Here is a 288,358-nt window from a genome sequence, read left to right as displayed (position 1 = left end):
ATCACACACACATTGGAAAGAATGATACTTTTAAACATAACACTAAACCGCCATTAAGTGTCACCAGGCGACCGTCTTAATGAGCGAGTCATTGATTCATTCGTTCAAACGATTCGTTTGAATGACTGAGTCATTCATGATTAAGACATATGTTTATGGATTGATCATTCAATCTTTGAGTCAACCGATTCGTTCAAAATGCTGAATCATTCAGAAATGAGAAAACACATTGCTGAGAGATGTGCGTGATGGTTCTGCTGTGATCTTTTTGTTTAACTATTTTCGCTGCTGAAACAGAACAAAAACAGTCAATATTGCATCTAAAATGTAAGTGACTTGATTGTAACTGTTTTTTAACCTGTTGTATGAAATCAATGTCACAGTTTCAATCGTGATTGTATTCAGGAAACAGCCTCCTCATCAAGTGAGGTTGCTTAACTGTTATAAAATATATCAAAACTCCATATTTATAATTTTTATAGTCAGTAAGTTGTTAACTGAGTTTGTTTTTTGTGTGCTGATCTCATTTGTTTACATTTCTCCTGGAGAAGCTGCATGAGCCTCAGCAGCGCAACCTTGTTACCATTGATCAACTGGTACTGGTAATACATTTATTAACAACTGTTGATTGCAACTTAAAATGAATGTAATAAAATTAGAATAATCTCTCGTTTTAGTGATTCCCAAGTTATTTTTTTGTCATTGACGTTCTAATCAGGCTACTCTGGTCGGGCAAGTAAAATTCTCTTTCAGGTTGGCCTATTGTATTTATATATAAATATATTAGGGATGTGACTCTGGGAAAATTTTCCCACCGGTTAATCGATGTGTGACACCGCTGGGGGCTTTTGAATCGGACGAAAGTAAAATATGTTCGTCCGCACGGACATTGATAATGGTGCAGAGCGAGCGCATTGCAATCTTGATATCGCAGTCTGTTCATTATAGCCTTAATAAAATATAAAAATAAAATAGTCAACCTAACATATAAAAATTACACTGCTCTGAATAGTATGAATTGTACTGACTATTTAAACACAGTAATCACCGCTAAACTGTGATGTTTCCAAGCACATATTTGCGCATGTGAAGAGGATAATTTTTCCCTTCAATAGTGGAACGTGAGTGAAGTACAAAGCCTATAATAAACAAATGTTTAGCATCCAAAAAATGTAATATATATATATATATTTTTTTGTTACATTTATATAATATATATATATATATATATATATATATATATATATATATATATATATATATATATATAGCTGCGAGCAGCGATGAAGGGCCAAAGGCATTGGGGTTGCGGTGCCACCGGCTTGGGCCCGTAATCGCTGCTCGCAGCTATATTTATTATTATTCTTCTCCGCATTTAATCGCATTTTTGAGGGCCTAAACATGCTCGAAAACTCACGAAACTTTGCACACGCGTCAGAACTGGCGAAAGTTTACATCTGATATAGGTTTCAGAATTGGGCGGGGCAAAATGGCTCGATAGCGCCACCTATAAAAGTTCAACGGAGTGCGCCTCCCGCTATGTTCCACGTACGTGTACGAAATTCGGTACATACATGTAAGGGCCTAATACCTACAAAAAAGTCTCTTGGAGCGTAGCCCTAAACACAACAGGAAGTCAGCCATTTTCAACTTCCTCTCAGATGTTTGTGCAGTTTTTGCCATTTTCATGCCTCTTACTTTAACGAACTCCTCCTACAGTTTTAATCTGATCATCTTCAAATTTGGTGAGTGTAATCTTAAGGCCTTTGCGACGTTAAATTGCGAAGATCTTGAATTTTCGTCGAAGGGCGGGTCCTCGGCAGCCTGACAAATTTCGATGTTTCGCCATGAAACAGGAAGTTGCTATAACTCAGGCATGGAATGTCCAATCTGCCCCAAACTTCACACGTTTGATAAGCATTCTGTCCTGAACACATGACCATGCTCATATTCATTTATAGTCATAGCGCCACCTGCTGGCAACAGGAAGTGACATGTTTAACACTGTTGTGGACCCCTAATAACATAAAAAAGTGCCAGCAAGTGCTAAACATGCTAACAACATACTAGAAACATGCTAAAACATGCTAGCAAACACTTAGCTAAGTGTTAAAGCATGCTATTACTGCAATTAAATAGGAATTTGCTGTAACTCAGGCATGGAATGTCCAATCTGCCCCAAACTTCACACGTTTGATAAGAATCATGGCCTGAACACATGTCCATGCTCAAATTCAGTTATAGTAATAGCGCCACCTACTGGCAACAGGAAGTGACATGTTTAACACGTTGATGCTGTTCTAGCAACATGTTAAAAATGCCATTGACTTCTAAACATGCTAGAAACATGTTAAAACATGCTAGCAATACTTAGCTAAGTGCTAAAGCATGCTAATTCAATGAAACAGGATGTTGTTGTTACTCAAGAAGGCAATGTCTAATCTGCGCCAAACTTCACACTTTTGATAAACGTTCTGTCCTGAACACATGACCATGCTCATATTCAGTTACAGTCATAGTGCCGCCTGCTGGCAACAGGAAGTGGCATGTTTAACACTGTTGTGAACTCCTGATAACATATAAAAAAGTGCCAGCAAGTGCTAAACATGCTAACAACATACTAGAAACATGCTAAAACATGCTAGCAAACACTTAGATAAGTGCTAAAGCATGCTATTACTGCAATTAAATAGGAATTTGCTGTAACTCAGGCACGGAATGTCCAATCTGCCCCAAACTTCATACGTTTGATAAGAGTCATGGCCTGAACACATCTACATGAAAATATTCAGTTATAGTAATAGCGCCCCCTACTGGTAACAGGAAGTGTCATGTTTAACACGTTGATGCCGTTCTAGCAACAGGTTAAAAATGCCATTGACTTCTAAACATGCTAGAAACATGTTAAAACATGCTAGCAATACTTAGCTAAGTGTTAAAGCATGCTAATTCAATGAAACAGGATGTTGTTGTTACTCAAGAAGGCAATGTCCAATCTGCGCCAAACTTCACACTTTTGATAAGCGTTCTGTACTGAACACATGACCATGCTCATATTCAGTTACAGTCTTAGTGCCACCTGCTGGCAACAGGAAGTGACATGTTAAACACTGTTGTGGACTCCTGATAACATATAAAAAAGTGCCAGCAAGTGCTAAACATGCTAACAACATACTAGAAACATGCTAAAACATGCTAGCAAACACTTAGCTAAGTGCTAAAGCATGCTATTGCTGTAATTAAATAGGAATTTGCTGTAACACAGGCATGGAATGTCCAATCTGCCCCAAACTTAATATGTAACATGCAAGAAACATGCTAGCAACACATAGCTAAGTTCTAAAGCATGCTAGAAATGCTAAAGGAAGTTGTTGTAACTTAAGCATACAATGTCCAATCTACCCCAAACTTCACACGTTTGATAAGAGTTATCTCCTGAACACAAGTCCATGCTCATATTCAGATACAGTCATAGCGCCGTCTGCTGGCAACAGGAAGTGACGTTTAACACTGTTCTGGACTCCTAATAACATATAAAAAAGTGCCACCAACTGCTAAACATGTTAGCAACATACTAGAAACATGCTATCAAATACTTAGCTAAGTGTTAAAGCATGCTATTACTGCAATTAAATATGAATTTGCTGTAACTCAGGCATGCAATGTCCAATCTACCCCAAAATTAATATGTAATATGCTAGAAACATCATAAAACATGCTAGAAATGCTAAAGGAAGTTGTTGTAACTCAAGCATACAATGTCCAATCTGCCCCAAACTTCACATGTTTGATAAAAGTCCTGCAATGAACACATCTACATAGCGATATTCAGATATAGACATAGCCCCACCTACTGGCAACAGAAACTGACATGGTTAACACAGTAATGCAGTACTAACCACATAACTATTGTGTACTAAGCATGCTAGAAACATACTAATCATGCTAGCAACTACTATATATACCTCCTTAAATGCACATTGCCCAACCATGCTCTGTCTTCCTAAAGCCACCGAGTGACGATGGCACGAGTGCGAGGGCCCTTTCATCGCTGCTTGCAGCTTTAATTAGGGCCCAAGCCCTGAAAGGGCGAAGGCCCTATTGTTTTCGGTAGGATTATTTATTATTATTATTTTTTTGTCAACCTTTCGGGCACTTTTGGGGCCCTTAACATGCTCGAAAACTCTTGAAACTTTGCACACGGGTCAGAATCTTAAGGCCTTTGCGACGTTAAATTGCGAAGATCTTGAGTTTTCGTCGAAGGGCGGGTCCTCGGCGGCCTGACAAATTTTGATGTTTCGCCATGAAACAGGAAGTTGCTGTAACTCAGGCATGGAATGTCCAATCTGCCCCAAACTTCACACTTTTGATAAGCGTTCTGTCCTGAACACATGACCATGCTCATATTCAGTTACAGTCATAGCGCCACCTGCTGGCAACAGGAAGTGGCATGTTTAACACTATTGTGAACTCCTGATAACATATAAAAAAGTGCCAGCAAGTGCTAAACATGCTAACAACATACTAGAAACATGTTAAAACATGCTAGCAAACACTTAGCTAAGTGCTAAAGCATGCTATTACTGCAATTAAATAGGAATTTGCTGTAACTCAGGCACGGAATGTCCAATCTGCCCCAAACTTCACACGTTTGATAAGAGTCATGGCCTGAACACATCTACATGAGAATATTCAGTTATAGTAATAGCGCCACCTACTGGTAACAGGAAGTGTCATGTCTAACACGTTGATGCCGTTCTAGCAACATGTTAAAAATGCCATTGACTTCTAAACATGCTAGAAACATGTTAAAACATGCTAGCAATACTTAGCTAAGTGTGCTAAAGCATGCTAATTCAATGAAACAGGATGTTGTTGTTACTCAAGAAGGCAATGTCCAATCTGCGCCAAACTTCACACTTTTGATAAGCGTTCTGTACTGAACACATGACCATGCTCATATTCAGTTACAGTCTTAGCGCCACCTGCTGGCAACAGGAAGTGACATGTTAAACACTGTTGTGGACTCCTGATAACATATAAAAAAGTGCCAGCAAGTGCTAAACATGCTAACAACATACTAGAAACATGCTAAAACATGCTAGCAAACACTTAGCTAAGTGCTAAAGCATGCTATTGCTGCAATTAAATAGGAATTTGCTGTAACACAGGCATGGAATGTCCAATCTGCCCCAAACTTAATATGTAACATGCAAGAAACATGCTAGCAACACATAGCTAAGTTCTAAAGCATGCTAGAAATGCTAAAGGAAGTTGTTGTAACTTAAGCATACAATGTCCAATCTACCCCAAACTTCACACGTTTGATAAGAGTTATCTCCTGAACACAAGTCCATGCTCATATTCAGATACAGTCATAGCGCCGTCTGCTGGCAACAGGAAGTGACGTTTAACACTGTTCTGGACTCCTAATAACATATAAAAAAGTGCCACCAACTGCTAAACATGTTAGCAACATACTAGAAACATGCTATCAAATACTTAGCTAAGTGTTAAAGCATGCTATTACTGCAATTAAATATGAATTTGCTGTAACTCAGGCATGCAATGTCCAATCTACCCCAAAATTAATATGTAATATGCTAGAAACATCATAAAACATGCTAGAAATGCTAAAGGAAGTTGTTGTAACTCAAGCATACAATGTCCAATCTGCCCCAAACTTCACATGTTTGATAAAAGTCCTGCACTGAACACATCTACATAGCGATATTCAGATATAGACATAGCCCCACCTACTGGCAACAGAAACTGACATGGTTAACACAGTAATGCAGTACTAACCACATAACTATTGTGTACTAAGCATGCTAGAAACATACTAAACATGCTAGCAACTACTATATATACCTCCTTAAATGCACATTGCCCAACCATGCTCTGTCTTCGTAAAGTCACCGAGTGACGATGGCACGAGTGCGAGGGCCCTTTCATCGCTGCTTGCAGCTTTAATGTAAGTTATATTTTTGTTGTTGTCCGTCAATGCTCTTCGAATGACATTTTGACAATGTGTGCATAGCTTGACGCCACACTTGCCACAAAAGAACTAAGTAGACTTTCTTTTTAAGGGGGCACAGTGCACTGAGACTGTACTCCGGGATTAAGGCCCTGATATACTCACAGTAAAGTTATTTTTAGTTCTTCGCTTAGGGGTAAAAAGAAGTTCAAAATACTTGACCAGCGTTATAGGCTACTGTTAGCGAACATTCCGGGGCTGCCCACACTTTAGATCAGTGGTTCTCAATTCCAGTCCTCGTGACCCACTGCTCTGCACATTTTGTATGTCTCTCTTATCTGACACGCTCAGTTCAGTTCATGGAGTCTCTCCTAATGAGCTGATGATCTGGTTCAGGTGTGTTAAATACGGGAGATATACAAAATGTGCAGAGCAGTGGGTCACGAGGACTGGAATTGAGAACCACTGCTTTAGATGAATATGTACAGTTGTAATCAAAATTATTCAACCCCTATTGCAAATCTGGTTTATTTGCAAAATGTACAGACTTTCAGCTGTTTGCAATGAACAAATCAAACAAAAGTAATTGAAATAGCTCAAGTTATTGTAATTGAAATGTGGATTTCGCAAATTCAACTGAAAATGTTTTAATTACTTTTAATGACTTTAATGACTCCTCTCAAAATTGTTCAACCCCTGAATAGAATCCCTCACTACAGCAAAACTGCAAAACAGGTGTTGTCTCAAGCACACCTCATGCAACTAATCAAGGGCTTCATCAGTTGCATCAGGTGTGTTTGAGCTAGAACACATGAAATATCTGAACTGGCTAGGTTTGTTGAGTGTCACGTTTGACTGCATGTTTGAAATATGGCTAAGCCGGTCACTTTATAAAAATTGTTTAAAAGCAAGCTGCTTTATAGTATAAAACATAAAAACAATGTTAGTCTCAGTTAGAGTTACAACTAAACGGTTTTTACTATAAAGCGCCTCTGTAGTGTGTTCATGTTCTGACTCGCGGATGTCTGACCTTGACGGACTGAACAGAAGAAATTAAATAGAGAAGATTTCCACATCAAAGAAGGCGGGGCCTCAGAGCACACATACCTATTTTATGTAATCACCACGGCAAGCTGTTTCGAACTCCCGAAACAAACACCGAACAAACTTTCTTTTGCCCTAATTTTGTTGAAATGACGTCACACCACTTTGTCCTTAAGTTTAGCTTGAAGTATATCAGGGCCTTTATTCTTTTTTATATGACTTATTGATGCTCTGGCCCACATATTTATTTAGTGGGGACACTGAGTGTTCTGAGGTCTGGATGAAAATCTCCAGAATGATAACAGTAAAAAAATGTATTAGTATGCTGTTCTCTGTGTCTTTGTGAACTTGTTTCTTGAGAAAGTAGAGTAACAGAGGCTGCATTGTCTTCGATTGATGACTCATTTACTGTTGACTTTCGTTTACAATCTAAAGCCAAACGCGCTACAAGACTGAAGATCTCAGTCCTGTGTACGCTTAGGTTTCTTAGTTGTGTCAATTGCTGAATTTGAATTTAAATCTGAATCTAGCTATGATCCCGGAATACATTCTCGCACAAACTCATGTGATGAGTATGTGGCAGTTGGAAAGTATTTTTGACAACGTGCCATCAAATAACATGAATGCTCAGTGCTCACACATGAATATGTCAGATGTTACACAGTCCAATATCACAACGTGCCCTTTTATTAGGTCACTTTGGCACTGCATCATTTGCTGATGCTATGGGAACCCCACCCAGAAGTGATTATCTCTAAAGCACGGACAGTATTCACACCAATTCATAGACAAATGGAGCTCTACAGTAGCTCTTTTTCTCAGTTGTACATCCCGACCAATATAACTGAAGCCCAGCACCATTTTATCCATATTTTTTGTCTTCATGGTTACAATAACAGTTTCTCTTAGCCCAACATGACATTTCCTCATCTTTTCAGTGAAAAAACTGGATTAGTTTCCCTGTTGATCTACGTGTATTCCAAAATGGAATCAGCGATACAGCTAAATAAATTATATTTTACTTTGTTGAGTTGTGAATATGAATTTGCAGTCTGTATTGAATGTGATGCAATACAAACAAAATAATAGCAAAAAAACATCTTTATATTGAAGATAGAAAGCCCTCGTGGGCTGAACGCAAATCGACATACAATGCAACCAGTTACGTGTTTAGGAAAAATGACCATGAACCGGTTCTTAAATCGGTCAAAAAGACAAATCACTAGTTTTAATCTGTCTGACGAATGCTTCGCTGAAATGAATCCGTCAGAGCAGCTAATCAATCAACATCTGATTCACTTAGTGAACTGCAAGGACTTTCAGTGATGGGCATTTTGAAATGTTTCAATATCATTACTGGTTAATAAACGGGGATCTACACACCCATTCTGACTCAGAAACACTGACAGTTTGGTCTGCTTAGTCTTTAAAAGCATGTAGTTTGGCTCTAAGATTGGGTCCATTACACAGATCCCCACCCATCAAATCAAATAATGTGATTCAAGTTGGACTGTGCTGAGACAAGCTTTTAGGCGAATTGCTAATTGCCCCTATTAGATTCATCAGAAAGACAGGCATGTGAAAAAAAGTCCAAAGACAACCTTTGGGGAAATCAATTTATTTTATGTACAGTATAGACACACAGTACAGAACAATACATAATATTCACACAGAATGTGTTTTATGGTTAAAAACATGAGACACAAGACAGTGGAATAAAGAAGAAAAAATGTAAGGTCTAAAGACGTGTTTTTTAAAAGTTGAACAACTTTTAACTTGAGTTTATTGCAGTGAATTCAAAAACACGTTCTTCATATGCAGCCCCTTAGAATAGCTGTTGTGGCCTGTAACTGGTTTCTTTTGTCTAAAGCTATCCAAATGAAATAAGTGTTATCCGAAGGAGGACTTGAGGTTTAAGCTGAGAATAAGCTGATATCCCTGCCCTCTCTACAGTTCCTGAGGCATCCAGCAGTTATCAGGCAGTCAACCTTTCCAACAACATGTTTCCATGTTTGCCTCCACTCATGTAACACACCATTACCTTGTAAAACCCACTGTTTATTAACTCCATAACTATTCAGAAATAAAAGCTGTAAGAAAACAGAAAAGGGGGGTGGTTGGAACATACATACTGCAAGTACTACATAAGACGTCATAAGAACATAATCACAATTTAATCACACCTTTAATTAAAATTTGTAATCATAAATATATTTTCAGTTGAAGCTTTACATTTTAATTATTTGACATTTTAAACATTTGTTTAATGGCGTCTTTTAACTAAGTACTATGTATGAAGGTCAGTATCATCCATACCGATAGTGATGCCTCTGTTAAATTAATAGCAATAAAATGAGTAATTATAGCTATTGAACATTACAGTATTACATTACAGTATTACAGTATATTCACATAGTTACTTCAGGAGATGCATTCATTAATTTTAATGTGTTAAACAGCAAACATTAATCACATAATTGATATATTGCTGAAATTACTAAAATTGGACTAAGAGCTGTCAAGCGCATTATTAAAACCTGGAAGGATAGTGATGAACCATCATCACAGCGAAGAAAAATTTGGTCTGAAAACAATCTTGAATGGCCATGATCGGAGATCATTTAAATGTTTGGTTGAGTCGAATTGTAGAAAATCGACAGTAGAACTCACAGCAATGTAATAGTGAAAGTAAGAGCATTTCCACACGCTCTATGAAACGAGAGCTCAAGAGATTGGGAATGAACAGCTGTGTGGCCTTAAGAAAGATATATATATATATATATATATATATATATATATATATATATACAGTGAGGAAAATAGATGATTTCCAAGTGGGAGAACTTGCAAAATAGCAGGGTGTTCAAATACTTATTTTCCTCACTGTATATATATACAGTGCAATGCATAAGTTAATACACCCATGCTAAAGTTGACTAAAAAGAGGAATAAAAAATCATATTTTGGAAATTGAACTTAATGCCTTAATTTAAAAAATTAGGAAAAATCCAACCTTTTAGGACACCAATTTTCTTTGTGAATGAATAATGTATCGTAAATAAATAAATGTTCTTCCTTAAAATACATGGTGCATAAGTGTGTACACCCCTATGTTAAATTCCCATAGAGGCAGGCAGATTTTTATTTTTAAGTATTTTTTTTATTATTAATTTTTAGGATACTATGCATCCTGATAAAGTTCCCTTGGCCTTTGGAATTAAAATAGCCCCACATCATCACATAGCATTCACCATACCTAGAGATTGGCATGGTTTTATTTCAGTTAGCCTAAAAGCTAGTTTGATTTGCATTGAGAGATGATCTTATGGAAAGTACCCCATGCCAATCTCTAGGTATGGTGAATGCTATGTGATGATGTGGGGCTATTTTAATTCCAAAGGCCAAGGGAACTTTATCAGGATGCATAGTATCCTAAAAATTAATAATAAAAAAAATACTTAAAAATAAAAATCTGCCTGCCTCTATGGGAATTTAACATAGGGGTGTACACACTTATGCACCATGTATTTTAAGGAAGAACATTTATTTATTTACGATACATTATTCATTCACAAAGAAAATTGGTGTCCTAAAAGGTTGGATTTTTCCTAATTTTTTAAATTAAGGCATTAAGTTCAATTTCCAAAATATGATTTTTTATTCCTCTTTTTAGTCAACTTTAGCATGGGTGTATTAACTTATGCATTGCACTGTATGTATATATATATATATATATATATATATATATATATATATACAGGTCAAAAGTTTGGAAACATTACGATTTTTTTATATTTTTGAAAGAAGTCTCTAATGCTTATCAAGACTGCGTTTATTTGATCAAAAATACAGAAAAAAAACAGTAATATTGTGAAATATTATTACAACTTAAAATAATAGTTTTCTATTTGAATATACTTTAAAAAATAATTTATTCCTGTGATGCAAAGCTGAATTTTCAGCATCATTACTCCAGTCTTCAGTGTCACATGTGACATCCAGTCTATCACATGATCCTTTAGAAATCATTATAATATTCTGATTTATTATGAGTGTTGGAAACAGTTCTGCTGCCTAATATATTTGATGAATAAAAGGTTAAAAAGAACTGCATTTATTCAAAATAAAAAAATGTTTTCTAATAATATAAATCTTCTTTACTATCACTTTTTATCAATTTAACACATCCTTGCTGAATAAAACTATTGATTTATTTCAAAAAAAGAAAGAAAAAAATTACTGACCCCAAATTACTGACCAGTAGTGTATATTGTTACAACATATTTCTATTTTTAAAAAATTTGCTTTTTTTTTTATTTTAATTTTATTTTAATTTTTTACTTTTTATTCATCAAAGTATCCTAAAAAAGTATCACAGGTTATTAAAAAATATTAAGCAGCAGAACTGTTTCCAACTTTGATAATGAATCATCATATTAGAATGATTTCTAAAGGATCATGTGATAGACTGGAGTAATGATCTTGAAAATTCAGCTTTGCATCACAGAAATAAATGATAATTTAAAGTATAATAAATTGAAAACCAATTATTTTAAATTGTAATAATATATCACAATATTACTTTTTTTTCTGTATTTTTGATCAGATAAATGCAGGCTTGATGAGCAGAAGAAACTTCTTTCAAAAACTTAAAAATAGTTTGACCTGTACTGTATGGTATGTATGTATGTATGTATGTATGTATGTATGTATATATATATATATATATATATATATATATATATATATATATATATATATATATCTCATGTCCTTACAATATCAATTTTGTATCAGCACTCTTTGTATTGTTGGTCAAAGGTTACAGCATAAGCAGTTGGTAAGTAATTCATTCTTTTTAAGGCCTTTAAACGACTTTGACTGAAATCATCAAACAAATCAACAAATTATATTTTCAGTCTTTTTTTTTTCTTTTTTTTTTTTATCAAAATGTTGGTGCTCCTATAATTTCTGCTTGCAGCTTTATTTTACCATGAAGTTGGTTTACTGACACTATTTTTTTTTTCACATGTGCCTCACTTTTGATTTCAAAGTGCGTTCAACCTATTATAAGATAAAGTATTTAATTATGCAAAATTATTTAATTAAATTTAATTAAGCAATTATGTGAACATAATGTGATAAAAGCTATTTTAAACACTGACTCTTTCATTTTGAGTTTAGAGTGTGTGAAGAAATTTTGCAGATATTCTTCCTAACTACAGCACTTTTTTTCATGCAGAAATTGCAAGGGAATTGGCCCCAAAGTCCGACAGCAAGCTGAAGGGAATCTCTACCACCCGGCTCAACCCACAGCACCACCTCTGGTATGCAGTGCAAACAGGCAGGCATTTTTTGCTCTCCAACTCCTTCTCTTTTTATCTCTGCCTCAGGCGTTTAATTTTTTGTGTCTGCCTATCCTACCCAAAGCCCAGCATTTATGCACAATGGCAATCAAGAAGACCCTCTCAATTGCACACGGTTGAATTATTATTATTTATTTGTTATTGTTAATTGCCACAAGGTATGCATATTATCCCATTAATCATTTGTTAACAGATTTTAAATCCTGATCTGTCTGTCCTTTAGGCATCTAGTCTGTGAGGACGCCCTGCCATGTGATAAAGAAGACAGCCATCCTCCTTTCCGGTACCTCTTGGCATTTCTTCAGCAAGGTGAGTGTTTATGTTCTCCAAGATGGAGAAATGCAAGCTTTTACCTGCTTCACCCAAAAATGTTTGTGTTGCTAGAGCCAGCAACAAGAAAAGTATGACGAATGAGATAAGGAATTATATGGTGACTACGGCATGTGATAACTTGCCCGTAACAGGAAAGAGCTACAAATGGTCAGGGTAGCTGAACATGTTGTTGTCAAGTCAAGTCAAGTCACCTTCATTTATATAGCGCTTTTAACAATAAAGATTGTTTCAAAGTAGCTTTACAGTGATAATAGGAAATTAAAGTAACAGAGATTGTTTTGGCTTTACTGCAGCTCTAGAATAAAGTTATTGTCCAGCTAAAGTTAGTTTTTGATTGATTCACTTCAGTTGTAAAGATCATTATTTATTAACTTACTATTTATTAATATAAATATAAACTTACTATTTATATTTATTAACTTACCTTTGTCGCTTACACGACACCATTTTAAATGAAAACAGAAAACTTTTAATGCGTTCTGGCCGTTCATTTGCACGACAACGTTGTTTGAGTTGTAGACTCAAAGAATGATTTATATCTAATACATTAATACAGAATTAGAGATGATTAGACTAAATAAAGCTTGAGATGGGTGTGATGTTCACCTTCAGGAAATTTATAGTCTGTTTGTTGCACGTGCCCCTTCAGTTCCATTTAAAATGTGATTCACACATGACAGTTACAGTTCTTTAATGATTCATAGTACACACTTTCATCAGATCACTGTGGGAAATAGTGCTGCCCAGGTTAACACTAGGACACAAAGGTATTTGTATCAGCACTTGCTTTTGTTAGGGTCCTGCTGTTATCCTTGGAACTAAACTCTGAGGTCTTGATGGAAAAAGGGAGAGTCACAGAAAACAGATTTATCTCATTCTTCTTGAGAGAGTGATCCAACTGTGAGCGGCTGGTTCAGCTTTCAAGAGCCCCAGCCCCCTGCTGGCAGCCTGACTCTCCTCCAGAACCCCCCTATCGGAAGGGCTCGCAGCAGGCTTGACTTGTGGTGTGATAAGCATTCAGCTGTTGTGACCAAACCCACCCAACAATCTGACAGTGATTTTAAAAAGACAGGAACATAAAGTAACATCACTCATGCCCTCTTTTTCTCCAACACACAGATTGTTTCACATAGTCATTTGTGATTTAAGTTGTGTGCACATGCCAAAATGCTCATTAACACTAACATACACGGAACATTTGAATGAATAAACGTACAGCTGATATCATAAACAGACTTTTTGTTTCCTTCCCTGCAAGATATTCTTATTTTATCTGTGTAGGTGGTCAGTGAATGGAATTGTGCTGTCTTTTGTGCCTGTACTGTTGTTTGTGAAATGCATCTGATATGCATGTATTTATCTTAAAAATGATTTCTCACTGTTTCTTGAAGATTGCCATTACAGTATATCTATATTTAAAGTTGCAATATGGAAGATTTTTTTGTTAAAAAATTCATGGAACTGAGCAAGTACAATTATTATTATTATTTTTTTTGATTGATTCACTTCCGTTGCAAAGATCATTATTTATTAACTTAGGGGCCACTTACATGACACCGTTTTAACTGAAAACAGAAAACTTTTAATGCGTTCTGGCCGTTCATTTGCACGTTGCAATGTTGTTTGAGTTGTAGACTCAAAGAATGATTTATATCTAATACATTAATATAAAATTAGAGATTATTAGACTTAATAAAGCTTGAGATGGGTGTTATGTTCACCTTCAGGGAATTTATTGTCTGTTTGTTGCTCATGCCCCTTCAGTTCCATTTCAAATGTGATTCACATATGACAGTTACAGTTCTTTAAAAATCAAAAATTCATGGAACTGAGCAAGTACAAAAAAAATCCTTAGAATTGTGCACAAGTACACAAATTGGTACTATGTCATTTAGTAGTATAGTTTGAGTAGTGTGTTCACACAAAAAATGTCATATTGGACAACGCATGCACTCAAATGTTACAGCTTTAATTACATAGCGGATGGGCTGGGGCTATTAGAATCCAATGTTGAATGACAAAATAACCTTATAAAATTCATACACTATATGGTTGAGTACATGGTGCAGAGGAAAAGTGTATAGTGTATAGTGCGTCATTTGGAACACAACTCTTGCATTGCCCTGATTCACAATGGTGAGCTTTGTTATAATAATGATTTATTATTTGAGCTATCAGGAAATGTCAGTTTCACGTCATTCGTCATTGCTTGGTAATGTTACATCCGTGAAAAAAGAGAAGAAGGTCCAGCTATTACAGTGCCACCTGTTAAGGCCCTGATGATATACTATACAAACAAAATCTCGAACATAATTTCAAACAAAATTAGGCCAAAAGAAAGTCCGTTTGGAGTTCAGGTCAGTCGAGGTCAGATGTACGCACGTAAAACCTGAAAACACCTGAGACCTGCTTTATAGTAGAAACTGAAGTTGTAATTCTGACTGAAAGAGACTGACTTTTTTTCATGTTTAAGCGTGTACAGCTGCTTGCTTTAAAGCTTGTTATATAAAGTGCTGTATAAATAAATGTGAAATGACTTGACTAGAGTGCCAAATTGCAGAGCTCATGCAAAGATTTCTTTATTAAGGCCGTGTGTCCACCAAAGTGTTTTTAGCCAGCTGAAAACGCTAGGTGCTCTGCTGAAAACGCATTGCTGTGGGCGCTTGAGAGCGTTTTGGCAGCGTTGCGTTTTTTTCAGTTGAGACACTTTGCTTATTATGATACGGAATATCTGCAAAAGTGTTACTAGTATCTCATTTAACACATATTTTGTTCTGTTATTATGCTTTGTTGTTGTCATCTGTTGACGTTGTACAAGCAGAATGTGGTGGTTGGTCGGTGTGCTATTAGTACCGCCCCTCCTCCACTGTGATTGAACGGTTGGGTAAAAAGTGACAGTGATGAGCGCTGCGTTTTACCCAAAGTTGAACATTCTTCAACTCTCGGCTCCCATTGAAAACAATTGGAAAAATACGCAATTGAAAACAATTGGAAAAATAATTCAGATTTACACAGAAACTGACAACTAAAACCAACTCTGACGCCATCTTTATTTTTTAGTTTAACTGACACAGAATGGAATGCACAGGATTGTCTGATATCAAAGGCAGCAACGCTGGCTTCAAAAATGTATCTAGATGAAGGTATCTCAGGAGACAAGAAGTGAAGCTAACATTGGATTCAGATATGCCTTGTTGCCTTCCTACCTTGGAATGCATCCTCTGAAGTCAGCATTTTTAAGCTGTTAACTGCATTACAGTATTGCTCTGCCACACTGGTCAAACTGCGTTATTGCAGGCCTTTACAATAAGTCTAAGAGATTCAACGATTTTTTTTAATTTTATTTTTGTCGATAATATCAACTAATCGTTTCATCCCTAGCAACAACTAAGAGACTATACAAGATTTAAAAGCGATCCAGAGTTTGCTTTTTTTTCTGGCACGAAAGGTAAGATATCCAACAATCTTTTTGCTGAATGTCATTGTCCACTGGTGGTGGTTGAGGAAAGACCTCGACATGATTGTAAAGTGCTTTGGGTGTACAGTAGTACATATGAAAAGCGCTATATAAATGCCTCATTCACTCATTCATTCATTCATTCATTGTTGCCTAACTTTTGTAATGTTATTCATTTTACATCAGTTATTTTCAATGATTTAAAACAACAAAGGCAGGTACCTACTCATTTTAAGTTGTCTTTTCTCTTTGGAGGCCATGAATTTTTACGTCATTAATGACATTCGCTCTGATAAAATCATCGCCTGTAACCAAGATACACCAGTACACCTCAAATCATTATATTCATCCACACTGAAAATCTAAGGCGAAGCCCAGCTCACATAATAACCAAAACAGTGTTCTTCCATGAATACATTTTTAAGACAACACTACATTGTTATGTCTCAACCACTAGTGGGCCAAATCTTCCATACTCCAGCTTTAAATAACTGTTGGTGTCTCAAAAAGGGGGGGAAAGGGTTTCTTGTTGGGACAAAAGTATTTTACAAGGTTGGTCTTTCTGTTTTCTTAGATGGCTCTTTGGACTCTGTGAGTGTACTTGCCACCAAAGAAATGCTTTTTCTCCTTGATGAAGACCACCAATGGAGCAAGAGTCAACCTGAGGGCCAAATGAGCAGTGGGAAGGTGACTGTTCAGGAAACTCAGCCAATCAGTTGCCTTAGTTCCGTTCATCTGTTCTCATCCAATCCATGCCAGGTGGACCTAAAACTTTATGATGAGGTGTGTGTGTGCATCTTTACATGTTCTCACTTAAACCACAGAGAACTTAAGAGCAATTCTCTAAAGTATGAAACCATTAAACAATATGGCTACTATATGGATAGAATAAATGGAGGTTTTTGTTGCTTGTTTTATTTATTTTTTCACAGATGGCCAAGAAAGAAAAGACATGGTCTTTACATGCTGAAGATGAAGAGCTGGTACAAGACCTGGTGGACTGGATCACAAAGCAGTGGGAAAAAATGTTTGGCGTCAAACTGGCTACTATCAAGCAGTAACCTCTAGCCACAGTGTTAAAGAAAAGCACATACCTTACAAAATGAAGATTCCTGCCTCAATCTACCTGCTTTTAATCTGTATTACTGTCTTTGTGTAAATGTTGACTGTTTGTCTTTTTGTCTCCAAATTACCCCCACAAATTCCCTTTTTAACTTCTTTTGGTTGTTCTAATGTCTTTGTGCAAATTGTGCAGTAACAATGCTGCAGTTCTGAGTGTCTTTTTGACTTTGTACAACAAAACACCAACATACTATAATACATAACTATGCATGCATTAAGTTGATTTGTTTTGAATTTTGTAGATGTTTGAATATGGAATTGAAGGGGTGTTTGTTTCTCAGGGTGAAAAGCCTTTCATTGTGCTCTCAGAAAGGTTCATAATTGGGTTATGCAGGTCACAGGATAATAACAGCTTTACTTGAGTGTTCGTGGTGTTAATTCAATGGTAGTTGTTAAGACATGTTGCTGAACTAAATACCATCTTACTCTTAGAAACTTTCTGTTGAAGAAGTTTCTCAACTGTAAATGTGTACACATTCATTTTCTGTGAACTAGCACTTGCAGTATTTTTTGTGTTGATTTGTTTTATAAGGAAACCGGCATACATGTATCTCATAAATGTAAAGTTTAACAATTGTTGTTGTTTTTTTTCGCCAAGTTACAAAATATTATATTCCAGCACTTCTATAGAGTATGTAAAAAGAGAGCTAGTGACTACACTTTAAAACGTAATGGTCACGGGAAAGGAAACCTCAAATGGCTGTGAAGAGCCTGAAGAAAATATTTAATATAACCACATGCAGTTTTGTACTTTTGTGTCATTCAGATGTTCTTATTTCTTTATAATTGGTCTATAATAATAGTGAAATGGCACATTGTTGTTAACTAAGTTGAAAGCATACTGTCAGTCAATTTAAAATGTATTTAATGTGTATTTATTTATCTTTGTACTGGTCTCCAATAAGGAAACATGATAACTTTTATTTTTGTAAACATAATAAAATATTCAAATCTTATACATCTTATCATTATGTCCTATCAATGGCAGAGAAATAAAGAAATGAAAATTGATTGTTGCACATTAGTTGGTCTTTTTTTTTTTTTGCCAACTTCACGTTCCTAGGTTAAGTATTGTACATATTTTATTATATAGGTAAGTATTTTATGTTATGACGCATACATTAGTTGTACAGTAATTATTGCACTCCCTTACCCACCATCTTTCTTTAGTCCTTTATGACAAAAGTTTTTTTTTTGTTTTTTTTTCAGCAGACAAATTTTATGTAGAAACGGCTGCACAGAAATAATTGAGTTTGTTCTCTGGTTCATATAAGAACATGCAAACATTTAGTGTAAATCTTGCATAGACATGTCAAGCCCATGTGTTTAATGTTAAGCAATTGTTTGTGATGTACTACATTTGCAGGAAAAGGAATGTCTCTACCTGCGTCTTTTGAAATAATGTATTTAGGTGAAATGAAAGGGACAAAAATCGTGAATATTATAGCCTATGTAAGTTACATCTGGCTATTATATTTTGGTATTGCTTTTACTGGATGCTGATATATGACAAGGTTGTGTGCCCTAAATGAGAATGTCTTTTAAATTCCAGTGAAATTCTGAAATTTGAATTGAGGTAGCAAACAAGATACAGAATTGCATTGTGAATTTGAATTAAAGGAAGTAGAATTAAACGTATAATTTTAACTAGAAAAAGAATGTTCATCAAGACAAACTGTTCAAGTTATAGTCAGAGAGACAAAGGCAAATAGCTACATCAGACAGAAATGATGCTACATAATTTATTATGTATTTCATACATTTAATTATTTTTAATAACTTTATTTTATAGTGACAACACTTTAATAAATTCCCCTTCCTCTCATTTCAATTCAACTTCCATGTGGCCAATTCAGTTAATTTTCCTCAAAAAGTGAATTTTTAAATTTTAAATACTACATTTTGCCCAAATCCTTACGAATTGTATGTTTATTATAATTATTATTTTACAGTGGAGACTGGAGGGGGTTTTGTCTGGAAACAAATAAGTTTAGGTTTCAGATTTAAAGGCCTAATTAAGTGTGGGTGTAGTCAGAGGAGGTGAAAACTGCTTTGGATGGATGTTCACGTGATGTGGGTTCCAAACAGTGTTTGGGTTAAAGTGAAAAAAAAGTGGGTGGAAGTTAATTGAGAGACAAGTGAGTGACACGCTTTGTCGGGTTTTGGTCAAACGCACAAGCATTGTCCAACAGCTGAGGACAGGATAGCCTACTAATCACTTGATAGACGAAGGTATGTTAATGTTTTTGTTGTTTCTTACCTTGTTTAAAGTTTAATGAAGCTGCGCATTTACGGGGGCAGCATGTGACTTGAGCGTTTAGAATTCATTTCATTGATACAAAGTTGCCGCGTTTAAAACTTAAAAGAAAGTTTGACCATGTCAGGTTGATTATACGCGGTAAATTCCGATTGTGGATTTTTTAAATATTATTATTATTATTATTATAACCATTGGCACATGAAACAGCGAATTTAATGACTAGGTGTTTATTATATTAATTATAACATTCTTGTAGTTTAGACATGAACAATGTTCTGAATGCATGGCTAGGTAAACTCCAACAAACGATAAAATGTGTATTATTATTATTATTATTATTATTATTATTATTATGCAATAATCTGTAGTTACAGTATTTACTAGTAACTTAGTTTTTCATTGTTTTTATCAATTAGCTATATATTTTTTGCGTTTTTTAAATATCTGGTCTGTATATCTGAATATTGCTTATACGTAATGTTATAATTTTAGCCTCCTTTAGAAATTAAGTCACCATGTGCAATAGGCTATTACTTGTCACTTTATACATTTTGGAAGTGTTTTCCAATACCCTTTCACATGTGTTAGAGTGTCAGTAGGCTACTCTATTATTAATTCACACATTTTACTTCAAGTTAGAATAGCCAGACATCTATCAATGATCATACCTCAGCTGAGATTAAAGTCTTCATATTTTGGGGGGTGTTATGATAGTCTTTTCCGAAAAGTCTGCCATGAGCGATAGTCGGTTATGAGAGTACTGCAGCAATGTAGCTGCTGTTTTTTTAATGGCCTATCTGTGCCACAAGTCTACAGAAAAACTAATTCATCATTGATCATGGAAACACACCTTTATATCAGCGACACTCAGTGACTTCACTGGTTAAATAGTGGGTTTAAAATTGGAATTGTCTGAGTACATAACTTTCACAACACATTATTCTAGCTATCTCTTGACCACAGAACCTCAGTCTTGGTTCTTTATGTCAGATAGTGACCTGCCATGACTTGTCCTTTGCTTTGAAGCTCCAATAGGGTGAGGTCGCTGATGTTGGCAGGCAAGAGAAGCTATTCAGCCCATTTACATTTACAGGACATGACTAACATGAATTTAATGATTTTCCCATGTTTGAAATACTGTCATATTATTATTATTATTATTATTATTATTATATGTCATTTTCATTTCATTTCTTTGGCAATATTTCATATTCAATTAATATCATATGTAAAATCTTAACCTGAGGCTCACTTGTAATGCAGTGAAACGCATGTAATGTTTATGTACATCAAGCTGCGTGTTATTACAATCTGGTGAGAAAACTTAGGTTCACAACAAGTTATTCAGTCTGTTCCTGTTATGCCGTCTGTTGGCAGTTAAATTTAGTTAAATAGAATCTAATATTTTTACCTGTATATTTTTTAAGAAATGTCTTTTATTATGACATCTTATCTTCTCCTGTTTGTACTGTATGTGACATAGATCAAAAACACTTTTAGCCATTAATAGCTTTTTATGAGTTAGCCTTGATTTATAACTTTTTTTAGGGCTGTCATTAAAATATTTATTCACAATCAAATTTTCTGGCTAGTGTATTTGTAATCCTTTTTATGGAAAGAAAAAAAATATGCACAAATGTGTTTTTTTTTTAGAAATGACGTTCGTATTAATATATATGCACTGAATATGTATAAACTTGACACCGGACAGAGGTAGATTTTTTTTTGCAAGCGTGCTCTTGTTTCACTCAGGCAAAGTTCTATATTCATAATAATCTTTATCTATAACTCCAAAATGCTTGGGAAATGCAAACATTTTACGTGGTTACACCACCTGACATTTTCAGAGTCATTACATTTTCAAAACTTTTCTGAATACAAATAGTGCTTTTATAAGAACTTGATGTGTTTTAAACTTTTTTTTTTTTTTTTGGGCACTTATACAGTAGTCAACATTTAAAGTGGATCAAAAAAGTTAATCAAAGTTGTCCTAAGGCAAGAACGGGTTTTGTTCAAAATTCAGGTATAACTTGGATGAAAGGTTTTGATCCACTTCAAATGATGACTGCTGTATTTCCCTTAGGCTGAACATGAACCCATTAAGAGTGTGTGAGTGTGAGTGTGTGTGTGAACTTGTATCAGTTTGTCTTTTAGACCATCCTAGTGAGGACAGAGTAAATTGATGACCTTTTGGCCTTTCATTTTATTAAGAATAAGTTAAGGTTAGGGGTTAGGGATTGCATTATATAAATTAATGTCCTCTCAAAGATAGTCATACAAACATGTGTGTGCATGCATATGTATTGAACACTGACACCTGCTGGTGCTGTGACTTGTATTTCATCAACAAGTATAACATAATGAAGCACTTCATTATGTCCAATAATGTAGCCTAATGTGTTACAGTGTTAAACAAATGCAATTAATAACATGCATTGGTTATTGCATTAAATCTCAAAGGGTTTTTTTTACTCAAACATGTTCACCATATTGTGCTGGACTTTTATTTCATGTCATCTGCAAAACATTGTTTCTGATACTTCTGTTAGCCACAACTGAGGCCATTTACTGTAATGGTTGTCCCAATTTAAATGCCTCTATGATTCTACTACCTCCTCCTATCTTCTGCAGATCTGACAGGTCTGCTGTGTTGGTGGCAACATGAGTTGGAGCTTCTTGACGCGCTTGCTTGATGAGATCTCCAACCATTCCACTTTTGTGGGAAAGATCTGGCTCACTCTCCTCATCATCTTTCGAATTGTCCTGACAGTGGTGGGCGGTGAGACCATCTATCATGATGAACAGAGCAAGTTTGTGTGCAACACTTTACAGCCCGGTTGTGATAATGTATGCTATGATGCTTTTGCGCCTCTATCACACGTTCGATTCTGGGTTTTTCAAATTATCATGATCACCACACCATCCATTATGTACCTCGGCTTTGCCATGCACAAAATTGCTCGAATGGCTGATGACGAATACCGACCACATAAACGCAAACTGCTGTCTATGGTTCATCGTGGAGTGAGCCATGACTATGAAGAGGCTGACCAGATGGGTGAGGAAGTTCCCATGATCTTGGAGGAGATTGAGCCATCTGAGAAGGATAGTAAAGCGGTATCTACAGCCAAGTCTGCTGCTGAATCCGACATTCCAGCTACGAAGCATGATGGTCGTCGTCGCATCAAGAGAGACGGTCTTATGAAAGTATATGTGTTACAATTAGTCTCTCGTGTTGCCTTTGAGATCGCCTTCCTTTTTGGCCAGTATGTTCTGTATGGTTTTGAAGTGGCACCATCATACATTTGCACTCGGAGCCCTTGCCCACACACGGTGGACTGCTTTGTCTCACGTCCCACTGAAAAGACAATCTTCCTGATCATCATGTATGTTGTCAGTATACTCTGCCTTGTGCTGACTGTGCTGGAAATCCTTCATCTGGGAATTGGTGGCATAAGGGATGGTCTCCGCAGTCGATCGACTCGGAGGTTCCCCGTACATAGGCCATCAACATCCACCATCTGTCATCGCCTTACCAATGCCCCACCGGGATATCAGGCTGCCCTGAAAAAGGATTCTTCTGGCAAGCTTAAGGCTGAGTTCCTGGGAGACTCAGGACGGGAGTCACTGGGTGATGACAACACTAGTCGTGATCTAGACCGTCTACGGAGACACCTGAAAATGGCACAGCAACATCTGGACAAGGCATACCACTCTGAGGAAGTAGGGCCTTCACATAGCAGCGGTCCAGACTCTAACAGCATTGCAGTTGAGCAAAACCGACTTAACCAAGCACAGGAGGGCTATGTCAGCGCTGAGGAGAAAGGTTTGTATTGTGCTACACTTCATTCTTCCACATCAAATTTTTTTTTTAAATGAACTCCAACTAACTCGCCAAATGTGGGTAAAAATCAACCATGGTGTGCAATGCTTTGAACTCATTACGGTGGGGTCACATTTACCGTTGCTCTGTGAAATCTTGTGAGCAAAATCCATTAATTTCAAAAGGAATCTTTTTTTCTTTTTTTTTGTTGTTGTTTTTTTTGCATGAGGGCAAAAAGGTTTCCCACATAGATTTAGCTTATTTTCAATTTAGAATCATGTTGCAAATTTGCTTCACCTATTTTATTTTCTGTGCGAGTTCATGACACTATTGACAGTGGACCTTTTCTTGCCCACAAATGTATGCTGAAATATCGCTAATGTATCTACACCATTAAGGCGGTCGCTCACCGGAGGAGAAGCGCAGCGTAGCGTTGCATGTAGGACGAGGTATCGCAAAGTGGACGTGCACATTCTATTGTCCGTTTGTGGTCAACAATATTGTTATGTTTAAGGACATTATGATAACACCCAGTTCTTGTATGAAACTCTTGATTGCGCAGTCTGATAGGTCCTTAACTCATTTGGTAGCTTTGCATCGTCATCTACATAGCACAGCTTATTGGTTGCTGTTGCATCAGTGGCCAAAGAGCTGTTGAGTCAATGTTTTCATTAGCTATGCTGACGTGTGTAGTTGATTTGATGCAGCATCAGAGCACGCTGTCTTTCTATATCATCTCAACAGCTTTTCACTTATCAATTAGATTATGTCAGTGATACATCAAATGATTTAATTATGATACTTGCTCAGGTGGTTGTTGGGTTTTTATCAGAGGTGGACAAAGTACACAACTTCCTTACTTGAGTGAAAGTACAGATACTACTGGTCAAATATTACTCCGTTACAAGTAAAAGTTACAAAGGCTGATTTTTACTTAAGTAAAAGTACAGAAGAACTTGTTTTTAAAAGTACTTAAGTACCAAAAGTAAAAAGTAAATGTCAATGCATTGTTTTATTATTGTTGCATTGTTGTATGTAATACTTACAGTACCTTATGCCTCTTAATCTATGCCTGCCTACCCTCATATCAATATCAAATTTATTTATAGAGCACAGTTCCAGTAGTGGGATTGAATGTGAGATTAAATATGTTCACTCAATAATGTCCACAATAGTTTCGGACACCCAAATGGCTGTTCCCTCAAATATTGCCCTATTTAAAGTTTTTTGGCCTTTAGTATTATGTTCGCCTTACTGTTATCTATAAGCTAGTGTGCTCCAAAACAAAATTCACATTTAGAAGACCAAACCCAGAGCTGAAAATGAAAATGAGGTCGATGTCAGAATCCAACGCCAGATTGACATTTTTCTCCAACGTTGGACAGACGTATTGTGGTTAAAAAATGAAAATTGGGTTGATGTCAGAAACCAACATCAGTCGGGTTCTGACGTCAAACCGACTTTCATTTCCGACCAAAATGCAACCCCAAAATCATCCCCTGACTGGCATTACTACTTTCTACTCAAGGATCTTGACAGAATTGTAGTGGAGTAAAAAGTATGATATTTGTCTTTCAAATGTAGTGAAGTTAAAGTAAAAAGTTTCCAGAAAGAATTATACTCAAGTTAAGTACAGATACTCAAAAAGTGTACTTAAGTACAGTACTCAAGTAAATGTACTTTGTAACTGTCCAGCTCTGGTTTTTATCTCTATCAGCTTGCAATGTATATCTATTGTTAATGAGAACATACAAGGGCGCGTTTCTAGAGTTAAGCCATTCGGCATGGTAGCCCAAGCACACATAGTCATAGGCCACTACTGTGAAGACATTCGGCAAGGTAGCCCAGGCACACATGGATATTAAAAACATGCAGTCTCATGGCTCTTAAAAGAAATACAAAAATTAATATGTCTTGGCATAGCAGATCTATTCTGCCAAGACCAAATACATTAACATTGTCATATCCATTACCATTACCATGCCAGTCTCTCCGAGAGTTGTCGACAGAATTAAGGTAATGTCTGTACTGTATGTTATGTTAGGGTTATGATTGTTATGATTGTAGGCTAGTTGCAATTAAATACAATCGTTGCTAACCTCAGTCACTGAACATTATACTGAATTACTGAATTAATTGGTAATCTCACCTAAAAATCCGGTAACAACAGCAATCTTCCTCCGCGCAGCTGATTTCCATATTTTGTCTTTAAAGAATCTGTGGTTCGTGGCATATAATTCAGGGTATTTCCTAACTTCTTTGAGTTTTTCATTGTCCTTTTTTTTTTATCGTTATGCTACTCTAGGGATGGGCAATGTCAGTCCTGGAGTACCTCTGTCCTGCAGAGTTCAGCTCCAACCTTAATCAAACACGCCTGAACAAGCTAATCAATGTATTTAGGATTACTAAGGCTACAGGCAGGTGAGTTTTTTTTTTTTTTTTTTTTTTTTATATATCAGGGTTGGAGCTAAACTCTGCAGGACAGCGACACTCCAGGACCGACTTTGCCCATCCCTGAGGTACTCTATTGAGGTCAACTGAAGTGTCTTATGACCTGGTACCTCCAGTAGGTGGCAGCACACGACAGTGAATGTTACCACGACAGGCAAAAGTTATATATGCTTTCGCACTGTTAGTATAATAAAAAAGGGCAAAATGAAAGATTATAAAGGCCTACGTTTATTAGGCTATACTTTTTCCCCCTATTGTATGTTTAGACTTTATTCAAGCTGTATGAATGTAAAACTAAATGTGTCTTGCAGTACAGAGTGAAGTCAGTAGACTATGTACATTAATGGTGGTTTGGGACAAATATATAATGTAATTGAATGAAAAAATATTAGTGGTGCTCTGTGTCGTGGCAGGATTTTGAACAGACTCCCAAGTCGTAGCGCTGCACGCGGACACGTGTAGCACTGCCGGTGTGCGTGCATTCATAGAAAACAATGTGTTGGAATTTTAAACGTGGTGCTAAGCGGCGCTTCGCTTCCCCCCCCACCCCCCACCCCACTCATTATCAGACACCTTGGGAGTGAGGTGTTTCTTTAAATGGATGTCAATAATGGAGAGGCTTCAATACACTGAATTCAGTAAGCTTACTTTTGTGAGGAAACGTTTGATCACTTTATGAATTTGCACACTGTGGCTAATTTTTAACATGTTTGCCATTAAATATTCACTTTGAAATTTGCTATATTTGGAGTTTAAAACTAAATAAATGTTTTATAATAGAAGTTGCAGAATTTTTCAACGGGTTGAATTCACTCTTTCATTTGTATGCAAAAACAGTCATTGACTGTCATAAAACTGAATGTGATTCAGTAATTCATAATCAGATTTTATAATAAAAATATTTAAATCTGTGATTTCTGATATTTTTGTTTTGGATAGAAGTTCTGAATGTGCAATAACTCAATTTAGTAGCCAAAAAGGTCATTTCAAACCCTGTACATAAGATATGGATAATTATTTCTAGTCAAATATGGAGTGTATGTCACATGTGCATGTCAGAAATTGCTTCAGAAAATGTTCTAATGTGTTTTTTATATATATATATATATATATATAATTGGTGGATATTTAATAATATGTATATTTTTATTTTTTCTGTTTTTAAAGAGGCTCGTGCTTGAAGCATGTTTTCCTATTCAGCTGGCTCTCCATCAAAAACAAATCAACTCCATGCTCAGATGCACATTTTGGAGGGCAGTCGTTGACCAGATTTTGTGTTTTTCCTGTTCTTCTGACTCCATCGCATGGACTAATTCAAGAATGAGATGCAACTAATGGAGAGCAGTTATTGACAACATTTTGTGTGTTCTCCTCTAATTGCATATTAGGAAAAGTGTTATTTACAGTATTAAAACATAGCTGCCATATATAATGACAAGAAAAACACCAGTTCATAAAATGCACACTACTGTACCATTATCTTCCAAGCATTATTTGCTCCCATGGTTTTATAACAACAACACGATAAAAATAAACATTCCCTGACTGTAATGTTGAAAATATTTTTATGATTGTTAATTATTGTCCATTTTAGCAAATCGGTATAAATTGAAGCCAAAAACTTCCTGTTTTGAAAAGTCTTCCTGTTCAGATCATTACAATGAAAGAAAGATATATCCTTGTCTTAAAAAAAAAAAAAAATGAAGCGTTTGTGTTTGGTTATGTTGCTTTTGGTTAAAGTCTGCCTGTGTGTTCTGATATTTTTGTAACATTGTCCAGTATGTAAATGTCTTAAGTTATGGGAGGGTGTTTTTCAAACAGCACTGACATTGTATTTAGAACACATGAATAACATGATTGCAATACATGTGCATTTGACCAGATTTCAAAACTACAAAGACCCTGGAAAATGCTTGAATTGTTTATTAAAAGGTTTCATTCTCTGTATTATTATAGAAATTAAAATTTGTGGTGCAAGTATGCAACATGGTGTTACTTTACTTTTGGTACAGTGTCTGTGTTTTACATTGGATTTTATTTTTTAAACTGGACTTCAGATTTTGCAATGACATGATATAGATGCACACTATTTGTGGATTTGTTGGTGATCCAAGTAATTTTTAAAGGGATAGTTTAACCCTAAATGAAAATTATATAATTTACTCACCCTCAAGTTGTTACAAACCTGTTTGAATTTCTTTTTTTTTTGCTGAACATGAAGGATGATTATTTTAAAGAATGTATTTATTTTATTTTTTTTATATACTATGGAAAACCCCACTGGAAGTCAACCCCATTGACTTAAATGGGGCCCATCAAGTGTTTGGTTAGCCATATTCTTCTAAATATATTTTGTGTTCAGCAGAAAAAAGAAATTAGTTTAATGTTTGGGACAACATGAGCAAATGATAACAGGATTTTCATTTTTGGGTAACTCCCTTTAACTGAAAGTTTTAGACCTTTTATTTAGTTTTACAATACTAAATGAATAGTATTTTGACAAAATGTTTGAAATTATGTGCACAAATGAGATGAAGGCTCCTTTTTACTGTTTGATCAATTCTGTTTTCCTTAATTTGTAAGTCACTTTGCACTTCTGCTAAATTAATAAATATCAGAGGCTTAGAAATACCCGTTATTCTGTATTAATTGATCTGCATTTTGCATTTTGGCTGCCAGGTTGAGATTATAGCCATAAAATCAAAATCAGTGACACATGACACTGTTTAATGCCTCTATAAAATGAATGTGTCCTTAGTTTCTTAACTTCACCAGTTATCATTTTTATTATAATCAAAATGTTACAATTGTATGCAAAAAATCTGGCCTGGTAGGTCAAAGGTCTTACTCTATTGAATTATTGTAGAGCCATTCTTTTTCACTGTGCCCTTGAACAAACCTAAAATGCTTTATGGGACTATTCAAGTAGTTTGTAGCTCGTTTTAAAGCATCTGCTATATAACCCATTGTGCTTTAATGCAGCGTTTCTCACCCTGGTCCTGGAGAACCCCCAACACACCACGTTTTAGTTAGGAGATATCATTAGGAAACATGGAATTAGCTTCCACTGTTATGCCGACGATACTCAGCTGTATATTTCTTCAAAACCTAACGAAACTTACCAATTCACAAAATAAACGGAATGCATAGCTGATATAAAAAATTGGATGACTCATAATTTCCTACTTCTAAATTCTGAAAAAACAGATTCTAATTATTGGACAAAAAACTTCCTCACTTAATAACCTAGAATACTGTCTAATGGCTTGATGGCTGCTCTGTTAAGTCTTCGTCGTCGGTTAGGAACCTGGGAGTGCTCTTTGATACCAACCTTTCATTTGAAAGTCACGTGTCTAGTATCTGTAAAACCGCATTTTTCCATCTTAAAAATATATCTAAATTACACCATATGCTCTCATTGACAAATGCGGAACAATTAGTTAATGCGTTCATGACCTCAAAGCTAGATTATTGTAATGCTCTACTGGGTGGTTGCACTGCACGCTTAATAAACAAACTACAGCTAGTTCAAAACGCAGCAGCTCAAGTTCTTACCAGAACCAGGAAGTATGACCATATTAGCCCAGTTCTGTCAACACTGCATTGGCTCCCTATTAAACATCGTATAAATTTTAAAATATTGCTGATTACTTACAAAGCACTAAATGGTTTAGCTCCGCAGTACTTGAGCGAGCTCTTAACGCATTATAGTCCTTCACGTCTATTGCAATCTCAAAATTCCGGCCAGTTGATAATATCTAGAATATCAAAATCAACTGCTGGCGGTAGATCCTTTTCCTATTTAGCACCAAAACTTTGGAACAGTCTTCCTAACATTGTCCAGGAAGCAGACACACACTGTCAGTTCAAAGCAAGATTAAAGACACATCTCTTTGACCTAGCATTCACATAATACATTATAGACTTCTATAATTCAATGTCAGGCTGCATAGATTAGGTCTGCATAGATTAGCTCTACAGATAAAGTGTTTTCGGAAAATTAGTTTCGCGTACCTACCCCGCAGTGATAAAATAAAATAAAATTCTGTATCAAAATTTATAAGGAAAGACCATACACTGTAAAAAATGTCCGTAAAATTAACTTTGAAATGCTGTAAAATAGCTACATGGAAATACTGTAAATGAGAATACAATTGAACATTGTTAACTTAACAATAATATGTTGTAAATTAAATGAAACATTGTTAACTTAACAGTAATATTTTGTAAACAAGTAAATCAAATATATCTGTTAATTTTACAGTAAAACTATGATTATAAAAACATATATTTTTGTAGAAATTATCTATTTCTGTAAATTGTACAGACTAAAATTGTATATTCAATTACAGCACAGTACAGTTTAAAAGACAAGAGCATAATGTTAAAATGACATTTTAATTGTTTTTAACTTAACAATATTATGTTGTAAATTAAATGAAACATTGTTAACTTAACAGTAATATTTTGTAAACAAGTAAATCAATTATATCTGTTAATTTTACAGTAAAACTATGATTATAAAACTATATATTTTTGTAGAAATTATCTATTAAACCATCTAGCGGGCCGCATCCGGCCCGCGGGCCGTATGTTTGACACCCCTGAAAAAATATTTTCATTCATCCAATTAAAAAAAATTAGGGTAATGGTTCACATCTATATTTTATAACTTGAACCAATGAAAAATAAATAACTTACCCTAACCAATATTTTCTATGTCTATGAAAACTATTTTATAAAACTTGGTACAAAGTAAATTTTTCATGTTGAATAAAGTCAATTAATTTAAATTCTATTTTTGATCTAAACAAAAATATATAGATTTAATCAAAACAAAACTTCTCGTTTAAGAAATATGTATTAGAAATTATTTGTTTTCTCCAATCAAATATATATAGATTTAACTGAACAATTATGTATCATTTTTAAAAATAAAAGTTAATAGAAATTATTAATTTTAAACAAACAAAAATATATGGATTTAATAAAACATGTTTCCCATCAAGAAACATTGCTTAATATTTGATCTGATCCAAAATCTAATAAATAAAAAAGACAAATAATTTACATTGCATAAAGATTTATTAACTTATTTCCACATCCACAATTTCAGTGCTCAAGTGTCATATTTTAACTTCAAGGGCTGGCAAACATTGACCTTGGAAAACAACAGCCTTTTCAAGTATTTCACTATCTCTGCTACAAATGATATCCAAGATTGCCATGGTTTCTTGCTGAAGAATTTGTTCAGCCTCTTCCTTTTCTGACACCTGGAAAAGAATTTAGGAAGAAAAAAAAAGAGAAAGAATAAGGAATCATACAGGTTTTTTTTTTTTTTTACCTCCAGATTAAAGGTTAACAGAGCCCAAACTATTAGACTACATTCAGATGCTATTTTTTATTTAGATAACAAATAACTCAAAACAAATTGAATGCAAACACATCTACTTCTAACTTTGTTTTAGCTTACTTTAACTTTAACTTTTACTTCTAACTTAAATTTGTTTTTGAAATATAAATATAACAGTCGCATAAACTTACCAGCGCATGGGACTCTTGATTTTAGTGGAAAGGTATTGTATCTCTATTTGAAATTTGCTTACAGACTGTTTTCAGACATATATTTGGACATAGTCTGATGGCTAATTCAACACAATCTCATGAAAGTGCGTATCTATAGCACGAATGATATTTCTCGTATCATTTATACGCCAAAATGAGTTTTTGCGTTCAAATGATACGCACTGTAAACCACTTGGGTAGGATTAGGGGTGAGGAGGGCGTGCGCGAAATCATATATCATATGCACGCGAAAACTGCGTATCATATGTACGCAAAAACTAATTTTGGTGTATAAATGATACGAGAAATATCATTCGTGCTATAGATACGCACTTTCATGAGATCAGGCTCGCTAATTTTTAAGCTGACAGCCTTAGCTAGAATTTCCACATCGCTAAATTAATCTTGCCTTACCAGGAAATCCTTGATGAGGTCCTCCACTGCCTCAAGACTTTTTAGTGCAATCTCCCTCTTTACAGCAATGTCAGTATCCTGCATCAAGATAGTAAAAAATATAAAATTAAACTGGTTAAGTCGATCCATGCATTTACTGTGAGTCTGTGAAGGTTTGTTAAAGGTGCTCTAAGTGATGTTGGGTGACGTCACTTCTTGTTAATATCCGTCTGTTAACCAAAAACCCTCATCCCCCACCAAATAAACAAACATAAAATTTGGACTCTGCAAAAATACCTGCACTTCTAGAGGGTTTCTCCCACCACAACAGCAGCTATGGTTGAGGCCGATGAGATGTTTCCACCTGAGAACTTCAATATCCTGCATAAGAGAGAGAAGGGAGAGGCCCAGACAGATAGTCTTGGCAATAGTCAAAAGTAGAAAGTGCTATAAATTAATTTATCATCGCAACAGGTTTGAATCGTCACACATTAATTCATTAACTGTTTTTTAAAGCAACATTGAAACTACATTATAAAAAGAGCTGCATCATTTTTATCATTTTAAGATGTTCAGATCAAAGCGGACCTATCACATCAGTTTAGCCAGAAATTGGGAGGGAATGGAGGGTCTTTTTTTTTTTTTTTTTAACCAACCGACATCGCCCGATTGGCGCCAATGCAGCATTTTTATTTATTTTTTGCCAATGGAGCAATATTACACATAAATAAATTGTGTATTTCGTCAGTCATAACTATGTTAGCTAACCATTAAGCCAGTCCCTTAACATGTAGCTTATTCACAGCTGATCAGGTTAACGGTTTTAACGTTATTCTTATGGCTGACTCGAGATAACGTTCCGTTCAATGCTTAACAGTTAGCCGCTAAACATTCACGTTAATTAACGTTACCATTGTAAAATCAAAATATCTCTCTCCCCCTTCTGTCACAGACACACTGCACACTTTCTCCCCCCTTTCCCTTGCTCTTTTTCCCTCTCTTCTCACTTGTTCCCCCTCATACCCCCCCACCACCACACACACTTTCTCTCCCTCCTTTCCTCCCCTCTGTTGTGCTCACTGTATCCCTCACTCCTATCCTCTTACTCTCTCCCTTTCTCAGACATACTTTGTCCCTTCTCGTTCCTCACTCTATCTCCCTCCCTCTCACTCTCCATCCTCTCCCTTTCTCTCACTCCTTTGCTCACCCTCTCTTTCCTTCTCTCTTACACACCCATCCCATCTCTCTTTGTAGACCCCTCCCTGTCCCTTACCCCATAATTTCATGTTAAATGTTAACAATATTGTTTTTGTGTGTTCTTGTAGGACAGTCCAGTTTTTCTGCCAGAAGAATGATGCTTAGTATTGACCAAGTCATTGTAAATGACAACCTTCATCCAGTCATTATGCACGATGTTTGGAAGTTATTACTCCTATAACATTCATTACCCATCAAAGCTCGCATCCACCCTGGAGTTTCTTCAGAGGTACTTCCTGTTTGTTTTTTTTAAAAGTGGATACCCAACAGTTTTGCTTTATTGAATAACTAACTCCTCCTGACTTTGGTCTGAGGGAAATATTTATATTTTGTTTTCTTTTATGATGTGAATGATTTTATGATTATATTACTCTGTTAAATCTGTTTCTCTCTTTCCTCTAACCCTCTTCCCCTCGATGTTTCTTCTCCATTAACCCTGATAAGGGTACAAAAGTGGAGAAGACCAGTACAGCCCACATGCAGGTCAACCCTCGCGTACTCACTCTGATCCAAGACCTGGCAGACTACGAGTGGCGGGACGTTTAACAATGTAAGAGTTCTAGTTCAACTTTTAAAAAAGTATGGAATTTTGAAATGGAAAACGTGTAGGAACCCTGAAATTAGTACATTATTAGAGATAATGCCCAATTTACATATTTTAAAGGCCCCCTGTGTAAGAATTTCTCCCATCTAGTGGTTAGGTGTTGTATTGCAACCAACCTCTCAAGCGCGGCCTCTTTTAGAACTACGGTAACTGTCGCATATCAAAAACTGGCACTAGTTCCGGATTCCTAGGCACGTCAAAACATAAACTTTTCTCTGAATAAGAAATAACAAAATATTAATATAATGTTGTGTACTATTTTATTGCCATTGCTTGTGTGCCTGTGTGTGAAGCCAATGAAACACTCTTTCGGACAATAGTTTCATTTTTCCTGTTAACCGTTAGCACAGTAAACGGAAAGTGAATGGGAATGGCTAACGTTAATGATGTTCGCTAGCTAGGTAGCAGCTAAGGACTTTGAACTTATATTATAGAATGTATATTGTTGTAAACTAACCTAAAATAACACATGTTCAGCAACTTTGTGGTATTCTACTAATTCTAGCAAAACTATGTTAGTTTATCAACTATCTCTGGGTCTAGAGACTAGAGATCAAATGAGACAGTGACGGATCACATACAAAGTTATTTTTCTCTTTATTTATTTAGTTGGAAAATACAATTCAATGTCGGAATGTTAGGAAGATATGTGGCTTGTAGAAAATGAGTTCATAACTTACCTTTGCTGAATGTAGGGAAATTCTGCAGACACCAAAGACCGAGCTGTATTTCGCATTGGCGCACGTACATCGAGAGTCGCCCCTGCGCTATGTAGATGTAAATGAGGATTTCTAAGCCAATAGGTATGCTTCAAATTAGTGGTGGTGGTAATTAAACATGAATGGGGTCACATTTATGAATGGGAAATGTTGATTTTGTTAACAAACAACTGAAAACGTTACACAGGGGACCTTAACATAAAATAAAATAACATAAAACATAAAATAACATAAAACATAAAATAACATAAAACATAAAATTTCACATCTTGTAATAAAAAAAAACATTACTTAATGTCGGCTAGGCAAGTTTCATGGAGATATCGCAGGGCTGTTAGAGTCAACGCATCAGTACGCAGCTAAGTTTCAGCTACCCAAAAATATTGACAGTACTTAGCTGGTTTAGCGAATTTGTTCTAAGGGCTACGATGATGATGAGTCCAGGGAGATCAGGCACCATCAGGCACCATCTACCCCCAACCCTGCCTCAAGGAGCTCCCATCCAAATAATGTTTGTTTTAACATTTACTATGTTAATGTTATTTTCAAGGGGTGCTATATTTTCAACCTAACTTGCTGATCTTAATAATGCTTGATGTATCTCAAACACCAAAAGCAAAAGTTTGTAAAGGTTCAACATATAAGCCATTGCTTCAAATTTTCTAAACTACTCATTTTAAAGGGTTAGTTCACCCAAAAATGAAAATTCTGTCAGTAATTACTCACCCTCATGTTGTTCCAACCATGTAAGTCTTTCGTTCATCTTCGGATCACAAATTAAGCACGTCTGTGTTGCCACTGTAGTCACTTGGACTATTTTAACGATGTTTTAATAACTATTCTGGGCTGGCGAGTTTCGGTCCCTTCATCAAAAATATCTTAATTTGTGATCCGAAGATGAACGAAAGACTTGCATGGTTGGAACAACATGAGGCTGAGTAATTACTGACAGAATTTTCATTTTTGGGTGAACTAACCCTTTAAATATATTGCTGATTTCAACGGTTTGTTTTTCTTCTGTCCAATTGTAAACTGTTTCTGTGAATTGTGCCGTTGGTCGTGAAAGGCATTTGTTCAACCACCTGTTCCTCTTGAGCAAGTTACATGCTTGATATGTTAATTAAAGGGTTAGTTCACCCAAAAATGAAAATGATGTCATTAATGACTCACCCTCATGTCGTTCCAAGCCCGTAAGACCTCCGTTCATCTTCAGAACACAGTTTAAGATATTTTAGATTTAGTCCGAGAGCTTTCTGTTTCTCCATTGAAAGTCAATGGACGGCATACTGTTCACGTCCAGAAAGGCAATAAAGACATCAAAGTAGTCCATGTGACATCAGTGGCTCAATGTTAAGTTTATCAAGCGACGAGAATATTTGTTGTGCGCAAAAAGTAAACAAAAATAGCGACTTTATTCCACTATTCATTTCCTTCTCTCTGTGGCTCGAGCTATTTCACGTAGTGTAATAGCGTAGCGCGTCTGTGTTGTACGTCACACGCATCACACATGACCAGCGTCGGCCGTGAGCCTACGTGTGACGTACAACACAGGCATTAAAGGGTCACGACACCCCCCTCTTTCAGCTCAAGTCTAGCTCACAATCTTTTTGAAAAATGCAACTTAATTGGGCGTGGTGGCTGTGAGAAGAAAGGAGGGGAGTGGGTGTGGTATGGCACGGCAGGGGAGAGGGGGGACTGTCATCGCCAGTGGCCCATGCATGCATATCGACTGTCACTAAAAATCAGTGGTAAAACGTGAGGAAATGCTAGATTTTTTTTATAGCTGGCAAAGTTATAGTCTAATGAAATACACTGACACCTTATAATTGTATTTAAAACATAAATGCACATGTATATAATTGTCATTATAAAATATATATATATTTGTTTATATACACATTATAAATGCATATATTTGAAATTCGCTTAAAAAAAAAACGTTCCGTACATAGCCATCTACGCGCCCCCTAAACCAACATAAAAAAGATGGACAGTGACATAGAAATTTGCACAAATTAAGCATACGTTCCATACAATTTTGAGGTATTATCGACATATCTAAATTTTAATAACGAGTGATTATTTAACAAAAGGCAAGTAAAACGGTCAGGGTTACATTTTAGACACACACACACACACACACACACATCTGAAGCGATAGAAAAGTCCTCAGGACCGCATATCACTCGCAAGACGAAACCTGCATTGGTGTACAAGGCCGAAGTCCAGCATTCTCCAGTTGTATGGTTGCTACATAGTTTAGATGTGTCCGTGGTTGATGGCCAACCACCCAGCTGGCATTTTAACGTAGAGTCAGCGTTGAATCAACGTCAGGTGTCAGTGTTGGATAACCGTTGGATTTTGTTTAGATTTTACAAATCTAATCAACGTTGAAATAGCAACGTCATTCCAACGTCAATCTAATCAACGTTGAAATAGCAACGTCATTCCAATGTCACGTTTCTCAACATAGGTGAATTTGCCAACATTGAATCAATATTGATTTTGGTTTAGATTTTGCAAATCTAATCAACGTTGAAATAGCAACGTCATTCCAACGTCAATCTAATCAACGTTGAAATAGCAACGTCATTCCAACGTCACGTTTCTCAACATAGGTGAATTCGCCAACATTGAATCAATATTGATTTTGGTTTAGATTTTGCAAATCCAATCAACGTTGAAATTTCAACGTCACTATAAAGTCTGCTTTTCAACATAGTTTATTTTGTTAAACTGTTTTCACTAAAGTATTGATGTGTTCAACAATAACACCAAACACCTTGAAATGGATACATAAACACTAAGTTTGCAGACACGCGCAGTCAGCTAGGAAGAAGCCAATTGGTCAAAGCAAGACCAGGAAGAAGATTAATAAAGACATTTCACTGACGTAAGAAACATGCTTTATTGCATGGCTGCAAGTGTGCCAACATTTCACACATCATTTTACACATGTGTCGAACTTTAACCTTTAGAAAAACGGCCCAAACATTGGGCAACATTGAACACGGCTGGTTAAATCTTCCCTTCTTGTTACTTCTTTCTGCCACCACCACCTATCCTCTCTGGTGCATATTTCAAGTATTTGGCCATGTATTCGTCTACTTTTGTTGTAGTTGTATCAAATGAGCTCAAGACAGCGTCTGATGAGGTGGGAAAAAACAGATCAGTATTAGCAAACGTTAACCTCTCAAATTAAAATATTTTGCAAATATCAACTTTTGTGGAATTGCCAATGTTTCAAGTATATCAATTAGTATTTATCAATGTGCAAGGTCATTGATAATCATGTGCTTGGGCAAGCAACAAAAGGCAGTTGGTAGTAACCAGTGCTGCTGGTAGAGAAGTTAGTCTAGAGCCCAGAATGGAGTATTATATATAATATTAGAGCATGCTCTGTAGAGTCCTCCAACTAAAATGATTTCTTCATTTCTTATTAATTATTATTCTGCTTACTATATTCAATTATTTAAAACACTGTTACAAAACTACTATGTTAAAGCAAACTCACCACAGATTATCTTGTAGAGACGGGTCTTCATGAAGGCAACCTTCCCACTTCTTCCTCTGAGGCTCATCATAGCCATCATTTTATTTGTCATAGTTCTGCCATGGTAAAACAGATTTATATTAGAATATTATATTGCAATCAAGTTCATTATGAAAATGTAGCAGAGAGCGAGTAAATGGGTGTGTGGGGGGAGTGCATGACAGTATATGACAGGGAACATCACTGTAAACTAATGCAAAAAAGGAACATAAAGTTACTTACACACTACGCAGCCATTGACTTCTTCACATGGTCTGCAGCATCAACGCCTCCCAACGTCTTCAGATGTTTACTCTGAAAAGAACAAGAAACAAGAAATTAAAAATATAACCAGAAAGTGGTCAGTAGAGTCCAGACCTCCACAAAGCAGGCACATGATGAGGACGAGGAGTTTGTAGTGGTCACCGAAGTGAACAAGCCAATTGTCATAATGAAACTTTTCCAGCACTTTACAAGATTAATTATTTAAAACTTACCAGTTCTGCTCCCTCATTCTTGTCCTCCAAGCGATTCTCTAAAGCTTCAAGCTCTTCTTCAGTGTTTGCCGGCTTCACTTAATAACTTGTTCCAGCAGATGAGGTGGCAACGTGAATTGTATCCTTGATTTCGACAAGGAGCTGAAGAACTCTCTTCTGGAATTCTAGCCAAAAAAAGAAGCGATTGATTATTATTTTTTATAATGTGTTGAGTACGCTCTACACCACAAAATCCAAGTTTTTTCATTTGCCCAATAAAAATGCACTGCAAAAACTCAATCTCATACACTTAAAATAAGACACCTAAAAAGTAACTTGTATTTAGACAATTTTCACTTGTTTCTTGCAAATTTTCACAAAATAAATAGAAAAATCTGCCAGTGGAGCAATTTTTATTTTGCTTGTAATAATAATTAAAAAAAAAAACTTACATGTGTTACATGTGCTCATGTGAAAAATCAGGTTAGTTTGAAGAATCAGCAAAGTGTCATATTGAACTGCTGAGTTCTGGATTCTCATCTGAGTCACTAGACTCCACCAATGCGCGTAATTGTGCATTTTGTCGTCTCCATTTTTTGTGATACATCTGGGAGTGTAAAATATAAAAACTAAATATTTTTAAGCCTAAATTTTTTATAAAAAAAATCATTCAATTTGAAAATAAGTCATAAAAACATTCAATCAAATGGGCTGTGCTCATCATTTTTTAAATAATATCTTCCACATCAACTTGTATTTCAATTTTACAAAAATGTAAATGATTTTTGTTTTAAGGGTTAAATTACTTTCAGGTTGGGTTAGGTAACGTTATGGGGACAACTCACCGTTGAAGGAGACTTTCAAGTCGTGTTCTTCCAAATCTCTGGAAAAGCACTTATTTTGCAGAACTGTCTCTCTAACATTACTTGGCCTTCTGCGCGGGGCCTGTAACATTAAGAAATATATAATATATTTCTGTGCCCTATGCAGTGAGCAGCCACAAATATTATTGTGCAGTAAAAACATAGACAATTTACATGTAACTTTATGCAATTTGTCATATGAATTGTAGAGAGGGAGGATTGTTTTCTCTATATTTTGTGTTTCTTAAGTTGATGGCGCTCTTGCAAGGGCTCTCATACCAGGTAATTATTAAACGGAATAATTATTTGATGAAGCAAAACAATCATATTTCAGTGACTGACAACTTTGTTCTTTTTTACAGAATGTACCATATCAGACGAACGTAAAATAATGGTTGAGAAACAATTCTCAGCCCCTCAGCCAGATAGAGACCTACATGCAGAACACGCAGTCTACAGGGCCAAGTGGATTAGGGACTACAATTGGACCATCGATCAGATCCTCGAAGAGTTCCCTCGCCTGATGACCAAAGGCATGGTAGGTATAGGGAAATATGATCTTGAATATGAGGATGCATTGTTTAAAACGTTTTATTAGTGTGCTACATTGAATTGGTTTTAAAAATGTGTTTTCCATTTTATAGATTGCACAGAACTTTCTTGTCCTGCATTGGGATGCTGCATCAAAGTTGTTTGAAACATGGCTACCCATCTATGCTGAGAAGATCCTGTACCTGGCAAGACAGAGCTGACATTGCCCCTGGATGGATTAACACTAATATATTCGTAATATAATATATTAATATATTAGCATTCCTCTTTCCAACATTTTTGAAGTTTTTTGACCAAAAACTTTTCACATAATTTTGGCCAGATTAGTGACTTAGTGAATAGAGAATAGTGAGTGATATCATCATAGGAATAGTTAAATAAATCCGTCAGCCTCTTTATGCTAATTGGGTACAAAAAATGCCAAGTTTTCACAGCAGAGTCAACACAGCGGTACCGGTGTAACTAATAACATTAACCAGTCCCTCCAGAAAAACGCAGTTTTTTTTGTGATTGTTGCGGGCAAAAATCCTTGATTATGTGGCACGTTTTCTTAAAAAATGCGATGGAATATGCAGGATATTTATGCGACGATATTGCGGGGATTGTGAAATCACAGGTATGCCATTCCACATTGTATTGACACCTATGTCTTACAGATGGTGTTGGGGAACTCGCCCTGAGGCAGATGCCAGCCTTGCTTCCACCTACAACTTGGAGAATTGGCCATGGCCGCGGTGCGAAAGTGGTTTGCCACACCATTCAGGAATGCAGCTTGGCCTTCATCGACCATAAGCCTGTAAGTCCTCAAGCACATCTAAAGGGGGAAACTTTATTCATTTTATCAACATATCTGAGCTCAAGACTGTGCACGCACACATGCATATCCAGGTGTTTTTTTACTATACTTTTGGGGACAGGCATCAAATATAGCCTGACAGTATTCGGAAAATGGCTGTTCTATAAGCTTAAGTTGGTCACTATCAAAGCATCCTGGGCTTCTAGAACACCTCAGCAGTGCCACAGGCTGGTAACCTCTGTACCACACCGCACTGATGCAGTAATTTGTTCTAAAACAGGCACCAACAAAGTATTGAGTGCAGAAATTAACATAATTATCAGAAAGTTGACACTTTTGTATTTTAACCCATTTGGATCTGACTCTATGAGGTTGACTCTAAAGAAGTCTTCTAAATCTACAAAGCATTTGCGGCCCATCTATCTGACCACCTAACCCCGCTGCCCATCGGCCAGATAGGATAGTCAGATAGGTGGGCCACATTCGTTTTCTGAGCATGTTTATTGTAATGATATATCATCAATCAATTTATGGCTTTTTAGGTCAATTGAGGTCTGAATCGTTTTTTTAAATTGTTTTCTGTAATGTGAGCTATATGCTCTAAGACTTAATCAAAAAATATTTTGTTATGTGCAATGAGATGTAGACTATTACAGTTCAACTTTTTGAATTATAAATGCACCGAATCTTTTCCAAATTGTAAAGCTAACTAGACTTTATCATAAAACAATTTCTCTTGTGAGGACCAGGAAAATGGTCCTCACAATGTCTATATTTTAATTATACTATTGTAGTCGGTAGACATTTGGTCCTTACTCACTTGCACTCTCTAACTCTCGCTCTCTTGTATTCTTTCTTTTTTAGCCTGGAATAAACATGGTGGAGTACCTTCATGAGGCCAAGGCATGCAAATCTCTACTGCATCAGTTTGTAGCAAATTAGCTCTATATGAAATATTAATAATCAATAATAACTGGTTATAATTGATTATGAATATTTGGATTAGTTAATATAATTAATTTACTGTCGTAAATTAATATTACAATCAATGAACCTATTTGTCCCATGAACACTCAGGATCAATTGTTTATTAACTCTAAGAAATGTACATTTCCGGGGCATGGGAAATGTCTTTCTTAATTTACAATACTACTAAGAGCAGTAACCAAGATCTAAATGATTAGTGACTCCAGTTATGAGCTTGAGACACGGACAACTTTACATGTGACATGAACAAGATTTTATTAACTAGTCTAAACACTTAAACTACTCTAACATACACACACATACATGCATACAGTTTACCAAGGGAAAAAGAGCTGAAGCAGAATACAGGAAAGCAAGAAATTATAGCATTGTTTGAAATTCAGCAGATCAACAGCCTTGAGCAAACCATCAGTTTAGTTCTAAAACACCCTTCTTTAAAGGGGTAAGGATACTTAATGTATCAAATAATGAGACTAAGTTTGATACTTGCATGTCTCGCCCATTTGAATTAAACTGTCCTGATGCAATTTGTTGAGGCTCCAGTTGATCTTTGCTGATGTGGTCTTGATGAGAGAGAACCAGTGGTAGTCAGAGTATCTTTGGTGAGTGGAAAGACAAGGCCGCAGCCTGGCACAAGCTTGGTGGGTCCTTGGAGGCTTCTAGTTCAGCAACATCTTCACGTCAGCATTTCAGAAAGGGAGTAAGAGGGAGCTAAAAGCTGATCAGTGACTTTAAAGCGTGAAGATGGCCCAACCTCTGGAGGTGCAAGAGCCAATGAGAAGATTTCCCTTTGGGGGGAAATTTTATGACCCTTTGTGTTCTAGCAGGGCATTTGAATATGTACTTTCATTGGGTGTTTAAGAAAAGAATCTTTAAGATTCTTATAATACTAATGCATCACAAAGTTAGCAACATGTAATGTAAATTAACAAATCGGAGACGAAGATTGGATTTTTTAGAGACCAAACATGCCGCACATATAATGTTGGTTAACCATAATATGCAAAGTCTGAAAGATTAACCCAATTGAGTTTACAAGAATACAAACGCCACATAAAAGGGAAAATCATGAGATGGGAAAATTAGATACATGTTTACACATTTATCAAGTCGTTATATATAGAATATATATAGGATTAACAGGGTTTTTATTTCTCTTCCTCTGCAAGAATTTAAGTGAGAGTCACAGCTCTCAGGACATTCTTTTACGTCGTAAAACCCCCGTCTCAGTGTGTGTCCTGTAACAAGACACTGCGTCCGTTTCACAGGCCTTATTTGGGAGAGTGAGTTTGCTGGATTATTCAATAAATAAATGAATAATATGTGTGTGTCTGATTGATCCAGACGCTACAAGTTCCACTATATTTTTTATATGAACTGCACCAGTTCCACTATATTGTTGCAATTAATTAATGTTATATAATAAAAAAAAATTCAGAGATTCCATTGTTGTTTTGTTTTTGTATTGTTTAAGTGTTTATTGCATAATATATGCATAAATCTAGCATGTATTCTGTTCTAAGTTTGTAGTTTAACAGTTTTATAGCTATGGGTAGTCTATTGCAATTTATTTTCTTAAATTGTACTGTAATGTGTTAGAATTAATCTGGCATTTGGGTTAATTTTACCCAGAATTTGGGTACACTTTATAACAAGTACGTAGTTGAATCAACCCAGAATTGTAATTAATTTGACCCAGCATTTGGGTACACTATATAACTAATATGTAGTTAAATCAACTCATAATTGTAATTAATTTGACCCAGCATTTGGGTACACTATATAACTAATATGTAGTTAAATCAACCCATAATTGTAATTAGTTTGACCCAGCATTTGGTTAGAATATTTAACTCATCTGTTGGGTTAAATATGACCGACCCATCTTGCTGGGTCAAAATAACTACTGCTGGGCTGGTGCAATATTGATCCAGCGGTTGGGTTACAAAACAACCCAAGTTGGGTTATTTTTAACCCATCATTTTTAAGAGTGTATAACAGATGCTAACTTTGTCTTCAATGGTGTTCAACACACATACCTCTGTTAAAATCTCAGAAATTTTGGTTTAGGGTGTCATGACCCTTTAACCATTAACCATTAATTCAATAACCATTAATTCATATTTCACATAAATTCAGTGAAATTAAATGGGTTTTTATGTTAAAAAAAACAGCAGCTGAATGTAATTCTTACTGAAGGAATGTGTTCATTAACTTTATGGCCATGTCAATGTTGCTGAAATCCATTGTTAAATATACCAGTTTAAAATGTAAAACTTACACGCTGCTCTGTAAAGGTGATTACAGTTTTAATGTATTTTTTACAGAATTGTTCTGGCAACCAAAGTTGCCAGCATTATTCCGTAAAAACTACGGGATTTTTTTTTACAGTGTAGGCTACTTTGTTTAGGCTTGGTCTGTAGGGAATTACAAACCTGCGCACATATATTCAAACGCACATAAATAGAACCATTTCTTAATGGGCATGTGAACGCCATCAGCATTTCTCACAGGTTCGCGTTTAAAGTCTGTGTGGAGAGAATGGTGTCGTATTAGCGGCCCCTAATTTAATAACAAATGATCGTTGCGACGGAAGCGAATCAATCAAAACTAACCTTAGCTGGAAAATAACTTTATTAAAGAACCGCTATAAAGCCAAAACAATCTCTGTTACCTTAAATTATACGTTTATCTCTGTAAAGCTGCTTTGAAACAATCTACATTGTTAAAAGCGCTATATAAATGAAGATGACTTGACTTGAAACAGTGCTGCGCAGACCCATCGGTGTATGACATCAAAGTACCGTGAGAACGATTGGAGAGCAGACGGCTCTGTATGATTTCGAACTGGATAAATATTCTGAATGTTCCGATTCGATCCAATCTGACTTCTGACGTGTAATGCTGCTGAATCATAATCATACACTGTTCATTCATTGGCCAGAGGAGAACTCTATTTTCTATTTTGTTCTTCGGGTAAAAATGAATAAAAAGAACTATAATAATGACACGTCTCTTTTTCAAAAATTTATTCTTTGACATATGTAAGGTGCATTTTTTTAATTAGTGTACAAGGTTAAGATTTATTTACTTTGCAAATGGTGGTTTAATTCAAGTAGCCTATAGGTTTCTGCAGGACAGTAATAGGAGTTACCAGATCACGGGGCGAGGCCATAAACATAGGGGCGTTTTCACCACGTTACCTGATTTGCCCACGTCACAGTGAGGGTAGGGTTTAGGGGTGGGGTCGGTTGAAGGGCATAATTTTCATTGAATGATTTATAAACACCCACCAGTTTGAAAACATTCACAAATTTAGAAACGCCCACTTTTGTTCCGCAGAGACCCCATACTCGTTTAATTTAGTACAAGCTGTCTTATTTGCATAAAGAAATTTAAACAAGTTATAGAGCAATATTTTTACTAATTTTTGTATCAACAGTTGTCATGTTAATGAAGGTTAAAGTTTGATAAAGTTAAAGTTACAAGTAGAGGTTATCTATCTACAGTATCTTAATCCACACAGCATTTAAAATAGCTGACTTGTGTTTAAAAAAAAAAAAAAACATTCTCACCCCTTACAGATAATCTTAAAGCTAAACAACTCTAGAGTGTTAGATGCAGTTGCACTCTTCTGGTATGATGTTAGGTAGGGTCTCGTACTTGAATGAGTATCCCCCGTCTGAGGTGGTGGTGAAACGGAGGGACTTCATGCTCTCTGGAACAGGGGCGCAGCACTGGTTGATCCCAAGTAGGGTGGTAGTGCGCTCAGTGCTGGAACAGTTGCCATGGCAGTAGTAAAATGTGAAAGCTTTAGGATGAACAATCCAGTTGTTCCAGCCAAGGTCCTCGAAGGAGATTTCGATCTGTTTTTTTCTGCAATCTGCGTCCTCAGAAGCAGGTCTCCTGAGATTTTCGATTGCAGCCGGTGACCAAGGGATTTTGGGTGCCCTGCGGGAGCGGTCAGGGCCGCTTGAGCGTGTGTGGAGGTGCAGAAAGGGTGTTTTATCTTCTGAATCATAGCAATTGCAGGATGGGCAACGGACCTGCAGCATGAAAGGGCCATCAGCCATGGCAATGTGGAGATGGGGAGCTAACTTATAGGTGGTCCAGCCATCAGGGCAGCGTTTGATTGGACTGTTAGATGCTTGGAGCAGCTCCTGGTAATGAGTGAGAATGAAAAGGGGTGCCGAGATGTTACTAGAAGCGATGGTCTCTCCAGCATAGAACCAGAAGTGGGCAGAGGTGATGACGGAGTCCTGGCTGTCCATAGAGGGCTGAAAGTAATAAGTAAAGTGACGGGATGCAGCGTCTGAGGAGTGATCAGGCATATCCTTGCATGTAGACTCTGAAAGTTAATAAGAAAGGTCCGAATGTGTATCAAATGAAACAATGTCAGCATGGCAAGATAACCTTGGCTTTAAAATGTGATTTAATAATTAAGGCGGATCAATGTGTCCACGATAAAGAAAATTATAATTTTTTCAATTAATGTTGGTTTCATATGTTTTTTGTTTATCTTTTATACAATTTTTAACAAGCATTTAGATTGTATGACTCTAAAAATGTCATGTGGTGTAGGCTAACTATCAAGTAAAAAGTTAAACATATTTTCCTTCCACGTAGTGAGCACCTCTTAACCATTAAAAAAAAGTCCTATATTTCATTAGGTTTCGCACTTGTATGAACCTTGCATTGTCTTTAAAAGAGTACACATTTCTGTGTTGCTTCACACCACAAGATGATTTGACTGACAGAGTATTTAAAATATTTATATTTTAAATATTTATGATATGATTATAATAATATTTATAATATGTAGTTATGTTATTCATGTTGAAGCTGCAATATTTCTCTAAGAAAGCTATTGGAGCTTACCTGAGTTTGGGAACAGAATAACCTGTGAAGACTCCTGATGGTGTCTTATTCCAACTCTTGTCTCCCTAGTCATTCGCGAAGCAACATGCTGAGCACCTCTGTTCACTGCTTGCCTTGTTGGTAGCTGCAGCACTGGCAGAGGAGGCTCATCCATCTCCAAACCTTCTAGGATCCGTCTTTTCAGCCAGCCAAGCACCATGTCACGCGGCAATTCATCTCCTTGACAGGCCTGGACCAGTGGAGGTGAAAACAAAGCCCACAGCATCAGGGCACAAGCAAATGAAGACAAACAGCTGGTCCAGGTCAACATCCTCAAAACTCAACAGAGGATAAAGCAGACTAAATATGACAATTTAAAAAATAAAAAAAATAAAAAACTATTTCAGGTAAAAGAGAGAGAGAGCTGGAATCAAGTTCAGCTAGGTTTAGTGTCTTCTCTCTTACAGATCTATGTTGTAGAAGAAGTCTGTAATATCTGTTTTTTTTTTTTTTTTTTTTTTTTACACTTTAGCAAATGGCAACTATTTGTTTGGGTTCATGCTATCAGTGTCTGGACAGGATAAAACAGCTTTTGAGATTACAATTCTTGGATACAGTTCCCTGTGATTTCCCTGTTCCCTTGTCCTTGGAGGAAATTGACACAGTATAACATAAGATTTATTTTTCTTTCTTTTTTTTCCTTTTTTTTCACAAAAGTGGATCGTGCTTTTATTCTTCCTGCTTGAAATGTTTAACCCATGTTTCTGATCTTAAATACAGAAGCCTACAATATTTAGTATGTGAATGAGATGTTATTGAATTGTGCCTTATAAGTCAGAAGTGTCCAATCCTGCTCTTGGAGGGACAACTTAATGTAGAGTTTAGCCCCAACACACTTGATTGGATGGAAGGAAAGTGTCATTGTTTAGTCAATGTCATGCTATTCTAAACCTTTATGTCTTCATTTCTTGTATGGACTTGTGGACAAAATAATATATCTGAAGAATGTTGGTAACCAAACCATTTTGGTGAACACTGAAAAAAAAACCAAACATTTTATGTTTCACAGAAGCAAGTTTACAACATTGTAAAAAGTGCTATATAAATTAAGGTGACTTGACTTGAGAACATGAGGGTGAGTAAATAATTTCAGAATTTTTTGGGTGAATTATGTCTTTAAGGAACTCATAAGTGCTCACCTATGGAGAGAGAATTGTGTCTTTATTACATGCGAGAAAATAAATGATCTGAGAGAGAAAAAAAAGTTTGAGAGAAAAAGTTATCACACTGATAGCAAAAAAGCATTTCATGAGAGAAAAAAAAATATTTGAGAGAAAAAGTTTTCATACCAATAGCAAAAAATAATATTTGAGACTAAAAAAAGTTTTGAGAGAAAGTATTTTCTCATAGAACAAAAAAAAAAAAAAAAAAAACAGAGAAAAAAAAATCTCTCTCAAAATACTTTGAAAAAAACTCTCAAATATATATATTTTGCTATCAGTGTGAAAACATTTTCTCAAAAAAAAAAAGTGTTTCTCTCAAAACGCTTTTCTTTGCTCTCAATGCAATTTCTTGCTCTCATGTCAGGATTTTGCTTTCACTGTGAAAATTGTGTCATGGGCGGGGCCACGTTCCTATTGGCCAGTCGGGTGAGCATCGGTTTGTCTTGAGTCGAACTGAATCATTACACCATTGTTCGGTTCACCGGCATAGATGCCGCCTCTGCCTTAGTTGGGCACGGACACTCCAATGTTTGGGTAAGATGATTCCAACCCGATCTCACGGGAAAACGTACAAATTCTACGAGGTGGCTAATTCGTACGAATTCATACGACCTCACTCGTACGAATTCGTACGATTTTTGCAAAATCGTACATATTTTACGAATTGCCCAATTCGTATGAATTCATACGAATGACCTACCCCTGACCCCGCCCCTAAACCTACCCATCACGTGGGTTTAGACAAATCGTACAAATTCGTACGAGTGAGGTCGTACGAATTCGTACGAATTAGCCATCTTTTTATCATTCGTACGAATTCGTACGAATTGGTCGTGAGATAGCGTTGGATGATTCACGGTGATCATATGCCTGGTTCAGATTACAAGATTTTTGTGTCTGTTACGATAGTCACGGTGTCAGATTACACGATTTTGACTCCTAAAAATCTTGCCGTGGATGGACAATAAATATGTCAGACACGACTTCTTTTTTTTTTACAGTGTAGCCTACTTTGTTTAGGCTTGGTCTGTTGGGAATTACAAACCTGCGCACATATATTCAAACGCACATAACTATAGAACCATTTCTTAATGCGCATGTGAACGCCATCAGCGTTTATCACAGGTTCGCGTTTAAAGTCTGTGTGGAGAGAATGGTGTCGTTTTAGCGGCCCCTAATTTAATAACAAATGATCGTTGCGACGGAAGCGAATCAATCAAAACTAACCTTAGCTGGAAAATAACTTTATTAAAGAACTGCTATAAAGCCAAAACAATCTCTGTTACCTTAAATTATACGTTTATCTCTGTAAAGCTGCTTTGAAACAATCTACATTGTTAAAAGCGCTATATAAATTAATGGAGTGTTGATGCCGGTTCGGGAGTGATGCCCTGACAAAACATGTTTATATTGCACTTGATTGTTATCTGATTTGCACTTCATGCACTTTTATTTATTATTATTAACTGTTGGCAAATTAAAATTGTTTGTAGAAGTTGTTTTCTGTAACTTTCTTAAAAATGAGTGAACACGGAGCAGTTTTTCCGTGAGCGGGACTGGAAAACCCGGAGTGGATCAGGAGCGGAGTGATAACAGAACGCTTAGAGTGGAGAGAGGAACATGCTTTTGCTCCACTCCAGGCTTTGACCACATCCCCCTAAGCTGGGTGAATAGCCTACACCTCGTCTTTCCCATTCAAACTAAAATTAAGACATTTATTACACTATTTGAGAAATGTAAGCATATTTACAGCATTAAAATTCTGAACAGTGAATTTAAGATATAAGGACAGGGGGAACCCTGATATTGACGGAAATCCGTCGTATACTCTCGTAGCGACTGAGAACTTCAATCCCTGTATATATTATGAAGCGTATTACTGAATATAAAATTACATACATTGATATATTAGTAAATATATGTCTCACATTTTTAAATATATGAAAATTCTTTATGTATTATTCAATATATTGTAATATTAACACAATATATTATTCTGTATATTTTCAAATATACTGTTAAACCATTCAATGTATTGATCATTCATATATAGGGAAATATATTTTCTTTTCATAAGGGGACCTGACAGTAAAATGTGATTTTGTAACATCATGATTTTTTAAAAACATGTAGGCCTAATATCACTCACTTCATTCATGTTTTTAGTCTAACCATTTTTTAATTATTTGCCTTAATTTCATTATTAGACCCTACTAGCAACGTTAGGTCAAATTCACTGTAAAGATGTACAATTCTTAGTTTAATTCATGGTGGTAACATGAAAAATGAGCCATAATCTAGTCACTAGTGGAATATTGCTGCAATCTCCGGGACAAACTAACACTTAATAACATGAAATTTTAACAAAAGCCACTAGATTTCAAACATAGCCTACAATCAGACATAATTTCAATTTATTTATTTATTTTGTTTAGCTATATTGTAAGTGTGAGCTTAGTCATCAAGTGCCATGCCAAAATGAATGGAACTTTTTTTTTTATGTAAGCAAACGTCAAGAATAATTTGTAACCTTTGTCCAATTTCGATCTTGTCACAGCTCCCTGAAAACTACCAACAAAACGGACAACATCTGCTATTCTTACGTTTGTAAGATATAGCCTATTAATGATAGAGAAAACAAGCTGTTCACAGTCCATTTTGAGAATGAACAAAGGTACTTCTATACTCTTTGGAATGAATGGCGATTGTAGCGGGCGGCTGCGCGACCGGAAGTATCGCTACCCTACTTCCGGTCTCGGTCGCCATTTTGTGAAATAGGCCTATGGCGTAATGATTCAGTTCGACTCCCAAGACAAGATGATGCTCACCCGACTGGCCAATAGGAATGTGGCCCCGCCCATGACACAATTTTCACAGTGAAAGCAAAATCCTGACATGAGAGCAAGAAATTGCATCAAGAGCAAAGAAAAGCGTTTTGAGAGAAACACTTTTTTTTTAGAGAAAATGTTTTCACACCGATAGCAAAATATATAATATATTAGAGTTTTTTTTTTTTCAAAGTATTTTGAGAGAGATTTTTTTTCTCAGAAATATTTTTTTAAAATTCAAATTTATATTTTTTTATGTTCTATGAGAAAATACTTTCTCTCAAAACTTTTTTTAGTCTCAAATATTATTATATTTTGCTATTGGTATGAAAACTTTTTCTCTCAAATATTTTTTTTTTCTCTCATGAAATGCTTTTTTGCTATCAGTGTGATAACTTTTTCTCTCAAACTTTTTTTTTTCTCTCAGATCATTTATTTTCTCGCATGTAATAAAGACACAATTCTCTCTCCATACTCACAAGGGTTTTAGATTTGAACTATATATTATTTTGTGGTTGTATAGTGGCTCTACAATAGCTCAAATATTTTTATAGAATATATTTTTATAGAGTTATATTTTTGAGAATTCTATTGTTGCCTGTCATCAAAACTCATTATTGGCAAAATCGTATTACTCTATGTTCTTTGTAAGATTTTCTCAGAGAGTTTGGATACTATGACACCTGCTTTCCCATGTGAGCTTGAAAAGTACAAACAAGATATTACATTATCAAACGCTTGTGGCTTGACCTTGCTGTGCAAATATCTCTGTCTGGTGTTTGCCAGTTTTTGGCAGAACTGTTTTGCAATAGAGAAGATCAGTTCAGCCACTTCACATACATTACCAAAATGTATAAGAAAAAAAAAAGAAGAAGTTCTTTGAAATTCTTATGTTTGAACTTTTGTAAGTTATGTTAACAGAAGCAAATATATAATTATGTTGGTAACACTATACAATAAGGTTTCATTAGTTAACTACATTATTTAGCATGAACTAATAATGAACTGCACTTCAACAGCATTTATTAATCTGTGTTATGTTAATTTCAACATTTACTAATACATTATTAAAATCAAAAGTTACATGAACAAACAACGAACAGTTGTATAAAGTTAACAAAGATTAACAAATACAGTAACAAATGTATTGCTCATGGTTAGTTCATGTTAGTTAACCTATTTGTGGCCAAATTTTTCTGAATGGTTTCATGCATATAGTCGTGTTAATAGTATCCTATGTAAACATGTTCTGCATTTATTTTCCACAGTTTTTTTTTTTTTTTTTTTTTTTTTTTTAAATCGTATTTGAATGTGGGGCAACTATAGCTGCCGATGGGCAAATACAGTGGTGGACAGAATTAATGGAACCCCTGGTAAATATGATCAAAAATGGCTGTAAAAAAATAAACCTGCATTGTTTATCCTTTTGATCTTTCATTAAAAAAAATCGCAAAAATCTAACCTTTCATTGAAGTAAAAGAATTGAAAGTGGGGAGGAAATCAAATTATGAAATAAATGTTTTTCTCCAAAACACGTCGGCCAAGTTTTTCCAGTTGTGTTCATATCTACATTACGGGGGTTGGAGGTAACGGAACAAAAAAAAAATTACACTGCCTACTCGAATGTTATCACTCGATTGAATGGGCGTTATCAGTGGTTATCAGCTTATAGGTATGGGCCAGAAGGTGGCCTCCTGCGTCTACTGGTAGGCTGTTATCATCCATCCACATGGTTAATCGGGAAATCTACTGGATGACGCGGGCGGCAACGTTGCGATATTTCTAGCTTGATATTTTCAGGTAAGACCATTAAAATGATAAAACTGAGCATTTAAACTGCAATTAATTAGCCAATAGATTCTGTCACTTTTATTACGAAATGCCGTTTTGGCGCTTGTAAATGTGACGCGACAGATCCCTAGCGGCACCTGAACCGATCATCTCTAGCTAATATTAAATAACGTTAAACACGAATGAACACTGTTGAAAGATACAGTAACAGTTACAACTTACCGAAATGTATATTCCTCATACATAATATCGACCAATCAATCAAAGGGGTCAATAAAACAGCTGGAGAACAATTAGCCTATGTCACATAACATTTACCTCAGGAAAGCCAGCACATAACATATTTCTAGCTTGATATTTTCAGGTAAGACCATTAAAATGATTTAAGTTATTTAAATGAGCATTTAAACTGCAATTAATTAGCCAATAAGGGAAAACAATACATAAAATCGTATTGCGTGTAAGTTATTATATGGTATGCTGTGAAGTACTGTTGTCAGATTTACAGTAATTTTACCGTGGAATGAAATACTGAAGCTTGCTGGATATTTGTTGCCAGTAAGTTACTGTTGATTTTACGTTAATTTTTTTACAGTGTGATTGTGACATGATTGTTGACATGAGATAACCGTATTGCTATGTGTCTGCAGACATTACAGGCTAGGCCCTATTACGTTATTAGCCTGTTGTTACGTTACATGCTTTAAGTGAACATTCGTTGCTAATAAGCAGGTTTTTATGTCTGAAGCTAATGGGGGAATTTAGTTTCTAGTTAAACGCAAAGTTAAACTGTAAAAATTACTTTTTACACATTGACAGTAAGGCTTATTGCATATTGTGTATGCTCGATAACGCTTCACTGAAGCCATATCATAGGCCTAACGCTACCCATATTGACTTGAGTGAAGTATTCAAGCCCAAGACGTATTTTATGGCTGTTTGGAAACCTTGGGATCTTGATCTTGACTTGACTAGAATGTAAAATAAAGTTCTGTGGGTTTGAACAAAGCTTGGCTGGATTTGATCCCACACGAGGAAGCTTACAATTACATTAATGCAAAAGATGAACACTGGCAATCTATTAGAAGTAACGTTAACGTTAAATATACTGTGGTGTCTGTTTGTGTCACATTTATTGCTGTCCTCGACATTGAACTTGAAAAATAAAACCCAAAGGCACAGGTCTGCCTGTCTGTCTGTTTAGCTGTCTATCTATTTGTCTGCCTGTCTGTGTTACATTAATATCTCTTTACCTAACTTTTTTTTGGCTCCCTTTACAGCATACATTCCCAGCAGGTTGCAAGGACTTCTGTGGCAAGTTTGTTTTATTACTTCCATGCTCTATGTCTTTGTTGAACAATCCAAAATTTGGTTTTGGGCTGTTTAGAATTCATTGTTCAAAAATCGAATGAATGGACAACCACAGTGTTATTAGTCATATTATACATTTTATAACGTTAGTACAATGCACACTTAAATTGAATACACAGGCAGTGAAAGTCCCGCCGAATGAATTCCCGCGTCTCGGCATCCACAAGTCCTTCAGTTCGATTTTGCTCATTCCTTTTCATTCACTAGCCTAATTCAAGTGAACTGTATTAGTTTATTAATGTCTGGATACAACCACTGCCAACGGACTGCGGTTAATTTAGTTGTATATTTGATATTAGTTTGATATTCACGAAAATGACCATTATAATCCCCGCGGGGCAGCGCCAGAGAATTCTTAACGCAGCCACTCAGGTGCTAGCTGCTAAGGGGGTGCTAGATCATTAACGGGGGAGCTGCGTAAATTGAACAAGCACAACATTCAGCATTCAATAAAATTTCAACACCCAATTTCGAGGGAAGACGCAGTTTCGGGGTGAAGGACGGAGTGAGAAAATAAGGATGCATCAATTTGTGTATTGGGAAGCACTCATGTTCTAGTTTGCACGGTACAAATCGACATTTTAAAGATCAGATTTTTTATTAGCTCTATATATCAATAAAAAGGCTAACCTTTTCTAATTTTTAGATCACATTAAATACAAAATGTTGCTAAAAAATACTCCTTTCATGAGTCATGACACAAATCTCACCTTGGGAAACTTACATTCTATTTTAAAAAAAGGAAATATACTAGTGTAAATGTATGTAATATTCAAATTTATTACTTCCATGCTCTATGTCTTTGTTGAACAATCCAAAATTTGGTTTTGGGCTGTTTAGAATTCATTGTTCAAAAATCTGTCTTGTACAAGTTTCTCTCTGTTTATGTTTTAGATTGAAGATGGCCCAGAGAGGTAAGCCTTACAGTTGCTAATCCAGAAGCAACGATGGTATGATCTGCAACGCTGTCTTTTTTTATTAAAAATTTATTATTTTTCCAGCGCAGGGTGTTGCAAAAACCCTCAACAGAAACCTGACACTCCAGTGACAGACAAACAAAAAGCTATAGCAGAGGGATGGAGAAGGCTGTCTGGGGCTTGTCAGCTGTTGCTGGCCAGATACCTTAGCAGAGTGCAGGTTTCTGGTTCACATGCACACATATTGACTGTGACGGTGCAGAGCCGTCCTGCCAAATATAAAGAGAGAAATAACATAAAAACATAACCTAGTACTACTATAGAGAAGTAGTATTAACATATACCATGTGTCACTTTTGGGTTGATATTTGATTGATTTATGGCCCATTGGCACTCATGATTGACAGGGAATCCATGTGTCACTTTTGGGTTGATATTTGATTGATTTATGACCCTAGTGATTGACAGGGAATCCATGTGTCAAAAACAGGGTCTCTGATTTACAGTGTCAAGCTTGGTGAGATTTGCTTCCTGGTTGACATGTGAATACTCACACCTCGCCATATGCCAATGAAGTTTTATGATATGGTCCTCCCTGGTCTGCCTTTTCACACCTACGTCACTACCTACACCATGGATTAAATAAGGTTAGGGGCTGCAGTGTTAGACACAGAATACTTTCTGCATCTTTTCCTGTTACAATGTTTGCTCCGGGAACTCCTAAAACCCCTAGAAAGGTCATGTGTATTTTGCCAACAAGAGGACCTGTTGAAATGAGAGAGGAACTAACTTTTGCACCTAGGAAAAAGCAAAATGTTAGCTTGACAAAGTTTCTTCATGAAGACATAGCTAATGTGAAATGTGATTTCCCAGTGTCTGGTAAACGCGTGCTGAGATATGCGTTTGACAAGGTGTTGCGTATTGTGAAACTCTACACTGCAGATGAATTTACATGGCATACTCCATGTCTGATTTTTCAAGACAAAGACTGGTTTCTGTTTTTCAACTACGTTTGGAGAGATTTGAACGACTGTGGTGATGATCCGTTATACATCGCCGAGTGGGATGGCTTAACTCCTAACACAAGATTTCGTGTGGTCGGGGACCACAGTAAAAAGCTACCAGACGACTGTGTTTATATTTTTTGCTGCAACGACAAGACAAAGCTCAATGTACATGTGTGGCCTATTTGAGAATCTGAGCATCACACGTGCTCATCTTCATTTATATAGCGCTTTTAACAATGTAGATTGTTTCAAAGCAGCTTTACAGAGATAAGCGTATAATTTAAGGTAACAGAGATTGTTTTGGCTTTATAGCGGTTCTTTAATAAAGTTATTTTCCAGCTAAAGTTAGTTTTGATTGATTCGCTTCCGTCGCAACGATCATTTGTTATTAAATTAGGGGCCGCTAAGACGACACCATTCTCTCTACACAGACTTTAAACGCGAACCTGTGAGAAATGCTGATGGCGTTCACATGCGCATTAAGAATTGGTTCTATAGTTATGTGCGTTTGAATATATGTGCACAGGTTTTTAATTCCCTACAAACCAAGCCTAAACAAAGTACTGGTCTTTCCTTATACATTTTGATACAGAATTTTATTTTATCACTTCGGGGTAGGTACACGAAACGAATTTTCCCGACAACGCCTTATCTGTAGAGTGATAAATGTTCTTTTAAGAACAACTGTGTGTGTGTGTGTGTGTGTGTGTGTGTACCTCAGTAGTACCTGAACTTTAGGTTTTATGTTAATGCCTAAGACAAAGAATCAGACACGTTCATCAAGCCAAAGAGGCCTATAATTACCCACACATCCCGTGCTATATTCTTCTCAACAAGAAAAGGTGTCGTTTTTTCTAGAACATCTGTATCTGTTTCCCAACGCCAATAGGATCAGTGTTAAAAAGACAAAGAATCAAAACATTTATCTAACTCACAGTGAAGGTGTTTGCGAGTGGAACTGGCGGGGGAAGAGTGCATCCTAAATGGGTTTGTAAATGGTTTTACGACAGTTGCTTAGGCTAGATGTTTAAAGAATGACACTTCATCAAAAGCTTTCTGGTGATTCTCTGGGCTCGCACACAAAAACATCTTTTTAGTGTATATAAATTTGGTTGTTACTTTTGTTATTTTAGTATTTTTTAAAGAAAATGTTTTAGTTTTTAACCCCACCCATAGTGTGTGTGTGTGTGTGTGTGTGTGTGTGTGTGTGTGTGTGTGTGTGTGTGTGTGAGTGAAACAACAAATTTACATATTTTACTTACTAGTAAAATAAGACACACAGGGATTTTAAATGTTCAAACATTTTATACATTTGTTTGCCATACAAAAAGCAAGAAAAGTTGTCTATTTCCTTTAAATAAAACGTTTACTTTATTTTATTCTTTAAAACAGACTGATGACCAGCATCTTTTATTAGTACTGTAGCCGAGCAGTTTCCTCACATGAGTAACCTTGTACTGTAAAGTAATGTACCTTTTTTTTCTTTTGACAAGCCTACATTTCAAATTATACCTGTGTGTGTGTGTGTGTGTGTGTAACAACCACAAGGGATACATGTTGACGCTTAAGTTTCGGGTACAGTGCAAACATGCAATACTCAAGAAATCTAATCTTAGTGTAATCTTCGTGTGGTCAGAACACAAAACTTTGTGTTGAGTGATCCAGACCAAGCTTCATGCTAGAAAATATCATGGAAGTCACTAGCCCTTCAACATCCAGCACAAAATTAAAGAGATGAGCTTAGGATGTTTAGACTATTACCATCTTCTTTGAACCTTGATATCACCCGTTTTTGGGGGTCAATCAAAGCGACACAATATATAGTTAGATATTTGTGTGTGTGTGTGTGCGTGTGAATAGTTGTGCTAAACTCTTTGTGTGTATTTTTACACGCCAACATATTCTGGCAGGGGTGTGTCACACCACTCTGGTGCAAAGTGTTCACACTCTTGAATAACTTTCAAACATATTTATACAGGAGTTACTGTATGTGTGTCCAAAACACCTGTAAATTTAAAAAGACCAAATCAGCAAGAAAAGAGGGCACAGCATACATTGAAAAGTAACATTTATAATAAATACACAAAATCCATTCGTGAGCAATGAGCAAAGTTTGTTAATTTTGTCTTGTAAGTGTTGTTTTATCAGATAGCACTATTTTGTTTGTGGGACTCTCCTTTGAGGTGTTTATAGGAATAAATGTAAATTAAGAATTTGAGTGATAGTCTTTCTGCTTGAGAGTGTTTGACTAAGTTGATATTTTTAAGTGTAACTTTACAGCTATCTGATGTGGGGTCACATGAAGCATCAGCACAAAAAGTAAGTTATTCTGTTTTACACTTAATCTGTTACAACTGAATCACATCTGACTATTGCACTGAGAGCTGCACATTCATTAACGTTTGTGGCTGGTAAACAAAGTGCCACACTCTGGTAAAACCTGCAGATAAAATAAAAAAAATGATGTGTGAAGAAATCACCATGTAAATTAAGACCCCAAATCACTAAGAAAATAAGTTAGGCCATACAAAAAATGTTTATGATGCATACAGAATATAGAAAACTCAAATGATGAGCAATTTGTAAGTTTGTTACACGTTTGTAAGTATGGTTTTGCAAATGACTTTTTATTACACCTCTAGATTAGTCATCTTGTTGAGATGACACTGTTCACATTTCTTTGTTTGTTGGTCTGTGTTTTGTTTTAGGCGAAGACAAACCGATGTAAGTTCATGCTATTCCGCACATGGGAAAACGTGTGTGATAAACGCAGGCCTTTCATTTAAGAGGCTTTTTAAATATATGACTGAACTTTCTCTTTTTGACAAACCAGTATTTCATATTATATTACATTATACTTAATATTATATTAAGTTGTTTAACGTCCACAGAATTGTTAACGCCCCGCTTAACATTAAAGATTATAGTTTGTTTTCAATTGTTATCACCATCTTCTTTGACTCAAATAAAGGTACTATATGTGCTTAAAATCTTTGTACATTTTGTGCTCTTCTGTCAGATTTGTTAGAGGAACTATGCCACACAGTTGTAATGCAAACTCATTAAGAACTATAAAGTTACATGTCCTTGTAAAGACTATGAATAAAATTCAAACATATTCGTTATACAGGATTTATGTGTGCACAAAAGTAAATTCAAGAGGTCAATGTATTACAAAAGAGTGTAAGGCATATAGGAAAAAAAGACAATTAGCCATAAAGAATACAGAAATCCTCTCTCCTGGTCTATTGTGAAAGTTTATGTCGATCCAGTATGTAAAATGATATTTTTTCCCCTAATCGATGACCCGCTTTACATTTAGTTTCTCGGTTTTGTTCAGTTTGTAAAGACTACTCTCTGAGCGTGGTCAAACATGTTCATATGAAAACATGAACAACTACTACATTTTGAGAATTAAATGACAGTCCTTCTACATGACACTGCTTGAGACTAAACAAATGAAATTTATTTTAGAACATCTTTCTGGTCTATCTACGCTGTGGGATCGCAAGACACAATTAACCAACATGAAAAGTGAGTTATGCTGTTTTTCTGTTACCTATTCAACCATTACACTTCAAACTTTTCCAACTATTACACTTAAAACTTTGCGTTTCACCGCACAGTCATAGATACACAGTTCTTTTGTGTTTGTCTCTAACTAACTGTTAAGTAAATGAACTAAGTTGATAAGTAGTAATTTTAAGTGAAAGGTGCAATGTTTCTGTCCATGCCAATACTTTGACACCAGTGTTTTAGCCGTCTGTCTTTTAGGTTTGATCCAGAAAACAGATGGTGTGTTTTATGTCTTAATATATTGTTATCCTTATTTTAATGAAAACCTGCAGTTTTTGTTCACAGAAGAGTACCAAAATGTTTAGTATATCGTAAATTTCAATAGTTAGCTAGCAAATGCAAGTGAACTGTTTATTACTGTGATAATTTACAGTTATATGTGAAACAAGCTCAGTCACATCAGAGTTGAATTGGAGCAGTTATTGTCACGCATGTTTAACAGTGCTAGTGTTCTTGGCCTCATCAAAGTTCACACAAGGCACAACGTTTTTCACTGTGGTGAGTTTCATTCTTCCAAAGTTCCATTGCTTCAAAGTTTAATTGTAGCATGTAACAGTTTGGAGACATTTTTATTATTATTATTATTATTATTTTTATGGTACTTTGATTTTGTGTGCACTTTTCCTGAAACAAACTGTTAACCGTGTGTGTGTGTGTGTGTGTGTGTGTGTGTGTGTGTGTGTGTGTGTGTGTCTTCCTTACACTTTGAAAAACAACTGTTTCCTCTAATCTGCTGTAATTTTAGTGAGCTCTAGGTGTTCTCGACTTCTCTTTGTTCAAATAAGACAGTGCTCCCATGAATTTTGGGGTGGTATGTGGATATAGAATGCAGCACAAGGAACTCTTAAATATTTAATCTAATAAAACATCTATGTAGTGTTTTTAAAAACACCGTAAAACAAAGGTATGAAGACATCTGTCTATCAGAGACCTTCACAAACTATGGTGTAAAACAAAATACAGTGCATCAGAGTACAACGATTTACCTGCAAATTACTGTAATCACTTTTGTTTGAAGAAAAAACTGGTTAATCTCACTAAGTGTGATGTTTTATGACTACTGAAGGTGTCACATCCTTAGAGCATTACAACCCTGGTTGTTTCTCACCTACAGCTCCTGAATTTGGTATTTAAATAAGATTTAGGATAGTAAGTAAAACTCTAGTGTTACAATGGCTACTCCAAAAACTCCTGAAAACATCTAGAGTGATGTGTGTAACACCAACAAGAACAGCAACAGATGAACAGTTAACAAGCTTCAACAGATGAAGACCTTCACTATCCACTCCAGAAAATTAGTTTGACAAAGTTTCTACGTGAAGATGAAGATTTGGTGAAACAGGACTTTCTGATACTGTATCTGATGAGCGCGTAGGAAGATTTGTGTTTGACAAGGGGTCACACACACAGTCAAACTCTACGCTATGGAACCTTACGAAGATTATACATCGAATGTGGTTATCTGCTTTTGACTGCCATAGACTTGCCATTTTTTTCATTTTCTTTACTACTTCAATGTATGAATATATAATAAATATTGTGCATGAAATAAAAGGTTGAGTCACTTAACTTGTTATTCTTTTGTGACCATGTCTGAGCTCAAAAAAAAAAAAAAAAAAAAAAATAGTAGCTATTGCACAACTTGCGACCCTGATTCTTTAGGAGGTGAAAAAAACAACACAAATTAACAGATGCACTGGTGAATTGTTCGCAAAAAGATCCATAACATGCATTTATAAAGTATATGGGATGGAATTTCATTCTGTGGAGACTTTGTTAACTTCTATACCAATGATAATGTTAAGATGCTATGTCAAGTTAAAGACTTTTAGGTGACATTGTCATATTAAAATTGTCTTGAGTAAAATTAAAACTCAATGTTGTATATAACAGCACAGATCAATAATAATTTAAATGTTTTTCAAAATATATAAACACTTTTAAACAGTATTCCACAATCTGAATAAAACATGATCAAGTCTGTATCATAGAAATGCTTAGAAGTAATGGAAATTGGATCCAATCACAGTTTTAATAAACAAGAAACAATTAAACATATAGCAAAGAACACAGAGATGGGGACAAGTAATAGAAACAGAAGCAACTCAATATACATTACAATATCATAGAGTACAATGAACAAATCTTCAGGTTTGCTGTAACATGGCCCTATTCAATACATATTCACACCCATCACCATGATTAAATGCCAATATACCATTTAGCAATGCTCAAAATAAATGAAACTCAACTTTAACAGCTTTGTCTATTGTTGAGAAAACTGTCGCTCCACTGAAAATATAGACTCATTTTGCAGCATTCTGGTGTGTATGAACGTGACCAGAGTCAGACTTAACGCTGGTTTGACACGTACCACACATCGGGTGCCATCCCAGTTGAAAAAAGTACCAATTTTATTTTTCACTAATACCAATACGTAGAGTTTGACTGTGTGTGTGACCCCTTGTCAAACACAAATCTTCCTACGCGCTCATCAGATACAGTATCAGAAAGTCCTGTTTCACCAAATCTTCATCTTCACGTAGAAACTTTGTCAAACTAATTTTCTGGAGTGGATAGTGAAGGTCTTCATCTGTTGAAGCTTGTTAACTGTTCATCTGTTGCTGTTCTTGTTGGTGTTACACACATCACTCTAGATGTTTTCAGGAGTTTTTGGAGTAGCCATTGTAACACTAGAGTTTTACTTACTATCCTAAATCTTATTTAAATACCAAATTCAGGAGCTGTAGGTGAGAAACAACCAGGGTTGTAATGCTCTAAGGATGTGACACCTTCAGTAGTCATAAAACATCACACTTAGTGAGATTAACCAGTTTTTTCTTCAAACAAAAGTGATTACAGTAATTTGCAGGTAAATCGTTGTACTCTGATGCACTGTATTTTGTTTTACACCATAGTTTGTGAAGGTCTCTGATAGACAGATGTCTTCATACCTTTGTTTTACGGTGTTTTTAAAAACACTACATAGATGTTTTATTAGATTAAATATTTAAGAGTTCCTTGTGCTGCATTCTATATCCACATACCACCCCAAAATTCATGGGAGCACTGTCTTATTTGAACAAAGAGAAGTCGAGAACACCTAGAGCTCACTAAAATTACAGCAGATTAGAGGAAACAGTTGTTTTTCAAAGTGTAAGGAAGACACACACACACACACACACACGGTTAACAGTTTGTTTCAGGAAAAGTGCACACAAAATCAAAGTACCATAAAAATAATAATAATAATAATAATAAAAATGTCTCCAAACTGTTACATGCTACAATTAAACTTTGAAGCAATGGAACTTTGGAAGAATGAAACTCACCACAGTGAAAAACGTTGTGCCTTGTGTGAACTTTGATGAGGCCAAGAACACTAGCACTGTTAAACATGCGTGACAATAACTGCTCCAATTCAACTCTGATGTGACTGAGCTTGTTTCACATATAACTGTAAATTATCACAGTAATAAACAGTTCACTTGCATTTGCTAGCTAACTATTGAAATTTACGATATACTAAACATTTTGGTACTCTTCTGTGAACAAAAACTGCAGGTTTTCATTAAAATAAGGATAACAATATATTAAGACATAAAACACACCATCTGTTTTCTGGATCAAACCTAAAAGACAGACGGCTAAAACACTGGTGTCAAAGTATTGGCATGGACAGAAACATTGCACCTTTCACTTAAAATTACTACTTATCAACTTAGTTCATTTACTTAACAGTTAGTTAGAGACAAACACAAAAGAACTGTGTATCTATGACTGTGCGGTGAAACGCAAAGTTTTAAGTGTAATAGTTGGAAAAGTTTGAAGTGTAATGGTTGAATAGGTAACAGAAAAACAGCATAACTCACTTTTCATGTTGGTTAATTGTGTCTTGCGATCCCACAGCGTAGATAGACCAGAAAGATGTTCTAAAATAAATTTCATTTGTTTAGTCTCAAGCAGTGTCATGTAGAAGGACTGTCATTTAATTCTCAAAATGTAGTAGTTGTTCATGTTTTCATATGAACATGTTTGACCACGCTCAGAGAGTAGTCTTTACAAACTGAACAAAACCGAGAAACTAAATGTAAAGCGGGTCATCGATTAGGGGAAAAAATATCATTTTACATACTGGATCGACATAAACTTTCACAATAGACCAGGAGAGAGGATTTCTGTATTCTTTATGGCTAATTGTCTTTTTTTCCTATATGCCTTACACTCTTTTGTAATACATTGACCTCTTGAATTTACTTTTGTGCACACATAAATCCTGTATAACGAATATGTTTGAATTTTATTCATAGTCTTTACAAGGACATGTAACTTTATAGTTCTTAATGAGTTTGCATTACAACTGTGTGGCATAGTTCCTCTAACAAATCTGACAGAAGAGCACAAAATGTACAAAGATTTTAAGCACATATAGTACCTTTATTTGAGTCAAAGAAGATGGTGATAACAATTGAAAACAAACTATAATCTTTAATGTTAAGCGGGGCGTTAACAATTCTGTGGACGTTAAACAACTTAATATAATATTAAGTATAATGTAATATAATATGAAATACTGGTTTGTCAAAAAGAGAAAGTTCAGTCATATATTTAAAAAGCCTCTTAAATGAAAGGCCTGCGTTTATCACACACGTTTTCCCATGTGCGGAATAGCATGAACTTACATCGGTTTGTCTTCGCCTAAAACAAAACACAGACCAACAAACAAAGAAATGTGAACAGTGTCATCTCAACAAGATGACTAATCTAGAGGTGTAATAAAAAGTCATTTGCAAAACCATACTTACAAACGTGTAACAAACTTACAAATTGCTCATCATTTGAGTTTTCTATATTCTGTATGCATCATAAACATTTTTTGTATGGCCTAACTTATTTTCTTAGTGATTTGGGGTCTTAATTTACATGGTGATTTCTTCACACATCATTTTTTTTATTTTATCTGCAGGTTTTACCAGAGTGTGGCACTTTGTTTACCAGCCACAAACGTTAATGAATGTGCAGCTCTCAGTGCAATAGTCAGATGTGATTCAGTTGTAACAGATTAAGTGTAAAACAGAATAACTTACTTTTTGTGCTGATGCTTCATGTGACCCCACATCAGATAGCTGTAAAGTTACACTTAAAAATATCAACTTAGTCAAACACTCTCAAGCAGAAAGACTATCACTCAAATTCTTAATTTACATTTATTCCTATAAACACCTCAAAGGAGAGTCCCACAAACAAAATAGTGCTATCTGATAAAACAACACTTACAAGACAAAATTAACAAACTTTGCTCATTGCTCACGAATGGATTTTGTGTATTTATTATAAATGTTACTTTTCAATGTATGCTGTGCCCTCTTTTCTTGCTGATTTGGTCTTTTTAAATTTACAGGTGTTTTGGACACACATACAATAACTCCTGTATAAATATGTTTGAAAGTTATTCAAGAGTGTGAACACTTTGCACCAGAGTGGTGTGACACACCCCTGCCAGAATATGTTGGCGTGTAAAAATACACACAAAGAGTTTAGCACAACTATTCACACACACACACACACACACAAATATCTAACTATATATTGTGTCGCTTTGATTGACCCCCAAAAACGGGTGATATCAAGGTTCAAAGAAGATGGTAATAGTCTAAACATCCTAAGCTCATCTCTTTAATTTTGTGCTGGATGTTGAAGGGCTAGTGACTTCCATGATATTTTCTAGCATGAAGCTTGGTCTGGATCACTCAACACAAAGTTTTGTGTTCTGACCACACGAAGATTACACTAAGATTAGATTTCTTGAGTATTGCATGTTTGCACTGTACCCGAAACTTAAGCGTCAACATGTATCCCTTGTGGTTGTTACACACACACACACACACACACACACACAGGTATAATTTGAAATGTAGGCTTGTCAAAAGAAAAAAAGGTACATTACTTTACAGTACAAGGTTACTCATGTGAGGAAACTGCTCGGCTACAGTACTAATAAAAGATGCTGGTCATCAGTCTGTTTTAAAGAATAAAATAAAGTAAACGTTTTATTTAAAGGAAATAGACAACTTTTCTTGCTTTTTGTATGGCAAACAAATGTATAAAATGTTTGAACATTTAAAATCCCTGTGTGTCTTATTTTACTCAGAATTTTGTAGTAAAATATGTAAATTTGTTGTTTCACACACACACACACACACACACACACACACACACACACACACACACACACACACACACACACACTATGGGTCGGGTTAAAAACTAAAACATTTTCTTTAAAAAATACTAAAATAACAAAAGTAACAACCAAATTTATATACACTAAAAATATGTTTTTGTGTGCGAGCCCAGAGAATCACCAGAAAGCTTTTGATGAAGTGTCATTCTTTAAACATCTAGCCTAAGCAACTGTCGTAAAACCATTTACAAACCCATTTAGGATGCACTCTTCCCCCGCCAGTTCCACTCGCAAACACCTTCACTGTGAGTTAGATAAATGTTTTGATTCTTTGTCTTTTTAACACTGATCCTATTGGCGTTGGGAAACAGATACAGATGTTCTAGAAAAAACGACACCTTTTCTTGTTGAGAAGAATATAGCACGGGATGTGTGGGTAATTATAGGCCTCTTTGGCTTGATGAACGTGTCTGATTCTTTGTCTTAGGCATTAACATAAAACCTAAAGTTCAGGTACTACTGAGGTACACACACACACACACACACACACACAGTTGTTCTTAAAAGAACATTTATCACTCTACAGATAAGGCGTTGTCGGGAAAATTCGTTTCGTGTACCTACCCCGAAGTGATAAAATAAAATTCTGTATCAAAATGTATAAGGAAAGACCAGTACTTTGTTTAGGCTTGGTTTGTAGGGAATTAAAAACCTGTGCACATATATTCAAACGCACATAACTATAGAACCAATTCTTAATGCGCATGTGAACGCCATCAGCATTTCTCACAGGTTCGCGTTTAAAGTCTGTGTAGAGAGAATGGTGTCGTCTTAGCGGCCCCTAATTTAATAACAAATGATCGTTGCGACGGAAGCGAATCAATCAAAACTAACTTTAGCTGGAAAATAACTTTATTAAAGAACCGCTATAAAGCCAAAACAATCTCTGTTACCTTAAATTATACGCTTATCTCTGTAAAGCTGCTTTGAAACAATCTACATTGTTAAAAGCGCTATATAAATGAAGATGAGCACGTGTGATGCTCAGATTCTCAAATAGGCCACACATGTACATTGAGCTTTGTCTTGTCGTTGCAGCAAAAAATATAAACACAGTCGTCTGGTAGCTTTTTACTGTGGTCCCCGACCACACGAAATCGTGTTAGGAGTTAAGCCATCCCACTCGGCGATGTATAACGGATCATCACCACAGTCGTTCAAATCTCTCCAAACGTAGTTGAAAAACAGAAACCAGTCTTTGTCTTGAAAAATCAGACATGGAGTATGCCATGTAAATTCGTCTCCATCATCTGCAGTGTAGAGTTTCACAATACGCAACACCTTGTCAAACGCATATCTCAGCACGCGTTTACCAGACACTGGGAAATCACATTTCACATTAGCTATGTCTTCATGAAGAAACTTTGTCAAGCTAACATTTTGCTTTTTCCTAGGTGCAAAAGTTAGTTCCTCTCTCATTTCAACAGGTCCTCTTGTTGGCAAAATACACATGACCTTTCTAGGGGTTTTAGGAGTTCCCGGAGCAAACATTGTAACAGGAAAAGATGCAGAAAGTATTCTGTGTCTAACACTGCAGCCCCTAACCTTATTTAATCCATGGTGTAGGTAGTGACGTAGGTGTGAAAAGGCAGACCAGGTAGGACCATATCATAAAACTTCATTGGCATATGGCGAGGTGTGAGTATTCACATGTCAACCAGGAAGCAAATCTCACCAAGCTTGACACTGTAAATCAGAGACCCTGTTTTTGACACATGGATTCCCTGTCAATCACTAGGGTCATAAATCAATCAAATATCAACCCAAAAGTGCCACATGGATTCCCTGTCAATCATGAGTGCCAAGGGGTCATAAATCAATCAAATATCAACCCAAAAGTGACACATGGTATATGTTAATACTACTTAGAGACTATATCAGCATAGACTAAATCACTTGAGTGTGTCACCTATAACTTAATGTTTGTAATTATTGGAATCAGCAAACAATTTTTTTTTCAAAATTGTATCACAAATTTGATGCAATGTATTGCATCACAATAAGTGTATTGTAATTGTCAAACCATTTTAGTAACTAAACTGAATTTTATTAGGTAGATATTAGGTAGGCTGCAAGATAGGCATTAATTTTTCTCAAGAAAAAAAAACAACTCACCTAATGCTGTAAACATACAGAGAGCCCTATTAGCTGGCAGTATTATTTAAGGTTAAAAATAACTCAAATTAAATATAATGTGTTTTTTTATTATAATAACAACTTTATTTAATGATATAAGTAAAAATATTATAAATATGTAATATAGTACTACACATATTAAGCAAAATACTCTCTATAGCTCTTTTTTTCTAGCCAACTAACGTTCTGGCTTTCCTGAGGTAAATGTTATGTGACATATAGGCTAATTGTTCTCCAGCTGTTTTATTGACCCCTTTGTTTGATTGATTGGTCGATATTATGTATGAGGAATATACATTTCGGTAAGTTGTAACTGTTACTGTATCTTTCAACAGTGTTCATTCGTGTTTAACGTTATTTACTATTAGCTAGAGATGATCGGTTCACGTTCCGCTAGAGATCTGTCGCGTCACAATTTACAAGCGCCAAAACGGTATTTCGTAATAAAAGTGACAGAATCTGAGAGCTGAGATTTTTTTTATATCATAAGTAACCTGCTCTGTCTAGTCTGTCGGTCTCCGTGTCCTCTTTGCTTCGCGATTTTTCTGTGAAAATGGATGTGGTGTGAGAGCGTGTGAAAAGTGTCAATTGCGTGTGTCTCACAATGAATGCGTGAGAGTTGGCAGCTCTGTTTTATGTATTGTTTTCCCTTATTGGCTAATTAATTGCAGTTTAAATGCTCAGTTTTATCATTTTAATGGTCTTACCTGAAAATATAAAGCTAGAAATATCGCAACGTTGCCGCCCGCGTCATCCAGTAGATTTCCCGATTACCGTCGAGCTGGATTCCTGTGGGACTGGATCTGGAGTCTTCTGTATTTGTCGGTTAACCATGTGGATGGATTATAACAGCCTTCTGCGCAGGAGGCCACCTTCTGGCCCATACCTATAAGCTGATAACCACTGATAACGCCCATTCAATCGAGTGATAACGTTCGAATCGGGTGTCTCTGAGAGCAGGGGCGGCACCAGAGAATTTTTAACGCATGTGCTGAGGGGGTGCTAGATTATTGACGGGGGAGCTGCGCAAAACTTGGCCACTAAATATTTAATATATGTTAATGATCACAATTAAAGTTTTAATTTTATTAAATTGTACAAGCGCAACATTCAGCATTCAATCAAATATTCTGTGTATATGTGTACGTGCAACAAGTATAATATGTGTACGTGCAACAAGCAAGATGTGCATTTGTAAATCCGGTGACGCGTGCACTGATTTTTATTAATAAACAAGTGTTTTCTCTGACAGTGTAGACTCGGCTGCAAAGATGAAGTTGACGATCGCCATCTCCGTGTGAACGCGCCATAGAGAGAAATGCAAATAATAAATAGGCCTAATGGATAATCAGAGAGTAGCCTTTTTCTTTTTTCATTTTGAATTATTTCGTTTAAAGACATTTCAAGCTTTGTGTATTTGATGTATTTCTCATGTCTGTGTGAGGCATACACTGAGTTTCGTTAATTTAGGATGAGATGCGCTCCAGTTCACGTGCAATGCAAGTGACCGCGCGGGCGCCTCCATGATTGTCTGTTATATTTGATTTTTATTAATTAAATCCAGACAATTGGTTGATGAAAAATTGATTACAATTAAGATACAATTTATACAAAACGAAATTCACTTTAAAGAAATGTTTTCTACAAAACAAAACTTGATGAAGTGGTCAAAATCCATGTCCATGTCTCATATTGCGCATCCTATCTTAGGATAGGATACTTTTCACTTTTCATAAATCAACATAAATGGAAAAAAATAAAATAAATAACATTATAATATTTTAACAAATATGAAACTAAATGCGCTTTTTAATGGCTACAACAGTATAGTAGGCCTACATACTCTCTATTTGTACAAATTGCTGCACATTCATTTAATTCTGAATTTTGCACACACAAGTTGAAAGGCATTTGTTCAAATCAAGTTCACGGATAATTGTGCGTGCTTTTATTAATCATTATGATACTAAAATCATAACAAAGTAGGCTATGCTATGTACAAAAAATCAGATGAGCCCAGAATATGAACGCAATTACACGTTAAGCATTTTCCTCCCATAGAAAACCATTATAAGAACGCTTTATGTGGCTTAATGCAGATTAGAATGTCCCCTTATTTTGTCGAAATAACGAGATATTATGTCGATACTACTGCTGTGTCCACCGTGGTCTCCACATTCTTGATCAGCGGAAACGATTTTTGCTTGTTTGGGATCTGACTGGCCAGCGTATTTGAAAAAGTTAAGCAAACTGTTCTGTCTTTTTGACATTTTTCCCCTGAGTGAAACGATCGAGGCTATCGAACAGCAATCTCAACTAGTACAACAAGCGCGCAAGTCATGTGTCACAAACATTGAACTCTACACAAACAGTAGTCTAATTTTATTTTTTTCATTTAGGCAATTCATTTTCCATAGTGACACAGGAGGTGCCGGATCCAATAAAAAAGGTTCCGGATCCAATGTCGGAGGTGACGGAACATGTTCCGGCGTGTTCCGGCTCAAATTAAGCCCTGCATATTATGAAATCACAATTATAACAATAAAAGTTACTTTTTGTCAAAGTTTAGGCAGTTTTTGTACTGAATAAATAAATAAATAAATTTTTCAATAATGTTATATTATTAGAATCAAATGAATTTTGTCAATGGACAAAGTTCATCCTCAAAATCAGAAACAACACAGAACACACATAGACAGAAATAAAGTGGCACACTTTAAATTTGTAGAATTATATGAAAAACAGATGTTTGAAATAAATGATAAACTCTAAAGACTCCTGATCAGCTTTGATTCTAATCCTAATGTAACATTATTGAAAAACTGTTTTTTTTTGTTTTGTTTTTTTTCAGTACAAAAACTTTGACAAAAAGTAACTTATTTTTATAATTGTGATTTCATAATATGTAGATATGAATCTAACTGGGAAAAGGTCAGTGTACTTTTTCGTTCATTCATTATTCTATTTCGGAATGAAAGATGAAATTTAAAAAAGGGTGCAGCTTGGTGTTTTGTTTAAAAGAAAAAAAGCAGAAATGGCTGTATTTTGTTTTCCAAATATTGTTGTCATCAAATAATAGTAGCCTAGCCTATTAGAAAAATTGACGACATTTCCGATCGTTTTTTAATTTGTAATATTTATTTGTACGTTTATTGTATTTCATTTGACTGATCCTTACCCGGAAGTAAATTACACTGTCATGCGAAGTCTTAACGTGTAATTAAACGTTGCATTCATATTCTGTGCTCATCTGATTTTTTGTACATAGCATAGCCTACTTTGTTATGATTTTAGTATCATAATGACTAATAAATGCACGCACAATTATTCATGAACTTGATTTGAACAAATGCCTTTCAACTTGTGTGTGCAAAATTCTGAATTAAATGAATGTGCAGCAATTTGTACAAATAGAGAGTCTGTAGGCCTACTATACTGTTGTAGCCATTAAATAGGTAAGCGCATTTAGTTTCATATTTGTTTAAATATTAATGTTATTTTTTTTCCATTTATGTTGATTTATGAAAAGTGAACAGCACGAGTAAGATAGGATGTGCAATATATATCGAGAGACATGGAGCGAGTCAGACATGATTTTGACCACTTCATTACGTTTTGTTTTGTAGAAAGCCTTTCTTTAAAGTGAATTTCGTTTTGTATAAATTGTATCTTAATTTTAATACATTTTTCATCAACCAATTTCCTGGATTTAATAAATAAGAAGCAAATATAACAGACAATAATAATCATGGAGGCGCCCGCGCGGTCAATTGCATTGCAAGTGAACCGGAGCGCATCTCATCATACATCCTGAGCGAAACTCAGTGTATGCCTCACACAGACATGAGAAATACATCACATAGCCTACACAAAGCTTGAAATGTCTTTAAAGGTAAACGAAATAATTCAAAACGAAAAGAAAAAGGCTACTCTCTGATTATGTAATCCATTATGTGCATTTCTCTCTAGGCTATAGGCGCGTTCACTACGAATATGGCGATCGTCAACTTCATCTTTGCAGCCGAGTCGACACTGTCAGAGAAAACACTTGTTTATTAATAAAAATCAATACACGCGTCACCGGATTTACAAATGCACATCTGGCTTGTTGCACGCACACATAGGCTATTATGTCGAAATAACGAGATATTATGTTGAAATAACATTATTAATAATAATACATCTTTTAGATTATTTGATTGAATGCTGAGTGTTGCGCTTGTTCAATTTAATAAAATTAAAACTTTAATTGTGATCATTAAAATTATATAATTTATTAAATATTAAATATTTAGTGGCCAAGTTTTGCTCATTTATATATATATATATATACACTAGTAGCGATAGTTCATTCTAAGTTTACTCAAGTGGAAGAATGTGACTAATAAACTTAGGCCTACTAGCACTATGCATTATATTTTGAAAAATAATTAGATTAACTTAATATCAAAACCTTAAATTTTCTCTGGACTCAATGATAAATACATGTCTGACCGTTGGAACGAACCAAAAAAACTAGGTGATATTATTTCCGTTAGACCTTAGCCTACATTGACGCTGATGCATTAAAGAGGAGGGGCTCCCCTGTTCCAAGATGGCGGCTCTATTGACGCATTCGTTCCAATGAACTGCCGTAGCCAAGGCGACATCTAGTGTATATATCCAGAGAATGTCTAATATGGCGAGAAGTTTCACTCTCACTTCACTTCCGGCTTCTGAACTGGTTGCAGTTCCACTCTGATTCCATATGAGGGCGCTCACAGGACGAGTGCAGAATGAATGGAGGTCAATGGCGGTATACCCCTCAAAATCCACTTTTCTCAGGATATAATTTTTTGTCTAGTAATTTGAATGTTGTATTCGAAAGGAGATGCAAATAAATTACACATTGCTGGGTGTTAGATTTTTTAGAGTCACTTATTTGCTTTAAAAAGTCTTTCAAAACGTCAATGACGTCAGAATGCAGACGTCATTAGCAGAATGCTAGCGTGTTATGGGCAACAACAACTCAACCTGTAAGAAATCAAAACAACATAAGTACTCGTTCATTCAACTTTCGACCTAAAATCCATGTTGAACTTGCAAAATCTACAATCAAACCTGAGATTTCTCAACGGCAATCGGGTGAAAGAGACAAATTTAGCCGTCTAGCCCCATTGACTCCCATTCATTCTGCACTCATGGCGATCGCCCCCAGTGGAACTCTGGTGGTACTACAACCAAAATTCGGTACAATAGGACTTAATAGGGAGTGGGCAGGCTCTCCGTAGACGGGCTCTGATATATCTATGACTTCGCACGACGGTGTAATTTACTTCCGGGTAAAGATAGGATCAGTCAAATGAAATACAATAAACGTACAAATAAATCTTACAAATTAAAAAACGATCGGAAATGTCGTCCAATTTTCTAATATTTGATGATAACAATACATCTGGAAAACAAAATACAGCCATTTCTTATTTTTTTTCTTTTAAACAAAAAACCAAGCTGCACCCTTTTTTAAATTTCATCTTCATTCCGAAAAAGAATAATGAATGAATGAAAAAGTACACGGACCGGAAAACTTGTGAAAAGATGTCGTTTAGTTTTAAACTTTTAGTACTTTTAGAGCTCTGCAGCCATCTACTCGTTAAAGTGATGTATATATATATATATATATATATATATATATATATATATATTATTATTATTATTATTATTATTTTACTTTTAAAACTGCATTTTCCAAAATATGGGCAAAAAATCTTAGACAAAACCATGTCAAATTATCCATGTTATCCCCATTAATGAAATTTAGAAATGTGGATATTTTATAAGGTGAATTTTACATTAAAAACTGTTTTTGTGTGTGTGTTTTTTTTTTTGTTTTTTTTTTATAAAAACCTTTTTTATATATATTTTTTTTATTTATTATTTATATACATTTTGTGGAGTCAAAATGTCCAAATGTGGAGTAAAAACATTAATAAACTGAGTAAAATTACATTTGTTTAAAAAAGTATTATTTTGTTACAAGATTACATTTTGTTGCCTGGGGTCTATGAGATATGTACTTACAAGGCATTTGCCCACCGGCAACTATAGTTGCCATTTGGACTTTTGATTAAGTACACAAAAAACTTCTTGTAAGATTTGTTTTGTTTGGATGATTCTAGAGACCTTCGTGATTATGTAGATATATATACTGTATATATATATGTCAACAAAAATACTTATTAGTAACATGAAAATCACCTTTCTTTGGGAGGATTTTTCTTCGCCATGCTTCCTGGAAGTAGGGGTAGGAAGTTGACAGCCTCATGTGACAGGAAGGAAGTGAATACCTTTTTTTTCTTTTTTTTTTTTTCTTGAAATCCTTTAATTGGTTGTTTGTATGTAATTTAGACATAAAACATGGATAACATCTAGAAAAATACTTACAAAAGGAAAATGACAACTATACACTGCTTAAATATTAACTAATGTTAACAAATGAAACCTTGTTTTATCTCATTATATATAAAGTGCTGTCTTTGAGCTAAAATTATCTGAGCCCCCATTTTAAAAGTATAGTCTTTTTCATGGCAAACACTTTGACTCCTTAGTTTTGTTAGTCACATGTCTCATTTAGGTTTAGACCAGTGTACCTAAAGGGTGGTGTGTGGCTTATGCATGGATTGCTTTTGCTTCTTTAGTCAACATAATGGAATATGCATGACCATGGAAATATGTCTAAGCTTTCTGCACTGTGCCAGCAGGTGGGGAAAACCTACTATAAGATTGCAGTTTGCTAATTAATTAATTATTTAGTTAAATTAATTAGTTTGCTTTTCCAGATTTGCTGTCTGTAAAATGTAGGAAACATCATATAGTAGCCTATAATTGTATAGATATTAGTATTATTATTATTAATTCAATAGAAAACTGGTCATTTTCTTCAGTATAAGCACATCTGCATACTTTTCTCTGTTTCAACACAATAAAAGGCCCATGTTCCATTATATTATTCCAAACTCTCCAGTAATCATATCATGTGGCTCATGCTGTCTTTAACAAATGAATCAGTCAACATTCATTCAATTTCTTGTCTTCACACACACAAAACAATGGTGGTGGATGGTAACAAAGTGTCTGGTAAGTTTCAGGGGAGTGGAGGAGGAATGTCACATGTGTGTCAGTGTCACAGAGTGTGGTCACATTTATACTTGTCTGTACTATGCCTTTAAGAGCAAGGGGTCAGGTTTTGTCTAGTTAGCTTAGACAGTTAGTCTCTGCTGGTAGATGCCATAACTACATCATTATGTGTGCAGCCATCTTTCTCAGTTGATTACCACTGAAAATGTATTCTGCCATAAATAACATTTATGTAATGTTACAAAGCTCATTACAAGAGGCTTTGGGATGAACTAAAAAGTTCTGCCTACCCTTGCTTCAGCTGTCACTTGAAAGCTGGTCATACTCGCCTGTCACCTCTACAGGGAGTCAGTGAAGTATAAAGGGCATGGAAGAAAAGATAGGGGGAGAAGAGAGAATGGAACGTGTTAGATCTTTAAATGACTTGAGCTCTAACATGCGCTACCCCGCCATCTAGTCAGCAAGGGGCCATGTGACGTGCTGGTAGATTGCTGGGAGAGAGGGTCACAATCCAAAAGAGGGAAGGAACACTCAATTACCCTCTCTTGTGTAAACAGACACTGGAACTGGACTAATACGACATGATCCTGAGAAGGCTTAAAGATTAAGCTGCAGTTAATGGAGATATTCAGAGGCAATGTGTTGAGGTAAAATGTTACATGTAAAATGTTGAAAAAAAAAAAAAATAATAATTTGTATAAAGAGGTATGAGGTAAGGCAAAATTGTCCTTGTGATTTACTGTTCCACATTGTAATATATCTATTTTTTATTTATTTTTTAAATTTGGAGAAAATACTATTTCAGTCTTTCTACTTTAAATGTCATGTTAAATTCAATGTTACTTGCTGTTTCTTTGTAATTGATTGTGAAATTTACTAGCAATTTCTGAGTGAATATTTTTACACAATTTTTTTCGGTGCACATTGTGTACATGAAATCTATTTTATTTAATTTTGAAAAAAATCGTATTGCTAATTATTACTATATTAAATAAATGGTAATAAATTCTAGACATATTTTGATGTTATGTACACATATTCATTTTGTGTTTATTTATACAAGGTTCTGTTTATTATGGAAGCTTGTTTCCGCCACAGAATAAAAATATAAAAAAGGTAATTGCAATTTTTTTATCTCACAAATCTGACTTTTTTTAAAATGTAAAAAAAATTTTTTCTCAGAATTGCGTAATTTAAACTCACAATTGTGAGTTATAAAATCAGAATTGTGAGAAATAAACTTACAATTCTGAGGGGAAAAAAAGTATCTTTTTTCCCCCCCATAACTGGACTTTATAACTCGCAATTGTGAGATAAAAAGTCACAATTGTCTTTTAAATTGTTTTATGGTGTGGCGGAAACAAGCTTTCGTAGCTTTAGATATTCTGCAAAAGAGAAATATTTTTTCTTTCTTTTTTTAATTGCTAAATTTTTAATTATTTTTGCAGATTACAGATTTCATCATGATAGCCTCTGAAAAATTGGAGAACATAATATCTAAAGTCAATGGCCACAAAAGGAGTTATCTCACTACAACAGGGTTAAAAACTTATTAACAGTATTGCTCAAGATAATAATCACAATGAGAAAAGCTGAACTGCTGAAGACAAACTCTAGTTCAATGATTTACTCGAACAATGAAACACTCCCGGATCAATACCCCGTCGAAGCTCCACCTGTATTCCTCCGAAAGCTGAAGTGGGCTGCTGTTGCGGGAGGTTGTGATGTCCGCCTGAGGGTGTCTGTAGGAGGCAACCCGAGACCGACACTGCATTGGTACCATAATGATGACCCTCTGATAAATGATCATGAGGATTATGATGGCTTGTGGATACGAGATTGTAAACAAGTTGATGGAGGCCTCTACACCTGTGTGGCTGTTAATCACCTGGGTGAAGCTAGAACCAGCGCTGTTCTTGCTGTGCTGGACCTTGGAGAAGGTAAGATGTTTGCTGCAAGTATGTCCCTGAGAGTAAAAGCAGCACCTCCCAGAAACAACAAAGATTGATAATTGAGTTTCGGGTTGAAGAGTCCTGAATTAGTAGAACTATAGTGGAACAATGTAAGCTTTAACAATGCATAAAGTTTGTTTGAAGCCAGCTTGACTGATTGGGCTATGTGATCTGAATTAATATGATGGGAGAGAGTTGTTTTGTCCTGACTGTCTTGGTATGATGCATGGCATAGACTGACTTTATTTCCTTCAGTGGTAATAAAGTCCTTAGACCTACTCTACCAGAAAGAAATAACATGTGCAAAAATTGTACAACAATCACTGGGGCGGTGAATGTGATTCCACCAAGTACAACGCAGAACCTGATTTCACCAAGTGCAACATGTTTCTGGATCAACATCTTTGCTGATCCTGGAACAACATTCTAATCAACCAATCGGATTTGAGGGACAAGTTTACAGTTTATGTCAAGTCTGGGCTTACAACCAGGGTTTGGTGTTTCTACATAAGTGTTATTCACAGGGCCGGCACTAGCCATTTGGGTGCCCTAAGCACAAATGCTTGGCGGTGCCCCAACCCCCCCCCCCCCCACACACACACACCCACCCACCCACCCACACACCCACCAAAGGAATAACAACCATTCAGAATTTCTTAGTTAGGTTCTCTTTACTTCCAAAATAACTGCTGCAAATAAATAATTTTACATTAACAATGGCACCAAACATGAAAATAAATAAATAATATAAAGGTTAAAATTATAAATACCAAATACCACCACAATTACTAAAAACACAGATTTGGAACTGAACAATGTAAACAAAGAAAGTTAAAAGTGCAAAGGTCTGATGAGGCACAATATAATAATTCTGTACATAATTTGACAACTCTGTGAATATGAAAATTCACGGGGGGGGGGGGTTTGCAGTTTCAAAGTTTTTTTTTTTTTAAAAAGACTCAACATGCAGGGCTAAAGCCCCGGACCTTTTGCACTACTAGCGACGCCCCTGGACATGCATACACGCATAGGCGTAATTTGCGGGTAGGACATGTCCCCACCACTATTTTCTAAGGTCGATATTGTCCCCACCACTTTTGAAACATCTCGCGACACGAATGTACCAATACAAATAAACAAAACATCTCCAGTTAACCAGCAGAGCATTCATTTCATTCGTTTTTTAAATAAGAGGCGATCTAGCGCTGAAATGTGTTGTTTTTTTAAATCAACTGATCAAAGTGCTCGTTGCCGCTGCGATCAGTGGCGCGGATACTATGTTTGTTTCTGGCTCGCGCACAGCCTTCACTCAGACGCGCGCTTCAATCCGTTGTGGAGAGACTCTCTATTCGTTCCGGTGCAATTAGAAAACAAAAAGCACAAAAAAGTGTCCCTGCCTGATATACAACCACTGAAAAACATAATCGGTTTTGATGAGAAAAAAAAAAAAAAAAAAAACTATATGAGTGCGGATTAGAACTCAGAACCTCTGACACGCTTGGCAAAAATTCTACCCCTGGACCACTTAAGTACACACTTCATATTGTCGGATCAACATATAATAGGCCTCATTGAACTACCACTTAAACTCAATATTAACATGCTTTAGACATATTTTATTTGTTATTTATACTAGTAGCCTATTGTGATGATTTTTCACGACCCAGATTTTCTGGTGCCCCCCCAAGCACTTGGTGCCCTACGCGCAGTGCGTGATGTGCGTGTGCGGAGCGCCGGCCCTGGTTATTCATCATTTCCCTCTGATTTTAGGGATAAGTTATGGGTAGGGTTAGGAGTAGGGATAGCGTTATGACAAAATTTTCAGACAGGAATGTTGTTCCAGGATCAACAAAACACATTGATCCTGGAACATCCTCGAACATTGATCCTGGTCTTACTTGGAAAAATCACGGTGACCCACTGGCCCAGTACCCTTATAGGGGACCTGTTTTGCACCTTTTTATAAGATGCAACAGACCAAACTCTCAGGTGTCCTTTAGAATGTGTCTGTGAATTTTGGCTCAAAATAACCCATAGATAATTTATTATACCATGTTGTAAATGCCTATTTTTGAGTGGAAGGAAAAACATGCTCTTTTCGTGCATGTATCTTTAATTACAAATGAGCTGTTTCTCCCCACCCCGCTTTCCAGAAGACTGTGGAGCCTTTACAGCTCTTGCCTCAGAATACTCATGTGTGTGGTAGATTTTTCCCTAAACCTAACTACATACCTGGGTCTCATGTACAATCGACGTCCCCGGACGTCTACAGTCGACATTAGTCTATCCTGGTCTCGTCTACAATCGACATCCCCGTTCAATAATATTTATACTCTAACTAGCGCGTCTACCGTCAACGTCGGTCGAGTCACCTAACTAACTTGTTCCCCTAACTAGCTTACTTCCTGCGCAGGAATAATCAACAAACAGACAAACAGGCAAATGTCCTTTGAATGCTTTAATCACGGCCGGAAGAGTTCCCGAGCAGTTCTCAGGGAATCTCTCCCAAGAAGAAGCAAGGCCGGAGGATCTCAGACAAATTCCATTGAGAATCCCACCAGTAAACCCGGATACAACAGTTTTTATAGAATAAGGGGTATGGGCGAAAATGACATGAAACATTACATAATTTGATTGGTCCTTCATAGACAAACCCTTCTGTTACTAGGTAGGAGCAAATTCTGTTGTTCCAAATCACAAGGTTTCAAACCTAGTCATCTGTCTAGTTTCATTTCCCCTATTTGTTATTTATACACACACAAACTCAAAGTCACAAGTTTTCTGAAAGGGGAAACATACATCATTCAAAAACATACTGCAAACAAACTGCAAGAAAAAAAAATGTTAGTTATGATTAATTAAAAAATCCATCACAGGTGACATTGTAGTTCTTCATCATTATAAAAGTTTATTATCTACATGCGTTTTAAAGCCATATCAGTCTAAACTTCTTATATTTTCTGAGTGCACACCCGAAGCATGTGCACAGAAAGCTGGATGTCAGACAGTGCGTCCCGTGAGTATTAAACTAATTTCTCTTTCACGTTAATGCACAAAACTGTCAAATACACGCAATGTTATGTCAAAAACACACAAAGTTCACATAAACACAGTCGGTTATGTCTGTGAACATAAACAGCAGGGAAAGAAATCGAATGTGTATATTAGATCTGTGTGGCAGCAGCGTAATATACAGTAAAACGTGAAAAAGTATATTATGTGAAATATACAGAACCTACTGCTTCATTTACTGTTAATAGTTATGCTAATTGGGCAGAGTCCATCAGCAGTTGTGGGTGGTGTCTAAGCATTTGTGAAGTCGCCTAAGCATTTGTGAAGTTGTGAAGGCTTGTACTGAGAGACTGCTTATTATAAATCGGGATTAAAAAAGAGGAGTGGGTGGATTTTTACCATTATAGGGTGGTTGTGAACACACTGCCGACACAAATTTATGTCCAAACACCATGTAAAAGTGAATTTTACATAATAGGCCTCCTTTAAAGGGACAACTTTCTACCTTATCTACCCCTAAAAGGTGCACAATAGTGCCTTAGAGTAAAATGTTCCCTTAAATTACTGTTATAATTTTTTTAGGGTTAAATAAGTTACAAAAATGTCCCATTAAGCATACTACCCCAATGACAAGCTGTTCTATCTCTACACTCTTAAAATTAAAGGTGTATTGGTTTTATAAAAAAATCTTCAACCTCCATAGAACCTTTCCAAACCACAAAAGGTTCTTTATAGGCTCTTTATATTATTAAAATTAGCAAAAAAAAAAAAAAAAACTTTTCACTTAAAGGTTATTTTGGGAACCCAAAATTCAAGGTTCTTCTATATGGCATTTCTGGTAAAATCCTATTTTAGAAACTTTCTCTTGTAAGAGTGTAATAGTAAATATTATTTTGCACATTTTTTTTCTAAGAGTGTAAATATGATTATCCATAGACCTTAAAGTAGATTCTTTTTTTGAATTATAGAGGTATACTGTGTAAACTTCAATGCTTCCAAACCAATTAAAGTCCCAGTTCTGTGAGTTATTGCTGTTCTCTATCTAAAATACTACCACACCAACTACAACACAATAAATGGCTATGACTGCAGGGTCATCAGCTGTCAAAACACTCAGGGTCTCTTGCTCTTTCTCTTTTAGGGACTGTGTGTATCTCGTCCTGTTCTCTTCTCTCCACAGTCTCTCTCTCGGTCTATCTCAGGGTATTTACAGCCTGGAATGTGCCAGAGATCCAGTTACAGATTTACTGTTACTCTGCTACACATCATCCTCAATTATAGATGTGGCTATGTTGGACTGCTGCCTGTGTTTTTATTTAGACCCACAATGATAACAAGTAAAGAGTTTAGGAATTACTTAGCATCATTTATGCAGTGATACATTTATTACCCATTAAGTGAATGAAAGGTTGCTTAATGAAAAACACAGTTGGATAATTATTGTCTTGACTAATAAAATACATTTTGACTTTGTATGAAAACTAATAAAGGGGAGCACAGAATGTCTTAATGGCTGTGGAAGCACACCTGAAGCACAAGCAATGGAATTGAAAAAATATGAATATGGAGATTTTTTGTTGTGATTTTGTTGTGAAATTCACAGATAGAAAGAAGAGCTATGATGAAGAGCTGTGCCAAAAACTTAATATGCCTTCATGATAATCTGGTGGTATTAGTGAAAGGCAGAGTGTGAGAGGGGTCCACTAAGGGTTCATTATACCACTCAAAATAGACCACTGGACTCTCCCAACAACATCAGTGCATTCTGACTTATAATCCAGTAAGAGAAACATACATGGACAAAAGGGTGAAATTTCCACACTTTTAGGGAGGAAAACATAAGCTTTACTTTTGTGGTCTAGGGATAAGTCAGGAATGACATCATCAGACTGGAGGACATGATAAGGCAAAAGCTGTTTGATCAGAGGGATGCTTCGAGTAGTGTGAGGAGGGGAACTGTTTGTTCTAGGAAGGAGAAAGAACAAGGTGAGTTTGGTTTGTGCAATTTAAATTCTGAATTCAGACCTATATCTCTGTGTGGCAGAGCCAACAGGTGAGTGCTATAAGTATCCAGTTTGCTATGATTAGGTTTGTAAAATCAAAATATGTTGACTGACTAATTGTTTTGACCACACTACATAAAATGGTTTTGGCATATTCAACATAATTATAATCTTTTTTTTTTTTTTTTTTTGTCTGACTGCAAACAATGTTTATAGAAAAGGGTTATAGTTGGGTTATATTCCCCACTGATGTCACAAAATAGTGAAGGCTTATGAATATAAATTCAGTTATGCAATGTATTTATTTGTGTATTTGGTGGTGTGGGTTTGGGTTCAGGGGGCACACAAAGCCTACACAGAGTCTTTGTCTGCCTCCCTATTTGATCCTGCCAGTAATAATATTCCACCCTGTGCATGGATAACTGCGGTAATTCCATTTTCTGAATTTCCATGTCAAGACAGAAATGTAAACAATATCATTATGTCTAATGATCACAGAGCTTATTTTTTGACATTAGCAATACATTATTGGACAGTGATTTGAAGGAGCAATACTTTCTTTTTTGGTCCATTCAAATAACCGAGTGAACTTGTGACATTTAATTTGGTAACTTCATCCTTGCATCTGTCACTGTCAGTCCCAAAATTTTGTAGGTCAGTGGATAAATCAAAGGATCAAAAACGAAATATTAAAGTCCAGTTTTCTTCATTGTGCAGACATATTTCGATTTAAACAGGAAGTTAGGGTCAGACATCTTAAGGGTTAGTTCACCCAAAAATGGAATTGTCATTTTGGTCGTTCCAAACCCGTAAGACCTTCGTTCATCTTCGGAACACAAATGAATATATTTTTGATGAAATCCGAGAGCTTTCTGACCCTCCCCATAGACAACAACATTATCACCCTTTTCAAGGCCCTGATAGGTAGTAAAGACATCGTTAAAATAGTCCATGTGACTACAGTGGTTACACCTTAATGTTATGATAAAAATAACAACGCTGTTCACGTTGTAAACACAGTGCAGAGCTTCCGGGTTCTACCTCAGAACGACGGCTCAGTATTGACATGCGTTGTGGTGCTCACGTGAACAGAGACTGACACGGAAGAGAAGAGATTATTGAATAAAGTGTTTTCTTTTTTTTTTGGCGCACAAATGTATTCTCGTTGCTTCATAACATTAAGATTGAACCACTGTAGTCACATGGACTATTTTAACGATGTTGGTCTTGAGATGAACTGTTGCTTGAGTAGGTCGAATGCTTGTGTTGTGTTCATAAGTGAATTATATTGTTGACTGCTATTTCGAAAAGTCATGTAATGATGAAATGTGTGTGAGAAGGAAGTAAATAAGTAACAAGATGGATGAAGTTCGCTACTCCTCCCTTGTGCACTTCATTTTTTATATCTCCTGATAGAAAAAGGCATTTGGTCTCGAAGATGACTAAATTGAAATGGCTGTTGACAAGTTGCCTTGCCTGAGATTTTTCCTGCCTTGCCCAAGCGAGCCTGCTATGCCGTTCAGCACATGGCTGTGGATATTTCAAAATTATCTACGAGTTATTGATGCTACAGGTGATACCTGGCTGGATGAAAGATGGAGACCTGTACTGCTTCACTGCCTTGGCACAGTGGATTTTCTACTCATTGCCTAACATGGGTACAATGTACAAGGATGCAGAGGATGCATTGAAAGCCTTCGTAAACGCTGTCAGGCACCTCACAAGACAGTTTTACAGTGCATTTTGGCTTTGTGAGAGCTTGATGTTTTCCCACTAGTATGTGAGAGACTTTTACTACAAACCCCATTTCCAGAAAAGTTGGGACATTTTGTAAAATGTAATAAAATCGAGAATCTGTGATTTGTCAGTTCTCTTGAACCTTTATTCAACTGACAAAAGTACAAAGAAAAGATTTCCAATGTTTTCACTGAACAACTTTATTGTACAATATATTTTGATTTTCATGTCTACAACACACTCCAAAAAAGTTGGGACGGAGGCATGTTTACCACTTTGTCAAATCACCTTTTCTTTTAAGTACACTTTTAAATCATTTGGGAATTGATACTAATTGTAGTTTTGCAAGTGGAATTTTTACCCAATCTCGCCAGTTATAAGACATCTGCTCAACAGTCTGTGGTCGCCGTTGTCTGATTCATGGTGGGCCAAACATTTTCAATAAGAGACAGATCTTGTCTGCAGGCAGGCAGTCAGGTACATCCACTCTGTTGTAGCATCTTGATGGCAGTTTATGTCTCTGTACAATCCACAGTTGTGGTCAGAATTATTGCCACCCCTTTGTGTGAGCGTGCAGTCTCGATTGTGCTCGAGCTGTGTGCTCTCTTGTCTGTGTGCCTTGTTTCATGTTCAGAGCATGGTCCCAGCTAACAGGGAACGTTCCCATAACTTTCACTAACGTTATGTAAAAGTTATGTAAATGTTAGTAATAAACTTTCCTGAAATAATGTTTCTGGAACGGTCTTATAATGTTTATATAGGCTAATTAAAATACATTCTCGTAACGTTGAGAGAAAATGATTTTAGAAAGTCCCTGTGATGTTATTTGTTCTTGACTGATGTTCTCATAATGTTGAGTGAAAACGTTATTATAACAACGTTCATGGAACGTCCTTGTGATGTTCTCATAATATTGAGTGAAAACATTCTTATAACAACGTTCATGGAACGTCCTTGTGATGTTATTTGTACTTGACTGATGTTCTCATAATGTTGAGTGAAAAAGTTCTTATAACAACATTCATGGAACGTCCTTGTGATGTTTTTTGTACTTGACTGATGTTTAATGTTGAGAGAAAACGTTCTTAGAACAACATTCCCAGATAGCAAAAATATGTTCTTAGAATGTTTTGCTAACATTCCCATTAAGTTATAAAAACTTTATTTCTAATTGTTTTCTGAACGTTCAAGACATCAGTGTTTTTTTTAAAGTATTAATAACGCTTTTTTCTTTGTTTATGTGAATTTAGAGGAACAATCAATTCTATCATTTTAGAAATGTTATGAAAACGTTATTTCTGAATGTTTTCTGAACGTTCAAAACATCCATTTTTAAAGTATTAAGAACGTTTTTTTTTCTTGGTTTATGTGAACGTTAGAGAAACATTCCATTCTATCATTTTGGAAATGTTATGAAATCGTTATTTCTGAACGTTTTCTGAATGTTCAAAACATCTGTTTTTTTTTTAAGTATTAAGAATGTTTTTTTCTTGGTTTATGTGAACGTTAGTGGAACATTCAATTCTATCATTTTGGAAACGTTATGAAAACGTTTTTTTTTTTTTTTATGTTTTAATGTTTTTCCCGGTTCGAGTCCCAGCTGAGCCAGGAGTTAGCAGGTTCCCTTTCAGTCAGTCACTACGAGTTACGTCAGAGACTGACGAATGGGGGTTTCGCTAAAGAGCCCTATCACCTTCGAGTTATTAGAAAATGAGCCAATGGTATGAAAATACCATGGGTCTGTGAAATTTGCATCGCAAACTTTGTGCTTCTATTTCGACCTTCTTCAAGCAAAAAAGACAGAACACTCTTCAGTCAGTGTTGGTGTGATGGCGCGTTTCAGCGGATTCACGATCCTGCTGCTGGTCTGTGCAGTGGCTTGCACTTGTGTTTCTCCCCTGGGCGCTTCAGCACTGCTGAAAGTGTTTTTTTTTTTGTTTTTTTTAAGAGCTGCACGGGTACGTCTTTTTAAAGATGTCTCGCCTGTGTGTTTCTGGATGTGGGCGCATGGGTCCATCCACCTGACGGTCACGAGCGCTGCCTAGCGTGTCTGGGCTTTAATCACGCTCAGGCAGCGTGCTTGGATGAGTTATGTTCTCATTGCGGGAACATGCCCATTGCGGAGTTAAGATCAAGACTCAATGACCTCCATGGACGTAGAGTCCCCTCTGCCACACCCCAATTTATCTTTGGCTGGTGACCAGGGTGATCTGAGGGTTACGGTGTGGAACAACCCGACGAATCTTCCCCGGTTCACACCCCCCTGCACATCGCAAGCTGTGTAGTTTCCAGGTGAGCCTGGTTCCTCTCGGGGACCCAGTGTTTAATTCGGGGCTCTGGTAGATGACTCCCGCCCCTCCTGCTCGGCCTAAGCAACAGCCTTCACCCGGGCCTGGAGCAAGGAGGTGGTCGCTGGAAGGTGGCACAGCCCGTCTCTGCCCCTAAGCCTGCCAAACGCCAGGTAATCAGCGCTCCTGAGACGGGCAGCTCGGAGCAAGGGCACAGTTCTTCCCAGGAGCTGGTAGCAGGACCACTCCTTCCCCCGGTGGAGGGCCAGGAAAGAATATTTTGTTATCCTTCCCCTGCTGTTGGCCTCACGGTCGGCGGCAACCTAAAATTGTTTAAGAAAGAACTCGCTCCCCTTCCTCCGAGCCCCAAGAGGCCGCGGATGGCAGTGTGCGATGCTATGCCTCACCACTCTCGTCCCCCTCTGTCGCCAGACCCCTGTCAGAGCAGGCCGCTGCGGAACGCTCATCCTTCCCTGGCCTCCTCTGCAAGGATGCGGAACTTGACCACACCCCCACACCAGGATGCTACACCTCCCATTTCTGGGCCGGTCGTTCCGCATCACTGCCCCATCGTGGGTACGCCTGTGCTTCCAATGACCCCCCTGGTTCAGTTTTTGGGAGCCTGGCTAGAGCTTCCCAATCTGTCCCGCTGGCTTGCGCGAACAATCAGGCTCGGCTATGCGATTCAGTTCGCACGGTCTCCTCCCGGCTTCCGGGGAGTCCGCTATACCATGGTGGGTGGCAATGCCCCTGTCATGCGTGCCCCTACCAGCGAAGGGTGCGATCGAGACCGTCCCTCCAGCCGAGATGAAGTCCGGTTTCTACAGCCCCTACTTCATTGTACCCAAGAAGGTACAATGTTCATTTGAATCCTGGACCTAATATGGGCAAAAATATAAGCATAAGCGCAGCTCCAATTGAATCTACGAGCTCTGTGAATAATCACTTTTTTCCGGGCGTGCAAGATCTCACTGAAGGGGCTCCTGCTGCAGCGAGAGCCGGTGTGGCTGGGGACCTTGATCTGCGGAGTTTGCTACAGGTGGATGTGCTTTTGGAGCGGGATTGTGTCGCCGATGGGCTTGTTGTGTCTTGCAGCGAGGACGTGGGATTGATCCGGCGTGATCTGCGACTGCAAGGGGCGATGGCGGGAGGAGTTCGAAGTGAGAACTGTGAGATGGTTGTCGGAGTGGATAACGGCTCCGATGAGCTAGGCGGGTGTGGTGTGAAAAAAGGTAAACACGCGGGACCGACGAAGGAAGAAAGGAGTCCACACGAGATATCAGCTGCTTGACGACACTTACCAGGAGCTGAGGTCAGTTACGGATGAATGTAGATCGACGCTGAAACAGAAAGATCACAGTTTTTTTCAAACTGTAAATCATGCCAAAATTGTATGGAACACTAAATCTAAGCTAAGAGGAATTCTAGGTGGACACTTAAACATCCAGAGTCTGATGCCAAAGTTGGATCAAGTTCATATTCTTTTGACTGAATCAAATTTAGATTACATTTGTTTGAGTGAAACATGGCTTCAAGGTAATATCCCTACAAACATGGTAGATGTCCCTGGCTATGTCTGTTTTAGAAAAGACAGATCATCTGGTAAGGGTGGTGGGGTGTTGATCTATATTAGAGAAACGTTTAAATGTATAAGAGTTGATCTAAATACAAAAATTGAATGTTTAGCCTTAAAAGTGCCTTTCTCCTCGAATGCAATTTAATATTGTTGTTTTATATAATCCTCCATCACACACTCTTTCTTTTTATGATGATATGAAGGAACTATTGGAAATGTTTGATAATTCTATTGAAACAATATTTTATGGTGATTTTAATATAAATTGGGCAGATAAAAGTGGAAGACAAAAGTTAAAAATAATGATGTCCAAATTTAATTATGATCAGTTGATAAAAAAGCCAACAAAAGTGACCAGAACTAGTAAGACTTTGATAGATCTTATTTTTACTAATAGGGAAGAGCGTATTATAAAAAATTATAATCTACTGACAGGTCTATCAGATCATAATATGGTATTAACAGTAAGGAAATTAACTAAACAACGACTAAAGCAATTCAAAAACCAGAGACCAGATAGAATTAAGTTTTTGATACTGAAATCTAAAGTAGGTCAATTTGAAATAGATATCAACAATGCTGATTGGGATAATATATTACAGATAAATGAGGGGAACTTGTGTTGCACTTCCTTAACTGAAACTGTAACTAATTTGGTAAACAAATATTATATTCCTTTGAAATGCTCAAGGAAAAATGTATCATTACGATGGTTAAACAGTGATATTCGTAATCTTATGAAAAAAAGAGACCAAGCTTTAAAAACGCCATTATCTTCTAAATTAAATACAGATAATTTAATCTATAAAGGTCTCAGAAACAAAGTAGTACAAGAATTACAGAAGTCAAAAGTATCACATTATACACAAATAATAGAGAGTGCCAAAGGTCAAAGTACAACCCTATGGAAACAATTAAATAATTTAACAAATAAAACTCAAAAGCAGCAAACAATCAAAGAGTTACAAATAGATGGAAAAGTAATTGATGATAAAGCTAAATGATAAACAATATCATTAAATAATAAGGTGGAGGATGAGCTACCAAATTCATTTTTTATTAAGGAGATTGAAGAAAATAGAATAACTGAAATTGTAAAGCTTCTACCGAATTCAACAGCATAAGATGTTTACAATTTAGATATTAATTTGATAAAAAAAATATAGCTCCGTGATGATAGCTCTGTTAACTCATTTGACAAATGTATCAATTAGAGAGTGTGTTTTCCCTAACACATGGAAAAAGGCTGTAGTTACACCACTCTTTAAATCAGGGGATCCAAGCCTGATTTCAAATTATCGACCAATATCAATCTTGCCGGTTATGTCAAAGGTTTTGGAGAAGGTTGTAGCTGAACAATTAATAAACTATCTAGAGAGTAATAACTTCCTACATAAACATCAATTTGGTTTTAGAGCCCAGCATTCCACAGAAACAGCTATATGTTATTTCTTGGAAAAAGCTAAACATTCTTTGGATCAGGGACATGTGATGGGAGCAGTATTCATTGACCTAAAAAAGACATGTGATACAGTTAACCACACTATTCTTTTATCTAAATTAAGTGCATTTAATTTTAGTAAACGTTCAATTGAGTGGTTTACCTCTTATCTAAATCTAAGAGATCAGTGTGTTAAAATTGAGGATACAAAATCATTGTTTACGAGAAACAAAATGGGCTTACCACAAGGCTCAATCTTAGGCCCCTTGCTTTTTAGTTTGTTTATAAATGATCTACCATGTTGTTGTCCAGATGTTGAATGTCAGCTTTATGCTGATGACATAGTAATTTATACATCGGCTAAGTCATCTGCCAAGGTTGCTGCAGTTTTAAATGAACAAATGGAAAGGATATCTATATGGCTCCAGGAAAATATGTGCTTTTCTAATAGAAAGCAAAAAGAAAAAGTAATAATTTGAGTAAATAATAAAGAAATAGAGGAGGTAGATGAGTTTAATTTTTTAGGTATTGTTTTAGACTCACAACTTAAATTTGATAAACATATAAAAAAGCTCTCAAAAATGGTAAGGATTAACCTAAATTGTTTCAGACTTATTAGAAAATATATCTCAATTGAGGCAGCACATCTTTTTATGCATGCAATGATTTTGTCCTGCATTTCATACTGTATTACAGTTTGGACTCAAACAAGTGATTCCTTAATTTAAAAAATTGAAATGTTGTATAATCGAGTTCTAAAAATAATGGATAAAAAGCAAAATCGATGGCATCACTGCAACATTTAAAAAAAAATTAATATGCTAAGTTTTACAAATTTTAAAAATCTGTCATATATAAAATTGATTTTTAAATGTTTGCACAATAAGGCACCATTTGTTCTATGTAAATTGATAAAGAGACAGGATGATACAAGTAGAATCACTAGGAGTTCGGCAGTTGTAGGATTAATTTTCGTAGAACTACACAAGGGCAAAGAGCCTTTTCTGTTGAGGGCTCCAGACTCTGGAACCTGTTGCCAAATGAGTTTAAGGTAATACTTGAAATAAAGTCATTTACATTGAAGGTAAAGCGGTGGTTTAAAATAAACCAGAACTTCACGCATATTTCAATGTAATAATTTTTGTATGTAAAAGTGTAATGTAATGTAAAGTTTTTTTTTTTTTTATGCTAGAGTTGAAAACTCCATTCTAATATGTATAATTTAGGTAGGTATTTGAATGTCTATAAGTGACATATTGTGGTACCTATAGTTTTATTCTATAAGTAGTAGTTTTATTTTTTGTTTTTATTTTTTATTTTGTTTAGAAAAGCCTTTCTAGGGACCTGAGATACAAATTAGCTTTTGCTATACTCTCTATGTGCAATATATATTTTCCAGTTTTGACTGGGATCATGTTTTTTTTGTACTGTCCCTATACAAATAAACTTATAAATAAATAAATAGAAAGAGCGGTGGGTTACGATCAATCCTGGACCTGCGCGTCTTGAACCGAACCCTTCACAGGCTTCCATTCAAGATGTTGACAGCCAAACGCATTTTCGAATGCGTTCGTCCGTTGGATTGGTTTGCAGCGATCGACCTGAAGGACGCGTACTTTCATGTCTCCATTCTTCCTCGACACAGACCGTTTCTACTTTTTGTTTTCAAGGGGCAGGCATATCAGTACACAGTACTCCCATTCGGGTTAGCCCTGTCTCCTCGCGTCTTCACGAAGGTCGTCGCGGCAGCCATTGTACCACTCAGGCAACACGGGGTTCGCATCCTGAACTATATCAATGACTGGCTGATTCCAGCACACTCTCGAGAGCAGGTTTGCGAACATAGGGACCTGGTGCTCTGGCACCTCGCCCGTCTTGACTTTCGGGTCAACTGGGAAAAGAGCAAACTCTCCCCCGTGCAGAGGATCTCTTTTCTTGGTATGGAAATCGACTCAGTCACCATGTACGCAGTCACTGCTGAATTGCCTGAGTCAATTTGAGAGCAAGAGTGCGGTTCCACTGAAGTTATTTCAGAGGCTCCTGGGGCATATGGCATCCGCAGCGGCAGTCACGCCGCTCGGACTGCTTCATATGAGACTGCTTTAGCACAGGCTTTGCGAGTCCCGAGATGGGCATGGCAGCAGGGCACGTTCCGGGTGCTAGTCACTCGGGCCTGCCGTCAAACCTTCACCCCGTGGTCGAACCTCTCTTTTCTATGGGCCGGAGTTCCCTTAGACTGAGTTTCCAGGCATGCTGTTGTGTCAACAGATGCCTCCACTACGGGTTGGGGTGCCATGTGCAATAGGCATGCTGCCGTAGGCTCCTGGATAGGACCCCAGTGTGCAGGGCAAGCACATACTGGTCCGTTCAGGAAACATGGCGACAGTAGCGTACATCAACCATCAGGGTGGTCTGTGCTCCCGCCACATGTCGCAACTCGCAAGCCATTCACATCCCTGGACAGCTGAATCGTGCAGCCGACAAGCTCTCACAACTTCGGCCTTATCCCAGGGAATGGAGACTACATCCCCGGATGGTTCAGCTGATTTGCAAACAGTTCGGCGACACACAGGTAGATCTGTTTGCCTCCCCAGACACTTCCCACTGCCGCTGGTTTTACTCCCTGACCGAGGGGACCCTCGGCTCAGATGCATTAGCGTACAGCTTGCCGCGGGGCCTCCGCAAGTATGCGTTTCCCCCAAAGAGCCTTGGGGAAGATCAGGGAGGACGAGGAGCAGGTCCCTTTGGGTTGCGCCTCATTGGCCCACCCGGACTTGGTTCTCCGAACTGGTGCCCCTCGCGACAGCCCCTCCCTGGCCAATTTCTAGGACCTCCTTTCTCAGAGACGGGGCACCCTCTGGCACCCGCGTCCCGATCTCTGGAACCTGCACGTGTGGGTCCTGGACAGGATGCGGAAGGTTTGAGTAGCCTATCACTTCAGCTAGAGCCTTGTCCACGAGACACGTCTATGCGCTGAAGTGGAACCTCTTAGTCACCTGGTGTTCTTCTCGCCGAGAAGATCCCAGAAAATGCCCGATCAGGTCTGTGCTCTCCTTCCTCCAAGAAGGATTGGAACGAAGACTGCCTCCTTCCACCCTGAAGGTTTATGTGGTTGCGACCTCTGCGGACCACAACCTTGTGGAGTCTAAGATGGTAGGACAGCATGACCTGGTCATCAGGTTCCTTAGGTGGGCCAGGAGGTTAAATCCTCCCTGGCCTGGATATGTGCCCAAGGTTCCCACCACTCCTTTCAGGGATCAGTTGGTGAACCTGCAAGTGCTGCCCTCGGAGGAGGCAGACCCAGCCTTGGCACTGCTCTGTCCAGTACGCGCCCTTCATGCTTACGTAGACAGAACGCAGGATCAGGATCTCAGACCAGCTCTTTGTCTGTTTTGGTGGGAAGCTGAAGGGAAAAGCTCTCTCCAAGCAGAGGCTGTCTCACTGGATAGTGGACGCCATTGTCTTGACTTACCAGGCACAGGGCCTGTCATGCCCCTTAGGGGTGAAGGCACACTCGACCAGGAGTGTGGCTTCCTCCTGGGCTCTAGCGCATGGCGCCTCGCTAACAGACATCTGTAGAGCTGCAGGCTGGGCGACACCTAACACTTTTGCGAGATTCTACAATCTCTGTGTAGAGCCAGTGTCCTCTCGTGTACTCACTCCCAGTAGCCAGTAAGTAGGACCTGTTCGGTGTCATCACTTGCTGCGCCATTTCACTCCACGGACTGGATACGTGCTCTATTTTACTCAGATGAGTTCTCCATAGACCGTGAATTCCTCCTGCACTGTTGATGCCATCATCAGAGTGCATGCCCGGTTGGTCAGCCCTCGTGATCGGTTAGGTGCCTCCATGTACATGGTTCCCCGGTTGGGCAAGCCCCACATGTGTATATTCCTCGGCAAGACTCCTCTTGCCATCTCGAGGTTGAAACATTCCACCCTGCGGGCTGGATTCCATATGCATCCCATACTCGGGTCATATGTGTATTCTAAGTCCTCCCTGTGGGTAGGCGCTATGTCACATATTCCATCTGGGATATGCTACCCAGTGTACCTTGGTATTCTTGCGTTAGCCTGGCCCTTCACTCGTGCTAGCCTAATGACAAGGAGCTGGGACTTGCGCAGGACACTGGAAGACAGCCACATTGGCAAGATTAGATTGGGACCCCCATTCGTCAGTCTCTGACGTAACTCGTAGTGATTGACTGAAAGGGAACGTCTCGGTTACGTATGTTACCCTCGTTCCCTGAATGTTCCTCTAACTTGAAGGTGATAGGGCTCTCTAGCGAAACCCCCATTTTTCAATCTCTGACATAACGTCTCCGTTCCCTCCTTCAGGGAAAGAGGGTTATATATACGTAACTGAGGTTCCAGGTACTCCAGTTTCCACCACAGTTCAAACACATGCAGTAAAGGTAAATTAGCGATACTCAAGTGTCTGTGTGTGAGCCCAGTGATGGACGGGCCATCTGTTCAGGGTGATGTGAACGTCCAGAAAACATTCAGAAATAACATTTCCAAAATGATAGACTGGAATGTTCCTGTAACTTTCACATAAACCAAGAAAAAAACGTTCTTAATATGTTAAAAAACTGGACATTTTCAACGATTAAAAAACTTTCAGAAATAAAGTTTTCATAACATTCTCAAAATGATTGAATGGAATGTTCCTTTAACGTTCACATTAACCAAGAAAAAAACGTTCTTAATACATAAAAAAAAAAAAAAACGGAAGTTTGGAAGTTCTCTTACGAGAGTACTCTCGTGTTGCGTAAGCTAGCTTACGCTACGGGGAAAATCCCTTTTCTCGAGAATACTGAAGCCAAAAAATTATCCTTAATTTTGCATTAATTTAAAACGCATTGCTGCACAGAGCAGACCTAAGCGAGGCGGCTCGCACGCCTATTGGTTGCTCTGCGGCAACTGCTGCAGCCTATCGAGGGACTACTCGTGACGTAAGCGCCAATGAGGGCGCGGGCACCCTAGCATGTCACGTCCCGCCAGAATGGGCGTGGCTTATGTCTATATAAGCCCAGTCCAGATAGGGTGTTCTTTGATTTTTCATCTCTTCTGCGAATTACTCACATTGCTGGATCTCCGGAAGAAGCCTGCATCATTGAAGAGGCACTGCAGCGGGACGAGCCATCTGCATCGCAGAACGAGTCTGAGGAAGCCGGCCGTCTTCACGCCGCCTTCAGCCGCTGTTCCTGCTGCGCCATCTGGCGCTCATATCCTTTTACAATCACTCACGTGTGTGTTCACCGTCGCGACACTCATGTGTTTTCTTCCTAAAAGAGCCGAGGCGTTGTTCCAAATGCCTTGTGTTTCCAATGCGGCTCGTGTCGAGCCCCTCTCAGCGACGGGGACCGCCACATCCTGTGCACTCCCTGCCTGGGACGAAACCACGCGGACCACGCGCTTTCCCAGGGCGGCTGCCCGGAATGTGACATCATGGGCCCTATCTTGCACCCAGCGCAATTGACTTTGTACACCGACGCATGTATCATTCCTATTTTGCACCCGCGCAAAGCGCGCTTTTCCCTCCACAAAAGCACGTCGCTAAACTAGGGAATGAACTTGCGCTCCCTGGGCGGTTCAGCGCAAAAAAGGAGGCGTGTTCCGGCGCAAACGTTCCTTCATGCTATTTTGCAGGTTTAGAAAACAATTGCGCCACTAACCAGGAAAAAATAGTTTAAAGTCAGTGACGGGTTGCGCATGTTATTCATATGCTATTTTAAGGGCGCATGCTTGGCCATAATCAATGTAGCGTGTGCACAACGCGCATACACTTTGATTCTCTCATCTACACAGAAGCAGCAGTTTTCATTTTTGCAAATCATATATTATTACGATAGATAGATAGATAGATAGATAGATAGATAGACAATTTATTATAAAAGCATACATCTAGCTTACACATTTACCCAAATTATCATACGCCTTTTTAACCGAAGTTAATTTGGGTGGGTTTCTCCATCCCCAACGTCCCTGACGAGAGCGTTGCTCTCCTTGGCTGTGAACCGCTCCTGGCGCGCGCCTGGCAAATACGCCGTTATAATAGGAATCCGCTTTAGAACAAAGCACGCCTGCTCTTAAAGGGAATGTGAGATGTCGCTCTGATTGGTTTATTTCACGATACGCCCAAACCACACCTATGAATAATGAAGCTACTTCAGACCAACCCATTTTAGATTTGCGCCTGGCGCAAGAGTCATTTATCCCGCTGGGAAAATAGCAACAGCGCCAAGACCCGCCCACAAAGTTACTTGCGCTTTGCGCTTTGACACTTGCGTTTCAGATCGTTAAAATAGGGCCCCATGACTGTGTCAACCCTGCGGGCTTGACTAGTCATCTTCAACGTGTACCCCGCTCCTCCGCTTCTCTCTGCTGGGCCGCGCCGCAAAAGCGCCGCTCACAGAGACTACCGGAGTGTGATCCTGCTATGCAGAAGAGGATAGCGCGAATGCACGCCGGTGGTATACCCGCGTGCATCGCTTCCTGAGTCTCCCGCCTCACTCGCGGCTGGCCAGCGCCCGGCTTCCGCCACCGTGCTCGACGAGTTCGACGGGAACAATGCAGAAGAGGATAGTCCCGCCGAGGCCGGACAAACCTCCATTTCTCACACATTTCTCAGTTCCCTCTCAGTTCAGGCGACTGGAAATATCAATATTGCTGCATATGAGTCTGTTATAATACATGCATATCTGCTCACGCGGACCGAAACCTTTTGTCATTTCCCCCTGTGGCTCAGTGGCAAAATCTAAGGCTTTCGCGCCAGAGACCCGTGTTTGAATCCCGGCTCTGGTGACAGATAAAAAATTATGCTGCTGTCGTCTCTGAGCTCGCGTCCAGCTTTCTTACGTACAGAAAGCGAACCCGCCCCTCGCGCCCTCCCGTTCAAATGGCGGGGCTCGAGTACTATGAGCTTTTAACACAGAGCTCGCGGCCAGCTTTCTTACGTACAGAAAGTGACGCGCCCCTCATGCCCTCCCGTTCAAATGGCAGGGCTCGAGTATATAAAGCATTTTTAAACACATGAGCCCACGCCGGCCCTGCCGCGTGACTCACATGACGCTCTCTTATCTGCTCACGCTAAAGAAAAGCTTTTGTCATTTCCCCCCTGTCTTTCGCGCCAGAGACCCGTGTTTGAATCCCGGCTCTGGCGGCAGATATAAATGATACTGCGCTCTTCTCTGGGCTTGCACCCTCCCGTTCAAAAGGCGGGGCTCGAGTACTATGAGTGTTTAAACACAGAGCTCAGGCGTTTGAACAAAGCTCTTATGAAAAGATCGTTCAAAACGCTCACAACCAGAAAAATCCTCACGCAAATTCGCCCAAGGGACTGGTTTATTTCAGTGGATCTGAAGGATGCATATTTCCAGATTCAAATAACACCCCGTCACAGGTTTTTCTTGAGATTCGCCTTCGACGGCCAGGCTTATCAGTACACCGTCCTGCCGTTCGGCCTGTCTTTAGCACCTCGTACATTTACAAAGTGCATGGACGCGGCGCTCGCTCCCCCGAGACAACGGGGTATGCGAGTGCTAAACTATTTGGATGACTGGCTAATCCTAACCCAGTCAAAGGCAGAACTGATAACGCACAGGGCTTTACTACTCAGTCATCTAGAGAACCTGGGTCTCAAAGTCAATTGGACCAAGAGTTTGCTGTCTCCCAGCCAGAAAATCTCTTTCCTGGGAACAGAACTGGACTCAGTGTCGATGACAGCGCGGCTTACGTCACAGCGAGCGCTGAGTATACAACGCCTGGCAGTGTCTTTCAAAGCCGGCAGCGTCACCCCTCTCAAAAGATTTCAGAGGATGCTGGGTCTTATGGCCTCAGCCTCAGCAGTGCTTCGACTGGGCTCGCTTCACATGCGCCCACTTCAGTACTGGCTGAAGATGCGAGTTCCGCGTTGTGCGTGGGCCACTGGTCACGCACGCCTCAAGATAACCCAGAACTGTGTTACAGCTCTTGGGCCCTGGAAGGCGATCGACTGGTATCAGTCAGGTGTGGATCTGGGAGCGATCTCGAAGCTGAAAGTAGTCTCAACAGATGCCTCCAACTCAGGTTGGGGCGCCCTATAAGAGGGCAGGCTGACGTTTGGCCTGTGGTCAGGCCAAGAACAGCGCCTACACATAAACTGTCTGGAGATGAAAGCGGTCGAGAACGCTTTGGAATTTTTCCTTCCCCTGTTAAAGGGCCATCACATCTTAGTCCGCATGGACAATATGTCGGTGGTGTCTTACATAAACCGCCAGGGCGGTCTCAGATCACGGAACCTACACTCTTTGGCGGAACGCCTCCTTGTGTGGTCCCAGCAAAATCTGCGCTCGCTGAGAGCAGCGCACGTGCCAGGCTGTCTGAACATGGGTCCAGACATGCTGTCCAGGGACAACGTTCCCCCGGGGGAGTGGTCCCTTCACCCTCAGGCAGTCCAGCTGCTATGGGACAGCTTCGGCAGAGTGGAAGTCGACCTCTTCGCGTCATCAGACAACGCTCACTGTCCAATATTCTTTACAAAGAAGCTGGCCCAGCTGCCCGCTTTATGCTTTTCCCCCAGTCGCACTGTTACCACAGGTAATCAAGTGAATCAGGGAGAACAAATGCTCTGTGCTCCTAGTAGCCCCGCTCTGGAGGAATCAAGTGTGGTTCCCGGAGTTGATGCAGCTATCGAACACAGCCCCGTGGCCGATTCCATTGAGGTAAGATCTCCTCTCTCAGGCCAAGGGCACGATTTGGCATCCTCGCCCCAAGCTTTGGGCCCTACATGTATGGGCCATCAACGGATACCCGTTGACCTCCCAGTAGGAGTGTTAAACACAATAACACAGGCTAGAGCTCCCTCTACTAGATGGCTCTACGCTTCTAAGTGGTCAGTGTTCTCCAGCTGATGCTCAGCTCGAAACTTGGATCCACAATGCTGTGGGGTGATGGAGATTATCTTCTTCCTACAAGAGCTTTTGGAGCAGGGTAGATCCCCCTCCATGCTCAAAGTGTATGTTTCGGCCATAGCTGTGTTTAGGAAAGCTATGCATGGTCAGTCACTGGGTAGGAACAATCTTATCATCCGCTTCCTAGAGGGGAGAGGAGGTTGAACCCCCCTCGAACCCCTTTGGTTCCTGTGTGGGACCTTTCCACGGTCCTGGAGGCCATGAAAGGCGACCCCTTCAAACCACTACAGTCAGTAGATTGTGGTATCGTCCGCTTAAAACCGTTTTTCTGACAGCTCTCGCCTCGGTTAAACGAGTGGGTGACCTGCACACGCTCTCCGTGAGTACGCACTGTTGCTGAGTCAACTGAGTTTGGATGTGCTAAAAACTTTATACACTACGTTAAACTGTATGAAACGTTACACCTGTGTGCCGAAAACTTTGCCATCTCTGTCCACTCTCTGTTTGTAGTGCTGTGTCAGAGGAATTAAATGGCTCGTAAGCAGTTGGGGTGATATATAGAACGCTTTGATGCCTTTGCATGGGTTTCACCATTTGTTGTTACGCAGAAAAAGTCAGGTAAAATTAAGATGTGGTTTGACCTCAGAGAGTCAGTGATTTGAAGCAGTGATTGTGGAATCCTTTCCACTGCCACACATGGATGAACTACTCTCTGCTCTACAAGGTTCTACTGTTTTCTCTATCATCGACCTGACTAAGGATTACTATCAAGTGCTGCTGCATGAGGACAGTTGTGACATCACAGCCTTTATTACTCATGACGGACTGTTCCATTTTTGGCGTGTTCCTTAGTTATTGGCTTCAGAGTCTTCAGCATTTGAGAAGACGGAAATTACGTCTATACATGACAAAGCACTTAAAATGGTCTAACAATGACTAGAAGCTGCTGGCTTGCAGCTCAATAAATACAAGTGCCGCTCATGGCAAACCAGCCTGCTGTTCCAATGTTTCCACTACATTCATTCTGCGGTGGCGGGCCGCCACACCAAAAATCCTCCCCGCCACTGCAGCTTCTTAGTGATGTCCAATATTAGTGCATACTATTCTGTGTTATTGTTTGGCCCCACTAAAGGCATAAAACATTGTAAAGCACCATAAGGTTTTCGTGCACTATATTCCAAGACTTCTGAAGCCATTTGATAGCTTAATGTGAGGTACTAATGACTATTTGAATCGTTAAGTTAAAGTTAATGGAAACTCATCTCTCCTTAGTCATTCTCCATTCAGACAGCGTGTCGGATCAGCGTTCCCATTATTATAATTTATTTGTAGATAAAGGTCTATGGTTTTGCATAAAAGGACTTTATTTTGTTTGAGTTTATAGCCGTTTCTAAATCATGTCATCTTTTACCAGGTGTCTAGATCCCAACACTGGAGTAGAGAGCACTAGTGTCACAGATCTATGAGAGACAACTCAAGCACAGACAGTTGACAAGATGAGATGGTGGGTGAGGAGGTGATAACGGTCAAAACAGTTGGCAGGGAATAAAGCACAATGACAGGCAAGCTGAGAGGGTGGCCGCTGAGACCAGCCCAAGGTGAACAGACTGTTGTTCTGTGGTAGATGTGCAGCACAAGGCCAATGGATGCAGCAAGAGCCAGACAGGATCATACAGCACATGTCGATGGACTCACAGGGCACGATCAGTCACTGCACTGGTCTAGCTGCTTGGTAGAGAGTAGTGATGTTACATATGACACTGTAGCTTCAAAGCACATATCGAATACGCAACAAAATTTCTCATGAAGCTCCGTGCTGTAGCGCGTATTGTTTTCCGAGAAACACGTGATCAATGAAAAACGAAGCCTCACTTTCTTTCCAGTCACGTGAATACTTCACTTTGCAAACAAACAGGGAACACAACAGACACAAGACAAGGTATGCAGGCAATATCAACAAATGGAAACATGAGCAATAAGTAGCAGGTAGCACAACACACTCAATGGCAACGAACTGGCAAAATATGAGGGAAAGAGAACAGAATATAAAGGGAGCAGAAAACATGAGGAACAGGTGACAATACTCAGACAAGGAACAGGTAAACACACTCACACAAACGAGAAGCTGAGAACATGAGGAAAGGGTGAGCACATTCAGAGAAACGAAGACTAATCAATGACTAAACAGGAGGGTGTGGTAATTGGAAACAAGGAGGCATGAACAGAGGAGCACATGGCCAAAACAAACAAAGACAGAGCCATGTGTTCAAGCACAACACAAACAAAGACACATTAAACAAAGACAAGACCCTGACATAGAGTATGAATTGTTCTTCACGGACACAGTAACTAAAATTGTTAAAAGAAAAGGCTCAATAAACTGTTGCATAGATACGCATCTATATTTCTTCCCTTTATGCTTTGAATTTATCAATGTGAAGCGCTGCGCGCTGTGACTCCATTTTTGCAGCTCTGTATTGGAGCCTTTCATATTATAATCCTAAACTATGTTGCTGTCTTATTAAAACGCTGCACTATACATTTAAAATAAATGTATTTTCATATATATATATATGAAGAGTTCAGATGCAAAAGCCTCTATGTGCCATCTGAAATTTTCTTCTGGAATGATCATTTTTATCAAGCTTGTATATTTAAGTTCAGTAATTTCACTTCATTTCAATTCATAGGTAATTTTCATTGTCATTTAAGTGAAATTACTGAAATTAAATATATGAGCTTGATAAAAATGATCATTCTATAAGAAAATTTCAGATGGCACTTAGAGGCTTTTGTATCTGAACTCTCTCTCTCTCTCTCTCTCTCTCTCTCTCTCTCTCTCTCTCTCTATATATATATATATATATATATATATATTTAAATTATATAAATTCTCCACTAAATGTTTTTTTTCCTCTAAATGTTCAGATTTTATTTTTGTATTATTTTTATTATTGTGCACTCATGATTTTTCTAAAACAACTTTTGCTGCTTATCCTCTAACCTAATTTAGAATAATATTTAAATCTTTGCAAATAAATGGGGGTGTGGTCAATGGGAATCACCCATGGCCACGCTTTTGGATTGGCCACGCATTTATTAATTTCCACTTTTATTTCCACTTGTATTTATTTTCACATTTATTTATGTATATATGTGTTTATGTCTACATTTATTTATTTATACATGTATTTATTTATACATTTATTTCTCTGTATGCTAATGAGGGGGGCGTGTTTTACCTCAGAGAACTTGTTTTTGGAAGATACATTAAAAATGCAGTTAGCTTCTGTGTACGGATCTACAATGCATGGCATAAAATGTGGTTAATAGTGGATAATTTGACGCGCTTCCGTGTCAAAGTGTCTGTTATCAGTGGATTCTGTTCATGTGTGCCCAAACATTTTAGAAATGGAATGGAATGGAAATGGAAATTGTTTTATTTGAAACAGGGACAATGCACAAATAAACATTAAACTTGTTAAACAAGAGAATATGTCTTGGGCCAGGTTATAGCAACAATTGCTAATTTCCACCTGGGCAGGTATGACAAAAATAAATAAATAATAATAACGATTTTAAAATAGAAATTTCACAGGATTATGGATAAAGTGATGTCCATTGTAATTACAAACAAACAGGTTTGCAAAAACAGAAACAGGGAGGCCATCAGCCCATTTTCTCTCTGTCTCCCCCCTCCCCAGCAAACACACTTAAACAGTTCAGCAGCATCTTAGGCACATTAGAGTACAATCCAACACTCATTCACACACGCACACACACACACACACACACACAGATACATTATCCCAAAGATGTGTGCAAACTTGCTTACTTAGCAACCAACTCTTTGTTAGGCATGAGAAAGTGTGAGAATCTGTACATAAGATATGTTCCGTGGGAAGGGTATTCCACTGCTTCATGGCCACACATGAGAAGGAGGAACTCACAAATTTATGGAGCTTAAAATATGACAATATGATTTGAATTTGAATTGTGTAAATTTGAATTATTTACAAGTGAAATCTAACAAAACTGAATTTTAGGTGGTAGTTTAAATAGTTCTGAATTTGATTTTTTTAAACGAATATTGAACATTTGAAATTTAACAAATTGAAATGTTTTTATGGCTGAATTTTATAGACCTGTATTTTCAAACAGCTAGTTTTTTTTGTTCTGAATTCGTATACTGCAAATATTCAGTTTAAAAAAATACAGATTCAAGTTTTCAAGATGAAGAAATTCGGAACTTCAAATTCAGTTTTCTAAAATTCAAGTTCAAAAATTCAAGTTCAAAAATTCAGATCTTACAGAAAGTAGGTCACAGGTCATCCACAGGGAAGAGTAAAGGATCTCAGATAAGTCAAACAGAGCATTTTGGCTGCACTGTTTTCTGCCGCAAACGCGGTGGTGGTTCAAGATAATCCATGTATCTTTCGTTCAGTCGTTTTTTTATTTAATATTAAGAGACAGCTTGAGTATTAGATTTCTAATATAATAATAGTCCGCTGCAGCAGTTGCACGGAGCTTACAAAACGCGTGTATTGCAACTATAGGCTACATTTAATTTTCTCATCAAACAACTAGACTAACGAATGGCTCGGTACAACAGAAGAGCCTAGAAAGGGCTTTTTCTCTGTGTAGACCAGCAGTTGGTCTGAATTTGCTATAACCTATAGCCTATTTTCTGGACTGTATAGGCTAAGTCACGTTTTATCATGAAACGCTGTGATTTATTCCAAAGTGACTCAGGCATTTAACGTTAAATAATCTAAATGTTGACTTTCAAAAGTAGGCGCGCCAAGAAGGCTATTCTCTGTATTTTGGTTCATTTTTGGTGTGCGCCAGAAAGATCTAAAGAGACCGAGACACATAAGCAGCGCATCATGTTGTTTTATTTATTTCTGGCGTTACTGCTCATTATCAAAATGAAACACAGTCAACCAAACATATAAAAAGTTATTCTGCCTAATTTAATTGGTCTGCTGTACAATATAAAGGGCAAGCTGTGCCGCACAGTCCTACTTGTTATTCCAAACATTTCCCTTGCTGTAAATACGCTGATAGGCCTACGTGTATTTTGGGACTCGACTGAAGTATGACGCCTTTTTATTTGTATTATAATATAATATATTAAAATACATAATCTTCTGAGTTTTATGATGTAGGCCTTGTGTGTTTTATTCAAATGTATTATAATTTACATCTGAAAATGCGCTTTGTGCATTCTCTGACATTATATTTATTTATTTAATTAATATTGAGTATCAATTGATGTTAAACAAAACGGTGTGTTATTTTCTGTGGCAACTAAACTTCCCCCCCCCCCAAAAAAAAAAAAAAAACTTCCAAAGCAAAGCCATTGTGCGTTCTCTCCGCGCTCCGCAGCTTTTCCACACAGATTTTGAGAACTGGCCAGCTAAAAAAAATAGGCCAAAGAAGTAGTCTAACGGCTCGTGTCCGGGAGATGCGTAGGCTACGTTCATATTTATAAATAAACATAACTGATTTTGTCTACACCTAAATACATTTCCTAATAATAACAGTGATTAAGCCCAAATGTGTGTGGGGGTAATGAACACAATATGTTTGTTTGCTTGTTTTTTTTGCCCGAATGGTCTCCACTCTATGCATTTTGTAATAATACAGCAAAAAAATTTAACTGACCGTATTTGCCAGAAAATAAGTCGCATGCACATGAGTGCAAGTCACACCGGATCATGTTGAGAGAAAGGCGTCATAAAATTTTTTTTTTTTTAATATTAGCCTATTCCGCAATAGTGTAAAAGACCTGTAAATAAACAACATTTACATGATAAACACTATTAACATGTAGGCTATGTGTTGCCTATTTTACTTTCCCTTACTGTATGACAAATGAATGCAGAAAACAACAAGAATGAAAAATAAGTAGCCATGTATAATAAAATAATATAGGCTACATAGACTATAAAAATAGCCTATAGGCCTACTGTGCCCTTTATTACAAACAACATTTAGCCTATTTTAAACGCCAAGCCTAAACAAATTTATTTAAATCGAAACGGTCGCGCATCTCTCATTCAGTCAAAAGTTTTCATATTTGCAATGTAACATGTGCTAACTATTAATATAAAGAAGGCTTCATACTTCAGTCGAGTCCCAAAATACACGTATTCACAGCAAGGGACATGTTTGGAATAACAAGTACTGTGTGCGGCACAACTTGCCCTTTATATTGTACGCAGACCAATTACATTAGGCAGAATAACTTTTTATATGTTTGGTTGACTGTGTTTCATTTTGATAATGAGCAGTCTGCGATATGAAGTAACGCCAGAACTGATAGCCTACTATGTTGTGTGAGAGCGCGATGCACGAGCGCCATCTCTTGGATTTGTTCCACTGCTGGGAAATAACTTAATACTCTGTTATTTATAGTCATACAGATAATATGACATCATTCGAAACAGTAAAATGTATATTTTTATTTGTGTATTCAAAATGACTACAAAATATCATGTCATTGAAAAATAAATAAAACAACATGATGCGCTGCTTTAGTGTGTCTCGGTCTCTTTAGATCTTTCTGGCACACACCAAAAATGAACCAAAATACAGAGAATAGCCTTCTTGGCGCGCCTACTTTTGAAAGTCAACATTTAGATTATTTAACGTTAAATGCCTGAGACACTTTGGAATAAATCACAGCGTTTCATGATAAAACGTGACTTAGCCTATACAGTCCAGAAAATAGGCTATAGGTTATAGCAAATTCAAAACCAACTGCTGGTCTACACAGAGAAAAAGCCCTTTCTAGGCTCTTCTGTTGTACCGAGCCATTCGTTAGTCTAGTTGTTTGATGAGAAAATTAAATGTAGCCTATAGTTGCAATACACGCGTTTTGTAAGCTCCGTGCAACTGCTGCAGCGGACTATTATTATATTAGAAATCTAATACTCAAGCTGTTTTCTCATTTTTCTACTCTTAATATTAAATAAAAAAAAAACGACTGAACGAAAGATACATGGATTATCTTGAACCACCACCGCGTTTGCGGCAGAAAACAGTGCAGCCAAAATGCTCTGTTTGACTTATCTGAGATCCTTTACTCTTCCCTGTGGATGACCTGTGACCTACTTTCTGTAAGATCTGAATTTTTGAACTTGAATTTTTGAACTTGAATTTTAGAAAACTGAATTTGAAGTTCCGAATTTCTTCATCTTGAAAACTTGAATCTGTATTTTTTTAAACTGAATATTTGCAGTATACGAATTCAGAACAAAAAAAACTAGCTGTTTGAAAATACAGGTCTATAAAATTCAGCCATAAAAACATTTCAATTTTTTAAATTTCAAATGTTCAATATTCGTTTAAAAAAATCAAATTCAGAACTATTTAAACTACCACCTAAAATTCAGTTTTGTTAGATTTCACTTGTAAATAATTCAAATTTACACAATTCAAATTCAAATCATATTGTCATATTTTAAGCTCCATACAAATTGGGTTTTACATTGTGGGAAGCTACACTCCCCCTTGTGACACTTCTAGTTGCTCGCACTGTATTTTCGGAGCAGAGTGTTACAAACTTTTTCAGAGGGGGAGCAGTAGCACTACTATATATGATTTTATGTAGCAAAGACACATTTGAGTGTTTTATTAGATTATCATAACTAAGTATATCATATTTGACGAGTATTTGACAGTGGTGATAATGACGTGTTTTTTTTGTCATGGATCTTGAGGCAGTTTTTATACAAAGATTCTAAGGGCCCTATTTTAACGGTCTGAAACGCAAGTATCAAGCGCGAAACGCAAGTAACTTTGTGGGCGGGTCTTGGGCGCTGTTGCTATTATACCGGCGGGATAAATGACTCTTGCGCCCGACGCAAATCTAAAATGGGTTGGTCTGAAGTAGCTTCATTATTCATAGGTGTGGTTTGGGCGTAACGTGAAATAAACCAATCAGAGCGTCATCTCACATTCACTTTAAGAGCAGGCGCGCTTGTTCTAAAGCGGATTCCTATTATAACGGCGGATTTGCCAGGCGCGCGCCAGGAGCGGTTCACAGCCGAGGAGACCGACGTTCTCGTCAGGGCCGTAAAACACAGAGAAGTGACGTTGGGGATGGAGAAACACACCCAAATTAGCTTCGGTTAAACAGGCGTATGATAATTTGGGTAAATGTATAAGCTAGATGTATGCTTTTATAATAAACTATCTATCTATCTATCTATCTATCTATCTATCTATCTATCTATCTATCGTAATAATGTATGATTTGCAAAAATGAAAACTGCTGCTTCTGTGTAGATGAGAGAATCAAAGTGCATGCGCGTTGTGCACGCTACATTGATTATGGCCAAGCATGCGCTCTTAAAATAGCATATGAATAACATGCGCAACGCGCCACTGACTTTAAACTAGTTTTTTTTGGTTAGTGGCGGAATTGTTTTCTAAACCTGCAAAATAGCATGAGGGAACGTTTGCACCGGAACACGCCTCCTCTTTGTGCTGAACCGCCCCCGGGAGCGCAAGTGTATTTCTTAGTTAACCGACGTGCGTCTGTGGAGGGAAAAGTCCGCTGTGCGCGGGTGCAAAATAGGAATGATACATGCGTCGGTGTACAAAGTCAATTGCGCTGGGTGCAAGATAGGGCCCTAAAGGTTTTACCCTTAAAGGTTGACTGTTTTACATGCCTGAGACCAGGATGTAATGCAGTACAGGTGGGGGATGATCATTGCATTTAAATATGTACTGGATGCTTCAGTGGTGAGAGAGATTCTTATGTATCTAAAATGTACTAAATTAAATTTCAATATGTTGCACAATTTTTTAACATGACCTTTAAAGCTAAGTGTCGAATCTAGAGTTACCCCCAAATATTTAAATTTATCTACATGTTTTATATATTGGCCATTTACTAAAATTTCCGGATAAGTTTTAAGTATAGACCGGTTTGTAAAGAACATAGTTACAGTTTTTTCAACATTTAATGTGAGGCATGAGTCATGTAACCAGTCACTGACCTTGCTCATGACACTTGATCATTTTTTGGCTACGTCTGTTGCACTTCTCCCATGGGTATATAATACTGTGTCATCAGCATACATAACAATATTTATGCCCTTGCAGACCAAAGGCAGGTCATTAATATATAAGCAAAACAGCAGTGGCCCTAGAATTGGCCCCTGTGATACTCCCACAGTAGAGACAAGAGACGTAGACAATGTGCTATTTATTTGCACACATTGTTTTTGATTTATCAAGTAGGATTTTATCCAATTTTGGACATTTGTGGAGATATCGTATTTGGCCAGTTTGTGTATCAGTACCTCATGGTTAACTGTATCAAAGGCTTTGCGTAAATCTAAGAAGACTGCTCCCACCTCTCCTCCTTGATCTAAGCTAGTTTTAATCTCCTCAAGGAAGTAGCAGCATGCAGTTTCAGTGGAATGTTTTTTCCTGAAACCAAATTGCATAGGATGGAAAAAGGACTTAGAGTCCAGATGTGCTATTAGTTGTTCTGCCACAACCTTTTCGATAACCTTTGATGTAGCTGGGAGAATACTGATGGGTCGGTAATTAGAGAACACGTGAGTATCCCCAGATTTATGCACAGGAGTGACAATGGCAGGCTTAAGTACACTGGGAAAGATGTTTTCCTTAAAAGACTTGTTTATAATCATCACTAGAGGTATCATAATAGATGTCTTGTGTTGTTTAAGAAAAGCTGTATCACAACCATATATATCTTTAGCTTTACTATTAGATAGAAGTGAAATTACATTTTCCACTTTCTCTGTGTTGATTAAAGAAAACTTGAAAGCAGAATCATCACAGGTTAAAGCTTGTGTGAGTTGAATTTTTGGTAAACTTACTCAATTCTCATACCTAATTTATAAAATAATCATTAAAACATTCCATCCACCATGAGTTTTAAATGTTTGCTGATTTTTCCCTTCCAAGTAATTTGTCAATACTCTTTCATAACTTTTTAGAGTTTCCTTTTGCCTCACTAATAACATTGAGGAAGAAATTTGCTCTAGCCTTTCTAAGTTGTTGTGTGACTTTATTTCTTAAACTTTTAAAAATCAGATGATCAGTATTTAATTTTGATTTTAAAAACTTTTTCAAAGAAGCATCCCTTTTTTTCATTAATTCCCAGAGATTTGTGTTAAACCAGGGTAGATTATATTTTTAATTTGTTTTCTTGCCCCTTTTCCTGGTGTATTTTAATATAATGCCTTTAATGGTCGACATTAAATCAGCACAGGCTGGCTCACAGGGCATACTACCAATGGTGTCATGCCAGTTTATTTGCTTTATTTCATTTTCAATGAAGGCCATGTCCTTTGGAGCGATAAAAGGCATGGATTTCCCCTTCATTGAGTTCTGATTTTTAAAGCGTGTTTTTGACAATTTTCTGGAGACCAGAGTAAGATTATGATCTGATAACCCAGCGATGAGGTTATAAATCTTTCTAATTCTGTCTGGTTTATTTGTGAAAATTAAGTCTAAAAGCATTTGGGAAGACTTTGTTATTCTTGTGGGCTTATGGATCATCTGAAAAGTTTCAGCGTCATCTGAAAAGTTTTGGCAATATCTTTAAGCTTTTTCCTATGTGTTTTATCTTGCCAGTTTAAGTTAAAATCACCCATAAGAATGACTTCTATTTTTCCATGTTGTTTAAGTGTAACATTTAGATAATCATAAAATTCATTTGTGGCAGTAGGAGGGCGGTAGACTGCAAAGACAGCAAAATACATTTGGGGGGATAGTGTAAGTTTTACCCCCACGCATTCCAAATTATTTTCCGGAAAGACTATTTGCTGACTTTGAATGCTGTCTTTCACATATATCAGGACTTTCACATATATCCCCCTTTCCCTTTCCTTCTGCCCCGTCTATACACATTATAACCTGGAATATTAAAAACAGATAAAGGGGTTGTTGGGGTTAACCAAGTCTCTGTGAGGCATAAGTAATCGATGTTTGAGTCCGTCAGTAAATGTTCAAGTTGTTCGGTCTTTGAGATAATGCTACGTATATTCAGATCAGCTGATGTTTTACGGCCATGTCCGGAATAAAGAGTAGGCCTATGTATGGTAAACCTATACATACAGTTAGGGTGATATTAAAGGACATAAACCGTGAAATAAGATTTTGGTCATATTGCCCATCTCTAAGTCATTTATTCCCTGCGTGACCTGTAAAGTCATGTCCACAAACCTCTTGCGTATTGTTTGGTCACACCACAAGGTGTCACTGTGGACTCAAAGCTTCAGCACTGCCACTCTGAGCTCAACTGCTATGTCTGAGGTAAAACAAGCCCCCCTCATTAGCATACAGATCAATAAATGTATAAATAAATACATGCATTCATTTTTAATTTCTGCAGGTTTGGTTCTCCATAGTGAACCTCCATTTCTTCGCTCGTCTGCTCTTCCCTCAAGGAATTATAGAGTGTAACATTGAAAACTAACTAGCCCCTCATGCTCAGAATCAGCATCATAGACAGAAAAGTTGCAAGTCCTGGTCCATTCCAACTATTACAATGATAACCATTAAACCACTTGAGGGTTCTTGCCATCTGTTTCAGGTCATCACAGATAGCTGCAAATTAGAATTGTGCAGTGCAAAGTGATTGAACTCTTACCAGGCTTGGTGGGCTTTATTCTTCACCAGATTACTTTTATTTTTTTCATCACACATTTCTCAGGGTCCAAAAATACAACAGCAGAGGCCCTCTCTTGCCTTTATTCTACTGATCCTCTGACCTCAGCCCTAGAATCCATTCTTTCTCCTTCCACCATCATCAGTCCTAGTGGACCCTAGAAGAATAAATAACCCATGCCAACCGGAAGCCCTGTCGACAGTACATTAATTTCTGTCAGCCTGCAGAATTCACTCCTGGACTCCTTTCATTCCTCTCCATCCAGGGATAACCCAAATCCTTTCACTCATCTGCACTCATGTCCTCAATGTCCTGGTGGCTTTTGACTGTTTCTTCAAGGCTTGCTGTCTGGTTCTACTAAAGGTGTTACCAATAGCCTTTGAGACCGTGGAGACACTATTACAACATGTCTTCTGAAATTTCGGCATCTCAGAAGGCGTAGTGTCTGCCCATAGTCCACAATTCATATCCCAAGTGTAGATGGCTTTTTTTCAAGATGCTGGGCACCACTGCCAGTCTTTCTTCAGGCTATCATCTCCAATCCAGCGGCCAGTCTGAGCACAAGATCTAGGAAATCTCTTGATTTCTCCTAACTTACTGTCATTAACACCAGCAAAATTGGAGCCACTTCCTGCACTTGGCTGAATATGGCCAAAATTCTCTCTACCAACCATGTCACGCCTCCGCCCAAACTCTCAGCCTCCTTTCACTTTCTGCTCTCTTTTCCCGGCCTATATACCACAGACGGCTGTTCATTTTTAACTTGCTCATTAAGAACACTTCAGATACCTACCCCATTCTTGCCTCTGTTTTCTAGTCTTGCAAACAGGACTCTCCGGCTGCACTACCCTTTCGCAGTGTTCTCCTTATGACTCCATTGTGGATCCTCTTCATCTTAATTGTGAGACATATCGTTATCATTGATTTACCTGCATTAACATTGTACCATCTTCTACATGTCTACTGTATGTCAGTTTGCTCTATATGTTCTGCTTACTCATGTGTTCAGTAAATCTCCCAGCACTTGGGTTCACACAGCCATCTGGCTCAGTCTGCTTGTTACAATTGCATTGAAAATATAATAAAATATAGCAAAATAACTTAAATTTAAAGCTACAGAATTACTTTGCAATATAAACTACAAATATGAATTAACTGCAGTTGCAAACTAAATTGGAAATAATAAGGCCATTGCTTCAATGTATGAATTGTTCTGTCTTGAGGTAGACTTTGGTTTTACTGATGCATGTGTGCCAGTTGAAGATTGAATATCATTCTCCATGCTTAACACTAAATTTTATTTATGTATAGAAAAAATACATAAACAATTTTCATTGTGTATGTTAAATAAATATAGCAAAGAGGTCATTGTAGCAAGAGAAGTGAAAGCTAATTCTCTGTGTCAGCTTTCCTCCTTTCTCATTCCAGCAGCAGCACCATCCACATGGGAGTAGTGTGACGTAATCACTGCCTGACAGAATATATAATTGATGCTTTATGCTGAGACCAATAGTCTCTCTCTTCACACCAGCACCAGAGACAAAGGAAGAGATGAGAGAGAAAGAGAGAGTGCACGCTAAGGCTGCTGAAAATGTTTTGCATTGATTGCACTGAGCTCTGCCTCTATTATTGGCTGCTGCTTGTTCTTTGTTTCTCCCTTCAGTCTCTCTCCTCTACCACTCCCCTATTTATATATTTATCTCCAAAGGGGATTTGGAGAATGCAAGTGGGTATCTGTTAAAGACAGTTTTCTCATCCCTTCTGTTGTGACTAGGACCGATCTGACCTCCACCTCCTGCTGTGCCTTGGAATATCCTGTCACTTGGATTTCTGTTTGTCATTCAAGAGCTTCTGGGGGATCCAATAGAGCTTGGATGTTGTTGTTTACTTGAGGAATTTGTTTATCTTCATTTGTCACATGAGGATCATGATTGGATGTTTGTACTATTTTTAGTGCTTTTTGCATAATTGTGGATTCTGGTACATTCTTCCTGAGGTAAAAGCTCTGGGAAGGACATACAGTAATTGAGACTATTAGGAGTGTACACAGGAGTCAGAAATAACCAGGAGTCAGATTAGAAATAAACAGTGATATTCTCTGCAGAAACACTGACAGGTGTCTCTGTTGTTTAGTCTGAAAGGGAGATTAAGTTCATCTGAGGCCATGAAGAAAATCTGGTCAAAGAAAAGATTCCAGGTGAGTCGAAGCATTCTATCCAGAGTAATACACTTCAGAAACTATACAAATTGACTTTTCGAGATTTTTCTTACATTTGGCAAATCAAACTCATAATGTAGCAATGTAAGTTGTATAGGTCTGTTATAGTTCCTTTTTTATGTACAGCCAGTACAATGACTTTAAAACAACAGAACTGATGGCACAGAGAACATTGTTGTTGTTGTTGTTTTTTTCATGTCAGACATTATTTTTAGTTATTTGCCTTTATTATGAATAATAAACAATGTCTTAGGCACTGAAAAGACTATGCCCATAGGAACATCCTAGTTACCTTGGTAGCAACGTAGGAGTGCATTTGAAAAGCTGCAAGCCAGCATGATAATTGACAAAGGAGGAAAAAAGCATAGGAATTCTGTTTAATATACTAGTTATCAGCCCTGTGTCATCATCACATATTTATGTATGTACTGTTGAATGAAAGCCAAATTAATTACACGACTGGCATAACCCTATAGATGCAACAAGCAGGCTAAGAAAAAATCTTTACTAATTAGCACTTCTCAAAATTAACAGACAGCCTTTTGTTTATTTTATTTTTTGTCTTTCCAGAGAGCTGGGCATTCTAGCTGGACGTTTGGGAGATTCACTCATGGTGTGTTTTGCTTACGAGAAAACTGTAGAAAGTCCAAAATCACAAGCTTTTTTGTAACAAATGTAACAATTAAAGGGTGCGCACAATCTTGCCGTAGATGGTTTAACAGGCTTTAAAATAGCTGCCAAGACAATATTTCTGTAGGTAAATTTGTATATCACAAATTGTTGGGTGTCGCTATAAGTAATTGACTGCAACACAGAGTAAGGCTGAACGATTATATAATTTAGAAATGTACCCTGTGTGTGTGTATGTGTGTGTGTGTGAGAGAGAGAGAGAGTGTGTGTTATGTTTATGCTCCCACACAAGTACATGTCTGCAGACATTGGTTTCTATAGTAACAGTCTTCTCTTGTCCACCTCTGCTTGCTGCCGTTATGGAAGTGAAGTTTTTCGCTTGTGTAGGAAGCAAAGCAATGGTAATTGTTGTTATACATTTCTAAAGTCCTCATATTTCATTACTGGGCTCTTGGATTGGTTTGAGATTGCAGCCATGCAATATTATACACAGAACTGTTAAAATATACTGTAGGTTTTCATTTGGAGCTCTAATTTCAGTTTGATTTAGATCATTAAACTTAAATTCTACATTATTTATTTTGCAAAAAGTAAAGCTTGCTCTGCAGAATAATTTCTTTCTTTCTTTCTTTCTTTCTTTCTTTCTTTCTTTCTTTCTTTCTTTCTTTCTTTCTTTCTTTCTTTCTTTCTTTCTTTCTTTCTTTCTTTCTTTTTCTTTCTTCTTTAAAAAAAACAAACAAAAAAAAACTCCCAGTAATGTGAATTCCTAGAATTTCAACCTAGATATTGTATAAGATTTCCACATTATACATTCAAGTCACAGCACAACTTCAATACCACAAACTTTCAACTAAATTTCAAAGATTTCTTGCAGCTACACTCTCAGAAAAAAAGGTGCAAAAGCTGTCACTGTGGTGGTACCTTTTGTCACTGAGGTGGTATCTTTTCAAAAGGTACACCTTTGTACCTAAAGAGTACATATTAGTCCCTCAAAGGTACATATTGGTACCGAAAGTGTACATATTAGTACCTAAATGGTACATATTAGAACCCCTTTGAAGGGTACTGTCCCAGTGACAGCTTTTGTACCTTTTTTTCTGAAAGTGTAGTCCATTATGAAAGCCTCTGTGCTACTGTATGTATGTTTTGTTTGTAAAAAATCCCATTTCAACATGCCTCACCCATTCCTGTAGACTCAAACAGTACAGAAGATGAAAGTGCAGAGCCTCAGGTCTCCATGGAGATGAAGGAACAGTTCATGCCTCCTCAGAGAGAAGCAATCAACAGTCAACCGACTGGTAAGAACATACTGAGTGATTTTTTCTCTTCAGCAATATTCAGTTTGTAGCATCAATTTCCACATTTGGCCACAAATCATGACAAGGTGTTTTAACAATCACTATATTCTAACAATAGGGATGCTGTTTCAGATTCATTTACTGCATGAAAAACTAAAATTGTGATGGGTAAACCATGGAAGCTTGTTTCCGTCACGGAATAAAAAAAAAAAAAAAAAAAAAAAAATATATATATATATATATATATATATATATATATATAATTGTGACCTTTTATTTCAAAATGTCAAAATTTATATGAACATATGAATATTATATTACTTTTTCCTCATTTGTGAATTATGTCAGAATTGCATGATATAAATTCGCAATTCTGACTTTTTTTCTCACAATTGCTAGTTTAGCTATATCTCGCCATTCTGACTTATTTTCTCAGAATTGTGAGATATAAACTAACAATTGTGAGTTATAAAGTCCAGTTCTGAGGAAAAAAAATACTGTTTATATCTCACAATTCTGACTTTATAACACGCAATTGTGTGTTATAAAATCAAAATTGTGAGATGTAAAGTCAGAATTGCGAGAGATAAAGCAATTGCGACTTTATTTCACGCAATTCTAGGGGGAAAAAAGTAAGAATTACTTTTTTAATTTTTATTCCATGGCAGAAACAAGCTTCCAAAGTAAAGCTTAGAATTCATAAATGTTTTTGAATTAATCAATTCATCTATTTAACCGATTGATAAAAAAAAAGAAAAAAAGATTTAATATTATTATAATATAACAGGTAATTATGTATTTTCAGGCAGGGGGAGAGCAATGCTTTCCCAAATCCCAAGTGATGGTCTAGTAGTGGAGAGGGAAATGCGAACCTTGGGCTCTAGAGCTCCTGGTCTTGAGGATCCCTTGTCACCTGGAAGGCAAGCAAATGCTGGGTGTGTTGAGAGCCCTCCGGTCAGACACCTGGGGATTGAAGCTCTTGTGCGGGCCTCACAAATTAGTGTGTACTACGTTGCAGTGGGGTCAGAGGAGAGTATGTCTTTAGCCAGTGACTACTATGGCAGTGTTTTGAGCCTCTATCGAAGAAGGACCTTTTCCATTTACAGTGTTCAAGAATGAGTGGCATGCTGGATATGAAAAGGCACAAAATAACTTGAATTAGGGGGTTACAATTTTTTTTTTTTTTTTTTTAGTTTACAACAGGTCTAAAGGAACATTTTAAAAATAATTTCCATTACATTATTTTTCATTTATTGCAGCCATTTATTTATGTTTTCTTGATTTCCACTTTCCTCAGACTCCACTTGCATCATGTTTTGATATGCTGTGAAAATGTTTGCCATGGCTTTTTTGTACAAACCTTTTTGCATGCCTTTGTTTTATTTTGGATTTATTCATCTTCCACAATGTTTTACATGTTTCAACATGTTTTTCTGTGTGCATGCTGTGTTTGACCATTTTTTTCACTTTGCCATTTTATTATTTTTACTTTCCGTCATAACACAACATTTTCCACAATTACCCTCATTTCAGGGGCCAATTGGACTTTAAAACAAGGGAAGCTTCTTTATTTGTCCAAACCCAGCCATTCCAAAAAGCTCAAAGCCCCATTACCTTAAGTGGTGTAGATCGAGCAACTGCCCACAAGGGCACCAAAACAGCCATGAATGGATCTGAACTCCCTGTTAAGATATCGAAAATCTCCGCTTCATCTCAAAGCAGTAGTTCCCAAGAAGCATCCTCTATCGAAACTCCCAAAGTGACACAGCCAAGTTCCAAAATATTAGACAAAGTGAGAGCTTTTGAAGAACAAAGACACAGCAGTAACATTCCAATGGTGTCTTCATCAAGACTTTCACGGGGTTTCAATCAAACATCATTCTGCAGTTCTGAGGATGGAAGGAGTAAAGCAGGGAAGCCCCAAGACAACATCAAGAGTGATGTAGCACTTAAGAGGTCTTTCTTCAAGCAGAAAGCATCCTCTCTGGAGGAACAGTCAACCTATGTAGAGAAAGGTTTTCAGAGTAAACTCTCAGAAGAGCTTCACCGAATAAAGAAACTTGTCAGAAAGTCCAACATCAAGAAAGCCTTTTCAATGGATCAGCTCACCCAGACTGACAAACAGTCTACTGGAAACATTGAGTCAGTTCAAGCCCAGATAATTCAGAAGGTGGAAGATACAAGAGAGAAAAAATATACTAATTCAAATAATTTACCAGAGGCAAAAAAACAATGCCCGGCCTTGCCAAACGAAGAATCATCAGAACTACCGAAAAAGAAAGTGCCAGAGGACTCAACACAACATGAATGGAAAGCACCCCCTGATATTACAGAAAACCAGTGCAGGATTAATTCTAACCCCAGGCGATTATTAGACAGAAAAGCCATCAATGAAAAGGTTGCTTTCAGTAACATACCAGGACAGTGTTCACCAAGGGTACCAAGGATAAATGTATCCTGCAAATTACCAAAGTCACCTGTAGAAATACCACCTTCCCAACCCATAATGCAAGTGGGTTTGTTGCAAGCACCCCTAAAACCTCCAAGGTTGTTTGGTTCAGTTTCCACGCTCCCAAAATCATTTAAGGAGAGAGAGGAGAAAAAAGACTCATCACTTGCACCTAAAGTAACCATACCTACTATTGTGGTTGAAAATAAGCCTGTGGATGAAGAGGCAGATAAAGCAGAGTTTGGTCAAAAGGAAGCTAACAAAAAGGAAAAAGGAAAAACAGCCAAAAGAAACAGAGGTAAAACTTCTTCCATAAACATTAAGTTAACCAGGTACAGTAGGTTAAAATATAGCGTGCAAATGCTGTTAAATGTCAAGCATTGCAGTTAACTGGATGAATGTTCATAAATAAATCTGATTAAAGGACATGTTTAAAGGAATATTCTGGGTTCAATATAGGTTAAGCTCAATCAACATAATTTGTGGCATAATGTTGTTTACCACAAAAAATTACTTTGGCTTGTTCCTAATTTTCTTTAAAAAAAAAAGAAAAAGAAAAGAAAAGTAAACATTTAGGTTATGCTGAAGTGCTTACAATGTAAAACGAATGGGGACCATTTTTAGAGGATTTAACTGCAGGCGTGTGTGCAGCTTATAATTTTATAAAGGCACTCAGATTACTTCTTGTTAAAAGTTGTTTGTGATTTGTGCTGTTAATCTGTGTAAATCACTGTTAGAGCCGTTTTAAGGTTTTAGCTATATGTTGTCAAAGCTAGTTGTAAAATTCAATATAGTTTTCCACAGAAAAGGTTAGTGAGCAAATTTTCCACATTAAAATCATGTTAACATATTATTTATGTCTTGTGGCTATATTGTTGAAACATTGAGTATTTTAATGATTATTAATTGGTACCATTCATTTCCATTGCAAATGGCCTACTTTAATTTAGATTTTTTTTTTTTTAAAGAAAAGGAGGGACTGATGGAAATAATTTTTTGTGGTAATAAACATGCCGCCAAATGCTGGGTATTGATCTTAACTTGAACTGAATGCGGAATACTCCTATAAAACTCAAAGATCAGACACATCATATTTTACTGCATTGCAGGAACAGAATAAAATTGTGTTTTGAGCATAATGTTTAAATTTAGATTACTACAGTAATTTGTAACCAGAGACAGATGACTAGACATTGTGAGGTTGTAATGACTTCATGATAGGTTACCTTATCATCACTTGATCTTTGTGTAACAACTGTTGCCCGATCCTCCCAGAAGACCCACCAGATGACTTCTGTATGTCTGTGGAGGAGAACCCCGCAGAGGCCCCCATATCGGAACTTAATCGTAAGGATGTTATGGGAGCTTCTGGATCAGAGGTGATGCTTCAGAGCATCATCAAGGGAAACCCTGGCCCCAGAGGTAAGATATCTCAGACCTAAGCTACAGTATTATTTAAATGCTAATCATCTGGGTCTTTAAAATTATCTTAATAATCTCTTTGCATCAACATCTTCATGATCTTCTCATTTAGGACTAATACCATAACAAGTTACAGTGGAGACACTCAGTAATTAAATCATATAACATGGTTTGAAATGAGCACCCACCAAATGAAAATCACCCAGAAATATACTTAAAATTGCACTTAAGTATACTTGACTTATACTGACAGAAGTATGTTTAGCCTATAATTGTACGCAATCTTTTGATCGAGTATTAAGCATTCTAAGCATAGGCCTACTTGGCTTGTAGTTGTGCTTACTCTTTTGTTTGAGTAGCCTATTAAATAGGGGAGAGTGGGGCACAACCTAACACTTTTTGACTTTCTCAGTTTGTGTATATCCACTTAGGGTTCAGAGTATTTATTTTCCCCCATATTAATTTCACATATGTCTAGTACAATTATGTGGTTTTGTTTCATTAAGACAGTGTATACTTTTTTCTTTATTTACCCCGAAAGAATGGAAGTGAACATTCCCCATTTGTGGGGTACATTGTAACATTTGAGGGGCATATTGTAACATGACCATTTGACAGCTTAAAATGTTATCTGATGTCTTGTGCCCCGCTCACCCCTACTTTTTTTCACATAGTTTTACATACTTTCTTAATACATACATACTGATAAACTTATATTGTTTGAAAATACTTTTTTTTTCGATTGTGGCAAAGGAAACAAAGGATGAATGTAGGATGAAATAAAAAAAATAAATTAATGGAAAGAGTACAGTTAAAGTTATTTCAAGTAGTCTATAAAAAAATAATACCCAAATATGAACATAGTAGTATACTAAAACTGCAAAAATAAAATATAAATAGTAAACTGTAAGTATGATGGTATGTTCACTTACAGAAAACTTACAAGTATACTTGCAGTATAAAACTACTAAACTAGTAGTTCTGTCATGACAACTCTCGGGAGATTGGTATGGTAATAGAGATTGGCATGGTAATGATAATGGATATGACAATGTTATTGTATTTGGTCTTGGCGGAATAGATCTGCTACGCTGCTGCAGAGCAAGTACCGAGACTTGCTACTGCCAATACATTCACAGACACTGCTGTGAGCATGTAATACATGCTGCTGCAAATTTAACATGCATGATTTAACCCCCCAACAAAGCAGGAGACAAGAGAAAAGACACTAGTGACCTAAGGCTGTGTGCTCCTTGGCTACCTTACTGACCAGCTTAACACTAGAAATACATGCTGTGCGGGGCTGGTTCTAGGCATGAGCAGGGGTGGGCCCACCCAGACGTCTGCCTTGCCCACCCAATCATAATTAGGAACAGATAGTATTAATCTGTTTTTACAATTTGTGCACTGACAATCACGCGAAGTCGGGCAGAAATGTTTGTGTGCAATCAAGGTGTGAATTACGAGGAATTGTACCTTCGTGAATATGTATCTTCATATTTACTTGTAGCCTAAATATTAATATACAGCCCTGATTGATTTTTGATTCATACCAAAGATGAAATTAGCTAGAAAACCTTGCTCATTTAAGAATGTGCATTTATTGGATGGACAGAGCAAGAACATAATTTAAAATGCATATGTATAACCTAGTTCAGTTGAAACCTTCTTTAGCTTGCTGTTAATCCTGTTAAACTGAATGTACGAGGCAGACTGTCTGCTTAAATAAAAGCACTGAAATAGGCTAAGCATGTGCGGTTTACCTTTTAATCAGTTAGGGGCCATTTACATAGGACGCGTTTTTGCGGGACGCAGTTCAGTGTTTTTAAAAAAAAGGTATTTTAACTGGAGTGCCGCGTTTTAGAAAGCCGCATCATGCACGATATTAGTGAGATGAGAGCGCAACAGTCAATTACGTCTAGGGTGATGTTTACATTAAAAAACGATAGAAAAGTAGCACAATGGAATGTAAAAAACACATTCTGTGTGCCATTTAATTGCCCCTTTCCACACAATTAAAGTAAGCTTCCATCGCGTTTTCTTTCCAAATTATCACTGGACAGTAGAAAAGTGAAAATGTTAGCATTATACTTAATGTGAAAATAAGACAAAAATGGTCATGTCATGTTATAAAATGTTAATATATAAATGAAAATAGATGAATTTATTATATTTTTATTAAATTTATAATTTTAAATATATTATTTATTATTTATTATTAAATATATAAATGCAGCTATAAATGCTAACAGTGTATAAAACAGCAAAGACATACAATAGACCGCTGCTGCTGCATGCATTAAGCACTGCTGCTATATGCTTCAGTGATTCACTTGTGCACTGTTGACATGACACTATTTAAAAAACATTTCTAACATGAAACTAGTTTAAATTTGTAAAGATAATAATAATAATAATAATAATAATAATTCATTATATTTATACAACGCTTTTCTCAGCACTCAAAGCGCTTTACTCCTCAACCATCACCTGGATGATGCGACGGCAGCCATATTGCGCCAGAACGCCCACCACTCACCAGCTTATTGGTGGAGAGGAGACAGAATTATGAAGCCAATGAGTATATATGGATGATTAGGAGGCCATGATGGACAGAGGCCACTGGGCAAATTTGGCCAGGATGCAGTGGTTAACTTACACCCCTTACTCTTTCGAAAGACATCCCGGAATTTTTTGTGACCACAGAGAGTCAGGACCTCGGTTTAACGTCTTATCCGAAAGACGGTGCTTTTTGACAGTATAGTGTCCCCATCACTATACTGGGGCGTTAGCACCCACACAGACCACAGGGTGAGCACCCCCTGCTGGCCTCACTAACACCTCTTCCAGCAGCAACCTAGTTTTCCCAGGAGGTCTCCCATCCAGGTCCTGACCAGGCTCAACCCTGCTTAGCTTCAGTGGGCAGCCAGTCTTGGGCTACAGGGTGATTTGGCTGCTACAAAGATTGCTCCGTTTAGGAATTAATAACCGGACCACACAATATGCGGAATAAAACATCAATCACTTATCTTAGATGTTGATTCCAGGTGCGTTCTGAAAGCGTTTCTGAAGCTCACTGCATACTGCTACCAGCAACATCCCGGTATTTGTTTGAAAGTTGAGTCGCAGCTCATTGGACGCTGATGCAACAGCAACCAATCAGCTGTGCCATGTAGATAATGTGATCGCTACCAAATGACTCAAAGACTTATCAGCCTGCGCCATCTAGAGTTTCATGCCAGAACTGAGAGTATACTTCAAAGTGTACTTTCATAAACTAAACAATGTGCTGCAAGTATTTGACTAGTAAACTACCAGTATACCTATAAGTTCACTTGTAGACCTAGTATAGTTTCAGTAGAAACGAAAAACTTAGTTCTAAACAGTAAACTAGTAGTATACTCAAAGTTTACTAGTTACAATTAAAATACTTTTATACACTAAAAAGTGGGCCCATTTAGTCCCAAGTATATTGAAACAGTACACTTACAAGTATGCTTCTAGTACATTGAAATGAGTATATTTACTAAATAAAGTATACTAAAAATATACTTAAACATTAATTCAGTATACTTAAAATGAACTTGAAGTATACTTCTTTTTTAAGGGTATAGCTATAAGTGTTTGTCCTCATTTTGCACAGAGTATGTTTCAAGCTTAGAGTGACAGAAAAACACCTCACTTTCATTTCTCATGTTCCACAAAGAAATTAATCAGCGTCTTTCAGTTTGTTATTGAAAATGCATTTCATGTGGGCATTTTAACTGTAGAAAATGCGGAACAACAACAAGCACGTAAAGTTATTATGTCAAACCATACAAACTACAGTGAAAGTACCAGCAAATCAACTTATAATGGCACAGAAGCAACTTTCTTCTCTGCAAAAAAACCCCAGAGACAATAACTTTATAACACTGCAAAGGAAATTGAGGATTTAAAAAAAAAAGAAAGAAAGAAAAGAAAAAGCAGTGAGCTTAACATTCAAACCAGGACATATTTAAATTTTTTAGAGAACTGTCAGGACAAGTTTACTACTGCTTAAATGCTGTGACACCTTTCAACAAAGCAGTGTTCCTGGAATTTTCCATGAAGCCGCAGTGTCTGTTCCGTGCTGAAGCCACTGCCTTTTCATCAGTGGAAACAAATTTATTGGATCAGGGACCACATGGTAAATCTATTATCTCCCCAGCTGTGGTCAGTTATCTCACTCTGAGCCATCTGCTTTTGTTCACTGGCCAAGATCCTCTGCAGTTTTTCTCTTCTGTTGCCAACCATTGCACTGTCATTACAACATTAATGGTAGGAAATAAAAACCCAAGTGCAGTAATGAACTGTGAAAGTAAGAGTGGGTGGAATTAAATTACTAACATTAAGTACAACAATGCATTTTATTGTGATGATGTTGATAGCAAATTAGTAATAATGTCAGCATCAAGTTTTTTAATATAATTTTTTTCAATAATAGGATTAAAAATAATGAATTATTTTTTAATATTATCTGCATAATAAGTAGAGTAAAAAGTTCAATCACACTATACACCTACAAATTTGGTATACATAAAACTATACATCTCATTGTATTTAGAAGCCCTTAATCATAAAGTAAAAAAACAATATATTTTTAAAATATATATATTTTTTGATAAAAACTACTATTTGATAAATATTTTTAAATTTTTCAGTTTTTTTCGCTACATTTTCCTTCTGTAAAAAACTTTTTTCTCCATAAAAAAATAATTTATCCACTTAAAAAAAAAGTGCCATCTGAAATTTTCTTCTAGAATGATCATTTTTATCAAGCTTGTATATTTAAGTTCAGTAATTTCACTTAAATGACAATTTATAGGTAATTTTCATTGCCATTTAAGTGAAATTACTGAACTTAAATATACGAGCTTAATAAAAAAGATCATTCTAGAAGAAAGTTTCAGATGGCACTTAGAGGCTTTTGCATCTGAGCTCTTCAAATAATTCTCAAGTCAACAAATGTTTGCTAGCTAACAATAAGCATGTCATACCAACACCAAGCACAAGGTGTCACTATCAATATGCACAATAACTAATAGCTAACACTCACAAGGTGACAGAATGTCTGTTACTGCATCTGTTGATGTGTAGTTGTATAAATTTTCAAGCCATAATCAAAATACTTAATGGCTTTTATTTTATTTATTTGTATTTTATTTATTTATTTATTTTTTTTGCATTTGATTCAAGGACCAGAACTAACTGTTCTCTTGGATATATCCAAATATTTATTGTCTAGTTTCATTACGGAATGCCATACCAATGAGTCTTCTAATGAACATGCCTTAGGTTTCAGTGGTAATCCTTGACGTGTGACAACAGGAGTAATAATAATAAGGAAGACCAAGAATTTATAAAAGCGCAAGAGGGAGGAGGGAGAAAGCATTTAGGATTTTTTTTTTTTTTTATTTTTTTTTTTTACCTTGTGTTTCAGAGTTATGTTCCCTTTTTGCTTTACAACAAGCAATTGTGCTGGTATGGACTGATGAAAAAACTGATGATTTACAGTATGTTATGTACGGAGCCCCTATAAGGACGTGGTGGAACATTTTTAGGATGGGTGAATTATTATTATTATTTTTTTATTTTTTTGCGTTCCCTCGCAAAGCTTTTGCGTTCCCCCGAGAAACTTTGCGTTCCCTCTCAAAGTTATTTGCGTTCCCACGCAAAACCTGGGCTGCGTTCAGCACCGACAAAACGTTGCACAACGTTTTTTAAAAAGAAACGGTGATGCGTTGAACACACTGTTCTGATGACGCAAGAGTTGCAACTATGGCAGCTGAGAAGGCCATTCTTTGTGTTCTTTGTGAAGAAATTTCGGAGCCTGATGAAGTCGGTATAAATATGTGTGTATTATATATATAATACTACAAAATATGCCCGATGTTACAGTTACTGCACTTGCATGCCGCCCAGAACAAAAGAGAACATCCCAATCGAGTGAAGGGATTGCTGAAACTGAAATGGAAGCACACATCTTACCTAATTCAGACTAAAACACATCTATTTAGCCTCACATACTGACTTTATTTGTAGTTCATACTGTTTTAATACCCTGTATTTTCTTTCTCATTTTTAGGAAAAACACTTAATTACCATTGTTTATTTCTATACCAAATGTCAAACACTTAAGTGTTGTTGCAATGAAGCTAAAAATATAAACAACTACATCATTATGTTGATATCCTATATTTTACAATAAAACTTACGACAAACATGTCTTCTAATATCCTCAGTTGTTGCGTATACCGAACTGCATCGAACACATTTGTAAATTACTTTCCTTGAACCCATTGTGCGAGTTCACTTTAATACCGCGTGCTTTACATGTTGCTGCTGATTGGACTGCAGTTCTGACACACCCACCAAACAAGAGAAAACGTATCTCAAACCCCGTTGCACACCGGTGCACGCCGTTTCCAGGAAAAATGACGTTCAACCCGGAAACCGTAGCAAAACGTTGCGCACCGTTTTGAACTTGAACGTGCCCCTGTTGTGAGCTCGGACAGACACTTCCTGTTTAATATCCTGCTGGCAGTGTTTCAGAGCTCCGTACGTTAATGGAGCGTTTCATAGTGTTTGAACTTGGACTCAAATATAAAGAAATGCGGTCAGTGCTTAACTCAAGGAGTACAGTGAAGTTGGCAATATATTCACATTTATTAGAACTTCTTAATTTTTATGATTATTTATGAAATAAAAAATAATATTAAATATATAATTATAATATTAAAAAAAATATATTAAATAACTTCACACATACAGTGTGATGCCATCAAATTCAGTAAGCAAATATAATGCAAAAGCTATGGTTGTAACTATTATGTTAGCTGCGTACAGTACCAATTTAATTTGTGTAAAGAATAGGCCTACTTATTTTTTATGTGCAATTACTTCCCAAACTAAGTGTTGTATAACCAACATTAGAGCAGTGATGTGTGAACTAAATTTGGTGTGTTTCAGTGAAGTTATTGAATATTTTTCATAATATAAAATGTGCAAAAGCAGTGTAGTATGACCAGTGGTCATTGATGTGTAAACTGAATTGGGTGGTACTACAGTTTGTAACATTGAAGTTAATGACTATTTTTGTATTTTTGACTATGAGTTGATGCTGTAGGTTATATTGCACTTTGCAGATGGTCTCTTCGAACTTGTCTCTCAGCCGCCTGCTCATAGAGATCAATTTAGCCTATATTATAAAAGCTCGTTTTGAGGAGAATTGGGTTGTAGCTCTTTGTCTAGGTTACTGTGATTGTAAAGGTGTCGTTTGCGTTTTAATAACGTTTAGCTCAAGAATATTGATCCGGGAAGTTCGAATAGCCATGTGAATATATTGCCAACTTCACTGAACTCCTTGAGTTAAGCACTGACCACATTTCTTTATATTTGAGTCCAAGTTCAAACACTATGAAACGCTCCATTACCGTACAGAGCTCTGAAACACTGCCAGCGGGACATTAAACAGGAAGTGTCTGTCCGAGCTCACAACAGGTTTTGCGTGGTAATGCAAATATCTTTGCGAGGGAACGCAAAAGTTTTGCGTGGGAACGCAAATAACTTTTCGAGGGAACGCAAAAGTTTTGCGAGGGAACGCAAAGTTTCTCGGGGGAACACAAAAGTTTTGCGAGGGAACGCAAAGTTTCTCGGGGGAACGCAAAAGTTTTGCGAGGGAACGCAAAAGATTTGAAAAAATAAAAAATAAATTCTCCCATCCTAAAATTTTTTCCACCACCACGTCCCTTTAGGGGCTCCGTAGTTATGCCTTTAATATTAAGTTTTGCAATTTAAAAACATTTCTAGAAATACATTATTGCAATTAATTAGCATTTTAGAGGCTTTTATTTTGAATGCTGCAAAGACAGTCCTATGTTCTATTTAAAACAACAGACATGCATGGAGACAGAACCACACAACATACTGTAGTACATGATCATATTTTGCTCCTGTTGTTGAAAGTTCTAGAATGTAAATCAGATACATGACTTGTAACTGTTCTTTTCTGCCAAGCAGCTACTTCTGAGTCATCTCTGACCATTGCCAGACCAATGCAGGATGTGAAAGTCAAGGCAGGAGATATAGCCTTGTTTGAATGTTTCATAACTGGGCCACAGGCTTTGGATGTTGATTGGCTAGTCAATGGGAAGTTGATACAGCCAGCACTATTTGATTGTAAGATGCAGTTTGATGGACATCGATGCCATCTTCTGTTTAAATCTGCACATGAAGACTACAGTGGAAGCTATACTTGCAAAGTCAGTTCAGCAAAAGGTAGGAGTCATACCAACTGTGAAAAGTGAGCATAGCTGTGTTACATCATATATGCATCAGTAATAGGCCATCTATAATATAATATAATTAATATTGTTTTGCAGTAATGCTTATTTGCTTGTATAACTTCTGAATATTAACTGTGCTTATTTTTCTTACTTGTATGGTACAGAAAAACTCACTCGTACAGCTAATCTTCTGGTGATTCCATCTAAGGAGCCACTCTTTACACGGAAACTGGAGGTACTGGAGGCTACTGAGGGCTGGTCTGCACAATTTGATTGCAAAGTCAGTGGATTTCCCCCTCCTGAAGTCACCTGGACTCATCGTGGTAAAATAAAAGAGTCAGCTGCAGAAGATTTTTTCTGAAATAACTCTGCTTGGAACAAAAGCAACAAAGACATTTGTCAACACTGATTAAAAATACCTATTTTATGTCCTAGAACAACCTGTGGTGGAGACTGATAATATTCACATTCTCCAAGTAAATGGGCATCACTCTTTGCTCATCACTCATGTTAACAAGGAGAGTGAGGGATTTTACACAGTAATTGCTCGAAATGTTCATGGAGAAGCAGAGAGCTCAGCTGAACTCTATGTACAGGAACCTCGACCGGCCATATCTACTCACATGTAAGAAGACCAACTTTTCTTATCAATGTATAATTAACATTCTTTATTCTTTTTCTGTCTCATTTGTCTGTTCATTTTGCACTCAGGTCCAGGTTAGAAAAGATGCCATCAATCCCTGAGGAGCCTGAGGTGTCTGAGGGAGAGGTGGAACATAAGACAATGCCAGACTTCATAAAACCTCTCAGTGACCTGGAAGTAGTAGAAGGGAAAGAAGCAGTATTGAAGTGCAGGGTAACAGGCCTGCCATACCCCAAAATCATTTGGTTCCACAATGGCAAGATGATAGAGAGCACTGATGACGGAAAGATGATACAGTGTAAGTCCACAAAAATATTGTCAAAAGCATTTAAAGGATATTAGTGGCCATCTATAGTCTAACAATGCCTTGAATTCTAACTGGGAGGTTCTTATACGTTTACTACATTTATTGTCTCCCGATACATGTCGGCTTTAATCATATCCTATAATGTACCTCTTCTAGACAGGGATGTTCACAGTCTGGTCATTAATTCTGTGTGTCATGGCCACAGTGGTGTATATAAATGTGTCATCTCCAATAAAGTGGGGAAGGCTGCCTGTTATGCTCATCTATACGTTGTAGGTAAGATGGAACTTCCTCTCATATATAGTAGTATTGTAACATTATGTGTCTGCCTCACTAACATTGTAGCTTCTTGACAGTTAGACTTCCTGAGCCACCTGATGGTCCTCCAGTAATTGGATCTGTAACTGGGAGAATGGTCTCATTGAGCTGGAAAGGACCAAAAAACCTGGACCCATCCATTGGTAAATTTGTCTTTTCTTAAACTATCCTGGCATGATAGTTCCTGATATTTTTTTTGTTTAAAGTTAGTTTATCATGTTCTATAATCTGTGATAATTAATTGACAACCAGGGGAGAGTGTGATAAGATGTGACAGTGGGTAAATTCTGCCACCACCTAAATCTTTCAGTGTGTTTATTTTTTTATTTTTAAAGGGGCTATCGGATGCCCATTTTCCACAAGTTGGTATGATTCTTTAGGGTCTTCATGTAAAGTTTGTGTTTAGTGTGTTTAGGCTTTTTGAGGATTAAAAAAAAAGGAGTGAATGGATTTTTTTCATTGTAGGGTGCTTGTCCACACACTGCAAAGACACATTTATATGCAAACACCATGTAAAAAGGAATTTTGCATCCGATGACCCCTTTAAGTTGCCAGCCACCGCCAGCATTTTTGATTATTTCCACAAAACTTTCATGGGCCCCCAGAATATTTTGTTGTATGAATATCTGAACATGCAATATACTGTAAAGGCTGCCCTTCGAATTGGTGATATCATGGGGCAAGTTCAGCATGGAAGAGGGAGTCTTGGTCTCAGTTTAGCTCCTCCTACATGGCACAAGGCAGCCCCAGCTCAAAGGAGGAAGCTGGTAGTCAACGAGGTGCAAAAGCAGGAGGAGAGGATGAGGTGTATAAAGGCCATTTCTCAGGCCAAGCAGGGAGAATGGATGAGATGGGAGAGTGTGGAACAATGCAAGATTGGCTGGCAAGACCTGTGGTCAATGGAACAGAGTAGAATCAGTTTCCTCATCAGGTCAACATATAATGTTCTCCCATCACCACAGAACCTAAACCTCTGGGTAGGAGAGGATCCCTCATGTCCTTTGTGTTCATCACCTGCAACATTAAGGCACATTTTGATAGGGTGTAAGGTGGCTCTTAGCCAAGGACGGTTTACTTAGCGCCATGACCAGGTGCTGCGATGTTTGGCCTTAGCACTGGAAGACAAGCATAACATGACCAATAAGTTGCCACCTTTTCTATCAAAACTTTACACACAAAAGACAACATTCCTCCGCCCAGGAGAGCAACCACCAAGAAAAGGTGTTAAAACCAATCCTCGCCCAGGACAACTGGAAGCAGCTAGAGACTGGAAAATGCTGGCAGATGTTGATCAACGGCTTATTTTTCCACCTGAGATTGCCACCACTAACCTTCGACCAGATATTGTTTTGTGGTCTGGATCAGCACGCCTTGTTCACCTAATAGAGTTAACAGTGCCATGGAAGGATGCTGTAGATGAGGCGTATGAGAGGAAGAAACTGCGGTATGCTCAGCTAGCCACTGAAGCGGAACAGCGAGGATGGAGAGTCCGGGTTTACCCAGTGGAAGTGGGTTGTCGAGGATTTGTGGCACACTCTACAACCCGGTTTCTCAGAGACGTCGGATTCAGTGGCCAAGAGTTGCGTCGCACAGTGAAGAACTTATTTGAAGCAGCAGAGAGGAGCAGCAACTGGCTGTGATTGACACGGAAAGATTATGGCTGGGGATCTCAAGCACAATAGAAAGAAAGAAACGCTGATGTACAGATAAGTAAGCTGGGCTGAGTTGAGTGGGGGACGGAGGGGGGTGATGCTGGGACGCCAGAATCACCGTCGAGCCTTCTTGAGGTGTAATGGGCTAGTCGACGAAACACTGAGGACGGAAGGTGCCCACTTGAAGACCCCAGAGATGTACCCTACCTGCTCAATGCAGACGGTTGTCATGCTGATGCACTGGGGAGGTTGCACTGTGGTTGATCCCCAGAGCCAGCATCACAACCGTTGTGTGTGCTGATGCGCCAGGGAGAAAATAAGGTGATCCCTGGAGCCAGCAGTATACTTCAGCCATTGACACCAGAAAGAAGGATATTTACATCATCATATGGAAGTAAACGTAAATGGATGGAGACACATATGGATCACATTAGTTTACCGTAAAGCTACGTTTTAGTTGGTGCTTATCTTGGCGAGAGCAGAGTGCAAATCAGCATGAAGTTTTAACATCTACTCTCGTGTAATGGAAAGCCTCTGCTTTTAATGCGGGATTAGTGAGGAGATGAGTTTACCTGTTCAGTGTGATGACGTTTAATGTCCCTAATGTCCCTAAAAATCTCTGTTGTTCCATTTGGCCACTTATTAGTAACCACCTTTTTCAAATAAAAGCTTTACAAAATCACAATTACTGATGGACATGATTGGGGGGCATTACTGATGTATGTTATGTCATAGAATAAAACATGATAATATCTTGAACTTAATCACAGATGTCATTTCAGTCATTTAAACAAAAATCCATTAAAAAAATCCAATGATTTCTCAGTCATCTCAGTCAAAGTATACCTGTTAATCCTAGCCTCCCCTATAGCATTTTCCTTGTCCTTCATTCATTTCAGATCCTGCTTCACTCATGTACGTTGTTCAACAACAAGCTCTGGGCTCCACCCAATGGACAACCATTGCCTCCAGCCTCAGAGACACCTCTTATACGGTTCCCTCACTTTCTAAGGGAGTGTGTTATTCCTTCAGAGTCCTTAGTGCCATCGGAAAAGCATTCAGCAAACCCTCACAACCCACTGACCTGGTCCAGCTCATTGACAGAGGTATAGAAAAAAATTTTGCTCAAGTTCTCTGTACTCACAGTAGATACATTTGTAGATATCCTTTACTTTTTGATGACATATTTTCAAGCTGTTCCTGATGATTCATACAGCACCTTCTGGTATGCTGCACTGTAAATTAATGCAATTGTCATAGCCTTTTTTGCCTGGGAAATCATGAATGTGTGTAGACTTGTTGAAATCATGTTTTCATTATTTTTCCATACCTTAGGACAGTATTTACACAAAGCTCCAGTCTTCCTGGACAAACCTGATATTGTGTATGTAGTTGAGAACCATCCTGTCACCATCACAATAACCCTTAATCATGTCCAAGCAACATGCATATGGAAAAGGTTAGTGACAAATGCAAACCAAACATTCAAACTACAATATAAATTGTGAATATTAAGAATGACATTGTTTACCAGAATGGGAGTGGTGCTTGTCAACAAACCTGGTGCATTAGAGATGACCATGCCTGATGATGACCAGCATGCCCTCCACATTGCCAAAGTGAAAAGCACAGATGTAGGGCAGCTTATCTTCATGGCAAACAACCAGTATGGCAGTGACCTCTGCACTCTGCAGCTGGTCATGGCAGGTGAAGGCTCACTCATTTTTTTTTAGCTCCACATCAGCAGCAATGCATGGCAGAGCAGTAAAATAAATGTTACACTTATAGCACATGTACATCACGCAGGCAACTATTCAATGTGCAATTTGAAGGATTTGTAACATTTTAAGTGTTTTGCTAATCTTTAATATGCCTCAAACTAAAATGTTTCCTGTCGGATATCATAATGGCATTAAGCAGATATTTTCATGTTTATGTAATATTGTGTAAATCCTTTTTTTCTGAGATGTTATTTGAGAAGGGTCTCAGCATCTCGCATTACTACAAGCCATTCCCCTTCAAGTTATGCCTCAAAGAAACAACCCTTTTAGTTTATTCAAGTGTGCATACTATCAGTCTACTTTTTATGTACTTCTCAGAAATATACTTAAAATTACACTTAAGTATACTTGAGTTATACTGCGTTTACACTTTTGAGTAGCCTATTAAATACATTTTTCACATGTGTGCTGCACACACATTCAAAGCGCATGCACAGAAATGAAATGAAGATACCAAAATAAATGTTTGTTAAAAACCAAAATCTAAAAAAAGGATTTTAAGATATACTTCTTGAGTTACAGGCATGTAAACTTGGGGCAAAAAAACAAAATACAAGAAGTGCTTTTTCCCATTTCTGAACTGTCACCTTTGGCATATAATGCAACAAAGATTGCTAAAGTACACAGATGTAACTAATAGACATAAGTACTAAGGCTGTCGCGGTGAAGGAATTTCCCTTGCAGTAATTTTGAGTGGCTCAGGGTGATATGCGGTATTATTGCCATTTTTTAATTAATTTATTTATATTTATTTGTTGCTGTATAAATAAGTGTTACGATGTGGTCAGCATGCACAAAAACAAAGACATTTTCAGTAACCAATGTAACCAAAACTAAACTGCATCTCTGCGCATTGAAAGGCTGTCACTCAGCGCACATTGTTACGGCAACGGACTGTCTTTGAGTGAGTCATTAAACCGTTCATTCAACGAACACGTTCAAAAACATTGATTCATTAAAAGATAAATGTAATGAAACAAGGTGTTAATTATTTTTAACTTTGAGCTCCACTTTTCAAGGCTCATATGCCATTCATGGAAAATACCCTTAAACGTTAAAAGGATGATACGACAAATATTTTACTTTCCTTGGACACGGCAACCTTTTCACGAATATACTGTATATGACTTGACCTCAAATTGTCATGATTCCTGTCCTGTGTTTCCCTTGTCTGGTGTGCATTTTTGTTATTTCCTGTTCTGTGCCATGTTTTGTAGTCCTTTGTAGTCTTTCTTGTTTATTAGTCTCCCCAGGTGTTTCAGATTAACCACGCCCCCTTGTTATCTTGTTTAGCTTGTTAGTCTCTGTATTTAAACCCTGTATCTTGTTTCAGTGTTTGTGGGTTCTTGTTTGTGTATGTTGGCTGTTTGGTTCCTGTGTCCTGTTTCCCGAGTCTGAGTTTGTCTAGGTTTTGGTTTATTAAATAAAGTTTGCTGCATGTGGATCCTGCTTCCTCCTATCATTCAGCCAGCAGCGTTACAGAAGAACCCACCACTTAATGGATCCAGCAGCAGCTTTGGGGAGTCTCCAGCCAAGATGGCGGCCATGTCTGATTCTGGTTCCCAGGATGGCCGCCACCACGTTGTCTGAGAATCTCCAGCCAAGAAGGCGGCCACGCCTGATTTTGGTTCCAAGGATGGCCGCCGCCACGCTTCCTGAGCCTCTGTCTGTTCCTGAGACCGCATCTGTTCCTGACTCTGAGCCTGTTCCTGAACCTGAGCTTCTTCACGTCGCTTCTGCTGATCCAGAGACTGTTCACGTCGCTTCTGCTGATCCAGAGACTGTTCACGTCGCTTCTGCTGATCCAGAGACTGTTCACGTCGCTTCTGCTGATCCAGAGACTGTTCACGTCGCTTCTGCTGATCCAGAGACTGTTCACGTCGCTTCTGCTGATCCAGAGACTGTTCACGTCGCTTCTGCTGATCCAGAGACTGTTCACGTCGCTTCTGCTGATCCAGAGACTGTTCACGTCACTTCTGCTGATCCAGAGACTGTTCACATTGTTTCTGCTGATCTAGAGACTGTTCTCAGCTCAGAGCCCTCTTCGCCGCTGGTCCTGCCCAGCTCAGAGCCCTCTTCGCCGCTGGTCCTGCCCAGCTCAGAGCCCTCTTTGCCGCTGGTCCTGCCCAGTTCAGAGCCCTCTTCGCCGCTGGTCCTGCCCAGCTCAGAGCCCTCTTCGCCGCTGGTCCTGCCCAGCTCAGAGCCCTCTTTGCCGCTGGTCCTGCCCAGTTCAGAGCCCTCTTCGCCGCTGGTCCTGACCAGTTCAGTGCCCTCTACGCCGCTGGTCCTGCCCAGCTCAGTGCCCTCTTCGCCGCTGGTCCTGCCCAGCTCAGTGCCCTCTTCGCCGCTGGTCCTGCCCAGCTCAAAGCCCTCTTCATCGCTGGTCCAGGACTCTTTACCGGGGAGCCTCCCCATGAAAATTTTGGGGGGGGGCAATACACCTCCGGACCAGCCCGATCCGCCAGGACCGCCAGAGGGGTGGTCTCCTGTTCCGCCCTGGCCGCCCGAAGTGTCGTCTCCGCCGTGGCCGCCCGAAGGGTCGTCTCCGCCCTGGCCGCCCGAAGGGTCGTCTCCGCCGTGGCCGCCCGAAGGGTCGTCTCCGCCCTGGCCGCCCGAAGGGTCGTCTCCGCCCTGGCCGCCCGAAGGGTCGTCTCCGCCGTGGCCGCCCGAAGGGTCGTCTCCGCCGTGGCCGCCCGAAGGGTCGTCTCCGCCGTGGCCGCCCGAAGGGTCGTCACCGCCGTGGCCGTCTCCTCAGCCTGCACTGCCCTGGCTGCCAGCACTGCCCTGGCCGCCTGCACAGCCTGCTCCGCCCTGGTCGCCTGCACAGCCTGATCCGCCCTGGTCTCCCGTTCTGCCACAGTCTCCAGGCCCTCTGCCGTTCCACGGGCCTGGCCCTCCATCCCGCCCCCGGGTCCGCCTCCGCTCCACCACCCTCCTGAACTATTTCCTGAGGAGCATCTGGAATCTGCTCCTTAAGTGGGGGGCTATGTCATGATTCCTGTCCTGTGTTTCCCTTGTCTGGTGTGCATTTTTGTTATTTCCTGTTCTGTGCCATGTTTTGTAGTCCTTTGTAGTCTTTCTTGTTTATTAGTCTCCCCAGGTGTTTCAGATTAACCACGCCCCCTTGTTATCTTGTTTAGCTTGTTAGTCTCTGTATTTAAACCCTGTATCTTGTTTCAGTGTTTGTGGGTTCTTGTTTGTGTATGTTGGCTGTTTGGTTCCTGTGTCCTGTTTCCCGAGTCTGAGTTTGTCTAGGTTTTGGTTTATTAAATAAAGTTTGCTGCATGTGGATCCTGCTTCCTCCTATCATTCAGCCAGCAGCGTTACACAAATACAGACGCAGGTAATTGCACGCACTCAGTCGATCTCTCTCTTTGAATTTCAATCCTACTAAACACTTTCTTTATTCAACTCTGCTCATGTTAATATTGAAATATTCACCAAGTTCACTAAGCTGAACAGCCAATCAGAGTTATCTCGCTCACCGACGGCCTGACGCCAATTCAACATGTTGAATCGGCCGAAAAAAAGCAGATGAGGACCAATTTCAGCCAACGGTGCGGAACCGTGCTAGCCTGGATGCCAGCCGAACTTAGCCCCGCACACAACATTTGAGATTGGGAAGTTCGGTCTGGACTTGATCCGTTGTGGATCAACTATGCTTGAACCAGGGCTGTTCGGACTAATCAAATTGTCAGGGCGGGCTTTAAACGATGATGGACAGATGATCAACAGTAACATAATCATCCACGTCACCAAAGAGTACTTGGGTTGAATTTGTTTACAACAAAGAAGGCTGCCGCTGGAGAATTGAGATGTGTAGATTCCGCCATCGCATCTGTTATAGAAGATATCGACAGCGCATTCATTTTAAAAGAGGAACAGAGAACCGTGATCAAGGCATTTGTCGATCGGAAATATGAATGAAGAACAACGTCACTTACTCTGTTGCTCTGATTGGTTGTAGGTCTATTCAATTGAGTGCAGAGGAATTTTCTTTCCTGGTTTGGTTAAAACACGCCCCATAATCACAGCCCAATGGAGCAGTATCAGACTCAGACTCATATTCTGACTAGAATCTACTCGTTCCCTACTCTCAGGGAACCGAGGTTACGTTAGTAACCGAGTACGTTACCTTTCGAGAATGGTCACTTCATATTGCGTAGCTAATATGCAGTGGGGACTCCAATGTAAGACACCGCACTATTAGCAACTGGCTGAATACACTGGAGCCTAGGGAAGCACCCCGAGGCTCACAGAAACAAGCCATAATAAAAACCCCAACATAAGTGACAGGAACCGGACCTGAGTCGGGTTTCATGAATAAGGGGGCTGGAGCACCTGAACCAGGCAAGCTCTATAACCTAAGTCCCAGGACAATTGTGCTTATGGACAGTAATATGTTAGACTGATAAGATGACACTGTCGGGTCTAATTATCATATTGAGAGGACTCGAGCCTGCAGGCAAGGAACCTCCATGTTATAAAATCTCACAAATGTGGACAGCGAGGACCAGCCAGCCGCCGCACATATGTCTTGAATTGGTACACCAGTAGACCAGGCCCGCAAAGAGGTCATGCCTCTTGTAGAATGGGCTCTAGCGCCTATGGGGCAAACCTGACCCACCAAGGCGAGAGATGGCGTCCACTATCCATCTAGACAGTCTCTGCTTCGTGACCGGAGACCCTTTGGTGCGGCCACCGAACCATTGTTCTGATTGCCTGAAAGGCGCAGAACGCTCCAGATAAATTTTTAGAGCTCTGACAGGGCAGAGCAAATTAGCCTCCCCATCGTTCTCCGAGGGTGGAGGAGCTGATAATGTAATAACCTGCGCTCTGAACGGAGTTGAGAGCACTTTAAGTACATATCCATGCCTTGGCTTGAGTGTGACTCTGGAGTCACCAACCCCAAACTCCAAGCAGGAAGGGCTCACAGAGAGCGCCTGCAGATCTCCCACTTGCTTGACTGATGCCAGAGCCAGCAGGAGAGCAGTTTTCAGCGAAAGTGGCTTAAGATGAGCCAACTGCAGCGGCTCAAACGGGGGACCCTTCAGGGCCCCAAGGACCATGGAGAGGTCCTAAGCCGGTATAGAAGGGGGCGGGGGCGGGGGCGGGGGCGGGGGCGGGGGCGGGGGGGGGGGGGGGGGGGGGGGGGGTTGGGTTCATCCTCCTGGCTCCTTTGAGTAAACGAATGACAAGGTCATTTCTCCCCAGTGATTGGCCAGCTACAGGAGCATGATAGGCTGCTATGGCTGCCACGGACACTTTGAGCATGGATGGGGAGCAACCCACATCCAACAGCTCTTGTAGGAAGGAGAGTACCACTGGTACTTTTCATGACTGGGGTTCGAAGTCCCTTGCTGTGCACCAGCAGGTGAACACTGACCACTTTAGGGCATAGAGGCGTCTAGTAGACGGAGCTCTAGCCTCAGTGATAGTATTCAAGACCTTCTCAGGGAGGTCCCTGGATACCCGTTGAGGGGCCACACATGAAGGGCCCACAAGTCGGGGCGAGGGTGCCAAATCGTCCCATTTCACATATGCAGTACTGACGATGCTGCGGCCAGAGACTGAGAAGCCTCTGAAACTTCCTGAGGGGTGTGTGCGTGCCTACCTTGAAGGAGGCTATCAGCTGTTGAATAGAGAGAACGCGCTCTGGTGTGAGCCAAGCTCTCATCTGTTTTGAGTCGATAACTGTGCCCAGAAAGGTTACATTCTGGCTGGGTAACAGTTTGCTCTTAGGAAAATTTATCCTGAGCCCCAGGCATTCCAAATGGCTGAGGAGCAAAGATCTGTGTGCCAATAATTCGGTCTTCGACTGAGCCAAAATGAACCAGTCATCGAGATAATTCAGCATGCACACTCCCTGTTGCCTCAGGGGAGAAAGCGCTGCGTCCATGCACTTTGTAAATGTATGGGGTGCCAGTGACAGACCAAACGGTAGGACCGTGAATTGATAAGCCTGCCCCTCGAAGGTGAATCTCAAGAATGACCTGTGATGGGGCGTTATCTGAATATGAAAGCAAGCGTCTTTCAGATCCACCATAAAAAAACAATCCCCCGGCCGAATCTGCACGAGGATTTGTTTGGTAGTTAGTATTCTGAATGGCCGTCTCATGAAGGCTTTGTTCAGATGTCTCAAGTCTAAAATGGGCCTGGTGCCGCCATCCTTTTTTGGCACAAGGAAGTAGCGACTGTAAAACCCAGATTGAGCACGGGGGGGACAAACTCTATCGGCCCTTTTGCTTGTAGATTTTGTATTTCGGTGCGAAGCACGTGAGCCACACTGCTTCTCACCGAAGTCTCGACGACCGCCTGAAACCGCGGGGATCTGCGAGCGAATTGGAGCGAATAACCTCGCTTTATAGTGTTCATAACCCAACTCAACACATCGGGGATGGCTTGCCAGACCTGGGCCCTTGCGTCGCAGCGGCGAGCACACAGTAGCAAAAAGGATATGCATAGTTCACCGGATGACCACAGGAGAACGGCTTCTATGTGTCTAAATGACTAAACAACACCATACAACAAACAAACGCATCTCGCTCAGAAATAAACACACAAAACAGCCTGTCAAGGGGGTACTAAACAAAATTAAAATCTCCACACCATGAGGAGAAGTTGCTCTTCCCTCTGCTACAACGCTGTGTTGCGTGAACATTTTTAAAAGTGACCCACATATATGTAGGCAGTCATTTACACAGTATATAGCAACCAGTTCTGGGTAGATTACTTACAAATTGTAAACAGTTACTGATTCCAAATTACATGACAATGATTGTAGTTAGTAATGTAATCTAGATTACTAATTTTAAGTAACGTATTTTGAAATACTTTTTAATAACTTTTTAGATCATTTTTGACATATCTCATTTATCACATTGATTTGAATAGGATAATCTTGTACCATGAATAATTAATGAATAATTTACGCCTATTGTGAGAATAACGTGATAATGTAATCAATAGAAAAGTAACTGTTGTTTGATTACAAGTATTTTAAAATGTAATATAATCTAATTACTTTTTTTTTTTTTTTTATCTGATTATGTAATCCAGTTACTACCCAGCAGTACCCCTATGAATGAGCGTTTTGGATTGTGTTTCCGTGAGCTCAACGAGTCTGCTGTTTCGAGACCTCTTGGTGTTGGTGTTACGGCGCGGCAGTGATCTTCGCAATCTCCCGGGTATCAACTGTCACTTCACGCGATCTGCTTTTTCAAAAGAGCTGTTCAAAAGACCTTTTAAGGATGACATTTCACCCGTGTGTTTCTGGATGTGGTCAATATCTGCCACCGGTTGATGGTCACGATCGCTGCCTCACGTGTTTGGGCTTCGCGCACGCTGAGGCAGCGTTAGTGAATGAGTCATGTTCTCATTGCGGGAACATGACCATCGCGACATTGAGATCAAGACTGAGATCCCTCAAACGAGGGGGAGTCCCTTTGGCGATTCCCCGATCTAGTTATTCTTCTGGTTCAGTTCAGAAGAAGCCTACTTCGGCTAATCCCTTTGGTGGTCTGAGGATTACTGTGAGGAATAACCCGCCGGGTGAAAGATCCCCACGGGCTCCTCAATCCTCTGTGTCGCAGCCATCGGAGCCTTCGATTGAGACAGCCGGGCCATCTCGTGTGGCTCCGGTTGTTTCTTTCGGAGCTCCACCAGAGGACCAGATGTCGATCCCTGCATCGGAGGGAGAGCTGTCATCTTCTGGGGATGACGACTCGGCTGCGTTGCCCCCTTCGGGTGTGGTAACCCGGAAATGGCCGCTATGCTTGCCCGGGCGGCCGTGAGTGTTGGGCTCGTGTGGAATCCTCCACCGTGTCCCGAAACCTCGCGGCTCGACGATTGGTATCTCGGGGCGGGCCGTGCTGGTTCTCAGCGCGCCGCCCCAGTGCCATTCTTTCCGGAGGTGCATGAGGAGGTGACGAGATTGTGGACGGCCCCTCTGGTGGCCCGACACAGGTCGACTCCCTCCTCCTCCCTCACCACTCTCGATGGCCGGGCAGTGAAGGGATACGAGGGCATCCCCCCAGTGGAACGGTCTGTGGCGATGCATCTGTGTCCCAAGACCGCGTCCACCTGGCGGGGTAACCCCACGCTCCCCTTCCGCGCCTGTAGGTTCTCTTCCAGTCTGACTGGAAAGGCCTATAATGCATGTGGAGAAGCTGCTTCTGCCCTGCATGCCATGGTGCTTCTCCAGGTTCACCAGGTGAAAGCGTTCAGTGACATGCAGGAGGGTGGTACCGACCCAGGGGTGCTACAAGAGCTGCGTACGGTGACGGACCTCGCCCTCCGGGCGACGAAAGTCACCGCACGTTCCCTGGGTCGGGCGATGTCCACTCTTGTGGTCCAGGAGCGACACCTGTGGCTCACCCTGGCTGATATGAAGGAGTCGGACAAGAGTAGGCTCCTGAACTCCCCCATATCCCAGGGTGGGCTCTTCGGCGACGCGGTGGAGGACTACGCCCAACAGTTCTCCGCCACCCAGAAGCAGTTGGAGGTGATAAAACACATCATGCCCCAGAGACAGGCTGCTGCTGGCCATTCTTCATCAGCTGCGCCTTCGACTGCTCGTCGCCGAGGGCGCCCTCCTGCCGCCGCCTCCGCCCCTGCTCAGCCTAAGCAGCAGCCTCCACCTAGGCAGCAGGGTGCCGGCCAAAAGAGAGCTGCCCAGCCCGCTCGGAGTTCCTCTAAACCCCCAGGCAAGAGGAGAGGGAAGAGACCCTGAGACGGGCGACCCAGGGGACATGCCTCCTAATCTTCGGGAGTGTGTGACTGCACCACTCCTTCCCCCGGTGGAGAATCTTTTGTTTCGTTTTGTTTCTGTTCCCCCAAAACTTCAGTAAAAGAGTAGTTTCTATTTCCCTTGGGTCACACACGGTCGAGACTGGTAGTTCAGGACGACGCTCAATTGCCTCGCCGCTCCCAGTCTCCCCCGTCCAAGATGGCCAGAATGACAGTGTGCGCCGCCACGTTGCCTCGACGCTCTCATTCCCCTCGCCCCAGCGCTCAGATGACAGTGACACCGCCCTGGCCTCGTCACTCTCATCTCCCGCTGGGCAAGGAGGGTCAGAAACCTGGACTTGACACCCCCGGGCATCGCTCCTCGTTTCCCCTCCTTCCTTCGCCTCGGGGCGACAAGCAGCCGAACGCCTCCGTGCCTTCCCTGCCGTCTGCCCCCGCGTGGAAGCAGGTTGGTGTTGCACTACACACCCAGACTCCACTTCCGGCTGCTTCACTGCCTCCGGAGTCGAGTCCCTGCCTTCCACCTCGCTGCCCCACCCCGGGTACGCCGGTGGTCCGGGTGGGCTCACTGGTACGGTTCTTCAAAGCCTGTCTAGCGCTTCCCAGGCCGTCCCGGTGGCTCACCCGTACCATCCAGCTCGGCTATGCAATTCAGTTTGCCCGCCGGCCTCCCAAGTTCAGGGGCGTCCACTTCACCCATGTGCGGAGCTGCTATGCCCCTGTCCTGAGGAAAGAGATCGACGTCCTGCTGGCAAAGGACGCGATCGAGCCGATCCCTCCAGCCGAGATGAGGTCAGGGTTTTACAGCCCTTACTTCATTGTACCCAAGAAAGGCGGTGAGTTACGACCAATCCTGGACCTGCGAGTTTTGAATCGGGCCCTGCACAAGCTCCCGTTCAAAATGCTAACGCAGAAACGCATCTTCGAGTGCATCCGTCCCCGGGATTGGTTTGCAGCGATCGACCTGAAGGACGCGTACTTTCAGGTCTCGATCCTCCCTCGACACAGACCGTTTCTTCGGTTTGCGTTCAAGGGTCGAGCATATCAGTACAAGGTCCTTCCCTTTGGGCTGGCCCTGTCACCCCGTGCCTTCACGAAAGTCGCGGAGGCGGCCATTGTTCCCATGAGAGAACATGGCGTTCGCATTCTCAACTCGACGACTGGCTCATAATAGCTCACTCGCGGGATCTGTTGTGCGAACACAGGGACATGGTGCTTCGGCATCTCAGTCTGTTGGGGCTTCAGGTCAACTGGGATAAGAGCAAACTCTGCCCCACGCAGAGGATCTCTTATCTCGGTATGGAGTTGGACTCGGTCGCTCAGACTGCGCGCCTCACAGAGGAGCGCGTCCAGTCAGTGCTCAACTGCCTCAAGTCCTTTCAAGGCAGGTCAGCGGTCCCACTGAAACAGTTTCAGAGGCTCCTGGGGCATATGGCAGCCGCAGTAACGCCGCTCGGTCTGCTCCATATGAGACCACTTCAGCGCTGGCTTCACGATCGAGTCCCGAGATGGGCGTGGCAGAGCGGCACGTTCCGGGTGAACACCACCCCGCACTATCGCCAAACCTTCAGTCCTTGGTCAGACCCTGCGTTTCTACGGGCCGGAGTGCCCTTAGTCCAGGTGTCCAGGCATGCTGTGGTTTTCACAGATGCTCTGCCAACGGCTGGGGGGCCACGTACAACGGGCATGCAGTTTCGGGTCTGTGGACGGGGCCCCGACTGCATTGGCACATCAACTGCCTAGAGTTGCAAGCAGTACGCTTAGCCTTGTGCCGCCTCAGAGGCTTACTTCGTCACAGGCATGTACTGGTCCGTACGGACAGCACTGCGACCATTGCGTACATCAACCGCCAAGGTGGTTTACGCTCCCGTCGTATGTCGCGACTCGCCCGCCATCTCCTCCTTTGGAGTCAGAAGCATCTGAGGTCGCTTCGAGCCATTCATGTCCCTGGTGTGCTCAACCGTGCAGCCGACGAGCTCTCACGGCAGCCGCCCCTTCCAGGAGAATGGCGACTCCATCCCCAGGCAGTCCAGCTGATATGGGAAATCTTTGGAGCCGCTCAGATAGATCTGTTTGCCTCTCCGGACACGACTCATTGCCAGTTGTTCTATTCCCTGACCGAAGGAACACTCGGCACGGATGCACTGGCGCACAGCTGGCCCCAGGGCCTTCGCAAATATGCGTTTCCCCCAGTGAGCCTTCTCGCACAGACTTTGTGCAAGATCATGGAGGACGAGGAGCAGGTCCTGCTCGTTGCGCCGTATTGGCCCAACCGGACTTGGTTTGCAGAACTCATGCTCCTCGTGACAGCCCCTCCTTGGCCGATTCTTCTGAGGAAATATCTTCTCTCTCAGAGACGGGGCACCCTATGGCACCCGCGTCCAGACCTCTGGAAACTCCATGTCTGGTCCCTGGACGGGACGTGGAGGTTCTAGGTGACCTACCACAGGCTGTGGTAGACACCATCACTTCCGCTAGAGCCCCCTCTACGAGGCGCCTCTATTCGTTGAAGTGGAACCTATTCGTCGGTTGGTGTTCTTCCCGCCAGGAAGACCCCTGAACTTGCCCGATCAGTGTCGTGCTTTCGTGCTTGCGAATCGTGCCTAGAGTTTGCGCCGGACTTCTCTCACGTTGTTCTGAGACCCCGGCCCGGATATGTGCCCAAGGTTCCTACCACTCCTTTTAGAGATCAGGTAGTGAACCTGCAAGCGCTACCCCCGGAGGAGGCAGACCCAGCCCTGGCTTTGCTCTGTCCTGTTCGCGCTCTGCGCTGTTACATTGACAGAACTCAAAGCTTTAGGACCTCAGACCAGCTCTTTGTCTGTTATGGAGGCCAGCAGAAGGGGAAGGCTGTCTCCAAGCAGAGGTTAGCCCACTGGCTAGTGGATGCTATTGTCCGGGCTTATGATTCCCAGGACATGCCTTGTCCACCTAGGTTGAGGGCACACTCTACTAGGACTGTTGCCTCTTCCTGGGCTTTGGCTCAAGGTGCCAGCTGCGGGCTGGGCGACACCTAACACGTTCGCTAGGTTTTATAGCCTTTGTGTAGAACCTGTTTCCTCCCGTGTACTCGCTTCGGCCAGTAGCGCGAGGAATTAGGTTAGTGTCGGCTTGCTACGCCATTCTCGCCCCAGGGGCTAGATACGTGCGTTTTCCTGCTCCGTTGGTTACCCAACAAACGGCTAACCTCATGAGTTCCTCCGTCACCCCCCCGGCATCAGGCGAGGCGGATCGCCGGTTATGTTGCGGTCCCTACGGCAACCCCATATGTGTTCTCTCCACGATACGGTTACCCCCCGGGTTAGCCAGTGTCTTCCCCTCGACAGAGTCTGCTCTGTCGTCTCTGCTGAGTATGCTGTAACAATAAACGACTCTGGGTAAATGTGAATTAGCTCAAGGATATATGGAATTTTGGAAATATTAATAATTATAACTCATGGTCATAATAATTCAGAAATCGCATGTACATTTATTTTATCAATTGTCGAGATTACCTTGTTCTGTAACTGGTTTGGTCATCATTCATTCGTCCAGCGAATAAATGTGAGATTATCACAGTTAAGAAGGGGTATCCCTTTACAAACTCCAAGAAAGTTTTATCTTCTGGCCACGAACATCAAACTTTCTGAGTTTATGAATTAAGAACTACTCAATGTAGTCTATAATATCGAGCTTTGTAGCTTAGATCTTCTGTTTCATTGACTTATAAGGTGGGTTTTCAAACACAGAGACAGTGAAAAGTATTTTATGGATTTTAATAAGTGTAAGACTAGAGATTATATGAGCTACAAATATAAACGTACGTAAAAATGCAAACAATAAACAAACAAACATTTAACCAAACAAGAAAATACGTGATCAGACTAAAATGAAATGAAAGAAAGAAAGAAAGAAACGGAGAGAAGGGGAAAGCTAGTAATTATTACATACAGAAACCTAAGTTCACGAGACACCTGGAACAGCTTTTATCAGATGAATATACTTGCGAGTTTCTGTGCTCTTTCGGGTGAGACTGAGGCTGAGGCAGGACAGCGCGGACGGTGTCCTGTTTCTGCTGCGTCTTCCGGTGCCGCGGGAAGTTTAAAAAGGCTCACTGAATGTAACGTTACCGAGAAAGTTCAGATTCATCTCCCGGGATGGGAGAGGTTGCAAATCTTGGTTGCAAAGGACGCAGCTACGACTCGAACATGTGTTCGTTTGATAGAGAAGGCCAGGGCCTCCTTCAGATGTTCCTTGGAGAAGTGCTGCGCCGGGGAGGAGAGGAGGAAGGGCAACAGCAGGAGATGAGAGATGAGAGAATGAGAGTGTCTCTTCCTTTTAAGAGACCTCTGTTTACGCCCTCTCTTTGGGACGACAGCGAATCAGATCTTCTGATCTGACGCGGGAGAAGTTTCTTTGTGTAAAGAAGACATGCCTCCCTTGACCATATGTCTTATGAGAGGAAGAATTCATATTTCCTCTTAAGATTGTACACACAGAACAATACATTTTACTGTAATCTCCTATGTGTGACTGGTTGAATTAAAACAGGATACATTAATATAATGCGCGAGCGCGAATCTCTCTGCTCGCGCGCGGAATATAAATGCGCGAGCGCGAATCTCTCTGCTCGCGCACGGAATATAATGTGCCGAGTGCGAATCTCTCTGCTTGCGCGCGAGAACTGGGCACGCGCTCTCAGATACACATTGCTCTTGTAAGAATTTTCTCTGGGCTCGCTCAGAGAATATGCCTGCACTTAAAACGTGTTCAGTGCAATCGCGATTCTCTCCTCTTTGCTTAAAGTAAGCATGTATGTGCTTAGACTGTGTCCCGTGCGTTCGCGCATGCCTAAGTACTCTTCTCTTCAATTTCTTTATTTTTTTTTATTTTTTATTAATGCCAAGGTATCAAAAATATAACTTGCATAGCAAAAATGTACAAATTACATACAACGGAATAAAGAAAGCAAAGCAGCATATATATATATATATATATATATATATATATATATATATATATATATATATATATATACATACATTCATATAGCCTGTACATATGCCCATAAAAAAAAAAAAAACACAGAACAGACCAGAAAGCTTTAATGAAATAAATTAAAAAGTTGAAACAAGTTTATTGTCTTAAGAGCTTTAAGATTCTTAGATAACAAAATGCTTTGGATGTATTGTTGGACCTCTCTTCTAAAAACAATGAATAAGGGATTCTGCTGAGTGAATTTACTACGGTGAATGTGAAATTTTGCAAGGAACTATAATAGATTAATAATAAAATACTCATTAAATGTAGCTTTTGAAAAGGTTTAAATCATAAACACAAGTTGTTCTTTTTGTGGGGCCCCTAATGAAACTGCTCTTCATATCTTCTGGGATTGTCCTCACACACAGTTATTTTGGGTTGAATTTTCTGCTTCCAGATTTCTCTTTGCTTTAATGCTTTTTAAGGATGTACTGTTTGGTTTCTTTAATATACAAAAAGCTAAATTTAATGAGTATTTTATTATTAATCTATTATTGTTCCTTGCAAAATTTCACATTCACCGTAGTAAATTCACTCAGCAGAATCCCTTATTCATTGTTTTTAGAAGAGAGGCCCAACAATACATCCAAAGCATTTCGTTATCTAAGAATCTTAAAGCTCTTAAGACAATAAACTTGTTTCAAACTTTTTTATTTATTTCATTACAGCTTTCTGTTCTGTTTTTTTATTTTTTATGAGCATATACAGGCTATATGTATGTATGTAGGCCTATATATATATATATATATATATATATATATAGGCTATATATATATATATATATATATATATATATATATCCCTCTGATGGTCTTCGTTTAGCAGTCACACTGGGGGCCTTCCCGGTCATAAATGACCGGACACCTAAAAATGAAACTTCCTCCATCCCAGTAAAAACCAATGCAATTTATTTTTGTTCTATAATATTTATTCTTTTTAATTTAGAATTTTGAGACAATTTGATTGAACTTATTAATATTTATGCAATATTTATAGTCCATTTTTTGACATTGAAAATAATGATTTTTTTTTTTTTTTTTTTTATTAAAAAAAAAAAAATTCTATGCAGTATTTTCGGGTAAAATAGAGACTAGGCTTTCAGAAAAAAAATAAAATAAAAAAAAATTCATCAATTTATTAATCATAAAATTAAATAAAACATGTTATTGCATGGGTTTACCACTAGATGCCTGTATAGCTCTAAATGGAGATGTTTGTGAATTCTAGTTGTTTTTGGACCAAATTACTTACTTTTAAGATGTGGATTGAATGTATTTTTTTAGAAATTCTCAAATAATACTTTTTGCCAAGGTTTATAACATTTTATTAATTATTATTTTAATAATTTTAATAATTATTATATTAATTATATATACATATATTAATTATAATTATTAGTTATGTTATGTTTTTCACTCTTGATGTTTTAGAGCTTCACCCCTTCATTGCTGAGCATTTTTTTTCTGCATCGTGGCTGATTTGTAGAGAATTTTTGTGTTTTTGTCAATTTCCCATTCATTTCCTATGGGGGTAATTTTGACCGAAGACCAAAATCATAACTAATTTTTTTACGACCACTTAGCATGCTCGGATCATGAACTCAATTTTTTTGTGTGTTCACATACCTAATGCCAGTAAAGTCACCAAGTTTCGTAACATTCTGATGAAGCTGTGATTTTTAAAAATTCAAAACAGATTTTTGTAATCTGAATTTATTGGTGTGTATGTGTATAAACGTGTGTTTGTATGTGTGTGTGTGTGGGTGGGTGTGAATTTTTTGCACTCTTGATGTTGTAGAGTGTCACCCCTTTACTGCGGTGTACTTTTTTTTAGAATCGTGTCCGATTTGTAGATTGTACAGACAAAAATTCAGAGAATTTTTGTGTTTTTGTAAATTTCCCATTCATTTCCTATGGGTCGGTCATTTTTGACCGAAGACCACGAGTGTGACTATTTTTTTTACGACCACTTAGCATGCTCGGATCATGACCTCAATTTTTTTTTGTATTCACATACCTAATGCCAGAAAAGTCACCAAGTTTCATAACCTTCCGATGAAGCTGTGATTTTTAAAAATTCAAAACAGAAAATTATTCGGTCAGAAATGACCGAGGACCATCAGAGGGATATATATATGCTGCTTAGCTTTCTTTATTCAGTTGTATGTAATTTGTAAATTTTTGCTATGTAAGTTAGATTTTTGATACCTTGGCATTTATAAAAAAAAAAAAAAAAAAAAAAAGAAATTGAAGAGAAGAGTACTTAGGCATGCGCGAAAGCACGGGACACAGTCTAAGCACATACATGCTTACTTTAAGCGAAGACACGTTTTAAGTGCAGGCATATTCTCTGAGCGAGCCCAGGGAAAATTCTTACAAGAGCAACGTGTATCTGAGAGCGCGTGCCCAGTTCTCGCGCGCGAGCAGAGAGATTCGCACTCGGCACATTATATTCCGTGCGCGAGCAGAGAGATTCGCGCTCGCGCATTTATATTCCGCGCGCGAGCAGAGAGATTCGCGCTCGCGCATTATATTAATGTACTTTCGCGCTACAATAATGCGCTCTCGACATTTGACAGGAAAATAACGCCATACCCGAGGCGTCGTTGAATTTTGCTGAGTGAAGCAGATAGTCCTAGAGGACTGAATGGAGCCAGTGTAATTTACCTTCAGTACACAAATAACAAATGTTAGACACAGTAAGGGAACTGTTGTCGCACCACGTGATAGTTTGAGAAACAATATGGACTTGTTTGTTTATTTCATTAAGTCGTGGTAAACATTAACCAGCGAGATCTGCTTGCACACTTGGAGACATGCTACCAGGCCACATTATTCAACGCTTTCTGAATACGAACATGTACATGCTCATATGTGTTTTAGCATGAGAGAAACAATCAGGATTCGCTAATTCAGACCATCTGGCTGTCATTGTCATTGTTGCTACAATGCTCCCACCCTCCGGGCTGGGACTACCTCAGAGACTTCCATGTGTTCACTACCCTACGGGCTAGTGCACATGTGTATTCCTAGTGCCTCCCTTCGGGCAGGTTTTGGGCTCCGCAGCGTTCCCTTCTACATCTTGGGCACGCTTTCCCAGTGTTATCCGGAAGAGCAGTGTGACTTCTTCCCAGCTAAGCTTCCGCACATAAGAGATAAGTTTCAAGAAACTGCTGGCTGAAGCTTAGGCAGGGTGCTGGAAGGGACCAGCACCATGGCGTTTTATTAGGGATCCCAATTCGTTGGAAACTCCTCCGACGAGACGTAGGAGTTCCCGAACGAAAGGGAACGTCTCGGTTACGTATGGTAACCCTCGTTCCCTGAGTAGGGAACGGAGACATCTCGTCCCGTCGCCATGCTGCTGTACCTTCGCGGAGGACTGGACACCGTTCGGCTCCTCAGCGAAAAAGCGTTTGTGTATGCGCTCGCTTCCGCCTTTATACCCGCGCTGCGAGGCTGGACGCGGAATGCAAATGTTGCATGCCAGTGTTCATTGGCTCGTTTTAATTCACTCAAAGGCAATTGGTCTCCCTAGCGTGATCCCAATTCGTTGGAAACTCCTCCGACAAGATGTCTCCATTCCCTACTCAGGGAACGAGGGTTACCATACGTAACCAAGATGTTATTCAGACTAGTTCTTAAGACACAGTCTTAACATAGTGCCTATGTTTATGCAACTGTCTTGTATGCTTTTCTTTTCTTCAAAATAAGATATTTAAAGAATCTTTAAAGAATCATTTTTTTTTTTTTTTTTTTTTTTTTTTTTTTAGTACAAGGTAGCATACAATCTCTTGTGTGTAAGTAATACTTTTTCTGAAAAGAGCATGCATTTCATGATGGTCCAGGCTGGTATAGTGCTGGTCTATTTGGTGAACCAGAATCATGCTGTTCTCAAGCAAAACTGAGCTGGTGTAGCTGGTCCACCAACACTCCCAATTCCCATGCTGGGGACTATTGCATCTCATACCTTATGATGGCGACCAGCAATGCTGGATTTTTCAGCAGGGAGAATCACTTTTCATGATTAGAAATAATCAAAACATTGATTAACTTGTGTATGATCCAATAAAATCAAACCTCAAGTCATGGGACATAAAGGGTAAAAGTAATATAATAAACTGTATGTATAATCCAATATGACAACATGTCAATAACATCAAAACTCTCATGACATCATCATACAAGCTTCACACATTATTTTTTGGGGGCAAATTATTCCTTTAATTTCTTCGTACTTGAGTATTGATTGTCTACATTGATCCTGCTTCAGTTATTGAGTTTTCAAGTTGTTTTTTAATTGTTTTTTGGTGTCCAGTGCCCCCTACATTTGAGATCATCATGGAGGACTTGGATGTCTGTGTGGGGGAAACATCTCGTTTAGCTGTTGTTGTAGATGGAAAACCTGACCCTGAAATCCTCTGGTTCAAGGTACGTTTACACTCTTGAACATGTTAATTTCTATAGTCGTGAGAATGTGAATGTCTATAATTGAAATTCACTGGATATATATATATATATATATATATATTTTTTTTTTATATATATATATATATATATTATATATATTTATATTATTTATTTTTTTGCTGTCCTTGATGATTTGCTCTGTTTGACTTTCAGGATAGTATTCTTCTTGTAGAAAGCAGTCGTTTTACCTTTGTGTATGATGACAGAGAGTGCTCGCTTGTTGTTCTCAATGCTCAGCCTGAGGATGTGGGGGTCTACACTTGCACTGCTAAGAACATGGCTGGGTCAGTGTCCTGTAAGGCTGAGCTTACTGTCCATACTGGTAAGTTATACAAATTATGGCTAGCCTGGCCAAAAGCAGTTCTAGTGAATAACTCAAGGTTTATATATATATTTATTCACAGCCAAAAATGTGGAGGAAGAAGAAGAGCAAATGGAAGATGAAGGCACAATTCTTCGGAGGATGCGTAGGCTGACTGATTACTATGACATACACAAAGAGATTGGCAGGTCAGATACCATACTAGAAGGACACTGCTATTATTAGTAGTGATGGGAAGTCCGGTTCTTTTCCGCAAACCGGTTCTTTAGGACAGTTCGTTTCAATGAACCGGTTATAAAAACCGGTTCACCAGTTCTTTTACGTCCTCACGTAATGACGTCAATTCTATCATCCCGACAGATAAAAATACATTCAAATAAAGGCATTTGTAATCATAACTTCAGTTAAATAATAGTAATCATCGTCATAATCATCTTGGATAAGTTTCTTACATTTATGTTTTCCAAATGAACCCTACAGGCGATGAGCAAACGCGGATGTTTCACATCTTAAAGATATAAAGTGAATAAACTGGTCTTCATCAATTTTATTTTATTTGTTATTAAATAAACTTTCATTTCGCCGAATTCGGCCTCTTATTTAAGTCCTCGGTTCACCCGTGCTCATGTATCAGCACAGCATGCAGTTGGCCGAAAGAAAGTTCGGTTCAGAGACGGTGCTATCACGCATGCTCAGTATCACCAACTCATCGGTTCTCCATATTGAACGTGTCCGAAAAAAACAGTTCTCAGTGATTCGAGAACCACTGCAGCAACCAGTTCTTGTCTTGACTCAAGAAACTCTGTTGCAATAGGCCTGTATGTGCTGAGCTTAGAACTGCAGAAACCTTATACAGTCGACAAAACTATACTGAACAAAATTATAAACGCTACACTTTTGTTTTGGCATGCATACACTTTTGAGTTGAACTCAAAGATCTAAGACTTTTTCTATGCACACAAAAGGCCTATTTCTCTCAAATACTAAATCTGTGAGCACTTCTCCTTTGCCGAGATAATTCATCCACCTCACAGTGTGGCATATCAAGATGCTGATAAGACAGCATGATTATTGTACAGGTGTGCCTTAGGCTGGCCACAATAAAAGGCCACTCTAAAATGTGCAGTTTTACTGTATTGGAGGGGTCCGGGGGGGTCCGAAAACCAGTCAGTTACTGGTGTGACCACCATTTGCCTCACGCAGTGCAACACATCTCTTTCGCATAGGGATGATCAGGTTGTTGATTAGGGCCTGAGGAATGTTGGTCCACTCCTCTTCAATGGCTGTGCGAAGTTGCTGGATATTGGCAGGACCTGGAACACGCTGGTATACGCTGATCCAGAGCATTCCAAACATGCTCAATGGGTGACATGTCCGGTGAGTATACTGGCCATGCAAGATCTGGGATGTTTTCAGCTTCCAGGAATTGTGTACAGATCCTTGCAACATGGGGCCGTGCATTATTATGCTGCAACATGATTATGCAATATCATGAATGCAACTCTGTGCATTCAAAATGCCATCAATGAAATGCACCTGTGTTCGTTGTCCATAACATACGCCTGCCCATACCATAACCCCACCGCCACCATGGGCCACTCGATCCACAACATTGACATCAGCAAACCGCTCACCCACACAACGCCATACACACTGTCTGCCATCTGCCCTGTACAGTGAAAACCGGGATTCATCCGTGAAGAGCACACCTCTCCAAAGTGTCAGACGCCATCGAATGTGAGCATTTGCTCACTCAAGTCGGTTACGACGACGAACTGCTGTCAGGTCGAGACCCCGATGAGGACGATGAGCATGCAGATGAGCTACCCTGAGACGGTTTCTGACAGTTTGTGCAGAAATTCTTTGGTTATGCAAACCGATTGTTGCAGCAGCTGTCCGAATGGGTGGTCTCAGACGATTTTGGAGGTGAAGATGCTGGATGTGGAGGTCCTGGGCTGGTGTGGTTACACGTGGTCTGCGGTTGTGAGGCCCGTTGGATGTACTGCCAAATTCTCTGAAACGCCTTTGGAGATGGCTTATGGTAAATAAATGAACATTCAGTTCACCCGCAACAGCTCTGGTGGACATTCCTGCAGTCAGCATGCCAACTGCACGCTCCCTCAAAACTTCCGACATATGTGGCATTGTGGTGTGTGATAAAACTGCACATTTTAGAGTGGCCTTTTATTGTGGCCAGCCTAAGGCACACCTGTGCAATAATCAAGCTGTCTAATCAGCATCTTGATATCTGTGAGGTGGATGGATTATCTCGGCAAAGGAGAAGTGCTCGCTAACACAGATTTAGACAGATTTGTGAACAATATTTGAGAGAAATAGGCATTTTGTGTTCATAGAAAAAGTCTTAGATCTTTGAGTTCAGCTCTTGAAAAATAGGGGCAAAAACAAAACTGTTGTGTTTATAAATTTGTCAGTATAAAAACACAAATGTTGTGTTTATAAATTTGTCAGTATAAAAAGTCGATGCATGTCTTCAGTATTTTTAATAGTTTATGTTTTGATTAACACATTATAAACATTTACTAAGCACCCTTAAAACCTTGGCAAGAGTTTACGTCAAAGATTTATATCAACTTAGAAATTAAATTAGCTGTTCCTGAAAATAATAAAATAATAATAATAAATGTTTAGTTTTACAGTCCATTCATTGTGTTTCCAATATTTAAAATAATACAGAGATAAGAGATAAGTAATTATGTGATAAACATGTTTCCAACATGTTTTATTTTGTTACACTTATTGATGTTCAACAATTAAGAAACATGCATTTCGTCCCTCTGAAAAAATTGCAAGCATGCTCAGCTCATAAGCTCATCAGCTCATCGGTTCTCAGTATGTTGAACGTGTCCGAAAGAAACAGTTCTCGGTTCTGTACTGGTGATTGAGAACCGCTGTACCTGTACGTTCGGTAGTGCACGCATGCTCAGTATCAGCTGCTCGTGCTCATCAGTTCTCTCAGCATAACATGTCTCAGTACAGTGAACTGTTGGAGTTACTGGAGTAACATATACTCCGGGATATTGTTTATTTCGAGTCGGAGGGGCTATGTCAGGCATGTCCAAAAGTGAGTAACTTTAGTAACCTGTGGATCAGCACTGACGCAAGACGCAAACTGTTTTGAACGATTCAGTCCAATTTAGTGTACTGGTTCGACCGGTTCACTAAAAAGAACCGGTTCATAAGAACGATTAATTCATGAACAGGACATCACTAATTATTAGGAGAACACTGGGTAACAATTTATTTTAAGATGATGAAGTTACACATTACTACATGAACTTACTATAGTAATAACATTAAAGTATGCATAATTACAAGTTACTAACCCTAAACCAAACCCTAACCATAACTCTATAGTAAGTACATGTAGTTAATTAATATTACTCAGTAGCCTACTTATTTAAGTACAATGTAACTACATCACCTTGAAATAAAGTGTAACCGAACACTGTGTATATTTGGATCTGACAGGTCTGTAATGTCTTCATGTGTTCACAGAGGCGCTTTTTCATATGTCAAGCGAGTGACACAAAAAAAGGGTCAATCATTTGCAGCAAAATTCATCTCAGTGCGGGCAAAGAGAAAGACTTGTTCCCTGAGAGAGATGACCCTCCTGTCAGAGTTAGACCATGAGAAGATCATCCACTTCCACGATGCTTTTGAAAAGAGGCGTGTAGTGGTCATTATTACTGAACTGTATCCTTTCCCTCTGATTAATTATCCTTTTTTAATAAGAAGCTGTTTGCTTGCATCATTATCCTTAAATGATTATAAAGGTGCCACGAAGAGCTTCTGGAAAGAATAACAAAAAGAACTACCATCTTAGAATCTGAGGTTGGTGTTTGAAGTGTGTATTCAGTTAAAATGAGTTGCTGCTGATTGATGCTAAAACAATGTAAGTAAATTACTTGCAGATTAATATATTCCATATAATTAATGTTTGTGTTCTATGTGCAGGTTCAGTCTATCATACGACAGCTACTTGAGGGTATCGCCTATCTTCACCATAATGACATAATTCATCTTGATATAAAGGTCATCAGATAAAACTGTAATTTACTAAACGCTTTACTAATAATTTTAAATGACTGTTTTGACTTTTCAGAGAACAGTAATTATACAGTATGTGTGTGTATTTCAGCCTGAAAACATTCTCATGGCAGACCAGAAAAGTGATCACATTCGTATTTGTGATTTTGGCAATGCTCTAAAAGTCAAACCAAATGAAGAAATGTACTGCAAATATGGCACACCAGAATTTATTGCTCCTGAGATTGTAAACCAGTCACCCATCTCTAAATCTACAGACATTTGGTAAAAGACCATCACATCACCTAACTCTTTGACAGTTGGTGAAACTTTCATTCTCTATATTTCCTAAAAAAACAACCTTTCTCTCCATAGGCCAGTGGGTGTCATAACTTATTTATGGTATGTATAGCCTATTTGACGATGACATCACGGTTTTCTCCAGAGCGGCTATATATATAAATGAACTAAATTAATAACTTTTTTACAACAAAAATGAAACATCACAGAACTAACTTAAGCTGGACTGTGACACTATTTTATTCTGGAAACAAACTTTGTTGCATTATTTTCCTTTTATCTCTGTAAAGCTGCTTTGAAACAATCTGTATTGTAAAAAGCGCTGTTTAAATAAATGTTACTTGACTTGACTTGACTTTGAACTCTCCACTGACAGAATTTTGCATTCAACATGTGTAACATGTCTTTATCTTTCACATAATTCACAGCCTAACAGGAGTTTCCCCATTTGCTGGGGAAAATGACCGTGACACTCTGCTGAACATCAGGAATTATAATGTTGCATTTGAGGAAAGCATGTTCAAAGACCTTTACAGAGAAGCAAAAGGGTTCATCATAAAGCTCCTTGTACCAAACAAACTGTAAGTGTTTATTGCACCACAATTGTTGGTAAAATATGTCTGACGGTTGTAATTGTCATGAAGTTATGCTCTCTTTAATGAAATGTTCAACCATTTGTACTTTAGGAGACCTGATGCCACAGAATGTATTTTTCATCCTTGGTTCAAGGTATGATAGAATATTAACAAACAGGCTGCAGTACCGATTAATGCAGTAAAACAAATTATTCATACACACTTCAGTTCATCACTTTTGGTAACTTTGACTCGACTCCTACCTTCAACTGTGCCTTGAAATATCTAATACCTTAATTAAATCTGCTAGCAATCACATCACTACATGGCACACGCTAATTGCATCTGCAGCCAATGGGCTTGCTTGCTTAACATTTACAATCCCATTTCCAAATGCAATAACATTCGCAATCTGGGATTTGTTAATTCTCTTGAACCTTTTTTGTTTACTGACAAAAGTACAAAGAAAAGTTTTCCAATGTTTTCACTGAACAACATAATTGTATTTTGTAAATATAAACACATTGTGATATTGATGGCTGCAACACACTACAAAAAAGTTGGGACAGAGGCAAAAAAAAAAAAAAGTGAAAAGATTAAAAGCCGTGTTTCCACTGAAATTACCTGGAACAATTTGTCCCAGGAACTTTTTTACCAGGAACTTTTTTTCCCCCAGACCTGTTGCTGTCTGCGTTTCCACCATGGTCTAAAGTACCGTGAAGATTAGGCAAATAGTCCGGTGACGTAGGATTGCGCACGATTTTATAGTTCCCACTGGATTTCATCCTCTGAATTTAAGTTTAATAAAGCCTGAACCTCGTCGTCGGTCCATCTGTCGTATTTTTTAAACTCCATTGTTGATTCGAATAGCAGACGACTGTTACTGCACACACCGCAACAGATGGTGGTTGAATAAAATGCTGCGTGGAGTCAACCAATCAAAATGTGGCATGAACTCAAACAATCAGCATGTTCAGCGCCCAAGTCCCACCCCTGAAAGTTCCTGAACTTTGAAAAAGTACTACCTCGTGAGCAGGGACTTTCGGAGGGGGAAATATTTACCCAGAACTTCATTTAGACCCTGGTTCTTGCGGTGGAAACACCGAGTACCACCCCAAAGTTCCTAGTTCCTGGGGAAAGTTCCTGCAGTGGAAACGCAGCTCAAGTTAGATTATCCAACTCTTTTGAAACAGTCCACAATGAGCAGGTGAATTGGCAATAGGTGAGGGAATCATGTTTTGGGTGTAAAAGAGCTTCTCAGTCTTTGTAAGCAAAGATGGGTCATGGCTCACCACTTTGAGATTTGTCAAACTATTCAAAAATCAAATTTCTCAATGCAAGATTGTAAAGAATTGATGTCTTTCACCATCTTCCATACATAGAAAAGATTCAGGGAATCCAGATGTCAGACTCTGTAAATGAAGGCAAAAGATCCACTTGCGAGTGAAACAGAAATGTTTATTGAACAATGCAAGAAATAGATAGAGATGCTGGTCAGTCGTCGTGGGCAGAGAAGATGTTGAGCTCAGTAACGCAGGGACGCAATGGGCAGATAATCCAGGTGGAATGAATTCTCCTGTACGCAGGAGGGAGTTTGAGGCGGACTGCCACTGGACTAAGAATCTTAGTGACAGTGAACGGACCGATAAATTTGGGAGCCAGTTTATTACTCACGGAGCGGAGAGGAATGTTCTTGGAAGAAAGCCACACTTTTTGATCAACAACATATATGGGAGGCTTCAGCCGGTGGCGATCGGCCTGAGCCTTAGTGCGCTCTCCCACCTGGAGGAGAGTCTCACGGGCTCTACTCCATGTGCGGCGATACCTCTGGACGAAGGCGTGAGCAGAGGGGACCGCGACTTCGGATTCCAGACTAGGAAAAATAGGTGGCTGGTATCCTAGACTACACTCAAACGGAGAGAGGCCCGTAGATGAAACTGGTAATGAGTTATGTGCCTACTCAACCCAAGCCCAAACCCCCTTTAGTGTTGAAATCTAGCGCAATGTGTGACCAGGATCTCGAAGGCACAGACAGTGGTTGAAGCAACCCATCCAGGGGTCGATTGGAAGTCTAACCACGGGCACAAACTGAACAAGCCAAAACAAAACCCCGAATATCACGAGTAATAGAGGGCCACCAGAATCGTTGTTTGACCAAAAATCTGGTACGACTAACTCCTGGATGACACGCCACATTGAAATTATGACCCCACCGAATAATGTCTGACCGGACTCCCTCCGGCACGAATAATCGACCCGGTGGGCAATCGGCGGAGGTGTTACCCCTTCTAAGGCTGTGCGGACCTTCGATTCGACCTCCCATGTGAGTGTAGAGACAATAAGTCTCTCAGGTAGAATGCACTCTGGAGTAGACGGGTGCTCGGAACGATCAAAAATACGAGACAACGCGTCAGGTTTGATGTTCTTGGAGCCTGGACGGTACGAAAGCGAAAAGTCAAAACGACCGAAAAAAAGCCTGCCTGGAGTTCAGTCGTTTGGCTGACCTGATGTACTCAAGGTTCTTATGATAGGTCCAGACGATAAAGGATTCCCCCTCTCCCTCTAACCAGTGGTGCCATTCCTCCAATGCTAACTTGACTGCCAACAACTCTGTTACCAATATCGTAATTACGTTCGGCAGTCGATAAGTGATGAGAAAAGAACGCGCAAGGGTGCATCTTGTCGTCCGCGGGAGGCCGCTGTGAAAGAACTGCAAGGTGGTCAGAGGAGCGGCTAGTTGGCTGAAATTATGAATAAAACATCAGTAAAAATTGGCGAATCCCAGGAACCTCTGCAGGGCCTTACGGGAATCTGGAATTGGCCAATCAACCACAGCCTTAACCTTGTCAGGATCCATGCACACTCCCTCGGACGAGACGATATACCCCAAAAACGGAACTGACTGTGCATGGAACGTGCACTTCTCCGCCTTGACGAAAAGCCCATTCTCGAGCAACCTCTGGAGCACTCGTCTGATGTGTTGAACGTGTTCCTGGAGAGAAGAAGAAAATATCAATATGTCATCCAGGTAGACATATATGAACTGGTCAACCATATCTCTCAACACGTCATTGACGAGTGCTTGGAAAACGGCGGGGGCGTTTGACAGGCCAAAAGGCATAACCAAATATTCAAAGTGTCCCCTGGGGGTATTAAACGCCGTTTTCCACTTATCCCCCCTTCTTATGCGGACCAAATTATAAGAATTGCGCACGTCCAGTTTCGTGAAAAGAGATGCTCCCTGCAACCGCTCGAAGGCTGAAGACATCAGCGGCAAAGGATAAGTATTCTTTACAGTGATGTTATTCAGCTCCCTGTAATCAATGCATGGTCGCAGCGAGCCATCCTTCTTACCCACAAAAAAGAACCCTGCGCCTGCGGGAGACGAAGAAGGGCGAATATTTCCGGTTGCCAAAGAATCAGAAATATATTTCTCCATGACCTCCCTTTCTGGAACAGAAAGCGAATATAACTTGCCCTTAGGCAGAAACGTACTTGGCAGTAAATCTAGAAGCAGCCCGGGACTTACTGAACACTTCCTTCAAGTCGAGATACTCCTGTGGCACGTTTGACAGGTTCACTGGTTCCTCCTGCAACACAGAACGAGAAACAGACGAACAAGCAGACAAAAGACATGAGGCATAACAATGTTCACTCCATGCTGAGACCGAGTTCAGACCCCATCCTATTCTGGGTTCGTGCTTCACCAGCCACGGATGATCCAGAACGATGGGAGCTAAAGGTGACTCAGTGAGTAGGAAGGAAGTGTCTTCAATATGATTCCCAGAAGTGATGAGGGAAAGTAGAGTGTGTAATACCAGGGAGTTCTTGTCCGTTTAAGGCGCTGACCGAAATAACATGTTCCAAGGACTTGATGGGAACCTGAAGCTGTCGAGCCAAGGAGTGGTCCATAAGGTTCCCCTCAGCTCCAGAGTCAATAAGTGCCTGGCAGTCATGAAAACGGTCTGCCCATTGCAGTCTTACAGGGAGGAGAGTGGTAGAGGAGTTAGCCATGGTTAGCCCACCTGACAGTAACCTCCGTCCTACTATCGGGCTTGACCTTTTAACGGACACGAAGCAAGGAAATGTCCGGCCTTGCCGCAGTAGAGGCAGAGTCCACTCGCTCTCCGACGTTCCATCTCCTCCTGGGAAAGCCGAGCTCGACCTACCTGCATGGGTTCAGGATCGAACGGTGAACTGACTGTGTTCTCTCTTCTGGAACTGGAGTACTCAGGGAATGTTGGCACCAAAGCCTGGTGTGAGTGACTCCCTCTTTGCTGCAAACGCGCATCCATGCGCAAGGCCAGCTCAATAAGTCCGTCCAGACTCCTAGGTAGCTCCAAGGTATAAATCTCACATTGAACACGGTCAGCCAACCCATGCAGGAACATGTCCCACTGCGCCTCCTCATTCCATTTGCACCCGGCCACCAGAGTCCGGAATTCGATGGAGAAATCGGAGACAGTTCTGTTGTCCTGGCGGTCTACCGCGCGGTCGAACACTCGTTTCATCTCCTCTCCGAGTGCATGGAACGAGGAACAGCAGAGATGTTGGTTTTCCCACACCGCCGTTCCCCACAGAGCCGCGCGTCCGGAAAGTAGTGTCATTACTAATGCCACTTTAGACTGCTCAGAAGCGAAGGTTACAGGCTGGAGAGAAAAGAAGATGGTACACTTAGTCAGAAAGGTTCTGCAGAGGTTCGGCTCACTGGAACACCTCTCAGGCGTCGGAATGTGTGGCTCGTGCTGGTTGGTGTTGGGTGGATCGTGGGGAACGGGCGGCGGGGGTGGCGCAGTGGGCACTCTCAGTTGTTGAAGTTGAGCTCGGACACCTGCGTTACCAGAGCCTGTATAGCCCGACCAGTGGCGACTAACTGTTCGTCCTGCCGGTCCATATGAACATTGTTGTTTGCGAGGAATTCCTGTAGTCCGGGTGCACTCGCTGAATCCATTGATGGTCAGATCGTTATGTCAGACTCTGTAAATGAAGGCAAAAGATCCACTTGCGAGTGAAACAGAAATGTTTATTGAACAATGCAGGAAATAGATAGAGATGCTGGTCAGTCGTCGTGGGCAGAGAAGATGTTGAGCTCGGTAATGCAGGGACGCAATGGGCAGATAATCCAGGCGACACAGATGATCCTCAGGAACACAGAAGACAAAAAGGCAAGAACCAGGAACGAAGTCTCAGGAACTGCAAGCATGGACAATAATCCAGGAGAATCACCAAACGATCTGACAAACACAGGACGAAATCACAGACAATAAATAGGACGCCAATCATGAAACTCAGCTGCCGCTGATCCGCTCATCAGTAACGATAATGAGCCACACCCACCACACACACACAAACATACACACAACATAGCGAGGGCGAGTCAGTGAACCCATGAACCGTGACACCAGAGAAATCTCAGTCTGTGTAGGGCAAGGCAGGAGACCTCCGTTTAATGTGCGTGACCTTTGAGCCCTCAGACGGCATTGCATGAGAAACCATAATGCTACTCTGTTAAATACAGCCACGTATGCTCAGGAGTACTTTAGAAAACCATTTTTTACTTAACACAGTATGACACTGCATCAAGAAATGCCATGTAACAAATTAGCTCAAAGGAGAAATATTAATAATAACTCAAAATTACCGATTATGATTAATTATTAATATTTGGGTCAGTTAATTAGATTAACTTTGAGATAAGCTAAATTAATATTACAATCAATTAATCAGTTCCAACAACCTCTTTTGATTATTCATTTATTCTAAGAAAAGTGTATCTTTCATGGCCACCGAAAAATAATTATTTCTTAGCATGTACAGCACTTAGAGCATGTAACAAGATCAAGATCGTAAAAGGGACTTTGTTGCAAGCAGAGAATCAGATACCAAATCCATATTGTGCACAAGTTTTATTAACTAACTCACAAACATAACTAAAACTAAACAAACATACATTCATACATACATACATACATACATACATACATGCATAGGTAAAAGGGTGAGTGATGTGGAACCGGAAGCAGGAAATAGAACTATGGAAAAGATCTATTTAACTATGAAAAGAACCATCAGCTTATCATTTTCAGAGCACCTCATTAAATTGATACTTGCATGGTATGTGCAGTGGGCAATTCTTGAAGTGGTTGAAAATTGAGTTTGTCGATGGGTCCGTGAGTGTCAAATGTCATGGTGCAAGTTGCCATTGTTTTCTCCTCTGCTGGATGGAGAAGATGATGATGAACTTGCATGGTGGTTTCGACGCTGTTGTGGTTGAGAGAGAGAGAGTCTGGCCTGCTGAGGGCACGCTGGATGGCACGGCATCCTGAAGTGCAGAGAAGGCCAGGAGTTGATCGTTGCCCATTCAGCGATCGTAAAGTTGCAGTTTTCTGGATTGAAGAAAAGGCAGTCTGACTCCCTTTGGGAGCATGAAGGCATATTCAGGCAGTGCTCAGGCCTGCTGGGCCCTTGGGCTCCAGTGGGGGGGAGGGGTGGTTAGACCTCTGCCTTACCTTTTTTCTGTTCATTAATGCTCAGATAGATATAACAAATCCACACTGCATTCTAAGAGAAGGTGAAGTACATCAAAGTGTGAGTCATTAACCCTCTGGGGTCTAAGGTGTTTTTGGGGCCCTTGGGATGTTTTGACATGCCCTGACATTTGTGCTTTTTTCAGTTATTTATAAACATGATAATGGCAAAGGTGTAAATTCACTCTATATAGCACAAACAGGGCTACCATAATATGTGAGCAACATGTATGTAGATGTTTGTATATTTAAGAGAATAATGTTTATGCGTGGTTATTGAAAAAAATAAAAATGAAAGTTGCTGAAATAAGACCACAAAACTCATACTAAATATGTGTCCACAAGACTTTTGACTAATGGATGTTGTCGCTTCGAGTTCTGGCTTCAAAATTATGTGAAAATAGTCTTGCTTTATCGTTCACATAAAACAATACATTGATTTAAATTGTGTAAGACAGGTTTTGCTTGGAAAGCCAATATGCGAGGGGGGCGTGAACGAGGAGTGGTTTACACCTGAGAATACAATGTCCCACCCATTATGCGTAATGTCTTGCATAATGAGCCATTCATTCAGGTGTGACACTGACTGAGCCACAAGAATGAATGCAAGGACAAAAGATATATTTAGAAGAAGACTTATATTGACCATTTAAGATTTTGCTTACATCTATCTTGTAAATATGTTTTGCTATTTTATTAAAAAGGTTACAATTACAACAATAATTACAATTTCAACAATATTTCAAGTGTACTCTTTCTTTGTAAAAAAATGATTATAGGCCTACATTTTATCATATGTATTCATTAGTTTGAATATAGCCAACATTGGAACAGCTAACATCTTAGTTGATGACTTTATTTTTGACAAAAATAGTATTTTATATATGTACATATATATATGAGCAGAAATTGAGCAGAAATTGCTAAACAAAAGCTTATTTGATGTGGCAATATATTCTACAGTAAAAACTGTACCCAAATCTAGTCAACAAAATGTTGTCTTTCATAATTTGCCTGACTGTAACGTTGTTTTTATGAAATATTAGGGCATATAAATGTTAATTTGCAGTTTAATACGTTGCTTATACAAATAGCCTACATTTTATTTCAACATATTTCAGTCGATTTTTACTCATCTCAGTATAGCAATACAGTTTGCTAAAACATCATCATTCATTCACACACAGAAATGCGATTCAAATTTAAACGGTCTTTTTGCGAGCTGTGGTAAACAGCGCGCATCTCTGCCGTTCATTCATTCACACACAGAAATGCGATTCACTTGAGAAGGAAAAAAACTTACTACAGTATTCCTCAGCTCAGTCGGATCCGTTTCTCCTCGAAATACCCGCACTTCTGAGGTACATTTTCCATTATTATTATTACGATAGTATTATTCCTCACAGCGCTGCGAGACGGTGTAAACAAGTACAATGATCTGATTAAACTTGTGTTTTCTCGAGCTGATATGGGGGCATTCACAGTTTGCATCGATTGCCTCAGTCATTTGCGTTTGAATTTGCGCTCTCCGTGGGCGGGGTCACATTAAAAATAATTAGATGAGATGAGAACGACTGACATCTCGCACTTTTCTTACAGATTACATGAACTGAGAATATTTGTTTTTTATATAAATTACTTCATTTAAAAGAAGAGAATTCAAGCTTCATGCCTGTGTGTCTGTATGTCTGTTTGACTGAGTATTCGCTGAGTTATTGTTCATTTTCGGACGCGTTTCAGAATGGACTTCACTGACAGAGAGAAAGCAGAACTCACATCATGTTTATTTTTCTTTATTTGGCAAAAAGCACAACACTTTGTTTTTATTGTGAGTATACACAAAAATAATACACACTTAACAGAATCGATTGATGTATGAAACTTGTTTGTAATATCAAAGTCAACAGAGCAAAATGAATCTCTTTTGAACTGATAAAAAAAAAGGGAGCTGGTATCGCCGGCGATACCGCCGACCCCAGGGGGTTAAATGAGGATTAATTAGATAGGAGACATGATACAGGTGAGGTTACATTGACCGTTGGTTGGTTGTATAATAAAATACATACCATAGTATATACATAATAGTACACAAGACAGTAAATCATTCACACAGTTTCTGGGATGCATGCTCATTTATAGATCAGTTAGTCTATGATTAATGCAGCAAAGTCTGTATTAAAGATTGTTTCTGTCTTCCCATTGTCTCTCTCTTGCGCATGTGGCCACATTCCTTTGGATCGTAAAACTCTTATCAGTCTCAGTGTGTCCTGTAACAAGACACCACGTCCTGCCAGTGTGTTAGCTTCATTTGGGATGTTAGTTTTTGGGGAAAGTTTCACAGGCCTTGGTTGGGAGAGTGAGTTTGCTGGATTATTCATTAAATAAATGAATAATTTGTGTGTGTCTGATTAGTTCAGACGCTACAGCCACTCAAATCTCTGTTACGCAAGGAGAAAGCTATACAACAGTTCTAATCAGAGATGCCGGCGAGTTCTCTGGGCCCAAGCTCATCTCAGATGGTCTAAAAGACAGTGGAAATGTGTGCTGTGGTCAGAAGAGTCCATGTTTCAGCTTGTTTTTGGGAAAAACAGACATTGAGTTCTCAGTCCCAAAGACGAAAGGGACCATCCAGACTTTCATCAGTGACAAGTGCAAAAGCAAACATCTGTCCTGGGGTGCATCAGTTCATGCGGTATGGGTAACTTTCATTTGTGTGACGGTACCACTGACATGAAGGCATATATTTGGATTATACAGAGACATAAACTACCATCAAGATGACATCTTTCTGCCTCATTCTGCACATGCTAAAACTGAGTGGTTTCTAGAAACTCTGCACCATAGAAGGGATGTGCCTGACTGTCTGCCTGCAGTCCAGATCTGTCTCTTATTGAAAATGTATGACCCATTATGAAAGGGAGAATAGGACAGTGACGACCACAGACTGTTGAGCAGTGGTCTTATATCAGACAAGATTGGGCAAATATTCCACTTGCAACACTTCAACAATTAGTATCCTTAATTCCCAAATGATTAAACAGTGTAATTATCCTTAATTACACTAGTTAATCATTTGGGAATTAAGGATACTAATCAAGTGTAGTTCAAGTGACACAGTGGTAAAAATGCCTCTGTCCTACCTTTTTTGGAGTGTGTAGCAGCCATTAAAATCAAAACTTGTTTATATTTTCAAAATAAAATTAAGTTGGTCAGTGAAAACATTGGAAATATTTTCTTTGTACATTTGTCAGTTAAATAAAGATTCAAGAGAATTATCAAATCACAGATTCTTGATTTTATAGCATTTTACAAAATGTCCCAACTATTCTGGAAATGGTGTTGTAAATAATTTGGTTCTGTGTTTGCTGTAAACAAGTCTTGCAGCATGCTATCAGAAACCCACCACCTCCTCCAGCTCCAGCCCTATAGGTCTGCTATTGGTAATGTCATATATGCTATTTGTATGTCAGAAGTATGTCACATGCTTACAGCAGCTTGCCTGTGCATGTACTGTTAGTAGCAAGTCTTTGTAATTGCTCTGCAGCAACAGCATAGCAGATCTATTTTGCAAAGACCAAATACATTAACATTGTCATATCCATTACCATGGTAAAGTATTCCAAGAGTTGTCATGCTTGAAATGTTTACACATTAATCTTATTGTCATATTTTCCTTAGTCACTGACAAAGGGAAAAAGCATCATCACAACATCACATAAGCAAGTACTAGCCCGACGGAAATGGCAGGTAAGCAATAATAATAAATAAATAAAAACATAAAAAAACCGTAACATTTTAAAAAAAAAGTTCATTACCTTACTCAGTTTTTTTTTATTTTTTCTTTTTTATTTCAGTGTTCACTTATTAGATACAAGTCTAAAATGGTGATGAGATCCATATCAGAATTGCTGGATGACTCTTCAAGCCATGTGTCCCTTGCTGTGCCTAGAAACCTTAAAGACTGCTCACCACCTCCATCGTCGTCCTCCGACTCAGATGAGGACACTGATGAACTTCCTTTCATCCCTATGCCCCACACAATGATGTTGTTCTCTGGTTCCTGGATGTCTCTTACTGAGATTCACGAGGATGATGATAATGTTATCAGAGGATCCAATGATACCTACCAAAAAAACAGTCATTGGCTTGAAGACATCACAGAATGTCAGGCAACTGATCGACAGGAGAATGTAGACCACCTGGAAATTGCAGAAAGGACTGAACACTTGAAAGAATCCTTGCAAAGGGGTGACAGTGTAGAAGCTGAACAGGTAGCAGCCAAGTCCAGAAGAGAGCTGATGCGAAGAGGGAGTTCTGCTGACAGTGCACTTCTACTGCAGATCACACCTGAATATGGTAATGTGAATGATAATACAAAGGAAAGCCAAAAGCACATGAAAAAGGCAGTTTCCATGGAGCTTCCACACAGGAGCAGTAGTCCAAAGACAGGCAAGCTGAGTAAGGAAGACTATGCTCTTAAACTTGATCTTATGAGGCAGAGGTTGCTAAGAGGGGGAACTGTTGACAAGAATATGAGTGGTCTTCGTGGCCCCCTGCTTGAGACACTGGGTGTTGATGATGACAGGCGGACTGCCTCTTTGGATCGTAACTTCAGACATGCCAGGTTGAGTGCTTCAGGAGTTTCTCAGGCATTCACCACTGACAGTCCTAGGGAAACAAAAACTGTATCCAGAAAGAGGTCTTCTTTAAGGGAGGGAAACTCAGAGTCAATTTCACTACATAGGAGATCTGGAGCCCCACTAGAGATTCCCTCCCTTTTTCTGGAAGCCAAATCTAATATCACAGATCAAACCAAGGCTTGTCCGACACCTGTGTTTCCAAGAGAAATTTCTTCCAAGCCACCAACTCCAGACTTGGAAAATAAACAGGTGTCTAAGGAAGAAGAGGCTATTGGTAATGTCCATATAATAAATACTTCCCAGCCTGAATCTATATTAGATGACACTGAGAAGGAGTTAGAGAAGATGGAAGAACACACATTCTCTCAAGACAGTGTGAAAGGAAAGATTAATAAAAGTACTAAATTTTGTCTTGATATACTTCCACATGACATATCCTCAAATTATTCAAGTAAAGTGCAGGTAAATGCCAAACAGGCATCCTCTCTCTCAGTGCTACCCACCCCTATCTTGAAAATCTCACAGCCAGATACTCAACCTACCACTGGACATCCAGTTGTTTTTGCTGCTGCTTCGTCTGCATACCAGCCGACTCTTAGAATGGATATCAAAGATATTGATTCAGAGGAACTTTTTGAGGCAAGATTTAAGAAGAAGGAATCATCTTTGACACTTGGCCTGAAACGATTAACAAGGGCAAAGTTTGAAGAAAATTCGCCAGTTCTTCCACGGAGATCAAATGAAGAGGTTTATCGACCTGGCCCTGTAGGAGCCCCATTGGAGTTTGGACATAGAGGATTACAGGAAAAATCCAAGTCTGTCCAAGACCTCAGGGAGGTGGAGAAAGAATCTGGGCTTGGACTTTTTGGAAGATTCTCTATGCGTGCAAGGAGATTGCAACCCATTCATAAAAAAGGGAAAGACGAGACCTCAGATTCTGTCACTAACAAACGACGAGTTACCTGGGCTATGGGACGTAGCAAGTCCCTAGACAAAAAAGAAGTTGAGACAGGAAGGTTTGATAACACTATAGATACAAACAAAGCAAATCTTGTGAAAGATAAGAAAGTTGCTGAATTGCCTGTCCTTGCTGTGCAACATAAATTCGAATCTAATGTTTCAGAAATATTTGATAGAGTGCATAGTAAGTCAAAAGACAGGAAGGGCAAGGAAACTAGACCCCACGTTGATGAAGAAACTCTAAAAGAAGAGAAGCAATACATCAAGAAAATAAATGATTCTCCAGTTCTGGCATTGCGAAAAAAGTTTGAGTCAAAGGTATCTGGATTTTCATTAAGAAAACAAAGTCAGCCTGACAAGATGGGGGGAGAAAAGGAAACTAGAAATGAAGGACAGAAAACACCTTTGCTCTCATGTCATCGCCGCTCTCAGTCTGATGGACTCATTCACAAGAATGTGGACATTCCAGAGAACCAGCTTTCCTCTCATACTGCTACTACATCATCCAAAGAAACACTGAACTACACTTCTAGTAGTACTTCTGTAGAGTCCTTTCAGAGTATGTATTATTCAGTTTATGCAATTTTTTTTCAGTTAGTTTTTTTTCATGTAAGTTGTTGCTAAGTATGCTAGTTAGATAGTGTAACTTTATGAGTTAAGCTTTGGAAACTAATTTATGCAAATTATGAAGAGACATTAACTGCAAAATTGCATTAAAAGCATTTCTTTGTTGACAGCTCCTGAAACTGACATAAGGTCTAGGTGGGACAGATGGGGTTTGTCCAGAAGTAAGAGAGATAGGACACCATCTAAATCAAGTGCACCTGCAACTCCAAAAGAAGGTGAAACAAAATATGTAATTCCATTCCTTCTGCTCCTGGTATGCCAAGTGCTACAGTTTTGATCAGCAATTCCAATTAATAATTCATCCATTTTTTTTTCTTTCAGATTTTCCTCCAGTTTTCCATATTACACTAAAGGACCATGTTCTTCTTGAAGGAAATCCAGTCACCCTTAGTTGTCTTCCAGCTGGTAGTCCTGAGCCTATAATAGTATGGATGAAAGGTATTTTTCATTCATTGGTTTACTTTTAATTATGAAAAAGGTAGTTCTCCAACAAATTTTTTTTTTTACTTTTCTCCGTTTCTGTTCGTAGATAAGAAACCTTTGGAGATTCATGACAGAATGAGCTTAGTGGCCTGCCCAGATGGAAGGCAACTTTTGATGATCATGAAGACCTCTAAGAAGGATGCTGGAATCTATGAATGTGTAGCCACTAATAACCTGGCTTCTGCAACTAGTTCCTGTATTCTGTCCTTAGCCTGTAAGCTATGGAAGCTGTGGATTTAGTATCCACCTTTTTCCTATGCCCTATGATGCTTTGCGCAAATTATGAGAGTAACTTCCGTTAAACTGTAAACAATCAGTGAAAGGTTTGCTCTATCAATGCAATAATATGCTAAAAAAAAAAAAAACTGGGTTCAATGAAATTACCTTGTTCTACTCACCCATCGAACATTAAAGGGAAACGTCTCGGTTACGTATGTAACCCTTGTTCCCTGAAGAGGGAACGAAATGCTGCATCGAAAGCACCTGCGCCCCTGGAGTGGAGCTGAAGTCAAGATTGTAGAATCTAACGAACGTCAGTCAAGTCATCCTCATTTATATAGCGCTTTTAACAATGTAGATTGTTTCAAAGCAGCTTTACAGAGACAAACGTATAATTTATGGCAACAGAGATTGTTGTGGCTTTATAGCGGTTCTTTAATAAAGTTATTTTCCAGCTAAAGTTAGTTTTGATTGATTCGCTTCCGTTGCAACGATCATTTGTTATTAAATAAGGGGCCGCTAAGACGACACTATTCTCTCTACATAGACTTTAAATGCGAACCTGTGAGAAACGCTGATGGCGTTCACATGCGCATTAAGAATTGGTTCTATAGTTATGTGCGTTTGAATATATGTGCGCAGGTTTGGAATTCCAAACCTGACCAAGCCTAAACAGAGTACTGGTCTTTCCTTATAAATTTGATACAGACTTTTATTTTATTTTGTCACTTCGGGGTAGGTACGCGAAACAAATTTTCTGGCAACGCTTTATCTGTAGAGTGGTAAAGGGATCCTCCATAGGGAGAGACTAGTTGGCACTTCAGCACTGCGTTGACATCAGGTCCAGGCGAAGGTCCTTCGTCAGATCTGGATACGGCCTGGATCCGGCAGGCTGCGGGAAAACCTTGGGATAAACAAAGACACTAAAATTAGCATAGATGCCATTCTTCTTATGATGTAACGAGTACATCAGGATTTATGGGAAGTGTTCCCGGTTCCAGCTGACCTAATCTATGCAGCCTAACATTGAATTATAGAAGTCTATAATGTATTATGTGAATGCTAGGTCAAAGAGATGTGTCTTTAATCTTGCTTTGAACTGACAGAGTGTGTCTGCTTCCCAGACAATGTTAGGAAGACTGTTCCAAAGTTTTGGTGCTAAATAGGAAAAGGATCTACTGCCAGCAGTCGATTTTGATATTCTAGGTATTATTAACTGGCCGAAATTTTGAGATCGCAATAGACGTGAAGGACTATAATGCGTTAAGAGCTCGCTCAAGTACTGCGGAGCTAAACCATTTAGTACTTTGTAAGTAATCAGCAATATTTTAAAATTTATGCGATGTTTAATAGGGAGCCAATGCAGTGTTGACAGAACAGGGCTAATATGGTCATACTTCCTGGTTCTGGTAAGAACTTGAGCTGCTGCGTTTTGGACCAGCTGTAATTTGTTTATTAAGCGTGCAGGGCAACCACCCAGTAGAGCATTACAATAATCTAGCCTTGAGGTCATGAACGCATGAACTAATTGTTCCACATTTGTCATTGAGAGCATATGGCGTAATTTAGATATATTTTTAACGTATGCGGTGATGACCAGCCTGCCACATCACAAACGTCATGTAGTGAAGCTCCTGACAATAAAGCTTTAGAAGCAGCCATACTCCTATTCGAGTGAGCTCGTACAGCTAAAGGTGAAGGCTGACCAGGCGACTCATAAGCAAGTGAGATAGCCTCAACCACCCACTTGCTCATTCTCTGCTTAGATGCAGGACACCCCTTCCTGGGTGACCCAAAACAAATAAAGCTTTGTTCAGATTTCCTCCACAGGGCAGCTCTGTGGACGTAAGCATCTAAAGCCCTAACCGGGCAGAGCAGATTTAGTTTCTCTTGGTCTGACGTCAGAAAAGGAGGAGGACAAAATGCCTGCAGTACTATAGGCCTAACAGTGTTAGTAGGGACCTCCAATTCTTTTGAGAGACGAGATAGCAAGCAGAAAGATTGTCTTAAGAGTAATGAATTTCTCAGAAACTTCTTCAATAGGCTCAAACGGAGCTAGGGAGAGGCCTTCTAATACAATGGCCAAATCCCAGGTCGGCACCCTCGTGCGTACTGCTGGCCTCAGTCTCAAAGTGCCACGAAGGAAACGTGTTATAAGTGGGTGTCTCCCCAGAGAAACTCCACTCAAAGGGGGGTGGTAAGCAGCTAGTGCCACCACGTACACCTTAAGTGTGGAGGGGGATAGCCCTGCGGAGAAGAGTTCCTGCAGGAACTCCAGCACTGCACCCACCGGGCAGTTAACCGGGTCCAACTGGTGTTCTCCACACCAAGAAGTGAAAAGTCTCCACTTCAAGGCATATAACTTCCTCATGGACGGAGGTCTGGAGTGGAGGATGGTCTCAACAACCTCAGTTAAGAGACCAGAACTCATGAGCTGGGCCAAGCCCACAGTTTCCACAGTTTTGGGCGGGGGTGAAGAATCGACCCACTTGCCTGAGAGAGTAAAGGAGAGACACTAGGTCCGCAAACCATACTCGGGCCGGCCAGAACGGGGCTACCAAAAATAGACTGACCCCGTCCCGGCGAACCCTTTCCAGAACTCCTGGGAGCAGAGCAATCGGGGGAAATGCGTACAGACGTGACCTCGGCCATGCCTGCACCATAGCGTCCAACCCCAGAGGGGCTGGATGGCTTAGAGAGAACCACAGTGGACAATGTGATGTCTCCGTGGAAGCAAACAGGTCTACCTTGGCATGACCGAAATTCTTCCACAGGAGCTCCTCCACCTCGGGGTGGTGTCTCCATTCCCCGGGCCTCGGCCCCTGCCTCGACAGGATGTCGATGACAGAATTCTAGACAATTTATGTGCCACGAGAGATGATGGTCCTGCCACAGACCCCAACCCTTGAGGGAAGCATCCGTCGTTAACGTGACGCGACGACAAGGACCCTGATCATGCGGAGTGGGTTTCCCCTCGGGGAGAACCCCTTGTTCCTGAGCCACCACTGCAACGGTCTCATGTACAACAGGCCGCAAGGTATAACATTGGACGCTGCCGCCATCAGACCTAACAGTCTCTGAAACTGCTTTACAGTGAGCGACTGGCCTAGCTTTGCTTGTTTCAAAGCTGAGAGAATCGAAGCGATACGAGCAGGAGACAGACGTGCCTGCATCGTCGTTGAATCTCAAACCATGCCCAGAAAGGTGGTCCTCTGTAATAGAGATAGCACACTTTTCTTGGCATTCAGCCTTGTCCCCAATCTCTTAAAGTGAGCGAGAACGACATCTCGATGCCGAACCGCCTGATGCTCCGATTGAGCTAGGATCAACCAATCGTCAATATAATTTAAAATGCGGATGCCCTGGAGTCGCAGTGGAGCCAGAGCTGCATCCATGCATTTCGTGAATGGGCGGGGAGACAGAGCTAGGCCGAACAGAAGAACACGATATTGGTATGCTTTGCCCCCAAAAGCAAACCTCAGGAACTTCCTGTGTTGTGGAAGGATGGAAACATGGAAGTAAGCGTCCTTTAGGTCTATCGTGACAAACCAGTCCTCGGATCTGATTTGTGACACGATCTGTTTGAGAGCGAGCATCTTGAATTTGAGCTTCCCTACTGTGCGATTTAACAGGCTCAGATCTAAAATTCTCATCCTTCTTTGGGACAATGAAGTACCAGCTGTAATAACCTGACTCCCTGCTGGGAGGAGGAACCCGTTCTATAGCCTCCCTTTGCAAAAGAGCCTTTACCTCCTGTTCCATTACCAGAGCCTGCTCAGGGCCCACCACTGTGGGTAGGACCCCTCTGAATCGAGGTGGATGAGACCTGAACTGAATAGCGTAACCGTTTTCGATCATTTGCAGGACCCATTTAGATATATTTGGAAGGCTTTTCCACTCCGCCAGATAATCTACTAAGGGTACCAACCTCTTGAGACTGGCCTCTGGAATATTTTGAGCTGCAGACACAGTGCCCTGTAACGGCACACTGGCAGGGAACAACTGGTCTAACTGCTCTTGACCCCTCCTCAGAGGGAGCGAGTGCCCCTCGGGAAAACCCTCGCTGGCACCGTCTACGCCCCGGCATAAAGGCAGGGTTGGCAGAGTGGGCCCCTGAGGGCGGGCACCATGTGATGCGGTGCACTCAGCAGTGAACTCAGCTTTCTCTCGGTGGGGACCACCCTCAGCATCCACACAGTGGCGGGACTTCTTAGACTAAGCCTTCTTAGCGATAATAACTGTCCTCAGATCAGTTTTACCCTTAGCAGACTTCGCCTGAGAGTGCCACGCCACGTCCTAGTCTTTCTGTGGGGGAACGCAAGACACGACACTCTGCTTTTGTTGCGCTCTGTGTGAGGAGCTAGACGACGGTCGGGACTGCTCCTGCCCAGCAGTCCCTAGGACATGACCTCTGAGTGGCAGGTACTTCTGGAACGCCGCCGCCTGCTTTTTCTCTTCTTGAAACCTATCGATGGGCGATCGGCGGGAGCGCAGTGTTCTTAGTGGTAAACTCTCACATGTGACAAAACTCATGCCTAGTAACAACTAAGGACAGACAAAAACACTTTCAGACAATATGATTCACACAAAGCGCTTGCTGAAGGCACAGAAGCTAGCGCGGTTATGATTCAGGGGTGCTTTATAGTTTCCTGGTCGATGACGTCACCCGCCTATGACGTTCCGTCTTGCCATTGAACTGATTCCATACGTGCTTCATGACGCACTCACGCAGCGTTTCAACGCAGCTCGAGTTCCCTTGAAAGGGAACTTAAAAGCATTAACAAATTACTACAACAGACGATGAATAACCCCAAAAGCTTGATTCTTTCAGCAGCAATATTACCGTTATTACCAGACATGTTAAATATCACTGTAGTAATATGTCTGTATTATGTAACATATGTTGCCTTAGTAAAAAAAAGTTAATTAACTTTAACAATAAGTGATAATATTTCAAAATGCTTTCCATCATTTTGACAGGCCACAAATATTGAATGTACCTGCTTTAGAAACATTCCAGTGAACACTGTTAATAGGGATTAGAAGTGAAAAGAGGAAACAATTACATTTTAAAGCATCCGTGTGAAAACAAACCTGGACAGAGATGTGAGGATTTGGGGAGAAAAAATAGAGATTCACAGCATTCTAGGGAATTATTCTTGGTATATATATTGTAAATTAAATAATGAGAGCAGACCACAAGTGTGCAATATGTTGTTCACATTGTTACAGAGAAAAAAAAAGAAATAATCAGGAGGAAAATAATGCAGCGAATGAAAAGAGCTCTTGCCACGGATATTCTTGTGATATCATGTCACATTAAAATACCAAGAGTTACATTATTCTTCTGATGTCTAAAAATAAAACAAAGGAAAACAGATTATTCAATCAAATTGATAGATAAGGATTATTTATAGCACAACCTTATAATTTGAAATTATTCTTTGCATTTTTTTTAGTGGAAGTTTCCCAAACCGGAAGTCCCTCCCATAATTAAAAATGCAGTAAGCTTGTCAGGAATAAGGTGTATAGCATTAATGCCAAACAGATGTTTAGGTGTTTTCACATTTTGTTCATTATATGCTTGCACAAGTTATTTTCTTTTCTCATATATTGTTTATATCACATTTTAAGGTGTTCCAAAACCGCCAGGAACCCCAGAGATTCCACAGATCTACAATAACACTGCTCTGGTGCAATGGAAACCATCAGACACCAAAGTTCCTTGCTCATACATACTTGAGAGAAGATCTGATGGTAGGGAATGTCTAATAAATCTTGCATATACTGATTTATTATGTTTCATAATAGTATGGATATTATTATATCTTTGTCATTTATTGTGTGCAGTGATTTAAATTTTCACGTTTTATCTGTAGGATATGATAAGTGGTGGACTGAAGCTACAGGAGTGACTGATTGTTTCTACAATTGCTCTAAACTTCCATCTGGATCTACCATCCGATTCCGTGTGGCATGTGTAAATAAAGCTGGCCAAGGTCCATACAGCAATGTATCAGAGGGAGTAAGCATTAACGTTGAAGGTACTGGGCATACAGTTCAGTTGTACTTAATTACTTAGCTTTAAAACTGATTATTGCTCTGTTGGTAAAATAAGCTTTTATTACAAGACATTTTACTATTTTAATTAACTGGTTAATGTCATTTCATTTTTATCTTCTGGATTAGGAAAATAAATGTATGTGTATATCAATCCTACCTGTTTTGCAGTGGCACCACTCCATAAGCCTGCTGAAATGAAGACACACCCCTTGGCCTCTTACCCTGTTGTGACCACTGCTGTGACAACATCTGCTTTTACATTAGCACAGCCAAGTGTGTTTAGTCAGTCTATTAGTCCTGTTATTGCACAGTCTAGTGAAGTTACAAATACTTCCTCAGAAGTCCCTGTTTCTCACTCTTGCCCAAAGACGTCAATGCCTCCTCTTGTTCTCCCCAAGCCAACGAGCACTATCAATATGATTCCCCGTGTTACACAAGCCCAGACTGTATCTCCAAGGTCATGCACAGCTCCACCCTCAATAGGCAGATCAATTTCCCTTGTCCCTACATATGTTCCAGCCACTTGCTCAGTTGCTCCCACCCCTGTCTCTCCCCATGTAATTCTGGTCAGCAGTATCAGTCCAATAGGAGAAGGAGCAAGCTCACCCACACCAGAGACACCTACAGGACGAGTGGTATCCTGCAAAAAAACTGAGACCACTTTGAGGCAAGGAGTTCCTCAGAAGCCATACAGCTTTTTGGAAGAGAAAGCCAGGTGAGAAAATAAAATTACTTGTCCCTTTATTTATACAAATAATTCTCCATCTATTTATACAGTTTACAAATCTGCAAGCACTTTCATGAAACACATTTATTTTTGATAGGGGTCGTTTTGGAGTGATAAGAGATTGCAGAGAAAATGCAACAGGGAAGATGTTCATGTCAAAGATAATTCCCTATGATCATCAGACTAAGCAAACTGTCATAAAGGAGTATGAGACCCTGAAGTCCCTTCATTGTGAAAGAATCATGGCCCTACATGAAGCCTATATCACACCTCGCTACCTTGTACTCATAACAGAGTACTGCCCAGGCAAAGAGATCCTGTACAGTCTCATTGACAGGTGTGTATGAGCCTTTCGGGTAATTTTTTTAGATTGTTTTATTTTAAATAGGATGTGAAAATGAAGTTCAGTGTCTTCAGATGGGTCTTGGTTTCTCTTCCAGATTATGTTACACTGAAGATGATGTAGTGGGTTTCATTGTCCAGATTCTTCAGGGTTTAGAATATCTCCACAACTGCCAGATTCTTCATCTGGACATTAAGCCAGACAATATCATGGTCACCAACCTCAATGTGATTAAAATCATTGATTTTGGCAGTGCTCAAAGGTTTAACCCTCTCTCACTTCAGCAATACAGCAGAGATATTGGGACTCTGGAGTACATGGGTATGCACACTGTGCAATTCTTATCATGTGATGTTTCTCTACATAAGGATTTAAAATACATATCCATGTCTTATTGACATTAATGAGATGTTTTCTGCCTTCTTCAAGCTCCAGAAATGCTAAAAGGAGATCTAGTAGGACCCCCAGCAGACATTTGGAGCTTGGGAGTTCTTTCCTATATTATGTAAGTCATCTATAAAGGAATAAACCAATCAGCCAGCTTTACTATTGTATTATGGTGTATTTCTGAGATAATAAGCTTATCAAATAAGAAAAAATGGTGTTTATTTTAAGTCACTTTGTTTACTGTAGGCTCAGCGGTAGACATCCTTTCCAAGACAAAGACCCAAAAGTGACAGAGATCAAAATCCATGCAGCAAAGTTTGACTCATCTAAGCTCTACCCAAAGGTGTCCCAAAGTGCCTCCACGTTTTTAAAGAAGATAATACATGTCTATCAATGGTGAGTATCAATTACACAGCCGGGAGCCAGTTGCAACTTAAGTTAAAACCACCCTTAAGTGAAAGAATTTTCAGACTGTTCCTGGAGCCTCCACAGCATTGCACTTTTTAGATCAGGGGTAGTCAACCCTGCTCTTGGAGGGTTGCCTTCCTGCAGAATTTAGCTCCAGCCCTATTCAGATTCACCTTAACCAGTAGTCAAGGTTTTCAGGATGACTGGAATCTTCCAGGCAGGTGTGTTGGGGCCAGATCGTGCTAAACTTAGTAGGATGTTGGCCCTCCAAGAGCAGGATTGAACACCCCTGTTATTTAAGGAAATACCAACCTCCATGGCTGTACCATTGGAGAAAGCACAGCTTGGTTCACGTGTACCTCAAAAAACAATCACATTATAGCCTTGATGACATTGAATCCCCCTTTTTTTCAATCACTGTTTATGTATACCATAGACATGAATGACTAATTCCATAAACGGAATTGTAACGTTCTGTTATAGTTTCGTTTTCATTTTCATGGAGTTTTATTTTCATTAACATTTTCATGTTTCCTTTCATTTGATACTGAAAGCTTCAGAATTCAGTTTCTGGTTTCTAAGTAGGTTTTCATTGGTTTCATTGGTTTATTTACACTGTATTTTGGTGTCATACACCGATCGGTCTTCACAGCGCCGCTTCAAGTCGAACACATTTTAAATCTGCAGTGGTCAGGTGGTATAGTGGCCATGTGGTAAAAGATGTAACTCTCAGAAATGTTTCTTCCTTCCTTCACTTGTTTGGATTACTTATTTTTGTTTAATAAATATCATGCTGCATTTTAGATCTGCTACATCTCACCGTCTCCCTTCATCATTATCTTCAACCATCCGTGACAGGATTGGTTGCAAAATTGTCCATGACATCTGTTACAAAACTTTTTAGTTGTAAACTTCAAATATAGCTCAGTCCAAAAAAAAATTAATTAATGGCAAACATGTTGAAGATTAGCGGAAAGGCTGTCAGTTCATTATAGGAATAAGCCGTTTTCTCACAAAAGCAGTTTATTCAGCATACTATAGTCTTTTTTATTATTATTGAACAATTATATAGTAGATATGTGAAAGACACATAATTTTGTTTTATAATGGATATATCCATAGATATGAAGAGTAATGAGGGTAACCATGAAATATCCCAATATTTTTTACTGATTTTATGGACTCTTTCCCCAGGTGCCGACCCACCATTAAGGACTGCCTCAAACATTCATGGCTTCATGACTCGTATTTAAAGAAACTGCGTCGACAGACCTTGACTTTCACTACCACACTGCTCAAAGAATTCCTGGGGGAGCACCAGCGCAGATGTGCTGAGTCAGCTACTAAACACGAGGTCCTTCTCAGAGTCTACCAGAGTGGGCCTTCATCTCCAGCCTCATCTACCAATCCTAGCTCAACAAGCACACCTATCAGTGAAGAAAAACAAGCACTTTGAACAGTATAAGGAAATTAAGTCTTTCAGCGCTGGTAAATGTCTGGAAATTCTACCCAGGAGCTTTCTCAATGACAAATAATATGAGTTGAAGAACAAACTGTACTCTATCTCAAGAAAAAAAAAGAGAAAAAAAACAGACTACATGTTAAGGGTGATAATAGGAAAGTTGGTCGATAGCTGATCGACAGGTAACAGTTGTATCAAGGTGACGGACATTACATAAAGAGCAATACTGGATTAATTAACTTTGGATCAGTGATTGATTGTACCAGAATGATTTATATATATATATATATATATATATATATATATATATATATATATATATATATATATATATATATATAATATCATTATCATTTAGTATTTACGTAGGTTGCAATTGGTGATGCATCCATTTGAACTTGAATTGAGTATCATTTTAAGAATTGCAGAAGCAAGTAATAAGAGCTGTCCATGAAGAAGAATACAGTAATACTGTTTTCTACATTTACTGAGAAGAGATTTTCTTTTGAGAATTATTTTAATGCAGTTGTCTGCAGTGTAAAATGCTGATTTGTCAATGTTTTAAATATATAGAGTGTCAGCAACATAATATACTTTTAAGTTTGGAAAGAAATTATGCTCTGGTGTTCCAAGATGTTTCAAAGTTTATTTATGAAAGCCGTTACTGTAAAACCAAGAATGAAAATGTTCTTCTTGCTAATTATGTCACTATGTATGTGTAAATCTTAGATGTATGTTTACATTTGATTTTATATTTCAAACTTTGTATATCACACTGTGTTTGGCATTTCTTTCGATACATTCAATTTCAGTATAGAATTTTTGCTGTTTCGCTTTTGCTGTTTAAAAAAAAAAAAAAAAAAAAAAAGAATAGTATGGGTACTATGATAACAGGTATAAGTATATATTTACATATTTTTTGTCCACTTTCTATGGAAGTATTCTTTCAACAGAATTAAAAATAAAACAGGTTAATTGAAGACATAAAATCTACATTTCATAACAGATGGGTATTATTATTTTTATGGGATATCACTTTTACAGCAGCATCGTTAGTACGTTGGTATAGTTGCATATGATATACTGTAAGCTTTGATATCAGTGCTGTTTTCATTTAACTAAATCCAGAAAAAGTTACATTTTAAACAAACATTACCTTTTTTTGCGTCTATAAAATAGAACCTTCTATCATTTCTGTCATTCTATTCTGTAAAATATTAAAAATTATAAATACTATAAAAAGATTTCCATCCATATTAGACATTACATACGTTGTCCTCTTCATCAGCATTTTTGAGAGAGTTGTTCCATTAAATTATTGTGTGGTTCTACTACACAAAATGGCATAAAGAGGAAATCCTCAGGTTTTAATCCCTGTGCATCTTCATATACTTTCATGTCCACATTGAGTTTACAGTCACACTTGCTTCCTATCACATTCTGTTCTGACTCCATACAGACAACCATCAGGTTTAAATTATGACTTCTCTCTCTCAAATATCAATCCCTTTCAGGAGTAAATGTGTGCAGTGGCTAGTCTATTTCTCTTCGATATCACCGTCTCACTTTTTAACTTTGAGGTAAACAGGTTAAAAGATCTAAGAGCATTACTTTAATTTGCTTGATATGATCACACATCCATTTATATATACTACTTCCCTCTCTTTTATACTGTCATGTGTGTGACCTTTGATAATTCACTAAAGCACTGTCAGTTTGGCACTAGTCTTGGCTTTCCCTGTGGTAAACTTGACTGTCCCACTCATGTCAGAGCTGGTGTTTTTGAATGTCAGTTTGTGGACTGTCCCTTGGTTCTCTATTCGAATATTGGGCCCAGACTGCAGGTTCTCCCCATTTAATGTCCAGACAGGAGGCTTGATGAGGGTCACGGACACTTCACACTGGAAGCAAGCTGTTTCAGGAGCTCTCACTTCCACATCCTCTATATCTTTCACCACTAGGATAGACTGGGCTATGAAGTCAAAAAGCAGAAAGTTTAAACTATGACCTTTAAAGGGATAGTTCACCTAAAAAATGAAATTTACCCCATGATTTACTCACCCTCAAGTCATCCTAGGTGTATGACATTCTTCTTTCAGACGAATACAATCGGAATTATATAAAACAAATGACCTGACTCTTCCAAGCTTTATAATGGCAGTAAATAGCCGTTTCTGTTTTGAAGTCGATCAAAGTGCATCCATCCATGATAAAAGTAATCCACACGGCTCTGGGGGTTAGTAAAGGCATTCTGAAGTGAAGCGATGTGTTTGTGTAAGAAAAATATCCATTATCGACTAAAATAACTAGCTTCTGACAGACGACCGTACGCATATTACGCAAGTCACCTTGCGCCACAAGAGTAACCCGTGACGCATGTATGACGTAGGATGTAGGAGTATCGTAAGTTTAGATGCCTCTCGCGGTTCAAACAAATAGGGCTGGGCAACAAACTCAAGCTCCTCCGACATTTCTCTTTAAAAAATTTCTTTTTAGACTTCTAATTCGTGACTGGTGTTTTGTTTTGCTCTATCCTCTGCGCTTCTGCGTTCGTCATTACGTTGTGCGTTAGTTCAAAGTTTACTCTTTCGCCATAAATCGAAGCTAGTTATTTTAGTCGATAAAGTTTTAAGTATGGATATTTTTCTTCTTACACAAGCACATTGCTTCGCTTCAGAAGGCCTTTATTAACCCACCAGAGCCTTGTGGAGCATTTTAATCATGGATGGATGCTCTGTGATGGACTTCAAAACAGAAATGGCCATTCACTGCCATTATAAAGCTTAGAAGAGCCAGGACATTTTGTTTTATATACCTCTGATTGTATTTGTCTGAAAGAAGAATGTCATAAACACCTAGGATGGCTTGAGGGTGAGTAAATCATGGGCTAATTTTCATTTTTGGGTGAACTAACCCTTTAATGCCATGCATATCTATTTTAATTTCTCAAATCAAATTAATTTAAATAATGTCTTAATAATTTGTCCTATCTATTTAGCATACTAAAATCATTGATACATAATAAAAATGGTCATTTTCGATCCAAACAATTCTCACCTTCAACCATCAGCTTGGCTGTGCATGTGTGCTCCCCAACCTCAATACTGTAGGTTCCTTCATCCTCCAATGCCACCTGGTGGATGACAAGTTTATGGTAACAGCCTTCTTGTATCATCTCCATGTGTTCTGTGGATTCCAACTCTTCATCCCCTTTGTACCAGGTGACGTCACAATTTGGTGATGATACAGTGCATTCCAGAATGACTCGATGCTTTTCCAGTGCTGTTCGATCCCTGAGGGGACGGACAATGCTAACAGGAAGCTCTGTGAAAACAGATATTGACAAAGGATTTTTGGTGGGATCTAGGGATGGGACGAAATATCGTTTGACAAAATATCGCGATACAAAACGTGACGAAACGCATCGAGGTCGAAAAAAATGGATCGCGAAATAAAGATAGATGGTACTGCTGCATGATTTGCGTAGTATATAAATAATTTAGTGTATTATATGTGTGTGTATGTATATGGGGCAGACATACAGTCTATGGTGGCAGGCTGGCAGCAGCACCATCTGCTGATCAAGCAGGGTAAAAAAACTAAATGAAAAAAATATATATATCCGGGGAACGGTGCGGTACGTCGTCACGTCAAGACAGCGCATGTTGCAACAACAACACTGCAGTCTACAGCGAGCTAACAAATATTAGCATTAGCACCAACTGCCTTGCCCCCAAACAGCCGACCATGGAGTCAAATGAGGTCGAAATTGAGGACGCTCCGCCTGGATACAAGTCATATGTCTGGCAGTATTTTGGCTTTCTCATTAAAAAAGACAAAGACGGCAATAGAGTAACTGACAAGACTAAGACTGTGTGTAAGCTATGCCATGCTGTCATTCCGTACACCACATCCAACACATCAAACATGAACCACCACCTTCAACGTCACCATAAAAATGTGAAGACGGCCCCGGAGAAAACGAGCCTACCGAAGGGACAGCTGACCATGAAACAAGCGCTGACACCAACTCTACCTCCGTCAAGTCCGCGTGCAAAACAGATAACCAGGCTCATTGGCGAATTCATAGCGGACTATATGGCTCCATTTAACATGGTAGAGAACAGAAAATTCATCCAAATGTGCAATGTGCTGGAGCCCAAGTTTAAGATGCCATGTCGAGGACATTTTTCAGAGAGGGTAATCCCGGAAATTTACAATGAAACCAAACAAAGCGTGAAAGAGTATCTAAAAAATGCCGACTGTGTCGCCCTGACCACCGACAGCTGGACCTCGCGTGCAACACAGAGTTATATAACCATCACGGCAGAAGTCATCAACGAGAAATGGGAGAGAAAAAGCTTTGTGTTGCAAACTCGTGAGCTAAGTGAAAGTCATACTGGTGTTAACATAGCTCACGTGTTGAGAAATGCACTGAGTGAGTGGGAGCTAACGAGGCCACAAACAACCATTGCTTGTGTCACAGACAACGCGAGAAACATGGACATTGCTGTGAGAGAGAGCGGTCTCCACCCTCACATCAAGTGCTTAGCGCATGTTGTGAATCTGGCCAGTAAGCGAGGCTTGGCTGTATCCCGCGTCGCGCGCCTTCTTGGTCGTGTGCGAAGAATAACTACATTCTTTCACAAGAGCACCACGGCCACCGCCGTCCTGACCAACAAGCAAACCCAGTTAGAGCTGCCTCGGCATAAACTCATCAACGATGTCCCGACCAGGTGGAATAGCACATACGACATGCTGGCGCGCTACCTGGAGCAACAAGCAGCTGTCTCAGCAGCGCTGAGCTGCCCAGGAATCCGAAGGAATGCGAGAGAAATTGACACTCTGGATAACAGTGATATATCAGATGTCGAGGACATAGTGAAACTGCTTAAGCCACTGAAGACAGCCACAACAGTTGTCTGTGATGAAAAAGAGCCCACTGTTTCACTGATAATGCCACTGAAGTTCATGATCGAGCAAAGCATGTCACCAGACGAAAATGACACACAGACCATCGCCGACATGAAAAGCGCTATTCTACTCGACATCTCGGACCGGTACTCTGGGGACTGTAATGACATGCTGCAGGAGTGCACTGCGCTTGACCCACGATTCCGAAGCCTGTCCCATCTGAATGATGAACAACGCGAGTCCGTCTATGCCCGAATACGTGAAAAAGCTTCAGCACTTCATGAGCAGCGCAACCAGGTAGGCTAACTTTTATTGAAAAAAAAATGAGGTGCCCTGTGCGTGTGTAACTCTGTATGTGTAGGCCAGAGCCCGAAAACTTATTTCTCATATTGTTTTTTTGTTTTTTTTATTAGTCGATGAGAGAGAGAGAGAGTCTCTGTGTGCGTGTGTCTGTGAGAGAGGGAGGGAGTGAAGGATTGAAAGACAGAAATGTTTGAGCTAGTTTTATTTTTTTTTTTTCAGACCAGTGACATAAATGAAAGAACCACTAGGGCCAGTGCTTCAACATCAGGGGCAGCAGCAGAGCAGGCCAGGGTCATGGTTGAGGCAGCACAGGGAGCAGAGCAGAGCCAGGAAGAGCCAGTGGAAGGAGAAAGGCAGATGCAGGACGTGACACAGCCTCCCCCACCAAAAAAGACAGCGTTAGAAGATCTCCTTGGGAGCTCCTACACTACTGTTGTTGAGACAGTGCAGTCCAGCAGAGGGATTGAAATGGAGATACTCTCCTACAGAAATGGGATTCCTATCCCACTCAACAGTAGTCCACTTGAGTGGTGGAAAGTTAATGCATATGCTTACCCCATACTTGCCCCCCTTGCCAAAGCCTACCTTTGCATTCCTGCTACGTCAGTGCCCAGTGAGCGTGTCTTTTCCACAGCAGGAGACATTGTGTCTGCTCAAAGATCACTGATTACACCAGAACATGTTGATATGTTAGTTTTTTTGAAGAAGAACCAGTCCTGAGATAACTTAACCTAGGATTAGAGCAGCACTAAGGGAGTGTTCTTGTTTGTGTTTGGCCAGTTAGGCCTTGTGTTTCCCTGTGTGCAGCTGAAACAAAAATAAATAAGTTGTTGTTATACAGTAATATTTTTTTCTTTTTTTTTCTTTTTTGATATCGTATCGTGACGTATCGTATCGTGACCCTGGCATATCGAGGTGCATCGTATCGTGAGTTTAAGTGTATCGTCCCATCCCTAGTGGGATCAGATAATTGGTAAAACTTTACTATATGGTATCATTTGTTAACATTAGTTAATGCATTAGTTAACATTAACTATGAGCAATACAATTGTACAGCATTTACATTGTTAATATTTGTTAATAAAAATACAATTGTTCAATGATTGTTCATCCTAGTTCACAGTGCTTTAAAGAATGTTTTCAGATACAACTTAAAAATGTATTAGTAAATGTAGAAACTAACATTAAGATTAACAAATGCTGTAGAAGTATTGTTCATTGTTAGTTCATCTTATCCAGTAACTAATGTTAACACATGAAACCTTATTTGTAAAGCTTTACCAAATAATCTTTTGAATCACTATGAATGCAGAATTATATTCAAGTAAAGTACATATTTTATACAATACCTTCAACATCAAGATAAGCAACTGTCTCCACTTGTTTGGAAACAAACTTGACTTCTCCAGAATCTTCAGCCTTGACGTTGCATATAAGCAGGAAGTGCTTTGTGCCTATTTAAATGGTAAAATAAAAATAACTCTTTCCTTTTTCAAGTTTAATTTAAAGTCTGATATTGTACATAATTCCTACAGAAAAATAATAAAGGATCAGTTCTATGTATATTTACAACATTAGTTCAGTTTATCCCCACCCTCTGTACGAGTCTTGATGGTGGTAGTGGGACGTATCCTGCTGCCATTTTTGTACCATTCCCCAGGCATATCTTCCATAGACAGCTCACACATAAAGACAGCATTCTGGTCCTCCTTAATCCAAAGATCCTCCAAGCCAGTTATGATCTCTAATTCATGTTCTGAAAACAATGTAGAGAAAATGATTGTGTAATTCATAATATTTAGGTTATTACAAGCTTGGAAGAATATAAGTGGTCATATTTAAGACACAGATTATCTGACAAGCAATAGCATAAAAATCACTGTCACAAATCATTGACATAGAAGTGGCAATGATAAAGGACAACAAAATATATGCCAGCACAAAACATACTTCTACCTTGGAACAACAGATTTTTAAATATTCAAGAGTTATCAGTATTAGTACAACTGTGGGCCCTTACATAGAACATGATCTTATTAAATTTGGCATGATACAGAAATTGTGACCAATGTTATTATATTATGATTTCTAATGGCTAATTGAACATGAAAAAAAAGAAACAAGGACAGCCTATTTGATCCATCTGTTGTGGATTGGATTGTGAAAAATGAGCATTGCATAATGGAATGGAAGCCTAGTCATAAATATCAAGGGAGCCATATCACAGGAATAGCAAGTTATGACTTTTTACAAGGCCAAAAATATTTTATAAAGAAAATGTATAGACGGATTGTTGATTCACAGAGACCAGTAATAATATGTTTTGATTTCATGCCAAGTTTAACGCCAGCTAACCATTCATGATAATAAAGCATTCGCAAAAGTAGTGAGCCTCTTCTTTATTATCCATCTTGAATTTTGAGTAGAAGCTGAAGCAACCAGAAAAATGTCTAGTCTCAACTAAAATCCTTCCCAAAACAACAGGACAATTTCACTGCTAGTGTGCATTCTCTCAAAGTTTCCAAAAAGCAACAAGCTGGAAAATGTGATGAAAACTGAAGTGATATATAGGCTTACCATAGACCTCAAGTTTACAGGAAGTGCTGAAATCACCTATTTCACAAGTATAAAGGCCCGAGTCACTGATGCTGGATTCCAAGATCTGTAAACAGCGCTTACGCCCCATGGAATAAATCCTTAAAGTCTTACTGGATTTCAGCTCCAACCCATTCTGCCAATCAATCCATAGAGAGTTCAGTGAGAAAAAGTGAAAACATATTTAGGAAGGTACAGTGCATTATTTATTTATTTAGCAGTACCTTCTGCCATTTGACATCCACATTTGGTCTAGACAGCTCACACTCCAAAATGACTGAAGATTCCTCCTCAAGTCTGACATCAGACAGCTTCTTAATGATCATTACTGGTGTTTCTAAGATTTTGATGCACAAAGCTTGTTATTTTTGGCAATTATGTGACAAATATAAACAAAAGGTTATATATTGATATATATATATATATATATATATATATATATATATATATATATATATATATATATACTATTAGTTTTTGTTGAATCCCAAGCATAAATGTTTCTCCTCTATATACCCACCTTTGACTACCAGTCTGGCAGTAGTTCTCAGACCTTCTGCAGAGAAGACAATGCTACCCGTGTCCTCTAATGTGAGGTTGGAGAGAGTGAGGCCATGTACTAGTCCATTGGAACTAACACGCCAGTTGTTATTTGGTTTGACACGCAGACCATCTTTTTGCCACACACCCTCCACATCAGCATGAGAAAGTTCCACCTCAAAGGATGCGGTCTCTCTCTCAAATGTCTCAATGTCCATCAGCCCCTTGCGTATGACAATCTTCCTCGCTTTAAATAGTAGCATAGCTTATTTAGAATGCAATAATGCTTCTAATAAAAACTGAATAAAAATGTTACATAATGTACAGACAAGTTCAGAACTGTTAGGCCAGGGACCAGAACTATAGCTGATGCTTAAATTGAAATGCCTGCCAAGATTTTACATGCATTATTTTACTCAATATTATAATTTAATTGTATACTATTTCAGCAGAGTTATATTTAGTTAAGCTAAAACTCCAAATGCCCCTTTAAGTAATTCATGTGGCTTTGATAATTTCTCTAAACAATCAAGAGACATGCTCAGAGTTAGACATGCTCAAGGCCACTTACGCTCCACATTGAGCTTGACCTGCGCACGGTCATGGAGGGTCTCACAGCGGTATGTCCCTCGATCAGACAGATTGAGGTTACTGATGGCCAAGATACGTTTACAGCCATTCTGGGTGAGTTTATGTCTGGGTCCTGGCTGGATCACCACCCCCTGCCTCATCCACTGCACCTCTCCAGACTCCAGACTCACTTCTGTCTCTAATGTAGCTTCTCCAAACTCCTCAGCCATCACTGCCTCCATTCTCCTTGTAAACAATACCTGTGCCTCTGCATGCAAATGTAAAAGGTTACTAAGTTACAAAGTCAAACATTTACAATTTTTGCCCCCTGAATATTAGTGGAAAAAAACAAAACTGCAATTGAAATTAAACTTTCAACCAATCTTGAGAAATAATCACAAACACTGATAATTTCCTAATAATTACATTAAACTGAAAAAAATGAACAATTCTATCATTTTGTTATCATAAAAGAAAATAGTTACATGTCTTAATCTTCAATTAGATTACATTTATTTTTAAAGCACATTTAAATACAACGCATATTGTTTCAAAATGCTGTACACGCTCAGTAAACCATCAAATAAAACAACAAATTCACAAAAGTGACCAAAACTGATGTCACTATTTGCTGAAAAAGTCCCTTCCACTGTTCCACTGTCAAATCTCAATCATGGCTTCAGTCTGTTCATCAAGAAACTATTACATGGCTTTAGAAGACTTGGAATACAGTACACATATTTATGTTCTTGTTTGTAGAAATAATGCCCTTTTAATGGCTGTATTTTTTCTTTCTGTTTTCTGTATTTTAATGCCTGTTGTGTGTGTGTGTGTGTGTGTGTGTGTGTGTGTGTGTGTGTGTGTGTGCGTGCGTGCGTGTGCGTGCATGTGTGTGTGTGTTTGTTGTTTTTTTAGTATAATGAACATTTACATACCCTGGACCTTGAGACTGGCTTTAGAAATGATACCCTCAGCCTCTGCAGTGATCCGGGATGAATCAAGTAGCTGGACCTTCCGGATAATCAGAGTATGGCAGAGGCTGTTTTGTTCAATATGGAAGCGATCACTGGATTTGATGAGCTGTCCATCCATGAGCCAGACCAACTGAACATCATCAGGGGAGACCACACACTTAAAGGTAGCATCCTCACCCTCCATGACTGTGGTATTGTGAAGCTCTGTGAGGAATTCCACCACACGAGGCACTGCAGAGGGAAAGCAGATGGAGGTTATTGACTAAGTGTGTTGTTTAGTATCTTCCAACAAGTAACTTGTTTCACACTTACATTCCACCCTTACTCTGGCACTGGTGCAGTCATCTTTGGACTCACAAGCATACTCTCCGGCATCTTCTTTGGTGATACGATGGATTGTGAGACTCCTCTCCGTCTCGTTGGCACGGATAGAGAAGCGACGGCTGGGTATGATCTCCACTCCATCCTTCTTCCACTGGACATCTGCTTTAGCTTTGCATATCTCACAGCATAGTGTGATCATACCATCTTTATGGGCCACTGTGTCAACCAGCGGCTTCACAAATTTAATACGCATATCTGTAACGCATAAAGGTTACATGGTTATTATTATACATTATATGAGTTGCAATGTTACTATGACTTTCCTTTAAAAGCTGAATATCTGTTCATATCACAGGTAAAAGCATGATTGCAGCTACCAACCTCTGACCAGGAGACTGAAGTGCATCTCATCTGTGTTTGCATCACATGTGTACTCTCCACTGTCAAGCTTCTTTAATGGGTCAATGGTGAAAGTGCGGGTCAGGCCCAGGCTGGCTATGTGGAAACGTTCTCCACTGAATGGAGTCCAGTCTTTAAGCCACCGCACTTGAGCATTAGGTCTGGAAACCATGGCAGTAAGAGTTACAGCCTCTGCTTCATAACCAGTGACCAAGTTCACCTCTTCTTTGTTGAGGAACTCAACGGGAGGCTCTGGAGAAAAATACAACACGTAAGGCACATGAGGTCTTATTGCGTTTTGCATGTAAGTGGGGCAATGACACAAAGAGTGTCCAAGATAAAGAAAAATCTAGTTTAAAACTAAATTTATTCATGTTGGTTTTATATGGTTTTGAAATACTTCAATACCATGTTCAAAAAGTGGGTAACACTTTATAATAATGGTCCGGCATTAATAAGTAATTATGCAGTAAGTAATGAAGGACTAATGAGTAGTTCTACATTAACACCTCAGCTACTACTATTAACTAATAAAGAAACAAGCTTAACTAATCAGTAAGTAATATAAAATTTAGGATATTATTCCTTATTAGGTAATCAATAATTACTTATTTAGATTAGCTTCATTAATAACTATTAACTAACTGACAAATTATAAAGAACATTATCGTGTTTCTGAGACGTAATCAGTCATTATTTTTACTATGAATGTAGTCATAAAATGCATCACTATTTACTCAAGTGTTACCTAGTCACTATGCAGGAACTACTAGTGATCTGGACCATTATAGATCACAAGTAGTCCTTGAAGAGTGACTAGGTAACACTTGAGTAAGTAGTGATGAATTTTATGACCACGTTGAAGGTAAAAAAAGATAATTGCTAACGTCTCAGACACGATAATGTTGTGATTAGTAATTAATTAGTAATTCTTTATAAGTTGTCATAATTACTTTACAAATAATTAGTTCTTAATGTGCCAATCTCATTCAGTAATTATTGATTACCTAATAAGGAACTATCTTAGTCCTAAATTCGATATTACTTACTGATTAGTTAATATTGTTTCCATATTAGTTAATAGTAGTAGCTGAGGTGTTAATGTAGAACTACTCATTAGTCCTTCATTACTTCCTGCATAGTTACTTATTAATGACGGACCATTATTATAAAGTGTTACCAAAAAATGTTTCAATTAATGCTGTTTTAATAAAACGTCATGTGGTCTTTATCATTTACCTTTCAAAATAGAATGTATTTTTATAAATATCATGCATTATTCATTCATAAATATCATTAGGCTTTTAGTGAGTCAGACCACGATATTTTTATGACCATATTTTCCAAAAATTCATGTAATGCTTAATGTAATTCTAATGTTATGTAATTAATGTAAAACAAATAATGTGTAAGAATCATTGTATGTAACAAATGTATTTGAATAAATTAATAGATAGAACAAAACATGAGCGTTAAAGCAATGTATTCATAAATCAGATGAAATATCAATGTCATTAGCATGAAATGTCATTAGCTCCCTGTACTTAAACACAATTATTGTATAAAAAAGGAAAATAAATACAGTACCTTGAACTTTAACAACAGTTATCATTTTGTCATCAACAGCATCACACATGTATTTCCCAGAGTCAGAAAGGAGGATGTTGGTTAAGGTCAGTTTCCGGAGTGTTCCGTGGCTTTCAATATCCGTGCGCTCATCAGGGACCAGTGGTTTATCATTGAATAGCCACTTTACTGGTGCGTTGGCTCGAGAAACTTCACAAGCTAAGATGAGGTCATCTCCTGTCACCATCTCCTGATAATCAGGATCACCAGAATTGCCAATGATCTTCACTAATGGCTCTGGAGGAGAGAGAGTTCAAAAGTCTGTCTCATCATACCTTTTGTCTGCTTTAGGGCTCATGCACAGGTTCAAATCAATACAACTGAAAGACACTTTTTACCTTGTACTGTGACATGAAATGAAATTGTATCATCTTTAGCATCAAGGATATATTCTCCAGAGTCCTGCAACTCTGCACAGAGAATGACCAGGGATCTGAATGTCCCTTCCTCCTCAAAACAGAAGCGCTCATTCTCCTCAATAGGGCTGCCATTTTTATACCAGTTGACTACACCATTGGCTGCAGACAGCTCACACTCCAATACAGCGTCATCATATAACACAACCTTGTGCTCATTCTTGATCTGATCTTTATTCAGGATTTGTACTGGTGCCTCTGGAAGAGAGAAAGATTAAAAAACTTTTAGTGCAAAAAAGAGTAATACTTTTTTTTTTTTAAAGACATGTAACTAAGGTAACCAGGTAGTGGTTTAACATCATACCAGTAATTTTGACTTTAAAATCTATTGTGTCATCAATGGCATTGCAGGTGTATATCCCAGAATCCTTCAGAGCTGGAAAATGGATAGTTAGCTTGCGTATGAGGCCATTCTCAGTAATTGTGATGTTGCTGCTCTCTTCCACCTTTACTCCGTCTTTCATCCAGCACACCTTTGCATTATCATGAGAAACCTCAAGCTCTAGGACTACAGGATCACCAGCAATACTCTCTGTAATGCTGCCTGTGTCCTTGGAGCAAGAAAGTTTAACAGGGGGCTCTGTGGAAAAAAGTCTCATCAACAACACTTTACAAAAAGCAATCATTTTTGTTTGGCATTTCAATATCTTTATAATACAAGTCTCAAAGTCCTTTTATGTGTCAGACCAATTGGTTTAAAATATCCTACCAATGTTACTGATATATTTTAAAAAAAATATATACAAAATTATAAAAAATATAACAAATCAATTAACTGAAAAAACTCTCAATCTGAACTATAAAGGCGGTTAGCTATAAAACCAAAATGAACCAAATAATATGTGTCTGGATATCATAACACAATAATCACTCTGAATATATTTTACTGTCTATTTCAGTACTACAGTAGATGTAACTGAATTGTATTTTCTTCATTTTCAGTGTTCCCTTTTGAGGGAACTCAAACTGCGTCGACATGACACTTTGGGGAACCGCCCCTTAGCGTAACACGTCTGAAGTATGAATGAAACTAGTCCAATCCTATTGGTGTTGCGTGATGATGTAGAGTGTGACGGCACACCCAGAAGCTACAAAGGGACGCCGTCACACAACAGTGTTAGCTTTCGCTCTTCAGCAAGCGCTCTCTGTTGTGTGAAACATCTGTTTGTTGTGGTTTGTCCTATATATATATATATATATATATATATATCAAAAGAAAAGAGATGGCAAGCAAGCAGTTTCATCAGTGTGTGCACCCCTGCCCTCAATATATTATGGGTGGGGACACACGCGATATGTGTGTTTACTGTTTGGGAGCGCAGCACGGCCGGGCAGCCCTCGAGGGGGCTGCTTGCGGCCACTGTGAAGCACTACCCATCAGAGTGCTGCGCTCCCGCCTGGCTATATTTGATGAAGCCGGCCAGGCTCGCGCTCCCCGCTGAGATCGTGGGGCTCACAGAGAGAGCTAGCAGACGTGATCAAGACTGCTTCGCAAATTTCTCGATCCTCATCTGATAGCTCGAATCCCCTCCTTCCCCATGCGGAAGCCTGCCCCACGGCTTCTTCCGCTTGGGTCGAGGATCCCGTGCTGCAGCTCTCTGATTCTGAGGAATTAGACGTGCTCAGCGTCGTAGAAGGGAATTTTAATGAACTTCGGGACACATCAGTTTCCAGCAAATGCTCACTGCTCTGTCCACCCCACAGGCTTGTGGTCAGGCAGCGTACGCGTCCGCAAAACGAGAGTCATTTTAAATTATTCCCTGCCGGTCCTCCGCTTCAGGATATCGTCAAGAGCTCTCACAAAACACTCGACACCAGCCCCGAGGGTGAATTTAATAATAATAATAATAACTTTATTTTGTATAGCGCTTTTAAAAGTCAATTCTCAGAGCGCTTTACATAATCAATATTAAAGTAGATAAAATAAGCATGAAATACAAACTATTACAGAGCATGCATACAAAGGGTTTGCATACAAACAATATTATAAATCTAAAAAACAATTTAAAATCAATAAACAAAACATACAGCAAAATCATAAAATATGTCACATGGAGAACCACAGCAATCACGTTTCACCCAAATGCTTCTTTAAAATAATACGTTTTAAGGGATGACTTAATTTAAAAGATGGAGCACTTCTAATTTGTGAGGGCAGTGAATTCCATACCTTTGGGGCAACCGAAGAAAACGCCATATCGCCCATTGTTTTTAGGCGCGTTACCGGAACAACTAAGAGACCGGCATCGGCTGAGCGAAGATTACGTGTCGGAATGTAGGGTACTAATAGATCAGAAAGATATTGCGGAGCAAGTCCATTTAACGCCTTGTAAGTCAACATAAGAATTTTAAAATCAACACGAAATTTAACAGGCAGCCAGTGCAATGTCTCTAAAACAGGTTTTATGTAATCTCTTTGTCTGGTCCTGGTCAGAATACGTGCAGCAGAATTTTGTACCCACTGAAGTCTGTGCAGAATAGATTTCGATGCTCCCGCCAACAAGGCATTACAATAGTCAATTCTAGAAAAAAACAGAGTATTAATTAATTTTTCTGCTACAGAAAAAGGCAACATTGACCGTAATTTGGATATATTTCTAAGATGAAAAAATGAAACTTTAACAGTATTACGTACATGCAGGTCAAATGTTAAATTAGAATCAAAAATTACTCCCAAGTTTTTTAATTTAGATTGGAACTGTATATCAGAGCCGTCCACATTAATAGCTACAGATTTCACACTACGTAACTGGTAAGATGAACCAATAAGCATCACTTCAGTTTTATCATTATTTAGACATAAATAATTAACAGACATCCAATTTTTGATTTCTGCAATACAGTTGAGTAAGGTGAGAAAGGTGAGTAACAGCCACATTTACATCAGGCTTTGAGTGAATGTATATCTGGGTGTCATCAGCATATAAATGAAAATCGAGATCAAGAGACCTCAAAAGTTGGCCAAGTGGAAAAATATATAAACTAAAAAGTAAAGGACCTAAAATTGAACCCTGAGGTACACCATATTTTACCATACCAACCTCCGATCTACAGCCACCCAGCACAACAAATTGTTTGCGATCTGAGAGATAAGACTTAAACCAGCTCAGAACAGAGTCAGATACACCAAAGACAGACTCCAGGCGGGAAAGTAAAATACAGTGATTCAATAGTGTCGAAAGCGGAGCTGAGATCAAGCAGGATCAGTATTGATAAACATCCAGAATCAGAAGCCATCAGTAAATCATTTGTGACTTTAACTAATGCTGTCTCAGTGCTATGCATTTTACGGGAGCCAGATTGAAGAGGCTCAAAGAGTTCATTAACAGATAGATGAGATAGCAATTGTGTTGCAACAATACGTTCTAAGATTTTAGCAATAAAAGGGAGATTAGAGCTGGGACAAAAATTTCCTAGATTCTCAAAGTCACGGCTATTTGTTTTTGGAACCGGGGTTACAGCGGCAATTTTAAGTGCAGATGGCACAACACCAGAAGACAGAGAGTCATTTATAATACTCAGAAGGGGCAGGCACAACGAGGAAAAACATGACTGAAACAACCTAGCTGGTATGGGGTCAACATGGGGAATTTTGCCAAGGCATGGCAAAGCCTCTCCAATATATCGCCATGGGTCCTGCACACTGTAGAAAAGGGGTACAGACTGCAGTTCCATGTTCGCCCACCGAAGTTCAACAGGGTGGTTTGGACTGCAGTGGACCCAGAGCAGGGTCGAGTATTAGAACAGGAAGTTCACTCACTGCTGACAAAGGAGGCCATAGAGTATGTTCCTCCACCAGACAGGGAGTCCGCGTTCTACAGCCGGTACTTCATAGTTCCAACTCGGACCAGAGTTTCCACATGGGACCTGGCAGTGGTTCTCGAAGGGTTGGTTGAGGCCCCCTTCGAACCACTGGAGTTGGCTGAGGCTAAGAACCTGTCGCTTAAGGTGGTCTTTCTCCTTGCCATTACTTCTCTTAAGAGAGTAGGAGATCTCCAGGCGCTCTCCATATCTCCTCAGTGCCTGGAGTTTGCTCCTGGACACGTTAAGGCCATCTTGCACCCTAGACCGGGCTACGTTCCGAAGGTGTCGTCTAATTTGGCAAGGTCGACGGTTCTACAGGCATTTAATCCCCCACCTCATGTGACGGTGGAGGAAGGTAGACTTCATCTGCTCTGCCCTGTTAGAGCACTCGACATATATGTTCAGAGATCTTCTCAGTGGAGAAAGGCGGACCAGTTGCTGGTGTGTTTCGGGTCGCCAGGAAGGGTCTTCCCGCATCCAAGCAGACCATCAGTAACAGGATTGTTCAGGCTATTTCCCTGGCCTATCAGGTGCGGTTTACCTTCACCTTTGGCTGTGAGGGCTCACTCTACCAGAGGCATGGCGTCCTCTAGAGCCCTCCTTTCAGGGGTACCAATTCATGAGATATGTGATGCGGCTGGCTGGGCCACTCTGCACACATTCACAAGATTTTATAGTCTGGACCTCCCATCGACACCTGGTGCACGAGTGCTCTTTTCCTAGTTGTGCCTGAGACAGCTTCACACTGGGATAGGCAGGTGTTGTTGTGGCATAGTGGGTACTCATTCCCCAAAGTGTCGTATCGATGCAGTTTAAGTTCCCTCGAAAGGGAACGTCTTGCGTTATGACTGTAACCCTTGTTCCCTGAGAAAGGGAACGAGAACTGCGTCCCTCTGCCATGCCTCCTCCTGCCTGGGACCTACTTGCTTCATTGTGAAGCTAACACTGTTGTGTGACGGCGTTCCTTTGTAGCTGCCAGGTGTGCCATCACACTCTACGTCATTACGCAACACCAATAGGATTGGACTAGTTTCATTCATACTTCAGACGCATTACGCTAAGGGGCGGTTCCCCAAAGTGTCATATCGACGCAGTTCTCGTTCCCTTTCTCAGGGAACAAGGGTTACATACATACAGTGAGGAAAATAAGTATTTGAACACCCTGCTATTTTGCAAGTTCTCCCACTTGGAAATCATGGAGGGGTCTGAAATTGTCATCGTAGGTGCATGTCCACTGTGAGAGACATAATCTAAAAAAAAAAATCCAGAAATCGCAATATATGATTTTTTAACTATTTATTTGTATGATACAGCTGCAAATAAGTATTTGAACACCTATCTATCAGCTAGAATTCTGACCCTCAAAGACCTGTTAGTCTGCCTTTAAAATGTCCACCTCCACTCCATTTATTATCCTAAATTAGATGCACCTGTTTGAGGTCGTTAGCTGCATAAAGACACCTGTCCACCCCATACAATCAGTAAGAATCCAACTACTAACATGGCCAAGACCAAAGAGCTGTCCAAAGACACTAGAGACAAAATTGTACACCTCCACAAGGCTGGAAAGGGCTACGGGGAAATTGCCAAGCAGCTTGGTGAAAAAAGGTCCACTGTTGGAGCAATCATTAGAAAATGGAAGAAGCTAAACATGACTGTCAATCTCCCTCGGACTGGGGCTCCATGCAAGATCTCACCTCGTGGGGTCTCAATGATCCTAAGAAAGGTGAGAAATCAGCCCAGAACTACACGGGAGGAGCTGGTCAATGACCTGAAAAGAGCTGGGACCACCGTTTCCAAGGTTACTGTTGGTAATACACTAAGACGTCATGGTTTGAAATCATGCATGGCACGGAAGGTTCCCCTGCTTAAACCAGCACATGTCAAGGCCCGTCTTAAGTTTGCCAATGACCATTTGGATGATCCAGAGGAGTCATGGGAGAAAGTCATGTGGTCAGATGAGACCAAAATAGAACTTTTTGGTCATAATTCCACTAAACGTGTTTGGAGGAAGAAGAATGATGAGTACCATCCCAAGAACACCATCCCTACTGTGAAGCATAGGGGTGTTTTTCTGCACATGGGACAGGGCGACTGCACTGTATTAAGGAGAGGATGACCGGGGCCATGTATTGCGAGATTTTGGGGAACAACCTCCTTCCCTCAGTTAGAGCATTGAAGATGGGTCGAGGCTGGGTCTTCCAACATGACAATGACCCGAAGCACACAGCCAGGATAACCAAGGAGTGGCTCTATAAGAAGCATATCAAGGTTCTGGCGTGGCCTAGCCAGTCTCCAGACCTAAACCCAATAGAGAATCTTTGGAGGGAGCTCAAACTCCGTGTTTCTCAGCGACAGCCCAGAAACCTGACTGATCTAGAGAAGATCTGTGTGGAGGAGTGGGTCAAAATCCCTCCTGCAGTGTGTGCAAACCTGGTGAAAAACTACAGGAAACGTTTGACCTCTGTAATTGCAAACAAAGGCTACTGTACCAAATATTAACATTGATTTTCTCAGGTGTTCAAATACTTATTTGCAGCTGTATCATACAAATAAATAGTTAAAAAATCATACATTGTGATTTCTGGATTTTTTTTTAGATTATGTCTCTCACAGTGGACATGCACCTACGATGACAATTTCAGACCCCTCCATGATTTCTAAGTGGGAAAACTTGCAAAATAGCAGGGTGTTCAAATACTTATTTTCCTCACTGTACATACATACATAAACTCATAAGGCCTAGAATAGAATATTATGAACAATTTCAAAAGTTAGGTAAGAGACAAAATTACCTTCTATTTTCACCCAAAATGTGACAGAGTCATCTGCAGTCTCGCACACGTATTCCGCAGAATCATCTATTGTGGCACAGGGAATTACCAGCCTGTGGTAAATTCCTTCATCCTCCAGTTTCAAGTTGTCATTCTCATCCACCTCCATGCCATCACAGAACCAGCAGACTTTTGCGTTTGCATTTGATATCTCACAGCTCAGGACCAGCCTCTCAGAGCTCAGTATACACACCTCTACCTCTGACTCACTGGGAGACACAATGCGGACTGGAGCCTCTGGGTTTAAGAAAGGTATGTGTAATAGTTGACAAAACATGAATACATACATGCTGCTGAATTGAGAATAGATAATTACAGCACTATATAAATGAATATAACTCATATTTGGTTTGGATAATAACTGAATGAATTACTATATTGGTTACTATTTAATAAACAGCCATTCTAATGACTTTCTTGATAATTGTTAAATAATTATTCATAATTAAATTAATCATTTATTTAATGGATTTAAGTCATTTAATTAAAAAATGAGGCATAACACAGAGAGAAAGAAGAGAAAGAAAATCTCTTGAAACCTATGCTTTGATACTTACCCGTAAGAATGAGCTGAAAGAAAATCGAGTCACCTCCTGTGTCACATACATACTCTCCTGAATCCCGTTTGGAAGCACAGAGAATGGTTACCCTCCTGTACGGGCCTTCAGCACTGATTCGGATATTCTTACATTCCTGGAGTTTTAGGCCATCTTTAAACCAGTGAGCTTCTCCATTAGATCGAGAGAGCTCACAGTTCAGGACTATCTCCTCAGAGACATAACGCTCCAAATGGATGTCATCTTTTGGGTCCACAATTGTAACCGGAGGTTCTAGATGTAAGTCAGTCATCATCAATAGATTAGTTTATTTTTTGCCATTTAGAGTACTATGCTTCACCTTAGAGTGTAAGATAATGATATATTAACATACTAATAACATACCTTAGATGCAATATGATTTTAATGCAAAACTAATAGTTAAAGAGCACCACTCTGTCAACTTTACCTTTAATGTTGACAGAAAACGACATGGATTGTTCGCCTGCTTGGCAAGTATACATCCCAGCGTCTACCAGCTCTGCTGAACGGATTATAAGTCTTTCCATGGTGCCTTCAGACTGGATAGTGATGTTTTCTGACTGAATAATTACAACTCCATCTTTAAACCAGCAGGCTGGTGCATCTGGTCGGGAAAGTTCACATGTCAGGACCACAGGGTCCAGTTCCATAGCGATTTTCTGCCTCTCATCCTGCGTAATTTCTTTAAATGACACAGGGGGGGCTGATGGAAAAAAAGAGCATTTTAATTATTTAAATTAACAATAAAATACAATACACATTGTTTCTATAGCAACACTATCAATGACTTAATGAATCTGCAGCAGTCATATGGTCAGAGCTCTCTGAAAATTCCCAGTTTACAAGTTTGTTAATATTTTCTTATTTCGTAGGCTCCACTTTTGACTATCCTTGTGTAAAACTGCCCGTGTGTAACTTCTTTCCGTTATGTTTTGTGCACATCATGGACACACCTAGACAAAACAAGGACTAGGCCTTGGACACACTTATACAATCGCATGCAAACGGGAACTCAAGACACACACATACATTTAAACATCTGATCTCTCTTACTTATTATTATTTACTCATTACTTATACTCAAAGCGCTTTACATAGAAGGGGGGGAATCTCCTCAACCACCACCAATGTGCAGCATCCACCTGGATGATGCGACGGCAGCCATATTGCACCAGAACGCTCACCACACACCAGCTTATTGGTGGAGAGGAGACAGAGTGATGAAGCAAATCGGTATGTATGGGGATGATCAGGAGGACAGGGGCTAATGGGCAAATTCAGCCAGGATCCCGGGGTTAAACCCCTACTCTTTTTTTCCGAAGGACATCCTGGGATTTTTAATGACCACAGAGAGTCATACATGAGATCTATTGTATTGAGATTGAGATCTATTGATATATTGGAAGGAGAAAAGACAAACATTGAATAATGAATAATCAGGAAGGGTTTTTAGTAACAACTGCTGTTAATTTTGCAGAAAGTCACACACAGAAAATTTAAAAGGGATGTTTGTGTATATATATTCAATAATTCAAATAATGATCAAATTATGTGGAAGAGCACTATATAACCAGACATTTATCTAGGTGCACAGTATAATCAAGTGCCTTAAGCCAGATTGCATTTAGCACTGATTTTAAGAGTTTATACCATTGTCTGATTTGCATATTTCCATCAGTGAATCTAGCACTAAACAATTTGGATAGCATGTGTAATAAACAGCAACAATTATAATAAAGTGTGAACAATGCTGTCTAGGTGAATTCCTTCTTGTTATGTTTAATGTTACAATAGTCCAGCAGACAATTCAAATGTCCTAAATTACTGTTGTTCCAGGAATGTGACCACTGCCACTGTCAAAAAAGAAAACAAATATTGTGTGCTTGAGTATAGTAATGTTTTCACCTTCAACATTCACATTAAATGTGAGCATGTCATTGTTTAATTGGCAAGTGTACACTCCAGAATGAGAGTACTCTGCTGATTGAATGACGATCCTCCTCATGTTGCCATCTGATTGGATATTCAGACCCTCCTCTACATGTAGAGCCTGTCCGTCTTTGAACCATTGAACAGTGGCTGTGGGGTGGGACACCTCGCAGTACAGAACAATGGGATTTCCCACCTCAGTGCTCTTCTTGGTATCCATCTCTGACAATGGTAAGAATTTCACCTCAGGTACTGCAAAATACAACATTAAGTATTTTCTGTGAGAAAGTGAGTCTGTCAATGTCATAAATCTTAAAAAGAATGCAATTAAGCAATTTACAAACTTAAAATGGGCTTGAAATGAAAATGAGAGTTTAGAGTTTTTTCTAAATTCATATTGCTCTTATTGGGAAGGATTCCTTGATTGACTGATTTATCTAATTTTGATAAATTGATTTTCCTGTGAAATGTCAGATTTCCTTCTGTAGATGTATGCCAGACTTCTCCAATCATTTTGTCTCCGTGATTCCCGCCCATTTATTATAATCGACTGCAACCTTGCATTCACATCTGCCTCTATCCAATCCCCTTGGACAGAACCAAGTCCCGCCAATTTTTTTTCTTTTCTGATAAACCGTTTCATACTGTACATCACAATATGAAAAAAAGATCTGTCACTATTTCTGTTTCATTATAACTTTAATTGTAACAAACTTAAGAACTTCATGATGGGTATGATGTCTGTTAACATTTGAATACTCATATTAAGTAATTTATGGTGGCTGAAACCTAAAAAAATAAATCACGATCCCCATGTAAGACCTGACCTTTAATTTGTAGGGCAGCTGAATCTCGTACGCCAGTTGCAATAAAGGTGATTTCAGCTCCATCATACACATTTGGCACATGGTGGATTCGTAGGATGTGTTGGTTCTTTGACTGAGTCATGGAGAACCGTTCACTATCCTGCAGCTGCTGGCTATTCAGGAACCATGTGCCAATCAAATTAGCAGAGAGCTCAATGGAGAACACAGCATCCTCCCCCTCAGTCACCACAGCATTCTTCATGGGGGTTTTGATCTTTGGACCTGGGACTGCAGACAATAAAATATAAAAAGTTATTTCATGTTATCTTAACACTTTAATCCACATTATCATATCTATTATAACATAAAAAAAAATATATACTACTACTACTACTACTACTACTAATAATAATAATAATTTCTGAAATGTCGTTATGTTTTTATTAAGACACTGCTGCCCTTCTGAGACATGACAGCTTTCAAGAAACAGCAGAATACATATCTTCTGCAAGTGCTAAACAACTCCAAAACCATAAGCAAAGATGATTTATTATGACTCCTATTTATTTAAAAATAATTATTATTATTTTGTCATTCTGTACTATGAATATTGTGGGCTCTTATGACCAATTGTTTGTTCCTCACTTGTACGTCACTTTGGATAAAAGTGTCTGCTAAATAAATAAATGTAAATTAAGTATGTTTAAAATTACATCATTGACAGTTAATGTGTCAGGAGTAACATCACTACTTTTATGGTTTTAAATGAAGTCTCCAGTGAGAGACAGCAGAGACTTTGATTCTGTGCCAAATAGAGAAGTAATTTACTTTTTATTGTTAATAAAAAAAAAGCTGTATTATTTAGTAGTAATTTACTTTTTATTGTTAATTAAAATAATAAGCTGTATTATTTATTTATGCAAGTTTTAGGGGAATAGAATAATCTGCATTTTCTTTTTCACAGTAAATTTTATTCCTGCATTTCTTGTTTTATTCCTGCATCAGTTTTGTGTTTCCATAAGGGTCTTTTTGGTAAGTAGTATTATTCTACCTTACTACAATAAGTACCTTATTCATTTAGGTTTCTTAGTAGTTCGTAATGCAAATAATTTATGACAGGTTGGTATTACAGAAAGTTTGTGAAATTTTCATTCTTACCCAGATGTACTACTTTTGAGAACTCCACATGTCCACTTCTGCCGTATTTATTAACACAGGAGATACGGAAACGGTAATCACCCTCACATGGCACGCTGTCACCCAGGACTTCAGCAGATGTGCCTGTCTCTGTTGTCAGGCATCGCTGCCATTCCTGAGAGCCTACTTCTTGTCGTTCTAGCACATACACTGACTTAGTGGAGTTTTGCAAGTTGGGTGATGGTGACCAGGAAAGGACAGCACCATTTAAACTGTCAGTGTTCATTTGGACACTCACAGGGCAGATGGGTGGGCAGTGTCGAGCAGCTGAATGAAAATAAAGATATCACATTCTAAATATCAAGCCCACACTGTAAATATATATATATATATATATATATATATATATATATATATATATATATATATATACATATATATATATATATATATATATATATATATATATATATATATACATATATATATATATATATATATATATATATATATACATATATACATATATATACAGTATATATATATATATATATTCAAAAAGATGTAGTAGAAATAGATACATTTTTATTATGCAATAATACAAGGCTTTTGAATTGTGCAACTTCTTATGCATCACAAAGCCATGTGTGTGTTTTCTCACTTTTGACCCTGAGTTTGGAACTTGTTGTTGATCTGCCTGCCATAAAGGTGACCGTGCCAGAGTCTTGATATGACGTATTGACAAAGACCAGGATGTGGGTTTTGCCAAAAGACTTGATAATGGTTTGATGTGTTTCTCGCAACTGCAGTCCATCTTTAAACCAGCAGATCTCCATCTCATCTTGTTCCACCTCCACAAAGAATACTGCATTCTCTCCTTCCATCACTTCTAATCTCCGTGGAAGTTTCTTTACAATTGTACCTACCAGAAAAATAAGTAAATGAAATTAGCCAGATCTTTCTATCTCATATGTACTGCATATCAAACTGCAATGCAAACTCTCATGTTCATGAGACATACGTAAAATTGTTTGTAATGATAATTTTTCATTTTATTTTAAAAGAAATTGAAATGAATTGCTGCTGGACATGCAACACTAAATATTGTTATCTGCTTTTATTGATGCTTTTGTCTATTTTGAAAATTGCTGGTGTTAAACTTGATTAACTGAATGCATTAACATTTTCATTATGAAAGCCCTAATAAGGCTTTATATTTATGCACTGTACCTTTAACTGCCAATTCTGCAATAGTCTTTCCACCATCAGGCATCTCACACAGATAAACTCCATCATCATCTGCCCCAACATTTTGTATGGTTAGTTTTCTCCACGTGCCCTTCTGTTCCATGTTATACTTATTTCCTGGCTGCAGCCTCTGATCCTCCAGGTACCATGCAGTGGAAATGGACTCTTCTGGAACCTCACATTCCAGAACAGCAACATCCCTCTCCTTGACCTCTGCATCTTGCAGAGCTCGCTTAAATCGAACTGCAGGCCCTATTAATGTGAGAGATATACATAAAAAAGGCTTTCATTTTTTAAATTTGTCTAGTGACTAAAACATATCACACTTCAGATGCTACAGACATTCAGATTGCACTGTGAAACAACATAAATTGATTGTTATCTACACACAATAAACACTTTCAAATTTCACAATACCTCAGTTGGGATGTGGCAGGCCAAGAACAGTGGTTAAAACAAAGTTGTGGTCATGCACTCACAAATAAAGAATATAATCCTGCAGGCTTACTTACACCAAACAAAATGTAAGCTATGTCCCATTGCATTGTTAATAATATTGTAGTGATGCTGTCACTCAGGAATGCACTGAGCCCTGCGGCTTTTCTCACCTTTCATCACGCATTGACTACTGGACAATGTTATCGAATACATTAATCAGTGCTTTATTACCGACTTTATTACTAAATATAGTTACCCACAAAAGTCAGACAGACACTGTTATATCATGCTGATAGTGAAAAAGAAATTTGTTCACATTACAACCAAAGTTTTATTAAGTAATAAGAATATAAACACACACACACAGACACACACAAATGGTCAAAACGGGGTATATCTGCCTTAATAATATTCCATAGGCAGATTATGTCAGATGCTATTTGCATTGTAGAATATTATATGTACACTTTTTAAACAGCATTTTTGCACTAAGTAGCAGTGTTGGGTAAGTTACTCTAAAAAGGTAAGTAATTAGCTACTAATTACATCTTCAACAGTATAATTAGATTGCTGTACTAATTACACTCTCTAAACATTATTGGATTACTTATTACTAATTACTTTCTAAACCCCATATCGTCCGCGACCAGTTAAACAATAAAAAGATAAACAGTATTTATTGCAATTACATCAGAAGTAACTGTAATTAAATTACAGAAAAATTAAGAGTAATCCCTTAGTTTTCTTTTTAAAGGGAAAAGTAATTAAATTACAGTAATTAGATCACTTAGTAATTAATTACACCCAACACTGCTAAGTAGTTAGATGCTATTTGCTAAGTAAACATTTGTTAGATGTTATAGTGGAAGATGCTATTTGCACCTTAGTGTATAGTATATTATTAAACAGTATGCAATAAAACATATTCAGTGTTTGTGATTATATTTATTTAAAAACAAAACAAAAAAAAAACATAAATTCTCTGGGGAGGGCTTTAGAGATAGGGAGAAGTAATCTGTGTTGCCAGGTCTGCGCAAAAAAAACTAGTCCAATGGCCATTCAAAAATAGCCCAATGAGCTGTACCAACACGTTCTCACTCCCAACTCGTCACATATTGACGCTTGGTTAGGACCCTTTGGCGTGACTTGTTGATGCACAGCGTGCCCCATTACTTTCAATGAGAAACCTTTGGCGTCATACACAGACGCATTGGGCATGGAAATGTTATCATCATGATGAAATTATATATTGGGTTATAATTTTGCCATTATGTACGGTGGCCCAGCAGTGCACAACACAACGAAATTTAAAAAGCAAATATAAGTTCACAACACAACAAAATGAATCCACAACACAACGGAAATGAGCCACGACACAACGGAAATGAGCCACGGCACAACGGAAATGAGCCACAACACAATGGAAAATGTACAACACAAGGAAATAAGCCACAACACAACGGAAAATGTACAACTCAAGGAAATAAGCCACAACACAACGGAAAATGTACAACACAAGGAAATGAGCCACAACACAACGGAAAATGTACAACACAAGGAAATAAGCCACAACACAACGGAAAATGCACAACACAGTGAAATAAAGCCGCAACACAACGGAAATGCTCCCGACCACTAGAGGGCTCTCGGAGCGCGATAAAGTTAGTTTTTTTTAGAGTCTAAAAAATTTAACAACACCACTATTAGTTTTAACAGTATGTAGCTAACCATCGTATATCGACATTTATTAATTCAAATCACTTCAGGGGCATTATAGCTGCATATTTATACTCTAGAATGCTTTGACGCGCTACCAGCGCATGATCCCTAAGGGAACGTCCGCCAATTCTTTCAAGTTGTTAAAACGTATAATTTGTATTAATTAAAATTACTTTTAACATTCAAAAACAGATATGTTCCAAATCCAAAGCTTGATTGTACTGGTAGTAGACTGACTTACTACAGCTGTATTTACTACAAAGTATTTTTTTCCAATACCTCCCTTCATTACAGTAAACAAATTTTTTTTTTTAGGACATTTCTGTAATATAATAAATGTTTTCTTTCTTTTATCATGTTTCAAAGGTTGTAGTTCCTATTAACCAGACTGACTTATAACAGGTGAAATTGTGCCAATAGCTCCTTATATGCACAGTACACAAATAGTTTTTTTATAAAAACATTAGGCCTACTGTAATTCATCTAAAGGTTTTTTTTTTTTTTTTTTTTTTTCATGTCCCAAAGCTTGTGGTAGGTTCCTAGTGACCAGATTGACTTATTACAGGTAAAATTGTGCCAATACCTTCCTGTAATTTTGCAATTCACCAAATGTTTTTTATTTTTATTTATCAAATTATATTATAATAAATTATACGTTTTAACCACTTGGTGGAATTGCCAGACGTTCCCTTAGGGATGCGCTGTGGTAGCGTGTCAAAGCATTCTCCAGAATAAATATGCAGCTATAATTCACGTAGGTGATTTTGAAGTATATTTTATGTCGATATACAATGGTTACATACTGTAAAAACGAATCGTGGTATTGATATATAGAACAAAGGCAAGGAAAACTAACTTTACCGCGCTCCAAGAGCCCTCTAGTGGTCGGGAGCATTTACATTGTGTTGCGGTTTTATTTCGTTGTGTTGTACATTCTCTGTTGTGTTGTGGCTTATTTCCGTTGTGTTGAACATTTTCCGTTGTGTTGTGGCTCATTTCCGTGGTTTTGTGGATTCATTTCGTTGTGTTGTGAACTTATGTTTGCTTTTTAAATTTTGTTGTGTTGTGCACTACTGGGCCACCGTAATTATTACATGTTGGAGTGTGATTCTCAATTTAATCAGCCAGCATAATTTTATTTACATTTTAAATTTTTTTTATTTACGCTATTTAGACAAGTTTGAACACATAACCCAACCCCACCCCTACCCATTTGTGAATTATATGATAAAACACAGGATATAACAGGCAGATACGACGTCAGAAGTTATTCGAAAAGTACAAACATTCCAAGTGTTCCGAGGCCAAGCGATTGATTTGTGTGAAGAAAAGACCCAAAAGCGATCACCGTCTCCATCTGCCGTAGATCATGCACACGTTATTTCAGCTTTGATAGTTAAATTGCATTGGCTCTCTTTGATTGTAAACATACATAGATGCCTCATTAGCAGCCGTTTCAATGGGCCGCTATTCGTAAGTCGTCCGCCATATTGGAGCTGTCCATGAACATTCGACAGCGAGTTGACTGAGCGTTTGCAACCATAGTTAGACGCATGTATGAAAAGAATATCTATATATGAAACAGACTTAAGAAGATGATTTTGCTAAACTAACACAATACATCAAGACAAAAGCCGCTTTCCGACCAAGTAGTTACAGGAACTTAGTTCTAGGAACTGTCCACTTCTAAACAGTTCTAAGAACTACTCTCCCCCAAACTCGGTTTTGCTGTTTGCGTTCGCACTGGCCAAGTGGCCATAGGAACTGGTAGGAGGGGTAAGGGAGTGATGCAAGCACGGTGACTTTTATTTTGACGGCGCGACGGACCTTTATTTTGGTGGCGCTGAGAACGCCAGAGCAAACAATGCTCGCATTCTCTGTGTTTATTAGTTAGCGATCTGTCTAACAGTACTGTTTAATATGTTATTAGATAGAACTGTTATAGAAAGTAGACAGTATATGAAAAAAAGGTTATTATCCTATGCCGTGTGGTTGATGTCCAGTGTTGCTAGCTGGGCAGATAAACATAATCATGTTTGACTTGGTCCCCTCAAAGTTGCGTTGGATTTTCTCTTCAGCATAAAGGTTTAGAGACCCATCTATCACTGTTTTCCATGTTTGTATAGTTAGTTTATGGAGTAAATATATAGGCTATAATCTGTGTGTTTACATTCTAGCTGTTTTAAAAATGGCGGGTGCTGGTGCTCCGCGTGTGTTCGGTCAATCAGCGTACACTAACCTCACGGGTAGTTCCTATAGTACTGGTTTAGACCCTACTCTGAAGTAGGACCTAAATTAGTTCCTCCAAATGGAGTTCCTAGAACTAAAATCGTTCCTAGTTCCTGCGGTGCGAACACGCCGACATCCGGGTACTTTAGCCAATAGTTCTAGGAACTGTGAAAAGGTTCCTCCGGTCGGAAAGCGGCTAAAGGTGTCAGCTGACATTACAAAGTTACCATAGTAAAAACATGTAATATTGAGTTAATATATTTAAAATACAAACCAACACATTCTCACCTGTAAAAGGTTATCCCATTTCTTTGGGAATTTAAATCTTGGCAGTTTCATAACCAGAAGCTGCATAAAGATGTGGCATCATTGATTACTCTGTGAGTGACAACATGCTGACCGTTGCAAGATGGTGGGTGCGCCTACGTGTCTGGAGCGGTTGAATGAGGGATCTACGTATACATACCTATGTGTAAAATGGCATTGGCTCTCGTGTGTCTCGTGACCGATTGCGTCATGCTAAAGAGAAGGGTGTATCGTTTGAATGAAAAATGACTGCCTGCCCTGCGTTTGGAGCGGTGGGATAATTTCAGCGATTAAAATATTAAGATCCATTCTGTTCTTCACATTAAGATATCGTATGGTTTCAGATTTGGAGTGCAACATGAGTCAATACTTTTATTCTGTTTTTAGTCCGTTTTTGCAATAAATACTTGTGAGGTGGGTAGGTTTAGGGTAGGAGTGGGGTTAGTGGCTCCAAAATATAAAAGTAGCCTAAACATATTTATAAAATCATGTCTACTTTTACAAATGCTAAGAATTATGCATCTTGATCTGACACATAAGGCAAACATTGACAAAACAAGACAAAACTGTTGAAAGCAATGGAGTACCCTGCACTCCGAGGGCTCCTGTCTAAGCGTCAATATGTGACGAGTTGGGTGTGAGAATGTGACAGCGTGTTGCGGTCGATGTGCCAGCCTGTGCGATCAATGTGAGGACACCACATTCAATTTCAATTACTGGCCAATTAAATACCAGTTAAATACTTTATACTCACTATTAAATACCCGTCAAACACTTGTTAATGTTTCACAGCTAATATGTGATAAGAAAAGGGAGAAGAATGATTTCAGAAAGGGGCAGATTCGAACTGGGTCGGTCGCATCAAAAGCTAACGCCACACGCCTTACTCTCTACACCACTGCTCCTGTTATCAGACTGTTTTATTTTGTAATTTTGGTGGTCGGGAGTCTACAGCAACATATTAACTGTATGAGAGCTAATGGTGATATGACAGTAGCTACCAAAAAATTTTAGTTGTAAGATCCTTTAAGCAGGAAGTTTTGATTATGGCGTATTTTGCTACATTGCTTTGTTTCACAAAAAATGCCAAATGGTCATATAACTTAAAGATGTTTTAGCTTTGTTAGTTAAGTATAATTAATACAACAATTAGCATAATTGGAATTTGAGTTACCTTTAACTGACAGTTGCACTGCACTCAGTGTGTTTCCCAGTGCATTTGAAGCAGCACATATGTAGAGTCCCGTATCCTGCTGCTTACAGTACAGTACTTTTAGGGTGTAATATCCCTCTCTATCCTCAAAAATGAGATGTCTTCGACTTGGCACAATATTCTCTCCATTTTTCTTCCATACAATCTCTGGTTTAGGCTTTCCTGTGACATAGCAACGGAATTTGGCATGTTTGCCTTCTGTGACAGTGAACTTCTTAGCTTTCGACACATTCAGGTGAGACTCTTTTGAGTGTTTGGCCCTTGAAAGCTGTGGTGAGTAATGACCATTGGTGTAGCCATTTGTCATGCTTCCCTCTCTTTGTTCTGGAATGGCCTCTACCAAGAGCACTGCCCCAGTCATCGCTTCTCCATGCTTGTTGACTGCTTTGCACATGTAGACACCTCCATCTGGGGCTCTTGTTCTGAAAATCTTCAGCTGGAACCAGCCACCATCTTGCTGGCCCACATGGTAGTGGGCACTCTCATAGATCTCATTCAACTGTTTACCATCTTTCTCCCAAACCACCTGAGGCAAAGGCTCACCTGTCAGCTTGCAGGAGAAGGCAGCATCTTCTCCTCGGTCTACTCTTAGAGAAAGAGGTTTGATAAGAAAATGAGGCTTGTGGTCTTGAAATGGGTCTGCTTTCTGTACCACCCCATCCTGTTGTTGTATCATCATTTTGATTTCTTGTTCTGGTGGAATCACTTTTACTTCATTTTGTTGTGGTGGTGGAGGTGGCTGTGTTTGCTGGAGCTCTTGAGGCTCTTCTTCCACTTTAAGGGTAGCAGCTGCATATGTTTCCCCGATATTGTTCGTGGCTCGGCAAATATACTGCCCAGAATCTTCCATTGTCACCCCAGAAATGTAAAGGGTGTACACCTTGCCATCTTGGGTAATACGGTAACGACCCTCAGGAAGAATAGGCTCATTTTTCCGCTCCCAGATCACATCTGGTTGGGGTTCTCCACCAATCTGACATTTAAGCACAGCATCTGTTCCACGTTTCACCAGAACTGGGCGCGGGTAACCAAGAACACGTGGAGCACCTCCAGAAATATCCATATCTTTTACTTCTTGGTAATCACTTATTCTGTGTTATTATTGGAATTAAGAATGGCACAAATTTCTGTGGCACATACCCAGCTCTGAAAAACACTGAAAGTTCAACACTGATCATTATTTTTCAATCTGACATTTGTAACATTATTGTCATTGTCATGAGTTATGAGTTTAATCTGGGAACTTGTGGCTCAGTAAATCACACTAAAGGCATTTTCAGATTTTTATAATGTCGATGTGCTGAAAAGTTCTTCCTTTGCGTTTTTTGTGTACAGCCGACAACATTGTCAAAGCGATCCATGTTCATGCGGATCCATAAAAACTACTAAAAACTCTATATTATGCATGCCAGGCCAGTAGCTGGCGATGCCAATTTGTAAAGAAACAGGACGCACATATAGACTGAACACGTAATATGCATGCACATGGATAACCATTTTCACAAATTCATGTTTTTGTAATTTACACTGCAATGATAACAGTATAGTTTTCTAAAAATGTGCATTTTTAGGCCCCCAAAACGCTAAATTAAATAATGGTCCAGATCACTAATAGTTCCTGCAGAGTGACTAGGTAACACCTGAGTAATTAGGGATGCATTTTATTACCATGTTCAGAGTAAAAAATACAATTATTCATGTCTCAGACACATGAGAATGTTGTGTCCAGTAATCAACTGGCAATTATTTATGATTTGTCATAGTTAGCTAATAGTTCTTAATGCGGTTGATTTCATTCAGTAATTATTGATTACCAAACTATCGCAGTCCTAAATTTGTTATTACTTATGGATTAGTTAACCTTGTTTCTATATTAGTTAATAGTAGTTGCTGAAGTGTTAAAGTAGCACTACGTATTTGGACTGCATTACTTCCTGCATTAATGAAGGACCATTATTCTAAAGTGTTACGCTTTCCTTTATAACTGTAGTACAATTTAGGTATGTTTTCTGTGCTGCAGTGCAGTGGTGATTTTTTATATGCAGTGTAAGTGCAGTTTTCAGTACTGCTGTTATTGCGTCCAAATTACCGCACTTCTATTGCAGTTGAAATACTGCAGTTATTTTTTTTGTAAGGGTACAATACTATGTTCGTTGTGAACTTTATATGGGATAGTGAAACATTCCTTGCATAAAGGAAGTCCTCTTACAGCAGTCAAGATAACTCTAGTGTCCATTCCTTGCTTAAGACCAGACAGCTGGTGCTGTATATCAAGAGGAAGCTTTTAAATATAGTCTGTCCAAAAAAAGACGCAGGAGAGTTGGCCATGTGCAACATAAGACAAAGCGTGTTCAGATTAATTACTTTGACAAACACTCATAGCATCAGAATTCCTCACTTTTCTATATCAGGGACTATACATCAAAATACCATTGCTGTTAGCAAACATCCTAATCCATCTAATAGTACATACAAATTACATTTCACATTATGGCTGCTTTTCAGTGGTTTCAATCCAAATCAGTAGAGAATCTTTTCTACTGTTTAAAGGGCATTTACACATGATGTGTTTTAAATGTTGGTCAATTTACATACGCATAGATGTTTTTGTTTGTTCCTCGGCACCTCATATTTTTTTTATGTCTTGCACTATAATATCCTGTGCCAAGCAAAGTGTAGTTCAATTTAGAAGAAATCTTGTAACCTGAACTCACCTAAACCTGAACTTGTAACTCACAGTAGATTTTGTAAATTACAGCAAACAGGCTGTAAATAAAAATGTGAGGTAGCTTGTGTGTATAATACATGAAAATTAACTTATAATAATGTTAATTAATTAAACATGAATAAATACCATATCATATTTAATCATTAGTTAACATACATTCAGATTTTTATCATGACCATGAAAGTTTGATAAATATTCATATTTAAATGTGGACCTATTAATCTGCTAAGCATTATATGATGTTTCTTCGGGATGACTAATGAAAGTTATTATAAATGTTACCACATACTTTTGTTTATCATATGTTCATAGTCAGGGCCCCAGTCAATTAGTGTTGCCTGTCAAGGTTATCTGAAAGATATTGGACTAGAATTTTCTCTGAATATGTCTCATATATCAAATAGCCTATATCGGATGCTTATGCATTCTCTAATTCCTTTGTAGTTTGTAGTAATTCTCAGTTCCAAGTGCCTGTTTGTGTACATGTATGTTGTACTTTGATTCATGAATATTACAAGAGAACTTAAAAGGATGCTTAATTATAAAAAATACGTTTAATAATAAAAAAGGATGCAAAATATTTTGACCGTGTTCCGAGTTTTATTTTATTGTATTTTTTTAGCGTAGAGCCCTGGGATACATGAGTGATGTTCAATTGTCTTGTTCTTTTTTCTCTCTATTTTTGTTGAGTTTAGGGATTAGCGGCATTATTCTAGTGATGTAATACATATCTATGTCGTATAGGATATTACTAAAAGGATGATACAGGTTACAAATTAATTTGTTTTAACAGTAATTTTATGTAGGATAAAAATGAACAGTCCCATACTTAAAATATTTTAGTAACATACATTTTTAAAACATAAATGTGATTCGATTTACTTAGTCATTATTTTTACGACATTGCTTTTAATTGCAAAAGAAGACAAACACCATTGTAAAAAAAGGAAACATCAAATGTAAACTTACGCGTCAACAGAAGTATTAAATTAGCATTTAGGACCAGCCAAAACACTAATCTTCGGGACCTCTTCTTCAGACAAAGAGGATATTGACCCTGATGTCAGCTTTTCTTCTAATAAATGACCTTTGACCTCTTTTTTATATGATTTTGTAAAAAAAATCATTTAATTAGCAGTTGCAGTAGGTCATGGAAAATATTCCACACGACAGGAGCTTCGAGCTTCTTAATATTGATGTTAATCCACTCAGGTTGAGCTCCAATTCTTTCTTCTGGCGTGGTTTGTTGCTTGAGCCTGATCAGTCTGTGTGTACTTCTCATATATGCCTTTCAGTATGACTAAGCTCATCTCTTTTTCACTACCACCAAACAATGTATGTGTCACACAGTACTGGAGCCTGTGTCATTGGCAGCTCAGAGCCAATAAATGCTTTCACAGCTGCCACATCATACTAAAAATAGCACAGCTATCATCATTAGGGGAGCAGTGGGCTGCAAAGGTTAAATTTAGACTACAAAATCACTTGACCTCTTCCACTAAGGCTCTTTTGGCAGGGTCTGATTCTATTTGAAATCTGAATACACGAAAACATGAACTCCCTTTCCTTATCTATATTAACATACACAAAATTCAAAGTCACTCAATGAAGTCATTTTGCAAAGCTGCAGATGGAAAAGACAAACCTCACATTTGAGCTTTAATTAAAAAGTATAAACATATTTTGATCATATAACAGAATATCAAAGCGGCATTTGTTTTAAAGAAATAGCACAAAAACACGTTTCAGTCAGACAATTTAACAAAATTTAAGTTTTAAAATGTGAAGCTATACATACGTTTAACTCTAGAACTACCGGAATTCTACAACTACTATAATGGCCATAGCAGTCATTCTGACCGCTCATACATTATTTGCATATAATTTCAATAAGCTATATCAAATCTAAGAATAAATGGATCTGTAATGTTAGGATAGGTAGTAATAAACATCAGAACACTACATTTTAATTCTAATGTAGGCCTATGTGAAAATGTATTAGTTCATTGACAACCACAGAACAGCTATTGTAATTACAGATACAAAGTCGAAAGAGATCAATTTTCTATTATTTTCTTTGTAAAATGAAAACAAATGTATTCATCCTTGGATATTTTGAATACAATAACTTACAAAAACATCGCCAATATGCATTTCAATGCATAGGTAAAACCTTTATGGGCACATATGAAACGCATATGCCCCAAACTGGCCAAAACAGTCATTCTGACGGTCACGGGAAAAGAATATGAAAATATAATAAACTGTGAGAAAACAAACTGATTTGGTAACCATTATTTGTTTTAGTGAGCAAAAATATCATGCTGTAAAATTACAATGAAAATTGTATGCATACAGTCATAAGGTCGTATGCAAATGTATACGGTCAGTATGACTGTTATGGCCATTCAAGGTTGAAATACTCAAAACTCTTTTGTGTCTTGTAATTTTAATAAAATAACAATGATAGAATAAAATATAGACACATTTAGGAAAAGTCAGTGTCCTATAGTTACATGGGTTTTATTTCAACAAAGTTATTACATTGCAAAATATTAAAACAGTCAAAATGACTGCCTTGGTAGTTCTAGTGTTAAAACAGGTAATCTGCAAGTATTATGGCAACAATGTTAACTGGTGACTTCATACATCAGAAAAAACGATCTTGACGCTGTTACAGTACACAGGGGGAAAAAGAGACGAGGATCTATATTTAATACCTGCTTCGGATGAGACAATGGTCCAATTTGCTAATTTGGTTGCTAATTTGGTTGATTATCTGAACGTGCTCCTCCCGAACTTTGTTAATACAATATAATTTAATTAAACCGTTTTTATACAAATTCTGTCACCCCCCAATATCATCATGACATGGCCTATAGTCAGGAAAGAAGACCCAAAAGCAGGAATATGTAGCAAACCAAACTATTTTTTATGGGGTGGCCTGTAATTCTGATCTTCTTAGCGCTTAAAAGCGCTATATAAATGAGGATGACTTCTGTTTCATTAATAAAGTTTGATTTGCTCTTCTTTTTATGATTATAGGCCATGGCATGATGATACTGCCAATTGTGATTGACATTTCAGCACTTCGTGGAGACAGCGACATTAATAGTTCTAAGCACATACTTGCACGCGCTTAGAGCTCAGGAGTTCAGGAACAACCTCGATCCATCAGGAAACGCCAGGTCACTGCTTTCCACTGCGCTTCATGAAGGGTTTTTCCTCCCCAAAATCGCATGCTTAATCTGTGAGACCTCCGGGGTACCCCCTGGCTGACCCACTGACCATGGTAGTGAGAGCGGATGTGGGTCTGGCTCTGAGCCCAGAAACCAATCATCTAGCTGTGAATGCTTAGGAGAGGGCTGAGGATTCCACTCTGGCCTGATGCTCGCGGCAGTCCGGGCAAGAATGTTAGCCTCAGTCTGAGCCACCACACCAGACCCAACAAGTCCAATCAAGTCATCCGGCTCTGAAGGCATAAGCCTACCCTCTGATGCTGTGATTGCTAACTCATCCTCGTCACGAGTCCTGAATGAGAAATTAAACTCATCCACAAATGAACAAGTACCACAACGTCCCCATGGCCATACTCTCACAACGCTGCCTCACGGCCCAAACAGTTGATGCACAGATCTTGGCCTTCCGAGGGACAAAGATGTCGACCACATTCAGAAATACATGGGTGAAAATCTTTAAAAAGATGCTGTTTGCTCTTTTAGAGTATTTTACTCCTTTAGATCACAGTCGGAGCATCCAGGGGAACTTCCCTGCACTTACAGTGGGGAGAACAAGTATTTGATACACTGCCGATTTTGCAGGTTTTCCTACTTACAAAGCATTTAGAGGTCTGTAATTTTTATCATAGGTACACTTCAACTGTGAGAGACAGAATCTGAAACAAAAATCCAGAAAATCACATTGTATGATTTTTAAATAATTAATTTGCATTTTATTGCATAACATAAGTATTTGATCACCTACCAACCAGTAAGAATTTCGGCTCTCACAGACCTGTTAGTTTTTCTTTAAGAAGCCCTCCTGTTCTCCACTCATTACCTGTATTAATTGCACCTGTTTGAACTTGTTATCTGTATAAAAGACATCTGTCCACGCACTCAATCAAACAGACTCCAACCTCTCCACAATGGCCAAGACCAGAGAGCTGTGTAAGGACATCAGGGATAAAATTGTAGACCTGCACAAAGCTGGGATGGGCTACAGGACAATAGGCAAGCAGCTTGGTGAGAAGGCAACAACTGTTAGCGCAATTATTAGAAAATGGAAGAAGTTCAAGATGATGGTCAATCTCCCTCGGTCTGGGGCACCATGCAAGATCTCACCTCGTGGGGCATCAATACTCATGAGGAAGGTGTGGGTGAGAACTACACGGCAGGACCTGGTCAATGACCTGAAGAGAGCTGGGACCACAGTCTCAAAGAAAACCATTAGTAACACACTACGCCGTCATGGATTAAAATCCTGCAGCGCACACAAGGTCCCCCTGCTCAAGCAAGCGCATGTCCAGGCCCGTCTGAAGTTTGCCAATGACCATCTGGATGATCCAGAGGAGGAATGGGAGAAGTTCATGTGGTCTGATGAGACAAAAATAGAGCTTTTTGGTCTAAACTCCACTCGCCGTGTTTTGAGGAAGAAGAAGGATGAGTACAACCCCAAGAACACCATCCCAACCGTGAAGCATGGAGGTGGAAACATCATTCTTTGGGGATTCTTTTCTGCAAAGGGGACAGGACGACTGCTCCGTATTGAGGGGAGGATGGATGGGTCCATGTATCGCGAGATCTTGGCCAACAACCTCCTTCCCTCAGAGCATTGAAGATGGGTCGTGGCTGGGTCTTCCAGCATGACAACGACCCGGAACACACAGCCAGGGCAACTAAGGAGTGGCTCCGTAAGAAGCATCTCAAGGTCCTGGAGTGGCCTAGCCAGTCTCCAGACCTGAACCCAATAGAAAATCTTTGGAGGGAGCTGAAAGTCTGTATTGCCCAGTGACAGCCCCGAAACCTGAAGGATCTGGAGAAGGTCTGTATGGAGGAGTGGGCCAAAATCCCTGCTGCAGTGTGTGCAAACCTGGTCAAGAAATGAAAGCTTTAGCGTAAGTTCTGCCGGGAAGACTCAATTGTTGCGTCACTTATTACCTTCTCATCTATCCAATCATGTTCTAATACTAGAAGTATAAAGGACCCGTACTTACACTTGTCTGAGTTCGCAGATGCTGAATGCTTTCACTCAGTTCGCAGAAACACACACCGGCATTCACTCACTCGCGTTTCAATTCCAATCATAACAACACAAGTCATATTGTTGATTTGATCTCAGCAACTTTCGCGGTGTGCGAGTGCACCACGCTTGTGTAGGAAACAAGCATGTGGCGGCTTTAAATCTCATGAGAGACGATCTCCTCACAGGGTTTTTTCAAGTTCCACTTTCAAGACGTTTACGCTGGTAGGCGCTTCCAGCGGCCACTGTTTATATGTCCCCGTTACTATGATTAAACTTCATTCAGGTAAGTATATTAACTTCCTACTCTACTGCTCCGTTCATCAGCGGTAAAGTTCAAATGGTGACGTGGTAGTTTTCTTAAAAACTGCTGGTACATACTGCAGTCTGCAATGCAACATACTGTAACGCTTTAAAAAGTTGGGCCGGATAGCTCGCTGAATGTTTGTAGCAAGTGTAAGCAAAGATTCACGTAACTGATATCCACAGCGCAGTGCTAATCTATTTTCAGCGTTGTCTATCCCACGCACTCATTTGCCGTTGCAAAATACTAACAACTGGGTTGCTGAATAGAATTAAAACAAGCTTAAGAGCAACTAAGATATTAAATCGTCTGTACATGCACATGCCATATTTACAGCTCGCGCTCCTCATCTGCTCACTCACCATGTGAGTGAAACAAATTTTCTTGGCAACTACTTTAATTCAACAATATGTGTCATAGAAATATTTACATTATAGGTATTTGATATTAAATGTACAAAGGATGCTCAGGTCAAAGGTCACATACTTTGCCAAAACATGCTTAACACAGTAGAACTAACAGTTATAAGTTTAGATTATATCATTCAAACCAATCACCAGACAAATCACAGTCAAGAAGACTCGAGTGACATTATATTTACTCATCTGTATGATTTAAATGTTCACCTATTTTTCTATTCAAGGGACTCACTTGGTTGCCATGGCCAGCGATCTCTCTGCCGTGAATAAAACTTCATTCATACAAGAGCAACTCGAGAGTAATGTCAGGTGTACGCTGCGCAGCTGAGAAATAGATTCTACGCTCAAAAGTCAACAACAGAATATCAAGTGTGATTGAGGTTGTATCTTATTGGTATGCCGTCACCTTACTTCAGGTAAGTATTGTACTAAGATTAATAAGATTAAGATTTAGTGGTTATATATTTAAAAAAATAAATAAATTAAGCAGTATATGCTTCTCTGCTCAGTCATCTAAAAAAAAAAAAAAAAATCACTATAAGTAGGCCTATCTCTTCAAGGCAGGGCATTAATCTCTCATCTGTTAACACTGGCCCACTCAGTGCCTAATTAAGTGATCCGATCAGCTAGACAAAGGGTGCATATCCGTTCAGATTTTGGACATTTGGAACAGCAAAGGTCAGATGAATTAGCATACTGGATACATTCTTTTCTGTCTTTGGGGGTGGGCTCCGTTTCAGTGGAATTATTCTTCCACCAATTTTTGGGGGTCAGCTGCACCCCTGCCTTCATCTTCAGGCAGGAAATGCTGAATCCGTACCCTCGGATTGCGAGTTACGGACGGGGTCTACGCCAAATACTTTATTGCATATATTGCTTGCTGGGTTACTAATAAATGCATGATTGTTATAATATCTATTCTCCCGAGTCTTTCTGGTAGAACTACAGGAAACGTATGATCTCTGTAATTGCAAACAAAGGTTTCTGTACCAAATATTAAGTTCTGCTTTTCTGATGTATCAAATACTTATGTCATGCAATAAAATGCAAATTAATTACTTAAAAATCATACAATGTGATTTTCTGGATTTTTGTTTTAGATTCCTTTATAACTAGGACTTTATAACTTGCAATTGCGAGTTTATCTCAAAATTCAGAGAAAAGTTGTTAGAATTGCGAGATATAAACTTACAATTGCGTGTTATAAAGTCAGAATTGGGAGATATAAACTCGCAATTCTGAGAAAGAAAAATAAATTCCTTAGAATTGGACTTTATAACTTGCAATTCCGAGTTTATATCTCAAAATTCTGAGAAAAGATGTTAGAATTGCGAGATATAAACTTACAATTGTGTGTTATAAAGTCAGAATTGCGAGTTTATTTCTCGCAATTCTTACTTTATAACACGCAATTGTGAGTTTATATCTCGCAATTCTGACTTTGTATCTCACAATTCTGAGAAATACAGTCAGAATTGCGAGATGTAAACTTGCAATTATGTGATAAAAAGTCGCAATTATCTTTTAAAAAGTTTTATTGTGTGGCGAAAACAACCTTCTATACAAATGATTGGCCTTACTTCTATATGGGCTAGTGGATGTGAAGTGAAGTTCTTTTGAACACAGAACATGCACTACAAGTATATCAATGTATGTTTTATTTGTTGTGGTGTGATGTGAACTGGAACTGAGAGGCTATTAGACATTATTGCTCAACACAGCATGACCAAACACTCTTGCTGTCAGTGTGGAGCAAAGGTGAAAAAAAAATTGTTTTGCAATGATACTCAAGGCCACAAAGAGATGAGACAAGCAGATTTAATGTAAATTCAGAACAATACCAGAGCAGAAAACGGAGCCGCGGAGCTTGCTTTAAGGTATTATGTGATTATTAGTATTGTATTAAGGTTTCTTGTAAAATAGTAATACTTTTTTACAATAGCTAGTGAAGTCAAGAAAGCTAATCAGATCTATCCTTATTATGTGTTCAGGTTTACAAAATAGTTTTAGCTTTACAATAGATTTTATACTCTAAATATTTGAATGTCTGAATATAATATATTTTATGGACAGAATGGACAGAAACTAGATGTACTGTTCACAGTATCAGTGTCCTCTTGTCCTATGTGTATTTAGCCAGTGCTATGTGTGTCCGTTTAATACTGGGGTAAGAAATTGCTTGTCTATGATCATCTACTGTAAAGATATGATATTAATGGTATTTATTTACTTATGTTATATTTTCTGTATTTTTGAAGGTTACTGGAGCTATACAGTTGATTCCAATGGACAATGCCAAGAAATCTCTTGATGTGTTCTCGACCTCCCTGTCAAAGTAACAGTGTTTGTATTACGATTGACCTTTTATATGCAAAGTTTTGTTCTATTAATTCATAATTAGAATAAGCTTCTTTATATTTGTTTGTGCAAAACTGGGAACTGGGTTTTCAAGCAAGCCATTTTGTGACTAAGAGTGTGTGTGTGTGTGTCACTGTCCACAGATGCATATCAGCCTGTGGTTCTATGACCCAGCAGCTCTTACCACGTTGGACTCAGCACGCCAGACCCTTCCGGGTCATCGACTCTGATCGCTCCATTAAGAAAGGCATCATGGCAAGTGACCTGAGAGACCTACGGAACAAGGTGAGGACAGCAATTAAAAGGATCGGTAGAAACAAAAAGAATCTGAAATAATTATTTGTTTCTTTGTGAAATCTTTATCTTTAAATATAAATATCTTAAATATTTATATTAATAAATATAAATATTAATAAATATCTTAAAGACTAGAAAAGTGTGCTTGTCTATTCTGTCTGCATGATCTGATTTGCAGTATGACAAGACAACATTTAAGTCATAATAAGCATTGAGTCTTATTTAGATTATTAATCTTGGTTAAAACAGATTTGCTGTAAGTCTTAAATCTGAGACCCCTACATCTTTGCTACCTCTCAATTGCAAAATTGTTCATCGATACATACAAGATACATACTAACATACTCTTCATATACTGTAACATATCTCTTTCAAATAACAAATAGGAAATTCAGTCCAATAAGTTTGCATATTTTTCATGTCTGACATATTCTAAAACAATACTACATGGTCCTGTATGACACTAAAAATGTATATAAAAACTAGTGATTGAATAATTTCTAACAGTGAAGGTAAATTTTGTTAGATACATGTGGAGATCAGGAGATGCTCTTTCAAAATATGTCAAGCAAAATGTTGTTGTCTTATCCTTAATCATTCATTTTCCAGTATTGTTAGCTACCTCAGTCTCTGAAAACCGTAGATTGAGGAGATTGAAATAAAAGTGAAATGTGAAGAAATATTTGTAATTCACACTATTACAGTATGTCAAATTTAAATACACTAGATAATAGAATGTTTCCATTAGAACTGTTTTTTTTTTTTTTTTGTTTGTTTTTTTTTATGGCTTTTACCATTGTAGTGGTCAAATTGAATCAATATATATGATCATTCAAATGTTGGATATTTAGTGCCATGTGGAACCAGCTCTAGAACGGAAGCACTGCATTAAATTCCATCACAGTTGCTCCAAAGCTTTTTCAAGGAAGGCACTGTTTTTCCTTTCTAGGTGATGGATGTATTTCACATGCATTGTGTCAGTGCTTTAGTGTTGGATGAGGATGGAACTGGAGTGGATACTGAGGACTTTTTTCAGACCTTAAAGGACAACACTGACTTCATGGTCTTAGGGAAAGGACAAAAGTGGGCCCCACAGCAGGTCAGTGTTTTAAACTGAGGTTCTGGATTAACAGCACACAGCAATATTTGTTGATACTGACTGTAACATTTTAAATGAATTAAATGAATTTAGTTTATTTTGTTCTGGTTCTCAAATCTGATTGCCTGAGAGCCTTTTCCAGGCATACGATATTCTACTGATACCATTCGGAAACAGCTTCACTATTTGTGACACTCTGCTTGTTTCTGCCTGATCTATATTGACAGCATCTCTTACAGTGAGCTTCAATGGCGGGGGAGCAAAAACACAATTTATTTACAAATACTACTTTTATAGTGTCACATAATGTAGTTTTAAGAGTATTTTTAGGTGAGAATGTAGTCGTTTAGACCTTAAATATGTGTTTTACATTCAAACCCGTTTGAAAATTTGTTTAGACGTATTCGGAGATGTGAGCTACAGGCCGTTAGTGGCCATTAGTGCTCATGTACCCGCCAAGAACAGCTTTATCTAGGCCAGTCCTTCAGGAATTTGCTGCTTATGTACATAGTGGTTAAACATGAGATAAAAATTAGTTTTGGGTATATCAAACGGGCAATCTTTGGTCTTATTAATCTATTAATTGTTCCAGGGCAAACTGATTTGGCTAAAGGCAAAGTTAAGTTTCAGTAACTGAATCTTGGGCTCATCTCTTAAACTGTCAACTTTAGATTTTAATCCGTGGTGGAAGGAAGTAATTCAGCACAAAAGAGTGTTTTTAAAGACACTCCATATCACATGACTATGAGTCATCATGTCATTATCTTCACCGCTCACCACCACCTCTCTCTGTGCCAGTTCCATGGTCAATCCAGCTCCCTATTTAGCAGAGGATTGTAGTGGTTTCCTGTTACAATGTTTGAATGAATGAGGCATTTATATAGCACTTTCATATGTACTACATAAGGATCTCTTCGGCCTGCCCCACGGATCGAGGTCACCTCCTCAGGAAATCGATGTCGGCTTCCTGCCATCAAGTGCGCTTCGGGACGTATCGATTTCCAGCAAGTGCAAGCTGCACTGTCTGTCCCACAGGCTTGCGGCCAGGCAGGGCTCGCATCTGCACACCCAGAATCGTTTTCAATCGAACCCTGCCGGAGAGCCGCTTCAGGGGGTCGAGAATGAATCTCGAACAATACCCGAAGAGGTTGAGAGGCCTCGGGAGGCTGGTTCCCTTGGTAAAATATTTCGATGTATGGAAAAATCTAAGGAATATTTCTCCTTGGGTCCTGCACACCATTCAAAAGGGTACAGACTGCAGTTCGGTTTCCACTCACCGAAATTCAGCGGGGTGGATTGGACTGCATTCGACCCAGAGCAGGGTCGGGTATTGGAACAGGAAGTAAACTCCCTGCTGGTAAAGGAGGCCTGCTGGTATTCCTCCGCCGGACAGGGAGTCCGGGTTTTACAGCCGCTACTTCATAGTTCCCAAGAAGGATGGGGGGTTGCGTCCAATTATAGATCTCAGGCACTTGAATCAGTCTCTGAGGAGGTTCAGGTTCAAGATGCTCACCATTCCCAACATTGTGAGTCAAATCAAATCCGAGGATTGGTTTGTCACGACAGATCTGAAGGACGCATGCTTCCACATATCCATCCTTCCATCTCACAGGAAGTTCCTGAGGTTCGCTTTCAGGGGTGAAGCATTCCAATATCGGATTCTTCCGGCCTAGTGCTCTCCCCTCGCACATTTACCAAATGCATGGATGCAGCTCTTGCTCCGCCGAGGCTTTAGGGTGTCAGGGTGCTAAATTATATCGACAACTGGCTTATTATGGCCCAGTCAAGAGAGCTGGCAGTTCGGCATCGAGATGTCGTCCTTTCCCACATCCAGAGCTTGGGGTTGAGACAACACAAAGAAAAGTGTATTGGCAACAGCCCAGAGAACCACGTTCCTGGGAGTGGTGTGGTATTGTGGCATGCAGCATCCAACGTCATTCCATTCGGCCTGCTGCACATGAGGGCACTGCAGTGGTGATTGAAAACCAAGGGGTTTTCCCCTTGGGGGAACCCGTTCCGCATGATCAGGGTAACTTGCAGATGCCTTCATTCCCTATCTATGTAGAAAAAAAAGCTTGGTTTCTGTCCCAAGGTCCCGTGCTGGAAGTGTCATGTCGCCGGAAAGCCGTTTCGATAGATGCCTCTCTCACGGGCTGGGGTGCAGTCATGGACGGCTGCTTTACGAGAGGTCTATGGCAGGACCATCAATTTGACACTTCTGTCTTCCTGACATTGTACTCTGTGAATCTGCCACAGATGACTCATCTGGTTGCTTTTTACGTCATCTCTCCCTTTGTATGTCACTTTTGCATGTCTGGCATACACATGACGACATGTTTTTGGCTGTTGACTCAAACCTCTCAAACTGATCACGGAGATCTGCAATAAAATCTCTCAATGAGCCCACCAGAGCAACAGCATTAGACAGGTCAAGGGCAACCATCTGAAGTTGTGTGCTTGTTTTTTGAACACGCTGCAGCACTGTGTTCCACACACTGCACAGGATGGCAACTTCAAGCTTCTCCATCTGCCTAGAGAGAGATGTGGCCTCATTGCGAGTGGTCAGGTTTTGATGATCATCTTCTTCTATTGTTTGAAGGGACTGGAAAATGTTGTCATAATTTAGACAAAGGGTGCTGATTGCTTGTGCATGCACACTCCACCTTGTGTTTGACAAGGATTTCAGAGTTTGAACACGGCCCTTCTCATTTTCTCCTAGGTTGGACGTAACAATCTGCCACCTCCAGGTGGATTTTGAGCAGAAGTTAAAAAGAGACTGTACAAATGAGAAAAACTCATCAGTCTCAAGACAACAGTTCACAGCATTTACCCCAACTAAGTTCAGAGTATGTGCCGCATAGGGAACCCATTCAGCTAACGGGTTGACTTCACGTATGCGAGATTGCACACCTTTATAAGCACCAGCCATATTACTGGCGTTGTCAAAGCACTGTCCACGGCAGTTCTCTATGTTTATATTCATCTCTGTCAGAACTGAAATAACTAAATTGAACAGTGACTCACCAGTGTGACTGCTTATGGGTAGAAACTTAAGAAAACGCTCCTCTGTGCTTCCTTCTTCAGATACATACCGCACAATAAAAGTGAGCTGGTCTGAATGTGAAATGTCTGGGCTGGAGTCGAAAATTATCGAAAAATATTTGGCTGTCCTGATTTTATCCAGGATTACAGAGAGCAGCTTGTCACCCATCAAATCAATTAACTCCTCACACACAGTAGATGAAAGATATGAAGGAGTCCCCTTGCCTGCATTGCCAAACCGTACAATATGCTCTCTAAGAAATGGATCAAATTGACTGATTAGTTCAAGGCAACCCAAGTAGTTTCCATTCTGGGGTGATCCACATTGTTGGTTGTCTCCTCTGAAAGCAAGTCCTCGCTCAGATATAAATTTAATAACGGTAACTACTCTTTTAAGAACCTCTGAACAGTACTGGCTCTCTGTTTCATACTGCCGTTTTATTTCATTGTCAATTTTACCCTGCTCTGCAGTTCTTGAAATTCACACAAGCATGCATTTGCGATGCGACTCAGATCCCTCATGCTCGACAATCCGTTCATTTGCATGCTTCCAATCATTAAAGCCATCAGCACTTCCAAATTTTGAATGGGCGTTCTTGTCAATTACACCAAACAGCCGGCACACAAAACAATACACGGGTCCTTTAGATGGTGAATAGAGCAGCCAATCTCGTCTGACATTTTCACCATTCACTAGTCTGCGATTAAAAAGACTTTTTGAAAATCTTCTCTTTTGATTTTTATATTGTTGTTCTGATGCAGAGAAATCAGCTGTCATATTTTGACAAAACTGTAGTCCTCTATCAGCCCAGTACTCCCGAACCTCGTCATTGATCTCTCCCCAAGTTCCAGGATCAGTGCTTGTGTACGCTGGGATATCAACAGCGTGCAGGGTAGGAGAGGAAGCCGATGCAAGGCCGCTGATCTCAGGTTGATCTGCAGAAGGCTGTCCCAGTTCATTATTATTAGCATCAACCTCAACCAAAACCTCTCCTTGCTCAGTCTCATTAGCTCCAGCAGCAGATGAAGTCAATGTTTCATCTTTCTGGTGATCTGGTCAAGATAAGCATGAAACATTTTTTACACATAAGATGTTAGATTAAAGGGATACTCCACTTTTTTTGGAAATAGGCTCATTTTACAACTCCCCCAGAGTTAAACAGTTGAGTTTTACCGTTTTCGAATCCATTTAGCCGATCTCCGGGTCTGGCGGACAATGTAAAGTTGTGATTTTCTAGGCTGATATGGCTAGGAACTATACTCTCATTCCTGCGTAATAATCAAGAAACTTTGCTGCCGTACCATGAGTGCAGCAGGTGTAATGATATGACACAGCACCTGAAAATAGGTCTAATAGGTTAGACAAACTTAGTCCCGGTCACGTTGGAAGTTACCGAGCTGGGGACTATTTTCAGGCGGGAGACTATTTTTTTTACTATTTTAATATCACAGTAGCTTAAGAAAAGAAACTCAGGCTTACTGAAGCGGCAGTCACAAATAACAATAGAACAAAGGCACATAAGAAATCGGGTAACCCTTCCTTTTACAGTCCCCTAATTACTAGGTATTTACCTGGTAAATATATGGTAAGTTATAGTTGGTTATTGGTAATTACCACAGGTAACAAGAATGTAAATGCAGAGAAACTACAAACTAATTACTAGGTATTTACCGGGTAAATATATGGTAAGTTATAGTTGGTTATTGGTAATTACCACAGGTAACAAGTATGTAAATGCAGAGAAACTACAAACTAATTACTAAGTATTTACCTGGTAAGCATATGGTAAATTATAGTATTTTAGTGTGTAATTACTTAAGGTGATTAGTATGCAATTACAGAGAAACTACCAGGGAAAAAAACACCACTGTTAAATATCAACTCAACGAAGTACTGTGTACTTGTTACCTGTTTAGGTTGGTAATAACTCAGATTTAATTGTGTACTTCCTCAGAATGTAGGCAGCCAATTTTTAGAAACACCTCCAGTATTACCCATCAATTCAAGTTAGGTGTGTAGTTATCCTAAGGTTATGTTGGTAACAGTCCATGTTTATTTATTACTACCTTGAAATTAAGATGGTAGTTTCCAATAAATGACTTTGTCTTACATAGTTGTTGTTCATTGCTACACCCATTTATAGAGGGTTTATCAAATAATTTACCTTACACTTACCTGGTAACTACCCCGCAGGAACAGTTTTCCCTAATGTCATGGCACATCTTAAATACTGGGTATGTTCTTGCAGATGTTTTTACAATTTACTCATTAAGTAAAGTGCAACTGTACTGTAAAATGAAGCCTTGTTTATTTCCATGGTATTACCGGAATTGTACCATATAACCTAATCATTCCCTTTTCCATGGTCACATTTTTTTTTACCTCGTATGTCCTGCAACGTTACCAAGGAAAACATGACAATTTACTCGGTAAGTAAAGTGCAACTGTACTGTAAAATGAAGCCTTGTTTATTTCCATGGTATTACTGGGATCTTACCCTATAACCTGATAATTCCCTTTTCCATAGTCACATTTTTTTTTACCTCGTATGTCCTGCAACGTTACCAAGGAAAACATGACAATTTACTCAGTAAGTAAAGTGCAACTGTACTGTAAAAGGAAGCCTTTTTATTTCCATGGAATTACTGGGATCTTACCCTATAATCTAATAGCTACGTAACTGTAGCTATTACAGATTATTGGGTAAAATCCCAGTAATTCCATGGAAATAAAAAGGCTTCCTTTTATAGTAAAGTTGCACTTTACTTACTGAGAATGTTCAACGTGATCTCATGAGAATACGTGTATATTTTTACGTAAAGTGTAATTCTACCGTACATTTACTTACGTTTTATACACACAGAAACGTATAATACTGACGTATTTACAGCACTAAAATGTAAAATGTTTACGAATTAACAGCACAAAAACGATTAGCCTACATGCATTTAAACAAGAATACACTTTAAAACCTTAAAAATACCTTATTTAATCGTTTAACCATTTTAATAGTTTATTTACAGTGAGACACAAAATGCGTTTTCTCCAATAGAACAATAATACACCAACATAAATTCACAAAATACATCAATTTTATTATACTTGATATAATCCAAATCTTTAGAATCCATACGTTTGCAAGAAAGAGATCCAAATTCAGCCCTTTATCCAGTGAGTGATCTTCATCTCCATTTCACAGGCTATCACAGCAGCGCAGTCCCTAACTGTCAAATCCCGCGCTCGTGATGAATTCAAAATTCAAAAATTGCGCCCTCAAGAAGCGTTACGACATGTTTTACGGCAGTGATATCAAACGCTCATTGGCTCTCACCCCCAGATAGCAAGCACATTTGGGCCGATTCCGGCTGAAATGCGTTACTGTCGGCTCAGTGTCGGCATCGGTGACAAGATAATGGGCCAGAGTCTGCCGACTGTGTACACAACACTTCTGGCTCAAATACGACTTTTTATGAATGGGCCAGTGTCGGCTAAAAGCAGTTGTACTCGCGCTGGCTCATATACGGCGTTTTATGAATGGGCCAGTGTCGGCTAAAAGCAGTGGTACTCGCACTGGCTCATATACGGCGTTTTATGAATGGGCCAGTGTCGGCTAAAAGCAGTGGTACTCGCGCTGGCTCATATACGGCGTTTTATGAATGGGCCAGTGTCGGCTAAAAGCAGTTGTACTCGCGCTGGCTCATATACGGCGTTTTATGAATGGGCCAGTGTCGGCTAAAAGCAGTGGTACTCGCACTGGCTCATATACGGCGTTTTATGAATGGGCCAGTGTCGGCTAAAAGCAGTGGTACTCGGGCTGGCTCATATACGGCGTTTTATGAATGGGCCAGTGTCGGCTAAAAGCAGTTGTACTCGCGCTGGCTCATATACGGCATTTTATGAATGGGCCAGTGTCGGCTAAAAGCAGTTGTACTCGCGCTGGCTCATATACGGCGTTTTATGAATGGGCCAGTGTCGGCTAAAAGCAGTGGTACTCGCGCTGGCTCATATACGGCGTTTTATGAATGGGCCAGTGTCGGCTAAAAGCAGTGGTACTCGCGCTGGCTCATATACGGCGTTTTATGAATGGGCCAGTGTCGGCTAAAAGCAGTGGTACTCGCGCTGGCTCATATACGGCGTTTTATGAATGGGCCAGTGTCGGCTAAAAGCAGTGGTACTCGCGCTGGCTCATACACGGCTTTTTATGAAGGGCCAGTGTCGGCTAAAAGCAGTTGTACTCGCGCTATACGGTATAGCTGTGTGTATTTACCATCGGCCCGAGTTCGTTTTGTCACAAGCGGGCCACTTGAAAAAAGGTTTTGGCGGTTAATTTAAATCCTGAGGAAGATCCTGCAGGCTGCAGACGCAGACCAACGTTTTCGAGAGGAATCATTCATCTGAAAAAACGAGTAAGTAATTTAATTAATTTGTTGTTATAGTGGTGTTTGATGTATTAATTGTCAAGATAAATATAGTGTTTTTATATATATATATATATATATATATATATATATATATAACGTTAGATCAGATGTTTACGTTAGGCTAACGTTAGGCTACTTCAGAATATCCATTCGGTCCCGGAGAGAGTGTTGGATGAGCTACGGTCTCTTTTTAGGATAAATTTTAGGGGTTTTTTTATTAGAAAAACTGCTGTGCTGTATCCAGTGCACTGGATTTTGGCTAATGAAATGATATTGAGTTATATTCCTGTGCTCAAATTTAGTCAGTCAATTCGTCTTTTTCAACGAGTGATTAGTTCATATGAGTCGAATCATAGGAGTCGGACTACGCTTTCGGCGCCATAGTTCTCTATACAGGCGACTCTTTCTGATTTGATTCACTAACCTCTCAAAAGAGTCATTTATTTGTGAATCGAACTACATTGACCACAGTGTACTACACCCGCGGAGACAGTGTAGGCTACAATCTGAAATAAAAAATAAGATTTATTTGGTTTTAACACTCCTGTGGGGAACTCCGAAACGGAAAAGCGTTATATAGATACATGAGAATCTGCAAAATAAGTGCAGCTTCTTAATTCATTGTCTTTGGCACGTCTTGTGTTCTTGAATGTGGCGTAATCTGCTTTATTTTATTTATTTATTTATTTATTGCGTAATCTGCTTTAGAGCAGGTGCATTTTAGAGTTAAAGAAAAATTTAAAGCGTATATCACTGTGTAATGTTACTAAAATGGTAGTTCTTAACATTTTACTGCAGAGGGGATGTTAACTTACAATGATTGAACGAACATCTGAACGCACTGTTTGGAATCTGACACCAACACTTTTTACAGATATTTTGGTAACACAACAATAAGGTTTCATTTGTTAATGTAGGTTTAACTATTACATTAGTTAAGATGGACTAAGAATGCACAATACTTAAAGCATTTATTAATCTTAGTTCATTTTCATTTTGACATTTGTTAATGCAATATTAAAATCAAAAGTTGTATTTGTTAAGATTAGTTAATGCACTGTGAACTAATTGTTTATTGGTAATGTTAGTTAACACATTAACTAGCCTAATTTTAACAATTGAGACCTTATTGTAAAGTGTTACCGATATTTTAAACTGCTGTGTGAACTCTGGCAACAACATTTGTTAAACCTATGTGCTTAAACTAATGCTTAAGATGTAATATTGACCTCACAATATCTATTCCTTTATTTAAAAGGTGCAGTTCAGAGAAACCCTCACAGCTAATGCTGCTGAGATGAAGGTCGAGGGATCACGGACTGGCAGCAGATCGAGGGGCAGACATAAGATAAGTTTAAATCTATTTAAAAACACACACCTCTTTAACCTAGCATAAACATAACTCACTCTCACATTTCTAAATTTACATCTGTTAAAGGATTGTTAGGCTGCATAAATTCGGTCAACCAGAACCAGAAACACTTCCCATAACAACGAATGTACTTGTTACATCATAAGAAGAATGGCATCTACGCTAATGTTAGTCTCTGTCTCAGTCTTATCCCAAGGTTACTGAATTCAGCCAGATCTAGTCCATATTCAGACCAGATGATGGACCTGCACCCTCAGATGACCACAACAACCCTGAATGCCAGACGACAACATCACAACTAGACGAGACCTAGACACAAACACCGTGAAGACGTCTTTGACACAACAGTCCTCGGCACAGTCATCGGATCAGATCCACGAGAGCCAGACCAGTCCTCCGCACAGACCCAACGGCCAGCTTCAACACACCATGTTTGTTGTTTGATCAGAGGAGAACTGGCCCTTCGACTGAGCCTGTTTTTCTTTCTCCATTCTGTCACTGATGGACTCTGGCTTGCTTAGTTGGGGACACTTATTCTTAATAATATTGATCTGCCTGCATTGACACCATTATATGAGAGCTGAACAGAGCTGGACGATGACATCACTGTTTTCCGCAGAGCTGCTTAATAATGAAAATGAACTCTTTTTATAATTGATATACTTTATACAGTTATTGAACAGAACTGAATCAACACTGAACTGAATTCAGCTGAACAATGACACTATTTTCTTTTTAGAGCAGCTTTACAGCCAAATTGAACTGTTTGCATCATTGATCATTGTCCTGTTTATCCCTGTAAAGCTGCTTTGAAACAGTCATTACTGTATATAGCGCTATATATTTAATGGTGACTTGACATTTATTTAGTGTTAAAGAGAGTGAAAGATAGTTTGTGTGTGAAAGAGTGATGTTTTTCTTTTAATCATATACAGTAAATATAATTTACTTATTATTTTGTAGTTTAAAAATTGTGTTGTAAATAAATGTTAATAGTGTATTTGTTCATTGTTAATACATGCTTATGTTAAAGTGGATTTGTTAATTTTATAATAAAAACCCTTAATCTTTTTAAATGGTTGAATTTGTGTTTCACTGCCAGTTTCTGGGCCACATCTGGCCCGGGGACCCAGCCGACTCTCAGCCAGATCTGTCTTACAGTGCCTGGGCCAGACCTGGGCCATATCAATAAATAAGAGTCATTTTACAGGGTGTGGGCCACATCTGGCCCGGGGACCCAGCCGACTCTCAGCCAGTTCTGTCTTACAGTGCCTGGGCCAGACCTGGGCCATATCAATAAATAAGAGTCATTTTACAGGGTGTGGGCCACATCTGGGCCAGAGGAAGTTGTTTGAGTCCGTTTTCAGTGTATTGCGCCAGTTTTGGGCCGGGGACCCAGCCAGAACTGGGCCAGAATTGAAGCAAGGATGAGGCCCAGAGGTGGGCCAGACAAATTTTGCTATGTGGGCCTGTTCGTCCATGTTCCTCACAGATTGCAACATCCGTATTTCAGTCGTAAACTACATTTGAAATGGAGAAGCGCGCGCGCATTCACACAGAGGGAAGCCGGATTAACATTTTCATGGATTAATAACTTAAATTATGCTCTGTACCTCATTCAAAACTATTATATACTGAGAGAGAGGACTGTGACTGCAACACATCGTCATGTGAACGACTTTTGGTACCGGTTTTGACATTTTCGCAATAAATAAATTATTGTGATTACACGTATGTTGTTTTTCTTCATAATTGTAGCCTATGTAGTTTTCTATCTTTGAAAATTACGTATTAATACTACTTATTAATGAGACCAGGCTGGAATGTTTTAGTTAAGTTGCAGAACACACATGGTAAAAGTTTGTGATTTCAAAAATGTTTAAGCAGCAAAGGATGTGGTAAGAGTATGGTAATACAATAGAAATAAACAAGGCTTCCTTTTACAGTACAGTTGCACTTTACTTACTGAGTAAATTGTCATGTTTTCCTTGGTAACGTTGCAGGACATACGAGGTAAAAAAATGTGACTATGGAAAAGGGAATTATCAGGTTATAGGGTAAGATCCCAGTAATTCCATGGAAATAAACAAGGCTTCATTTTACAGTACAGTTACACTTTACTTACCGAGTAAATTGTCATGTTTTCCTTGGTAACATTGCAGGACATACAAGGTAAAAAAAAATGTGACTATGGAAAAGGGAATGATCAGGTTATAGGGCAAGATCCCAGTAATTCCATGGAAATAAACAAGGCTTCATTTTACAGTACAGTTGCACTTTACTTACAGAGTAAATTGTAAAAACATCTGCAAGAACATACCCAGTATTTAAGATGTACCATGACATTATGGAAAACTGTTCCTACGGGGTAGTTACCAGGTAAGTGTAAGGTAAATTATTTGATAAACCCTCTATAAATGGGTGTAACAATGAACAACAACTATGTAAGACAAAGTAATTTATTGGAAACTACCATCTTAATTTCAAGGTAGTAATAAATAAACATGGACTGTTACCAACATAACCCTAGGATAACTACACACCTAACTTGAATTGATGGGTAATACTGGAGGTGTTTCTAAAAATTGGCTGCCTACATTCTGAGGAAGTACACAATTAAATCTGAGTTATTACCAACCTAAACAGGTAACAAGTACACAGTACTTTGTTGAGTTGATATTTAACAGTGGTGTTTTTTTCCCTGGTAGTTTCTCTGTAATTGCATACTAATCACCTTAAGTAATTACACACTAAAATACTATAATTTACCATATGCTTACCAGGTAAATACTTAGTAATTAGTTTGTAGTTTCTCTGCATTTACATACTTGTTACCTGTGGTAATTACCAAAAACCAACTATAACTTACCATATATTTACCAGGTAAATTCCTAGTAATTAGGGGACTGTAAAAGGAAGGGTTACCAGAAATCGACCTACTTGAAAAACTTAAAGCACTGAATAATATTATATTGTATAAAGTAATCAAATGTACAATTCATAGTTTTCAATATAAATTCAATATACATTCATTCTTATTCATTTTACAAAAGTGATTTAGTCAAGGGCAGTAAATTACTTTATTTCTGATGTTTGATTAACATTATTGACACAAATGTCAACAGCAGCTTTATTAGCAGCTGCTGTCACTTTAAGACCTCGGGGTCTGAACTCAAGTGCACTGTGCAAAACCGTCTCAAGTTCACCATGGTCTCAAAACGAGCACTTACCAAAATGAATTATCCCCAGCTGCTTAATGTGCCTGAGTGGTTTAAAATCATTTGTATTTGAACCACAATGCTTAAAAACGTGTTTAAATGATAAGCTTACATCATGAATCGTGATGGCGTAGCACGATTGACATTTCTACTGGGTTATATTATCGCCAGAGAATATAGAGTTTGATCAAACACAAAAAGCAATATAATACATCCATCAAGTTAATAATCAAACTTACCGAAAATTGGTGGGGTCGATGACGCTGTGTTTTTATCTGCTCCATCATGTGCCCGGCCCACTTGCTGTTCCACAACTTCCACCACTCCGTGATCATCAGCTTTAATAAAATAACCAGATAGCTTGGGGATTTTACTGAGTAGTTCATGTTTCCTCTGCTGTCTTTAAAAAATTTACTTTTTTGAGCCCCACTCTCACATTTTTTTTGATTAGATGACATTTTTACATCGAAGACGAAGACTGTTCTTTGCATGCCAATTTTCAGAATATACTAGAATGAAGTGAAAAGTGGAGGCGATTGACTGGTGGATGCGTATATTCTAATAAAGCGCAGGCAGCGATCACCTGATTTACCCTGCCCTGCTGCCCACGACAGCTGTTTGATCGACAGGCTATCGGACCAATCATAGCGCCGAATCCGCAATTTTGTCCGACAACGTGGTGAGGCTTTGGCAATCAGCGTTACCGATGGCTAGTCAATCAGCTCCATAGCCAATCATGGGCCTCCTCCTTGCTCGGGCCCCAGGGCTTTAGCCCCGCCTAGCCCTATTGTTAATGCGGCCTTGCCCAGGGGAGACTGTTGTCTCTCAGAGCAACATACATCCCAGGAGACCAGAATCAGGGAGGAGACATCCTGTCGAGGCAGGGGCTGAGGCCCGGAGAATTGAGGTGGTGAAGGTGGTGAAGTAGATATGCGAGAGGTTCGGCCCAGTGGACGTGGATCCATTCATATATATATATATATATATATATATACACATATTTCACCCTTAGCCAGAACTATAGAAACTGTGGGTCTGGCCTGTGAGGCGGCACAGTACCAAGAGGCTGGCCTGTCAGTAGTAGTCGAGACCATACTCAGCTCTAGAGCTCCCTCCACAAGGAAATTGTATGGCCTAAAATGGAATGTTTTCACCGTTTGGTAGAGAGCATGAGGTGGACCCAGTTAACTGCCCGGTGGCTTCAGTGCTAAAATTCCTCCAAGATTGTTTCTCGGCTGGTCTTACCCCGTCCACACTCAAGGTGTACGTGGCTGCCATTGTGGCTGTCCACGCTCCTCAGTTGCTGGTGTGTTTCGGGTCGCCTAAGAAGGGGCTTCCTGCATAGAAACAGACCATCATTAACTGGATCATTCAGGCTATCTCTATGGCCTATTAGGTGCGCAGCTTGCCTTCACCTTTGGCCGCCAGGGCTCATTCAACCAGAGGCATGGTGTCCTCTAGAGTCATCCTAGAAGTGTGCGATGCAGCAGGATGGGCCACCCCTCATACTTTTATCAGATTCTATAGCCTGGACATTCCTTCTACGTCAGGCACTGTACTGTTCTCATCCTAAGTGTGCCTGTGCGAGCTTCACACTGGAACAGGCAGGGCTCGTTGTGGCATAGTGGGTACTCGTTCCCCAAAGTGCTGTCATCAACGAAGTGCGAGTTCCCTCGAAAGGGAACAAGGGTTACAGTCGTAACCCGAGACGTTTTCTGTGTTTTTAAGAAAATGGAAAGACTTGTTAGAGTTTAAGTGTTAAATGATTAGTTATTTTGAACATTTAAAAGAGTTTGTAGAACATGATTAAAAAATTGGTTACCATTGTGGTGAACAGGTGAGCTTGTGCTTAGGTTGTGAGCAGGGTTGTGCCAATAGACAGTAGTATCGTGTATCGACGATAGTCATAGTTATCGCTGATGGCAGATGCCTTTGACGATATCAATACGATAATTGGCTCGTTTTCTATGTATTCAATTATTATTATTATTAATATTATTATTATTATTAACCCTCTGGGGACCACAAACGCGCCCGCGCGTTTTGCTCGTTTTTTTTTTTAGCAATGAAAATAAACACTAAATGCTCTGTTAATTTTGATCTTTCATTTTCGTGTAATACATCAATCGATCCTGTTCAGTTTCTATTTTTTTTCTGTATACTCACAATAAAAATAAAGTGTTTTGCTTTTTGACAAATAAAGAAAAATTAACATGATGCGATTTCTGCCTTCTCTCTGTCAGTAAACTCCCATTTGAAACGCGTTCGAAAATGATCTATAACTCCGCGAAAATTCAGTCAAACAGGCAAACAGACCCACGGGCATAAAGCTTGAGATCGCATCTTTTAAATGAAGTCATTTATATAAAAAACAAATATTCTCAGCTTCTGTAATCTGTATAAAAAGAGAGCGACTCCTGTCGAGCTCATTAGGAGCTCATTCACAGTAATGTGACCACTCCCCGGAGAGCGCGTGCTATTCAAACGCAAATTCTGAGAACTATTTCAGAGCTGTGAAACGCCCACATCAGCTGTAAACAAAGCGCGTCGCGACTCCTCGCGAGTGAGACATTATAGCCTACCTTATGGAGAAAATATTCCTCAGAACAGTGCTGATGAGGAGCAATATCTCCTGAAATGAGGAGCAGATTCCGCTGAGGAGTGAGGTAGGCTGTTTTCTTTTCTCACGTGTGGAATAACGTTATGGAATAACTTTAGTGTAGGCCTATGTAAACCGCAAAAAGATGAATCACATTTCTATAATATGACTCGCCTTTCTGTGAGATGAATGAAGGGGACATATTTGTAAAGACTGTTTAGCCTAAATATGAATCACGCGTCTGTGTGTGAAAGAATAAACTGCTTTGCTATAGCCTACTGAGATGAGTAAAAATCGACTGGAATATGTTGAAATAAAATGTATTTGTATAAGCAACGTATTAAACTGCAAAAAAATACTATTTTTGTCAAAAATAAATTCATAGACTAAGATGTTAGATGTTCCAATGTTGGCTATATTCAAACTAATGAATACATATGATAAAATGTAGGCCTATAATCTTTTTTTTTTTTTTTTTTTACAAAGAAAGAGTACACTTGAAATATTGTTGAAATTGTAATTATTGTTGTAATTGTAACATTTTGAATAAAATAGCAAAACATATTTACAAGAGAGATGTAAGCGAAATCTTAAATGGTCAATATAAGTCTTCTTCTAAATACATCTTTTGTCCTTGCATTGTGGCTCAGTCAGTTTCACACCTGAGTGAATGGCTCATTATACAGAGTGGGTGGGGCATTCATAATCTAAGGTGTAAACTACTCCTCCCCCTTGCATATTGGCTTTCCAAGCAAAACCTGTTTCACACCATTTAAATCAATGTATTTTTTTTTGTGAACGATAAAGCAAGACTATTTTTACATCATTTTGAAGCTAGAACTCAAAGGGACAACATCAATTAGTCAAAAGTCTTGTGGACACATATTTAATATGTGTTTTGTGGTCTTAATTCAGCAACTTTCATTTTAATTTTTTTCAATAACCACGCATAAACATTATTCTCTTAAAAATACAAACATCTACATACACGTTGCTCGCATATTATGGTAGCCCTGTTTGTGCTATATAGAGTGAATTTACACCTTTGCCATTAACATGTTTATAAATAACTGAAAAAAGCACAAATGTCAAGGCATGTCAGAACATCTCAAGGACCCCAAAAACAGCTTGGTCCCCAGAGGGTTAAGCTAGTATTGTTATTTAATTAATTTTAGGAACTAATGCCTTGCCTAAATTCATAGCGACATCACTTACACGCTGTTACAATCACGCCAGACTCCACCCTCACTCAATCACGGCGCACCTCCTCTCCCGAATACTGATCACACACACCTGCACATCATCAGTTCATCATTCACCTCCTGCACTTAAACCCCGCTCTCACTCTCACTCATTGTCCGGTATCGTTTGCATCTAGACACTATTTCCATGCTTACCTCCAGGACTCCTCAACTACTTACCAGTTCCGTGGTCATCTCTCCCAGTCTCCCAGTCTTCCTCGTGGGTCCTCGTCTCCTGTGTTCTCCTGTGTCCTCTCTGGTTCTGGTAATCTCCTTCCGTTCCCCATCTGCAAGAAAGACAAACTGAGTCACTCAAGTCATCTTCATCGGGACTACTTCAGATCCACTCACCTTCATCTGCACTGTCGATCTTTCTGCTGGTTGTAAATAAATACTCTCATTACCTTATCCGTGTGTCTGCCCCTTCTGTGTTGTAACAGAATACCGGACCAACACAACACACGCCAGCATGAGCACTTCTGATCCCTTTGATGACATCGTGGATGATCTTCGTCAGGCACTTCCCCCGGTTCCATCAGCGCCACCACTTGCATCCACTTCCGCAAACATCGTCACTTCTTCACCACCGGTAATTGCCAGTCCCATGGCCCGACCAGCGCCCGACCAGCGCCCTTCTCAGGATCGGCGGAGGATTGCAACGGATTCATCTTGCAATGTTCGCTGGTCTGGGAGATGCAACCGCATTTATATCCGACTGACCTCTCAAAGGTAGCGTTTGTAATCTCACAGATGAACGGTAAAGCGCTCCGTTGGGCCGAATCTCTCTGGTCACAGAAGAGTGACATTGTTCAGTCGATCTCCAGTTTCTTCACTCACTTCAGAGAAGTTTTCGGAACGCCCATCTGGGATTCGTCAATAGGAGAACGACTGTATCAGTTGAAGCAGAATAATATGTCTGTGAGTGACTATGCCCTACATTTCCGTACTTTAGCTGCTGCTAGTGGGTGGAATGAACAAGCCCTGATCACCACATATCGTCAAGGGTTAAATCCTCGAGTGCGGTTGCATCTCGCTGCATACGAGGATTCCATCGGGCTTGAACGCTTCATCCAACTCTCTACACGCTTCGCCACTCGTATGCAGTCGTGTCTCGAGGAGCACCCAGACCAGCCGCTCACACTTCCATTCCTCCGCCGACCTGAGTCCATCAGCCCTCCAGAACCAGTCCACGAGCGTATGCAGCTGGATAGTGCACGGTTATCACGCACTGAACGTCAGAGACGGATAACACAGCATCTATGCCTGCATTGTGGTTCCGCTGAACATTACATCTCAAGATGTCCCATTCGTCCACCTCGTCCCATGGTGAGTGCAATAGTTCCTACTATCGAAAAGATGAAGCCTCTCACTACTCTAGTAGAACTAATTACTGCCGATCTTGTCATTCCAGTCCGCGCTCTACTCGACTCAGGCTCTGCAGGCAATTTCATCTCCGGCACCCTCTGCCGTCAGCTCAAGCTCAAATCCACTGCCACGAAATCCGTCTACCAGATCAACTCGGTAACTGGCAAACCTCTCAGTCGGAGATGGGTGAGTCTCAGTGCTGGACCCGTTCAACTTCAAGTGGGAGCTTTACATGTGGAACAACAACATCTACTGGTTCTGGAGGAATCCACCGCTGATGTGATTCTAGGGCGCCCTTGGTTGGAGCAGCACAACCCCATCATCTCCTGGAGGACAGGAGAAATCCTGAAGTGGGGCAGTAGCTGTTTCCCGAGCTGTTTTCCTGCACTTCCGATTCCAACAACTCCACGTTCCAAGAAGTTACACCTTTGCTCTACTTCCATCGAAAGTCCAGTGGAGAAACGTTCCGTGGATGTTCCTCCCTGTTATGCCCACTTCAGTGATGTCTTCTGTCCCCAGCGAGCCTCCAAGCTGCCTCCACATAGGCCATGGGACTGTGCCATCGATCTGCTTCAGGGTGAGCCAGTGCCCCGTGGTAAGATTTACTCTCTGTCACTGCCGGAGGAGAAGGCCATGGAGGAGTACATCAAGGAGGCCCTGGAGCAAGGTTACATCCGTCCGTCAACGTCCCCTGCTGCTTCCAGTTTCTTTTTTGTGGCAAAGAAGGATGGAGGCTTGCGGCCCTGTATTGATTACCGTGCACTCAACCGAATCACCATCAAGTTCCGCTATCCCCTTCCTCTCGTCCCCGCTGCACTGGAACATCTCTGAGGTGCCACTGTTTTCTCCAAGTTGGACCTCCGCAGCGCATACAATCTCATCCGGATACGTGAGGGGGACGAATGGAAGACGGCCTTTGTGACCCCTACTGGACACTATGAGTATCTCGTCATGCCTTATGGATTGGCCAACGCCCCCTCCGTATTCCAGGACTTCATCCATGAAGTACTCCGGGAGTTCCTCCACAAGTCAGTTCTGGTCTACATTGACGATATCCTGATTTACTCCCGGAGTATGGCAGAACATCGCCACCACGTTGCGGAGGTCCTGAAACGCCTGAGGGATTTCCAGCTGTTCTTGAAGGCCGAGAAGTGTTCCTTCCACCAACCCTCAGTGCAGTTCCTTGGATATAACATCGATAGCAGTGGCATACGGATGGACGAGGGGAAGGTGGAGGCCATCCGCAGCTGGCCCATACCTACCACCATCAAAGAACTCCAACGATTCCTCGGATTCTCCAACTTCTACCGCCGTTTCATCCAGAATTACAGTACCATCTCCAGTCCACTAACTCACCTCCTACGTAACAAGCCCAAGTCTCTGTCCTGGACACCTATTACCACTCAAGCCTTTGAGTCCCTCAAGGAAGCCTTCATCTCCGCTCCTCTCTTGATTCATCCAGATCCTGAAAGGCCCTTCGTCGTGGAAGTCGATGCTTCAACCACAGGAGTGGGAGTGATTTTGTCACAGCAGCAGGGGAATCCAAGTAGACTTCATCCATGCGCCTTCTTCTCCCGCAAACTCAACCCGGCGGAGGTCAATTACGACATCGGCAACAGGGAGCTGTTAGCCGTCAAGCTGGCTCTTGAGGAGTGGAGACATTGGTTGGAGGGTGCACAACATCCATTCGTGGTGTTGACGGATCATAAGAATCTACAGTATCTCAGAGACGCCAAGAGATTAAATCCACGACAAGCAAGATGGGCATTGTTCTTTACCCGGTTTAACTTTACCATCTCCTACATCCCTGGTTCCAAGAATGTCAAGGCGGACGCTTTATCCCGTCTCCATAGTCCTGAAGAGATTACAAAAGAGTCTGAACCTATCCTGCCCGAAAGACTGTTTGTAAGTCCCATCACCTGGTCTGAGGAAACCTTGCCCTCCTCCAATGTCTCCACCAACACTCCACCGGGTTGCCCACCAGGATTGACCTACATTACCCGGACACGGCGCATCCCTCTCATCCACCCTTCTCATACGTCACTGGGCACTGGCCACCCGGGGGTCAATGAGACCCTCTCGCTGCTAAAAGAACGCTTCTGGTGGCCTAACATGGCAGCGGACGTCAGAAGGTACGTGAGAGGTTGCAAGGATTGCGCCATCTCGAAGAGCCCTCGCCATCTTCCATCTGGCAAACTACATCCTCTGCCCGTTCCCAACAGACCCTGGTCACACCTAGGAGTTGATTTCATAACGGACTTACCTGCTTCAGATGACTGTACCTGCATCCTAGTAATCATCGACAGATTCTCCAAGTCATGTCGTCTACTTCCCCTAAAGGGACTTCCCACTGCCATACAGACTGCCGAGCTGATGTTCAACCACATCTTCAGAGTTTATGGAATTCCAGAAGACATTGTGTCTGATAGGGGACCTCAGTTCATCTCCAGGGTATGGAAGGCGTTCTTCTCGCTCCTAGGTGTGACCGTTAGCCTTTCCTCTGGTTACCATCCGCAGTCGAACGGGCAGACAGAACGGAAGATTCAAGAGATCATGGCCACCAGAACTCTTGGAACCAGTTCCTGGGTTGGGCCGAGTACGCACAGAATTCTCTACGGCAACCTACCACTGGACTCACTCCCTTCCAGTGCGTGCTCGGTTACCAACCTCCATTGTTCCCCTGGACTGGGGAACCTTCGGATGTTCCTGCAGTTGACTACTGGTTCCGAGAGAGTGAGAGGGTTTGGGACGCAGCGCACCACCATCTGCAACGGGCATTGCGCAGACGTAGGATGACAGCCGACCTTCGTCGCTCTGACGCCCCTTCGTACCAACCAGGTCAGAAGGTCTGGCTGTCCACTAGGGACATCAGGTTACGTCTGCCTTGCCGAAAGCTGAGTCCCAGGTTCATTGGCCCCTTCACCATCGTGAAGCAGATCAACCCTGTCACGTATCAACTCCAATTGCCACCACAGTACAGGATTCATCCTACCTTCCATGTCTCCTTGTTGAAACCTCACCATCCCTCTGTTTCTGTTCCCTCAGAGTCTGGCGCAGCGGCGGAACCTCCCCTTCCACTCATCCTAGAAGACGGTGCTACCTACCAGGTTCATGAGATCTTGGACTCCCGGCGTCGTGGTGGTCTTCTAGAGTACCTCGTGGATTGGGAGGGCTATGGTCCCGAGGAACGTTCATGGGTACCCAGAAACGATATACTTGATCCCAACCTGCTCGATCAGTTCCATGCCACTCATCCGGAAAGACCCGCACCCCGGGGAAGAGGCCGACCGCCACGACGTTGGGGTCCTCGGCCCTCAGGAGCGGGCCGTGGAGGGGGGGGGTAATGTTACAATCACGCCAGACTCCACCCTCACTCAATCACGGCGCACCTCCTCTCCCGAATACTGATCACACACACCTGCACATCATCAGTTCATCATTCACCTCCAGCACTTAAACCCCGCTCTCACTCTCACTCATTGTCCGGTATCGTTTGCATCTAGACACTATCTCCATGCTTACCTCCAGGACTCCTCAACTACTTACCTGTTCCGTGGTCATCTCTCCCAGTCTCCCAGTCTTCCTCGTGGGTCCTCGTCTCCTGTGTTCTCCTGTGTCCTCTCCGGTTCTGGTAATCTCCTTCCGTTCCCCATCTGCAAGAAAGACAAACTGAGTCATCTTCATCGGGACTACTTCAGATCCACTCACCTTCATCTGCACTGTCGATCTTTCTGCTGGTTGTAAATAAATACTCTCATTACCTTATCCGTGTGTCTGCCCCTTCTGTGTTGTAACACACGCGCGTATGTTTGTAAAACAGACTAAAAAAATACATCCCACATCAAAATTGAATTGCAAGGTGATCCTTTCACAAATTGTCAAGAGTGCTTGTTTTAACAGACACATCATTTTTATACAGATCCAAGATGAAAACGGCATCGTTGTTCGTCAGTATTTTGTTTCCATAGCACATTAACAAAACATTTAATGACACTAATAACACTAAAAACAATAGGCCTACAATTACAAAATATTAATAATAATAATATCACTAAAATGATATAGGCCTAATGACTAACCACGAACAAATATTAAGCCAGTAAATTAAGATATACCGGTATATTTTTGCTATACCGCCATCGTCGTCTTTGAGTGAATGTGGTGTTAATGCAGCGACAGATGCCGAAAGCACAGTCCTTTTCTGCTTTCACTTTAAGGGAATAAGCACGTTTACATGCACATTACATGCATCAAAGGTAAAAAAAATAATAATAATTATTTCCTCATAATATACATTTGCACATCACCATATTTTCAATGATTCTCAAACAACTCGTCAAATGAATCAATCTCTCTAAATCCCTCCTTTCCGCGAACTACTCTGCTCTGATTGGCCAGACAGCTCTATGGCGGAAAATCAATGACAAAATTAACGAAGCGCACAACTGATGCTGGTGCGTGCAGTAAATGACTTTCGCGAGAGGATAACAGATCTATACGCGAGGAAACGGGAATTTGCGAGCTCATTCAAACCCTGCGCGCTCGCATGACATCTCCTATGCACGCAATACAAGCCCTCGCGTGCGCGCATGATCATTCCCCACGCTCTCGTGCTTGATATCCTCTCGCCTGCTGCTTTTGCTCGCTCAAACAATTTTATTTTCGGCAGTCGAGGGGCGAGACTTACTGTTTTAATAACCTCAAATGTCATCTATCTATAAATTACAGAAACGTCTGTCTGTCTGTCTGTGTGTCTGTCTGTCTGTTATTCGCATATCTCTCGAACCGTTAGTCCGATGTATTTCAAACTTGACAGGTGTCTCGCTATGGGCACGAGTAAGTGCAGTGCCAAGTTTAACGTTGTTTGGATTAGAAATGCTAAAGATATCGTTAAATATATTATTAGAATATATTGTATACATTTTTAGAAGGTTGTGGTTTAAAAATAAACATTCTGACATTATGGGTTGTGATTTAAAAATAAACAATAAACAACAATCTCTGGATGTTAACTGAATCTACATTCTGACATTATGGGTTGTGGTTTAAAATAAACAATAAACAAACAATCTCTGGATGTTAACTGAATCTGTAAGTCACGCTGTTTACTTCTTAGTATGTTTATTTAAAGCTACGCTGTTTACTCCTTAATATATTATTTATTCTGGTGCGCTTAACATTATCGCTACTGTACTGTTACAGTAGCCTATGCTAAGTCTCTTTAACGGCCATCATTTGTAGTAAATGCTAATATATTACTGTGTCATGCGCTGAAGTTAGCCTGTAACTATGTGATGTTTAATATGTTAAATAGTTGCCCTGCCAATTCAACAGGATAGCTCTAGGCTATGCAGGCTTAAACGAGGTTAACTATCCTCTTACCGATTGTGACGGCAAATCCCCATCAGCTGTTACTTTAGGCCGGCGGTTAGAGCTTGCACACTGCCTGCGTGACACGCACGTCTAGCCGTACATGTGCATATAGAAATAGAACCAACGCCTATTTTTCACGCGACACGCAAGCGTGTTGGAAGCGTTTCCAGGCAAAATAGAATAGAAAAATATGTTTAGATGTCATTTTGACACGAATACATATTAATAAATGACATTTAGATTTTTGGAGGTTTTGACATAAATGCAGATATAGTTGTAATTTAAAAAATAAAATAATAATAATTATCGATATTCAAATATTGCACCTGTCAATACAGAATGAAATATTCTGTAGCCTATTTTGTCAATACTGCCGACGTAGTCTTTGCTGTATCAGTAGGCTATATATTTATGTTTAACATGAATTATAGGCCTTCCACAACTCTCTCCCCATATGTCGAACAAGGGTGATCCAAATCCCGAGATAGCCCTCATTGTACGTCACCTAGCAGCAGCAGCGCCGCGTCAGACACGTTTCTGGTGTGCAAAGACATAGAAAACGCCATGCTCACGCCACACAGCCTTATTGTTCATGATCACTCTCTTTCGTCTCTGTGGCTGTGCATTGATGTGCATAAATTATTATAATTCAAATTAACTATTAGTTATGAACAGCAGCCAAATTAATTATATTCATACCACATTTCTGCCCATATCCTGGGAATCTGATCTTTTGCAGACCACCTTTGCTGATGCTAATATGACGAAAGATAGTCGTACCAACAGAGAAAGGATATGCAAGGCAATGCGTCATGCACATAATGCTGTGCTCAGCTGGCAAGTGACGCTGCACGGCTGAAAAGGCGCCGTGAAGCTGAGGAAGAGGACGAACGCCATGCTCGGCTGGCAAGTGACGCAGCACGTCAGGAAAGGCTCCGTGAAGCTGAGGCGGACGACGAACGCCGTGCTCGGCTGGCAAGCGACGCTGCTCACCATGCTAACATGAGAGATAAGGAAACACCTGAGATACGAGCGGATCGCCAGATGCATGACTGTCAACGACACAACCTTCTGAGAGAGGAGGAGACCCCTCAGCAGCAAGAGGAACGACGAGCAAGGGATACCACGTGCCATCAGAAGATGCGTCTCGCCAGTCTGGAAAAGGCATGAAAAGACAATCGCAACCTTGGCCGGTGTGACGATACAGACTTCTTCCAAGAGGAACTTCATGGTGATTATAGGCACATGCTGAGCAAGACCTCACTGTTTGAATGTCCTACATGCTCACATTGTGGTGCCTATGTATGGAAAGACGAGAGAAAAGGATTCTGCTGCAACTCCGGTAAGATTAACCTTACATATAACGCCACAAATCCCAAGCCTGGCTCAATCCCACCACAGCCTCCGGATGCTATTAAGGACCTTTTCCTTGATCAAAGTTTTGTGAAGCAAGCAAAACAATACAACAGTGCGCTGGCAATGGCGAGTATTGGTATTAAAGAGGTAGCTATGCCTGGCTTCAACCCAGGTGTGCGTATACAAGGCAAAGTTTATCATTACATTGCCGGCCCCCTTCTTGAACAAGGTCACACACCACTCTTTGCTCAGATCTATTTCCACGATCCTGCTCATGAGCTGGAAAACCGTCGAGCCCATGTCTCAAACAGAGATCTGAATGAAGATTTTTTTACTGAGGACGCAAGAGGCCATTCACATGTGCAATCCATACGTGCAACAGTTTAAGTCAGCCATTGAGTATGTGACCCAAAATGACAATGCCAATGTGCTGAAAATTGTCCTAACAGCTCGCACACAACGTCATGACCTTCATCGTGGCACTGTGAATCTTCCATCACTGAATAGTGGCGTGGCTGCCATTGCTCCAGGAGTAACAACTACACCGCAGTTTGGGAAACTGGCTGTCACAGGAGGAAGGCTTCAGACAATTGACGCCATGCATCCAGCATATGACCCATTGTCATATGTGCTTCTTCTGCCTCAGGGTTCCCAAGGATACCACACTGGGCTGGCAGGTATCACACCAACATCCTTCTACCGCTACCATCTTCAAGTGCGTGACATTGCTCAAAACATCAATTTACTGCTTCGTGGTGGGAGACTGACACAGCAATACGTATGTGACATGATGGCAAAAATTGAGTCACACCGCCTCAACTGGATCCGCCACAACCAGAAGTCTATCAAGGCTGAAAAGTATACAATCATTGTTGATGCCCTGAATAGTCACACTGAGATCATTCCTGGACGCCTAACCATCCTGCCACCCACAATTTACGGATCACCCCGATGGTACGCCAAGGAGTTCCAAGATGCCATGGCCTTGGTACGAATCAAAGGAAAACCTGACTTCTTCCTCACCTTCACTTGCAACCCAAACTGGCCTGAAATCACAGGATCACTTTTTGAGGGTCAACAGACCAATCAGAGACCAGACATCATTGCTCGAGTATTTCATATGAAGGTGGAAGCACTCCTCACAGACCTCTGCAATCGTGACATCTTGGGACACATTGATGCATATGTGATGGTGAAGGAAACACAAAAGAGGCATCTTCCACATATACACATGCTCATGACCATGGTAGTTCGCGACAAACCCAGGACTCCCAGCGATATTGACCATGTGGTGTCTGCAGAGATTCCTGACAAAAACACAAATATGGAACTACATCGCATTGTAACATCACACATGATTCACGGTCCATGTGGACAATGGAACAGTGCCAGCCCCTGCATGGTAGACAAAAAGTGCACCAAAGACTATCCCAAACAATTGAGACAGAACACAAGCTTTTCAGACAACTCCTACCCACTGTACCGAAGATGAACAGAAGGAGCACCTGGTTCTCCCATCATTAAGACCATCAGAGGTGGCGTCAATGTACCTGTCAATAATACATGGGTTGTGCCATACAATCCGTACATCCTGCTCCGATACAATGTGCATATTAACCCTCTGGAGTCTGAGCTGTTTTCTGGGCCCTGGAGGTGTTCTGACATGCTCTGACATTTGTGCTTTTTTCAGTTATTTATAAACATGTTAATGGCAAAGGTGTAAATTCACTCTATATAGCACAAACAGGGCTACCAAAATATCTGATCAACATGCATGTATATGTTTGAATTTTTAAGAGAATAATGTTTATGCGTGGTTATTGGAAAAAATAAAAATGAAAGTTGCAGAAATAAGGCCACAAAACACATACTAAATATGTGGCAATAAGACTTTTGACTAATGGATGTCGTCGCCTATAGTTTTTTCTTCAAAATTATGTGAAAATAGTCCTGCTTTATCGTTCACATAAAACCATACATTGATTTAAATTGATGTAAAACAGGTTTTGCTTGGAAAGCCAATATGCGAGGGGGGCGTGAACGAGGAGTGGTTTACACCTTAGAATACAATGTCCCACCCACTCTGCATAATAATTAGCCATTCATTCAGGTGTGAAACTGACTGAGCCACAATGCAAGGACAAAAGATATATTTAGAAGAAGACTTATATTGACCATTTAAGATTTTGCTTACATCTATCTTGTAAATATGTTTTGCTATTTTATTAAAAAGGTTACAATTACAACAATAATTACAATTTCAACAATATTTCAAGTGTACTCTTTCTTTGTAAAAAAAAAAAAGATTATAGGCCTACATTTTATCTATGTATTCATTAGTTTGAATATAGCCAACATTGGAACAGCTAACATCTTAGTTGATGACTTTATTTTTGACAAAAATAGTATTTTATATATAGAAATTGCTAAACAAAAGCTTATTTGACGAGGCAGTATATTCTACAGTAAAAACTGTACCCAAATCTACTAAACAAAATGTTGTCTTTCATATTTCGCCTGACTGTAACGTTGTTTTCATGAAATATTAGGGCATATTGTTAATTTGCAGTTTAATACGTTGCTTATACAAATAGCCTACATTTTATTTCAACATATTTCAGTCGATTTTTACTCATCTCAGTGTAGCAATACAGTTTGCTAAAACATCATCATTCATTCACACACGCGATTTAAATTTAAACTGTCTTTGCCAGCTGTGGTAAACAGCGCGCATCTCTGCCGTTCATTCATAAACAGAAACCCACGTGAAGAAATTCACGTGAGAAGGAAAAAACTTACTAGTATTCCTCAGCTCACTCCTCCATATACCTGCACTTCTGAGGGACATTTTCTATTATTATTATTCCTCACAGCGCTGCAAGACGGTGTAAACAAGTAATGATCTGAATAAACTTGTGAGTTTTCTCGAGCTGTATGGGGGCGTTCACAGGATTGCGCTTGGATTGCCTCAGCTATTTGCGTTTGAATAGCGCACGCTCTCCGTGGGTGGAGTCACATTACATTTGAATTAGCTCTAATGAGATCGACTGGAATCGCTCTCTTTTAATACAGATTTCACAAGATGGGAATATTTGTTTTTTATATAAATTACTTCATTTAAAAGAAGAGAATTCAAGCTTCATGCCTGTGTGTCTGTATGCCTGTTTGACTGAGTATTCGCTGAGCTACAGTTCATTTTCGGGCGCGTTTCAGAATGGACTACACTGGCAGAGAGAAGGCAGAACTCTCTTCGTGTTTATTTTTCTTTATTTGGCAAAAAGCACAACACTTTGTTTTTATTGTGAGTATACACAAAAATAATACACATTTAACAGAATCGATTGATGTATGAAACTCCTATGGAAAATCAAAGTCAACAGAGTATTTATGAGTTTCTTTTACACTGATAAAAAAAAAGCGAGCTGGTATCGCCGGCGATACCGTCGACCTCAGGGGGTTAAAGTTGAAATTGTGTGTGCTGTCTCCAGTGTCAAATATCTGTATAAATATTTGGAGAAGGGACCTGATCAGTACATGGTGAGACTGGATGTGCCTGATGATGAGACCCGTAAGATACTACGACGTGATGAGGTGACACGTTATGAGTTACATCACTGCATCTGAGGGATACTGGCGCATATACGACTTCCCCATTCAGCAGAAACAGCCACCAGTAAAGATGCTTGCAATTCATATAGAGGATGAACAGGTCATCATGTTCAATGATGAAGGCGCTGCCCAGAACCTGTTGGACTCAGGGCCACCTGCCACCACACTGACCGCCTTTTTTGAAGCAATGTCTCTTCATCCACACATGCGACACATTGTGTACCCAGATGTGTTTCAACTCTTCACATACACACGGAAGAAATTTCAATTGCGGAAAAAAAGACTGAGTTCTCACGATGACCGCATGGCTGACACCGTTGGACGAATTCCATTGATTGCCTTCAACCCTCACACTGCTGAACTATTCTATCTCTGCATCCTTTTGTAACGCGTGCCAGGGCCAACATGCTTCAAAGACCTCGAGTTGGAGATGTGGTCATGGACACATGGATCTGGCAGCTTGCATTGCGCAAGGCATTGTAGACAATGACCAAGAAGTAGATTTTGTTATGGAGGAGGCTGCAAATGTGACGTTTGGCTCAGCACTGCGTGAGGTATTCGCCAACATGCTAATGTTTGTTCTTAGAGGGGAACACTTGCAGTTCTGGGAAAGGCACAAGCATGTGCTGTGTGAAGATTTCATGCACAGGGCCAATGTGAATGAGCCAGATGAATTTATTGTGACTCAAGTGCTACTTGACCTTAAGGAGCATGTTGAAAGACATGGTTTTACTTTAAATGGGAACTTTGGCCTCCCTGAGCCTGATCCACTTCACGTCCGGAGTCAAATTCCCTGCATCATCCAGGATGAGACTGAGAACAACATAGAGGAACTTCAAACTATCATTACTAACACAGAAAACAGCCTCAATGCCGAACAGCAAAAAGTTGTCAAAACAGTGATGGAAAGTGTGGAACAGGGACTTGGAAAAATGATATCCCTTGATGCAAGTGGTGGAACTGGGAAAACATTCATATTGTGCCACATCCTTAACAAAGTGCATGCACAGGGCAAAGTAGCTCTTGCAACAGCTGCAAGTGGCATTGCAGCTACCCTACTGCCGAAAGGCACAACCTTTCACAGTAGGACAAAATGTCCTCTCATTCTCACCAACGAGTCCACTTGCAGTATGAGTGAACATGACAGCACTGCAACACTCCTTAGAATGACGCATCTCATGGTTGTGGATGAAGTGTCAATGATGGATCGCCGTGCATTAGAAGCAGCAGATCGTACATTCCAGTGGCTCAGAGGTTCAGACAAGCCATTTGGTGGCATCACAATGGTTTTCAGCGGTGACTGGAGGCAAATCCTTACTGTTGTCCCACATGGTTGCCAAACCCAGATCATAGGGAGGTGTTTCAAGAGCTCACACCTATGGAAAAATGTCGAGATTCTTCGTCTAACAGAAAACATGAGGATCATTCAAGCTGCTGGAGATCAACAAACAGAAGCAGATTTTGCCAAATTCCTTTTGAACCTTGGTGAGGGGAAAATTCCTGTGGTTCCAGAAGAGGGTGAATTTGCAATTGAGCTCAATGAAACTGAGGGTCACCATATGTACCCAACTGAGTTTCTAAATACCCTCTGCCCATCTGGTATGCCTCCCCATCGCATCACTTTAAAGGTGGGAATGGTGATCGTTACTTCGAAATTTCGACTAACAAAATGGACACTGCAATGGATCGAGATACATCATTGAACAAATCCTGCCTCATCTTTTGGTTGTGACTTCTGTGGTCGGTGTCAATGCTGGACACACATTACTCATTCCACGCATCATCCTCATCCCATCTGACAACATATTTCCATTCACCCTGCGACGTAAGCAGTTTCTGGTGAGACCCTGCTTTACCATGACAGTGAATAAGTCACAAGGCCAGTCTTTGCAACGTGTTGGTGTCTTCTGCACAAGAGACTTCTTCAGTCATGGTCAATTCTACGTTGCAGCCAGCAGAGTTGGCAGATCAAGCAGACTTCGTATTCTTGCTCAAGATGATGAAAAAAACAAAAAGCGCCACTTTCTGAGCAATGTTGTCTATAAAGAGGTGCTGACACAATAATAACATGTAATCTTCAAGAACAGCCAGTCTGCACTAACAAAACACAAATATCCACTCTAAATATATACTCCAATGCATCATTATGTCAGTATCAGTATTTGCTCTCTACCATGAACAAATAAAAATGTCACTGAACTTTTGTTGTCTAATTGTAACAATGAGCACTTAAACACACCAAACCAACAATTACTAAAAACACAGACAAAAACTGATGTTGCACGGGCACTTTGCACTAGTTGGTTACAATGTCATTGGACACCTGTCCTTGACTTCAGACATGAGACATCACTTAATTTGTTTTATTTATTTATATTAATGTTTAATGTGATTTAATGCATTGCTAATATAGAATAGATTCTTACCAGATACTTTATTTACAGGAAGTCTTACTAGTGATTGCATTGTGTTGTTAAGAGATATTTACAGACTGTAATGATGCATTTCCATGGTTATTATTTTTACGTAATATAAATGGTTCATTATATTTTCTATTAAATGTAAAAGGGGTTCTGGCTTCTCAAGTTAAGATACAGTACACAGCATTAATTATAGCTTACAAATGCCTTTTCAGAATTTGCTACAGAATACAGAGGAACAAAATTAAACCCAGCAAATTATTAATTCAATTCAATTCAATTCAAATTTATTTGTATAGCGCTTTTCACAATACATATTGTTTCAAAGCAGCTTTACAGAAAGTGCATTTCAGAAATGTACATAGAAAATTACAGTTAGTTAATCATGTATTAATTTAGGGCATAACATATCGCCAGCATTGAGTCGTCTCTTCACGGGTGTTGGGGCATCTGAAGTTTCCATGAGAGGCTGGATACAAACTGGAGCTGACGAACTGTATTCTAGACTAGCGAGATAACAACAGAAAAGCAGATGGGAAATAATTAGCATAGCTGCTGTTCATAATATTAATGCATTCGATCTGATTCAACTGTAGTATAAAAAGTAAGTATTATGTGAATGCTTGGCTAAAGACACCAGTGTAGAGATGATAGAATTGGTGTTATATGATCATATTTTCTTGACCTAGTAAGAACTCTAGCAGCTGCATTTTGGACTAACTGTAGCTTGTTTATTGAGGATGCAGGACAACCAGCTAATAAAGCATTACAGTAATCTAGTCTCGAGGTCATGAATGCATGAACTAACTTTTCTGCATCAGAAACAGATAGCATGTTACGTAGCTTAGCAATGTTTCTAAGGTGGAAAAAGGCTGTTCTTATAACATATGAAATATGATTTTCGAAAGACAAGTTGCGGTCTAGTATAACACCCAGGTCTTTTACTGTAGTGGATAAAGTAACAGGACATCCTTCTAAATTAAACCCAGCTTAAACCCAGCAAAGTTGATATTACAACATTATATAGTGATCTTAATCATCTAACTTTTTGTAAGCGAATAACCTAATAAGAGAAAGTATGAGGCAAGTACAGTACGCAGCATGAATGATTACACCCCATCTGAACATAAAATATCTAAATAAATAAATAAATAAAAATGCCTTCATGCTGCCAGAACCCCTTTTACATTTAATAGAAAATAAAATGAACCACTCAAAATTGACATAATAGTAATACACAGGATGATAACAAAAAGCTTACACAAAAACTCTTGCTTATTGATATAAACAAGTAATTTATCTTTCATCCAAAGCCCTTGTTATATTTACAACTATTTAATGGACACTTTTTACATTTCTGTCGTTCTCAGATCCAATATAATTTTGGTTGGGTAAACGTTAATAGTGGTGAAAGGGAGTATAGTGGTAATGTAGTGGTGAACTACAGCAAATATGACTTTGCATTCCCATTTTTCTCCAATTTCTTTTAGATATTTTAATGGCAATAATACAAATCATAGAGTTATAAATATAAAATGTAAACATTTATAAGAATTTTGGTAGTATTACAATGCTAATAATCATGGAAATGCGTCATTACAGTCAGTAAACATCTCTAAACAACACAATGCAATCACTAGTACGACTTTCTGTTAATAAAGTATCTGGTAAGAATCTATTCTATATTACCAATGCATTAAATCACATTACACATTAATATAAATAAATAAAACAAATATGTCTGAAGTCAAGTGAATTACGGGTCATTGGACAGGCGTCCAATCACAACTGACTTCCGGAAAAGGGGAAGTAACCAATGACATTTGAGGTTATTAAAACAGTAAGTCCCGCCCCTCGACTGCCAAAAATAAAAGTGTTCGAGCGAGCAAAAGCAGCAGGCGAGAGGGGATCAAGCGCAAGAGCGTGGGGAATGATCATGTGCGCGCGCGAGGGCTTGTGTTGCGTGCAGAGGAGATGTCATGCGCACGCGCAGGGTTTGAATGAGCTCGCAAGTTCCCGTTTCCTCGTGTGTAGATCTGTTATCCTCTCGCGAAAGTCATTTACTGCGTGCGCCAGCCTCATTTGTGCGCTCCGTTAATTTTCATTTGTCCGTTAATTATTGATTTGTCGCCATACAGCTCAGTCTGTTGTGATTGGTTTATCGCGTACAGCGCGGAGCGCGTGCTTCGAAAACAAAAACGCCCATTGTCATAACAACGTCAGATGTCCTGAGGCTTCCTACACCGTAAACATCTCCGCTGAACAGCTGAACAAGCGAGCACGGCGGCTAACGCAATGTCTTGTTCCCGCCTCTCAGGGAACCGAGGTTACGATAGTAACCGGAGACGTTCCCTTTCGAGGCGGTAACTTCAACATTACGTCGTGTGTGACGTATATGGGAACTGTATAAAATCCCGCCATGAGAGCAGTGAGGTAACCCAAACAGAGTCAAGCTACACCACTCGAGACAGACAGTTCCTACAGCCAATAGCCGCACAGCTAGGAATACTTGCATCTGATAGGCGGAAATAGGCCAATAGCGCGCCTGCTTACACCTTGTCAAAATTTGCATATCCCAACGCAATGAAATAGGAAGGCTGCACTGAAGTTCAGGGCAGACACAACACAATAGCATGAGTAAACAAAGTGTCAACGGCATAGCGGTGACAACTGTATAAGAATAACACAGAGTTAGCAACAGTGAAACTACTGCCATAGAAACATATGCTCATAAGTCATAATCACAGAGTTAGCAATAAGGTAACTACTGCAAACTTAACACATGAGAAAACCTCAACTCACCGAAAACACTTGAGACGCTACAGAGGGTACATCCAACTTATAAAACCTGGCAAATGTGTTCTGAGAAGACCAGCCAGCAGCAAGACATAAGTCCTGTATAGACATACCTCTAGACCAGGCCCACAAAGAGCCGATCGCCCTCGTCGAATGAGCTTTGATGTTAAGGGGACAATCTTTCTCCTAGCAACTATAAGCCAAAGTAATAGCGTCCACAACCCAGTGAGCAAGCCTCTGCTTTGAAACCCCACGTCCCTTGTTACATCCACCAAAGCACACGAACAGCTGGTCCGACTGACGAAAGGCGGCCGAGCGATTCATATACATCTGCAAAGCCCTGACAGGACAAACAGCGCTCTGAGCGTCAGTGTCATGCGAGGCTGACGGTTCAGCAGATAAGGAAACAACCTGTGCTCTGAATAGTGTATTGAGGGACTTCGGGACGTAGCCTAGTCTCGCCGAAGAGTGACACTGCAGTCGCCCGGTCCGAAACAGATGCACCGAGAACGCCTGCAGGTCACCAACGCGCTTCGCTGAAGCGAGAGCGAGGAGTAAAGCCGTCTTCAGGGAAAGCTCCATCGCGATCGAGGCTAGCGGCTCGAACGGTGGTAGAGACAGGGTCCTCAAAACCAGGGCTAAATCCCACGGCGGCACAGAAGGCGGCCGTGAAGGACATAATCTCCTAGCTCCCCTGAGAAAACTGATCACCAGTGTGTGCTTACCGATCGACTGCCCGTCAACCGGGGAATGAAAGGCAGCAATAGCGGCCACATAAACCTTCAGCGTGGACGGCAAACTCCCCTTATCCATTCTGTGCTGAAGGAAGCGCAGAACATCTGACACGGAACAGCTACCCGGGTCGACACCGACGTCCTGGCACCATTTCGAGAAAACTCCCCATTTCAAAGCGTAGAGACGCCTGGTAGAAGGCGCGCGCGCGCCTCGGAGAGAGTGCTCAGCACTCATGAATGCAGGGTGTCCCGCTCGTTAAAAGTCCCCGCAGCGGCCACACGTGAAGGTTCCACAGCTCGGGGCTGGGATGCCATATCGTGCCGTTCGCTTGAGATAGCAAGTCCCTCCTGAGGGGGATTTCCCATGGAGGGACCACCAATAACTCCATCATGTCCGCAAACCAGGGCTGATTCAGCCAGTTCGGGGCCACGAGGATCACAGACGCTTTCTCCTCCCTGATTTTGCATAATACCGTAGGCAGAATCTTCACCGGAGGGAACGCGTAAAGCCTGGTTTCCGGCCAGCGCGATGTCAGGGCATCCCCCGCCAGAGGGGAGTGAGACAGCGAGAAGAACATCTGACAGTGCGTGTTCTCACTCGTGGCGAACAGATCGACTTCTGCCCTCCCGAACCGATCCCAAATCATTTGAACCGATCCAGGGTGAAGTCTCCACTCTCCTTGAGGAATCCCATTCCTCGAAAGCATGTCCGCTCCACGGTTCAGGAGACCGGGGATGTGCGGCACTCTTATGGAGAGAAAGTGTCGGTCTGCCCACAGCAGGAGACTCGCTGCCTGTTTGAACAGGGCTCTGGAGTGCACGCCGCCCTGGCGATTTATGTACGAAACCACAGTCATGTTGTCGGTTCGAATCAGTACATATTTCTGCTCCAACTGCGACCGAAAAGCTTCGAGGGCCAAAGATACCGCCTTCAAGTCCAGACGATTTATGTGCCACTTTTTCTGCGACTCTGACCACAGACCTGAGGCAGGCATGCCCAAGCACACTGCTCCCCAGCCTGAGGTTGATGCATCCGTCGAGACCACGGTGCGTTGTGTCACGATACCCAGAGGGACTCCTGAGTTGAACATCTCTGGGTTTCTCCACGGTCTCAGAGTGCGGACGCAACTGTGAGTAACCGTAATGCGCTTGTGGCCGGAAGATCACGCCCTCGGAGGGATTCGAGTTTTCAGCCAAAACAGCAGCGGCCGCATATGCAGCAGACCCAGATGGCACACTGAAGAAGCTGCTGCCATCAGTCCCAGTAGCCTCTGAAATTCCCACAGACCTGCCCGGTCTGAAACGGCGCAGGGACGAAGAAATTGACTCCATGCGCTCTCGGGAGAGACGGGCTTGCATCGTCACTGAGTTCAAACATTCACCCAGATATGTTATGGACTGACTCGGTGTGAGCACGCTTTTCTGCATGTTTACACACAGTCCCAGCGTAACCAGGTGGCGAAGCAGCGTTTCCACATGACCGATTAGCACATCTTTTGAGTGGGCTAGAATCAGCCAGTCGTCCAGATAATTCAGGATACGCATTCCGCTCGATCTGAGGGGAGAAAGCACCTCGTCTACACACTTCGAAAAGGTGCGGGGAGCCAGAGCCAATCCGAACGGGAGCACTGAGTACTGATAAGCCGTGGCTTCGAAAGCAAACCTCAGGAAGCGCCTGTGGCGCGTCGCTATTTGGATATGAAAGTACGCGTCCTTTAAATCCACTGAAGCGAACCAATCCCTGGGACGAACCTGTGCCAGGATCTGCTTCAGCGTTGTCATTCTGAACTTGTGAAGTGCTCTGTTGATGGGTCTCAGGTCCAGGATCGGACGGAGTCCCCCATCCTTCTTTGACACTACAAAGTAACGGCTGTAGAATCCGCTCTCCTGCTCGTTCGGAGGGACAAGCTCTATCGCTCCTTTCTCGAGCAAACTGTGAACTTCCTGTCTCAGAACGGGAGCGTTTTGGGGCAAAGTTAATGACAGGACCACGCCGTGGAAGCGGGGCGGTCTGCGTCTGAACTGAAGAGAATAACCGTGCTGAATTATGCTCAGTACCCACGGCGAAATCCCCGGGATAGCCTTCCACGCATCCAGAAAGTGACACAGCGGGCGCGTTAGCTCTGTTGCCGTCGCTGTTTCTAACGGCGCCGTGTTTAGGCTGGAGCCTCCGGCGCGCTCTCTCTTCCTCTTGCCCGCTCTGTCAGGAAGACGGCTTGGATGCCGAGGAAGACACGCTGATCTTCTCGCGTCGCGAGCTCCTTCTCTGTCCCTGCCTCTTCTTCCCCGGTCCCGGCCACTGCCTGTTCCGGCCAACACAAGCGTCCGGCTCGGTGCGGGGCGCCGCAGAGGGCTGTCTAGCAGGCTGGCGAGAAGCCGAAGTAGAACGGGATCGAGACTGTGACAGCGGCCAACACAAGCGTCCGGCTCGGTGCGGGGCTCATCGCCTTGGCACGCTTCTGCGTCTCCGAATAACGCTCCGTGACAGACTCCACGGCGTCACCGAAGAGGCCGGAGGGAGTAATCGGAGCATTCAGAAGCGTCTTCCGGTCCGCGTCCTTCAGGTCAGCTAATGTGAGCCATAGGTGCCTGTTGAGGACGACCAGGAACCCCATCGAGCGGCCAATGGCCTGCGCGGAGCGCTTGGTGGCCATCAGCGCAAGGTCCGTTGCCGAGCGGAGATCCTGGATGACGTCAGCGTCCACAGAGGCGACACCATCCAGGGACTGGAGCAGCTTTGCCTGGAATACCTGGAGTATAGCCATGGCATGGAGAGCTGAGGCTGCCTCCCCTGCCGCTCCGTAGGCCTTATCCGCCTGGTGGGCCGTAAATCTGCATGGCTTGGACGGCAAGCTGCAAGCTGCTCGCGTCTGTGAAGCTGACGCCGTCAAACTCCTTGTCCTTGGGCGTGGAAGGGCCCACCAGCGGCTCGCTGGCGGCAGTGGGCCCAATCCCCGCTGTTGCTCGAGCCATTCCCTCCTGGCTCGGAGGGCGCGCACTGGCAGATCAGCACAGTGGGCGCACGTGGGATCCTCCATCAATGCCGCCTCGGCATGGGCGAGGCCCAAGCAGGCGACACAAAACCGATGGGTGTCGGGCGGTACAATAGGGCCCGAACAGATCCGACAAGTAGAAGCCATCGGATGCTGAGAAGAAAGGTGAGGATCTTCTAATTGCACCTTCTACGATGACTAGAATTCTGTAATGAGTTGTAGCACGATGATTTAAGCGTGAAGAAAGATATTCTGACGTAATTGTCGCGCCCATGCAATTTATACTGCCCGCGGACCTGCCAGTATTTGCATATTCGCGTCAATTGGCCAGCTGTATAGCCGTTAGCCTATAAGATTTCAGCAAAAGTGGAGAAGGGGAGGAGTTCCCATATACGTCACACAACGTAATGTCGAAGTTACCGCCTCGAAAGGGAACTAAAGACAGTAACAAACAATGACATTGATTTTACCATATCAATGCAAGCGCGAGTCCAATGATGAAACACTGGAAGAACTAGTTATTCAACCCAAACCTCCATCACAAGGACGACTCGAGCAGGACGTTTGTCAGTGATACACTACTCAGTTTGAGGTACATTATGAGATGTTGCAACTGTAATTCCTCACCATCAGCATTAAGTGCATGTCCATCAACAAACCTATTATTTTACTTGTACTAATTTATTTACAGAGTATTTTTCTAATTTATTGCGGTGAACATGTGGGAAGTGTATCAATAACAGTGCATGTATGCAATACTTTAGCCAAGCTCTAGCGTGAATGACTGATGTGAATGACTGATGTAACATAAATGTTGGTAAAACAAATCTTGCTCCATGCTTAATATTTACTCAAAGTAGTGAGAACGACAGACGATCTGCATTAATAGACACAGTTATAGGTAATAGTGGCCCACAACTGATTAGCAGAAGTATTTCATTAAGACAGTAATAATGTGAGTAACCAGTTAGCAGGAGACCTACACAATATAAAACTCAAAACTAAGTATTTTGAACACCATCTTTCAAGAGCAAGCAGTTTTCGAATCCTGCATTGAACTCCGAGATTTGAGAAGCCGTCGTCAGTGAAATAAAGGGAACACAGCAATTATACTGCTGTGGTATCGTGTTAAAGATTAATTTTAACCACTGATTTTTCACATGGTCATCCTTGGGCAGTGAAAAAAAAAAAAAAACTGGCTTTACCATCTCATTATAGAGCACAGTGCCGTCTTCTCGACATGATGCTCTCAAGTATCTACAGGAATCAGCTGCAGGTTTGAGGTTCAAGTTTGCCCTGGTGTCTGCGCACGCAATAAGTGGGCGGGCAATATTCTAATGTTTTAACTTTACGTCACAACGAAACGGCTTATGACTCGTTTGAAAAACAATTCATTTCATTGACTCAGAGTCGACTATAGACAATAACTTTATATACGGTGCACTTTCAGATTTAAAACTTTGCAGGATGTTTTCATTCACTTTAGAGCTATGTTACACACTACATGAAAGGTCATTTTCAAAAATTCATAATAGGGGTCCTTTAATAATCAAATAAGTAAGCCCCGCCCCCTCACGATATTATCGTGTATCACCGATCTCACAGGCTGACAATAGGATGATATGAAAATGAAGCATATCGCCCAACACTAGTTGTGAGTAGCTGTCGTGCACACATACAGTGGGGAGAACAAGTATTTGATACACTGCTGATTTTGCAGGTTTTCCCACTTACAAAGCATGTAGAAGTCTGTAATTTGTATCATAGGTACTCTTCAACTGTGAGTGATGGAATCTAAAACAAAAATCCAGAAAATCACATTGTATGATTTTTAAGTAATTAATTTGCATTTTATTGCATGACATAAGTATTTGATACATCAGAAAAGCAGAACTTAATATTTGGTACAGAAACCTTTGTTTGCAATTACAGAGATCATACGTTTCCTGTAGTTCTTGACCAGGTTTGCACACACTGCAGCAGGGATTTTGGCCCACTCCTCCATACAGACCTTCTCCAGATCCTTCAGGTTTCGGGGTTGTCGCTGGGCAATACGGACTTTCAGCTCCCTCCAAAGATTTTCTATTGGGTTCAGGTCTGGAGACTGGCTAGGCCACTCCAGGACCTTGAGATGCTTCTTACGGAGCCACTCCTTAGTTGCCCTGGCTGTGTGTTTCGGGTCGTTGTCATGCTGGAAGACCCAGCCACGACCCATCTTCAATGCTCTTACTGAGGGAAGGAGGTTGTTGGCCAAGATCTCGCGATACATGGCCCCATCCATCCTCCCCTCAATACGGTGAACTCGTCCCCTTTGCAGAAAAGCATCCCCAAAGAATGATGTTTCCACCTCCATGCTTCACGGTTGGGATGGTGTTCTTGGGGTTGTACTCATCCTTCTTCTTCCTCCAAACACAGCGAGTGGGGTTTAGACCAAAAAGCTCTATTTTTGTCTCATCAGACCACATGACCTTCTCCCATTCCTCCTCTGGATCATCCAGATGGTCATTGGCAAACTTGACGGGCCTGGACATGTGCTGGCTTGAGCAGGGGGACCTTACGTGCGCTGCAGGATTTTAATCCATGACGGCGTAGTGTGTTACTAATGGTTTTCTTTGAGACTGTGGTCCCAGCTCCCTTCAGGTCATTGACCAGGTCCTGCTGTGTAGTTCTGGGCTGATCCCTCACCTTCCTCATGATCATTGATGTCCCACGAGGTGAGATCTTGCATGGTGCCCCAGACCGAGGGAGATTGACCGTCATCTTGAACTTCTTCCATTTTCTAATAATTGCGCCAACAGTTGTTGCCTTCTCACCAAGCTACTTGCCTATTGTCCTGTAGCCCATCCCAGCCTTGTGCAGGTCTACAATTTTATCCCTGATGTCCTTACTCAGCTCTCTGGTCTTGGCCATTGTGGAGAGGTTGGAGTCTGTTTGATTGAGTGTGTGGACAGGTTTCTTTTATACAGGTAACGAGTTCAAACAAGTGCAGTTAATACAGGTAATGAGTGGAGAACAGGAGGGCTTCTTAAAGAAAAACTAACAGGTCTGTGAGAGCCGGAATTCTTACTGGTTGGTAGGTGATCAAATACTTATGTTATGCAATAAAATGCAAATTAATTACTTAAAAATCATACAATGTGATTTTCTGGATTTTTGTTTTAGATTCCGTCTCTCACAGTTGAAGTGTACCTATGATAGAAATTACAGACCTCTACATGCTTTGTAAGTAGGAAAACCTGCAAAATCGGGGGTTTAAATCCCAGTTGTGGGCTAACACTGCGTTACAACATGCCCCTATTAGAACTATGCAATTATATTCTATACTTTTATAAATTATATTGAGAAACCAAGAGAAAAAGATGAATAAAGACTAAGGGCCCTATTTTATCGATCTAAGCGCATGGTCTAAAGTGCAGGGCGCAAGTTCATTCAGGGCGTGTCCGAATCCACTTTTGCTAGTTTAAAGACAATCAGACCAATCAGAGTCTCCTCTCCCATTCCCTTTTAATGCCAGTTGCGCTCGCGCCATGTCAGATTCGCTATTTACATGACGGAATTTGATGGTGGAAAGACCGAAGCCGTCTCCAGAGCATAAATGGAACTGCTCGTGTGCGAGGTAAAAGTGCACTAGCAGACCATCTACGGGACAAGCCGGATTCCACCATATCTTTATGTACACAATAATAATATTTTACATTGTAATCATTTTATTTTAAATATTTGGCATGTTTGTGTGCTGCTGTGCGTCCCTGTGTGTTTAATAAGCAGAGTGTATGTGCGTTGTGGACCTGCCTATAGGCACATATTACTAACGCGCTCTTTAAATAACAAAAAAAATATATATATTGCGACAATGACTTTAGACCAGGTTTCAGTTGGTCAGTGGCGCAGTCTATTTCTGTTGCCTCAAAATAGCAACGTGCCAACAATGCGCCAGAACACACCTCGTTTTCAGACCTGCACAAATGGGCGCAAATGCATTTGCTATTTAAACAACGTGGCACAGGACATGAAAATGATAACTGCGTCGGACTGAAACTAGCAAAAAACACTTGCATCGGGCTTGTAAGATAGGGCCCTAAGAGTCAATGTTCTGAAATTATTAATTATTATTACGTTTTTAACTATGCTGCATAGTTGTGTTTTGTGGTGTTTGTTATCAAACTCAAAAAATATATATATATATTTTTTTTTAATTAAAAAAATGCCATTATTTTATATGAAAAAGATAGTACTTGTATTTTATTGACAAAATATTTTAGTTTGTCTTGTATATTTTTTTGATTAGATCAGATAAAATTTCAAGTTGTTATATGGTCGTGTTACAATGTGCCCCTCACGTTACAACATGCCCCCATTCTTTCGGCATAAATCAAAAAAAAAAAAAAAAGTTACACTGTATTAATGAAACAAAACCACATAATTGTACTAGACGTGAAATTAATGTGGGAAAAAATAAATACTCTGAACCCTAAGTGAATTTACACAAACTGAGAAAGTCAAAAAGTGTTAGGTTGTGCCCTGCTCACCCCTACTCGAAATGAAAAGTTTGCAAAAATGCCCATCCCTAATAATTAATAATTAACAATATTCACAAAGCCATAATTATATTGGTCTGTTGATACACAAAATCATGCCTAAAGTATTAACCATAGGGATAACATTTAAGTTCCACTGCAGTCCAAACATGCACTTTGATAGCACCTGCTGGTGAAATCACCAAACTGCAAATGCACAGACTTAGTTTAGCCTAGATCTTGTGCAATAGATATCTTGGATTTGGTTGCCTGGTTGGACTGTCTCACTGGATTGAACTCTCACCTGTTGTATGACTCTTGTCTGCCCTTTATTAAACTCTGCACATGGATCCTAACAAGTCTTCCATTTTTCAATTTTATATCATGTACACTACCCACTTTGCCAAACCACTTTTGCTTACACTTTTTCATGTGCTTGCTCAAATTCAAAATCTCCATTGCAATGACCTCGCATTCATGACATTTTGCATTGCACTTCACAGACCTACTGCTCTCAAAATATGGCTCTCAAATTAAATTTTCTTATTTAGTTTACTTACTTAGTTTTGAATTAGGTATACTAAAGGTCCAAAGTAATACTTTTTTGTGAGTTTGCAGACTCAGACAAAGATTTTTGATTGATTATCTAAAGTGTGAACCTATGTACATGTGGAAGTAGTAACTATAGCATAGGTGTCAACACACATAAAGGACACATTTTTGTTTTCTTTTTCAGAGACACCTTCCGGGTCAGAAGAAAGTAGAAAGAGTAAGTGAGAAGAATGGATTGGAAGGGACACCTCCTCAAAGCATATCTTAAGTTATGTCATGCAGTTTTTATTGTCATTTCTCTCCTGCATTACGAGGATGAAAAAAAAAAGCACGAATATGCAGAGCCCCGCCTCCAGGCTAGTTTAGTCGATGTATCAGAATGGTAATGCGTTTTATGTATCACTCTCTACAACGTCGGACACATAACGGTAATTAATTTAACTAGCCTTTTGCTTGACTACGCTAGCAAACAGGTAATAATGTTGCTGCATCTCAAAGTCGGACAGCTGCCTTCCGAAAATCAGCATCCTTACAAGTGCTTTGAACAACTTCGAAACATCATTGGAGAAAGGCATATAGTACATCATAACATCGTAATATACTTGTGTAACGTAAATACATCTGACTCTGGGTCAATGCGAATTAGCTCAAGAATATAGGGAATTTTGGAAATATTACTAATCATAACTCATGGTCATAATTAATAAATCGCATATATATATTTACTTTATCAATTTTCGAGATTACCTTGTTCTGTAACTGGTTTGGTCATCAGTCATTCGTCCAGCGAATAAATGTAAGATTATCACAGTTAAGAAGGGGTATCCCGTTTACAAACTCCAAGAAAGTTTATCTTCTGGCCACGAACATAAAACTTTCTGAGTTTATGAATTAAAACTACTCAAAGTAGTCTATACTATCGAGCGTGTAGCTTAGATCTTTTTTTTTTTCATTGACTCTATAAGGTGGGGTTTCAAACACAGAGACAGTTAAAGTATAAATGGATTTTAATAGATGTAAACTAGAGAGATTATATGAGCTACAAATATAAACGTACGTAAAAATGCAAACAATAAAACGAACAAACATTTAAACATACAATAACATAAGAGATAACATGATCAGAGTGAATAAAATGAAAGAGAGAAAATAAGGAGAGAGAGAGAAAGAAAAGCTGGTAATTATTACAGACAGAAACCTAATTTTCAAGAGGCACCTGGAATCAGCTTTTAGAGAGATATACTTGCAAGTTTGTTTTCTGTTCGAGTGATGCTGAGAGGCAGGAAGCGCGGACGGTGTCCTTTTTTGTGCTGCGTCTTCCGGTGTCGCGGGAAGCTTAGAAGGCTCACTGAATGTAACGTTACCAGAAAATAAGATTCATCTCCCGGGAAGGGAGAGGCAAATATATATAACTTAGTTGCAAAGAACGGCAGCTTCTACATGACGCGAGGGTATGCGTCCCAGAGGAGAAGCCAAGGCAAGGCCTGGTCCAGCTGGTTCCGTTGGGAGGAGAAGCGCTGCGCGTGGAGAAGAGGAGGAAGGGTGAGAGAGCGGGGTGAGAAAGAGAAGAAACTGAAAGTTTGGACTTTTATCAGTGTCCCGTGAGCAGTGTCCCACGTCCCCTTTTCCGTGGGGGACGAATCATCTTAGAGTATTTCGAAAGGAAAAGGTTCCTTTGTCCGGTGGACGACGCCCACTGGAATGAGTCATGAGGGAATTTATCTTGAGAGGATTTGCTCCAGACATATGAAATGTATAAAACAATGCGCATCACTGCATTCTGCTATATCTTCAATAAACTTTTATCTTTAATAAACTTCAACTCCGTTAGCTGGAGAGGATTTCAGAGATATCAAAAATAGAATATAGACGTTGTAGCAATGCAAAGATACATTATTATGCATTAGTATAGGCATTTGCAGTTCTATTAATGTTACAGTAGGACATATATGCTTTCCTATGGTTTACACACACCTCTTAACACATATATTTAGTAAATTTAAGAGTGACTTTATGGGTAAAAAGTCCTTTTCTGTAGTGGGTTTCTGTTTCAAAGTCCAGAGTGTGTTTGTGTGTGTGCGTTGGAATGTCACGAGTCTATAAAGTCACGGGGAGTTCACGCTGAACTGGGGGGGATTCCAGTCACCCTGGCGCTGGTGAGTTACCCCGTAGGGAATAATAATAACCAGAGCTGTCTTCCTAAGGACAAAGAAGATGTGTTCGACACCCTCATGATCCACTTAATTTGAAAAGCAGCTGGCCGGATGTCATTGTTGCTACACTTGATATACATAATTCACCCACTATAGCTAAAAATATCCGATTTTTCATATCAACAGAAAAATATTGGCTTCTCTTGAGCCTTCCCTGCTTCGCAGCATAGTAATGATGATATGCTAAAGCCCGCTCACACGTTGACGTGATTGGTTACAAGGTAGCTTCTGACCTAAGAAACACTGGTGATTTCAAACCACGTTTTTGATACTGTCTTTGGTTCACTGCAGTTTTAAGGAGAAAATACTCAGCAATGGTGTTGACTTATGAATTTGCACATGGTTTGTCTTAAAGCATATTAAAACACCACATAGGCATATAAACAACTTTAAAAAATGTATTTACACCACTGTTTTTTTTTGTTGTTTTTTTGTTTGTTTTTTAACATATGAAGACTTCAGATGCAAAAGCCTCTAAGTCCGTCTAACGTTTTTCTGTAATATTCACATTTTTATCAGGCTCCTATGTATAGGTTTCTACCTAAGTACCAACATTTCTGAATGGGCTGAGGCTGGGATTTAGTGAGTTTGAAGTGAAAGTATTTGATGTACGTTATACTATGTGCGGAGAGCATTCACTCAGTATTATTATATCATTTTTGACATAGGTGGCTTTTAGAGGCTTTTGCATCGGAGGTCTTCATATACTGTAGGCTCTGCTCCAAACCAATAGTTAGATGCCTTGTCCCTTCCTGCCTTCTAAGAAACCCATTTAAGGGTATGTCAGTACCTTACAAGTGATCAATATGGAATGCTCTACATAGTCAGCATCTCAGTCATGTGATTCTTCTACATTTAGCGCATGCTCTTCATAATCAGATTAAGAGATCCTGCTTTCATGTTGAATTTCAGATAAGATATGGATGAAAACATTTATGGTATTTGGGGAATTATCTTTGTGATTCTATACCTGATAAAAATGGATATCAAAGAGTAGCTATACAGAGTTGAGGCCATATGTTATTTGCTGCCTTTGAAAAGCTGCTGCCTTTTATTTGTATTATTACATTTATTTCTGTTATGACAACTCTCTGAGTGTTTGGCATGGTAATGGATATGGCAATGTTTGATATGATTGGTCTTGGCTGAATAGATCTGCTACACTGTAGCTGTTGGTTATTGCTGCTGCTGCTGCTGCAGAGCAAGTACAGGACTTGTTACTGCCAAAACATGCAAAACATGCAGCTATGAGCAAGACAGACATGCTGCTGCAGTACAAAAAAGCATATAAATCGCTATGATTTCATATACATGGATGAATGTTCTGCATGTCTCTGTGTGAAGGAATAGTTAAGACTAGGGTGACAAATGGGGGACAGTCCCGAAATTGGGAGCTTTGTCCCACGTCCTGCAATATGTAATCAGTGTCCTGCATTTCAATTATGACTGTATTGTTTTATTTCTTCCCTGAAATTACAATACCATAATAAGAAATATAATATTAAAAAATGTGATTGGCGTTTTAAAATCAATTTGCACAGCCGTCATGTTCTAGCTAGAGCGAGAAAATATCCAAACTATGCATTCGTTGAGAGGGGTTTTTCTGCTGATTATGACTTCATGGACAGAGCAAAGGAACCAGTGTGGACCTAATCAAAACTCATTAAATATAGCTACACCAGCCAGGATTGCTTCTAGATATGTCCTGGATAAGACCATCCTGATTAACTTGCCAGATCCAACAAAAAACATACACGTTCGAGATTCGCTGAATCTAGTAAAACGCATTTATTGTTTGCATAGTCTAATAAAGGAAAAACTAGTTGCTACTTAAGGACATTTGTTTTAGTATAAAATGTGATTTTTAACTATACTAGCCTGTTATTCAGTTAATTATATTTAGTAGACTAAATAAGTCCCTAGAGAAAATGGCACTGCATCTCTTGATTCGAACCTGGGCAAATAGAATGCCAGTCACTGAGCCATTCACAATTAACAAAGCTTATTGGCGATTTAAAACGTTATCTCTCACACACGTCCAGCATTGTCCCGCAATATCACATCTACATCCTGTAACAGAGCAATAACCAGGTGGTCACCAGGCGCGTGGTCTAATTTACCACACACACTGAAGCATGCATGACACTCTGTGTTTTCAGCCTTGAAAAGGGGTGGGGCTACATAAGGTGTATATAGGACTACTATTATAGTAATCTCAAAGCATGGCCACGACATAAGGACGTCATTACCTCAACAAAACAATCTTGTGGCCACAACATATTATCAAGTTCCTACGAATGAATATCTCGTGGCCACAACATATCACGTTCCCACAACAAAACTAAGTGAACCGAACATGTCCCATAGGAATCACCTACCCAACGAAGGGAACATCATTTCCAGGTCCGATGTCAAAATCACACTGGACTGCCTGATGACAAAACAGTGAGTTACTGGAAGAAGGTTCTTTAAGGCTGCAGGCACAATTTGAACTGACATGACCTCCTGGACAGCACATCTGCGTTTTCATGTTGGCATTTCGTTTTGGGTTTCAACTTGAGGTTGGTCTGGTGCAAACTTTCGAATACCTGAGCTAGGCGCTGCATCATTTCTTTGGCATCCCTCCCCAGAACAATTATGTCATCCAAATAGACTTGGCAAATTTCCCATTGTAGTCCAGCCAGAACACGATCCATTAAGCGTTGGAACGTCACTGGGGCGTTGCACAGGCCAAATGGCATCACATTCCATTCAAATAGCCCCTTCCTGCTGCAGAACGCAGCAGCCTGCCGTGCCCTTGGAGTTAACTCCACCTGCCAATAGCCTGAAGCCAGATCCAAGGTGCTAAACCATTTCGCCATAGACAGAATGTCCAGGGTATCCTGGATTCGTGGAAGGGGGTAAGCATCTTTAATAGTGCATTCATTCAGGATTCTATAATCCACACACAGTCTGTACGTCTGATCTTTCTTCCGTACCATAACAATTGACGAAACCCAGCTGTAGAAACCCGGCAATGGCCCCCTTCCTTACTCGCACGGCAGTGGTACCTGGGTTATACAGTCTTATTGGAATTTGTTTATTGGGTTGAGCATCAATTACAATCCATGCCACCAACACTCTGTGTTTCTCCATAAACACTTTTGTTGGGCTAAATAACACGTTGCCCTGCACATGCTCTCGAAAATGTGCATTTCCTGGCACGATATACAGTATTCACGTCCTGCTTCCAGAACAGTGGTGCGTGCTATTCTAACAACGTGCACCCTGGGTTTGTTTTTGGGATTAAAGTAAGGTATCTGCTCACCGAACAGTACAATTTTCTGACTGCCAAAGTCGAGGCGTGCTCGTGCTTGTTTCAGGAACGGGTGTCCAAGAATGGTTTCTGTGTCCTCTGTTACATCGGCTACAATGAAGTTAACGCTGACTGTGTGGGTTCCGACCTGTATCGGCAAGTGGACTTCCCCGAGAACATCCATATTTATAGGGCTTATTCCTTGCAGAGCCTGTACTGTCGATAGTTCAAGTGGGGGTCAAACTCCTTTATTAATAGCCGCATAGCAGTGACGGGGTAGCACATTCCTTCTCGCTCCGCTGTCAAAGAGAGCACATAGCTCCATGCTGTATAACAGTGTGTATACACATTTCAGGACCGGCGCCCTTTACCTGGAGAACGGTGGAAGTAGGTTGGATGTCTGCAGAATGGGGTATTACTGGAGTTACACAAGGCAGATCGAGCCTGGGTGAAGGGCAGTTCCGTCTCATGGCAGTTGTGGCATACAATCTCTCCCCAATTAATTTTTCCTCGTTTGTTGAATCTTAGTTGGTGCAGTTTGGATTCCATTCTGAATGGTTTCTGTCTCGGATCAGAGTGTGGTGACACTGAACCCTCTCCTTCACTTTCACTCGGTTCGGGGCATTCACGGACTGCTGCAGCTCTGGCTCTCCGTTCCATTGGCCTTGTGGCCGACTGCATGAGTTGTGTTACACTGGCTGCAGTTCGTCGTGTGTTGGCATCCATTTCCTCCACAATGCGGGTGTAATCCCATCTACCCGACATGGGGTTTTTATGTATCACTGCACCTGCTGCTCCGACCTAACAAAACCTCATCTGCACAGTCATTGTCCTTTCAGACCAGTGATTAGCTCTGGCACAATTCTCCAAACGATTTAGGAACTCTCTCCATGACGTTGAACCATCAAACTGACTTGGTCGGAGAGTAGGAATTCTTTCTCTTGGGGTACTGCATTCCTCTCCACTGTCAGATGATAGATTGTAACATGACTGACGTGGTTTTCTTCCCTGCAGGCGGGGTCTAATAAACTCAGGGAAACAACTCTCATCAGCATTAATATAAGCAGTCTTATTTTCAGCCTCATGATTGCTATGCTGTACGGTACCACTATCATGTGGACAAGAACAGGGATTAATTGGTGATATATATTGTGACATTGGTTTAGCCGTGATCTTTGTACACAGCTTGTGGGTAGTAGTTCAGATTTGCTGGCGTGCTCTGTATGAAACATGGTGTATCAATTCCACTGTCATACAAAAACTCACTTTCCACAACACTTTGGAAAGGGTTGGTTTCCCTCTTTGTTTGTGGTGATATCTGTGGCTCATAGCAACACGCAGGTCTGTTAACTGTAGCTGATTGAGGGCAAGGAGCAAAACTTTGCTTGAAAGGATTATTTTTACTTTCATTATTGGACACTTGAACATCCAATTCATTTAACCAATCCACGAATGAGATGTGCGTCCATTTTTCCTCATTCTCTGCCATTACAGGCATAGCAGGGTTCAAATGACTGCGCTTATTTGTATTAGAGTATTTTCTCATCATCCTCGCTCTCTCACGAGCATCCGTTATGTTGCTCTCTCTCTCTGATAACATCTGCTTCAGTTTACCATTCAGAATGTACATATAACTCACCAAATGTGACGAACAAGATCCCGGACGAGCCCCCAGTGTTACCTTTTTCTCTTCGGCGCTCTCCGTCTCAGCAGCCGTATGTGTGTGTGTAACAGTCCGTGCAAATGATGAGTTAGACGAAGTGTCCTGAGCATGCTGCTTTTTTGATCTCTTCGGCATGCATTCACGTGGCTTTCAATGTTGCAGTGAACGGAAATACTCGGTTCATTTCCACTGAATATAACAAAGAAAAATAAGGAAACATATATCTCCACTCTATTCAGCGCTGCACACTCGACCATGCGTGTTCCAGACCACACAACCCATAATTCCCTCCCGAGCAAACTACAATTTCACATCCTTACGACATTAAAGGAACAGCTCCCAATTCCCCCTTTCTACCACAACATCGCCTAACACCAAACACACATACACTCGCGCATGAGCGAAACAAAAACACAACAGAAGTTGGCAGAAAAATCTCAAAACATAAACGCATACCTCAGTATACAAAGTAAAATTTGTTATATAAAACACTTACTTGTCGAGAGTGATGTCTCCCCATCCAAAAACATCTCTCCAAGAGTCACATATGCCATGTATGTACGCTTTACTCACAACCGACCGAGGGACCGACTGTCCCTCAAAGAGAAGGAGGGACCATGCCCCATACTGCGCTGCTTACCTAATGCTGCCTGGTCAAACCTCTTGCATGAACCGATTGGCTCAAATTAGCTGTCAATCAAAAGTTCAGGGGTCAGTGGCCATTTTGACATAAAAAAATCTGTAATGTTTACATGTGAAAATAATCTAGACCAACTGAATGTGTCGACGATGTGATAGCTCTGTCGGCTTACTTGAAATGCTACTACTACATTCCGTGGATGTTTATTGATATATAATTGTGTTATGGACTAAATATTTCACCGAATTGGATTGTCTGGACCCTTTACAGTGTAACTAAACCATTTTTGTTGTAATGTTATGGACCAGTGGACTAACAGGAGGCTGTATAGGTTACTTCCTTCATATTTGTAGTAGATTATTTGGTTGTTGATAGTCTGACAAAGACTATGATTACTGTATACTTAATGTGTCGACGTTGTGATAGCTCTGTCGGCTAACTTGAAATGCTACTACTACATTCCGTGGATGTTTATTGATATATAATTGTGTTATGGACTAAATATTTCACCGAATTGGATTGTCTGGACCCTTTACAGTGTAACTAAACCATTTTTGTTGTAATGTTATGGACCAGTGGACTAACAGGAGGTTTTATAGGTTACTTCCTTCATATTTTTAGTAGATTATTTGGTTGTTGATGGTCTGACAAAGACTATGATTGTACCTGCTGTGTTAAGTGTATATTAAAATGGTTGACATCGTTCGAATCACAAGAGTCTCAGCTTTCCAAAGATATGTGACATGTTTAGCTTTTGATTTTTGAGTTGTTGTATGTCGCAAGAATATGCAGTGTACCATGGACGACACATCGGAACACTATCTGCATACCTACAATACAAGGAAATGAATCAGAAATAAAAAAAAATGGCTATTAAAAAAAATTAAAAAATAAAAAATAATAATTTTTAAAAAGATTTTAAATGTTCTTACGAGCCTGGCAAGGTTTGTCATTCCTTGGACGTGCAGTCCTAAAAGGAACATTTTGTGAGTGCACAGATAATTTCTTTGTGCAGAACCTTGAGTGTAGTAACAACTTTATCAATGCTGGTTTGGTCCACATGTGTGGCATGTTTTTAAATTGTTATCACATTAAATATAAATGAATTCATTAAAACACAGGTTTATGATGTGTGTAGTTAATATATTAGTGTCACGGATTCAGTCAGCATGCCATCAGCACCAGATCATTCAGCTCTACCCACTAGTTCACAATCACCAGAATATTAACCTGTCACACCTGTCATTCATAGTCTGTGTGCTCATCTAACCATCCTACAAAGTATGTACCACGGGAACCAAGGTTACATACGTAACTGAGACGTTCCCTTGCATAGGTTCTCTCGACACTGCAAGACCGTCGCTATGGGAACAATATACCATAACGCCTTCACATACCTGAGAATAGCTTGAAGACCGAGGAAAGAGTCCGCTCAAGCAGATAAGACCTGGGAGGCCTGAGAAGAAGCCATTCCTCTAGTAGAATGAGCACGCACACCTAGAGGTGAAACAAAACCACACACCTCATAGGCCGCCTAGATACCCTCAGTCAGCCAATGAGACATTCTCTGTTTGGTGATGGCAACTCCTTTGTTTTTACCATCAAAACACACAAACAATTGGTCGACATAGATCTTCAACGCCCTCACCGGGCAGAGGCAGAGAGACTGCACATCACTCCCTGCCTCAGAGTCAGGAGGGGAAAAAAACTCCAAAACCACTTGCTGGGAATGAAAAGGGGTTGATACAACCTTAGGAACATACCCTGGCGTAGGTCGCAGCTAGGTTTTATTTTCTTAACCCTCCGAGGTCGGCAATCACGCCGGCGTGATTTGCTCGGTTTTTTTCTTATCAGTTGAATCGAGAGTCCAAATACTCTGTTGACTTTGATCTTACAAACCAGTTTCATACATCAATCGATCCTGTTAAATGTGTATTATTTTTGTGTATACTCACAATAAAAACAAAGTGTTGTGCTTTTTGCCAAATAAAGAAAAATAAACATGATGTGAGTTCTGCTTTCTCTCTGTCAGTGAAGTCAATTCTGAAACACGTCCGAAAAAGAACAATAACTCAGCGAATACTCAGTCAAACAGGCATACAGACACACGGGCATGAAGCTTGAATTCTCTTCTTTTAAATGAAGTAATTTTTATAAAAAACAAATATTCTCAGTTTATGTAATATGTATGAAAAGAGAGAGATGTCAGTCGTTCTCGTCTCAGCTCATTATGTTTTAATGTGACTCCGCCCACGGAGAGCGCGCGCTATTCAAACGCAAATAATCTGAGGTGATCCAGGCAAACCCGTGAACGCCCACATCAGCTGGATAACACACACCGCGAGTTAACAGAGTCATGTACTTTATAATGCTGTGAGGAATAATACTATCTTAATAATAATCCTGGAAAATTTACCTCAGAAGTGCTGGAAGTTTCATTTCGAGGAGCAAAGGGATCCGGCTGAGGAATAGGTCAGTTCTATGTCTGCTTTGTTCTAATCGCAAGTGTCTGTACACGCAAAAAACTGTTTTATGAATCGCGTTTCTGAGTGTGAATGAATGAACGCACAGATGCGTGCTGTTGTGTAGCTACTACAGCTGGCAAAAATACTGTTTAAAAATTAATCGCGTTTCTGTGTGTGAATGAATGAACAGCTTTTACCAAACTCTTTTGCTATACTGAGATGAGTAAAAATCGGATAGATTATAAAGTTTTTACTGTAAAATACTGCCACATCAAATAAGCTTATAATGTTGCCAATTTCTGCTCATATGAATTGAATTACGTATGATAAAATGTATACTTTAGTTTTTACAAAGAAAGATTACACTGGAAATATTGTTACAATTTTAATTGTTGTTGTAATTGTATAACCTTTTTAATAAAATAGCAAAAAAAAAAAATAATAAAATAAAAAAAATATATATATATATATGAAGAGTTTGGTTCCAAAACGCGATAAACGCCATTTAAAAAAAAATTGAGTTCCTGCAAAAATCTGTATTGTATAGGGTCAGTACTGAAAAGTCCATTTTAAATTTTACGTAAAATGCGATATCCGCCGTGTTATTGTGTCATGTTTTCTCCCTTTCTTTCCAAACCGCGACAAACGCCAGTCTCCTTTCTCTGCAGAATGCGATAGATCCGCTCTCAACCAATCACAGCGCACCATTCCATGCACTGTAAACAGTAACGGCGGCGCTTTGAATACACCCGGCATCCTAGTTTTCCTGATCTACTTTGTACTTTTTGATCAACAAACAAACAAAAAAATTAATAATTTTGACGGCATTGATGAACCTGTGGTGGTTTCTGCGGTAGGGAAGAAACGTAAGCCATCGAAATCTAATCATTTACGTGAGGAGATTAAGAAGATGAGGCACGCGGGAGGAAGAGAAATGCCGACTGTTGCTTGTTCTCACACGACAGCATCAAACTTCTGTCACGCTGACACGTTGACCCCAGGGGATCTTTTAAAAAACTTTCAATTGTTTTACTCAAAGTCAACGAAATCCGAGCAGGACATTTTACAGCTGATCGCCGTCAAAAAAGTTCAGGAGGTATTTCCTAGCCATGGCTGATTGAATGTATTTTTAGTGCCTGTATTATAAGATATTGACCGAGTTCAGAGGCTGTCATATGTGGATCAACTTACTTTGTTGTGTATTTTCAACAGTTTCAATATGAAAAATAACTTTCATATTGATTCAATGGATTAATTGCATTTTGGAGAAAAAAAGTGTCATGAATTTATTGGATTTCGGGGGAAAGATTACCCGTTTTTATAATAAATCTTTGAAAATCAAAATCTGGATTTGAATTTTTAATGTTATTATAACCTACAGATGCTATGTGAAAGTTTGAAACAGAATATAGTGGTTTTCATCTTGCCACTTTCTTGGTAAAGAAAACACATTTTTACTCAAATTAATCAAAATGGATTTATCGCATTTTGGAACCAAACTCTTCATATATATATATATATATATATATATATATATATATATATATATATATATATATATATATATATATATATATACACACACAAGGATAGATGTAAACAAAATCTTAAAAGGTCAATATAAGCCTTGTCTTTAAATAATTGTATTATGCTTTATTAGTGACACATTTGGGTAGAGAATATATTCCAAATCTGAAAATACAGCATGAGAATTAACTGCAAAATTACTAGAAATGTTTACCTTGGATATTATACAATTTGCAAGCACAATTTGTGGAAAAAACAACAACAACTGTGAACCAATTATATATATATATATATATATATATTGTCCTTGCATTATTTCTTGTGGCTCAGTCACATACCTGAATGAAAGGCTCATTACGTATGCAGCCTCATTATGCATGTGAGTGCCCATTGTCTCCTCAGGTGTGAATCACTCCTACCCGCATATTGCCTTTCCACACAAAAAGTGTCGTACAAAATTTAAATCAATGTATTGTTTTATGTGAATGATTAGGAAGGATGATTTTCACATCATTTTGAAGAACAAACTCTAGGCGACAAAATGCATTATTCAGAAGTCTTATTGACACATATTTACTATGTGTTTTGTGGCCTTATTTCAGACATTTTAGTTATTTTCAATAACCATGCATAAACATTATTTTCTCAAAAATACAAACATGTACATACATGTTGCTCACATATTATGGTAGCCCTGTTTGTGCTAAATAGAGTGTAATTACACCTTTGCCATTAATATGTTTATAAGCAACTGAAAAAAGCACGAATGTAAGAGCATGTCAGAACATCTCAAGGACCTCAAAAACACCTTAGACCCCAGAGGGTTACCAAAAGAGACCTCTTTGTTTTTCTGACACAGACTCTAATGGTTCGAATGGATGATCTGCCAGACCTTCCATGACGATAGCCAAATCCCAAGAGGGAATTTGTACAGGGTGGACAAGTCGTCTCGTCCTTTGTAGAAAACAGAAACACCTCTCATGGGCACATGCTCTGGAGATATGGCTGCCAAATAAACTTTAAGAGTGGCAGGGGCTACCCCCTCCGAAAAACTACTCAACAGGAACTCCAGTATTGAACTCACAGGGCAATGAACTGGGTCCAGGTCACACTGGCTGCACCAAGAGGTGAACAGCCTCCATTTAAAAGCATACAGGTGCCTCGTAGAGGGGGCCCTAGAGTTAACAATAGTTTCTGTAATCTCAGCCGAGAGACCAGAATGCATTAGTGTGCCCTGCTCAGGGGCCAAACCCATAGCTTCCATAAGTCCGGACAGGGATGTCAAATCGTCCCCTGGTGCCTGTCTGAGGGGAACCTCCCAAGGAGGGCCAACTAACAGACTAACCAGGTCTGAAAACCACATCTGAGTGGGCAAGAACGGGGCCACCAGCAACAGATGTCTACCTTTGGCCTTTCATACTTTGAGGAGAACCGCTAAGAGTAATCGAATCGGTAGGAAGGCATAAAGCCTGGCCCCGGGCCACTACTGAGCCAGAGCATCCAGTCCCAAACAAATACACCTACGTTCGACCAGACTGCTGCCATATGAAGCTTACTACTGCATCCAACCTGGTCTGCGTCCAAAGAAGGACACCACCCTGTACAGGGGACGAGAGTGTAGACCACCTTGGCGATTCAGATACGAGACTAGTCATGTTGTCCATCCTGACCAATATGTGACAGCCCTTCAGACAGGGTAAGAACCGTTTGAGTGCCAGAAACACTGCCAGCAATTCTAAATGATTTCTGTGCCACCTGCGATGTTCCTCTTTCCAGACTCCAAAAATCAGGCATCCCTGATAGACTTCCCCCCAGCCTGTGAGGGATGTGTCTGTCGTGACAGTCTTGCGATGACAACATGCCCCCCAACTGGACTCCTCTGTAAAGGAGCGAAAGTCTCGACCACGGACGCAGAGAGTAAAAGCCTCTGCGCATGATCAATATTCTGCGAAATGGGTGGCAACGGGGGGAGATCCCTTGACTTTTAATCCACCATTGAAACGGTCGCATGTGGAGCAGGCCCAAATTAACCACAGGAGATGCTGCTGCCATAAAACCCATTAGTCTGCGACATAAACCCACCTGGACTAGACATCCTGTCTGACGTGGTAGCAACACACTCTTCTGAAGGTTTATGCGTAAACCCAAGCTCCTCAAATGATTGAGTACCAAGTCCCAATGTACTATTGCCAAGTCCTGAGATTGAGCTAATATCAGCCAATCGTCCAGGTAGTTCAAGATCCGGATGCCCTGGAGCCGCAACCGGTCCAGAGCCACGTCCATACACTTTGTAAATGTTCGAGGAGCCAGAGCCAGTCCGAATGAAAGAACACGGTATTGATATGCTTTGCCCTCGAAAGCGAACCTGAGGAACTTCCTGTGCCTCTTGATGACCTGGATGTGGAAGTACGCATCCTTCAGATCGATAGTCACAAACCAATCTCCGGTTTGGACATGAGATAAAATGGACTTTAACGTCAGCATTTTGAATCTGCTCACTCTGAGCACAAAATTTAACCCCTAAAACAGGGCGCTGTCCCTCACCCAATCGGGCTGGCCCATTACGTCGAACGTGAAGGGTTTTGAACACCGTCATAAACGGGCCACGCGCCTGTGACGCTAGGGCTTTCCCTGGAACTCTGAAGGCACAAATGCATGTCTGGGGCGCTGCTCGTCGAGAGGTCTCCACCTCTGGGACAGTTCAGGTTGGAGCATGGAGGCCACAATGAGAGAGGCGAATACGCTTGCGCGGTTCGTCCAAACTCTCCAATGGAGGGCCAGGCCTCCGAGGACGAGTGAAGGAATCAGGAACTACTTCTGGGGACCTGAGGTCAAGAGGTCTTGGCCGTCAAACTCAGGTCTATCCGTCTGCGTCCACGATGGAATGGTGGACGCATCCTAGGACCCCAGTCTCTGCGAGGGGGCTCCATAGGCAATGGTTCACTTTGTTGTGCCTCACGGGGCGCTGTAAGGAAGACGAGTGCACTTTCTTTCTTTGATGTCAGTAAGAGTGAGCCAAAGATGGCGCTCTACTGACACCATACCCACCATGGAACGGCCTACTGCCCGGGCAGTATGCTTGGTAGCTCTAAGCGCCAAGTCAGTAGCCCGTCTGAGCTCCTTAACAGCCTCTGGAGTCAGGCCTTCTCCTTTATCCAGCTCTTTAAGCAATTTAGATGGCAGCAGGGGTTGTGACTTCCAAGCTGGAGCCGAAGACGGCGCGAGATTAGAAACAGTGGCGAAATCAGTGGCAGCGGGATTTGTGATGCGCGCCAAAAAAAGGCTGCTTCCAAGACTTCGAAACCTCGTGGTGGAGGTCTTGGAAGAAGGGGAGAGGCTTACCGGGCTGGGTTGGGCTGGGGTGCGACTAGTCAAATACCGATCGTCCAGTTTTGACAGGGTCTGAGTTTGAGAAGGCTCGCTGTCCCATTCTAGCCCCAGCTTGTCTACAGCATGAGTAACCACTTCTAACAGCTCGTTGTACAATGGCAAAGTGCATGTTCAAGCAAAAACTGTAGCAAAATGATCAATTAAATGTTATTTTTCCTAATTGTATTTACACTCACATTTAAGACACTTGCAATTGCATTTTCTTTAAATGTCCCGCAATGAATGTAGCAAAATTCAATGCGCAAATTGAAAATGCATTCCGAGCCGAACACGTCCCCGTCCCTCCCACCCTGTCAATCACTGTGTGAAGTTGGCCCCCCACCCAATGCAAAAAGTCGGTAAAATAGGCTCAATCATTTTTACTTCGTTTGATCCCGGATGAGCCCCCATTAAATGTTACAAACCCCTTTAGTCTAGAGAGAATAAGGCATGCAACATTAAAATACTGAACGTGTACTGGAAAACATCTCACTCACAAACCAATCTAGTTTAAGTAAAGTGATAATTTTTTACAATGAGAAATGATATGAAAAGGACACCTCAAAATAATTGATTACATAAATGTACAACTTATACAAACCAAAGAAAAGGTTCACAAAAGAAAGAGGTAAAGAGAAAAGAACTAGACCATGCCAAATCAAAGAAAGAAGTAAAACCAAAACCAATCTTACTAGATAAACAAAACAATGTATAGTCTGTCTGACTAAATTAACATTCATCAAAGACAAAAACAAAAAGATCTTCAGCGTCAAAGACGCCCTAAATAAGCTACTCTTGCTAACAAAAACGAAAAATACAAAGAGTGGCACGTGTCCCTAAACTAGTGTTCTATACACAATTGATAACTCAGTGTAGCACATGTATATCACGTGATATCTCAGCTGCTCTTTTCTCTTCCCCATTTAATAACAGGTCAAACAACCAGAACAGAAAAACAGCGAAATACTCACAGAGAAAAGACAGCCCAAATGAGCCTCTCTTACCAAGTTCTCAAAGAACACGTTTCTCAAAACACTAAAATGGTACAGGGCAAACATGCATCACAAAATGATCAAGTGAAAGTAAGTGTGCTCTAGCGTGCAAATCATCTCCCACTTCCCACACAGGTGCGCTCTTTATAGGCACATGGCGCGCCCTCATTGGTGAAGCCGTGTTGTATCATCACCAAGCATTTCGATGATTGACAGATGGATAAACCAATCAGGTAGCCGCATCGTCCTGCTAAGAGTGAAAGTAAAGAGAAAAAGGGAAGGGAAAAAAACAACAACTCCAAACAAATAATAACATAAGACGTAACAGTGTTGTACATATTTTAGTTTGTGCTGTTTCAGTTTTTTAGATATTAGACATTTAATTACAGGTGATGACGTCACCAGCCCCCCCGACCTGCTCCACATTCACCCAAAATAGTATTGTTTGTTTGGACTTCGTTTGTGCTGTTTTGTGCCGGTAAAAAATTAGTTTGTGCTGCTTCGGTTTTTAAAATATTAGACACTGAATTATAGACGATGACGTCACCAGCCCCCGACCTGCTCCACATTCACCCAAAAAAGGCTGGGTCTTCTGAATTTGACCCGTCAGATTCCGTGACCCTATATATTTATTAATATCTGATCAATATGCTTTTTAAAATAGAGAGGGGAGATGGTCGCACATCACATGAGTCACTTTATTGAACATTACATTCAGTTAGGGTGAAAGAAAGATTTTCCAGTAGCTATGAATTTGACCCGTCAGATTCCGTGACCCTACTGTACCTATAGATTTATCAATATCTAATCAGTATGCTTAATAAAATAGAAATGGGAGATGGTCATACATCACGAGTCACTTTATTGAACATTAAAGTCAATTATGATGAAATAAAGAGCGGTCACATTTTTCGGTAGCTGAACCGTCATATTCTGTGATCTCAGAGTAATAGGCCTATGCATTTGTAAGGAAAAACTATAGGATCTCCAACATTATTGGGTAATTATAGTTAATAGTAATAAGAATAAAGATTAGCATATTATGTGTATCATACAATGAGAAAATTTTATACAAAATCAAACCATCATTAACACAGTCCAGTATCAGACAACAACGCAGCATAATGAAATGGCAGAAAATTCTCCCAGACGTTCCAACAACGTACTGGTACTATCACCTGCAGACACGTAATAATCTACGGAAACACTACCATTTCTCTGTTTACGCTCCACTTCATCTGCCAGTGAATCGGCTCGGAATGTGTTTTCAATTTGCACTTAACTGTGAGTGTAAATGCAATTAAGAAAACTAACATTTAAATGACAATTTTACTTTTTTTTTTTTTTTTGCTTGAACATGTTAAACAGATCTAATCATTTCTGTAATACATTTTCATTTTAATTTTGCGACGCATAAAGCATTAAAATATGTATTCAATTTGCATATTAAAACTAGTGTATGAAATGGTAAATGTAAATAATATAATTTTATTTTCATTTTCAATTTGCACACAATGTTGTACAAATGTAATGGAAAATGTAAATGTAAATACAGAAATGCATTGCCATTTTACAGTCATTTTGCATAATTATTACATTTCAAATTGAATATCGCTGCCCATATGTGACCCTGGACCACAAAACCAGTCACATGGGTCAATTTTTTGAAATTGAAATTTATACATCATCTGGATAAATAAGTTGAATAAATAAGCTTTCCATTGATGTATGGTTTGTTAGGATAGGACAATATTTGGCTGAGATACAACTATTTGAAAATCTGGAATCTGAGGGTGCAAAAAAAATCTAAACATTAAGAAAATCACCTTTAAAATTGTCCATTTATGTTCACGATTGTGCTGCATTCACTCATAAAAATAAATGTTTTATATATTTACGGTAGGAAATTTACAAAATATCTTCATGGAACATGATCTTTACTTAATATCCTAATGATTTTTGGCATAAAAGAAAAAAAAATAATTTTGACCCATACAATGTATTGTTAGCTATTGCCACAAATATGGCCGTGCTACTTGTGACTGGTTTTGTGATCCAGGGTCACATATGCTTCCATACGTTAGAGCATATAAAAGGAAAATACACTTTTTTAGTGCTTTCATCATTATATTAATCTATATCCTGCACACATCACCCTTTTCCTCATCTATCCTTTTCCAACATTTTGAGTTTTTGACTCTGATAACACATTTAAGTGAAATCTTGTTTTTGTTTCCTATCATTACTACACAGAGAAATACAACCAAGAGTGATCCTGGATTCGGCTGGAAACAGATGAGGAAGGATGTAGCCAAACTGACCTTTGATCTTTACAAAAACCATCCAAAGGATTTTATTGGCTGCTTAAATGTACAGGCAACCTTGTATGGAATGTACTCTGTTTCATATGATTTGCAGTGCTATAAGGCAAAAAGGATGCTAAGGTAAGTTTGTGTGTGCATGCGTGTCCATGCGTTGATATAGGAATCATCCAGTTTGAGATAGGAAGAGAAAGAAATAATGTAACAATTAAAGTATGTAAGTCGACAAAGGCCATTTTTATTACTTTTTGTCTTGTTTTCTCAAAATCACAGGCAAAATAAGTCATTAAGTCATTTACAAGTCTAATTTTCTTACAATATCAACAACAACAAAAAATGCTTTCTTGAGATCAATAAATATTATATTAATGACTGTGACCTAGTAAATGTAACCTAAAACAAATTTAACCAAACTAAGCTAAGAATTTATAAACTTATAGTGATTTCATTTTTTTATGATTACAACCTTTATTTTCTGTCTGTTTTCTACAAACTGCTGTAATCACGACACCGGCCTCACACAGTTCTCTCACATTCATTATATTTAATGAATAATCCAACAGACCCTTCACCCAACCATAAAACTAGGTGCCAAGGTGTCTGTGAACAACCCCCAAAAGCCAGAAAAGGCCTCTGGTTACCATGGCAATAAAGACAGATCAGCAAGAAAATACGGTTTTAGGACCCAAAGGAATTTAGGGCGAGTTCGCTCTCAACTGCATTCCCTATTGAACCAGACATAAGCCGCATTTCCACCGCAGGAACTTTCCCCAGGAACTAGGGACTTTAGGGTGGTACTCTGTGTTTTTCCACCACAGGAACCAGGGTCTAAATGAAGTTCCGGGTAAATATTTCCCCCTCAGAAAGTCCCTGCTTGCGAGGTAGTACTTTTTCAAAGTTCAGAAACTTTCAGGGGTGGGACTTGGGTGCTGAACATGCTGATTGGTTGAGTTCATGCCGCATTTTGATTGGTTGACTCCACGCAGCATTTCATCTGTTGCGGTGCGTGCAGTAACAGTTGTTTGCTATTTGAATTAACAATGGAGTTTAAAAAAATATGATCGATGGACCGACGACGAGGTTCAGGCTTTATTAAGCTTAAATTCAGTGGATGAAATCCATCGGGAACTGGAAAGTAGCCCACAGTCCTACGTCACCGGACTATTTGCCTAATCTTCCAGTACTTTAGACCACGGTGGAAACGCAGACAGGGAAAAAAAAGTTCCTGGGACAAATCGTTTCGGGTAATTTCAGTGGAAACACAGCTATATAAGGCCCATAAAAAGGACCTCTTTCCATTTATTAATTGACAAACATTTATATGAATCAACATGCATATTCCCAATAAATTGAGTGTTTTATTTGTATATACAGTATCTTACAAAAGTGAGTACACCCCTCCCATTTCAGCAAACATTTTAGTATATCTTCTCAAGGTACAATACTATAGAAATGAAACTTGGATAGATTTTAGAGTAGTCAATGTGCTGCTTGTATAGCATATATTTACTGTCCTCTGAAAATAACTCAACATACAGCCATTATTGTCAAAATAGCTGGCAACAAAAGTGAGTACACCCTAAGTCAGGGATGGGCAACTTCGGTCCTGGAGGGCCACAGTCCTACAGAGTTTAGCTCCAACCCTGAAAAAATCACCTGCCTGTAATTTTCTAGTAATCCTGAGGACCTTGATTAGCTTGTTCAGGTGTGTTTGATTAGGGTTGAAGCTAAACTCTGTAGGACAGTGGCCCTCCAGGACCGAAGTTGCCCATCCCTGCCCTAAGTGAACATGCCAAAAATGTGTCCAAAGTGTCAGTATTTTGTGTGAGCACCATTGTTATCTAGCACTGCCTTAATCCTCCTAGGCATGGAATTCACTAGAGCTGCACAGGTTGTTGCTGAGATCCTCTTCCACTCCTCCATGATTACATCATGGAGCTGCTGGCTGTTAGTCACATGGCGCCTCTACACCTTCCGCTTGAGGATGCCCCACAGGTGCTCAATAGGGTTCAGGTCTGGAGACATATTTGGCCACTCCATCACCTTCACCTTCAGCTTCCTCAGCAAGGCAGTTGTCATCTTGGCAGTATGTTTGGGGTCGTTATCATGCCGTTCGGCCCAGTTTCTGAAGGGAGGGCATCATGTTCTGCTTCAGAATGTCGCAGTACATGTTGGAATACATGTTTGCCTCAAAGAAGCTCAGCTCCCCAGTACCAGCAGCACTCATGCAGCCCTAGACCATGATGCTACCACCAACATGCTTGACTGTAGGCAAGACACAATTTTCTTGGTACTCCTTACCAGGGTGTCACCACACATGCTGGACACCATCTGAGCCAAACAAGTTTATCTTAGTCTCATCAGGCCACAGGACATGGTTCCAGTAATTCATGCTCTTGGACAGGTTGCTTTCAGCAAACTGTTTGCGGGCTTTCTTGTGAGCCAGCTTCAGAAAAGGCTTCCTTCTGGGACGACGGCCATGCAAACCGACTTGTTGCAGTGTGTGGCGTATGGTCTGAGCACTGAAAAGCTGACATTCCGCTTCTGCAACATCTAAAGCAATGCTGGCAGCACTCATGCGTCTGTTTTTTGAAGCCAGCTTCTGCACCTGACGCACAGCACGAGGACTCAACTTATTTGATTGATCCTTGAGAGGCCTGTTTCAAGTGGAACCCATCTTGGAAAACCTCTGTTTGACCCTGGCCTGTACTGTAACTCAGTTTCAGGGTGTTACCAATCTTCTTATAGCCTAGGTCAACTTTGTGGAGAGCAACAATTCCTTTGGGCAAAAAGGGCTTCCTTTTTGGAGTCAGAAGGCAAGTTTTTGACCAAACCATCTGATATAGCGAATTATTTTAATGATTTCTACATAAATAAGGTTCATGCACTAAGGCAGAATATGGACAATCCTGATTCTAATTACCTAAAGTTTATAAAAAAAGATGTGATGTTAGATAAGAGTTGCACTTTCCAGTTTAATAATATAGAGGAGTCGGAAGTAAGAAAGTTGTTGAAGTCTCTGCCCAAACACAGCTCAGTAGGTACTGATATGCTTGACAGTAAAGTACTTAGCCTGGCAGTTGACTATGTTTGCGGTCCGTTATGTCAAATATTAAATGCATGCTTAATGAAAGGTGTTTTCCCACTATTTGGAAAGAAGGTAAAATTATTCCTTTACCTAAAGATGGCAGACTAGCACTTACTGGGAAGAACAGCAGACCTATTACTATTCTCCCAGTTCTTAGTAAGCTGATGGAGAGAATAGTTCATTCACAAGTAAAGGAATACTTTGAATCTAATGGTTTGAACACAGATTTCCAACATGTTTATAGACATAACCATTCAACTTGTTCTGCCCTTACAGTAATGACAGATGACTGGCTTAAGGAAATGGATAATTTAAAGATGACTGGTGCTGTATTACTTGATTTTAGTGCGGCATTTGATGTCATAGATCACAATCTACTCATTGGTAAACTAGAATGTTATGGATTTAGTCCAACTGCCATCGATTTTATGAAGAGTTATCTCACATGTAGGACGCAACGGGTTTATTACACTGGCAGCTGGTCTCACTCTAAGGTCTTGGACTGTGGGGTCCAGCAAGGGAGCTGCCTGGGACCACTTTTATACGCCATCTTCACAAATGATTTACCATCTGTTTTGTGTAAAGCAACTGTACAAATGTATGCGGATGATTCCACATTGTATTATGCTGCAAAAACCGTCAGTGAACTGGATTATGTTTTATCAGCTGACTTAAATATGGTTTCTGATTGGATAAAACAAAATAAGTTGGTGCTGAATATCTCAAAAACCAAATCAATTATTTTGGGGTCGAGTCATAAATTGTCATTAATACCAAAGATGAGTTTGAACTTGTCTGGGGAACCTATAGAACAGGTAGATAAAGTAAAATTACTGGGCACAATGGTGGATAGTAAGCTGTCATGGGTAGAACATATTGATATTATAGTGAAGAAGATGGGTAGTGGTATCTCTATGGTGAGGAAATGTCTTTCTTATGTCCCTACACACATTGTGGAGCAGGTGGCTAAATCTTTAATTTTATGTCATTTGGATTATTGTGCCCCTGTATGGTCATCTAAATCTAAAGGTCAACTAAAGAAATTACAAACGACCCAAAACAGAGCTGCCAGGTTAGTATTACATTGTCCCATTAGAACAAACACTATTAGTATGCACTGTCAGCTCTCATGGTTAACGGTGGAGAAAAGGCTGGTTTTTAATACAACTAAGTTTTTTAGAAACATTGTCTATTCTTCTCAACCAGTTTTTTTATATAACCAAATTGTTAGGTGTGATCAGGTACATTCTCATGTGACTAGGTCTGCGGATGATGGCCTGATGATGTTACCACGCCCAAAATCAAATGCTTTAAAGAGAACTGTTATTTATTGTGCCATCAATCATTGGAATAATTGCCCATTGAATATATGTAAAATGAATGGCATAGACTCTTTTAGGTACCATCTAAGAATGCACTATTTAAATTTGTGAGTAAGGAAAGGACATATTTATTTTATGAATGTAATACTGTAATCATTTATTCAGTCTAATTTATGATGATGTGGTATTGATGTATATAATGTTATAGTGCTATACTTTTTTTATATTAACATTGTTATGTCATTTCTTTTTTGTCGTGGACCCCTAGGAAGACTAGCTCGTTTCACTTTGGTGACAGCTAATGGGGATCCTTTTTACAATAAACAATAAACAATTCTAATTCTCAAATCCTTAGAGAGTTCTTTGCCATGAGGTTCCATGTTGAACATCCAGTGGTAGTATGAGAGAATTGTACTCAAAGCACAAAATTTAACTGCTCTAATACAAGATACAAAAATTTGTATGGCCCTGTCAAGCAGACAAAAACATGAAAATGATGAATAGGACATGTGGCTTTGCATGGTTAAACAACGTACAGCTATTATCACTTAGGGTGAACTCACTTTTGTCGCCAGCTATTTTGTCAATAATGTTGCGTTCAGTGGTGTAGTGGTAAAAAAAGAGGTGGGTAAACTATAAATTCTGGTGGACCACAACTTGGTCACCCGGTAAGGTGGGCCACTGCCTACTGGTGTATGTGTATCCTGATGACATCGCTATAGGTTATCATTTGATGGTACTACCAAGGGTATCACTGGTTGTTCCCTCATCATAGGTCACACAATCACTATTCAATTCATACATTAATCTAAGTTCTTGTTAAAGAGACTCAAGAAGGAATAATATGGTTGAAATCTATAAAGTTTACTAAATGACAAAACAGAGAGAACAAAAATATTTAAGAGAGATCGAGAGGGAGGCTTATATCCAGGGCTTCCAATGCAATGCACTTGTGCATAATGATTAGGGATTTGGGATTATTTTCATAGTCGATTAATCTGTTGAATATTTCCTCGATTAATTGATTAGTTGTTTGGTCTATCAGAAAAATATCTCTCTAAGTTCTCTTTGTTCCGTGTGTGTATGTGTGTGTGTCGGCGCGCTGCGCTCTCTGCTCAATGTTTTGCTCCGTGTTTGCGCTGCGCTTTCTGCTCAGTCGTTAACGGCCCAAATGCTCGAATGTACCGATCGGCGATCACGCACTGGAAAAGCAAAGTCCGCTCAAATAACATGAAATTTAGAGGTGGATAAACGCAATTTAGAGATGGATAAACGCAATTTAGAGGTGGATAAACGCACTTTGGAGGTGCAAACGCTATTTCCGAATTTTGGGAGGTGCGTAAACGGCGTTTACGTGCGTTTAGCCTCCACTACATCCCTGGTTGCATTATTTTCAGAGAATAGCAAATATACACTGCTACAAGCATCACATTGACTACTCTAAAATATATCCAAGTTTCATTTCTATAGTATTGTCCCTTGAGAAGATATACTAAAATGTTTGCTGAAATGTGAGGGGTGTACTCTCTTTTTACAATGCATGTAGCCAATTTGATTTACTTCTTAGTTGTTTGCTGTTAAATAAAATATATTTTTTTTGTTTTTTTATTTTATTTTATTTAACCTTTATTTAACCAGGAAGTCCCTTGAGACAGAATCTCTTTTCCGAGGGAGACCTGGCCAAGACGGCACACCAGTTACAATTTAAATACAAATACAACATAATCAAAACAACCAAACAAGCATCACATAAAAAGGAACAGGTCACATATGGCAGTTAGATTTTTGAGTTATATGGCATTTTAACATGGTCTTAAATTCGTTTAATGGGACTAAATCATTTAGATGTAGCAAGTTTTGCAAATGATTCCAAGACCATGGCGCAAAGTAAGAGAAGGCTTTCTTCCCCAGCTCAGTAAAAACCCTTGGAACCTGGTAAGAGAGCCACCTGGTGGAACGGAGATGAAAACTGCTGGAATTCTTCTTAAGAAGATTACATAAATATGCCAGCAGTTTACCTAACATGGCCTTGTATAGAAAAATATGCATATGAAGTTGTCTACGTAAACTTAGTGACGGCCAACCAATCAGTTCATACAACGTACAATGATGAGTACGGGAACCAGAGTTAGTTAGAAAGCGCAGAGCACTGTGATACACAGAATCTAAAAAGTGGAGAGTACGAGAGGAAGCATGCATGTAGACAACATCACCATAGTCCAAAACACTCAAAAAAGTAGCCTGCACAAGTTTTTTTCTAACAGGTTAAAACAAGCCTTATTCCTAAAAAAAAACAAAAAACCCAGTCTTAGTTTCAGTTTTACAAGCTTTTCAACATGAACTTTAAAAGAAAGTTTGTTGTCCAGCCAAAAACCTAAATACTTGTATGATGAAACATTTTCAATTAAGTCCCCATTTAGTGTGTTAATAGTTATATTATCTGGGGATTGGGAACGAGCCCTTGAAAACGTCATAAATTTGGTTTTCTTAGTATTTAGCACTAACTTAAGGCCATGTAGTGAGACTTGAAGCTGTTGAAAGGCTAATTGAAGGTAATTTATGGCTTGGCTCAATGAAGGGGCAACTGAATATATCACAGTATCATCTGCATAAAGGTGCAGTTTAGCAGTTTGCACATCATTTCCAATATTATTTATAAATATAGAAAATAAAATAGGGGCTAAAATCGAACCTTGAGGAACACCCTTGGAAATCTCTAAAAAGTCTGATTTAAGACCATCTATAGAAACACATTGCGTTCGTTCTGTAAGATAATTTTTGAACCAATTAATAGCTGTGTTTCCTATTCCAATGTTACTTAATCTATTTAGCAATAGCTCATGGTCAACAGAGTCAAATGCTTTGGACAGATCCACAAATAAGGCAGCGCAATGTTGCTTATTGTCCAAGCCATTTATAATGTCATTTAGTAGCAACAAAGTTGTATTATAATAGCAACAAAGTTGCTATTATAATAGCAAGAAAGTTGCTGTAACAGTGCTGTGTCCAGCTCTAAAACCTGATTGTACATCAGTTAAAATGTTATGCTCTGCCAAATATTCTTTTAATTGACAGTTTACTTGAGCTTCCAAAATTTTTGCAAGAATAGAAAGTTTGGAAATTGGCCTATAATTATGAAGATCTGAAGGGTCACCACCCTTTAGCAAAGGAAGCACATAGGCTGCTTTCCATAATTTGGGAATTAAATTTGTCTGCAGACTACAATTAAAAATATATGCTATAGGCTTAGCTATAATTTCAGCTGCAACCTTCAATAAGAAAGGTTCTAGGTTGTCTGGTCGTACTGATTTTTTTGGGTCAATAGCTTTAAGAGCAATACAGACATCCTCTTTTAAAATGGGTCTAAAAACAAAAGTTTCTGGTAGTGCTTCAGTGCTGGAGTCATAGCAGTGATAACTTGAATTGGACTCATTGAAAGTACAGCCAGCTGATACAAAGTGATTATTAAAATGTCCAATTATGTCAATTTTGTTTTTAATTTCAACTGAATTTACAAAAATATGTTGTGGAAGACCTGAAAAAGAACTGGAACCAGACAGAGACTTAATTTACTTCCAGAATTTAGAGGGGTTATTAAGATTTTCAGACAAATTTTTTAAATAGTAATCTGATTTTGCTTTTCTGGTCATGCTTGTGCATTTATTTCTTAAAATTCTGAAAGCAGTCCAGTCAGCAGTAGAATTTGTGGCTTGAGCTTTGCCCCATGCAACATTTCTTTCTCTAATCATAAAGCTTAACTCTTTAGTAAACCATGGGTTATTCCTCCCGCTAATCCTAAATTTCTTTACAGGAGCATGCTTATTACAAATAGCTGAAAAGGCATTATGAAAATATTCCCAAGCATGTTCCACATCAGGTATCAGACAGACAGTCTCCAAATTACAGTTGTACAGATCTTGAATAAAAGCCTGTTCATTAAAACGTTTAAAACAC

General features: G+C 39.6%; 6 protein-coding genes and 1 long non-coding RNA gene across 9 annotated transcripts in view; 4 read left to right on the top strand and 3 right to left on the bottom strand.

Moving 5' to 3' along the window:
- stk11ip (serine/threonine kinase 11 interacting protein) overlaps positions 1 to 18,318 on the top strand; it is a 70,034-nt gene extending 51,716 nt beyond the window's left edge. The window contains exons 23-26 of the mRNA XM_084129056.1: positions 12,264 to 12,348; positions 12,611 to 12,696; positions 16,752 to 16,960; positions 17,110 to 18,318. Coding sequence (XP_083985182.1) covers positions 12,264 to 12,348; positions 12,611 to 12,696; positions 16,752 to 16,960; positions 17,110 to 17,238 — 509 coding nt within the window. The 3' untranslated portion in view covers positions 17,239 to 18,318. The remainder of the gene's footprint in view (positions 1 to 12,263; positions 12,349 to 12,610; positions 12,697 to 16,751; positions 16,961 to 17,109) is intronic.
- A 1,095-nt stretch (positions 18,319 to 19,413) lies between these two features.
- On the top strand, positions 19,414 to 27,818 carry gjc4a.1 (gap junction protein gamma 4a.1). Its single transcript, XM_084128325.1, has 3 exons — positions 19,414 to 19,531; positions 22,191 to 23,385; positions 27,001 to 27,818. The coding sequence occupies exons 2-3, from the start codon at positions 22,221 to 22,223 to the stop codon at positions 27,012 to 27,014; spliced, it is 1,179 nt and encodes a 392-aa protein (XP_083984451.1). The 5' UTR covers positions 19,414 to 19,531; positions 22,191 to 22,220; the 3' UTR covers positions 27,015 to 27,818.
- Positions 27,819 to 37,097: 9,279 nt separating this feature from the next.
- LOC311092674 lies at positions 37,098 to 41,252 on the bottom strand. Its single transcript, XR_014608282.1, has 6 exons — positions 40,449 to 41,252; positions 39,225 to 39,324; positions 38,401 to 38,564; positions 38,147 to 38,218; positions 37,886 to 37,980; positions 37,098 to 37,517 (listed from the first exon to the last, which is right to left on the bottom strand). It is a non-coding gene; the product is annotated as an uncharacterized lncRNA (long non-coding RNA).
- Positions 41,253 to 45,191: 3,939 nt separating this feature from the next.
- On the bottom strand, positions 45,192 to 46,765 carry inha (inhibin subunit alpha; the record flags this gene model as incomplete). The annotated part of the gene is made up of 2 exons (XM_084129988.1): positions 45,192 to 45,925; positions 46,456 to 46,765. The coding sequence occupies 2 exons, from the start codon at positions 46,763 to 46,765 to the stop codon at positions 45,192 to 45,194; spliced, it is 1,044 nt and encodes a 347-aa protein (XP_083986114.1).
- Positions 46,766 to 75,028: 28,263 nt separating this feature from the next.
- spega (striated muscle enriched protein kinase a) lies at positions 75,029 to 176,692 on the top strand. The gene is made up of 38 exons (XM_084127790.1): positions 75,029 to 75,290; positions 76,092 to 76,583; positions 113,247 to 113,351; positions 114,157 to 114,271; positions 114,885 to 116,098; positions 117,076 to 117,222; positions 125,263 to 125,520; positions 125,693 to 125,851; positions 125,964 to 126,153; positions 126,240 to 126,469; positions 126,635 to 126,754; positions 126,835 to 126,939; positions 129,348 to 129,554; positions 129,784 to 129,907; positions 129,983 to 130,155; positions 148,311 to 148,423; positions 148,616 to 148,784; positions 148,867 to 148,972; positions 152,301 to 152,498; positions 152,579 to 152,636; positions 152,760 to 152,837; positions 152,944 to 153,116; positions 153,207 to 153,233; positions 153,560 to 153,712; positions 153,818 to 153,860; positions 163,912 to 163,980; positions 164,088 to 166,392; positions 166,571 to 166,675; positions 166,782 to 166,898; positions 166,990 to 167,157; positions 172,797 to 172,919; positions 173,042 to 173,206; positions 173,394 to 173,940; positions 174,050 to 174,289; positions 174,393 to 174,616; positions 174,725 to 174,800; positions 174,929 to 175,078; positions 176,285 to 176,692. The coding sequence occupies exons 2-38, from the start codon at positions 76,226 to 76,228 to the stop codon at positions 176,544 to 176,546; spliced, it is 9,174 nt and encodes a 3,057-aa protein (XP_083983916.1). The 5' UTR covers positions 75,029 to 75,290; positions 76,092 to 76,225; the 3' UTR covers positions 176,547 to 176,692.
- Positions 176,693 to 177,394: 702 nt separating this feature from the next.
- obsl1a (obscurin like cytoskeletal adaptor 1a) lies at positions 177,395 to 211,548 on the bottom strand. Of its 2 annotated transcripts, none has more exons than XM_084127791.1 (24): positions 211,152 to 211,548; positions 207,416 to 208,610; positions 201,532 to 201,801; positions 200,963 to 201,223; positions 200,323 to 200,628; positions 199,186 to 199,452; positions 198,335 to 198,610; positions 196,857 to 197,132; positions 196,409 to 196,681; positions 195,813 to 196,088; positions 189,518 to 189,793; positions 189,136 to 189,411; positions 188,759 to 189,034; positions 187,154 to 187,423; positions 186,761 to 187,027; positions 186,410 to 186,679; positions 185,476 to 185,742; positions 184,885 to 185,151; positions 184,589 to 184,701; positions 184,347 to 184,500; positions 183,364 to 183,525; positions 183,119 to 183,223; positions 179,610 to 179,876; positions 177,395 to 178,524 (listed from the first exon to the last, which is right to left on the bottom strand). In XM_084127791.1, exons 2-24 carry the CDS (start codon positions 208,515 to 208,517, stop codon positions 178,253 to 178,255), a joined length of 6,549 nt encoding a protein of 2,182 aa, XP_083983917.1. In that variant the 5' UTR covers positions 208,518 to 208,610; positions 211,152 to 211,548; the 3' UTR covers positions 177,395 to 178,252. The 2 variants fall into 2 exon arrangements, with proteins under 2 accessions (XP_083983917.1, XP_083983918.1); XM_084127792.1 differs by having other exon boundaries at positions 189,518 to 189,589.
- A 6,339-nt stretch (positions 211,549 to 217,887) lies between these two features.
- Positions 217,888 to 288,358, top strand: part of cidec (cell death inducing DFFA like effector c) — a 78,525-nt gene continuing 8,054 nt past the window's right edge. Inside the window, exons 1-6 of one of the 2 annotated variants that reach the window (XM_084129710.1) lie at positions 217,888 to 218,023; positions 218,405 to 218,481; positions 218,648 to 218,789; positions 219,751 to 219,900; positions 261,694 to 261,726; positions 279,927 to 280,117. In XM_084129710.1, the coding sequence (XP_083985836.1) occupies positions 218,432 to 218,481; positions 218,648 to 218,789; positions 219,751 to 219,900; positions 261,694 to 261,726; positions 279,927 to 280,117 (566 nt within the window). In that variant the 5' untranslated portion in view covers positions 217,888 to 218,023; positions 218,405 to 218,431. The remainder of the gene's footprint in view (positions 218,024 to 218,404; positions 218,482 to 218,647; positions 218,790 to 219,750; positions 219,901 to 261,693; positions 261,727 to 279,926; positions 280,118 to 288,358) is intronic. The other variant, XM_084129711.1, reaches the window with a different exon arrangement.

This window comes from Abramis brama (genome assembly GCF_963993115.1).
Source record: "Abramis brama genome assembly, chromosome: 11".
NCBI lineage: Eukaryota > Metazoa > Chordata > Actinopteri > Cypriniformes > Leuciscidae > Abramis > Abramis brama.
This window is presented reverse-complemented; position numbering and strand designations above follow the sequence as displayed.

Coding starts and splice junctions, on each gene's coding strand:
- obsl1a (XM_084127791.1), bottom strand. CDS start 208,517: ATGGATATTTCTGGAGGTGCTCCACGTGTTCTTGGTTACCCGCGCCCA. Junction 201,802..207,415: donor AGTGCAACTGTCAGTTAAAG/GTAACTCAAATT, acceptor TCACATTAATAG/GGCCTGCAGTTCGATTTAAG. Junction 179,877..183,118: donor TGCTTATCTTGATGTTGAAG/GTATTGTATAAA, acceptor CTGTTTTCACAG/AGCTTCCTGTTAGCATTGTC.
- gjc4a.1 (XM_084128325.1), top strand. CDS start 22,221: ATGAGTTGGAGCTTCTTGACGCGCTTGCTTGATGAGATCTCCAACCAT.
- spega (XM_084127790.1), top strand. CDS start 76,226: ATGAGAAAAGCTGAACTGCTGAAGACAAACTCTAGTTCAATGATTTAC. Junction 116,099..117,075: donor AACAGCCAAAAGAAACAGAG/GTAAAACTTCTT, acceptor CGATCCTCCCAG/AAGACCCACCAGATGACTTC. Junction 125,521..125,692: donor CAAAGTCAGTTCAGCAAAAG/GTAGGAGTCATA, acceptor TGTATGGTACAG/AAAAACTCACTCGTACAGCT.